The sequence below is a fragment of the Rhea pennata genome, chromosome 7, assembly GCF_028389875.1.
Source record: "Rhea pennata isolate bPtePen1 chromosome 7, bPtePen1.pri, whole genome shotgun sequence".
Lineage (NCBI taxonomy): Eukaryota > Metazoa > Chordata > Aves > Rheiformes > Rheidae > Rhea > Rhea pennata.
In genome coordinates this window covers 32,309,280-32,597,637 of record NC_084669.1, presented here as the reverse complement: position 1 = coordinate 32,597,637, position 288,358 = coordinate 32,309,280, and the positions used below count along the sequence as shown (strand labels likewise).

Sequence of the window (288,358 nt, the reverse complement as noted above, 5' to 3'; positions counted from 1 at the left end):
GCCTTACTGCTTCCATCTCAAGCACTGCATACTTGCGTTAAGGCTAACAGCCTCACCCAGAGAGTCTGGCCAGGTAACTGCTGGTTTGCTCAAGGAAACAACCCAGCAACCACCTGAATATTTACAGAATATACAAAAATAGAAGGAGCAGAGTAAGTATTTTATTTTTCACACACAGGGCCTGATTGTGTCTTCCTTGCACCTATACAGTTATGAGGAAGCACAAAGGACTGGACATGTTTCTACTGCAGAGGTCATGTTTGGGGACCCTGGCTATTTGATGCATCACAAAACTTGAAATTACACTCTCATATTCTAGAAATGTTGCTATATTCAGACATCTGGAGAACAACCTTTTAAGCCCTGAAGTTGCAACAGGTGGCACAAAGCAGTTCCACAGAGAAAGCAAGGCAATGTATTCAGTTTCAGGTGCCCCCCTCTAGTGGGGTACAGGAAGCAATATACAGACAAATTTTTCCTGACCTGCAACAAACCTGAGAAACTTATTGCCTGTGTGTGAAGTCCTACTGTTCAAATCTGTCCCGCCATGAAGGGTGAAATGGTGGCTGTCTCATCAGAACACACAAGGCTCTGGCTAAAATTCCAGACTGTATCACACAGGCAGGCCAGAGCTTCTCTTTGAAGTAATGAATCCACTGAACAGATAGGTTTGGGGATTTCCAATTACTATGATCGCAGACAAGTCTCGAAATTACACTGTAAGTTTAAAAGCTAAAACTCTGTCAGAAATATTGACACTCAGAAAGCCATATGTTTACTAGTGCGCTTTAATATTAAATTACTGACATAAATTCCATCATAAAAGTGTAAGTGCATTTTCAATATTTACTTTATGTTATCAGATGCACCTTATTAGCAACAAAATACAATCTGCCACACACGCTGTTCTTAATTTTATCCTCCACTCTCTATAGGCTCATGTATAATTTTCCTTTAGATAAATTAGATGAAACAAACTAATAAAGGACCAAAGACACAGCATGAATTACTCCACTGATGCACATACACTAGTACTTATGTTTGTCCAAGATTGAGGCAACTTTCTAATGTGTTTTTATCCTGCTGATTTTGATGTCCATATGTCTTCAACTACGAGCACACATAAAGAGAAAGATAAAAATGAGAATAATCCTCTAAAAATGTATTTCTAGCCCAAAACCAAGGATAGACAAAATCCAGACAAATAGCAATTTCAGGAGAGAAATTCTGCATTAGAGATACATTTGTATAAAGCTAAGATTGAACATACACAACAAAAGACAGGAAACTATGGTAGCTGCAAGATCTTGATCATGTATGTCGTTATGAATGTAAATTTATTGTACAAAATGTCTTATTGAAGTCAACCGAATAGCTCAAGGAATAAATTTATGCAACATCTCTGACAATTGCAAACTGCAGAATTCTCTCAACTAGAGTGCATTGATATACAAAGCTTAACGCGGGAATTCCTGAAACCACGCTTCCACTCCTATTGCTGCCAGCTCTATCTGACTTAACTGTACTGGATAACTAAACTCCAGATGCCGATCTGTACTGAAAATTAAGAGAGTGCAATTCTCATACTGCTTACCTTCTATCATTCTGCAGAAACAAAAGAGTAAGGCTGCACTAGTTTTAAGGTTTCCGCTTTCTGGCAGTAGCCAAAACCGTCAAGGCTCAGAGAGACTGTGGGTAGGTTACAAAAACAGTATAGCTAATCATTGTTTTTGAAAACATCCATTCAGAACAGCTTACTCATTCAAGCATAAATAAAACAAGAACACTCTGTGAAAACAATAAACTAAAATTGATTAATGATTCAACTACTGAGTGAAAATTGACTCAGCTATACAGACTACAATGCATTCTAACCAAACCTACAGGCCTAAAAGAAACATTTCCAAGGTCAAATAAAGGATGCTTCAGTGTGTAGTAAAACATCATATGGAAACCACAGAAAGTGATCTTGGAGCAGAGCTTTCTTAGTTTCAGTATCATAAACACTTAATTTGTTCATACCTTTCGATAATAGAGACATATTACATGTTATTGTCCATCATGATTTTGTTACATGATATTGTATATCATGCAATGACAATGTTAGTGCTGTTTTGTCAGACGTGTCTCTATTTGGAAAAAGTGGTCTGTAAGTGAAATACTTCAAACCTTTCTCAAAAGACAAAAAGAAAATCTACTGGATGATTCTGGGCTGTGTTCAGCCAGAATTAAATATAGCCTTCTAAATCGCACGAAGCACAAAAGGCCAAGCATGCTGGCAGCACAGCAGACATATCCTCTGTACAAAGTGGACTAGAAAAAGCAAGCCCACAGTGAAAGGGCTTCTAAAGAATACCTCCTCAGCTGTGGTTAAAGACACTGGAACTACTCCCGCAGCACAAAGAAAACCAAAGCTTGCCTTATTCAGAAAGCTGGGAACTCCAAATCTGTTAAATACAGGCCATAATAAAAGGTGGAGGAAATCACGAGGAACGGGTAAAGGAGGAGAACTTTCTAGATTTGGGAAGAGAAAAACAGAAAATTAATGAGGCGGAGAAATCCCAGAAGGAAAACCCAAGGTCAGGAAGATAGGTACGGCAAACCTTTGGAGACAATTTAAAACAATGATGTCTGACTGAAACCAATTCAAAAGTGAATGAGGAAATACTAGAGGTGTCTAAAGAAGAACCTGAGGCAGTGCCCCGTCTCTACTTTTTTTTTTCTTCCCTCCATGTTACCTAACAAAAGCAAAATTCTGCTTGTTCTAGAAGCTATGGCTCTGGGACCAGGGAGCAGTGAGAAAGAAGCTTTAAAAGCCAAAGTGTCCTATAGATCAGTCTCTGATCTAGATTATACCAACATAAATGCAGGATAATTAGTGAACTAGAGAAGCTAACTTAAAACCCAATTTACCAGAGGCGGCAAAGATATTAGATTAATGGCCTAAGAAGAAAATGGCTACATCCAGATTAAGATGGAAGAAAAACAGATGAAGAGGTTATTAATGGCTCTACTCTTGCTCGAGAAAAATAGTTCTTGCCTTTGATATTACCAATGATATATGAATTTTAAGTGAGGGGGCTGTTTGGCATTCTTGCTTCTCAGTGCTGGAGGGAATAGTGTTTGTCTTTTCTAAATGATTCCTCATGCCGTTGCATTTACTAGGAACTTCTCATTTTTTGACTGGGAGACAACAAACAAACCAGGCTGATAAATGGCAAAGCATCAAAGGAGTTCAGGTATCTACTGTGCTTCCACAAAGCCTGTGGCTAATTCCAGGCTAAATTAACATTTTTATGAATGATCTAGAAAAGAGATCGCATTTCTGTATTGTAGACAACATTAAAATAGAAGGAGCTGCAAATGCAAGATAGTTTAGAAACACAGACAGAAAATGATAAAATGGATTCTATTAGAGAATAAACAAACAATACATTTGGGAACTATAACCTGAAGCAAACACACAAAGCAGAAGGGACATACACAGGAGACAGCAATGTTCAAAATGCCCTAATTATAATAATGGATAGAAATTAACTGCAAAAAACATATTATACATTTGAGTTTCTACTTATGAATATCTGCTTACAACACTGGGAAAAAGCAGTGCTTTTGTATGTGAATCTGGCATAATTACACATCAAGTGTTTCAGTTGCTTTACAGAGGAACTAGAAAAGTTTTAGAAAGAATCAATCGGGGCAAAAATGAAATAGCAAGTAAGATTTAAATAGCTAATCAGATATAGCTTTGTCACTTGCCAGTTAAAACAGTCAATAATGAATTACACAGAGCTGAGTGCCATAAACCTCTAAAGGGACGAGAAGAAAAAGTAAGAAAGATGGGAAATGACTGAAAAATTAAAGAACACTGAAGAAGAATGGGAATGACCAAATTTGCTGACACAGAAATGTTGAATAGTTAGTTTGCAGCAAAGCCTCACAAGTTATTACTGGCATAAAGATATTACTGGTATAAAACAAGGGAGAAAAAATACCAGCAATGGTGAGATGAAGTGAAAGGAATAAGCTAATAATTAGCTTTCTTCTTTTCCACTGTTCTGAAGATTATTTATGTAGACTTCAAAATAGTTTTTTAGTCCCACTTAGTATTTCTTCCATATCCTAACATTGAAGGATATTACATATAAAAACCTTAGTCTCTAGAAAGAATAGAAAGCTAATACTACAATAAGAAAAATACTTACTGCATGCAACACATGCAAAGCCATTACACATTTTAGGTTCTACCTGAAGTTGCATTACTGCTTGTCACAAAAAATACTTTGCTAATTTGAAGTTCAGTCAACTAAGAGAAAATTTCGTGGAAGCAATGCATTTCTCAGTTGGCCATTACATCACTCAAACTCTAGAAAAAGAATTCAGTTTGCACTCTGAAGAGAGTGTGTTTGAATCTTCAAACTCACACTTGATGAAAGAAATAACTGTGTGAATTTTGTGTCATTGCAAAAAATTGCAGTTATGGGCACTGCTCTGTTACACCGGATATGGAAAGAAGGATCGTTTATTCCTATGACCAGAACTTCCCTAAAAAAAAACAAAACAAAAAACAAAAAACAAAAAAAAAAAAACCCAAAAAAACACTAAGAAAATTTATCCAAGGTTTGTCTTCCAAATAGAAGAGATACATTACACGGCCATAAAATCTTCCTTCTACAAACTCTAGAAGTATGTGTCAGAATACTCTGATAAATCCAGTGTGATTGCAAACTTCTGAAACAGTTACAAGAACATGAGACATCCTGAAAAATCATGTAAAGCCACAGGTCCTAATAACAATTTTATTATTTTAACAGCTGTGTATATGTAAGTGGTTTACACAAGACATAAATGACATCTTGGCTTGTGTGATGTAATACACTTACACAAACTTGTTAGACTAAACTGTCTGGATGGTGAGAATTTTGATTTATGTAACTGAAACAGATGAAGACACCAGTTTGGATTCTGACCCTGAAACCCAGATACTATCTTCATATATTTGAAATGAATACAGAGAAAGGCTTAAAAAAATTAGAAAATATCAGAATGAAGCATACTTGAATAACCTTAAATTGGTCCCTTTGTATGTCTGGATTATGATATAGTCTTTAATTGCATGATTACATACTATTTTTCCAACCACATTCTATCTCATTCAGTATACATAATGAGTAGTCCATGCATAATAAACTGTATTTCTTGTAACAGCTTTTCACCATTGTTCAGTGTGTGTAGTCCCAGGACTTATTTGCTATCCATTACTCATGTTCTGTTCTGAAGACAAAATTATGAATTTCATCATGTTTTTTTTCCATGCATTTCATGGGTTTTCCAGGTTACTACTCTGCCAGTCTGCTTAACAAACAATTCATTGGTTCATTTTGAAAATATCTCTGTGAGGGGAGGCAGTAATATTACTTCTATTTGAAGCACAGAAAACTGAGGCTCAGAAAAGTTAAAAAATGGTTATTAACACTCATGTCTATTTAATATTGTCAAAAATCTGTTTTCTCCAAGTATTTAGAAGTAGGTAATGTTTTGTATGTTGAAAGTCCCACTCATACTTAAGTTAGCTTCAGCTGCCAAAACCCTGATACCAAGGAACCAGGATCAAAAGAACCAGAAAATGAGAAACACAGTAACTAATAAACCCCTGTGAAAAGCAGGTGGGTCTTGCTCAGTTTCACACACAAAGTCTGGCAGAGACTCCAGGTCAGAACCAGGTCTCTTTCTGGCCTTTCTTCCCCACCTGTTTACAACACGCCATTCAACATCTGCAGTAATCACTGTGCAACATTAAACATGCCAACCCCATGCCACTTCTGCACAGAAGACCAAACTTTCATCATTTCCTAGCTTCTAAGTGCTTAACTTGGCAACACTAAGAACCCATTTTATGCCTGCAATCTCCAAGGTTTTACAAAATGGCATCTGAAAAAAAATTAAAAATTCCACCTATGGCTTCATATCAATCCTCATGAGGGTAACTAGCAATGCTAAAACAGTTAGGCGCACAGCAACGAGCACACATACTACCATTTGAGCTATTAAGGCAACCATCAGCTGTACCAGACTGCCAACCTTCAAACAGATGAGCACTGAAAGGGGATGTCACACTTTGCCAGGGGATTTCAAAGAGATTTGTTGGAAGAACGAGGAGCACTAGGCATCTCAAGGTCCTGTCTGTCCTTGGAAGATAGGACAAATGGATATACATCGACTTTTCTGCTTGCCACACCAAAACACGGCCACTTCTGTCCTTTCCCTCAATTTATACCTGTCCCACCCCTTCTTCTACTTCCCAGTCCCACTTTAGACATCCTGCTTTTCATTCCTAAGGTTATCTCCATCCCAGCCTCTTTGCTTAGCACATCCTAATAATTCCTTTACTCCTAACTCCGTGTTCAAAGTTGCTCAGTTCCCCTATTCACATTCTCATACATTCTGGCTCTTCTTTGCAGCCAGGTCTCCACGTTTATCCTTCCCAGCCTCCCAATCCTAATTCCACCCTCATTCACCTAAAACATCTAATCTAGGTGAACATCCCCTCACTTTTTATCCCAGTTTTATTTGTCTAGGCATCCCACCTGCACTTGGATTACCTCCTCTGCTCCCACGTCTCCTTTTTTTCTAGTCTCAGTGAAGGTCATTTTGCCCACCTCTGCCTTCTCATTCCATCTAGTCCTAACTCAATCGAATATAACTCTCCCATTCTTGGTTGGCCAGCCTTAGCCTCCTCTAGCTCCAGGCCCATGACTTCTGGCCCAGTTTTTTTGCCCCTCTCCTCAATCCAGGTCTTCCTATTCTACAAATCCTAGTTCCAGCATCTTTACTGAAGGTATTTTGCCCTGTTTTTCTCCTTTTTGCATTTTAATAGCTGTCCTGCTCTTTCCTGCTGTCTATGCCAACTGTGAAAGCACACAAAGCAGACTAGAGCGTCACTGCTCTCACACAGGCAGGATGCTAGCAGCCCAAGTGCAGTATCTGTAGGGTGAGTGCTGCACAACCACAGTGTGCAGCTTCAGGAAATTCAACGCATAAAACCTAAGTCTGGTCCCCTAAGTCCATGAAAAGCACAATTTTCTCAAAGGCTTATAATTTTCTGAAGTCAGAGATATTTTCATAGCATTGGCTTGTTGCTTTGTGGCACAAGAGCCAACCACCTGTTGCAGGTTTAATCCCTGAGTAGGGCTAATACACATTTTATAAAGAAATTACCACAATTTTTGATACAAATTAAACATTCTTTCCTGGTCTAAGTCCACAGAAGTATGACTACAAATGTTCAAATATGTCGAAAGAAAAACTACACACAGGGATATAATATAATACACTTTTACTATACACAAAGTGAATTTTCAATACCCAAAGCAAACTCAGCAAAATTTTAACAAACTACATGTTATGTTATGCAATAGGCACTCTCAGAAAAAAAGATAATATCAAGCTGTGCTACTAGTCCCACCTAAAATAGTAACAAAATGCAAGGCACATCTGTAAATAACAGAGAATGTTGAAAGTCAGAGCTGATAATTGGCTTTATAATGTTGCATTCGCTTTAACCCAAATCCTACCAAGTGCTGATTTATAAAAACAGAAAGAACACACTGAAATGCATATATTTGTTCTTTACTTGAAATTTGTAAGCTTCCTAAATGGGTATGATTCATTAGGAGAGATGGCAATAATAGCAAAAAAAAAAAAAAAATAGAAAAAAGAAAAAAGAAAAGAAAAAAAAAGAGAAAAAAAGAAAAAAAAGTAAATAGATATGAAATGATGTTATAGTATTACTAACTGCTCACTCCAGTTCTTGGATTTCTGGCTCCTACGTATTATACTATAGGAGGATAACTCAGTTTTCTGAATACAAATGTTTCAAGAACCTTAAAAAACAAGAAAAATACGCTGTTATCTGAGTAAATATTCCATTATTGCTTGTGTTTGTACTGCGGCACTATCTTCAGAATTTATCACTATTTGATACGTAATGTTATTGTTTGGTTGGTTGGCTTTACAGCTATTACCGCTTAGAGATAAAGGACATTTTCAAAAAATAAAATTTAATGTATTTTTAATTCAATACAAGTAAAATATTGATGTTTATAACAGTACTCTGATTGATATCAGTGACACTAGAAAATCACCTTAAGAAATACATCTTTTACAAGTAAGATACCCTGAAATAAATCATAAGTATTTATAATATAAATGCACTAAACACATATATGCAATTAGAGGTCTAACCACCTTGCATTTACATGCTTACCTAGAAAGATTAATGTCTAAATCCTTTCCTATTTGTTTTTAGGTTCCCATTAAAACATGCTTTTTGATACATAAGTGCCACCTGTAGGAAATACTGAAGTATGCTCAAGTGCCATTTTATGCCAAATTAGGTACAGAGTTACATATTTTATATACCCTGTACAGGTGCCTCTTCCAGAAATTCAGTCACATATTTGCAGGAAGCAATGACTTGTATGGTAGTGGCTTACTGTTCACAAAAATTAGTTTGTAAAGCCTAATCCAAAGGAGAGAAAGCTGTTGTTTTACAATGACAACTAAGTATATGGGAATTTAATTTAAAAATGGTAAGCTTCTCCATTTGCTTGTCTGTTTGACACTATTCCATAGAAACTGAGCAGTGCTTATTTACAGTATGTTGAACCAAAATAAAAATCTGCAGCAGTTAGCGTGGAATAGAATTACTAGAATTACTTGGGGCAGACAAATACTAAGGATTGCATGATTTATCTATTTTAATTTCTATGTAGTACAAATAAAAAATGAAACACATATAAGAAAATATTTTAACAAAAGAATGGTCTAGCCTTTACTATAAATACAGTGCAGTTTTTCTCAGGAGTGAGTTAGGCATGAGTGGATGTAAGTGCATACGCTACCTTAACTCAAACCTTAAAAACCTTACAACAATCAAAGAATTTCTAATGCTGTCGTAAAAATAATTACTGAAAAGAGTTTTCAATGCCTTATCAATTTCTTGACTATTTCAAAAAAAAAAAAAAAAAAAAAAAAAAAAAGAAGAAGAAGAAGAAGAAAAAAGAAAGGAGTCTACAAAAATTCAGCATTCAGGTTATTAAGTCTTACTTAGGTAAGCAATCTGTTGTGAAATATTTCACCACAAATAATTTGTTAAAAAGAAGAAAAAAAGGTTGAGAAGGCAGGACTGACTTGTTCTATAACCATCACCTTACAACAGTTACATTCCAAAAATATATTTATGTCAAGGAAACGGTTCTGTTAATGCCGTCGTACCATTCGTTGACATAATATCCCAGTCCGTTAGCGCGCTGACAAGGCAATGCATTCCACACCCAAACCACATAGCATAATTAAGTGTGAAGTTTATATGTATACATATATATGTCAATGCCAAACGGGAAGATGAGACTAACTCAGTATACAAACACAAATGCAGTGCCACCCAGCAAGAAAGCAATCCCTTGTTTTTCTGAATGTGAGTTTCTGTCTTCCGTTTTGCCTGCTATTTCCTTTTGAAGCCAGTCGTTCTTGTGCACGAATGATCTTCCCCTCACCGACCGCCGTCAGCCTTCCGCGTTGTTCTACGCGCGTTACCTGTTCCGACCGCCCCCCGTCACAACCTGAAACCTGCCGAGTTACTGCAGCTCGGATAACCCTCCCTGGCCGCACCTGCACTTTAAACCTGGTCTGTCCGACGGGGCCAACTGCGCCCGGGCGGGCAGCGCCGGCCGCCGCCTGCCCGCGCCCGCGGGGCCGCCGCCCGCGCGCCGCTGTCCGCGGTGCTGAAGCCGCGCGGCCGCCCCGCGCCGCGCACAGCGGCCCGGCTGCCGACAACGCCGCGGCGGCCGCTGCCCGCCCCCAGACCCGGGCTCCCTCCGCGGAGCCTGCTCCAGCGGCCCTCCCTGCCTCTCCCCGCGCGAAACGCACCGCGCCCCAGGGCGGTGCAGCGGGCTCGCCGCGGCAGGCGCCCGGCAAGGCGAGGGACCTTCCCCGCGCCGCGGGGCAAGCGTCTCGCTCGCTTTTGTTCTCGGCGGCCGCAGGGGGGGGAACACCCGCGCCCGCGGGGCGCGGGGACAACAAAGGGCCGTGCGCCGCCGGGATTAATCTGCATTAGCGTCCCCGGGGGCAGCGGCTGCAGCATCTTGCGTCTGCAGGGATTAGCCTGCCGAGCCCGGACTTACCGTCCCGGTCGCAGAGCTGAATCGCCTCCAGGCTCAGGTTCTTGATCACCTCCTCGCAGGGGCTGGTGGGGCTGCTCATGGTGTGCGCCAGGCGCGGAGCCTCCATCGCGCCCCTCGCCGGGGCCGGGGCTCGGCTGCGGCTGCGGCTGGCCGGCTCCGCGGCGGGCGGCGGTGCAGAGCCGCGCGGCAGCGCTTCCCCGGCGCGGCGCCGTCCGGCTCGGCTCGGCTCGGCTCGGCGGAGGCGGGCGGGCGGGGAGCGGATTTGTCACCGCAGTGAGGCGGGGAGGGGGCAGCAGAGAGGCGCGCTCCTCGCACCCCAGGCTCCGCATTTAAAGGGGCCGCGCCGCCGCCGAGTCAAAGCGGCGGCTCAGGCCGCTCCCCGCCCCCCTCCCCTTATGTAACGGCGGCGGCGAGCGGCACCGCGCCCGCCGAGCGCCCCCGCCGCCGCCCCTCGCGGCCCAACGGCCGCCGGCAGCCGCGCGCGCGCGCGCCTCCTCGCCGCCGCGGCCGTTAGTAACGGCCGGCGCGAGGCGGGCGCCCCTGAGGCGAGGCCCGCGCGCGGCCCGCTTCACCCGCCGCCCTGCCCGCGCCGGGGAGAAAAAAAAAAAAAACAGAGGAATAAAAAGCCCCGGAGCCTGGGCTTCGCGGAGCCGGCTGCCGCTGAGGCTGTCGCACACCTCCACGCGTGTCCTGCCTGGCGCTCGCCTCCCGTGCTGCGCTTCCGTGCGAGGAGGGCCGCGGCAACGTGGGAGAGCCCACGGCCGTTGATTTTCCCTTCCTGAGCACGCAGCACACCGAAACCATTATCCCTAAATCACGCTCAGCGACCGATGCCCTATGCATTCACTTTGATCCTTCAGTTACGCGAGAACTTAAATAATGAAATACCGTTCATCACTAAATTGATGCAACAACAACAACAAAGCCCTTAGAACGTTATATATGGCAGGACAAGACACATGAATTAGTAGCTGCTGGCTATACTCCCTTCACTCTTTCCCCTTACTACAAAATCGTTTGTGCGAAGGAAAAACAACCTGCAATGTACCAACAGTAATTTTACCCATCTTTCGCTTCTCCCTCCTCTCTCAGCTGGGAGAGGCAATTCCATCCCAGATAGTGGCTTCCGGAGCAAGAACTGGGTTGGAAGGAGGAGCAAAATTCGTCAAAAAGCAATAGGGAAAGAAGCCCAAGCTGGTACAGCACAGCGGCACTTGCACTTGCAGCAGTGCAGCTGCCCCTCACCCGAGGGCCTTGCGCAGACGGAGGAAAAGGGGGCTCGGGGGCGCAGCGAGCTGCTTCTGGTTTACAGATCCACTTGGGGGTCAGGTCAGTAGCGCTCGGATGGGGTTACCAGCCTGCACATAAACCAGCCTCAGTCCGTTTGCCACGTCGCAATGAACATCCTGGCGCCTCTCTGCGGTTTCGCTGACCTGAAACGGACACTGCTCGGCCGGCGCTTTTGAGACGCCAGCACTTTTCCTTCGAGAAACACCAGTTCACTGCACACAGGCCCCAAGCAACATTCAGACAGTAACGTCTCCTGGTCAATGGCAGTGAGTTCGAAGAGGTCCTAAAGCTCCCGTTACCCATCTGGAAGTCCCAGAAGTGACCCAGTCCCCTCACCAAGGGCTGCAGCAGTCAGCAGCGTTAGCAAGCCCCATGCATAGCCAAATGCTCATCACCAGGCTTTCCGCTGGGCTCCAGGATTATCCTATTCTTTATCATGGTTTCTAAGGACACTAATCTGAGGAAATGAGCTCTGGTGTTATCTTTTGCAAAGCCACTGCCAAGTGCTGTTGTCTGGGAGAAAGGAGCAGATGCATCTTCCCAGAGCTGCAGTGCTGCATAGGGAGAAAGTTCAACACCAAGCTCTCCTCCTGCACTGCCTTCCCCTTCATCCCCTCGCTTCTTTCCTCTCTCATCTCCTATTTTTCCTCCTATTTGTTTCTCTGCTGCTTTTTTCCTCCTCAAAGCAAAGTGTGTGCAGAGGGGTCAGGCAGAGGAAACATGCAATGAGTGGGAAGGAAACCAAAAGGAAGAGAAAATGAAAAGAAAGCAATAAGAAACACTGAGGGAGAGTGTGAGTCAATGAGGGAGAGGTGGGAACGAAGAGGAATATATGAATGAATGCATAGACAGAATGAGGACAAATGCATGATCTGAGAGGGAAGAAATGAAAGTGGGTGAGACTGCATTCATCAGGTTTTAATTTTGGCTTTGACAAGCATATTCATTCCATACACAGAAGCAAAACCTTCCTACTCTATATTGCAACTGTTCTTAGCACACAATCATCTCCTACAAAAGACTGGAGAATTTCCTCCTTTGAAGATGGCGCATTTAGTCTCCCAACCTTATGTTCCACGTTCACTCCTTTCCACAACAGTGACAGACGTTTCAGCAGCTCAAACACTCATATTATTTGCTACATTACATAAAATCCATTTGAAGCAGACCCTGAGCTTGAATACTGATTGAATTCCCATTTTCTTTTCTCTGCTTCTTTCTTATACACCTTCCTTTCCTCTACTTTTTATTTTATGCTACTAAAATACGATTTTTCAAGAACAGAGAGATTTTGCAGAGCGCTTTGAAAGCAGTCATCTTGGGGGTGTTCTAGTTCCTCTCATTTTTCAGCTGCCTTTCAGCAATAACCTCTGGCTTATGCATATCTGTTTATTTCCACAAACCATTACAAATTTTTGAACAAAAGACTGGTTAGTCCACAAATACTGGCAGGCTTCTGTGCAACAGTAAAGCAGAGAAACCTATTCCACAGCTCTGCTTTTCTAAAGCATGAAACAAGCTACCTAGACCTGCCTGCGACAGCATTTTGCAGAGTCACACTTCAGACATGCTTTCTTCAGCCAATAGCTATTCCCATCACCTGAGCTAGGCGTAAGCGTTTTTTAAAGCTCAAATTACTCCCAGATGTGATTCCATTACTTCAGTGCAATCACTCCACAATGAATTTAGTCCTAGGCATTTCATCGTCTGAGAGCACACAATAATCTCCTAGTGTTCCTGTCACCCGAAAGAACTGTACTCTGTTTGTCTCCTTGAAAAGGAACAGCATTATCTGAGGCACAAGTTTCATTTGTGCTAAAAGATGACAAAGTCCCAGCATACAATCAGAAAGTTTATTCTGTGACGGATTATCCCTGACAGTGTTTAGCAAAAATGCCACATATCACGAATATGGGTCAACATTATGTAACAGGAAGACTGCCAATGGCAACACAATATTAGAGACAACAGTGCCCTGTGCTCAGAACTGCAAAAGCTCGCAAAGAGCAGCAGCCTAGCTAACCTATAGATAAATAGAGTATTACCAGTTTCTGCAGTTCAATACAAATAAATATATCTGTTATTTATTGCAACTTCACATGAGCAGGGCGAAGCAGCATTTTCTAGCACATTACATGCATCAGGAGCCATGAGCTTTGACAGACATCTCTTTCCTGGCTAGTTTCCACAGTCTCTGCTCTCGTGTCTTAGCCTGACATTCGCAGTCCCCTAGGTGAGTCACAAAGATCTTGCTGTAGGGCTACAAGTTAAAGCAGACAGACAGACACCCATCCAGCTCGGGAGCATGGTGTGTGGCTTCTTTTCTAAAAGTCAAACCTCATGCAAGCCCTAGAAAGCAAGAGGAAAAGGTACTGTGGGGTACCCTTCCTTCCCACGGACGAACACCATTACTAAGCTCTGTTCTGTTAGCATTTTTACTAGTGATGTGGGGGAAAGTGCTACGTAGCAGCAGAGTACAGCTCAGACCGGTAAGGCAAAGGCACTGTTCCAGTTTGAAAACACTTTTGCTTTTCACTCTGGCAAGTTAAAAAAGAAATCTGCTTTCTCAGACTTCAGCCAGACCCAGAGTTCCAGGTCTTCATTTCCACTTGGGAATGAAAAAGACTTATGTTATTGCTCAGTGGACTGTGGAAGCAGAAGACAGAAAGGCTACAGACATGGCTTTCAGGAGACAAAAAAAGGAGGAAGAAAAGGCAGCCTTTCCTTTTCTATTGATATGTCACTTTTGTGGCCAAAAACAAAGCATTAAAGGACAGAAATACCAGAGTCTCCAAAATAATACTCAGCGTTTTGGGTTAGTCCTAAAAGGGACATTGACTATGGTTAGCAGTTAGATCCTGAAGCTTCACAGAAAAAATGCTCTACAATTTCACAGTTATTCTGTGTCATTAGTGGACATTGTAGTGTTTCAGCATGAAAAGGCACATACTTGCCAAGGATTGTGTGCAAAATATTCTTGATATACTACAGGACCGAGATAAAATCCACACGCAGGTGACAGGAACACAAAAAGACATTTAAGACCCCTTAGTGAGAGCTACGACTGCATACAGTTAATACGCGGTACGACACATCTACCTTTTGTACACTGAGATAGGCATCAACGTATGACAGCTTAGAGCACTGGGCACAGTATCTCTCTGGGACCCTCTTTACTGCTTTGTCTCACACAGCATAGCGAGAGCCTCCACGCCTGCTCAGACAGGCAGGGCAATGGCACAGATCCCCCTTTTTAACCCAGGAAATCCCAGGGTGGAGCAGCAGAGAGTCCTTTCGCCCTCTCCCCCCGCCTCCACAAAGGTAACCTCTGCAGCAGGGCCCCTTGACGCAGCAGTCCAGCAGCCAGGCTGCAGCTCACTTGGAAAGGGACTCTCGGCTGCTTCCCGCTCTAATGCTAGTGGTGATGCTGGGAAGCCCTCGCTATTCCTGTGGGATGTATACAACAGTTCATACATCTCAAAACATCTTTCCTTCTCTGCAATTGCTGAAATGAAACCTTCCGAGCATTCAGTTCATGCATTCAGGGTTTTCTTGCAAGGCCATAAAATGTATTTAAAAAGTAAAAGCTGCAATTCTGAGGTAATCTTGTGACTTCAGGTGCCTGGGAACCTACTCATGAATTTATGGGCTTCTGTATGAGGAAAAATTAGTAAACTACTCGGGTAAAAAGACAGCCAGCCTGAAAGAGAGGCAGCTGAGGGGAGATAGGATAGAGGTTCACTAAAGTATGAGTAGCACAGGAAGGGTAGCTAAAGTTTGACCATTTGCCAAGTCTCCCAGTAGAAGAATAAGGTGTCAAATGCAGTTAACACTAACCAGGTTCAAAGCAAACAGCAGGAGGGGGTATTTCATGCAAGGGATATTAGACTTACAGGACTCCTTGCCAAGGGATGCTCTGGATGCTGAGAGTTTACATTGGTTCAAGATAGGCTGGACAAGTTTAGGGAAAAGAATCTTTTAGAGCTAATAAACACAGAAAACCCACATGTGATTCACAGTCTCTGAGCTGAAGACAGTTACAATCTGGGAGAGACTTACAGGGGAGTGCGATATGTGCTTGCCCAGCTCTTAATCTTCTCTAAACATCCATTTACAGCTGAAGATAAGATACTTGGCTAGGTAGATCTTTGCTCTGACCCAGTATGATCAAGGAAGTGTCCTGGTATCTAGGCTTTCCTGTAGCCCCCTGCTCATAATAAACACTTCAAAATATGGAGCCCTCCAACTGTATCCTCGATATGCAACCTCCATCCTACTGTGAGCAACATAACACAACTAAAGGAAAATATTCCTCTCAGACAGACAGAAAGATAACAAGGTGATTAGTATTCTATTTATGCTGCTGCTTTTTAAATTTCAGTGTTCTAATCTGCTTTATAAAGCCTGAATAAGCATTTAAGACAGACAAATTCTTTCACAGAAAAAAAAATGTATTTGTGGCTTTATGAAATTTATTTATTGCCTAATGGACACAAAGTACTGTTGATGTTTAGCATTATCATTTATTAATTTGCTTTTCTTTAAATTAAGCCTCACTTTATTAGATTCACAGTATCCCTAGAGAACATCTAGAACCTTTTATATTTCCTATCTCCTCTACACTGTTAGTCATTCTTCCTACTTCAGTATAATTTTCACAATTAATTAGCGCTTTACCCTCCAGATAGCTTATAAAAATCAGACTATACCTTGACCTTTATAGGATACTACTGACTGTTTATCCTTGACAATACTAACTGCCATTTAGAATTACTTGCAGTCTGCTGTTCAGTGGACAGCCTCTGATTCATTTAAATGAATTTCAGCCCAGGCTGACTTGATTCACTATTTCTCTTAAGATACGAGGTGGCACAGAATCAAATGCCTTTCCAAAGTCTTGATGTTACGCTGTGTTCTATCAATATTTTGGCTTTCTCTTGAAAAAAAAGGCAGGGGGAGAAGCTTTCTAATTTGTCTGGCTTAGTTTATTATAATACACCTGTGTCATATCTGGGTCTCATTATACTATTCACCTCCATACAAATACATTTTCTCCTTCTGCTTTAATATTTATACTACGTCTTTCAGTCTGGAACTATACTCGTAAGACAATAGTTTCCATAGTTACTCTTAATTCAATTTTTAAAGACTTGTGACATGCTGACACTTTATTATTCTCCCGATACCATCTCAATTCCTGTTTTTTTTTTTTTTTTTTTTTTTTTTTAAGCAACTACCTGTTCTATCAGTTCTATAAATACCCAATGGGACACCTCAGATGTATTTGTTCAAGTGATGATATTTCAGCATGTATTGCTTAGTTACTTTTTCCCAGCAGTTCACAGTTACATCAATGATTTCTTAAGTAAGCTATTATTCAAAGTTTAATCTCCTTCCCAATAAACTTCATGGCAGAAGTCCCATTAATTTTAGTGGGAACATGACCTGTTTCCAAAATATATCTCGTTATTACAAATTAATTACAATTAATACTTTCTCAGTCAAGCCATTTTGCTGTAGTGTGCCTTCAGGACTTGTAATACAGCCTCATCACATCACTTTTGGCAACTGCTTCAATGTATCCTCTTGCTGTCCCTGGTTTTCTCATGTGCACAAAAGCTTGGACTAGAGAAACCTGTTTTGGTGGCCCTCCAGTTTTCTGTTTCTAGTGCAGTTCATATTTTACTTCTACTTGCTTAAGTAGCCCACAGTGACTAATTCCTGCCTTCAAGGTTTCCAATTTTCTTTGGAACAACATACATTTCTGCTGGTTTTCCATTACAGTACCATATAGAGCCTTTCCCACTGCCGTTTACCTTCCCACAAACGCTGTTTTTACTCCCTAAAATGATCCTGTGCATAGATTTGCCTCATTAATAGTATACTCTTTCGTTTGGTGATACCAATACTCTTTAAAGGCAGCCAGGAAGGAGGTACAGCTCAGTGTCACACAGAGTAAAGAAAATTTTAAGTGACTAGTTCTTCAGTGTCACCTACTGATCTAATTTTCTTATAACTATAGAATTTTAAGTTTGCATATAGAATTACATCTGTGAAAAAAATAAGAATACTTGCAGCTTTTAAAATTTTTATTATACATGTCTCAGTTTTTCTAGGGCAGCATTCTGAATTAGGATTTTGCATCTATATCCCAATAGCTAACAAATAGCAGTTTGCTTTAGAAGAACCATCCTAGCTGTAATTACTGCTAGTTGTGCAGACTTCAAGTAGAAGTAAGCCTGCCTGTTAAGGCTATACATTTAAGCAAATGAGCTGGGATTTTCAGACGTAGCTTTGGAGTCAAAGAAGTCAGGGGTTCATCTTTGTGCCAAAGATACTTGGCCAAATTTATTCAAGGAGATTGTGTAAAGGCTTAAATCAAAGCTGAAGAGCAAATCCCGCTGGCTCTGAACTGTTACACCTGGACAGGATCACTGGTATCTCCAAAAACAACAGCACGGAAGATAGGTTTTTGTACCCCTGAGATCTGCTATGAGTGAGGTGACGTGGCGAGACGGGAATGACACAGTTGTCTTATCCCCCACTGCTACCACGAACGCAGCTAATTAACTGCTACGGAAACAGAAGGAAAATTATGTTAAATGAATGAGAGGAGGAACACCCAGACATTCCTTCTCCTTGGCTCTGAGCCTAGATGCATTGTGCAGTGAGACTAGTCTTAAATTTTACTCTTTTGACTCCTAATCACTTACTCTAAGCTCTTACATGATCTATGATTATTTCACAGATCCATGATTACAATTTCACAGGAAATACATTAGAAACAGAATGAGAGCCATGTTTTACATGGTTTGCTCTGATAGGAATGTTTGCCCACTTCAGCACCCGTATACGAGCACATAACAGATTAGATAGAGTATACAGACAATAAAGAGACCATTAACTTACAGCAATGTTTTGTTAATAGCATTCAGAAGCATTCTAATTAAACTATGTTTTGCTCTGAATAGTCTCCTATCACCATTACTTGTGTTCTGAAAATATGGTAGCCCTGTAGTATATTATTTATTGATACTATAGCAAACCTTATAGCTCTCCACTTGCTGTTCATATGCAGTTCTTGCCCCTGAGCAATTAGAGTCAGTGGAGAAATTGTGGAAATCTGTGAGCCCTGAAAATCACTGAAGTGACTCCAAAATTTGTTATTGACTATTTTACTACTCCTGGTTCTTAAACTAGGATGCATGGGAGGATAGTTGCAAAGACCACCATTAGCCTAAGGAGGTTATTTGCCTTAGGATCGTTCCTTAGTCAGTGAGGAGAGATAACCTCCTCAACAGAGCGTCTCAGCAGGAGCTCAGCGTAGGTGCTCTGAGCTGCCCCAGCAGGATTGCTTTCTTGTTTCTACAGGAAGCTGAGGCGAAAGTTAGTTTTTGTGAACATTCCTTAAATTATTCTTATATGTACGTGCCACTTCTGATAATCTACAAAATGTTCTGTAATAAGAAATGAGAACAGCAACAAACAGCGCAAAACCGCCTCTCCTAGCTAGTACAAGCCCTTCGCAGTTCCCTCACCTCCGCGTGCAAAGTTGGGAGGGCTGAATACACACGACGCTCCCGGCGACAGTGACGGCTGCCGAGCCCACCACGCAGGCATTTATCCAGGCGCAACGGCTGGCTGTCGGGAGGCCTGGCGGCGCCTCTGGGGCGATGGGACATGGGTCCGTTTGGGGACTTGACTGATCGCCGCTCATCTGTGACCTGCTGAACTCGCATCAAAAGCCCGTCCTTTTCCTCTAATACCCACTTTTTTATCCATGCTAACTACTAACCTAACATCTTCTATAAGCTATTTTTACCTAATTTACTACAATTACTTCCCTATTTTTCTTGCTTATATCAGTGTTCTTCTTGCTTCTTTCCTTTCTTATTTTCCTTCATTTTCAGCCCAACCTCATCTATTTCCATCTATCAATGCCAGCTTCTGATTAACATAACATTAAACTCAAGTTAGCTACTGGCAGTAGTTTTTTTTAGGTTCAAACACATGACATCCACCTGGTCATTTCTGGGGTCTGGGGGAAATGGAATAGAGAAAAGCAAAAAACTAAAGAATTGCTTTTTGTGTTGAGGGTTTTTTTTAAAGTGAAATTAAATTTTCTAGTGTCTTGTCCTTAGCATGACTATTTACAGTAGCTGCTGCTAGACAAAAAAGCTGTCTTCATGGATTTTATCAGTCTCATTGCATATTCCTTGTCATGCTGTGCAGATATGAATTAGTGCATATAAGTGACTGGAAACTTTAGAACAGCAGATCAGCAAAAGCAATCACATAAGTTGGAGCCATACCGTTTGTAGTGTAAACACGATCATTTAGATTAGTCGTACTATTCAGGGTAGGCAATAGCTACACTGCTATAGTTTATTTTCTCAAATGTTTAGAGCAGTCACTACCCTTTTGAACGTGTTTTACAGCTTTAGCTACATCAAATTGATTTAGAGGTTGCACCAGCCTAATTATACCCACATTGAAATTGATACGGCTTAACATCATACAAAAACTGAGCAGAGAAAAATCCTTAATCTTTGTACTACCAAACAACTCCTGCCATGGATAAGTTAGCCCTATATTAAGATAGTACTGAAATCTGTGTGCACTTTGGGAGCTGAGCCAAATGCCCCCTAAAGCTAAACATCTAGAAACTTCTTATTACTACCCACGTGTTTACATTCATTCAACTTACTGTAGAGATGTTATTCATAAATACCAGATATGGCACTGAGTGAGCCTAAGGAGAGGTGGAAAACTGAAATCTTTAGCATCAACTGAGAACTACTCATATTTGCTTAACAGTGCAATAGAAATGAGTGCAGGTGGCACTAAATCAGATCCAGATCCTCTGTTCTCTGCAGAGTTTGAGGCCTGAGCAAAAATGCTCTGCCACCACGTTTTATCACCTAGACAGTGGTTTTGTTCTTTCTAGAAGTTGAATAATGCATCATTCTAAACTAGGCAGAGGATACAAAGTATAAATCAAGCCAAGTCCAAGGGTTAATGAGATCAGCACGTATTACGCCCTCAGACTATCTATAGCTTGGCCACTAGGTCTCCTGTCCTCAGGAGTTAATAACAGGGCAATCGCAAACACCAAAATGCATGAGTGGCCTCTACCTGAGTTGCAGGCAAACTGTCCTGCTTCCAGCACAGCACCAGTAATGTCTGGTGTAAATGTGACAGCAAATAATTCGGGAAGAGGGGGGAACAAGAAGGTACTCAAATGTTTTTTATACTTCTTCCCATGCTTAACAATAAGGGATGTTTGCTGACAAACGAGAGACACATTTGGGACGGACAGCTGTGAAAGGAGATGAGAAAGCAGGGGTTGCTCCATATGGCCAAGTACCTCAAAACTGTTTTCTTAAATAAAACTTGGAAGAAATATAATCTAAGAAAAAAACAACATGCCTGAGCATCATGGCTAACATGAGGAAATCTGAGCTATTTGGGTCCTGTTTTTATTTTGGTGCATATTTGAAAGTATTACAGGACAGTATAGTACAGTATTTGAAACTGTGCCATCTAGAACGTATGAGAACAGTTGTTATCAGCAAGCAATATTAAATAGAAGACAGTTTAGGCAAAGATACTCACTCCCAATGTGTGGCTGTTTCATTGCAGAAAGCAAATGCCTAGGAGCTGCCAGGAGTGTCAATACAGAAATAAGAGCGAGCAGTGGGATTAGACTACAGTTGGTTTGGGGTTTTCAGCACTCATTAAAATGACTGCCTGACAGCATTATCTAAATGAAAATATTATGCAAGCTTTCTGCAGATTGTGAATGCATCTTGGAGCAAAACCTCGTTCTTGATTCTTGCTGGGAAAAAAAGCATTATGGACAAATATATCTCAACTGAAATAGATCATGCAATCGATTTTAAAGAGACTATATGGTATTATTCTTATTTTCTCATTTTGGACTTCTCTACCCTCTCCAGAGACAGTGCTCTGAACTCCCTATACTGTCAAACTCTCACTGACCTCAACAGAAGACTGTTCATCTCAAAACACAGCTGTGCAGAGCAGCCAGCTGCCTCTCCTCACTGCTCCCCAAAGCCTCTCAGTTGTTCCCAAACTGAGGTTGCAATCCCATGCACAGTTGCAAGGCCAGCAACTGGGAATGGGGTCAGTTCTCCAGCATATCATGTTGTGGTTCCACAGGCCACAGGAGCAGAAGCTTTGCTACAACAATAATCACAAGTATCTTCTTTCATTGCTTTAAGTTGTTTTCTCCTTTTCCTCCCCCTCGACTAGCCAGGGAGTCTTATTACTGCATCTGAACCCTAAGGCAAAGTTGTCAGCACTGGGCACACTCCTGCCAAGAGTTTCCTATGAATTATAAAGTCAGGGCATTCAAATATTACATCAATTCCCTTCCCTCAGGCTGTTTTCATGAACGCTTATTCATCTTGAAATGATGATACACTAAGAAGTCACTTAAGCTCTTAAGCTCCCCTGATCTCATGCCACAACTTAAAGGAGAACTAGTAAAGGGGGAGAAGGAGAAGGGTCAAAAAAGCAAAGAACAAAAACCATAGTCACAAATGCTTCTTCTGTTGCAGTAACTGCCTTTAAATAAAAAGATCACTTCCTGCGGAGATGAAACACAGCAGTATGTTTTGCTATTCAGCAAATCTTTTTCCTCTTGTGAGAGCTAAGCAGATGAAGTCAGATTTGGGCAGTTATGGATGTGAGGCCAGCAAGTTGTTCCCTTCCACACAACCCAGCAATTACAGCAGCGCTGTCAGAGCCACGAGGTCATCTCTTGGTGCCGAGCTTTCACAGTCTGGGATCAAGGCACAAGAGCCCCTGGTGTTCTGACGCTGCTTCCTCCTCTGCCTCTCTCCTCCCCAAGGGGATTTTCTCTTGCTGGCTCTCTTTGCTCATCAGGAGAAAGGAAGAACAGGTGGCAAGGGTAACCAGTCCTGTTTCAGAGGATACATGGGGTGCAAGGCTCAGCAGCCAGACACGGACCGTGCTTCTCTCCACGAGGACGAATCACAGGCACGAAGAGAAAAGCACGACTTTTGGGGGTGCAAGGAGTTCAGCTTGAAATGCACACTCAGACTGAGCACCCCCTGCTCACGCTCATGCGCTCACCCGTTGGCGCAGCTCTCGGTCCCTGGGTTCCCCGAGCAGCGGGAGGCTGCTGCCGGGAACGACTCCACGCGCTTACGTTGTTCAGACGCCATTTATCGATCGTTTCAGCACTGTCCAGGCCAAGCTTGATTCTATTTTGAGGGCTGCATAATGACATTTGCTGACATGTGCCCACGACTGGCAGCAAGCATTGATGAGTATTGTAAATAACCAGTTTCCAAACGCACAGCCACGTGTCTCCTTTTTGCTCCAGGCAGCTAATAAGGATCCACTGCTTAATATGGTAAGTGATTCTGTAAATTACAGTCTTCTCTTATATAATGTCATTATGTAAGAACTAAGAAATAGCACATGTAATGTGCAGAATCTGAACAAAAAAACAGCAAGGGAGCTAGACCTCAACGCAGTTAGGGGTATTGCCTTATTCAACGTCTTTTCTGAGCATCCAAAGCTAATGAAGGGCCGACAGAAACAAAATTCATCCTCTTTTAAATAGATACATGAACCGTATAAAAGACTTGCACCTTGCCACAGAATCATATATGATAACCCAGTAGCAAGTACTTAGCTAACCAGATATTCAGTATACGAAATGGCAAGTAACTAAGCAAGTATGTTTTAATCCTAAGGAAAACCAAACCAAACCTAAACCAAAACCTCTGAAAACTGGAGTCTATAGATTGCAAATGGGTTATTTCAAGGGTAGACTCGGTTGGAAGAAAATGAAAATAGTCCCTCCTAAACAGTTACATCACCTGATGACTCAAACTGCCAGACATTTTTTTTGCATGCTGATTTATGAAGCTGTGCTGTGCTACTCAGTGTACAGTCTCCTTATGCACTGCATCAGCAGCTCCTGCTGTAAGCATATTACTGTCTGCCACTGAGAAAGAGAGCTGCATTCATTTATTATTGTTCATTCCTTATAACTCATGCTCATATTATGGAAAGACAGACAGAACGACTTTAAAACATTTAAAATCTTGATGGCAGAGAGAGGAGAACATGAAAAAAGATAAAGAGAAAGGGAAAGAAGAAGCAAGAATGTCAGAAGGGATGGAAAATGGCAAGAGGCTCTTTCCCCTTTTCATTCATATTTATTATTGTCTTCTCTTTATCTTGCTTTGTTATAGCATGTATCTTACTTCAAGCTTTGAGAAGATGGCATGCAGAAAAATCGGCAAAAACGCCAACACATACAAGACCTATACCTCTCAGAGAGATTTAAAATGTTCATGGGCGGGGGCAGTTTGTAGTGATGTGAGAAGATTTCAGAAAGTTGCATACATACAGAAACCACATCAAAATTGGGAGGTCATGTTGTTACGTTTGTGCAAAAGGGACCGGACGGCTCACAGATTTACAGAACTCAGCAAGTGGTGGCTCCTAGGAGATTCCAATCATGATTTTAAGTGAGATTCTAATCAGGTCTTAAGAGAGCTCAGAAAATACTTTAATATATATGTGTGTGTGTGTGTGTATATATATATTTATATATACGCATATGTATGTATGTATGTGTATATATATATATATATATATATATATATATACACACACACGCACACTTTTGTATGAGTTCAGTTTAGCTGTGTTCAGAGTTCCTTATATATTTGCCCTTTGTATACAATCTAATGAACAAATTTGCCGGTGATAAGACTCACACAGAAACTTAAATGTTATGCAAATTATTCAGTGAATGATTCAAAGGAAAAGACTAGACAGAAGGAAATCAAGAAATGTCACCTCTGCCTTGTCACTACATTAAGCAATAAACTAAAGGGCTACGCTATGCCTTTTCTACTCAGAAAACTATAATTCTGAAATTAGTTAATGTTAAAATGTGTTTCAGTGCTTGACTATCAGCCCCTCAAATTGAGAACATGGTCTAAACATACGTACTTTATCACGAACTTGTCAATTTTTGTTTCTATTTACAGTAATTTGTCCTTAAAACACAAAATAACTGTACGTTTGCATTTCCTTGGTGATAAAGTCAAGGCCAAACTCAAGGAAAAGAAAAACATTAAAGCTCTCAATATTGGCTACATTTACAACGAAATATCAAAGGCAGAAGAAATCCATACACAGTACTTGCACCTGTCTTCTCCTAAGCCCTGCAGAGTAGATGTGAAATATAAAACAGAGTAAATGGCCAAAAAGAGGGAAAGGAAGGCCTCCCACACACACAAAAAGGGGAAGATTTGCTATATGTTCTTATTTCCTGAAGGGAAAAGTAGTAATGATATATTGATCATCTGACTCAATTCAGTCAACGGAGAATATATAAAATTAGACTTTCACAGATTTAACTACCAAATTACCAAACGTGACTAGATATGTTACCGTAGTGGCTGATTACTGTAGCCTTAATGAACTCTGTGGTTCTGTTGGTTAGCACTCGTTTCACACATTAATGTTACAAGTCTCTGCTGTCCTGTGCCCAGTAAGGAAGTATAGGACAAAGTGAATCTGTCTGTGCGTCTCCCTGGTGCTATGTCTGTAACTGAGTTCAACATAACTTAGGTAAACTCCTTCAGACAGTTGGCAGCTCCACAGTATACAAATAGACATTTGACTGAAATTTCTAGAACAAGCAATCTTTGTGTGCCAAACTGTTTTCTACGATGTTCTTAGACATTTTGCCCTCAGTTTTCACACTGAAAAACACAGAGCCATGAGGAACACCAAGGGGCTACCTTTCTGCTCATAGACATCTTTTTTATTAACAATTTCCCTTAAACTATCTGTGCATTTTTACAATATTCCTATAGTGCTCTTACCCCTTCCACTTGCTGCACTGTCTTCCATCATGAGCAATAAGTTGACCGTCTGGATCTCTTTATTCACTGTGACGTTTAGGTACTTAAGCCTAAGGCTCCAGCATCTTTAGAAAGGTTGCACAGGGGGGTAATGCTTTGGTTCTGAAGAAGAAATGCATCTGGGCACTGAATTCTGCATCTCAAATATTTCTTGGCCTATGCTAACAATTTGCACTGTTTTTTCCCTTACCTTCTTCTAAGAGGGAGATATTTAGTTATCCAAATATTTCTTTTGGACACAAATATAGCTTAGTTGCAAAAATAACTGAATCTATATGAATGGGAGACTTTATTTATGACTGTTCTGTTTCATATGTGATTGATTGCCTCCAGTAAGAATACTTAAATGTAGCTGAGCTATTTGTGTTGGAGGCAAACGGCTGCAGAGCAGTATCATTTGGCAGACACTGGACAGCTGATCTTTCTTAGTGCTCCTCTACCCATGTCCCAGCAGGCATTACTATTTTAAGAGTTACTAATATGACTTATTAGAATTCTGAAGTAACACTTTCTATTTTAAAAAAATTTTGCTTTTCTTTGTACACTGAAGTCACGGTTTTCATTCCCCCTCTCCCAGCCCTCTTGTGCTGAGCTGTCCTTATTAATTCTTTTAAATTCATTCGCCTAACAATAGCAGATATGTAATACAAATATTTACATATAGCAGCTGTATGTATTTGCCAAGTGAGGAAAAGTGGAATATCTTCTACAAAATCCCCTGAGATGAAAATTATGTTCTTCCTAGTGACAACAGGTAAATTTGACTTCAGTGTACTGATTGAAACAGAAGAATTCAGCCCCAATCGCCTCAGCAGAACAGCATAAGCAGTTTTTGCAGAAAGACATTCTAAAATGACACTTGTAACTTGATGGTACTGTATTCTGATGATAGAATAATTAGCTTATATCTGTTATGACACTATCTCAAGTAATTTAAACATAATATGCATCAAAACTGCAAACACAAATTTGTAACTTTCTGGAGGAATGCTTTATGTGCAACTGAATTAAGTAAAGGGATGAAATTATCAGGAAGTCTGACTAGTAAAAGATCCTCCGCTTTAAGAGATGTGCATCTGGATGTCTATTTTTAGACTTTGCTTCTAAACTATTCAAAGATGTCCCTAAAATGGCAATACACCAAAATGTGCAGACCAGTGCAGATGGGAATACTGACAAATACCACCACAACAGAGAGAACCTCCAGATTTCTGCTCAGCAAAGTTTCCCCCAGCTGCAAGTGTACACTGAGAACTACTGAAAGGATTACCTATGGCCAAGTCTTTCTTCATCTCTCCAGTAAATGTCCTATTGAGAATAAAAAAAACACCAACAACATCAGAAGTCTTGAAAGCATTCAGATAGCAACCTTCTAGAAGAACCCTCCTTGACTTAGGAAACAAAGTCCAGACAAGAACAGTACTGTTGTTTTTATTTTGGAGAGATGTTGTCATAGATGTCATTTAGATAAAGGTCAATGTTCTGTCAGAATTCTATTCCAAAATATTGAAGTGGTCGTAGAGTTCTGAAAGCACCTATATCAAAAACGACGATTTTTTCCTCATGTTCTGATAATCGACAACGCCACAGTTCAATCTTTCCACGCTTCTTGCACATAACAGGTCTATGGAGTATTAAATCACTTCTGCTAACCAAAACAAAGCTTCACAGACAGAGGAAAGTGATCACATGCATAAAAATGGCATGGACCAAACTAAGCTTTTTCTTTTTTAAAGAAATGTAACTCTATGAATAAAATAATGTAAACACATTTCAAAATAAAAAGGGACACTCATCCAAGTCTTTGTATGCCTTCTTATAAAATACAACGTGAAACTTCCCAACTGTCCTTTCTCAGAATGCTCCTCAAACCTGCTTTGTCAGCAGATCCCATAAATAAATGCCCTAGCAGCACATTTTGGAGGTCAGCAGGCAGAGCCTATTTTAGGTCTGAGAAAAATACTTCTAGAGAGGAAAAGCCATCATAAATGATTGTCACCTTTCTCTGCACTCAAGAGGGGAAAGCAGCTCCCATGCTTTCACTGACGGTAAACATAACCATCATGGTCTGGAGGAGTTCAGTCTGTGGGCAAAAGAGCAAAACCTACGTAGACAGTTTAGGTATGAATGCTGATTTTTGAAGTCACAGTATCTTGTACAGAGGAGCACTCTGCCACAGGGAGTCTGCTGTTGTTCTGCATTCTTGTACTGAGCTAAACAGTGTGTTGTTCACCTGCCATGGCAAAAATCCCATTCTTGGGCATGATCAGAGGTAGGATCAGTGTAACTGCAAGGAGTTTTGTTCCATGATAGCTATAGGCATAGATGTCTGCCCTATGTACTGAATACAAGAGCTCATTTTAAATCAGGTTTAATCCCCTGACTGTTAGTGCTAATCCTTGGCTCTCTTTCATAAGTTCCCACAGATCATTCAGGTCATCATCTGACATTGAAAGAGTCTTAACTTTGCAACTTTTTGGTTTGAAAAACTACTGTGAAGTTACCTTCATCTTTTTTGATGGATACATTCTGTTAAATAAGCGAGGCAAGGAAAAGAAAACAGCATTTGAGCATTAATTGGATGAGAATGGCAATTTGTGGATCTGAGGAACAGCAAAGGTGCCACTAGAGTGTGTAAGTGGGCAGCTGGCACAGTAGCTTTTGCCAACATTTGCGTTGACGTGGGAGTACAGCAATATGGTAGCTGTTAACATTGCACTCAATAAATCTCTTTTCATATGAGAACACAAGACTAGCCTTTTGGAGAATCAGCTTAGTATTCTCTGCATCCATGGCAGAATTTTATGTGTAATCCCAGTAAATGTCAGCAGGCCTTCATGACTGTTCAAATATTGCATATGTAAAATTGCTTTCTTGAAATCTAGCACACCATAAAAAAAAAAAAAAAAATTGCTCAAAGAATTATACACACCAATGCTCACTTGTACCGCTTTTTCTCAGCTAACTTAGGCCTTAGGCCTGATGCTGTCAAGTGCATGTGGTAGCATTTTGTTAGCATGAACTTTGGTTTCTACATGCTGTATATATGTATGTGCATCCATAGAAGAGGAGCACTTAAATTACTTCCAATATTTTTTCATTAGAAATAAGAAGGACATTATAATTATAGTGTTAGCAGTACAGGAATCATCCCTGTTTCACGTGACTCTGCTATTTTTCATAACTATTTGAATTAAGCAACAAAGACTGTTCTAGGTAAAAATGTCAGTGGGGCATGTTTCTACAAATGTTTCTTCCCAGGAGATTTCCTCTAGTGGTCCTCTTATAACTCTAACACAAAAATTCACTGAATTCTTCTACAGGAAAAATAAACTTCTGGCATTAGGTTTCTGGCTTCTGGTCATGTTCTGTTTCCGTTCTGTCATGACATTTGTCTCTGTGCTGACTCTGCCTACACCTCTTTCTTTACCTCCTTCAAAGAGCCTTCTTTCTGTGCTTCAGTCCACCCTACTACTCTTCTGAGATGCATCTTTGCATAACTATTAATTCTGAACAACTTCCAGAGCCCCAGGTGCTATACTTCTGCCATGGATGTTCCCTCAGTAGGAAGTTCTCTATAATAAAAGTTCATCGCGATATCAACAACTGAAGCAACATTGTTTCGAAGAGCCAGCAACACTGAGATATTTCAAGAAATTCTGTTTGTGAAGCTTTCAAAAATGGTCATTTGCAGAAGAAGCAAAGGGCAACTTACAGAGAACTGGAGCAAACTCAAAACATACGACGCTTAGTCTTTGAATCCATTTCACTGAAGATGACCACACTAGACTTAGTAAGATGATACAAACTGGTACTTATTTTCAGGACATATGAAAATATCCTGAATTAATCAATTTCTCAATTTTATTTCTTTCTGCATGCTCCACTAATATCTTGCTGCTAGCATGTGCACCAACCACAGAGTATGCCTATTTGTTAACACCGAGAAATTCTAACGCAAATGCACTGAATAAACTCTAACCAAAACAATAGTAAATGTAGCTGGCTAGTGAGGTGAAGAAAAATTTCCATCCAGTAGTAATGGTACTTATCCTCTCTCCAAACTATCTTCTACAGTGTGGATGCATAATGCCATTTGACTCACCTAACATCACCTATGTTTTTATTTTTACATTCACAAAATCGTACACTGTCTTTTATAAAAGAATTTGTGGTGTAAGGTGGTGGAAAAAATGGCTACAGTATTTCAAACCAAAATAATTCATTAAAGTGCTTATGTTATTATCACCGACAGAAATGCATTTATATTCACAGGAAATTAAGTTTTATAGTTTCACAAGCAAATATTAAGAAAGACCATTTATACTTTCTTACTGAAAAGTTAATGACTTGCACATTCCCTAATAGGATATTTTCAGTAAAACTCAATAACATGGCTTTTTACATTCATAGTTATTGTCAGACGCATAAAGAAGGAAAATATTTTCTCCACCCTATCCCTTAACCCTAAGGGCTTGAAATTTGTATCTGTAGAAAAATACCGAACCGCAGCATTCCCCCACTGCCAAACTCCGAACAGAAAAACCCCACCTTCTGCAAACCCAAGCCGTGAAACATTGCTCCGGAAAGCGGGCGGTCAGCAGGCTCAGCCGAAGCGGCGGGTGTTAGCAGCAGGCTGCCAGCCCCGACCGGGGAGGGTGCAGTGCAGGTCCCTGCCGCAAGCGCGGAGGCAGTCCGGCGCCCGCGGCCAGCGGCGACCTCGCGGCCAGGCCACCCCGGGGGGGCCGGGGCTAACGCCAGTGCTCTCTCAAGGTGTTTCTGGCGCCCCACGGGCAGAGCCGAGCCCCACGAGCACTGAGGCACGCGCTCGCCCGTCGGGCAGCGAAGGCTGGGGCACGCTGCTGTGGGTCCCGCCTGCTACTCCCGGGTCTGGTCTCTCTCTCTGAGCAGATGCTACGTAGCGGGGCAAGCCTGGCCTGTAGCCCTCCCGGGGATAAAGAGCCGGCCTTCCGCGTCTTTCTGCGGGTCTTGCGCACTTGGCAATGGCTGGGGAAGACTTAGGACACCGCCGCATTGCCGGCTGTCTCCACCACGTGTTCCAAGTACCAAAACAAAATTTAGGAGCAATATCAATAGGGAAATACTGCAAAATAGCATTTCATATAAGAAGTATTCTGCCATGACATGCACACTACTATTTTGAACAAATTTCCTAAATCAAACGGTAAATCTTGTATCAAAATAAGGACAGCTGGAACTTAATACCCTACATATCTAGCTCTCCAATATGAATTTAAATTAAAAATAAAAAAGCCAGTAAATCCCAGCATGCTGACCCGCATGAGATTCACGGAAAGGGAAGGTTATACACAGAAGCTTGATGCACGGAAGCGTGGAGGTGTTTGAGCCATTAATAAAACCAAGTACTATTTACTTTTCATTTTGCAGTGTACCACTATCCCTGTGGGTTTTACAATCCTGAAGAGACTGAAAACAGAAACTCTTCAGCTGTACAGTAAAAGCACAAATTTTCCGAACTACAGGCCAAAGCAGTCTGATAACCCACACAGTAGAATCGACCATTCTGCACATACATAAATAAATAAAGGTCCACTCAGAAAACAAGCAACAAACCAACAAACAAGAAAACCTTTATCCGTGAGCATTTGGGAGCCAAAGGCATTCAACTCCAAGAGAAGCAATCATATCTGAGCTTCATCACATGCTAAAGAGCAGGTCTAACCTTCCCTCCGGAAGATGACACCTCTTCCCAAATCGCATGCATTTAGCCCCCCTCCCAAAGTCAGTAAAACATATTCATCTCATGGGAGCAGCCGTAACTCTTTGAACCGGGGCGGGGAGGAACGTGATGGACTGAGATACAGAGAATCCCTTTGTCGTTGATTTTAAACAAGGAAAACTTTGGGGTTTGAAAGTTGGTTTTAGGTAGCTTTCCAGCTTCGCAGCTTAGAAGAAGCTTGGCAATGTAGGAAGGTGCAATTTTATGTTATTAAACCCTAGAGACATGTGGGATCCAGACAAACATGCTTGTGTCAGCAGGGTAAAAATTGAAAGAAAATAGATTTGTGCCCACAAAATGGGCATTCTCACTCAAATCCCTCAGGAACTACATGCTCAGGCATTGCACTGAGGCATCAATCTGCAGTATTTCCCTCCTGCCCCCACTGCATCACTATTCCCTACTGCCTGCATAACTGCCCCTCTCACCGCATCACATTTTCCCTGCAGACTGAGGGTTATGTTCTTCCAAGCACCTGAATTCTGGTTCCTCTCCTCTCTTCGTCACCTTCTTTTCCTAGTTCTTCAGCTCTTTTTTTTAATTCCACCTCACTTTGCCATACTCCCTCTTTCCGAGGGTCCTGCCCCAGGCTCCCATACCTCATGCACAGGGTGACCAGCTGGATCCTTGCTGGAGGAGCTGCCTCTGCTCGCCTTGGAGATGGCAACTTCTCCCTGGGCTTCTCCCTTGCAGTGAGCTTGGCACTGCCCTCCCGCTGCTCCTCCCCCAGCTCCCTTGCTCTGGCCCGGAGAAGGGAGGTTTTCCTGCAACTGGTGTTGGGCCTAATGCCGGGAATGGTCCTGCCCACTGTGGCCACCAGCCAAACACGGGACACACCTGAGGTGGAGGGGCCGTACAGGGCCTGGGACGCCACTGATCCCTTCCCAAAGGCACGCAGGCTTGAGGTCTGTGCCCTGAGGGCACCATACTTCCCTAAACCCCATTGCTCCCGGCACTTCTGGTGACCCCTCTCTCGCTGCAGACACTCCTCAATGCCCGAAGCAGGGAGGGTGAGCAGGGGAGAGGAGGAGGAGGAGGAGGAGGTGGCTGAGCAACCAAGCTTCCCCCGTCGCCTTTGCGTTGCAGAGGGATGATCTGGCTGCCTCTGTGGGGCCCTTTGGCAGGAGCCCAGCAGCCTTTCTGTGCCACTGCTCCCATTGTACCGCAGCCGCATAAACAGCAGCTTGTCCAGAGCCTCCTCGACAGCTCTGGAGGAGATCCATGAGCGGCCAGTGGTAAATAGACCACAGCAAGCTGGGCTACTTTCTGTACACCAGCTATTGTCCATATCCTTATTCCCTGTTTCTTGTAGGAATATGGAAGTTTGCTGGTATCAGCAAAATGGTCCAAAGGAACGTTACGCAACTGGGATAAATATTCTCATCCGGACCTTGATGCTACAAAGGTTGCCTTTGATGCTCCACTGCTTCTAAAACCACAGACCGGACGATGTTTAGCAGTTTATGGGACCTATGTTGTTCTGCCACAGAGATAAATAAATGAGGCAGAAAATAAACTGTGTTTGAGAAGAAAAAGGCAGCTATTAGTGTGAGAAGAAAAATGATTTTAAAAGGAAATGGAAAAGAACATCTTGACCAATAGACTATTGCTTTGATTCTCCCTCTATGCTGTGAATACTCAAAACCAGAAAAAATGATACCAGCGCTCTACTCCCCTGTGTCCAAGCTCTCTTTGACAGGAAGGAAAGCATAAAGACAAGGCCTTCGTCCACCTGCAAAGTACCTGATGGTACTAGGCAGTCTATGAGTCATCAGTGCATCATGCTCACTTTGCAGGATCAAAAATAAAATAAAATAAAATAAAATAAATCAGTGAGATTGGCCCTCTCCAAGCTTTGAGATCTCTAGCCTGGAAAATAATCCATTGTACTTCCTGAACTTAAAATTATTGACCCTCTGGTCTTCCTTGTTGAACGTTCTCCCCCCTACAGCTGTAACACTGGTAATACTCAAGGTCAAGGTTGCCCACCATGGGAACACCACATACAGACCAGGAGTTAACATGGCTCCTACAGCATCCTCTGGACAAATTCCAGTAGCTTTAGCAGGAGTGTTATGTTTACAAAAATTTTGGTGTTCATTCATTGTTGCAGAGATCAGCTGATCTAATCCCTGAGGACCGGATTAGCAAGCTGCCGTGAACCGCACCATTGTCTCCAGTGGAGCTAGACAAACCTACACCCACTAGGAAAATGCTCCCTGCAAAATCACAATGCAAATGCAGATGTGAAGAAAAAGAATCATTCCCTTTCCCAAAAGCTGCTACCTCTTTAGATTTCTACAGCTCCATAAAAGTAGAGGCTACAAACTCTATTCTGTCTGTGTGCCATCTCAAATTAATGTTGTTTTAAACAAATCCAACCTTCATGATTTTTCCCTATCCCAAATCAATTACTATTTCCTGCTCTGCATTTCATTTTTTTAATAAGGAATTAAATATGTACTCAAGTCATAAAAATCAATTTCCTTTTGAATTATCCAAATGTTAAAACCACACTCCTGTGGTAAAGAGATGGCACTCTGAAAAACAGAGCCATCTACAGAAATCTTTTTGATAATGGTGTCCTTCTTTCCAATCCAAACATTTCCTTGATGTAGAATACAAATTGAGCTCTAGTGTATAAGTCAGCTAGGATTTCAAAGTTGGCCTTTATCCTTTGCCATTAATTAATTCCGTCCAAGAAATTTAGACAAAGATACAAACAAAAAAGTTCTCTAAATACGTTACATAAGGCATTCAGAATGCTCTGATTCATTCCCCTCCAGGAACTCAGCAGAGTCAAAGAATAGTGCACGCAGCATGTTTAGACTGTATAAAAAGCACTAGAAACTGTAAGAATAGTTTTAACCCCATTTATTTAAAGCTCTCCATTGTAAGAGCTGTTGTGGAGTATTTGCTAAGCAGTCTGCACTTCTGAGTTCTAAACAATCGCCAGCTTCACGAGGGGCAGGAACAAAGAGTTTCCTTTCGAACAGGGAGGAAATGGAAGCAGAAAGCACAAGACCTCTTCCAAAAATCACTGGAGCTTTTAAGAGCAACTTAAATATTAAATAGAAAGTTAGCAACTCTTCTTTGGTGTCTAGCTTGTTGGAGCGGGGAGGGAGGAGGAAGATCCTGGAAAGAGACTTTCTTTCTGCATACGGTTCCTGCGTGGCTAAAGCCAGGTAGGACGAGCGTTCTGCTGCTGCAACGAGAAGGAAAGCCTCCCAAAATCTAGCGGGGAAAACTCCTAACTCTTACTCCAGAAAATTTTTGTTTCATCTTGTTGTGACTGTCACAACAGAGCTAAAACGAACACTGAGAATTGGGGTCAGTGGTCAGTAGGTATAGAGAGATCTTTCAAAGCTGAGTAATCGACAGTGTTTTTTGCTTGGGGAAGATGGAAGCATGGAGCAGGAACACATCAGATGTGTCTATTCAACCTGAAAGTAGTTTAGGACTTTTCTCCCCTCAAGATTTACTTAGTCCAACATTTATAGAAACACAAGAAGAACCTACTCCCTAGCATCTTCATCACAGAGCTTACATTGGAAAAACAGATCTGGTAGATAGGGGAGAAAGAGGCACAAATCCTATGTGAGCGTAAAATTAGAGTGACTTTGGGGTGCGCCCCCCTTCTCTGCAAATCAGAGGAGCCCGTCCTTCCTTGCTTGCCTTCTCCCTCCCCATCCCTTCACTGGTGTTTTAAAATCTTTTTACAGAGCACAGCTAGTAGCTACATGGTGCTACAAGCACCATTGACCTATCTGAGATTTTCCAAGCTCAATTTTTTCTCCTGCTTTTGCTTTTGTCCTTTTTTTTTTTTTTTTTTTTTTTTCCCTTTGAAGCCCAGCTCACAGGGAACTAACTACTGGCCGCTATCTATTTGGATTAGATCTTATCAGATCATCACTTGTGTGTAGCGCATCTGTTTCCTTATTTACAGTACAGTGAGACCTAGGAAAGTCCTATGCCCAGCTGTACCATTTAAATATCTTCATTTTGAACACTTAATTGTAAACACGGAGCACGAGGAAGGGCACATTTGACACCTTCTCTTGGCATTTTATTCAGAGTTATACACAATATTCAGAGAATACACAATTTCAAGAGGGTTTTAGGTTACAGTAACTTGCAGCATTTCCTAGAAATACTTCAGAAGAGAATACAATTCCTGTAAAAGGCACAGAGGCTAACTCTAGTGCCTATATCGGCATAGAGGAGCATATATCTTTCCATTCTCATATGTCATTTTTTATGACACTTGAGGCTTATGCATCACTGTATTTCCATCATGCAAAATTTGAAGTTTTTTTTTCTTTTGAAGCATACATTCTGGCTAGTGGAATCTGTTTTGTTATTCACAGATCCCCTTGAAGCATTCCACCACCTGCCCAGCTGCACCAAAAGGCATAAGAAAGAATTTGTAGGAATCAGCTATTGGGAACATTCTAAATTCAAACTAAGGAAAGATCAATGACTTCCCTCTTTCCTCCCTATAATGAATTCCAAATGCCCAGATTCAGTCTTTCTGTTCCACCTGAAAATTGAAGGTGCCACTAAAACCATGCTGCGATACATGCCTGAACATAAGTCCCTTTCACTTCAATATACCAAGTCTGGAATAAGCTGATACCTGCATTCTCATAGCTCATTTTTCTGAATAGCTTTGTGACCTCTCATTCAAGAACTTGGACTTTCTCAAGGGTATAATACGAAGCCTTTTGCCAACATGTATCTAATTCAAAAACTTCATCTCACATACCAGAGCAATACAAAAATTCTGCTACTTCCACCACTCACAATCCTTTTAAATCTCACTGTTGTGCTTCATCTTTGCAATACTTTAGTCTGTCTATATTCTGTACTTGATAAAGATTTGAAACTGTTGGTACTGTCTGTAAATACAGTACCATGTATCTTTATAGTCCAGCAAAGGATGTATGACTTCAGGAAATCTAACTAATAACCAGAAGGATTTCATCCAGTATAAACAGAGACACCTGTGAGTAGCAAGAAGTTGTTGATTTTAGCGGGACAAGATCAAGCAGCAGTTGTACCCTAAGCCAGGATTAAGTTTAGCAGAGTTTATGAAATCATAGTAGCCTTTAATAGGTGATAGAGGAAAATGGAAATTCGTTTTCTTAAGAAAAAAAAGTCCATCTGATACCATATAGCTTCACAATGTATAGCCAGATACTCAGACACAAGAAAAAAACAAAGCCATTTGCCCATGAAAAACAGTATCATGTGTGGAAAATCTGTGGTTTTACTGTGAATTTATAGAGTAGGTAGAGTGGTGACACAGGTTAACACTTTTGCAGTACAGTATGGGAAGACTGCTGATTACGCCAAGGTCTCTGTAAGGAAGGTTTCCATGACAGCATGCTGTGTATCACTGTTATTTTGGAAACAATATTCAGTTTTGATCCCTGACTTCTTCAGGATTTCATTGTTCCCATGAGATATACTCTAGTGGAAAAAAGCCGTAACATGCATATTTTTGCATACACCCAGGAATGCCTGACAGTGATATCCCTGTGATAAACTGTACAACTATGTGATAAACCACACAGCTATTTGATAAATGTACCTATTAAACACCTTTAATTACCTTTTCTACTCTCTGGCCATAACCGTTCTGTCTAGAGACTTATTCTGAATTTTTATACCATTAACAGCCTCAGTCAGCTGGCATTTCCAGCTTGCTCTCTACATTTAAATATAGAGCTTTTTCTTGAAAACTAACCCTACCTCAAAGCACCAGAGAGGACAGTTTCAATTCTGGGCCAAAAAAAGCTTTCCTATATATTAAAATGGGATGGATTTTTTAAAGCACAACCTCTTCTTGCCCAACAAAGCTGAGGATGAGTGTTTAGGACTAAACGAAAGGGGAGAGTTGGGACAGGGAGGGCCTTAAAACTGCTTCACATTCAGATGTTTATTAAAAGTTGCTCCAACTCTATTTTAAAGATATCTCATTCCCCACATTTGAGTGGGGATTTTCCCAGGGGTCTAAAAGAGCTAGATGTCCAACTTCTATTGAACTTCAGCAGCATTTGGCCTCTTAACTCTTACGTGCTACTCTGAAGGCAATTGCACATGGAATTATATGAAATGTAGCCCCCATATATGCATTTAAACTAACATTCAATATTTGTGATATACGATGAACAAGGCCATTACAGAGATCTTACAGAAATTTGCAGCTGGGAGGTCCTACGTAACTTTCTGCTGGTTGAAAACTGGGGATTTTTCTAAATCCACCTTATAACAAAGTACAATATCACATTATGTATGTCTGTATGAAGCATGTGCATACAATTTACATACAATAAAGTATCTAACTAGCTGCAATCTCCTAAAGGAGCTTTTCACTTAATCTATTTGAATTTCAAAGCCCAACTAAAACTGAAGGAGGATTTTAATTGTATACAAGGCTTGAGCTTCGATAAGCGATCTGTATGCATTCTTAATCTTTTGTGGGCAGCCAGTATTTCTTAATCAGTGTAAAAAAAGAATTCAAATTTAATAAACACAAAGAATGGGCTACAAATCCAAAGCAAGGATCCAGAATTCCCTCTGATAAGGGATAGGAGATGCATTGTTTCTTGCATACAACTTTGAATAATTGATTTGCCCACATTTCTAAGAGATTAATGATAAAATCTGGAGATATTGCAAACAGAAAACTTGAGCAGTACAGCATTCGCCAGCTACCCTCAGGGACAGAGGAGACACCTGCCCCCACACTCTATTCCTAGAGAAAACCCAGAAGTGTTTCTCTGTAGAAATGTCAGTGTCTCACTTTGATGCATGCTCTGCCATCTCAAGCTCTGAAAAACCCAATAAAATATCTCAGTATGCTTTTGCATCCTTACAGTTGTATAGCAATGACCTTGCACTGTGCCAGGAAAGCGGTCTTGCCATGGCATGGTCTGAAAACAAGTCCTTTGCTTCCTTTTTGAAGGATATACAAATTGAACTTGTGAAAAGCTTTGGGGTGTAAAGAACCACCTGGTATCCCCTGGTAACACATAACACGAAGCTAGAGCTCCTGCTGGAAGTGGCACAAACAACATGCAGTGGTGGCACCACAGAGAGCCCTAAGCAGCACTTGCTTTGCGCAGGGCTCTGGTACTGCCTAGTGATGAATTACAGCAAGAACTCGGCTGTACGGGCAGACCAAGCCTAAGATAAAGTCTAAGGCCTTTGGCACAGCTGTAGTGGTGAAGGATGCTACATGTGATAATAATCTGTCCATCTCTCTACATTTACAGCAAGAGAAGGGGTGAGATAAAGTCCTGAGGAAAAAACATTGGTGAAATAGGGAAAGACTAACCTTACAGTAGTAACTGCTTTATCCTATTCCAAAGCAGTGCTTTAATCTTCTTCACAGGCAGGTAATATTGCTTGAGTATATACCTAAATGAGATACTTTATTAAGTGGCTTTTTTTCTTCTGCACTGGAACAGGTTGCCCAGACAGGTTGTGGAGTCTCCTCCTCTGGAGATATGCAAGGCCTGCCTGGATGCAACCCTGTCTACCATGCTCTAGGTGACCCTATTTGAGCAGGGGGGTTGGCCTAGATGATCCCCAGAGGTCCCTCCCAACCCTACCGATTCTGTGATTCTATAGGAAAGGAGTGTGAGTTTCTGGCCTCATGGCTAGACCTGCTTTGTTGTTCACCTGATTTTACCCAAAGACTTGTCTTTCAGACTTATTCCTCATTCTTTGCAGAGGGAAGCAGGTCTTAAAGAAGTTTGGAGAAGTTTGGGGTGAGGGAAGGGGCATGGCCTCCTGTTTTTTTTTCCTCCTTTTTTTCTTTAAGAACCCTAGCATCTCCAAGAAAAGGCAATGGTAAACTAGCTAATGGGATGTCCTGGGGGGCTATGTTACAGGCCTGCCCATAGTGCTGCACCTTGCTACCTCACATAGTCATAGTGTGCAGAGCAGCACTCACTTCCATACACAAGGTTTATTGGAGAAGAATTAGTCACGTTATAGAAAAGACGAAATAAAGAGGGAAAGAATGCTGCTCAACCACTGTCTCCTCTTTCCCTTTTCTCACCAGGCATTTCCTTATTCTTTGAAAATAGTCCCTTTCCTTGCCTTAAATACAAGATAGCTTTTTTAAGAAGAGAATCCATGTGGGCATTTGCATACTGTTTGGGATACAGCAAAATGCGGAATTTCCCTATTGAGCATCCACTCCAAGCCCACAGAGAGAGTGTTTTTACTTTCCCCCATATCTCCAGCTGTCTAATCTCCAACTCCAGAGACACTTCTCATGCAGGTGGTATGCTGGATGCCCTACAAGTCTGACAACTGGCTTCTGTCTTTTCCATAGTCCTCTTTTTAACATCATTCCAGAAACCATCATTTTTCACAAGCCCTGAGAAGATAATGAAATAAAAAACTACCATCAAGGAGAAAATAAAACTGCCAGCAATAAGTTTTGATGATAAAGTGCTCCCACCTGGACAAACTAGCAGTATTTCATATTCAAGTCAAAGTCACAAACAGAAAAGAAATATGAATTAACATGCTCTGAAGAAATACAGAGAGGAGTTTGGATTTTATCTGCCTGTAGAGAAGCCCTGGACTTGACAAACTTTTTAGCTAGAGCAGACTGCCTTACATGTGCCTGCTCTGCTGCATGGGGAAGACTGCAGGGATGCTGCAGAGGATGGGCACCACTGCACCTGCATGCACAGCCACACGTGCAGCGCTGCCCGTTTCAGGAAACTGGAACATGCAAGTGTGCAAAGCATTTACATACCTTATTTTAAAATCTGAGTGTCACAGGAAAGTGGAGAGAGAGAGATTATTTTGGGATGAGGAGTTTAACTTCTCCTGATAACAGGTTAGCAGCATAGGTCCAATTACTGTGTGCTTAACATGTTTTCCCTAAACAAACTGCAAAATATACCAATATTTCCTCAACTCAGAGAGGTAGGATTCCCTTCTTTCTTTTATAATCTTTTTCTTAACAGTGAAAAGTGCAATGAACACAGGAGCTGTAGAATACCTATCATAAAATCTCAGCTTTCAATAGACAACAATTTATAGAAGCTGGTGAAGTCCCACTGGAACCTACTTATTTCAGGTCCCCTGTCTGACCGCAATGGGAACTGTCTCCGTAATATCTGATGCCTAAAATTCAGTCGTCAGCAGCTCTTCTGCTTTTTTCAAAAGAGAACACCACACTACCCTAATTGGAGTTGATGTGGATCAATATGAGTCTTCATTATATTTAAAGAGACGCATGATTTATTGATTTGTGTGTCAAGTTTTAGCACACGTTTTCTGTTTTGCCTGCAGCTGATCTGCTAAACAGTGAATCTGGAGGACCAAACATCATTCAAGAAGAGAATAATTCCCAGAAGATGATTGGGCAGCAAAGAATAAACTATTTGCGCAGGACACATTTATTTTATACTATCTTCAAGTTCGTACCACTGTAGAAATCTCTACTTGAACGTAATGAGGTAAATTGATGCCCTAAAAAAAAAACAAAACAAAAAAAAAAAAAAAACAAAAAAAACCTTAAATCTGAGTGTCTTTGCTTTCATTAGTTTTGTCACATGGGTGCTTACTAGATTTAAACATATGATATTTCTAGATTTTGAACAATAGCTTAAAAATAAAAGCTAACTCATCCTGTGGAGTTAATAATTACTTGAAACCAATAAAGAGCTGGTGAAAAAAATAATAGGCCACATTCTCTCTGCCATAGATCCCTTGCTCAATATATCTTAAGATGATATCCTTTTAAATAATACCCCCAAAACCAGTAACACAAAAAATCACAGTGTGGTCATATGTGACATGAGCTGATCAGCTGACCATTAGAGTGAGGTTTTACTACAGGTGGGATTCATCCCACCAGCCATGTAGTCACCTATACATTAGAGATTTAGTCTAACAGTCATCCAGGCTCCCTGTACCGTCAGAGCAGAAGAGCAGGCACCTCATCTATCCATCTCGGAGTAGAAGGACCCTTCTCCACCCACCAGCCTCTGCCCAGATGTCTGGCCTTGGCCAGATGCCTAAAGCTGAGGCAGCAGAATGGGGGTGGTGGGAACCCCAGGTGCAGTGAAAGCTGCTGATCATCCCTCAGTGCCACCGAGCTCTCCCCTGGCCCCGCGACCCAGCTTCAGCAGTGCCTGACGCTCATGAGTCCAGCAATAAATTTCTGTTGGATCAGTGCATTCTTACAGTTAGACAGATGAGAAAACAGCTTGCTGCATCAGACACCAAGTCAAGAAGATACTCTGATGTTCAGTTTTCAAAGCTTGTATAAATCATATGCGTATGATGCATCATATTAATCAACAATGTTAAGGATAAAAGCAAACCTTCAGCTGTAGTAGCTCCAGCATATGCAGGAGGCTTCTAACACATTTTACCCTTCATACTCCAAGCTGAATCACAGAAATATCATTCAGACTTATTCCGAGTTGGAAAAAAAGGATAAGGAACATGAAAAACAAGTTAATATTGATGAATACCAGAACAATTGCCCAGTTTGAAGGTATCATCACCTACCAATAATCAATCTTTTCTGAGGGATTAACCACACCATTGCAGGTCTTGTGTACTAGCAATGCTGAAGTTGGGGTCACAGAACACTGGATTAACTTTTACTATGTGAATCAAAGTAGTGGCCCTGTGTGAGCCATGCAGTGCTACCAGGTAAGCTTGAAAGCATCATTCGTTTGAGTGAAAGAGGAAGGTCTGTTAGATGAACCCATTTAAGCCAGTACTATCCTCTCCACTTTGAGGACATTGCTCTGAAGACGACAGACTTAAAACACAACAAGATTTTTGCTTACTGGAAAAGGAATCCATCAAAGCTCAGTTAAGGAGTCTTCACTCAGATGCACAACTCAGTATGGCAGCGCAAATGGTTTTAGCTAGGATTTTGTATTGAATTTTGACTCTAGTAATTCAGGATGCTTGAGGGCAGATATTGTCCTTCTAAACTCATTTTAAAGTGGCAATAGGTCTGAAATGCACATTAAACTGCAATTAGATTAATTGTGATATTTTCAAAAAGTTGTTTCAACAGCAACAGTTCAGTCTGTTTCTTCAATTACTATTTGCAGGCTTCAAAAAAAAGTTTTTTTTTTCCTGACTCCTTCCTTCACTCAACCCAATCAGCAGACTTCCCAGGCCGGCAGTGTGATGCCAGTCACTCGGACACATCCTGCTTCAGCATCTCTGCCCCAGCATTGCTATTGAGCTCCCTGCCAGGAAACTGCCTTAACAAGTATCACGCAGATTTCATAAATCACAGTCAAACCTCCAGAAGTCTGCCGTGTTATATAAGCAGCCATGCTATGTCTGCATGATGTCTAGCAGGTGACACGAGAAAAAAAAAATAAAGAAAAAAAGCAACTTGAGAGAACAGGCACCTTTCACAGGCCCTTATTTCCCCCCCGTCTAGGACAACGTGTCTCTCTGTTGGCTTTGCTTCCCCGGGCAACGACACTAGAGCTGGAAGACTTCCTTCACGCAGCCCAAGCGCCGACTTCCGTCGTGTCGCGCTCGCAAGATTTGATCTGCTTCAGTGGTGCGAGAGTTCGGCGGGGAAGAGTTCCCGCGGAGAGGAGAGCGCGGGCGCTCGCGCCGGAGAGCAGCCCGCGGGCGCTCGCCCGAAGGGCGGGCTGGGACGCGCCCCGCGCCGCGCGCCCGGCGGGGACGCAGCGCCGCAGGCCTCCGAGCCGAAAGCAGTAACGCAAACGGGGCCGGAGAAGCGTTTCGCTGCTGGGAAAGGAATCGTAACGTACCGCTCGATAAACCTCGCTGCACTAATTGATTCAACCAGGAGAGAAAACAGAAGCTGGTTGTTCGAGGAAAGCGTTCAAAGCTTAAAAGCGACCTTAGGGACAAAAGGACGCACAATACCCGTAGATAAGAAAGGGAAGGGAAAAGCCAGAGCTGAAAGCATCCCCGCTGCTGCTTCAGGACAGCCGTGATACGCGAGTCCAAAGGGAATCACCACATCCAAGGCCAGGCCCAGGACGAGAGCAGCACGAAGGCAGCAACCCCCTGCGTGCCGGTGAGGTCTGAGCTACTGCATCTTGCTAAGGTCAGGCCAAAATATCTTCAGAGCAAACGAGTAAAGGTAAGCACATACATCAGACCTCGCTACAGAAAAGGCAGGTCAAAGCAGTGTTATTCCTCAAGCGCTGTATACACAAAGAAATACCTTCTTCAAAACTAAATTGCCTTGTCCTGCTCCGACTGCAGCCCAAGAGGCTTCACTGGCACTAAGGGAGAAGAATTAGACCTACGCGGTGAGCACAGGTTTGAATTTTTCCACACCAGCCCATTACAGGTATATAAGATCGCTTATCCTGAAGGGTTTGGAAATTGTTTAACATGCTCTGCAGCATTAACAGGACCGTTCACCTACCACTATAAACGAGCGTCCCGTGGTACCGGCAGCCCACCCCTTGCCGCGTGGAAGCGCCGCTCCGCGTGGCCTGGCACGCTCTGCAGGCTCCGGTGTCCTCACTGCCACGTAACGCGCCCTCCCGCGCAAAGGTACACCGACACCCGGCTAACCGCAGCGTTTTTCTAAGCCCCACTCCCCGCACGCCGTTTACGGAACAACTGCGTGGAGCAGCGCAGCCCGGCCACCACGTTTTCCAAAAGCTCCCGAGCCTGGACAACCTGCTGACCCTGCGCAGACCCAAAGGAATGACTTAGAGGCGAAGTTACCTGCAGAGCACTACCAGCCTTTTGAACCCGCTGTTCAAAATGTCTGTGTTCTGTTATTCTTTTCACGTAATAAGAAAATTTGAGTGATGAAGCCAGATGCTGGTAAAGATTTGGGAGGTCAGAAGATTTTGCACATTGTGGTTTAAAAAAAAAAAAGAAAAAAAGTGGTTACTGAACTTTGTGGTTTATAATGAAGTGCTCTTAATGTTATTTTTTGAAGGCATACCAGTCCTAGAAATATTCAAGTTGGGTGGTCAGCATTTCTATTTCAGTCTTCGGCAACTGGTGAAGAATAGGAACAGACTAGCCATAAAGCTTAAGCCTACCTTTGGCTGCATTTCTGGCAAGAATTCACTGCTTGACCTGAAAATGCTGCCATAGTCCACAAGAACAAATCTGTGGATGAAAAGCTGTCTCAGAGGATACGTGAGTTTCAATGTACGAGGCCTTTATCATGGGGCAAAGCTGAGAAAAAGGTCCAAAATGACTGAGAGTGTTTTGGCTTGCTTGCTTGCTTGCCTTTTTTTTTTTTTTTTTTTTAAGATAGTAACCAGGCTCCTTCATGTTGCTATTTGTGGTTTTCTATTCTATTTGTCTGTGCGTCACAAGCACGTGCATTTTGATTTGCAGTGGTTCAGAAAGAGGACAGGAAGCCTGAGCCAAGGACAGGTTTTATTTCGGCCCTTAAAAACGTCTTGTTTACTGCCTGAGACTGCGGGGGAGTGACCCTCATATCCTGACCTGATACTTCTGCACCCTTGTATCAAACAATCTACAAAATGCCCTAGGAGAAAAAAAGGAGGTCGGACGCCGCTTTTGGGTGCTTTATTCGCATTCAGCTTTTTCCTCTACCATTTTACGGACAACTGTTTCTAACAGTGAGTATAGTGAAATCCTTGAGAAACTACCTTGGGAAGAAACGCTGTAGCGGTTAAAGAGAAGCTGGGACCGCCACCGAGCAGAAACGCGCTTCAGGCTGTGGCTGCTCAGCGGCACCTGGGGAGACGGAGGACAACTGTTCGGGCAGCAACGAAGCTAGAAGAGCCGCACATCTCCTCCGGCGCCTTCACCAAGACCAGAGCGCTGGCTGAGATCTTATTTTAACGTTGATATTGTATAGAGCTTCTTAAATTAAATGATCAGACAGGGAATATATTTTTAGAGGACAGCGATTGTAAAATGACCTTCATGGACACTAACCACAGTCTGCAGTGTTCCCTTGAGTTGATGAAGAACTTCTGCGTCTTTCCTTGTTTTCATTCTCATTCATTACTTTTACATTACTAAAACATTTTGGGTAAGTGCCTACTCTGTCTAGGCTTTTATTTATTTTTAATTTTTTTCAATTTTTCTCTTAGCACATTTGTTGTGAAGACATTAAAGTTTTTCTCACCTTAAAAATGCTTCAGTTATTTTAGTTAAAGGCATTTAGCTCTTCAGTGGCATCTTCCACTAGCTCTGTATTAGCCTCATCAAGAAGGGCAGCTGCAAAGCACCTCGCTCCTAAGCAAATCAGCTCCACTGCGCAGCAGAGCAAAGCTAGTGCTGGAGCAACCCATCGGAATAAAAGTCTGCCTCTCGGACCGCAGGCACAAGATACGTCCGAGCAAAGGGCGCAAGAACTTCAGCTCTTCTGACAGTAACTTGTGGTTCTCGCAAGTCCTGTTCCCTGTGCAGTGACACGTTGTCCCTGTTGCACTGAACACACTGCAGAAGCAGCACGTGCAGCACACGGCTCCAGGTCCGCGAGGCTGAGAGCTGCTAAGCCGCGGCTCTCATGCCGGCCTGCCCCGGGGTCTGCCCCGGAGCCGCTCCGTTCTGTGCCACCCGAGCCACAGCGACGGTCTGCGTGATCCTAGCTGGCGTACGCTTTCCTTCCCGAGGGGCAGAGGCATTCTTCTCGTCCAAATCTGACGCCAAAATCTGCCCCCAGATACATCAGCGACGATGAAAGGTTGTCTCAGAGGATACCCGAGTTTCAGGGCATGAGGCCTTTGTCACGGGGCAAAGCTGAGAAAAAGGTCCCACATGACTGAGAATGTTTTGGCTTTTTTTTATTATTATTATTTTAAAAATACAGTAACAAGGCTCCTTCATATTGCTATTTGTGGTTTTCTATTCAACATGTAGAGATAGTGATATATGAGGTTGCTCTCTGGAAAGAGCTTGAGACCTCAACCTCAGCCATAAAATCTTTCATCCAAAGACCTGGTTGCCCGCAAGCGGTGCCTCTCGCGCACAGTCTGGGATTTTCTGCATTTGGGGGCTCGGCTGCAGCTGCCGGGTTTCTAGAGTCCAGGCGCGCTGGAGTCGCTGTGAGCGCTGCTCAGTTCCCTCCTCTGCCTGCAAAGGGCCAGTTCTGCACCCTGGTTCCCACTACTAGGATGGGTTTGAAGGGCTCCCTGTTACTTTGAAAGCCTGCTGTCTCTTCAAGCATAAAATGCTGGCACATCCCACTCTGTGGGATTTTATACAGTAAATTGATCAGATTTTGTTTAAAACTATTGTTCCAAATGCAATCAGAGATCTCTGGCTCTTGGATAGCATTCATTTTGGCCACATCAGAGCTAAAATTCTGACTTCAAGCCCATATAAATATTTGCCCTTGTGAACACTTATTTTGATTCTAATCATATTTATAGAGTTGGGTTTGGTTGCCCTTTTTTTTTTTTTTAAGAAAGAAAAGTACTAATAAATCAGATTAAATAGATCACTTTGCTGCACAGATTTGCCACCAATCTCTGTTCTGCCAAGGAAGATATTATTGCCAGAATTTTCCTGCAGCCTCTGTAAATATTTACTTTAATTTCATATAATTGCTTTAAAATCTATTTCCCTGTGCAAGCTGACTATTCACCATTATTACCTATTAATTTTATTGGCAGGAAGACACTGTGTAATGTTAAGACTGAGTGGTACACTCGCTCTCATTTATTTGAGCACCCCTACCAACCTTAGCAAATTCCCTGCTGCTCTTCAGAAGCAGGCTTGCCTCCATCTCTGCCTCACAACGAAACACTACATGTTTTAGGAGCAACCAAGTCTGTTCAAAAAAAATCCATTTCAGCTTTTAAGCACACACGTTGCTGACATCAATTTATCCAGGGATAGTTTGCATCTTCGCTAATGTATCTGGGGGCAGATTCTGGCGTCAAATTTGGACGAGATGAATGGTTGGCAAATTAACACGCGTCTGGTTTATAAAAAGGGAGGTCATGATTTTCCGAACGCAACCGAGATTCTTTTACGGGCTGACGTCAGCTTACGGCCTGGCCCTGCCTTAACTCGTGCGCGCGCTTAGGCAGACGCGTGCTCGCCGGGAGCCTTTTAACTCCGCGCTGCTGGTTCGCACGAGCGCTCTCTCGCGCTGCTCGTGGCGCCGGGCGCCGGGCCCTTTCCACGGCGCGCGCAGCGGGCGCGAGCGCTCGCCCGAGCTGCACCCGGGCGCCCCGGGACAGGTCGGAGGGCTCCGGTGACCCGGCCTGGGGCTGAAAATCCAGGGTCTCGCAGAAGGCACAAAATTCCAGAACTGAAATGTGACAACCCAAGCACCGCAAGTATCTTTTGCCATATGGTGTACACACAGCAGGAACTATCTAAGACTCGCCAATACGTCACTCAAAATCCTCCACAGTGTCTTTGCTTTGAGAATAGTTAAAAAAAAAAAAAAAAAATCTAAGTATGCCTTGTCAGAAGATACTGCATTCTTGCCAGAGCTTTAGGGAAAGGGGGAAGGAATTTATCACTTTATCAAAGCATTTTTAAAGTAAACTTCAGTCATTTTTCTAACTTCACAACAATTTTTTGCAGAAAATAAAGTTGCAATCAGTTCAACCTATTTCACAGTAACAGAATGCGCTAGTTTTCTTCTTCATACCCAGATAGTGAATTTTCTAGCGTTTACTCAATATGCCAATGTATGTACTTCAGAAAGATATTAATAAAGGGCCAGAAGGAAAATAATCAGACCTTGTAACCAGGCCTGTGTATTAAAGGCTCCTGAGATTTCACCCAAATACCCCAAACCACATTCAGTAATTTTTGCTGGACAAAAGCATGCCATGCTGAAGGGCAGGCACTAAGGAACTGAATATATCTATATGAGAATATATCACCTCCTTTGAAAATTGATTCCAACAATAAATTACTCTCAGTGTTAAACATTCCTGTATTATTCCGTATTTGCACTCATCTGGCTTCAGCTTCCAGCCGCCGACCCTCCTCAGGTCTTTCTCCACCGGATTAAAGAGCCTGTGAGAAGCCCCTGCATGGTGCAACCTGGTCGCCTCTCGAGCCTTTCCCCGATCAACTGCACAGACTGAGCCCCTTAAGCCTCCCCCGGAGGGAATTATCTTCGGCCCTTGAAGCCATTTGGGGATTTGTGCCACACGCAGCCGTTTCCCAGCATCGTTTTTGCCAGGCGGGTACCGGCGCGCGTGGTGCTCCCCGGTACAGACCCACCGACGACGTACAAAATCACACCCCTGCCGCCCCTACGGATCGTGCCTACCTGAGCCATCCGTGGATTTCTTTTTTTTTTTCCTTCAAAACCTGACTACCTACTGGGAGTCGCACACGTGATACTGCCTCAGGTGGCCCTTCAGCACCTGTAGCCAGCAGTCCTTGCTCCTAGCGGCGTCATCTCTGAGCAGGGCGCCGACGGCTCTGGCTTCCCACACAGGCTGTTAATTTACCATTCCAGCAGTCTCTGCGTTATCCCATATTTAATGGTTACTTTGGGACGGAGAAACTGCATCCACCATTTAGCCCAGCCACCATTCACTGAAGTGCACTTTATAGAGTTGAAACTGGAATGCCAAGTGATAAAAATATAAATCTCAATTTTGTATTTTTATTTCTCAAAAGTATATTCACCTCAAAGGCTGCAATCAGGCTTGTCTGATTGCATTAATTATACTCTTACTCTTCAGCTCCTTCTGCCAGGAAATTTTTTTCTACGTGTGTTTTTTTTTTTTTTTTTGCCTTCCTCCAAAAAATGGGAAGCAGTCCACTTTTTAGGATCAGCTGGAAATGCCACCAAGCAAATTCCCTGCTATTGCAGAGCACTGATGATACACTTGACCTTTTCTGCTCCCTTTTTGTATTCCATAACTTTATAGTATAAGTTGTTTGATTTTTCCTACTCTTTACTTTATATATTGCTAATTTACTCCTAAAGTAGGATATGCCTTTAGCCAAAATGATCCTTTTACTTTGCTAATGAATATTGGCTCTTCAGCCATCTAGTAAAGTCTTAAGAGATCTTTGACATTTATAGCTATCTGTCTCTATATTTATATATATTTAAACACATATATATACGCACACACATTCACATTTGCCCTTATTCTTCTTCAGTTCTGATAAAGCAGACCTTGCAAATCAGCTACCATGGAAAACACTGATTGAGACTGATCCTCTTTTTATCCATAATTGAAGTAATCAGGCCATCATCTCCAGTTTCTTTGTAAACTGATTTCTGACCCACCGATTAATTCCTCTCCCTCCTCCTCAAAAATTGGGCCCAAAATACAGTTATTGTGCATCGAAAGCAAGAAATTTTGAAATAGGAAATCTGGTTGTATAACTACAAATTTTAATGATGCTTCACTGTGGGTGAGCTTAAGGCTCATGTGAACTTCAGGCTCAAAATGACATTCTCGCATAAGCTCTGGTTTGGGTTTTTCTTTTTTTTCTCCTCTACTTTTTGGAGAGGTACTTAAGAAATTGTTTGTTGTGTTTTCCTATTTAAGTTATGACTCTCAAAAATCTTCCCACCAGTATCGTCCACTGGACTTTGCTTGGTAGCACAGTGATCCATTTGAATCAAAACTAATCTGTTCTCCTTTGACAATTTAAGTAATGCAAATACAGGTCTTGATAATATCCAAGTTAATAGACACACGTATCATCGACAAACTAATTTCAGATCCATCTCCTTCCAAATTCCTGGTTTTCCCTAAATATCCAAATTCTGCGCAGACCAAAGGCTTTTGATCAACTTGGCCAATGAAACGGTTCAAGTAACCTTAGCGCCGATTACACCATTTCGTATGACTTAAAATCCTAGGTGCACCGTCAGAGGAGAAGCAGCAGCTGCTTACGACGCTCCGAAAGCAGAATCACCGCAGGAGTTAGCCACCTTTGCGGAGGAGACCCGCGGGGGCGCGCGGGCTGCAGCAGCTGGAGCCGGGTCTCCCCGCCGCTGCCGTCGGGGCCGGGACGAGCCCCCCAGGGCGCCGGCTCTGCGCTCCCCTGCCGGAGGGAACCGCGGCCGGGCGCTCCCGAGCCCGCGGACTCTCTCCCGCACTGCGCCACGCCGAGCTGCAACGCTGCGCAGTTCGTAACCAACACCTTACAGGACTGCTTGTAACTGCATTACTTATTTCAGCTGACGGAGGCTATAACCGTGTCGCTACGGCTCTGCGTATTACGCGGGAAAGCAGAACGCAGGAAGGCTGAATTCAGGAATTCGGCTGCGTGCTTTGCTTACCTATTTGCCACCTCGATTTTGCCTGTAATTGCCTTCTTTCAGTCTCCGCACCAAGCGCACGCAAAGACCCGCTAAACTAGAGAGCCGAGAGGGAGGAGAGCGAACGATTTACCTAACCTGAGGGCTGAGGCTCTGACCAGCGGGAAAGCCCCAGAGAGACTTCAGCAGTTAAGGCAGGCGAAACCGGAGGAGCGGGGCCGCGGGCAGGGGAGGCAGCCCTGCGCGGGCGGCTCCCGCCGCGAAGCTCCCCCGCGTCCCCGCTGCAGCCAGGGCTCTCGGCAGGCTCCCCGACAGGCACGGCTGCAGCCGAGCCGGCGGCAGCGGCTCCGCTCTGCGTCGGGCTGACGACGGCCGGAAAGACAGGCCCAGAGAAAGCGCAACGCCCCGGTAAAAACACCAGGGCGGGTAGCTAATGCAGGAACGTGGTTGTAGCTGGCAGGGAACCGGCACGCGAGCTGCAGCAGCAGGAGAATTTGTCTAGATAAACACTTAACTACCGACAGTCGCTTTGGCGTAAGCGTTCTGGGCAGCGGTTGCTCGGGTGGCATCTCCGATACGTTCGTGTCCCGAGCAGGCGCTTAACTGCGGGGCGGCAGCCGTCTCGAGCTGCCACGCGGCAAATACGTCGATGCTCCAGCTCTGATGGAAACGAGAGCAACGGCCCAGGCTTTTATGAAGAGATTATTACGGCAAAACACTACTTGATGAAGACGTATGTCCTCGGTGAAGCCAGAAAGCCTCTGGCATATGCTCTTTTTGATCTTATTTGAAAAAAAAAAAAAAAAAAAGCTCAATTCCTCTGCTAATGCTTCCTATGCACGCAGTAACTTCCAGTGTATCCAAGCATTCCTCAGCCACACCTGGCAAACTTGTCAAAATATGGCATTTTCCGCTCCTAATGCGCACAACGACGTTATGTCTGAGGGTGTTCAAAGGGAGCTGCTACGAGCCCTCACCTCTTCTGGCACTTCAGGACTGAGGCAGTAGGTTTTGTCTTCACGGCATTGGAAAATAGCTCTGAAGCCACCTAACGACCTCCTCCATCCCAAGGGCTGCGGCTCGCGGCCGCGCAGCCCTCGGGCAGCTGCTCCGCGCCGCGAGCCTTTAGGGAGGGGAAGGCGAGGAGCAGCCCCACCGCCCAAGCGGTGTCTGCAGGAGCCCGGGCCCCAGCTCCGGAGCTGGCGTGCAGATCACCACGCGTGGGCGCAGCCCCAAGCGGCAGCACGCAGCCGAGAGCCTGAAGGTGAACGAGCAGAAAGCATTTCCCGAGAAATCTGCTGGGAAAATCTATTTGCACAAGACACTCACTTGGAAACCAAACAGCAAACGCATCTGCAAAAAAATCAGCGAAAAGTTTCAGTGCAAAGTACAACAACGTGAGTCTTGAGCGAGACCTAAGTCTTCTTTTGCATCCTAAAAGGAGATGGGGCTGTGCAGCTCTTCAGACCCAGGGCTGGGCGCAGGGGCTCGGTGCAGGCTTCAGCCAAGTCTTCCTGCGAAAAGCAGGTGAGAAGCAAGTGAGCACATCTGCTGCTAGAGAGGCTAAGGAGCAACAGGGCAAAAACGTCGTGTGGGGAATGGGCAGGCCACCTCATTAGCAGCCAGCAGAGGAACCTACCACTGAAAACCTCTCTTTCTATAAATACCCATAAAGTGCAGGCAGCACTTGAGCAGAGAAAAGAAAAAAAAAAACAGGATGACCAGTATGGAAATAAAATGAATACAAATAAGGCAAGGAGACAACGGTCTGTCCAGGCTCCGCTCACATTAACGGGATGGGGCCACTGTGTTTAGGAAGCGATGGAGAACACATCAAGCAGCAGGAGAAAAATAAGTCTGTAAGAAACATAAATCTGCATTAAACGTCCAATCTGCCGATCTGGAGAGGCCTAATGACATCTCAGCAATGAGAGATCTGGCTTTTTCCTCTAAAGGAAGATCTCAGGGATAAAAGGATGGCCAAAAGATTATTCCAGCTTTAAAAACAATAAAACTACGCAAAAGAAGAGGACATCTCTGCCAGCACCACTGTGTTTGCACAAGGGTCTGTCAAGTAAAGGCAAACCCCAAAAAGCCTGCCTGCAGCAAGAAACAAGTGCTACTCGAGCAAGAGGAAGCACAGGGCTGCTTTTGGAAGGCATCTTAACGCGGCAGCCGGGATGTAAAACTATTCAAACCGGTGCTGGGAAGATCAAAGCAGAACCGAGGCAAGGAGGAGAAACGTGGCAGCGCGAGTTAAGGAATTAGCGCAGTTAATAGGAAGTATGCAGAACAAATTAGCCGCGATAGCTGATTTATCTTCAATAAGCACATTTTCGCACAGGCCCCCTCGAGCGAGCCAGACGAGCAGACCCTGCAGGCAGACGGGCCCGCAGCGGGTCCCGTTGCGCGGCCGCCTCCGCGCTGGGTTTCGAGGAGGAGCGACAGCAAGCCCTTCCCGCCAGCAGCGCGGCAGAGCGAGGGAGGTTCGTGGCACCCGGGCTGCGGGCGGCTCCACATCGGAGCGGCTCGGCAGCGCGTCGCCCTGCGGAGAGGCGCTCGCGTCTCCGCCACCAGCGGCGGGTCTGGCCCCGGGAGGCAGCAAATTAGACGGCAAAGCACTGTTGGGAGACGCTGTGACGTTTCAGATACTTCCTTTATATTTACGCTGGCGAGAATCACTGGTTTTCCTCGTTTCTCCAAACTTCTGAGAACATGTCGCTCATTTACTGGACAGGACTGGAGGCGCTGCAGATTTCAAGGAACGAGCCCCCGCCTGCTCCCCACAAGACGGCTTCGCTTTGCAGCTGCAAAGCGCACGTGGACCGCCAGGGATCACCAGCTCAGCACAGAAGCCAGGTTAAAGAAACGGCTCGCGAATGCCACATCGCGCTCGCGTTGATTCACGTCAGCTACACGGCTTATCTGCTGTACCGTTTAGTATCGTCTTGCCTGAGCAGTAAATAATTCATTGTCCTCTTCTCAGAGAGGATTTCCAACAGCACGGCTCACACGGAAAACCACCATGGCTGACAAAAACCCAGCTCGCAAAAGGGTTCTCGCACTTCTCGAGCACGAATAAGTTACGTCCTGCTCACGGGAACGCACTGTAACTACGGCATCCAGCTGCCAGAGCGCTCGGTGCCCGACCGTCCGCAGAGTAAATCATCCATCCGGTTATTTCCGTAGGGGACGTCGCACGAGCGGGCTTGCACGGCAGGCCCCACGGCGGGTCCCCCCACGGCAGGCCCCCACCACCCTCCTTCTGCCCTAACAGCTCCCAAGGGCAAGAAGCCCTTGCGGCTGCTGTTCATCGGCTAACGGGGATTAAGGGCATCAGAAGCCGCTGCTAAATAAGCAAATTTATCTGATTTCTAAACTTTACACACACCTGCATGGCTTGTTTAACATCACATAAAAACGTGCAGTTAGGGCGGTTAGGTTACTACTGTGCCCCAGCTGAGGATCTGCCACCAACCTAGTGCAGCTCCCCCGAGCCTCCAAGCTTTCAAGCATGTCGTGTAGCTCCCTAACGCGTTGGTGTTGACTTAGGAACATCAGCCTGGACTGAGTTCAGAGATCTACGTTCTTCTCCAAACGACTGTACAACTCAATTGAATTCAATTAAGCTACACCTGGTTTTGCCAGTGTAATTAGGAGAAGAACCCAGCCTGGTAAGATGCACCATGGCTAGAAGATGCAGCGCTCAGACCGCACTGTAAAATGTATTTGCATCACGAAGGTACAGGCAGCCTTGCTTTCTCAATCCGCCAGTCCTACCAGCTCTGGACAGACAACTAAAAAAAAATATTATATATATATATATATATATATATATATATATATATAAAATTGTTTGCAAACTGTAGAATTTCTCATTCACCTCCATAAGCAGCAAAACTGGATTTTATACAGGAATGGAAATTAATGGTCCTGCCACGTTTATTCTGTGCTTTTACATAATACAGAAGTCCATGTTGGCTTTAGAAAATCCTAACGCCTTTTTTTTTTGGAAAGTTGTCTCAGTTTATATTAGCTCTATGAAGACATGCCTGCCCTTGGGAAGAGTATATATGTTGAATATATTATTAGTTTCACAACCATATTGTGAAAATTTTTGCTTTCCAGCAAGATGAATTACACTTAGAATAACTGCAAGGCTGTGCAGTTTGCAAACAGCATGGCTTCTCCTGTTACTTAATCTATAAATCACTTGTGGAACCTGGGCCCAAGTGTGCCCAGAAGTGCTAATCAAGGCGGATGCTGTGCAAAAAATACACCAGAGTGCTCTAGGAAGAAAATTCTACTTCTAGAAGCAGCTTACATGTGAGAATAGAGAGCAGAGCTGAGTGAAACTTTTTATTTCAATGTTTGCCCAACGGGTTATTAGAAATGTTTTGTTCTACCTGAAATGAAACATTAAGTTTTCATTTTTTGATCAAAGCTTTCCTTTCATTTAAGCATTTCCCAAAGTGAATTATAAAGATACATTTTATTTACATTTTGACAGCCCCTACCCCTACTTACACATGATTCCCAGAAGAATCTGCTCACCAAATTCAAACCAAATATGGAAACAGCTTTGCTTCTCCCCGAACGCTTTTTATGATCCTACTTTCAAAGAAAATTTATTGTTTAGGGGAAAAAGAGCCCTTCAGTATACTTGTGCAGACTATAATGCTGAGCAGATCTTAGTTGGAGTACCAAATCATCCTGTCGTAGGTAGGTGGGTGGAGGTTAGCCAGTGTTGTTGGGCAGCAGGAATATCTTGTTAAAACCTGGACAGGAAAAGGGGAATCTTCACCACGAAAATCCCACAGCCCGAGGAGCGCAGCAGAGGTAAGAGGAAGGCCTCTTCCTGACCTGCCTTTCTCCTCGAGGGGCCCCGGCTCGGTGAGCCCCCCAGAGCCCAGCCTCGTGGCTTAGCCAACAGCCTCTCCTCGGGACGGACTACCCGGCGCCTCCGGATCATTTTCAGTCCTGCAGGTTAGGCCAGCAGTAAGTCACTCCGGGGTGAGGTTTGGCTCAGTTGGTTATTCTACGATACTGCCTCACAGAGTCACCTCTGAGAGACAAACTAAAGAACTCGTCCTGGGTATTTCTCCTTTCCAAACCAATGTTGAGAAGAGATATATTGACACAGATACCAAGGTTTAGCCCAGTTTCCTTAGCGTTTTGGTAGACTTTTCCTCCACGCCTCAATTCTCACCATTTTTCCCTCTCTCCAGAAAAATTATTTTAACAGCTCAGGGTAGAAAAGGAAGAAAACTCTTCAAAAACGCTGCTTCACACACTAGCTCCCGCCCCCAGGGAAGGGTCGAGTGCGCCCCACCGGGGGGACACCCCGGGGACGCCCCCGGCCAGCCGCTCGGGGCCTTTTGGGTACTTCTGCTGTATTTCTCGTAGTCCCGAGTTACAGAAAGCCTGGCTGCCCCGGAGCCCTTCGGAGTGAGGGGCTGGATTACGAGACTGAATTTGCAGACAAATCGGGCTAATCTTTGGAGACGCAGTTATTGTGCATTGCCAGACACGTATTTTAAATTTCCATGGTTGACATTATTGCGCAGTGGCTTTTGGTTTTCCGGCAGGTCTATACTCCCGCATTAGGGAACTTAAATGAATAGAGAGGACAGAAATAAAAGTGAGAAAGACTGTACATGTTTCCTGCAGAAATTATTCAATATCACTAAAGACTCGTGAGCAGCATCACAGCTTGCAGCGCTCTACGGCAGCCTGGTCTTTGGCAGCTTCTACTGAACTGACTGACAAGATACCGTTCTTCTACCAGTTTGCAATTATTTCTTTTTTTGCTAGATGGCTGCTTCTTTAATAAAATAAAAAATCTGAAAAGCTAACAGCAAAAATAACAAGCATCAGCACAGAACACATCAGAAATGAAGAAAAAAATCAAAACTGTTTTTGTCTTATAACTGTACATCTTAGGAGCTTCTTTTCTCTCCCAGAATGACTTTTTCCCTTCATCTCATGCAACCTGGTGCCAGACATATTTAACAGATATCTGGATGGAGAGCAAGTGAGAAAAGGAACCTTTGTCTGCTATTTTTAAAAGCAAGAATTCTGACCAGAGAAGAGATGATTCAAGTGCTCTACACAGCGACGACAAGTAGACAAGTGGCTGTCTCCCTGACAACAACGATAATGCTCATATGAATAAAATCTCATGTTTACACAAAAGTCTGGAGGTTCGGGTCCCAAAAATGTCAAAAGCAGCTGAGCCTGGTATATCACGCAACATTGTTATTTAGTTCTTAATTATCAGGCATGAAACACGTAAATAGACTAGACAAACTGAGCATTAGCAATTGAGGTTTCTTCTTTTTCTGTTGGTATCTTAGACAAACCTAGTATTTCTGGAACTCTGGCTCTAAATACATCATTTTCCCCAAAGTATGGTGTTAACTAAATGGTATTAACTAACTACATTAGATGTTCACATAATTTTGTCTCAGTTCTGGAAAAAAAAACATACAAATTTAACGTTGCGCAACTTTGGAGAAACGATGCCATTAGACCCCTTCAAAGGGTCTCCAGCCGGAAAAGCGCTTCACTTCTGCGGAAATACACGGGCTTCGGCGTCAGAGCCGATCGCTTTTCTCGTGCTTTGAACTCGAACCGCGTGCACCCGAAGCCGCGTTACGGCAGGAGGAAGAAGGAACCGGAGCCAACGGGAACCTCTGGCTCCTCGCGCTACAAACACAAATTCCTCCGCCGTGGCCGGCACCGGGGACGAAGACAGGGGACCTGCACTGCTCCCCTTTTCCTGTTCAGGTTTTAACAAAAAAACTGACAATAATCATTTGAGAGGTTTTCTCTGGATACTCACAGAGTATTTTTCAGAATACACTAGTTTAATTCCTGGGTGGCAACTAAGAGATGGCAAACCATGTAATTTCCCTTCCTTTGGCACACCAATTAAAAAAGAAACAAAAATCTTGAACTAAGAGTAATAAGCTCATACCTAAATATCAGGTAAATCAAGTTCAGCTTTGAAAGTCTGGTTAAAAACCACAGTAATACATATCAATTAAATGAAATGAATTTAAAACCTACAATAGTGTAAAGACAATACAGAAAAGGAGCTCTAGGAGGATACTGGAAAAAATGACTAAGCATATCCTCCTTTTAACTAGAAAACTAGTGAAATCTAAAACAGCATTTGTAAAATGATAGATCCAGACTCGAAATGACTCGAACATAGCCTCAAGTCATAGGTTTGTCTACTTGAATTTTTTCAGTGGACTGTAACCCAACTACTTGTACGAAAATGTTGTACCATGCTTTTCAATCTCTGCAAGAATCTCTTTACACCAAGGCTTTGGCAATGCTTCCGTCCACCTGGCCATAGGTCTCTTCTCCCTGGCAAGTTGGGAACGGGGACCACGGATGCTCCAAAGGCTGAACTTGGGCCACCCTTGGGCCATCGTGTGAAGCACCCGCTTCCCAGCGCCCCGGCTGCAAGGGCTGCGGCAGCCTCGCCGGCGAGCAGAGAGCGTGAACAGGCGAGGCAAAGTCAACGCAGATGCTTCAGACTGGGATTTTTTTTGCTCGAAAAGCTGTTACGAAGCAGTTTTTCTTACAACCGGCTGCTTGGATCCCTCGCAATAAGCAGGAAAACTCGCCCGAGGGACCGTCTGCCACGAGCTGCCTGCCAGGTCGCTGGCACCGGCTTTGCCGTCCCCGCAGGTCTGCCCCCACGTCAAAATGCAATTTTCCTAAATAGAGAAGAGGCACCGAGTTTTGTCCCATTCTGCCCCTCATCCTGTAACTGAGCCGGGCTTCATCACAAACCAATTTTCTGCCCTCCTTGCTTCTTTGTGAGGGTTAGAAATTGCCATTTTATTTCCACTTCAGATTTCTTTGATCTTCATAGTAACACAGTAAAGATTTTCTTCCTGGCTCGTGTTACACAGGCTATTATTGTGTTGGTACAATCACAGCTGCATTCCCCCCGCCCCCCCCCCCTCCCCCCGATGGAGCTATTTTCAGAACTGCACTTTTTAAGTAGTGCTGCATATTTTGTATCTTGAAATCCTGCTGCAGATAGTGAGAAGTGTGAGGCAAAGACCCCACGTATTTTGGTGCAGTCAGGAGGATTTCTGCTGAGAGACCAAGCACGTCGTTTCTAAAACGGTGTTTTATTTTGGTAGGTGGAGGATTTGTTCAGTCTATTTGACTTACTGTTGGATGTGGGTTTAAACACTCATAAAAGCACGATCTTTCTGTTTTCCTTGAGCAGAAGAACAAATGTCATTTCAGGAAAGGGAAAAATCTCTGTTTGAGATTATGAAGACACCCCAGAATGAAAAACCTGAACTGAAGCTACGATATCTCTCTACATTTTCTTTACGTTCCTCCCGAGCAGCCTATTTAGATGCTGTCCTTCTCCCTACTCAGCGACAAGGGCGACAGTGAAAGATCAACTACTGACCACCCTCAGATCACTGCTGGCTTTTCGTTTCCAAACGTTCTTGGTTAAAACTGCTCTTTTCAAGGGAGGCTTTGGCAGCATGACAGAGAACCGCTGCACGTGCTCGCCGGCCGAGAAGAGCAGGCCTGCGTTAGCTTATCTAGAAGAAACACGCATTCAGCCCACACTGTGCTCCGGTAACTTTGTTTACAGTTGTTTGCCCCATCCAGTGTGTGGTCCACGTGGACTGCTGCAGATGGGTCACGGGTTAGACAGAACCATCTCTGCTTGCGGCACGAAGTGGCTGTCGCTCTTTGTCTCTCTGCAGTTTTCATTAGGTCTCGTTCATGTGCCCACGAGAGCCACAGAGGCAGAAGTCATCTGCCCACTCGTTATTATGCTGCTGTACAAAGGGGGGTTTCAGCCTAGAATAGGAGCCTGAAAACAAGTCTGTTGACAAATTACGGTGAACCGTTCTATTCCTGCTTAGGATCACTGCAGCTGTCCGAAGCTGAAGCTAACGTCCCCATCTGCACATACCCAAGACGACTTTAAGCCAGTGAGCAGAAGAACAAAAGCTCCACGCATGGAGGTCCCCTATCAAGAAATTCAAGCACGTCCTAAGCCATCTTGCAGAGCTGCCTCAAGTATTGAAAAACTCTTTAGCCACATTTATAGTAGAACTACATGTTGCCAGCAATTCCTCTCCCCAGGTAGCTACATTGGCATCACAAAGCTGAACGTATCGCTGAACTCAAATTTTTGTATTAATGGAGGATGTTTCGGCATGTACAGATAGCCATTTCAGCTAATCAAAGTCACTTAAAAGACACTGCTAATCATCACATACCCTGTCCCACGTTGTTTTTTTCATGCCACAGAACTCATAAGTACTGCAGCAATAAAGGTGGGAGATTTTCCATGGTCTGGAATATAGTCATATATTCCACACCCTGAGACATGTACTGGAGAGACCAGGAAATTAATAATTTCCAGTGGATATCTACAGCAGGTATTACCATTTCTGTTAGAAACAAAATATGTAACAGCTACCAAATGGAAATGAAAGCTCTCCAACGTTACTGGAGCAGCCTCCACGGAGTAACTGCACATTAAAAATTACAATTGACTTTCAAAGGCACGTTTGCTTCTGATAGATATCTTTCCTGTCTGACATGATTCAAAATATTTTATCACATGCAAATTCCTACCTCAGGAAAGGCAAAAAGAAAAAAAAAGGAAAAAAAAAATCAAACCCGCAGCACGATGTCAGTGATAACTAGGCAGGCAGCAGTACGTAGAAAAGCATTAGGAGTCATCTATAAGCTGAACAGGAGTGAGCAACGCAGCGCTGATGAGCAGGAGGCAGGCTGCACGGGCTGCATTAATAAGGAGGAAAATTATCCCTCTCCAGTCAACGTTGTCAAGGCGTCAGATGGATGACGAGTAAAGCCTGGGCCTGTCGCTCATCCTTCCCTTCGGAGGTTGGGGAAGTCTGTGCGCGGGGCTCTAAGCACAGGCTGCACGCGCGTTTCTCGGGGACGGCGGCGATGGCTTGACCTTGCCTCGGAGCGGGGCTCGGTGCTCTCCCGAGGTCCCCTCCAGCCCGTAGGGCACTACTGACACACGCAAACATCTGCTTTAGCACCACTGGTTAAAAGCAAAACAAAAATACTTCTGAGAGAAGAAGCCAAAATTCAACTAGAGGGCAACGGCTGCACTCACCGGTTTTTGTGCGCTGACCTAGAGCTGGTGCTAATTATCGTTATATTAAGCTTTTCCCCAAACATTTACATTTTACAGCATTTTTTTAAGCAGCCCACATATGCCTAAATATTCTTAGGTTTTAATATCTAAAAACTGTTTCCTCACTACTACCTGCATCTAACTCCACAGATGCTTTTCCAGCTCCGCAGGGTGAGACGATAGCCCCGCGCAGCCCGAGAACAGGGGCTTTTCCGAGGACAGCAGCAAACACGCGGCTCATCCCGCCGGTGCTTCACCCGCAGGACGCGGCCTGCCCGGGCCACAAAGAAAACTCCCCCTTCCTCACGCCCTTCCCTACCCCACACAACCCCCATTTTCCAGGGGGAAACTCCAGTCCCTGCATTTCCTCGGCAAGCGGAAGCAGCGGTGCTGGCAACAGCCTGCCGCGGCCACCGGGGACCGTCCTTCACGGGGAACAAAAAGTGCGAAGACCAGGAGAGATCCAGGGGGTAAAACCCGCAGGAGGAAGGAACAGATTGGGGAGCACCTAATGCACCTAATCTTCGCTATCTACCGGGAAAGACAAAAATGAACGGGGCTTTTCAAAAATGTTATTCCAAGGCCTGTGGCAGCGTTGCGTTAAGATGACGTGCCCGTCACCAGGCCCCACCTAGCACCAGCTGAGCAGAAGCTGGCCAGAATATCCTGGAAACTGCTTCCGAAGTCAGCTGTGCTCGGCAGGAGAACCAAAAATCCCGCACTTCCTACTCGAAAGCAATCACGAGCACAAACTCCAGTTCTCCCCGCGATTCCCCCCCGCCCGCCGCCCCAGGCCTGCAGCTGCCTTGGTGCAGTTGCCAGGTGCAATTCGCCCCGATCCTGGACACGAAGCCCCCGCACCCCTCGCGGCTCGGTCGGGCTGCCGCGCCGCCCGGCGCCTTCCCGGCTGGCTCCCGGCGATTCGGCGCCGCCGAGGCTGCCGCGTGCAGCGCCGGCCCCGGGCAGCTGCCCTTGCAGCGCGTACGAACGCTGCGGAGCGGCAGGGCAGCGCTGAGCTAACCCGCTCGCCCCGGGGCCGCCGGCCTCCACGGCCGCGGGCGCCGGCGCGGGGCCGGCCGGCGGAGGGGCTGCCCCGGGCGCGGGCGGCCACCAGCATTTCGGACCGTAACGCGCCCCCTGCGCCGCCTCCTGATCCAGAGGGTCTGGCCCCGGGAACGCAGGGGGGTAACGCTGGCGCCCCAAAAAGCCCCGCGGGACGAACAAAACCCTTCCTGGCCGGAGAGGCAAGTCCCTGCTACGAGCGCGCACCCACTCGTTCCGCGGCGCCGCGAACCGCGCGCTGGCCCGTGCGGGACCCGAGAGGAAAGAGGAGCGAAGCCAGCCCGCGCAGAAGGCCCTGCCCGCCCAGCCTTTCCACCCGCGCACCAGGGAGAGGAAAACCCACTTAGGAGTTCACTGTTGCTGCTGCTTGGTGAGAACTCCCTGAGACACCACAGCCTCACGCAGCAACATAGCATCCTAAAATCACGTTGAAGCAACGTGCAGCAAAATGAACCAGATCAGCAGAAGTTGCACACAGACTCCCGTCCGTCAGCCGAAGAGAGCCGAGCAAGCTCGCAAAGCCTAGAGCTGAAGGTCGCCTAGACCTAGGCTTTGAAATTCACAGGTTTCTCATTTTCCTAAGTTTAACCCTAAATGGGAGTTTGTTCAGCTGGCTGCTATACTTCTGCTGGCATATTTTTAGCGTAACCAGGCTTTCAGCCCACGCACCCGAGACGTCTTTACAGTCTTGGCTGCCCCTTAGCAGAGCACGCTGCCCCAGCGCGGCGGCGGGACCGGCCCGCGGTGCAGCGTCGGTCCTGCCCCGGTTTCCACGCACAGCTCAGCCCTCCGGCCGGCGGCAGAGCTTCAGCTGGGGCAGGGCAGACCGCCTGAAACGCCATCGCACCCTTATATCCCACCAAGCAGCTTCCCCCCCCTCCTCCCCAGCCGAGCGGGCGGCCGCGGCGCAGCGGGGCACACGGGTGCCCTCCCGCCCCGCGAGCGGCAGCGCGGCCGCACCGCAAACCCCAGCAGCCGCAACCCCCAAACCAGGCGTTCTCCAGACAGAGGAAAGTTTTCAAAACAAAACAAAACAATGCAACCCAGAAGAACACCATACTAAATGTATTGCAATGCTGCATTACAAATACATATGTATTTTTATATATATATATATATTTTTTTATGTATATATGAGCTCATGCACGTTCCCCAGAGCAGGGTGGAAATTACCCCCTCAGCCCGGGGGCTCGGCAGGCGGAGAGGCACGAGGAGGTGGCCGATTTTGGAAGGCATGAAAAAAAACTAAAGGGGGGCCCTGCTCCTCCGGGCTGTGCCACGCAATGCCACTTACACGTCAGCTGGACCATACAGCCTCCCTGTTCAGCTTGCAGCTGGGTGTATTACTGATGCGACTGAAAGCCAAGCCAGAAAGAAGATAAAAAGAGAAAGGGAGGGGGGGGAAGAAAAGAGAGCAAGAGAGAAAACAACACATTTTCAGTTTTGGCTTATGACACTTGGGACATTTTATATCAGAACAAGCAGGCATTTGTCTGGGGGTAGGTCTGCAAAGACACACTAGCAGAGATGCATTTATTATTCATCTAAGCTCTTGGTCAGGAGAAAGCAAAAGGCTTATGCAACCCGCGGTGGGATTTCTGGATCTTCATTTAGACATTTGCTGTACCAGCTTCACGCGGAAACAGCCCACTCAGTTAGGGAGAGGTAGCAAAAAGGGTGCCCTCATCTGAGAGCAGGTACCATTAACTGCGCTACTTTGAGCTGCTCTTGCACAGCTGAACTACATTTTTCCCAAATAGAAGGGGGAAAAAAATCCCTTCTACTTACTGCTCAAAGGAAACTAAAAGTTGCCGCGGCTGTTACCTCTGTCAGTACAAAGCTCTCCGCCCCGGGCTGTCGGCAGCCACCACACTTTCTGCTTTTCCAGGGAGGGAAGGAAGAGGGATGCCGTGGCGCAGCCCAGGTGTCCTCCCACGAGGGAGGACAGCAGTGCTGCCCCGCGCCCGCAGGGCTCCGCCGGGCCAGCGCGGGGCTCGGCAGCTAACCGCGGGGGCTGGCGGGCTAAATTTTCGTTAGCAGCTACCCAGACAACGGCAAAGGTTGGAGGGATGAAAATGTATGTTGTTTGCCCCGTTCACACTAAGGTTTTGTGATTTATGGAGTCTCGGAGCCAAAGAATGGTCATAGGCAGCATCAAGATATTTTGGGGCTTAGCTTCGTAAGCAGTAATTCTCAGGAATTCAACCGTATTTCAGTAATTAATGGGCTATTGCTAATAACACCAGGTATGAAAGAGCAGGTGGCCAGTTGATGTTCCCATTGCATATCAAAGGTCAAAGCAGCAAATCATTTTTAACTGAATATGCAAATTGCACAAACTGTCTAGATGGCTAGAAGGTTGAAAGCAAAGATGCGAATTCAGTAAGTCATTGCAGAAATCAGATGAGATATGTCCATCCTTTAATTTAGTAATTGAAATTAGAGGCTCTCAAAAGCATAGTCAGACCATTCCCAACTGTACTGGGAACCCTATCCAGTAGGAAGATGTCAAGAAACCATGCATTTACCGTCGTGGACCGAAGATAACTTGGGCTTTGAAGGAACATTGCTCTTAACTACAAATCAAGCCACTTTCAGCTTTCAGAAAGCTTCAGGTACTGCACTTCTGGATTCCGGCTATTTATTTTGAGATTTTACAACCTTTATGGTTTTCTCCATTATCCTGCACCATGCACATGTAAAACCCCACAAAAACAAAACCCGACGGACGGTACGAGGGAACGGTCGAACGGGCGGTACAGTGACAGCACACAACACGCTGTGAGATGTGATGAACTAAACGCAAGAAGAACATGCCCCCGCCCCCCCTTTTCCTTGCTTTTTCACCTACTTTGGCCATACCCAGGGTGGCAGCAGGCACACTCCAGCTAGTGAACGCCAGAGCTGGCGTCAGAGGGCTCAAGGAGAGCTCCGGGAAGCCCTGGTGGCACCGAGGGAACTGCCAGCCCTGTATTTGCGCCTCTCTCCAGAAACCACCCTCTGAAACGCAGAGGAGCAGCATTGTCTGTGAATCATTGTAAGGTATGTGGATAAAACCGCAAAGGAAGATGACTTCACGAAATAGAAAGCTATCTACTGCACGTCACAAAAAAGGATTTCCCATCACCTGGGCACCTCGGCTCCCTGGGGACTGCACACGGGGTTGCCGCCTCCTACCGGGGCATTTCTCAGGCTCCAAGGAGGCTTAGCCAAGCGTTTCCCCCCGACAGAAGCGTTTCTGTAGGGGAAAACCTCTGCACAGCACCAGTCCCCACGTGCACTGCGGCATTTTACAGAGCCTTCTCCTAGCCAGAGGCATGGAGATAAAGAATCCGGTGGGATTTGGTCAATAGAGCGTAGAGTCCCAGCAGCAAGACTGAAGACGCCTTCCCCAAGCAGGAATCGGGCAGGGATGGCTCCGAGCGTTGCCTGCCGGCACTGTCCTCCCTTAGCGCCTCTGACCTCCCGACTCACCCCCAGGACTTTATTCCTCCTACGAGGCGGACGCAGCAAAACCTCGCAAGTGCCGCAAGACGTTAGGCGCCCCAGTCGCTCGGTGGGGACGCCTGAAAGGGCGCAAACGCGCACGCTGCTTTCGGCTGGGCCGTCCGGAGTCGCTCCGGGCGCCGAAGCGACGCGGGCGCGCTCGAGCCCCTTCCGAGCCAGCCTCGGTGAGGAGGCTCCTGAGGAGCCTCCAGCCCCTCCGCCGGGCTCCAGGCCCCCACTGCACAACGCAAATACAATTTCCCCATCTAGCGGCGCAGCCGGGTACCAGTGGGGCCAGCGTTGCCCGCCGAGCCCCCCGAGCCGGCCCTCCTCTGCGGCCCCAGAGATCAGGGACCGGGACCGGGCGCGCTGCGACGCTGGTGCTTCGGGTGCCGCGAGGACTCGGCAACGCGGCACGGCTCCGTCGGGCTAAACCGGGCTGGGGAGCCCGGGCCACTCCCCGCCGCACGCAGGGCGTCCGACTTTTCCAGCTTCCCCTTGGAAAGGGTGGGCGGGGAGGTATTTTTGCTTGAGCCACGGCAATTCAGAAACTTCCTCCCCTCTGTCGTTTTGCACCAGCAGCAGAGAAACTGTTTCTCACCTCCTGTTTGTTTTGTGGGTTTTCCACAGCGCACGCGAGAACGAGGTACGGCCACCCGTAACGCAGGGTCGCCCGCTCCTTTCCAGCGTCCCGCGACTCACCTGCTCCCCGGGGTCTGCGTGCGCCGCTTGGTCTGCTCGCAGAGCTGTAGCTCCGTAGAGAACGAGACATTTCCATAAACACCAGGTTTGCTCAAGAGACAAAGCCCAGTTAACCTCGCTAGAGAAAAGAAAGAAGTTAGCAAACAGCATCGTGTCTATCCAGGGCTCCTATCTGCAGCTTTTCCTGACCACCACATTAACACCACAGATCAGTGTTTCTTTCTAACAGACACCGGTTCAAACTGGGCACAGCTGGGAAATAGTTCAATACCTCAACTTAAGCCATGCAAAATATTCTGCTAACAGCTTTAACATTGGAAAATGCCCCTGGGCTGGGGGAGAGGAGCTGCTCTTGGCCCATGCCTTCAGCTGGCTTTGAACTTGGAGAAGGCAAAACGTGCCCGAGACACCAAAGGTACAGAGCGACGAGGATCAAAGGGAAGAAAGAAAAAAAAAAGAAAAAGAAAAAAGAGAGAAAGAAAAGGCCCTGGCCAACACGCGCTCTCTGGAGCTGAGCCTTATCCCAGTGATCAGCTGTGCTCGTTCCTCCCGGGGAGGACTTGGAGAGAGAGGAAGGGAGCACTGCCAGGTATCTGAGGGGAAAAAGCACAGCTAAAGCTACATCTATTTTGTTGTAGCTGTAAAGAGGACAAAAACAGGCTTTTTCAGGTTTTATTATTATTACTGGAGGCAGCAGAGGTTGGGGACTTGGGGAGTGCAAGGATGTGGTGGTGAGCTTCAAGCACAGGAAGCTAATGATGTTAAAAAAAATAAAGAGCACAAATCTAATTGTATAAACACCTCATAAGAGAAACCACATGCAAGGAGCCCATTCACCTCCAAGGGAAACGGCACAGCAGGCCTCCCCCGTGGAAAGCTCGCGGCGGCTGAACGAGCCCCACCAAAGCTGGGGTGGGGGCAGCCCCAGCCTTCGCCTACCTGCCCTGCAAAGCGCCTAGAGAAAAGGGATTTTCTGTTACACCCAGCTTTCAGGGACTGCCACGTGCTGCCTCTGTAACGCCCAGCGTCCCTCGTGCTGAGCCACCCGTCTTCACCAGAGGAGCTGGACAAGTCACAGCGATGCCCCTGGGATGCCCGACCCAGGGCACTGGCTGGTTTTCAGGTCTGAGGCAGCACTGAGTTTCTTCCAGCATTCCCCCGGTTTCGTTCTAACCATCAGATGAAGATTTGGGAGACCCCTTTTCCGGAAAGCGCTGCCTCAGACCTGTGCCTTACACCTCCGAAACCGTTGGATGCTGTTGCTCTGCCCCTCAGGGAGCAGTCTTTCTGTCCTCTTCCCCCCACGTAGGCGAAGAACCCTTTCCAAAGCATGCAGCTGAGCCCAGAAGACCCAAACCGCTCTCCCCACAGAATATAAACAACTCGGAGAGCAGCCCTGAGGTTTTCCCACACTGCGGTTGTCACCTTCTCCCCTCCCTTTAGGGAGACCACCAGGAAACTAGGATAGCAATTCATTTTTTTCTAGCTCTTCCCCATTTTTCCCACTTCTTTCAGAGGGCCAACAAAAATACAACCTTGCATCAAACACCGTGGTGATGTTTGTGGAGAGGACACGGGTCCGTCGCAGAAAAGCGGGAGCTGCAGCTCATCGCCCAGAGCCGACTTCACCAGCATCATGATCAGAGCTTGGAGACGCCCACAAACCCCGACACTAACACCCACAAGCAAACTGGGGCTGGGGCCGGGGTTGAACCTCTACCGCAAGATATATAGTGCCAAATAAAGGCTCCCAGTGCTGCCGCGGGGTGCCAGCGCGCCCGCCCCGCAGCCGGCGTCCCCCCGCCCCAAATCGGGCGCCTGCCCCCCTCGACTCCCTCCGTTCCTCTGCAGTTTGCCTCCTGCGCAGCTTAGCGCTCCAGCAACGCCGCTGGCGGGGCGCAAGGGTAAGTTTCTCTCAAGCAGCGAAATGTCGAGAGAGACGCAAGAAAGCCTGGGCTGGAGCCTTTCGCAACAGGAAGGAGACTGTTACAGCAGTGATTCGCTGTGGTAGGTTTCGCAGCGTGATTGCAACATGTCATTACGCCAGTTTTATCCTTTTCCATTTGGCAGGCACCGGCTCCTTCCCCCCGTTTCTTACGGGGTGCAGGCCAACACGGCTGCGTTTCAGATGGTTTCAGCCTCTGCCAACGGCTATAAAAAAAATAACCGAGAAGTTTTCACAATTGCCTTAGCTTACCCAAAACTAATACATAAATACACGTACGCAAAGAAGCGTGTGCGCATATAAACAGAAAATAGGCGATTTGGCCAAACCGCAAGGCGCCAGGGGAGCAGGGAGGGTGCTCTCCTCTCCGGGCGGGCAAAGCACAGGAAGGCAGGTGGCTGCAGAGGCCGCGTGGCTCTCCGCGCCGGCGAGCTCCCGCGCGGTAGCCCAAGGCCAGGAGGGCGCGAGGCGCTTCCCCGGCGCGGGCCGCGGGGCCCCGGCACGCTCAGCCCCTGCGCGGCGCTGGGGGCAGCGCGGCCGGGCCGCGGCCGCGAGACGAAGCGTTTTCCTGCGCCGCTTTCCCCCCCTCTCCCAGGCTCTTCGCGCTTTCCTCGCTGAAGGAAAAGCGACTGCTGCAGGGCAGCGAGCTCACCCTGGCGAGGAGCTGTCCGTAACGCAGTCCGAGCAGCGCCTGTCTCGGCAGGGTTTCTGCTGCTGAGGAAGGAGCCTGGTTTTAAAATACGCTAAGGCAAGTGTTGGTGACTTGCACAGCTGCAAACACTCTTTGGATTAAGTAATCAGCAATTGATTTTTAGAGATAACTCTGTCCTCCTGTTCTAGATCTGAAGCTTCAGCTGAGCTCCAACGCAACCAAGAGACACCTGCACCTGGAAAGCACGCCGTCCTGTTCCCAGCCCGCATGCCCGTTGGGCCGGGCTTGCGGGAGACGGGGGGAGGAAGGGAGGAAGAAGCAGCTACTTTTTCTTCCATCTAAGTTCTTGTTTATGATCTCAGCGGTATGACACACGTGACTGTAAGCAATAAAGTAACTTACGTTGCTTAAGACAAAATTTAGAAAAAGGGACTTTGATTAAAAATAATCAGGTCCTGAAATGGTCTTCAGTATCTTGTCAGAACAATAAACACATTCTTGTAAAGGTCAGCTATTACAATTCCCATGAAAAAAATCTTATTAATCTTAAGCAACTTCTTCAAAAGACCCAATAAATAACTTATTCCCTTCCATCTTCCTGAATACATTGTCAGCAAAGCATTAATGAAGAGCAACTCGAATGAAAAACCCTCTGAGGGTTTTTAAACCTGGGTCAGTTCAGCACAGAATAACAAATGCATCTGTGCAGCCAATGGAGTGAACAAATTTGCAGGGAAAACACAAAAACAAAACAAAAACGCTGAATAAATGGCAGCAGTAAGAAGGAAAAGCTTCTGTGCTGTAGAATATTTCTGTATAAAAACGGCGTGTCGTACAGATAGACCCTTCGTGTGGGAGGCCTTATCCAATCCTGAAAACCTGTGCCTATGCTTCATCTTACTGCCTTTTACGTTGATTTTAAGCACCATGCAGTTAGCCTCCAAACAAAAGCTCATAAAGACCTAATCCTTCAGAAATTAAAGTTTTATGAAATGGGTTTTACTGTTCTTATCAAATAACTGTTTCCAGTATAATTCTCAAACCGTATCCAAGCCTACTAATGTCAAGAGAAAACTGAGCAAATGGAACAACCTGAAAATATCTACTAGCGATAACTGGCCTATAAAGCAGAAAGAAAAATTCCTTCAAGAAAATCTACCAAACACCGAGTTTGCAAGCTAGTGTCACCTCAGCTGCATAAAGTCCTGGCTGGCCAGGGCTAGATCTCCACTGGATTAAGAAATTCCTCAATCTAGAGGGAGGGAAATCCTCCAGCATTAAGAAAACGCTGTACAAAGCGACCCAAAGAAAACATCAGCAGAAGGCGATCCCGAACACCCAGAGCAGAGGCCTTGCGCCGGGCCGGTGCTGGGGCGAGCCAGCGCGTTTTGGCCGGGAGGGCACGCTCCTGCCCAGACGCTCGAGGATCACGTGGGAAGCGGAAGGAAACGACGGCGAAACTCCTCTCCCGTAACACGGCCAAGCGAGGAGGATTCGTCCCGTAAAGCAAGAAACCTGCTACAAGGAAAACCCGGCCGGGGGCGTCGGGCTGCGTCAGCCAGCAGCACCGAGCTGCCGCGCTCGGACAACCCTCCCGAGTCACCTTACTGCCTCTTTCCCAAAACGGCTCGTTCAGAGCCCAAGCCAGGGGCTGTCCCACCGGAGCCCTTTTCTCCTGCTGCTTCACTTAAAGCAGAGTTTCTGTTAATACCAAATACCTGCCTTGGTGGGGTAGCTGGTTTTGTTTTTTAAAAAATTTAGCCACTCAATTATCAAAACCTCAGTCTAACCCCTCCAAACAAGCCTGAATAACCTAAGTTGGAGCCGCCCTACATAACAGGAAGCCTTTGGCAAGCTTTGTCGCTCGCTAGACATCACCCGTTTTTCCAGACGCTTGCGAGTTCACCAAAGAGCCTGGATTGCTCCAGATTCCCACCAGAGAGCTTCCTCCCACACGAAAACAGCCCATTTCCTCCTCCCTTCTTCCCCCTTCATCTATTTGCACTTATTACTCCGTGAAAAAAAAAAATCCCCTCTTATCCTTCAGCAGTTCAGTATCTTTAGGCAGATGCATCGAAGACTTCAAAACCAATCTCGTTAGCGTATCTGGACATGCACAAAGATTTTGTTTCTTGTTGACACCTTAAAAAAACCTGATCCGTTCATGAGCAATGACTTCTCACGGTGAGAGCTGTCATGTCTGTATGATTTGTTTCTTCTTATTAGTGCTCCACTTCCAACAAGTTTCTGATAGATGTTTTATATTTAGACTCGCATTTAAATCAGGCATTCAATTTCATGCATCTTAGTTTTCTAAATCTACAGCATTTGTGTATAAAATGTATTTCTATTTGTTTCTGGTCTGCCTATTTTTGTGCTGTAATTATCAGGGGCTACTTATTTGCAACCTTCTTTGTTATTCCCTCCCAAATTTTATTAAATTCTGTCATTTTCTCCCAGATTACAAGACTTGCGTTATTTTCCCTCCTCATGGTGCATTGCCCAGATTTGTACTCTTCTATGCAGAATGGCTTTTGTGGGCACTTTTGCGGTTTGAAAAAACCCTGTACGAATATGATGTATATAGTGCCACCAAAGCAACCATAACCAACCACCTCTGGGTCTTGCCACGAATCTCCCCTCCGCCGCAGCAGCACAATTTTCACAGGCTGGAAGAAGCCCATTTAGTAGGCTCCTCAAGAGAGAGGCTGCTTGCGAAGAGGGGGAAAAAACTATGGTGGTTTGATAATTTGGCAATTCCAAAGTCTTGCATCAAAAGTGAATTTTCAACAGGTGACGTGGCAAGAGAGCATCTTCTTCCCTACAAAGCATGAAACGCTATTTCAAAATGAGGTCAAGGTGACTCACAACTTGACAAGCAAACAACATATGTTCATTAGAGGAAAATATTGGCAGACAAGCTTAATTGCACTTTTAAGAGAAACTACAAAAGTTAAAGACTGAAGAAATGAATTGAGACAATTTAATGTTTATGGATTTCAGTGAGGAATCTGATATACTGCTGTTTGATATCCTGAGGGAAACCATTAATGAAGTTGGCTTGGGCTGAAATGCAATTAAATAGATACAAAGCAGGCCACAGAGCTCCAGGAAAAAAATCAATTGTAAACCAGAGTCCTTGTAGCATCTACTAGAGCTTCTCAAGGCCAAGGTTAGGCCCTTTCTGAGCCTGTACAAAGGACCTGAAAACCTAGGCTGGGAGAACTTCCCATCTGAGGTTAGAGACGGTGCTGAATACCCAGGCACCGAAGAAAACCGCTAGCGCTAACGCGGCGAGGTTGGTCTTGGGTACATCCAGGAACGGGGAACCTAACTGATGCTCTCCCAGCCTTCGGAAACGGCGACGCAAAGACAATCTCGCTGAGACAACAGGGAGCAAATTATATCCAAGTGCGCAGCGTAATGCGCTAGCAAGGAAACTCAGAAATTAAGCAGCTAACGTTGCCTTATTTTACTGATTTGTGCACCCAGGGTCAACTCTTTCTCCAGTATATACATGCATCTCTCTGAAAAACAGATTTATGAGCTCGTGCAGCTGTCATCACCCTCGCACTGAACAGCCAGGTTGCCAATATGCTGCTGTCTGTCAAAGAATGCTAACTGCAGCCCCCAAAGGATATAATCTGAGAACAAATGGGTGAAGTTAGCTGTTAGTACCATGCTCAAACATCTGGAGATTGCTTTGTTGCTGAACTAGAGTCTAGTCAGTGCCCGAGCTTGAAATAGATTGGCAAATTCATGAGAACAGCTTTCCCGTCTTCCGTATTGGGCTTACGGCAGAAAGATCAGAGGGGAAATAATTTTCACCATCTGTAGACTTTATTTTCCAGTGTGAAGAAAATTAGAAAATACAGAAACACTGATAAAGTGGAAATGAACACTACAATTTTTTCTCCCTGACCTTAAAATATATTTGCTTTGGTTATGAGAAATGCTCGTGCTGGTTCACCTTCCACTTGAGCTTTAAGGGCTTACCACGAATTTAACACAAATAAGGATTTCTCCCAAGCGAAGTAGCACAATTCTGCTCTCAATGACAGGTTTCGTGTCCCCGATGTCATTCAGGCACTTTCGATGTGAAATAAAGGTAGGACGGTTCAAAACTAAACCTGCCACCTCTGACCCCCTGCGAGTAATCCACTGGATCATGCCAACCAGAGGTAGGAGAGACCCGAGGGGTCCCAGTCTCACAGAGGGGTGTCCACGGGCACCTGCCCTGCAGGAAGGGCTCCCACCAAAAAGCGACTTAGCTCTCCAGCCGCAGAAACTCCCGTCACCGCCTTCGACGCGTTAACAGGCAACGAGGGGCTCCCAACCCACACGTCAGGAGCCCTCGACATCGATGCGCAGCGCGTCGCCCCTGCCCCGGGGATTCCCGGCACGTTGGGCAGAGGAACACGTGTGAGCGGCACCCCGTGCCCCTTCCGCACCCTCGGCCGGCGGCCCGTCCCCTCGGCGGCACCCGGCCCAGCTCCTCCGCCGAGGACGCCCTCGCTCGCGTCCTTCTCCAAGGTTTTCAATACCGTGCGTAAACCAGGACGGTTCAAAAACATCCAAAGTGCTGTTCACATACCTCTAACGAGCTTCCAGCAGAAACGGAGAAACACCACCGCCGCATGTTTATCTAGCGTTAAGACACCCGTGAATTGCTTATACCTTAGCCTAGGAGTATTGGTACTTCCTCACTGCATGCAGGAATGTGGTATCAAGCCCTTAAAGTTTCCCAACATACAGGAAAAACAAACAAACAAAAAAAATCACAACATACACATGAAAAAAAAGATAAAAAAGTACACAAGCGTTTGTATGCGAAGAGTACGTACATTATATACTTATAGTTCTTACTTACAGGGTTTTTACTTTGGAAAAAAGTATATATTTAATTATGCAGAATATTTCAAAGAAAAGAAAATCCACTCTAGAAAGCTATCCTAAAGTCCCGATAAAACGTGGCATTTTGCACTCTCAGCTATTTTAGGAATGACAATAAAACAAAACAATTCTGGATGATAACATGGGAACCTGTTCTATCCTTGACATAATCTCTGTAAACGCAGCAAAGTTTCCCACCACAACCAGAATATTTCCATTATTAATAGTAAATGTTTTTAGAAGCACTGTTATCACAGCATTATCGCAATAAGCGATTTACAGAAATCTCGAGCAAGAAGTCTCTAACGGACCAGGCCACCGCCGTTCGCAGCCACACGGCGAGAGGTGGATCAGTGCTCCGGGCCCCACCACGCTGTACGTGGGTCCTCACATCACTCTGAGGCACGGTTACTTTCCGAGCAAACAAGGTTAACTGCAAGTAAATGTCAGCTTTTCAGCTATGTGATCCTTCCACAAAATACTACTCATGTTTAAAATGTACTAACAACACAACACTTCCTGTCCTAGACTACCAAGAAGTCTTTTTTAAAAAAATAAAGTAGTTCAGACTCCATTTCGGAAAAACGTACCATACTCTGCAAAGCTGTAACACTGGGTTTACTGACTTGTCCAAAATGACAATTTTGGGGGACAACATCCCTGATCCCACTTAGGCATTGCTCTTTTAGGGGGAGGGATGGGTGTGCTGGGGAGAAATACAGAACAAGCATTACCTTACCAGTTCACCCACGCCCCCCCCCCCCGGGTACCTTTCAGTAGCGTTACAGGATCTACAATTGACTTTTCATTACTGAGCTGCATTTAAAACAATCAATACATTTAGATTGAAAAGATTTGCACGGTAGCAGCTGCTGGCTCAAGATTTAGACAAACACGAACCAGTATTAGCTATTTAGCACGTGTCAACGCAGTGGTGAGTTTGGAAGAGCAAGAGCTTCGAAGCCACAAGGGTTCCTCTCCAAACCCGGCTCCCCACGGCTTCGGGGATGGGGCAGCGCGTGTCCCAGCCGGGGGCCCGGCCCTGCCCGCGGTCAGCCTCCTGGCTCGGCAGGAGGGCGAGCTGGCAGCCGGCGCTTTTGGGGGTCTGGAAAAAGTATGACACCAGCAGAGAGCAAAGGATCTGGAGGTCAGCGAGGGCGGCAACTGGCAGCGCGGGGCAGCCTTCCTGAAGGACAACCCCTAGGACAACCGTGTTGAAGCTCCAGCCTGGAACCATTCCAGCAGTGGAAATGACCACGTGGACGAGAAAAGTCTATTTTCTAACAGGGCTAATACCTTCTGGAAAAGCTAGTTCACTACTGCAGAGACAGACCAGGCTTTTTCCTGGAAATTAAACACCTGCAAGGTTTGAAAACCATCTGGCAAGTTTCACACCTAAGGAGAGGAACTGAGAAGAGGTTTCTTCCCTCCCCCCCCCCACCCCCCCGCTTTCCTTTTCTACTTTATAGAAAAAAAAAAATCTTTACAGTCATTAGTCACAGAGTTTGTCTCATTTATTTCCAGGCAAATTAGCCTAGCAAGAAGACCACTGTAAAGGTGAGGAAAATGGAGGGGAAAGTAACATATGGATATATTAAGCAGGTTGCTTTGGTATGGGTGTTCCCTGGGATTTAGTGACCTAATCTGCTTTATACTGTATAGCGAGCCTGAACTGTTGTGGCTCTGTAAGAAAGAGGGAAACAAACATTCGACTTTTGCTGCAAGGATTTGAATAAATGCTTCAACGGGTCCTGGTTTGCACCTCTCCTCATTCTGCAAACGCTGGAAGGAGACTCGTGGCACAACGTGGTTTTAAGAGCGGTGGAGGATTTGCACAGGTCCCGGGCAAGCCGCAGCTGCGCGGCCCCCGGTACGGCCCAAGGAAACCCCCGCCAGGAAGGGTTTCAAGAAGCGATACCCCAGGAAGGCTTGTTCCTCCACGCTCGAGAAGGCCCGGGGGATGCCAAGCCTCTGTCCAAGGGCAGCAGGGAGAATCGAGCCCCGACTCCGTTTAACGTCCCGGACCTGAAAACGCTGCAATCCTACTAGCAAACGCGACGAAGCGTACGGGCTGCTTTACCGACTCACCGGGCAGACCGTGCCCGGACATCCCCGTCGCGCCTCCGCGCCACAGCCGTCGAGCCGCGGCGTCTCGCTCGGGCTGCCTGGAAACCGGAGGCGCAAACCGGAGGGTACGGCACAGCGAGCGCCTGCTACAGCGATACTCCGGGAGGGAACACGGGGAGCTGGGAGGAGAGGGGCGGGAAAGTCTCGTCTTTTTGACCTGACCTTTAATCATAATATTATTGCAGAACGAGAACTTTTTATCTGCTGGCCGCTGCCGGTCTATTGCTGTACCTGTCCCCTTTTGCCACCGAGGGGGGCGGCGGGTTACGAGCTCGCGGCCCTCGCTGCCGCGCTGTTCGCGAGCCGCAGTTCCCATTCGCAGCCCTTGGATGCTCCCGGAGCTGAAAACGCTTCACAGACCTCCTAGGACTCCAGGGCCCCCAGCTCCGAAGAGGTTTAAATCCCTGCGGCACCAGCGGCACAACCTGCCGGCGGAGCGGGACGCCCCCTCCGCTGCCGCCGCCGCCGCCCCGGGCTTCGCGCCTGCGAGGGGAACCGTTTCCTCCTGCTAAATTATCCCTCCCCAAATTTCCCCCCGCCGTTTCCGGACAAGCCTGGCGCCGCCCGCCTCTCACGGCCACGCAGCTCGGCTTTTCCCGAGCCGCGGCTGCCGCCCCCGGGCGTCTCCCCCGCGACCCGGGTGCCTCCCCCCGCGCGGCTGCAGGCGCTCCCCGCACCAGGGAAAAGCTTCCACGGGAACCGCTTCGGCCCCCGATGCCGCCAGCGCCGATTTCCGCGGGCTTTCAGCAGAGACCGAGATCGGTGCCCAAGAGAATTAAGGTTAGCAGCGCTGCCAAGTCCTGTAAGGGTCTGCAAGCGAGTAAACAAAATTACTGTGCCGTTCCTCAAGCGTCAGAGAGCCGGAAAGGATGTTAAGCGACTCTGAGATCTCGGTTACTCTACTTTTTTCTGTACCCCCGCCAGCCCCGCGGCTCCGGGAGCAGGAGAGGTATTTCTCCTGCGTTACTACAAGTATCTCCTCTACCATTGCAGGGCCTCTAAAAGCTGAGCCATTTTCCAAAGCACAACAAAATAAAAACGTAGCAAATTACCGTATGTGAAAGAAATCCTATGTTCACAGATGCAAGCAAAATAATCTTTCCACGCCCGCCTCAGAAAAAAAAAAAAACAAAAAAACCCCACACTCCACACATGCTTATCTTAATTCTTACAATAAGGCTTCATCAAAATGCTTAATCTACTTTAATCTTTAGTATGAAGAACACAAGATGCACCTGATCTTCAGTTATCAGCACCACATTTCAATTTAACATTAATCACAGGAAAAAAAATAAAAAAGCAAGAATAAAAATACTCTCAAGAACACAATCACCACCAAATCACCATAACTTCTCAAAAAAGTCCCAGAAACTAAAGTTATTTAGGATACCCTGTGACATTTACAGAAATAAAACATCAGACGCTGCCTTCCTAACCCCCTGCCGCATCTTCTCCCTTCCTTCACATAAATCACACGATCAAACAAACAAAAAAAATTGAAACAGGATTCACAGCAATTCCAAACACCCCATAAATACCGAGTTATTTATCACAGAAATATCTATGCTGCAAAAACATTTGAGTTGTTTTCTTCCGCTTGGTTAAAGCCCCTCAGGGTAACTAACGGCTGAAGCGTTTCAACGCCGTTCCCGGCGGCGGCGGGAGAGCGGAGCCGGGCAACGCTATCACCCAGCGGCTCTGCTTTCGGGGGAGAAAAGGCGGAGAAAAAGATAAACCTAAGAGGCTAGTTGGGAGCCTTTTACCTTTCCTTCCTCCGCTGCTGGGGTCCACGCGGCACAGCCCTCGAAAACGACGACGGAGCTCGCGCGAGGCCCGGAGACCGAGGTTGGAGGCCAAGACCTTCGCGGCACCGCACGGCACGACGCCGGAAAGGGAAACCGAGCCGGGCACCGGGGCACGCGGGCAAAGAGGAACGGAGAACGTTTTGGGGGGCGCTCGCCGTCAGGATCCCCAGGAGGACCTGGGAGGGGGCCAGCAGGCAGCAAGACACGGTGGTGGTGGTGGTGGTGGTGGCGGTGGCGGCGGCGGCAGCCATGGCCGTGGCCCTTGCTGCCACGCGCTCAGCGCAGCCACCCTCGTTCCTCACACCAGTTTCTGCGGCTGCAGGAGCCGGCAGAGCTCGGCCGGCCCCGGCGGGGCGTTGCAGGGCGGCAGGGCCCCAGGTGCAGGCGGTTCCCCGTCACCGGCCGGCCCCAGCCCACCTGCGCCTCGTTGGGGGCTCAGCTGGGGCGCAGGGCGCTGCCGGGACCGCCCGGCGCGAGGAGGTTCACCTGGGGCAGAGCTGAAGGCAGCCTGAGGCCGCGTGGGGGGTTCTAGCTCCTGGGTTTTCCTTTTCGAATCGGAAACTTGCCAGCGCGGCAGCTCTTCCACGCAGGTTTCCGCAGCCGCTGGCTCTCACCTGCGACCGGCCCGCTCCCCACGCCGCGCACAGCGCAGCAGCGCGGGGTAGCGTAAGCAAACGGCGCCGGAAGAGCCCCTGGCCTAGGAGTCACGCGGCGAAAGCTGTGACCGCTTCAGCAGCCAAACGCAGCCGTCGGCACGCGCTCGCCACCGCTCGCGTCGGCCGGGGGGCCGGGTCGAGCCTTCGCGCGGGCTCGAGCGGCCGCTGGGAGACGGCCGCGGCTTTTGCTTTGGTGCGCAGTTACCTAGCGGGGAGCAGCCGCGTCCATCGGTAGGAGCTGGAATCACCCCCCTTTTTAGGAACAGTTTAGCGCGAAAAAGGCAACTTTTCTTTTTTTTCTTTTTCTTCCAGGCTTGAGCATGAAGCGCGGCTCCTGGGGGTACGCAAATCCAGAGCCTGCCATCACGGAGCACAAGTTCCTCATCTCCAAGTAGGTGAACGTTCAGCCATCGGACCCTTCTTGCAGGGTACGGTCAGGTCTAGAAACCTGGAGAACCCGGTTTCAAGAAACGTCGTGGGCAGGATCACAGCACGCGTGGAGGAAGGGAGCGTTGCTCCGTCTTGGACTTCTCTTTTCTGTGCCTAAACGTGGAACAACTATCGCCACGTTCACCCGAAAGGCAAACTGACCTGGTGAAGAATCGGAGGTCAAGCAAGGAAGCTTTCGACATCTTTTTGAGATTTCCATGCACCTCCCATGTTGAATAGCACAAAAAACCCACACCAGAGTGTTTACTGGAAAATGATTTCCCTGCAGGAGCTATTACACATTCATTTGTCTCCTGCCAAATTTTGCAAGCTTGGAAAAATTTAATTACACTTAAAAAAAAAAAAAAAACTTAGAGGTAAAACACTGAATTTTTACCTGTTTTGGGGAAGGGAGGTAGTAGGGACAGAGCATCTCAGTGCTTGCCTGTCATACCAGTCTTGTTCCTGTGTATACACCCCTTGTGAAATCTGCATAAAATTCCACCCAAAGCATACCAAGGTTACAAAGCCCCTCCGCTACTGAACTTCTAGTCTACGCTCTAGAGAAAGTGTGTTTTGATATAGTATTTAATGGCACTCTTTATCCCAGATAGTATTGTCTAACATGTGAAAGAGGCTCAGCAAATCGAACCAGATGTGAAATGTGTCAAAGCTTCCAACCTCATCACACAACAGTGAGGCAGGGTGAGGATTTTAAAGTGTTTGGTCTGTTGTGTTTTTCAGCAGAACGAAAGGCCTGTTCTATCCCGACGATCTATCAACTCCTGATACGTTTACAGCGTGAGAAGGTGCACGATGAATTAGATCGTGAGTGATCTTGTTTTCAGGGTTTCATTATCTCGTCTTTGCAGCAGCTCCAGGAAAGGGAAAAAATACATAAATACATCTGTGCAGCTCAAGGATGCATTGGCCTCCAAAGAAATATTCCAGATGGGAAGCAAGGAAGAAATGTGCCGTTGTACTCTGGTAATTAATGTGCAAAAGTAAGGGGACTGACATTAAGAAATGCTCCTGTCTATGAATCATTGTGTATTGATTCGTTGCAGGAGCTGCCCTAAGGAGTCTCTTCACATGACTGTATTTTTAAATTGTAGTAAGAGCTCAGCACAAAAGGTCAGATGCTCTTTTTTTTATGAATGTATAGAAAATTCTGAACCAAATAAATAAATGAATGCTTCCTTAGCTTATTCTTCACTGAAACCCACCTAGCTGAAGAAATTATGCCCTCCTTGAAATTGGCCTTGCAATCACAACATGCTATTTTATGTTGTGCTTATAAACTTTGTTTCTCACACCGGGCTAGTGATCACCATCACCATCAGTACCTTCACTGCCATGGTTTGCAGAGTCCTGAAATCCACATATAGAGCAATGGAGATACAAGTCTGCTTGAAAATTTAAAAAGCTTCAAATCCTCCTAGAAGTATTTGTTTGAAACTTGACTGCTCACCAAAAGAAAGCAGAAACTGGAGCCAAGCATGGGAGAGCCAAGAGCTAGGAAAGGCGAGCAGACAACACCAGCAGCCAAGAAAGCCAGCAGTGCCAGAAGTGTTATTTCCAGTCATCAGTCGTGACTTTTAAATCCCTTCCAAAGAGGGAAAAAAAAAACAAAAACAAAAGCCCCAAAATTTTAAAGTTCTCATCCACACTGGATCCTGGCCATATTAATAAGTCCTAGGCAAAGAAATCAATGTTGTGCTCGTGCAAACAGAAAACTCACGAAACTGTGTACAATTAAAAAAAAAATCCTTTTTAGAATGTAGAGTCCAACAGTTAGTATGACGGGAAGCAAGCACTCAGTCTAGACTTCTGCTAGATGAAAAGTTCGTGACTATTTTGCTGTATTTGAATTTTCCTTTCTTTTGAAAGTGGATTCACTTCTCATGGCCATTTCTTGGCACATTCATGCACTATATACAATGAGATTTACACTGATACTGAAAAGTAGAACTGTCTTCCAAGTTGGTTAATGCTGAGGGTTTCTTATACTTCCCCCAACCTTATACCTTTTGCCCTGCTCTTTTATATCATCCATATACAGTGTGAGTGTATTTTCCCTTGGCTAGTTTTCATTTTAGGAGTCATAACAGCACACACATTTTCAGACCTCTTCAAACCTCTTGTCCTTCACAGATGACAAACCGGGTGTTTTTTATTATAGAAAAAAATGGTAATAATATCCATATCAATTCATGTTTCTAGGATTATTATAGTCATGGTAACATCACTTAAAACATTCATCACATTGTTGGAAGTGACAAATTTTAATTCATTTATATTTTATATATATGTATATATACACTTTTTTTTTTTAGTTATGTTTTGCTTTTTCCATCTGTTAGTCTCCATGAAGTTGCAACACAGTTTTGGCACAAGCTAGGCAATTTCCATCACAAAGTATTAATCTTCTTCATATTTTGGTCAGACATCCGGCGTTGTTATGCATCTCTCAGCAGAGCAAATACTGCCCAAATCTCTGACCTTAGCAGAATGAAAAAACTTGACGCTGGATGACGCTTTGATGAGGGTGTAAGGTCCTGCATCATCACAATAAAAAGTCTTAACTTCACAACATAACTGAGATCTACACTGTTTAAATTCAATGTCAAAAGAAATTCATATAATAATTTTCAAAATTATAGTCCAAGATATTCTAAGTAGTACCAGGAATAACAAAATACTACACAGGAATTACGCTCAAGTATATTTACAAAAATTTGAGAGAGTGTTTTTTGGAAATTTTAAAATACTATAAATAAGAAAGTCTGCAGAAGTGTCATTTTTTTTTTCAAGGCTGAAAACTTGCTTTTTGCTGAAAAGGAACGTGTTGGTTCCTTTTTAACTTACTTGTTTATGGCTGCTTTGTTATTAAATTTTATTATTAGTAAATATTTTGACAACATTTGAGTCTGCTCTTTAATAATTTTACTTTAAGTGAGGAAAAAATCTCATCTAATTTAGAATCTTGGCTCCCCTTATTAGCCACATCAATATTCAAAGTTGGAAAATAACCATTCTACTTTATTTTGATCTATAAAATATGCTTTGTTGACTCAACAAAGAACATGTAAAATATTAAACCCAGGAAAATTATAAAATGAAACTTCTGTATATCCCTAGTGCAGGAGAAAACCTCAAACTTTCCTTAAAGTAATGGCAAAGCATATTCTGACCTGAGGCTTCTGCAAAAGTCCCATTTGTATCTGAAGACCAAATCCAGAAGTTAGTAGTGTAACAAGTGGTAAAGAAAAATAAAGGAAGTTATATCAAAGCACAAGTTTATGATTAAAGACTATTAGTGAGTTCTTGTGACATAATGTACAAAGTTATAGGGAAAAGGACCACTGGAGCAGGAAACAAGAAAACAGGGCTCAGCTCCTAGAACGCCGATGAAAATCTTCACATTAACATTCTGGTAAGCCGGTTAACTCTATGTACAGATTTAGTAAGGGGACAATATTTCTTCTTCTTCCAAAAGCTGTAAAATCCATTAATGCTGCAAAGCACGGAAGATAAGGACCATACAAAGATAAACGGTTACTCTTAAGCAGGGTTTCTCAAAGAGAGTTATTGCTATGCCTCATCTTTAGAGCCACCCACTGTGACTTTTAAATAGAAAATTTCTTCCTGAATCAGAGGTCCCACAGTCATTCTTCTTTGTTGTTGTAATTTGGGGTTAATTAGAGCAGCGCTGAGTTGTGCCCAGGGGAAAACATGAGACAAGTAGTCTACAACTTCATCACAATTGCTCTTATCCTTCCTAAATATCAAGTCCCCTCCCAAATTTCCAAGAAATATTTAGGGCAGTGGAAAATACATCCTATAGCAGGATTAGTAGCAGAAGCCAGACCTGGGTCTGCAGTCTGGACTGGGAATCTAGCAGAACACAAACATTATTCGCTCATGAAAGCAAAAGCGGAAGAGCATAAGCACGGTGTGACTTCTGCATGACTTAAGCCTAGTGGTTTGGTGCAAAGGTTAGGAGATAGTACCTGAAACCTTGGAAGGTCCCACGTTAACGATTCTTTCTCTCACTTCTCACCTGAAAAACATCTTCTACCATATGCGTACTGAATGAGTGGTTTATGCTACCTCCCTTCTTCAGGTATTCAGAGGTTCTTCCTCCCTGTATCAAATTTTAAGCTTATACACAGCAATTTCCTGTTGCTTTTGTATCCGACATTTTTCCTAACATCCTCCTTGCAGCTCTCAGCTTGCTCTTGCTATTTGTTGAAGCAACTGCTTGATTGGTTAGTGGTATGCCCATGACATTATCCTTCCTCTTGTATTTGTACTGAAAGACTGATTAACAACAAAGCATCACAATAAAGAATGAGACTATTAGCTATAAGCCTCTTACAAAAACTGTAGTAATGAAAATGACATGAATTGAATGAGAAAGTCACCCCACAGACCAGCGTTCTAGACTGCGAGATTAACAGACTGCATGAAAATTTTCATAGCACTAAATGCTATCATCCACCATCTCAGTGGCAGATAAAGAAACATTAGCTTATGAAAAAATGCAACATACATGCTAATGGTTCAAAGTACTCTATAGAAAAGTTTAAACAGGTTTTTAGTATTTTTCATTTAGTAGAGTTTCTAAATAAGCCACATAGACCACAAAACAGGGCAGAGATCACTCAATATGCTAAGCATCTCATAGAGCTGATCAGCCTTTAACAGCTAAAGCCTGCCAAGGGGAAAGCGCACTATGAAATGCAGATCTTGCTTGCAGTAACAGCAAAAGGAGAGCCTGCAAGGTTGTCACTGAAAACCGGCTTTTTGTGGAGGAAAGACAAGCACAACGCTCATCTTTATGAAATCTAGATAACATGCCTTCTCTTGTATAATCCCGTTACCGTATGCACGTGCACAGCTTGTGACGGCAGTACCAGACCTAACAAGGAGCATACTTCTATACCACGAGGCACAGAAGTGTTACACCAGCAGCTGCACAACTGCACTTGCGATTGTCAGCAGCATGTATTAATGAAGATTTAAGTGTAACGTTATGGCTGGTTACTATCTCAGGCACACCATGTACATTTTTTTTAAGACTATTTACTAGCACGTTAGGTATTCATAGCTAAGATATCACTCACTAACTTGCGAGAATTAAAACAGCTGCCTTTCCTGGTAAGGGCAAAGACTCTCTCCATCTTCTGGAGAGCATGAAGTAAGTTCATTCTGCATCCATGCAGGTCAAATGGCAGTTAATTCCCCAGCAGCTATGCCCTGGGACACTGGGGCAAGCAGCCCTGGGATGAGACTTTGAGTAAGTGGCAGAAGCTGGAGGAGGAGGAGATGGTACCTCTCATCACTGGTAACAGTAAGGAGAGCGGCAGAAGCACTCATGAAATCTTCCTCTAAACCCCTGCCTCCCTCAGTGGTGCTGTGGAAAGGTACCAGGAAGAAGTGACTCCTCCATTAAAAACCAGTAGCATGAGGGCACTGCTGAGATACTTCCGCCCTGAGATGGGCCTGCAGGCACCATCGCTCACAGGTCAGCAGGCTAGGCATGGGAAATCAGGAAGGCAGCATGAGAGTACAGTAGGGTAGAAAAAGATAAGGTCTGGGAAGAGCAGGGATTAGACTCCAGCTGTTTATCATTTACCTCTTTTCTGTTTTGCTCAATGTGGCATTTACATCAGAGAGTGAAGCTGTATTTCATAGCAGTTGCAATCTCAATTCCTTGTGATGCAACTCTACAGGAAACTTCTGTGGAGCTTCATCTCCATCCACCAACATTATCACTTCCTAAATTCAACTGCTTCAGTTTTTGTGTATTTCAGGTTAGAGCATAGTCCTGGTCTCACAGCTATCTCCAGTTCAAGGAATTCATTTATTTTTCAACTGCTTCGGGTATTTTGCAGAGGCACCTTTCCCAGCTGCCTACACTTCTTTTCAGTTCTCCCCTTTGCTTCCAAAGCAGCTGTGGAAAACACTGATACTAATCATGCATATCACAAAAAATTCAAACAGACCATTCATCTTCCCATCTTCTCAAATCCTCAAGAACTCTGCAGCAACTTCAAACATAAGCCAAATCTCTCCTTTCTTCTGCTCAGATGTCTGTAATGCAAATGGTTCAGCTGAAGCAGGTTCTTCAAGGATAATAGGGAAAAAAAAGAAAAAAGAAAAAAAAAAAAAAAAAAAGAGTAGTTCCAACAGTGTCCATACTTGTCTGGAAACAAATACTTCGCTATGGTGCAAGCACAAGTTCCTGAATATTGTTGCATATTGCACTTCTCCAATCTGCACTAGTACTCACACACCTTCCATAACCATGTTTTCCAGTGCTTTTGAAAAATGACAGTCTATTCCACCAAGTACTTGATTAGTGTGGGGAACAAGCACTAAGGACGGATGTCCCAATCTTAACCTTCACGCAGCTTGGAGAACCAGTCTCTCTTCTCTCATGCATTGGCAAAGTCTGTTTGTACATCCTCTTCCTCTTTGCACTACAAGCCACCGAATTCGCTACTCTGACCAGGGGCAGAGTGCAGCAAGCTTTCAGGCAGTGAAACCTCTACGTGGAGAGCGATCCTGTTTATGACCAGCCACACCAGCTGCCAGGGAACGCTGCTGCACCAGCAGGAAAGCAGCCCTGCTGCTCTGTCACCACTCCTGCTCTTTTTCTTTCCTTTCGACACAACTACACCATTTTTACCACTTGCTTGACTGATGTCACATAGGTGGTTCATTAAAGCCAGTATTTCCAAATACGTGGTCCGCAGAGAAAACTGCTCTGTTTCCTCTCTCTGCACAGCTCAGGCACTGGAAGTGCTCTGCAATTCGCAAATCCTCTTGCCTATGCAAATTCTCTTTAGTTCATGCCAGTGACTCAGGAGCTGGTGCTCAGCCCCACACCCTCCAGCTGTCAACAGAAAAGATTAGTGATTTGTCATCCTTCCCACCCCCGTTTCCACAATTTCTGTAATTCCCAGCAGGCATTCACAAAATTACAGAATTTTAAAGGTCAGTGAGCCAGGAATGCTGTAATTTGAATAAGCAGAGAGCTGTGTAGACACAATAATTAACAAGGAAAATGAGGCTGCAATAACGAGGAGTCTGGATGTACTTAATGAGTTAAAAAAAATATTAAACTTGCAAGCAAACAGACTAAACTGATATAACATTAGACTTACTATTCCAGTTTGAAAGGCTATGCCTCTCATTAGATTTTACTGATTGCTTGGGCAAGACCCCAAATAAGGGATTCCTACTGTTTTTCAGGAATTGAGTCGTCTCTTTTGCTCTGAAAGCACCAGTACAGCAACCCTTACAGAAGGATACTTGCAACAGTTCTGCTACCCAGACCAAAGTTTATATAGTCCTAAAAATGGGAAGACCAAAGAAAGAATCAAGCTCTTGAATGCCAGATCATTAAACCCGCTATGAATTGAACCTGACATACTTTCTCAAATGTAAGTATTATGAAAGGAATTAAGTTATCTCAAGAATTCTCATTTAAAAGCCAAACAAAAGCACTGCATGCAATGAAAAGAACAGTAAAACACACAAGAACTAGCATGTGAAAGAAACATGTTGCAATTATGTGAAATACTGGTTTTGACATTTTATTAACAAGCAAGCATCCCTGGAATGGGGTCTAAATAAAAACACTTCATTAACCAATCAGAATACAAGGAAGTTATATAAATTTATTTTATGCAACATTGATTAGTTTTGAAAATTCCCATTTTTACTGTTTTAATTCCATCTTTTATTTTAAAAAATCACTAAAAGGACACAACCCACAAAAATACAATCTGTATCTGCTCTATATTTACAGATAACTGGTCACTATTAAGGCACAGATTTAAAACTAACATTTTAATGTAGCAAGTCAAATATTTGTGCATAATATAACACTAACAATATGGTATGCTGTATTGTCATATTCCCTTTGTGGAATCAAAACAAGTGAGAAATCTTTTTTCCAGTGTGTTCTTTTTCGTGTGAAGCCCTATTGAAAATAATGCTGTTAATGGGAAATTCTTCACTCTGGTGTAGATGATATAAGCACTGCTCAGCAAAAGACCACATCAACTTAATAATGTAATAAATTCAGTTCCAAATATAGTACTGTCTAGATACATACTATGTACTTATGAAACACTAAAAATCTAAGAGTGTAAAGGTTTTTTGATGCTTTTAAATTTAGGCAGAAGAAGCAAGAAGGGGTTGCAGAAAATCTTGTAAAAAGTGTTGCTAAATATTTATTCTATTAAAAATATTTTATAAAATTAACACACTTGAATACAATTCCATTTTCAAACATTGGCCTCGAAAATGCAAATACTGAAACAACAGTTCTTCTGACCTGGACTGCTTATGTGCTTACAGTGGAGCTATTTATGTGCTTAGAAGTAAGCACAAGTGTAAACACTTTCAGAATCAGGAGTTTTGGCTTCCACAAGGGTTTGCATGAAGCTGCTCTTGCCTGTGTGATAAACATACCACAATTCTCAGAGATATGTGGATACAGACTTCTGGCATTTAAGCACAGTTACTTTTGATGTGAACCACTGTGTGCCTACAAGATGCAGTTTTATCAAATCTAATCTGTAGTACAATTTTAAAACCAGAGCAATTTAACTGCTACTTTACCTACAGTGGAAGTCACCCAGCTATACACCATTAAGTAGATATGGCTGATATGGAGTACTGAGCAGTCGCTTCTTGCTAACCACAAGTCATTTTATTATTGCTTGATCATCTATGCCCTCAAGTAGTTTCTTTAAATTCCCTTTGTGTGTGCAAATTTTTCTATACATCATTTTGTTTTCTCACCTTAAAAGAAAGAACTATCTATGGAAAGTGTCAAAACTATTTCTCACCCATTTTTGCATAAAAACCAACTACTGTAAATGTTATTCTAATGCCTTCTGTTAAGAGCACTTGACAGTGGTTTATGTCCATCTCAAAAGGCTTGTACACTGAACATAAATAATACATTACAGTAGAGGTAATTCACAATATTTCCTATGGGAATGTTTTTCAACAAATTAATGTTTGGAAACTTCATATTGCATTGCAGAAAGAGGCACTTCATGAATTCCTTCATTATATGAGAACCCTTCATAAATCCATAACAAGACATCTGTAAAGACAGAGAAAAGTACTGCCAATTTTTTGGACTTTCACAGTATAAGAATGCAATAATTAGCTCTATCCACTTATAATATCCACTCTTTCTGTTGAACATAACTTGTTTCAGAAATAGTTCGAGTTCTGCAGCCGACAATTACAAATCTAAATTGAACAAAACAGATGCTATTACACCTATTTCTGTAGGTTGCTTAATTGCTGCATGCATAGTCATGTAAGTAATATACGTCATTTATTAAATGGCAACAGTGCTGTCTTGTCAAATTAGATTAGTTTTCTGTTTAATCAAACCGACAGCCCACAGCTCTAGTTTGATGAATGCCTTTCGTTCTCTACCATAAATCTGCAGTAGATCAGTTTAATCTGTTCCGTATTGTAGGTGTACAGAATCTAAAAATAAAAGTCTGATATAAATAAGTGTCCTTTAGTGGCAGGATACTAAAAATAGCCCTTTGCTTTCAGACAACCATTAAAAACAGTCTTAGCATTACAGGCAGCAGTTAAATAAGATGACTGCAAAGGGTTAATATTGCAAGGTCCATTTTGGTCTTTCATTGCATCTGTTACAGTGAATTATTTTCATTGCAAGCAGCTCTAGACTGCTTCATAAGAGCATAACAGCATTGGTCCACTACTAAGTGGTTTGATTTTGGAACAATCTTTTCAGATAACTACCAGGGAGACAGAAAGAGAGAAGAAATCTGCAGAAGAATGCATAAAATGCATAAGAATCAATTCCTAGTACCATTATAGTGAGATGTGACCTCATGCAGGAACATCTGAAAAAAATTTTTTGATTAGTGCCAATATAACAATTGATACGGAAATGAAAGAGAAGTAAATTTCCACAGGACAAGAAATCAGAACACGTAAAGTGCAGAAAGACCTCAATAATTATCTTAAGCAGTACCAGAAAAATCCATCTTGATAAAACCAAAATCTATGCTCTCTGGCATCCCAGCTCTTCATTCTTCCTTCATTCAATAAAGTAAAAATTCAGTGCATACATTATAGTTATAGGTAATAAAATACTAAACGAAGAACCCTATATTATTATTGCAAATTCTGTCCAAACTACATGAGTAAAACATAACCCACATTTGGTGTTTTGAAAGACAGACAAAATGTGTTTTATCTTTTTTTTTTTTTGGCACAGTATTGTGCAGACGAAATGCTTTGGTCCTTGATACCCAAACTCCCAAAGTGCAGAGGGTGGTGTGCAGTGAAAGCTGTCCACAGGATTGCCATGTCCATCTTTAGAGTTGACTTTGAGCCACAACTTATTGCTACCAGCGACCGCTGACACTAGCAATGTCCGCATGATACTGACGTGGCAGTCTTCCACTAGCTCCACCTTCCAGGAACGAGGCACGAATGTTTGATGGGTCAAAGAGCTTTCTTCGGTTTTTATTCAGTTCTATAAGGGCCACAAAAAAGCCACTCTTATCAGAAATTTACTTTAATCGTTTTATCTAAACCAAAATTGTTATTTAAATCAAAACATTAGACAGACACAGAACAGTATCAACTGAAAATGCAAGCAAGGTACTCATTCAATATAGCAGTTCATCAGGATAGTGCAAGGTTAAGACATTTAGACCTACTTGGGAAGTAAGCTTCTATTTGCTGTAATTCTTAATCTGCACTGATACAGTATGCAGGAGATTTTGCAATGCAAAGTTAAATCAAATTGCTGGAACTTTAAGGCAGCTGCAATTTCCATCTGAAATAGCATTCACACAAAATGTATGGTTGCAGCATAATCTACGTGAAGTGAGAAGATTTCTCAATGCACATTTTACACACAACACTGAAGCAATATTTTAATACAAATTTTTATAAGAAACAGGTGCTCACTTCTTGATTTGAATCTGCACCCTAAGTTTGTACAAATGCTCATCAAAAATATTTTTCCTTTCCCCAGTTTTCCACTCTTGTGAACAAACTCCATGACAGATATAGATCATTGATAAAGAGTAAACAGATTTTCATGAATGATATTAACTAAGTATATTGCTTATTTATCCTCTTCATGCCATCAGTTAAAATTCACTAACAAATTCACAAGTGACATCAGCGAAAGGAAGGTACTTTAGAGGAAGAAGAAAAACCCCTTATGTTCCATGAAACATCTGAAGAAAACTGTTCTTCTGATACGAATTCATTGCCAAGATAACAACAGAGCATTCCTATGTAAATATAGTATCTTTTGCTATTTACAGTAATTAGAAAAAAGCTCTATTTAGCTCTATATACCACAGCACATTGTGAGAAATCCTATTTGGCCTTCATCCTTCTGCAAGTAAGATACAAAACAAACTTCTACTGAAAGGCATCTGGAAAAAAATGCCAGCTAAGAGTTAGTTGTTTCATTCAAACCTAAACATTTCTACAGGAAAAAAAAAAAAAAAGTCTTGGAAAAAAAAAGAACTCAGGCAGTTTTTCCAGCTAGCATGACTGCTTTGCTATCCAGTAGAGAAGAGAGGAACAAAAAGCCTGAAAATGCCAGTTCCTTGCAGCATGTGGTGCCATTCAGACTTCCACTGAGTCTGAAATCCCAGAGCATCTATGATCTGCAGTTTTGAGGCAAAAAAACCACAAAAAACAAACACAAAACTTCTTAATTCTGTGAAACAAACTTTCTAGCAAGCTTCAACTTTACAACAGGATGCAGTGTGAAATTTCTATAAAGATCGAAGTTCTAAAAGTGCTTTCCAATGAAGGGCAAGCCAACACGATCTGTGAAACAGATTTCTACTCTAAATTCCTTTATCAACTGTAAGTTTGCAATTCAAGTGAGGAGAACACAACCACTGTTTGTTTAAAATCAAGGAATGATAACCTGTTTGAATTTATTTACCTGAGATTGCAAGCAGCATTTTTCTTCTGGCACCAAAAGTGGTAATTCCTAGCTCTTTCAAATCTTGATCAGTAAGAGTAAGGAATGTCTGCAGATCAATCTAGAATAAGAAGAAATGGGAAATTTATGCAATACACAAATCTCTCCTCAGAACTGCTAAGCCATAAATGTGGTTCAGGACAACCTCACAATTTTTCTACTGCTTTTTACAGTTACTCTACCAATCTACTCACTGTATGTAAACAGCAGTCTTTGCATTCCAACAAATACTAAGCATACACAGCTTCTGAACTTGCTACTCTGTATCCACACAAACAAAAAAAAGCAACTTTTTTTTTTTTTTTTTTTTTTAAAGCACAGATCAGCTAATCAGCTTTAACTGTGACTCTTCAGATTGTGAGTATTTATAGAATTGCTAAAATATAACTGGGAACCAGAGAGGCAGATATGCCTGTAGATAATGGTACATGCTTCAAACTAGCAATTTAGCAGAGGATGTTTGCTAAACTACTGGCAATATATTTAATTAATGCATTGACCATTTTACAACATGCCAAAGTGTATGCAGCCTTTTTTTTTTTTTTTTTGTGGTTTGTTGCTCCTAATACAGTTCAAGGAAACGCAGTGGAAAATTGTTATTTTTTTTTTTTTAATCCTGGCCAAATAGCTCGTCTCATTACACTTGATCAGCTCCCCATCAGGTACAAAAAACAAAAAATGAGATGACTGAGCACAGAGGAGACAGATAATACAAAAATGAAGGTCAGTACAAGAGAAGTTAATTAAAAACACGACGGGCCAGCAGCAGATTGAAGAGAGACCAACATAAATTAGCCATGAGGACTGTATCTCAATTCCCGAATCACTTCAGAAAAACAGCACCAGAAGCTGAGGAAAATAGTCAGATGTTAACTTAGGACTTGGAGGGTTGCTCTCTGCATAGGCCTCCCAACGCATTCAGAAGTGTGCCTAAGGACCCTAGATACAGTCCATTTCCTCAAGCTTTAAGTAGCACAGACTGCATTACCATCACACTGGTAAGACAGACTTCTTGAAAAAAATGCATTTGTGTGTTTCAGCTAAAGCAGCTAGTGTGCTGAAATCTTATATTTGAACATATGCATATATACATATATATATATATAAGCTGTGTTTAGTATTCAAAATCAGAACGGCCACCTCTCCCTTCTTAGGCATAGCGGGTAGCTAAGATGACGGGAAAGCATTAATACCTGGATAATATGGGTATTATGGACTATTGTGTCCATACATACCCTACAGGTATTATACACACTGCGGAGCACAAGCCAGATAAACCCCAGGGACTGCAAAAAAGACAGGTGGAGACACAGCTGGATTTACTCACTTAAAGTGAGTACTGACCTGCCACACCATGGCCAGTGCCAGGATAACCCACTCCTGTGTCTCCCCCACAGCTGTCAGCACTCTGCATTCCTCAGCAACTCGTTAGCTCAGGTGCAGCTACTTATTAAGCATTTCTATGCCATATCACACAGAAATAACAAGTTCCCCCACAGCACTAAACAGGATGATTAGAAAGCTAAGAGACACAGGCTGGAAAAACACCAGATCCAGCAGCCCCAGGGTTGAGGTGGCAGCAGAAGTACACTTTGGTGGACTCAGTGTGGTTCGGTGGGTGCACATACATTAGTGAAGCGGCACAGAGGAGGAGATATACAAGTCTGCCTTGTGCTTATCTTCAGACTCCTGAACAACCTCCTGTGTGCACCCCTGGTGCGCTCCGAGCAGTTTTCCTCTTGTGGGACCAAATCTGAAGCTGAACATGGGCACACCAGAGAAACTCACGTGCAACACGAGCACCAGGTCCTCCAAGAGCTTGTTCTTTATGCACACACACAATTCTCACAATAAAAAGGCCATCTGTACAGAAACCTGCTTCATATGTTCGCTTAGGGAGAGACATGCAGGTGAGAATCTTGGACCATCAACTGGTGCAGACCCCACTGCTGACAAAGATGCAAAAAGTGAACATACGGCTCCAGAATGAAAGGAGCATGCTGAGCCAAACTGTGGTCCTTCCCTTGTACAGCACAATTCAGTAATGCTGACACACTCCATACAGGCACATATCCCTGTCTTTGGTCTCTGGTACACCTCCCAGTTCCAGAGGTGTGATGGAGAACTTCCTGCATGCAACTACAGTGCTTTCAGGACCAGCTTGGTGGCTCTATTTCTAAGCTAGTGAGTCTTGCAGCTGGGCTCACCAAGCTTTTCTGACACAGTTCATCAGTCACCAGAATAAACTACCTGCTGATAATCCAGCTGCCCTAATTCTATCATATAGTATTTTACGGATGCAGACTGGTTTTCCAAACCTTCTAATGAAGCTCACTGAAAAGTAACTCCCAGTTATCTTAAAAATAGCAGCTCTGAGATCTAAAATTCCTTGAATGAAAGAATTTTGATGTATACTTAAATAACTACGCCAAGCTGCAGGACAGGACAAGAGGCAATGGGCAGAAATTGAAGCACAGGCAGTTCCGCCTGAACATGAGGGGAAATTTCTTCCCTGTGAGAGTGATGGAGCACTGGGACAGGTTGCCCAGAGAGGTTGTAGAGTCTCCTTCTCTGGAGATATTCAAGGCCCACCTGGATGCAATCCTGTCTACCACGCTCTAGATGACCCTGCTGAGCAGGGAGGTTGGACTAGATGATCTCCAGAGGTTCCTTCCAACCTTACTGATTCTGTGATTCTATGAAAAGAGTACATGTTTCCAGACAGGTAATCCAGAAATTCATAGGATATATTAACACAGCTTTGACAGAATAGTTTATGAAAACCCTGCTGTTACGAGACTACTTAGTGGTTTTGTTCAAGAAGTAGAACCACCACCACAAGTAAAGCACACTACAAATACACTTCTTTTAAAAGAATACTGACCTCTTGTTGTTGGAATACATCTGTGTATTTGCCCAAACCGAGTTTGCTGAACAGCTCAGGCAGATCAGATCCCTTAAACAAACTGTTCAGATTACAGCCATTGCTTCCTGTCAGCGAGGAAATGCAGTCCATGTAATTACTGCTACTGAGATAGTGTTCAGCTGAAAGGGAAGAAGTGCACTTGAATTTTCAATCACATCAATGCCACATTCAATTGAATTATTAAATTACCAAAATACTTAAAACTTTACTATTTAGCAAAAAACTCCATTCAGCAGTCTGACAAAACGAACAAGGTGAATGCTTTGCTTATTAAGTTCCAGTGTTTGTTTTCTATAGAAAGATGTTTGGAAATACCTTTTAAGCAATCACACATTATGCAGCCTTTTTTGCAGCTAGAACTCAGGACCTTGAACTGAGAGGGGAAAGAGCTGCAAGGCCCCATCGCTGCACCCTCCTCTTGAGCCCTCCCCTTTTTTCTCCAGTCAATACATGAAAAAACATCACTGCACACAAAACACAGCCAGCTCCTTTTAGTCTAGGTGGGGAAAAAAGCATGCTGCAGAAACTACTTATAGGTGGTCTGCAAAGTAGGTAGCAAGTAATTCAGTAAGGACAAGAAACAAAACCACAATAGTTTTAGGGTAAATGATTAAATCCGGAAGTACTCTCCCTATTAAACTTTTCATTACATTCCCCACAAGGTGCATCTTAAAAAGAGTTTGCAGAGTGAGATTCTTAAACACAAAAAAATGACAACTGATTTAGCTGGGCAAGCTGTTTCCTCTATACGCACACACTGATAGTATCCAGTCACAGAACTAGTGACTATTCTTTCCAGCGAATGTATCAGGAATTTGTGCAAATGGGGCTATTGTGCATAAACACAACAAAAAGCTCTGCCTCACTAGTTATAAACATTGGAAAGTATACAGTGAATGTACAAGGGACTTGCAGAAAATAAAGAATAGTTTCTCAGGTGGATAAAATGAAGATTTCCCTGGAGACTGCTGCTATAGCCTCCATTATAGACCACTGATAGGATGTTAAGAACACAGCTTTTCACAAGTGGCTACACTATGTTCATTTTCTGGGCATGAAGTAGTTAGAAGCATTTAGGATTGTACCTGCAAAGTTTAGAGAATTTGTTTTAACCTCAGCTCCATTCTGGAGAGGAATTTTAAAATATAGTAAACTCTAAAACACAGTGGATGCTGAAAATCTGAACATTAGGTTTGACAAATGAAGTTGTTGTAAGTAAATTCGTATTTTAGACTTTAAAAGGTGGTACCTCAGTTTCTTCAATATCAGAGTAAAACACTGAAGATCTAAACAAATCAATCCTACACTCAGTATAGTTTATGCAGAAGCAGTGTATGGAAACCCAAACGAAACATTACGAAATACCTATTATTGATGGAGTCCGCAAGCACCATAACAACAAAATAGAAACCCACTATGTCATAACGTTAATGAAAACTTACATGTTAGTACTCGTGCATCTCCTCATTAAGGTAAATATAAATATTTGTTAAGTCAATTCACAGCTGTTTCTTAGGTAGGAGATAGCCTTTGTGTCCAGTCTCTAATTTTGTCCTCTTGTTTTCCCTTTCATTCCTGCTGTAATCCCTGAAGCCTCACCAGACTACAGGTACTGTTTTGGTTCTCAACAGTTCTTTATAGGACTGAACATGCAGCAAAAAAATAGAACCTTAGAGAAAGACCTATTGACAAGGACATACCAACTAAAGCTTTGTCCCCTCTCCAGATATTTCATTCTCTGGTAAAGTAGTTACAGATGCAATGGATTCATACTTCTACTTTTCATCTAATGTGTATGCAAATAACTCCCTTAACCCTCTTAATTATTTGGATTCATCTAGAGCTTCTGTTTTGGTCCAATTAACTTGTAGCTTTACTCATGGGCTCGATTTCAAAGAAAAACTTTTAATCTCTCTTGTACTATGAGTACTTCCGAATATCATATACAGCTATTCAACAGCTGAGCTAGTGTGCTTTTTAAAAGTATGAAAAATTACAAATATACCAACCATGAATATTTCCTCTAAGTGAAGCTATATCCTTTCTTAGGATGTCCAACTTTTATTATATGTTTGCTTTGGTGTTAATCTGGGATTTAGGTTTTTTTTCACCTTTATAAGAAAAACGCAACAAAAAAATAGCCATAGTACTTCTTTCCCCACAATGTAGTTACACATTTAACATGGAAAAGTATTTCTCTTCTCTACTTTTTCCCCTTTTCAGAAAGGCAAACACTAAGTTACTGAAAATTAAAATAAGTTTCAAATAGTTCAATTGATGTAAAAACTTAAATTTGAATTTTAAGCTTTGTTAAAAAGTAACTATATTTACAACCTGCATCCACAGAAATGAATGATTTAAATCACGTGCTAGGCCCTGACAAACATATGAAAAGCTTTATTTTAATCACGATAAAGAAAATCACACTTTAAAATTCAACATCAGCAGATTATGACTTCTCCACCAGCTGCTAGACAGCCCAATAAAGACCTGACAGTTGTTTCACTGATACAGAGTAGAATCGTGATTGTCTAGAAATAAACTTCTGTTGGTTCTGTTTTCAGTAAAACTTGACAAACCCCTTCCAAGAAAGGAAGGGCCTTTAAACTAAAGAGTGTATTCAGTTTTAAAGCTCTCCATAAAGGTTTTCCTTCTGGACCATTAATTTTATATTGTTTTATACAATCTTACATATGCTTTCACTTTTCAATTAAAAAATCACCACACCACACCCCTTATTTTACACGCACGGGTAATTTAAATCCAAAGTGATGTCAGGAAATATTGATATTAAAATAAATGTTTGTTGATATCAACATGATTAAAAAACAGTTCTCAAAAATTATCAACCTGATTTATTTTGTTTCCGTTTGGGACTGCCAATTGAGGACACAAATTCATTATGAGCTGCAGGTCCAAGTCCATTATGATCTCTCCAGTTATCAGATTCACTGCCACTTCCCAGGTGCTCCCGACTATTGGACCGTGAGAGACACATTGATGAACCCTTCGAGAAACAAAAAGAAAATTTGTGCAGAAAACAAATTTCCTTGTGATTCAAATATTTTCTTTGAAGCAGCTCAGTTAAAACACACAGCTTTATAAGCTTTAAATGCTTGTAAACATTCTTTTGGCAGTTGATCAATAGTCAAATAATTGCAACTATATACAAAAACAGCAGGTGTGCTTAAAATAAGCAGTTTGTGGATTTTAAGCAGAAGTTATTTAAAGACCATGCTTCAAATAAATTTCTTGATATATCTTAACTTTGTTTCAAAAATGTTCCATGGTATCTGATTCTCACACAAGTTCTGGATATAAAGCAGTCTGTTTTCTCTATCTCTTCAAGGCAAAGGGAACATTAGTGAAGAAAAATGGATCAAGTAAAAGTACAAAAAATCAAAACAATTCTGCAACAATGGTTTCTTATACACTTCTCTAAAGCACTTATTATCAAAATTCGTCCTCACTATGACTCAATGTTACAAATTAAGGCAACACTATTCCCTAAAATGCTGCAGATGACTATGGAATTTTGTGAGGATGTACACCAAAAAAGATTGACATTTTTGATACCAAACATGCACATGAACTGAACACCACTGAAACGAATTAATAATTTAATGCTACTTGCTTGTATCAAATTCCAATTGAAAAACACAAGTTCTGAGCTAGTAGTCTTTTCTACTGTATTGAAAAACTGACATCATTGGAGAAAAAAGGCAAAAGCTCCTTGTTACTGGGAGAAATTGGGAAGCTGAGCTATGGTCAGTATGACTCAGGTGAAGAAAGGAAGGGATTGACTCTAAGTGCGTTAAAAAAGTGGAGGGAGAGGCAAGCAAGAAGAGACAAGAGTCATCAAAAAAAAAGAGTCATCCAATGTTCCTGGAAAACTGAATACATACCAAAACATCACAATGAAGATGAGACATTCTCAGTGAGCTTATTTCACAAATTAGTTTCCCAAACATTAGACTACAACACCAGTATTATGTCTGTTCAAAGACTTCTCTTTCAACATATCCCATATGGGTTACATCAAAAGTGACCATGTAAGGAGGAAGAGCACCAGTATTGCTCGGATACAAATGGACAGAATTGAAGACTGCCAAATAGAAGCAGCAGGATACAAGGAATCCAAGATTTTTATCTTCCCCAGATGTTTCCACAATAGTTCATACCAAACAGTGAAAGCAGGAACACTGAAGCAGTATCACTTCAGTGGAAAGAGTTAAGGCTGTGTTCTGTGCATGCACTTCTCCAAGGGACTAAAACACAAAATGTTCCTAGTTAGGATAACATGTCTGCTTACAGACCTTTAGAAAAGGTCAGTGCATCATGATGTGGAGAAAGCCCCACCCAGCCTAATTTGTATAGAGATGTTTGTCAAAAACAAACAAACAGAAAACCCAACAGATCAGATTTTGCTTGCAGGTCTTCCTTCCCCGCCAAGTTATTACTGCAAACTTACTGTATGTATCTGAGCCTGTTTTATATATAGTTAACATGCATCAAGTGAGGAACACCAACACACTTTCTACTGTGGTTTACCACTTCTTTTGCATTAAGACAGGTACATTCCAAGAAAAAGCTGTCTGAAGTTCCAGTGCTGAAGAACCATACCATTTACATTTGATAAGTAGAACCAAAAAACAAACAAAAAAACAACAAGAAAAAGCTGTCTGTATGGAAGCTGGGAGGATTAAAGCATGGAAATGCATTAAAAAGCAGCTTCAGAATGCCTTTAAGAAGAAAAGAACGTAAGTTCCCACAAAGTTCTCATTACACTACTACTATCAGTGTAATACTATGCAGTAATCTACAGTATATAGCTTACTTGTTACACACACGTTTTTAATTAGGTCAGATTTCTACTGCTTATCCACAACTATTGAATCATTTTATCCCATAAGTTGTCAGAAGTTTTTTTTCAAACCTTAAGGAACAGACTTTATAAATGTGCAGCATGACTTACAAAGTTGATACAATTTTGCATGTTGGACTGAATGAATTCCACAAGCCTCAATAATTATAAGAAACATTTTTCAGAATAAAAATGTTTAGTACCTCAATAATAAAGCTAAGAATTTTATCTGCAAGATTGCTTTTCACAAAAGGTAAAAACACCTCAAAGTAAACAACTATATTAATTACCATAAATCTATTTCCATTACAGTACATTTTTTCATATACCTCATATGTAGTTGTCATAGATGGTTTGTACGATACATGATTAGCTCTTCTTAGTTCCTTGATCGTTTCTGCAGGCATTGATTTAGAGAATCCCAGTCCACTCCATGTATTTGTTGGAGTTCTCACTTCGGTTACAACTGGCTTCTTTAACATAGCTGAAAACACACATGGACAAACCAGTAAGTGTTGATCTATGTAAAGGCAGGGAGACAAGAAATCCTTAAGACATGTATGAGACCAGACTTCATTAACATACCAGACAGTAAATTCTGAGCATCTCCAGTTGCTACACAGCTTGAATCCTGCCCTTCCTTAAGGCAATTTAATTTGTTTGAAATTAGTTAACCCATTTAGTGCTGCAGGGTAGTGAAAAGAATCAAACCTATGTTTCAAAAAGGTTTTTGGTTTTCTTTTGGGGTGGTAGTGTTTAACAGGGCCAAACCTAGGGTGCAGTGTCTGATCAGTATCAAAATGGAATCTATCCCTGAAATAGAGAGCAACTTTGCCAATGTGACAAACATCTTAAAATTTAAACTGTATCTAAATAACTTCAAATATTTCAAAAATTTGATCTTTGAAACTACTTGGTTAATTTCTATATGAACATACCGCCACACGGAGCATGTCCCATCTCCGATTTGTTTATACTATGAGTATGTTTACCATATCAGTATTAAAAATGGTTTGGAACATGTGAAAACCAATATACAACTGCTTCACTTAACCCGAGCTTTACGTTTGATTAAAAAACAAATCGTAAAATGGAAACATTAGAAATTTGAGTTATGTATATTAACAAACTTTTCACAAGTTTGTTTACGCACATACCTTTGGTTGCTAGCAGCTTCTTCTGCTCATAGTCAAACGCCTAAAAATTAAACAGGCAGAAGGTGGTTTAATTGCTGTTCAAACTAAAGGTCATCCCAGTAATTAGCTCTTCTTAAAAACAAGACTTTTGAATGCCGCCAATGAATACATCTAGGAGAAAATGTGAAGTACTGCACAATAATGTGACAGGAGTCCAGTGAAAGCCTCATTACTTAAAACATTCATTCTAATCTAGATAAAGACGTTAAATAACTATGTAGCTTCCATTTGAGCAAGGTTGTAGCAGTGTTTAAAATCTGCTTTGGTAGATTTCTTTATAATACATTTTTTCAGAACAGTTTATCTTCCCACATCATCTTAGCATTTAAAACATCTAATAACTGCACAAATACATCTTAGACAGCAATTCAAATCTTTTTTCAACTTCAGTTCTCTGCATACAGTAAGTTTTGATAGAATTCAATAAAAGACCTGTTCACACTATCTATGACAATGGAAGATGTGAAGTTTAAATGTTATTGATTAGGTTAATTACACTTTTTGCAATCACAGATCAGCAAAGTCTAAACATAATACTACAGAAACTGCAGCATTTATCTTAAAGTGTTAAATTAAAATGACTAGAGCATTGATAAGGAAAAGGTCTGCAAAACACTAACCTTAAACAACCTTGGCTCAACTGCTTTATGCAGCCTAGTTATGCCAGCACTGATAGAAGGTCTACACTGAAAAGTATTCTATTACTACTGCTTGACAAATAGTTCAAAAAGGTATCTCTCTGGGGAGACTTATGGTAATACAGCTAATGTAAAGTACTGCAGTATATCACCACTGTAATACAGTAGTAGACAATAGTTAAGCAAGTAGGAACACTACAAGAAAAGAGTCATACAAAACCATATTTGTAAGGCAAAAACAATGCAGCTATTCTAGCAAATCCCCCTACAGATGAACCAAAAGCTAAGAAAAAACTGTGTTGACATTCCTTATGAAGAGTCTATGTGTTTTTGTATATACTATTCTCTTTTTGAGGCAAAGAATTTAAAATTTTACAGATAAGGTACTCCTATACACCACTATGACCACGAAATTTACTTTGTTTCCCAGCTTTTTTTTTTTTTTTTTTTTTTTTAAATCTACCAGAAGCATAAGGGCTTTTGTGTTCAAGACTTGATGAATACCTATTTTTTCGTCATGTATCTTGGAGTACAAGTAAATGAAAAATGCCTTTTGCTTCTAAATGAAAGTTTTATGAAAAGATGAAACTGTATTTAATTATTTATCTGAGAAAGTCTTGCTGTGTCATGTCATAAAATACCTAGTAATGACACAGCGGTTAGAACACACAAAAATATAACCTTACTTTCTTTCCCCTGTAAGAAGGAAAGCCCCCCGGAAGCCATCTGGTAACTAAGGGAAAGGCAATGTCAATGAGTGAAAAAATACATGAAAGAAAGTCTCCTGTATGCCACCTATCTTCTTGTGATCAGAGATTCAAACTGATCTAACCACTTTACAGGAACAGGCACCTCAACAGCATTTCAGTTTAAGGTGTGTGTGTGTGTGTGTGTGTGTGTGTGTGTGTGTGTGTGTGTGTGTGTGTGGTGGGGTGACACACACGACACGTGAAAAGTTACCCTCAAGCAAAAGAACTACTTTGCTGAGAAATGCTTTTACTGTAACTGTGATGTCAAAGTAAGTCTGCTAGCCAACACTCACCTATGCATTACTTGGTAATTTCATTTTTGCACTTACCAAATTCTGCGCTGGGTTTACTGAGGAAGACCTACCTGCATGTTCACATACGACGGCTGCGGAGCGAGGCGTGCTCTTTCGGAGTTCTGCTGGGCAGCCGCTGCTCGCTCTGCTGCCCGCTCGCTCCCAGGAGCCTTCTTGTCAGCCACGGGACTTTCAGAAGCACTCAGCTCTGCATCCGAGAGCAACCTCTCGGCAGTACTGCGGAAGCAAATTCAGCATTAACGCTAGGGTTTCTTCTCACAAAGAGTAAGTGTTCAATGGGGTTTTGATAATTGAGCTTTTCCCCTAAGTTTGGGAGCCAAATTCAATAAAAGCCAGTAAAAATACATCCCAGGGTTTTAGTAGTATTTTCAAAGTCTCAGCTTTCCTTTACCATACATATCTGTTTTCTCCGTCAGTGAACACAGAGCATATATTGCTGCTTCCTATGTTGCCAAATATGAGGTCTAGCTTAGTCTCAATAAAATCAGATCTGAGCTTTCCAGGATCAGGACTTATCACATGCAATCACTAGTGTTACTTATTTAGCCCTACTTAGGCCAGCAGCTTAACAGACTGACAGTAGTAGGATAAAGAGAAATGTAATGAGGATTGAGAAAGTTAGTATCGATCCTACTTATTTATAAAGCTTTAGTGTTTCCAGTCCCATGGAAGCACTTCTTATTGAAATCTTTTCTTTCTGAAAAATCAGATATATTTTACCCCTGCTCTAGAGAAGGTATGTGAAATCTTCTCAAAGCAAAGAGAAGTAATCATACTTTAGATGTGTTACAGACTACTCCAGGAAAAAAAAAATCCCTAAAGAAACTTTGAGCACTAAATTCACAACAAAAGAACCAAGACATGTAAACAATTGAGTTTGGTTAGCAAGAATTCTTGGATTTCTAAACTACGAAAACAGAATTAATGACATATGTATTACAGCTTTAACTTTGAAAATAAATGAGGTAATAGAAAATACAATGTCACAAAACAGTTAGGATAAACTGTCTGCAAAAGAAATAGTGAAAACATTACTTAAAGGAGATTGGACAAACATTGAACAGAATACTGTGTTAAGAACAAAACCTGTATTGCCAAGATATAATATGACTCAAAAGAGCCTTTCCCTTGAATCGGAGGAACCTCATGTTTTTTGAGCATGTTATGTCCTGAATATATACATATATATATATATATACACACACACACACGTATATATATATCCCATGCATATACAAGTATGTATGTATATATAAAAGCAAAAAGGCTGCCAGTTAAGAACTGTTCTTAAAGCAATCATTAAAAAGGAAAAGTGCAAAAATGTATCCTACACAAACAGGTAATGAAATTCTTCTGAGAAAGAAAAAGAAAACTAACCTCTTGTGGGAAAGGAAAAGCATTTCTCATTTTTCAGTAAGTGTATAAAAGAAAAATTCTTAGAATGTACAAATTTAACAAATGAATGGCAACATGGAGGATATAGTTAACTTAATGTTATTTAAAATATCAAGTATGATTTAAAATATCAAGTCTGATTTAATTCAGCTCTACAAATATCTAGCCACTGAACCATCCACTATATCTACAAAAACATGTTAAGTATTATTTTACGTTGAAAGTTCCATTGATTTATATTTGCCCATTTAACATACTGTAAGTGAGAGTTTTTGGTCCCTTGTAACAATTCCACTGTTTGCCTCTTAGAACAGGCTTGTTTGGAAGAACTTATCATCTGCTTCAGGTCACTGGTATTTGCTGAATGTGATGGACTTCTTGGCATGCCCACTTCTACAAAAGCATCATTGCAACCTACGAGACCAAGAAAGAGAAGAGAGTTTGGGGGGGGGGGGGGGTGGAGCAGAAGGGAACTTCATATTCCAGTGCACTTTCTACACGAATTACTATTGTAAAACAAAGCCTGCTGTCTCTCCTTTAGAATTAGACTAGCCTTCAGGGATAGTAGCTTGTTCAAAGAGTCAGCAATGTAATTTCACATACACACACAAATGCGTTAATAATTCATGCAGCCCATCTACTGCATTTTACAAGTGTATGTTTATTTTTAAAGTAAAAGCCAAGCAATATTAGTTAATATCAAATATAAAGCTTCACAATCAGAAGTGACTATCGCAAATTAATTTACTTCAGTATCCTGCTTTAATAAATCCTACTGGGTGCTCAGATATGGAGTAAAAGCTCCCCATTAAAATGCACTCATGTCTTTGGAATACATTTTTGCAAATATTTATCACTGAGTAACGTATCTTTTATTCAGGTCAGGATACAAGATGCCCACATGCTTTAAGAAAAGAGCCATTCCTTGCCGAAGTAAGTATTTGCAAGGGATTTGTATTTGTTTTTTTTTTTTACACGTATTTGTTCAAGTTTGAAAAAGAACCAGCTTTCCCACCAAGAATGACAGAAACAGTTGAGTATGCTGCTTCATAGAGCTAAAGGAATCAACTGAAATGTTGCCAAAAAACATGCAAATAAAGTTCATCAGTGTCATTTAGGTTTGATCTACACACAAGTTTGTCAGAATAATTCTCTAAGGCATTCTTTGCTTTCATAAAAGGCAAAAATAGAACACAGCTTAAACTATCAGAGATTCTTCTTAACAATGAGGTTAAGCTATAAAACATACTAAGTTGTCATAGATTATTTCCCCATTCTATAAAAGAACAAATAAAATCATGCAAGCACATTTATATCAACTTAAGGTTTTAGTCACACCAGTATAGCTCAAATAGTACAATATTTATTTATTTTCTTTGATGGCAGATCTGTAAGATAGGGTGATATTCTCCTTCAACACAGCTGCACAACCAATGCACAGGTAAAAAAAATACTTTTTGGTTTCATAAATTGTATGTAGACTACACAAAAATTATCAAGCAAAAGAATAAAATGTCAGCATCTTTCTTACCTTCTGCACTATTTGACTTGGCAGTTACTTGTTCTGAGGCACCATGAGTATTTGTTTGCCTTGATGGATCACTGTGGTTTGTGCTCAACACATTTTCTCCCAGCGATGTGGCAGAAAGTGCAGCATACTTAATATTTGAGGTCTGAAATAATTGTTAAAAAACAAAAAGACAATAAAAATTTGTTTTATTTAAACAATTTTCAATATTTAAATAAATATTGAAAATTATTTCCCTCTCCTGTCTGTGCAGGAGAGCAAAAGATTAATTTCTGCTCTAGAAGAACAATATGGTATGTTCTGTTTAACCTCATGTTGCATGTTACAAATTCTCCTATCCTATTTCGTAGTAGCTTTACGAGTCACTACTAATGCAACTAGATTTTTCTTTCAGATTTTCTTAGAAAGTTCATTACCAACAGATTATTCAGAGACCATATCACTTACCTTTACATGACCATTTAATGAAGGTGGTCCTTTTTTATTCTCTGATTGCATGCCATTGACATGGACTTCAACAGGAGTCAAGCCTGGTGGTGGTGAGGGAGTGTTCTGACTATAACTGGGCACTCCAGATAACAGAATACTAGTTAAAGTGGCTTGGGCAGTAGATGGTATCATTAGGTGTGGAATAGCAGAAAAACCTACAACAAAAAAATTTGCCATATTCTGATTTACTTTTCCAACTGTTATGCTTAGTACTTTAAACAAATCTCTATGTAATTTTGACACGTAAGTAAATAAATTTCCATTACAGTTCCACATCAGATGGGTAATGCTCTATCAATGATTAACGAATAGGTTAACAGTTTCCCATATAAAATAGATCAGAACATTGCATGTGTCATTATATCATAATTTAATTTAAAACTTCAGATTGTGACATTTTTTAATCTGCATGAAGATAAACCTAAAAATTCAGTGTATAAAGCATGAATGATTCTGGATTTTTCAGCCATCACTAATGACTTGTTGTTGTACAAATCATTTAATTTACATTTAACATCTGCGAACCTGCTGCATTCGTGTTAGCAAGAGATGTTGTCCATAATGTAGGGCTAGGTGTGCCAGAACTTGGACTCTGTAAGGGACTCACAGAGCTATTAAGGGCATTCAAAAGCGAGTTTGGAGCAGTTGACGTGTTGACCGACAGGGCTGTTGGACCTAAAAGGCCTACAAAACAAACAAAAAAACCTATGGATATTTGTCAAAGATTTATAGAAAAGTATTTTTACATTTTTGGTTAAACACACAAATGTTAACATTAAACATGCTAGGAGAGCGGAGTGCAAGCATTCTTAAGATAGAAATCAAAGCCAAGAACTGTAGCATCCTTATATCCATCTAATGGACTCTTAAATACTGCAGCATCATTTCCCCTGGCTGCTTCTCAGTCCCACTACCCTTTCCATCATCTCCTTTACTTCTGTTAATTTGATTCAAAGAAGCATCTCTTAAAGGACAAGAAAGCAACTACATTTCACCACCTCACTTTCATTTCAAACAATTTCCTCAGAGGCCAATATAGATGAAACACCACTTCCTTACTAACAACTAATTTCTTTTCTACCTTCAGCACTGATTACAAATCATCCTCCAAATGCACTGCCTACTCCAAAAGCATTCTCTCAAACCAGCTCCTCATTTACGAGCATTCATGAGCCAGTTCATCACACTACTCCAAGAAGAGAGTGACACTCCCCCCCTCTCTCCCCCCCAAAAAAACCCACCCAACCCTGAAGCCCAGGCATGACAAGGATGACAACAAACAGAGCTTTAAAAAAATACAGTCAGGTTGCACAAACACCTATCCCTGTGCAACCCCCAAATAATCTGGTGCAGAACTATAAAGACTCCTGGAGAGCAGGTTACAAGGGAGCGTGGTGGTTACACAACAGCCCCAAATTTCAGGAACAAGAGTCAAGATCTGGCACTAACTTCCTTGAGCTTTGCTCAATTTCTATATATTTTTGGTGATCAAATATTTCCAGAGCTTGAAAATGAAATGGCAATTCCAGTCTACATGATGCCTATTTCTTCTATAAAATTACATAAGACAGAAAGCTTAAACATTCCTGTTTTATATTTCATAATGGTAACTAAGGTCTAAAAACTAGTAGCATATGCATCATTCAGTATTACAGTGAAATACAGCTAGAGCTGAAGTGTGCTTTCAGCTGTGTTAACTTTCAAGTTACTATTGACAGGCTAAAGTACATACACAAATTCAGAACAACCTGAGACACCATGGTATTGCTGAAGACAGACACCTCACTTGAAAAAGATTCCTCTTGAAGTTTTAAAGCAATATCCTATTTCACCTGCATTTCTCTCACTTTCTACTGAGCTACAGATAATGTGGGTTTCAGGATTCCAGACAATCTCCTACACAGAGATAATACCTGCCACCGACTACTAAAGCCTTGGACAAAGCATTACAACAACAATTTGAATTTTCTAATGTGTTAACACAATTCTTTATTCAAAAATACAGCTAGTTTTTATTTTTAGTAGTAGTGAATTTTCATATATCAGAATAAATAAATAAATATGCATATATACCAAGTCCAGTGAGTCCTAGTCCTGCTGAGGACAAGATATCCAAGCCAGGACAAGACAGACCAACAGGGCATGAAACAGTAGAGGGATTTGATGCTATGGTGACTCCACTACTTTCAAGACCCAGGAGACATTTCCGTGCCTCGTACATGTTTAAGGCATTTCGTTCAACACTTTTTACAATCACAGACTGTGGAGAGAGCAGGAAAAGAGAGGAAAATAAAGACCAGCACAACATGACATGGAGCTGCTACACACACAACTCTGACTAGCCCTCATGGCTATCTGGGAGATAGCAGTGCAACTATACGAAGTCAGTGCCCTTGATAGAGCGAACACAAAATCCCTAACTTTATAACAAAGAGAATGATGAAACTCCCTTCCCTCCAAAAAAACATATTACTAGAATAATGGCAAGAAGTAACACTTTGCTAGTTACTACCAAATCTTAAGTGTCCCAAGATCTAGAGAAGTCAGCCAACTGCTGAAGACTTACTTCTCTGTCAGAGGTCTGTAACACCAAGTGGAAACAAAATAATTCACATAGCATTCTATTATACTCATAGCTGTCTGAGAACAAAATCATAAGTACCTGGGAATTTATATTATAAAAATATGTATTTTTTAATTTGTTGTATTGATTTTGTAGACCTCTACGTAGAGAAGCTACATTGCTGACACAATGGAATGGTCATTTGGCATTTTGAAATTTATGTCAGTTATATCATTATATATAATAATGCAGATAGCTGTGAAAGTCTTACTGGGCATGTTCAAATTTGTGTTTTTAAATTAACATCTGTCATTATAAGTACTTTTAATTCTAGTTCTCATGTTTTTATTTCAACGTTCTTTGTAGCAGACGGATTTGTCTTGGAGTAGTATTTACTGGGTTTTTTGATTGCTAAAAAACACTGAAATTATGCAAGAGACACAACCTAAAACAAAATTCTTTAAAATCCAAAATCAAGGGTAGTTTAGATAAGATACGATTTGTTCATAATCTCATTTTTTTTCCATTATCAGTATCTTCCACACAAAAAGCTAACTGTGTTCTGTCAAATATTTAATGAAAAAGTCAAACTGCCATTAAGAAGAACTGTTGTAAAATTTAAATCGATATATTTTAAGTAGAACACACACACACACACACACACATTTTCTTTACAAGTCTGACTCATTACAAGAGGGAGGAGGAGCAGACATGTCAGCTCATCATTTCTGAAGAGCAGTACTGAAACCTAAGAAGAACACATTAGCTTTCCACCAACCTTGCTTGGTTGCTTTGGCTTTGGCTTAATGCTTATGAAGACGTCTAACTGCTCCATTAGCTGTGTTATAAACTGCGGTTCTGCTTCAATTTCTTCCTTCATATCAAACATCAGCACAAGAGGAAGGCAACCCTGAAAAGACAGGTACGAAAATTCATACAACTTAGCCTATTCTTGTCCCAACAGAAATGCCAACAGAAATTTTGGCAATAAACTGAAGTCTATACATTGTATACCTGTACATAATTATAAAAGAAGAAAAAAAAAAAAAAAGGAGAGATTAAAGTAAAGTAATTACTGTACATGTAAGAATATCTTTTTTGCCCTGGAATTGTGAACCAACAGCTTGGCAAAATGAGAGTGAAACAATTTGTTGGATACTTTGCAACCAGTATGCATTCCAAACAGTGCATACTTGCCTTGCATTATTTATCTATACAAGATTAGAGATATCCAGAGGATTCAATTTTGGAAGCAAATATTCTCTCTCAAATCAGAACAAAATATTGTCAAGAGCAGAGAGTAAGATTTGCGTATACTCAAATGGTCCACATTAGATTTTGAGGGGGAAAAAAAAATCTGAAAAAAATTCTGTAAGTCACTATTGTCCAAGACTTAACTTTCTTCTTTCTTTTTGTCTGTCCTCTGTAACTACATCAGCATTTTTAGGTGAAATACAAGATATCTCCAGAATCTTTGAAATGCTAAACCTTTTAAATCAAAAAAAAAAAAAAAAAAAAAAAAAAAAAAAAAGAAAAAGCTCCCATGATATCAGGGGATTATTAGATAGCTAGTTTTCATAACAGAAATACAGTATATAAAATTAGTGGAAAACATCCTACATATTGTAAACATAAATTCACAATAAACTAAGCACTGTATCACATGTATTATAAAAAATGGCACAGAGAGGTACAACTGAAAAGAAGCAGATTGGCTGAGCCTTCAGATGTCTGGTTTTATATAATTTTATATTCAGATAGCAACATCTGTAGCTACAGAGTACTTCTGGAATGTAAAATTAGTAATTAAATTAATTTTGACTTAGGGAAAAAGTAAGGCCAACTTATTCATGGACTTAGATCAATATATTTCTTAGAGAGTTATATATCGGATATGATTTGGGACACTGTTGTATTCATATGTTTATAATTACTAAAGCAAACATAGTATCTCAAAAACAGCACTCGCATAATTCTGAGTTTCTTTAGTAAAGTGGTATTTTCATGTTTGCATAACATCTTATTTGCATTTCCTTCTACTTTAATAACCTTATACAAGAACACTATCTGAAGCCCACCAACGAAATGCAAAGAACAAGGATATTTCTTAGTACTTACAAACAATAATATCCTAGTATATAATAATCATGAATGTAACTGTATAAATAGAAGCGCATCACATTTCTGTTTTCCACTGCGTAGCAAGACATAGTGTAGCATAGCAGAGATCTGGACTTTTAGAACTTTATGATATCATGTTTTGTACTGATAATAGCTTTGAATAAAAACTGAGTCCAATCCTCCCCCATCTTGTTCACAAACATGTTCCTAACCAGCCAAACATCTACAAGCATTAGTACTGTCACAATGCCTAAAGGCTCCCGTTACATTTAAAAACCTACAGAATAAAAACCTGTACAAATGCTGAAAATCTCCCTCACCAGAGTTACTTTTACAAAAGAGCTATAGTACTGATGCTATAGGAAAAGGAAGAACACAAGACACTAGGGGAACAAGTAAACGTCTCCTGTGACTCCCTCGTTTCCTTGAAATCTCACCTACATAAGAGCTAAGAAATTCCTGCCGCTTCCTTCCACAAGCGGCTTATCTGACAAGTAAGCAAAAGGGCAGTTGGTCAAAGGAAAAAGAAAATAGAGTGTCCTTCTCAAATACCTGCCTTTTAATCATGAAGACATCATTATTATTGATTTAAATTGCTTATACTGCATTTAAATTGGCAAGGCATTTTTTTAAAATCACGATACCACAGATCACATACTTGAGATAAATGTTTTGTGAGAGTTTGTCAGTTAAAACTAAAATCAGAGCAATCAACTGAATCAACATTTTGTAATTAAAGTAGTAATTCTTCCCCTCCGAAGTTAATTTACATTTGACCAATTAATGCACATAGAATGAGCATGTTTTCCGATATCTGTCATTTTTCAAACAGACTTCAGTGAAAATATTTACCATGAGATATTGTCTGGCAAGACAGACAGACTCAATTGTGCCCTGGAGGTAGACAGTGGATTTCTTCTGTGGATTACTAGGGTCAGGGAAATGGATCTGAGCACCCGTCCTCTGCATGATATGTTTGATGTTACTGCCATTTCGACCCATCATAAAGAGATGATGTTGTGCTGCAATGTCTAGCTGTGTGCTCACAGGGATTGCAGAGGCCAAACTTCCAGCTAGGTGCTCTAAAAGCATGGCTGTTCCCTCCTGCAGGAGTAAAGGCAGAAAATAGCATTAGAGAAAACACATTAGAACAGTGATCAGAAGTAGGTAAAACAAAAATTCATCAGATTATTGGCTCTAGTCATCCTGCATTTTACATCCAAAATAAAGAAAATTCTATTTTGTTTAAAAACTTAATTTGTAATAGGGCAAGAGGTAGACTAAGCTTCACCTACTATTCCCACTTAATGCATAAGTGCAGTGTGCAATTGTTATCATGAAAGACAGTAAAACAACATCTAATGGCTTGGTCCTGATGGAACTTCTGCCCCCACATATAGTGGTAAGAAAGCCAATAGATATTTATTATAATAGGTAAACTTGCAAAATTTTCCTGCAGTTCTGGCTTAAGATATTCGTACTGGCTTGAGATGCACTCATTTAAGACCCTATCTTTTCTTCTGTCACTTTGCCAGTTGTTAACAAAGATTCTTTATTTTGATTAATAGGCTTATAGCTGTTCCTTTACTTGAAAGTCAAATTGGTTTTTCCAATCTTGGTTTTGCAAGAACAGCTTCATTGACCATTAAGACAAGTTTCAAGCTTATGTATTTGACAATGTTGAGAAGAATAAAGTGTGTAAAATTTCAATTTTTTTGGCGGAAGGAGGGAGAGGAAAGGTTGTTTTTTCACTTGGGTAAGATTAGGATATACTCTAGAATTGCTGGAAATCCAACAGGCATGCATTAGATTAAAAAAGATTAAAAGCCTAACAAAAAACATTAGATACTAAAATAAAATCATTTCCTACCCATTTGTATACACCATCTACAGTTAAGGTGTTTTTTTTAAAAAATTAGTACTTACAGATTTTAATAGCAATTGTACAATAATAGCATGCACCATTGAAACAGCGTATAGCAGTAATATAGTACTTAAATATCTAAATTGTGACTATATTTATGACATGTAGAAGCCTAATTAAGAAGATTCATTACCTTCACAGCACTAGTGTTATTTTGTGACCCTCTGACAATGACTGTAGCACCATACATTCGAGAGCGTTGTTTAAAAGAAACGGATATATTGTAAGTCTGGGATATATGCTGAATTGTGGGAGAATTAGGATCTGGGATTGGTTGGAGAATTCCAGCAATAGGCAATTCAAACATGAGTACCAATGGAAGCAGCTCCTACAACAAGAGTGAAGGACAAATATTGAAAACTTAAATCATACTCACTAAAATTAGCACATTTTTATTACTGACTTATTGGTCAGTAATTATTAAATTGAGATTATATACTTTCTACCCAATGTTCATTTGTTAAAAAAGGCGTAAGGTCTTCAGCTGGAAGAAGGCACCGAGTTTTCCCTGGGACCCAGGAAAGAGCTTTTTGTTTGTTTGTTCCAAGATAGCAGGACCATCTGCAATTAGGTAGCAGCAATAAAGCCAGGCTATTTTTCCATATTCATCCATGCAAGTCTAAAACTAGATGTTAATTTTGTAAACATTCATAGAGAATTCCTTCTGTTGTGGATTAAACTGGAGCTCTGAAGTTTGCTACAAAGCTACATGCCAGCAGCTTCCTTAACTGTCACTGTTGTGTGAATGACATACTTCACAGATTTGGGAAAAAAGTCAAATTTATTAATAACCAAGCCAAAATACACATACAAATCAAAAATAGAAGGTGAAGATAAAGTGCAAATGAATAAAGAATGAAACTGAATTCCACAACATTATTTACACAAATTATACATGAAATGGTTAAGATTAAAGACAGCAATTGCCATCACAAATCTAAGCTTCACATAGGATGTCAGAGCTTCCCCAGGCAATTTGTGGAGGATAAATTCAGACACACTTTTAAATATCATATGAGATACTTTATATCTTGTAGACTCTGTATTCAAGATCAATCTAGGTCTAGTTAGAAATCTGGCCAGAATGTGAATCACTGTTTTTATAATACCTTTTGCATTCTACTCATATGAATGCTTGTATTTGTTCATGTATTTCTGATCTCAAAACAGAGCCTGACAACCCTAGGGTTCTCACAACTAGACTGTAAATTTTTCCTTTCAGATGTTTTCAAAGGAACATTATACTGAAATAGTCTATTACCCGTATTCTAACTCTTGCAGATTCCACTCCAGCTGGCTGTCCTGCAATAGACACCTGAAAGAGTAAAGAAAAAAACTGTAACACAAAACATAGCATAAAATTTTCAAATAAAGCTTTTGGAAAGTTATTCACTATCTGTGTTTTTTCTTTTTTTTTTCTTTAAAAAAACAACATTTATTTTAATACTGGTGTCATCTTAAGCATTTTCTAAACAGTAGATGAAAATAAATCTAGTAAATAACATCTTTTAGAATATTCTAGTACCTTAAGGTAAATAGCTTGATATATTAGTTTTAGTTGCTTAAGCTTATCAATGCAGTTGTTTGGATCAAATGAAATTACTACTATATACATGTGCTCAATGCTACGACTCAGCATAAGCATGGTTTTTTTTGAATGTTTTGAAATTACTGTGTTTTGTTGAGCAGCCACTAGGAAACAAGACGGATTTTTAAGTACAAATGATGAAAGATATGAAATCAAGCATTTCACTAACACTGCCATTACAGAAGATTATAATTCAGGTTCAATCACTCATTCCAATAAACTTGTACTGTTATAACAGGACATTCGTTTTTGTTAGCTCAGCACTAACTTCAGTTTTCAAAGAAGTTACGCCATAAGCAAAAAGCACCAAAAATGTATTAATTGTGAAGTCAGCCAAATGCTAAACAGATTAAAAAAACTACCATAATGTTCACACTAAGTTGTTGACTTCTGTGTGCTCAAAATAATTTTAATTAAAAAAAAAATCATGATTCATAAATTGTTTCCATCTGTTACAGATATTTTGTTCATTTACAAAGTACTGTGCTTTCTACAGAATGGAAATAACCCCCAAAAGCTATTTCAATGAACTTTAACTTGGCCATCCCCCAAATCCCAAATCAACAGAAGCAGTTTAGAAAAGAAATGTTTTATATTCTCAGGCATTAACAGTATAAATTAGTTAAAACATTAAATAATACTTACTTGGTTGCTTTTTTCTGCTTGATTATTCCTATTTGAGTCTGGAAAATGGATATGGCATCCTGTTTCCTCCATCACTTTCTTAATATTATTGCCACCTTTACCTATCACATGAGAATGTTCTGTATGTGAAACATCCATCTTCAAGGTTACCCGATTGCTCTGGAAATCAAGTACCTCTGATTAGATTCCTTCCAACCAGTACCTCAGTCCTTCATACTAATATAACCTCATGAATGACATTTAAAAAGGTATTTCCAAATTATGCTTGCAATAGCTTATCTTTGACACAAGCGGGTTTTTTTGTCTATTTGTTTTCAAATGTGGATCACAGTCAGTTGCTAAATCATTAATATTTTCTTTCCAACGAGGAAATAAATATGGAAATAAATACCCTAAAGGTGCATCTTCAATTACTGAAAGCTTTTAAAGCTTGCCCTAGATACCATCACCAACGATGATTTCAATGTCCTTTTACAACTCATTTCAGTTATTAGTCCAAGTTGTTCCAATTGCGGACTCATACATCCCCCATCTAATCCAAGAGGGTCATGCGATGGAAACTTCAGCACACAAGCAAGCTGAAGGACGTAAAATACTCCCCTCTCCCCCTTTTAATACATAACAATTTTTTCTGGTACATCAATGTAAGATGCACAAACACAGTTTAAAGTTATTCTTTAAACTTTATTTCATTATAATGTTAACAGTTAATAAAAAGGCTTAGTTTAAAGAATTGTACTTTTATCACTGGGAGTTCCCTTTGGCAACCTGTTTGTTGAATCAAAAAATGCGTATGTAACTAAGCAGAAGTCATATTGCCCCCAAACACTTGCTATCAGACCAAGAAAAACCTAAGGAATATATGAGAGGCCTGGTCAAATTTTACAAATTTTGGTCCGGATATTTACAGTATAAGAACACAGTAACAAACAGAAGTATGCATAATCTCCTCAAATTGAACTTTAAACAGAAATTGACAATTTTAAACATATTATTAAAATTATATAGATTTTACAACATCCAGTAATTACATCAGAAACAGCTGGTGTCAACAGTGAGTAGAAGGAATCAGAAAATACTTTGGGGAAAGAGCATTTCTGTTTAGAAATGTAACAAAAGTTTGAGGGCTGAAAGCATTATTTAATTGCTTCTATTTTCTACAATACAACCAATGTATGGCAAAACTATTTTGAACCTTAGCACGACGAAAATTTTTAGTAACCAAAATCATTTTGTGTCCCTCAAGTTACTTGTTAAACCTACTCTCTGCAAATATTTTATCGTTGCTTTTATCATCAACTCAGAGTGAGTGGGACTCACGTGCTCATGATACAAGGAAAATGAAACAATTCTGTGATGTTCTACCAGTTTGGTGTTTCTCTTTAAGAATTCGTTGGGCTTTGAGAATAACCTTGCTAAGATAATAATCTAATTGGATTTGTGACTTCAACATATGCCTATCTGTAGAGATTTATGTTAAGTTATAATGTATGAACCAGTACACCTATTATCACTACTCTGAACTCCCAGAGAAATGATATTAGTATTTTTTTTCAGAAGAGAAAAGTACTTGAGAACATCAGTGGACAAACTGGCATATGCTTAGAGAAGTCAAGAGCAGTAGCCACGAAATGGGAATTACAGGATATTAAAATTCAAATCTACACATATTTAATCTTTATTCAATGTACTTTATTTACTTTTTTTACTTTATTTTCCAAATACCAAAATACCATTTGCAGTGGAGAAGTATTTCAGATTTTAAAGTGAAAAATCCAAACAGATGAACTACAAACTATTTAGGCTTTTAGCCGTATGATTGGGAACATTATTTATATATAGGTCAGATCTGGAAAAAGTGCTAGTAAAGTATTTTCTTGATGCATATATGCATAAATCAACATCCACTGCAAGGATTTTGGACACTGCTTAAGACCATCTAAAAGCCTTTGTTTTAAATGAGTCCATCAAGAAAAAAAGTCAGTATACCACAGAATATAGGGTCACAGTATCAAATTTTAAATGACTTTTTTTTTTCTTACTTTTGTGTCCAAGACGGACATGATTTTCTCTTTAGCTTCTTTAACATTTTCCTTTTTTCCAGAGACTTTAATATGGGGATCTATGAAAGAAAAAGATTTGTAAAATAATAATAATAAAAATATCTACCAGAATTTTCCAAAGACCTTTCAAAACTGTTTGTATTCATTATCTAGAGTTTTTCGGTAAACTGCACCACCAACCATTGGAATTTCAGCTAAATAATAGAATGTTTCATTCAACTCATTCAGTCCCAGTTAGAATTACCAGAGGAATAAATTAATAATTAAATAATAATTAAATAATAATTAAAATTAATAAAAATCAAATATTATATATATATATATATCACAATATTAAAAACATTGTCTGTAACGCAGATATGCAGCTAAGCCACCATGTCTGCTCAGAAAACTATTAAGAGAGAACAAGAGCCTTTTGACAGCTTTCAAACTCATGCTTCTAACATACATAACCTGTAAAAACCTCATCAGAACTTCATTATTTAATTGGTTTCTTTAACTATCTTCTGCAGTCTTAACTTGGCAATAAAAATAAGAATTCCTCCACTGGAAGAAATCTTCTGATTGAATTCTTCAAATCACATCTAATGACTATTACATAGTAATGCATACACCTGACACTTTGGAAAACTAGTTCAGGATTTGCTATTAAGCTATATAGCCAGCAGGAACACTATGCGATTGAAGTTTTTGCCCACTCGTGTCTAACGTATTCATGACACAATGCAATTTAGTTCGCACTGTAATTTTATCGCCCTTAAATAATAAAATGTAGTGTGTTATTAGATAGAGGCTCGACTCCTGGAACAAACACTTGGTTAGAAATTGTGTCCATAAAAACGTAAACCGACTTTAGAACCAAAGTATAGATTATTAGAAAACAAACAACACAACAACAAAAAAAAGCCTCCAAAACCAACACACACACACACACACACTACACATTAGATAGCTTAGCAGCACCACCTGGTGTCCAGAAACATAAAGTAGAATGTGCAAAACTGCTTTCAAAATACTAGAAAATTTCAAACAAACAAAACCAACCTCTAAATTTCTAGGTACTGGGGACACAGATGCAATTCTGCAGCTGATGCCTGATCCGTTCCTCCTTCCCTATTTCTGGAATCATCTGCCCACTTGCGGTATAGCACTGTGCTTCCTGTGATAGGATGAACTGCTCTTTCCCCCAGCAAAAATTTAAATTCTTCTCCTGGTTCTTAAACACTAACTTAATCTAATTCATTATGCTGAACAGATATACACAGTTTAGCATATGTAAAATCATTTTTTTTTCTCAATGGCAGAAAAAAACGTAGCTGTAGCAAAGTCCATCTGCCTTTCCCATCATCTCAACGATTGTAATCACTTCGCTATTAAAGAAATGCCAAAGCACACAACTTTAAATCGTAAGCCTTTTGTAGTCAATTGAAAATTGGAACTGTTTAAGCCAAGCTTAGACACCCTTTCGTTCCAAAAAAAAGTCGTCTTTACCACTACGAAGTTTTGAATACATTCAGCTGGAGAGAGAAATTCTGGAGGAACACAGGATTCACTGCCAAGTTTAGCGAAAACCAAGAAATACGCATTTTGAGTTCTGAGAAACATATCTTTTCCTTTTTACATTTCTTTTTTCTAAAATGGAAAAAATTTTAGTCGCAAGCACAGCATGCGCATAGAAACTACAGAAGCTCTGAAAATTAGCTGCTTCAGTCTTCACAATGAAGTTAAAAAAAAAAAAAAAAAGTGTTTGCAGCAATTTTTCTCTTCTGTTCTAAGCTGACAGTAAGCCATATGGTTCTAATGTGTTTAAGCTGTGAAGGATATTTGGAGTGTCGCAGGCAGAAATTCCCAGAAACAGTCTAGCACATTATGTATGCTTCAAATGCTCTTTAGGGGCAACTAGGAAAAACAAAACAAAACAAACAAAAAAAACCCACCAAGCCGAAAGACTACCACTTTGGTCTCCCTTGCCCGCCATTCAGGTTCATCAGTTTTTGCATTTTAATACATGTTTGGTCAAAAGCATGAAGTATATCTGAAATCGCGTCTGATAGCCCATAGCTCCTAGTACCAAGTAAGATACTGTGGTAATTACTCAGTGATACTATTTGTTCATCATGGTTGAAAGCAGATTTTGGAATATCTATTTCTTCCATGTCTCATCTCAGTGGCACTCCATTTTATTGGTTTTGAAAGCTCCACCAGAAAATCCTATAGTTCTACATTTAACCTTTCCTTATTCTTTTGGGAAGAAAAAAGAAAAATCTCTATTACTCAGTTAAAGAAAAAAAAAATCACTGACACCAGTGACAATTCTAAAGTACCCTATGAAACCTTTCAAAACTGATCACAAGCTCCCTCTCCTTACTTGACTTCTCTTCATATTCATTACCACCTGTGGTGTTATTGAAGTAGCAACTAGTTTTTAAGTTAGCAGAACTGTTCTTTCGAGACTGTTCACTCTTTCTTTCAAGGAAATACAATTAGGAAAGACATCCAAATCTCAATTTTGTGTCAAAAAAGCCTGCTTGCAACTGATAGGTTTTGAATTCTTTGAATTATTTTTGCAGGGGTTAGAAGTGCATTGGAATTAGGTATGATTTCAAAGAAAACCAAGCTACAGCAGTAACACTGAATTGATGTACACAAAACAAATGACTTTTTCTGAAATGCTTAAAAATTCAGGGGGGCAATTAGATCATCTAGTCTGATTTTCCATATATTATAGTCCATTAAACTTCTTACATACACTTTTCTACAGAACCAATTATCTGTTTGCATTGCAGTTCCACTGGAAAGTGTGGAAAAGTAGAAAACTCCCTCTGGAGTTCTAATGGTTCATTCATTAGTTTCATTTTTCCAAATTTGTACCTGATTTCTGAAATATTTTTTTATTTATCCTCAACAGTTCTTGTTTTATCTTTTCTTCAGAGATTAAAGAACCTGTAGTATTCAATGCATTTTCTCCCAGTAAAGGTACATACGACACTAATCAAATCACCATCATTACACCACCTATTCTTCTGAGCCCATCACTAAACATCCATTTGACCTATCATTAAGAAAAATGACCTAAAGAAGTTTGCTAGTTTTTTCTGGGTAAACTATGTATATTGAAGGGAAAAAAAAAAAAAAATATATATATATATATATACACATACACACACACATATATAAATTATATATAAAAATGTAATAGATACCTAATTTGAAGTATATTGATATATAATTATAAAAACATAATATGTACATTTAATATGTATAATGTAATATTACATTTTATATATACATAAAAATTCCCTTCAAACATATGTATAAACATACACGTTTATAAACACTATCATAAGCAGATTTACCAGGAGATGACCAAAACACAAGCTTCTCCCTAGTGCAGCCTGCATATAGTCCTCTCCACCCCATCCAGATCAGGCTATGGATGACCTTAAATGACTGTTTGCCAAATAGGGAAAAACCTGTCACTAACAGCATCACAACTTCACCAGGAGAATGAAGTTGAAGGTAACCAGGACTATTTTATGGAAAAGTCTGAGAGTGGACAGTGTCTCCCTGAGAACTGTCCGGAGGAGTTCAATCACCAAGTGGGAATGAAACAAGCACATAAGGTTTTCATGCATCTGTATAAAGCAGTAATTAAAACATTCAGTTGACTTAGGCTTTCTAAATATATTTTGAAGCTGTTGCTACCAATAAGGAGCCAAATACCTAGAAATCTTTGTTCCAAACAATATATTACTTCTTGGCACTGCAAACTGAAGTTGTTCCACAACTACATGTGGCAAGTGATGTCTGTTTGCTGTTTTATTTGCATTAGAGTGGGCTGAATATAAAACTTTTCTCTGCCACCTGCTTTCTAGCAGGAATTGTTTACTCCATGTTTTTCAGTTCCATGCTCAAAATAACAACAAATTACTATTTTTGCTTTATTGACGCAACAATCTCCGTTTGTCAGATAAAGCTCTGCATCCAATATTTGAAACACCTCTGGGGTGCAAACGTAGCAATGAGTTCTCAACAGACAAAACCCCAAACAAGATAATCAGCGCTCTTTAATATGCCAGGAGAGTTGCTGGGCAAAACGTATAGCAGATGTAACACATCTGTAATATTGTCAGCATAGATAAGCATAAAACGCCGTTCCCGTTGCAGCTGGACTGACCCAGCTCACGGCAGCACCTTCGGCCGCGTGAGCCCACCGGGCTGGCGGGAACGCCTCCTGGAGAGGCTGGGGCCACAGCCCGGCTCGGTTTGTCCAGATGGCTCCCGGATCGCACCGCTGAGATGCTACGCCGCTACTTCAGCCTGAGGAACACGGGCTTTGGCGTCTACTCTCACTGAAAACAGAGGAGTTGTTTTTTTAAATAATAATACCCTCAAGATCTTCTTGTTATTATTAAAACCTTTAAACACAGTGGAGCTATGATTCCATATCCATCAGTTCCCTCAACTGAAAGTATACTTTAGAGTTAGAGTAAGAGCAAAGGGCAGATGCCATTTACAAATGATGAGACTGAGTACTTTGTACACTATTTGCTACACAGACCAAAGACTTCGGAAGAAGCCTGCATGATGTAAGCACATATAGTTCATAAACTTTAAAAACAAGTTGGCATCAGAGCTTGAAAAAGACATGGCCTTATAAAAAGCATGATTAGTGTTCCCCAAAACGTGAAAAATTTCAGTGTACTGTAATTTATTTTGCAGTCAATTTTCATGGGCAGTATCTCCTTTCCTGAGAATGGAAGAGATTTAATTAAGATTTAGTAATTTTTTCTTTCTGAGGAATAGGAGATTATTTAAGTAAAATAGAAAGCTGAAGTTGCACAAAAGAAAGTGCAGGAAATTTTCCCCAATATGCTTCATTTTGCCAGACTCCTGCCTTGAGGTGGCCTTTTATTGCTCCTATCCTCAAATTCCTCACTCCACACTGCTGCAGAATTTCTTCCTTCTCTGTCTTCATTCACAGCTATACCAGCAAGCCTCCAGCTTTTTTGCTACTATTGCGGGCAACATTTCAGTAAACAGAATAAAATTCCTCCAAGCAAAAACACATTTATGTCAGTGCAAATGCATCTACACTGTGGCTTTTGCCAGGCAAGAAGTATTTCAAATAATTAAATATTTCACTGTGTAAGCCTATACTTCAAATCAGGCATCGCATTTAATGAGCAACTTTTTCAGACCACAGCTATGCATCTAGCTTGTTTACAGGATGAACAGTCCTTAAGTTATGAAAAATGCCATTATCCTCAAAACAGCTAGACAACTGGGCAAGGCAAGGGCAGATGACAGTAATTCTTGATGATTAGGATGAGAACAGCCCATGTTTATTACTGAACATGAGCCATTCAGAAAACAAAGCCAAAAAAGAAGAAACTTAGCATTTTTAAGGATAAGTTATGAAAACATCTGCCCAGAAAGTATCAGCAAAAACTCATTAAGCTGTATTGAAAGTTGGAATAAAAAGAGAAAAATAACAAAATTGGATGAACACATATAAGTTGATATCTTCTCAACTGAAAGAGTACATTATTTACATAGCAGGATGAAACATAGGTCTATAAAACAGCAAGCTGATCAAGAAAGGTCCTGTAGGTGTATTTAGCTACTTTAATAAAATTAAAAGTTTATCGAATTTTTCTAAATAAATTAGGCAATACTGCATATACATTTGTTACAGTGGATACTCACTGGTCAGACTACACTGATTGATGTCAATAGCTAAGATAGAGCTTATTTCAGATCTATCTATTCCATGGAGGGAAAATACATTGAGCTAAAAGTGTGCAGCAAATCCTTGTGATCCAGGGCATACACAAAATAATTCAGTGGAGTGAAGACAGGAAATTTGTCATTTGGGCACTTTTTGCTGTTGAAGCATTCTACATCTGTTTAAGACTCTGCTTGCCCTTCTCTCCAAAGCAGGTCAGTACTGGAGACATTATCTTCCAGTATCTGGACCACACACACACACACACACACAAAACCCACACACCTATTAAGGTGGAACGCACTTCCTATTGCAGACCTGTATATTCTGTATATTCTCACATGAGCCAGTTAGTGCCATAGGCTTTGGGGTTTTTTTGTTTGTTGATTTTTTTTGGATTCCCCTGCCCCTCCGCCCCCATCAGCCCAGGATGTAACAACATCCCATAGTGATCTGGTGAAAAATTAATCAGATGGACAATCTACCATGATAGAGACTATGCAAGTCCTTAGGCATGATTTTGTTTTAATACATAGCTAATTTAAATCTAGTTCACATAAGACAGTGCTGCATTTTAAGTTAAACTTGGGCATCAACAAAAGCCTATCCATAGCACCACAAAACTCAACATGGGCTGCAAACAATTAGCGTCTTTGGAGCAGACATATCCCGAGGCTGTCGGCACTCAAGGGGATCCATTTCTCGTGGATGAACAGCTGATTATGAAATGCCCTTCTGAAGAACTACAATGAGTGCCTGCGTGTGTGCATGCGTGTCTGAAAAGCTTGTTTTCTTCTCGGAACTTTTTGCCGTTTAGCCTGCCCTCTTACTGGCATCTCTCTCCAAACCACCTTCAGAAGAATTGCTGTTCTGCTCCGAGCATGGGAAGGAAGCTGAAAAGTAAATATTTCTTACACTGCCACAGTTTGAGACAGCAGAATGCATGCAATCCTACTCCTTTTACATCTATATTCCTTTTTGTGGTCATCTGAGAAGCATTAAATTTTGGAGCACTACTTTTCAGTACTATTCTGTAACAACTGTATCATGGTCAAACCTACCACCCTCCTCCCTACTTCTATTCAGATTTTATAAAATATATATGTGTACATATACATACATAAACACACATATACATAGGCAGGTCCATCAGACTGCAGATTCCTGCACCAGAAGCTGGATAAAACGACACTGAGAACAACCCTCAAAACAAAGGACTGAAAACATGTTGTGCAATATCTGGTAGGAATTATGAAAAGAAACTTTTCTTTTCTGAAATCTAAAAGGTTTCACAGTATGTTATATAGAATAGTTTAAGATAAAATTTTAACAGGCTACTTCAATTAAAATAACTTTCTAATATACTCATAAATGAAGTATGCTTTTACAACAAGTCACAGCTACCTACCAAAATACATTAGGAAATCCTATATCTCTCAGTAGCTTTGAAATATGGCAGAACACTGGAATCTAGAAAAATGTCCAAAATGCCTACAATTATCTGAAAATTTGCCAAACATTAGGTAAGTTTAAGAAAAATGGATTACCTGTACAATTTATTATTTTTGGAGAAATAAGCTATTGATGACTAGATTTCAGATCCAGTGACAGAGGAAATGAAGTTGAAAAGACTTCAAAGTACAAGCACAGAAGAAGGACAAGAAATAGGTACAGAATGCATGGCTATTTAAACAGAAAGGTGGTCAGATTTGAAGGGAGAAGGGGAAGGTCAAGGTTGAGAAGAAAACCTGAAAAGAAGAAACAAGAATGAATTAACTGTAGTCACTCAGAGTTCCATTTCCATTATGCAATTTTAGAGTCTCAAACAATTCTTGCCTCGTTATAATTAGCTTAAATTGCTCTTTTTTTTTTTTTTTAAGTAATACTGTTACAGACATTTTCTAAATGCAATCAGACACTAGAAGTCACACATCATGCTGCAATACTTCTTGGGTAGCTGTTCTTCAGCCTTTATCCTAATAAGCCACCCAAAGCAAGGCAATCTCTCAGAAGAACATAATCTGTTTTGTCTTATTTTTTCATCATAACACCAATGAATTCATGGTTCATTAGCTAGAAGTCTTTTGCCAGTGCATCTCTCAAAGCACAAATGTGTAACTCTGAGGCAAAGTTCCTATGAAAAATAGCACCTTTATACCTTCACTGCACATAGACTCAAGCTCAAGACTACAATTTCAGCACACAAGTTGAGATAATTTTAACTTTTTACATGCACATTTGTTAAAAAAAAAAAAGTCCTTGTAGTTGTGTTCTGCAAAATAAAAAGGGGAAACTTCATAACATGACTCATGAGCCTAAATGCATGCCTCAGGGCCAATCTTCTTTCCAAATTTTCCCACAATCAAATCCAACTAAATTTACTCTGCATTATTTTTCCTGATTACTGCTGTGCCTTTTAGCCTCTTATTGCTCCCACTGACTGTATTCCAGTGGGTTTGTTTGTTTCTTAAACACAATCATTGGAATAAATGGTAAGTATCTATCCTGTGGCTGAACAGGAAGATGATGCTTGTCTTTCAGCAAAGATGACTGCACTGAACACATCTGAGGGAAGAGGTCAAACACAACTGATGCTTTGAGAATCTATACGAACTAAAAGGCATCTGAAAGATGGAAAGAGATGATTCTTGACAGGACATCAAATACTTCATGACTAAAGGCAAAAACAGTTAAACATACTATTTTTGGTTACAATTACAAACACTGTCACCTTCTGTGTTCTAGTATCATGATCCTATAGAGCAAAAATGATTTTTCCCAGAAAAGTTTCCCTTTACTAGATAATCAACAATCTTAAATTTCTTATTGCAACTGTGTTCATGACGAACGGTGATTCTTTTTTCTTTTTCTTTTTTTTTAAGACAGTAATACAAAAATCCCATAAAGAAACAGTTGTACAGTCTTCTTGAGAGATAACGAAGCACCAAGTTACAAGAAGTATGTAAGAGTGATTACTGTTTCAAGTTACAGCCAGGCATAGTCAGGTCATCCACAGTTCCATTGCAAAACCTGTGTTGTTCTCAGCTTGGTATTTATATTAGCCATGCTTTTTTAAAAACAAACCCCACACCTCTTCTTAATGAGGAAGAACCCCAGAGAACCCCGAAATTACTTAACTGCTACATTACAAAAATATTTAGTTGCCAAAGAGACAGTAATTTAAGAAACACTCCAGGGAGATTTTTTTTCTTTTAAAGTTTCTCCTGAATTCACTACTGTTACCAAGCCATGTCCATCATCCTTCCTTCACCTTCACTCCCCGTGAAAGGGAAGTTACTGCATGTCCCTGCTCTCGAGTGGCTTTATGTAAGGATGTATTTTGAGCATACTGACCTGTCAAAGGGTACCTCTAAGCTTCCCACCCCAACCCAAGCAGACAGGATAAAGGCATGGTACTAAGCACCTAATCAGCTACCAACTAGAGGCCTTAAGTGCAACGGAGATAGGGAAAGGATGCAACACCCTAGAGAGGAGCAGAGCAAGACAGCAAGGAGGTCCCATCAGCAAGCAGCCCCTACAGAGCAGAGGACAGCACAAGCTGGTCCCTGGCAGCTAACTCAGGGAAGTGCTCAGACAGAACTCGCTACTCATCCTGAGTACCTGTTATTTACGATGCTTACTTTTTGTCACCTGCAATAAAAATAACTTAACTATGCATCTTAAAAAAAGTCACTGGGTTATTGGCTCATAAATCCTAGTGTGCAACCTACCCACGCTGACTGCCTACTTGCCGCTGGTCCATGAACATGGAAACACTCAGACGGGCACAGCAAGAACTTAAAGCTGCACAATACTACGAGTTTAGTTAGTTCGCTGATAATCCAAAGCTCAGCTACATAGTCTAATACTGATTTAATGTTTTATAGGCTTCTCAAGGAAATCAGAGTGCATCAACAAACAAAATACATTTGGTGCCCAAAATCTGGTTCTTAATGTAGCAGGTACAATACCATTTATAATACAGATTAGTACCAAGGAGGAAACACCCTTAGTTCTCCTTTGAGGCTACAAAAAGGCAAACACTTTTCTATTTGATACAGAAGGTCAAATTATTTTGTCACACAGATAGCATTTCCACATGTTGAGTTTCCAAGACACAAATATATGCTCAAACTTATGATAACATTAAATTAATGCATGAAATACTTACGAATTTTGGATTCAAAAATAGGTAGGATTGTTTTATCTACTTTACCTGCTATTCAGACAATATTATTTGTTTTTAATTTATTTTAAACACAAACTGCCTATATTACTGTGCTGGCTGTATACTGAGCTGGCTGAAGACCTTCTTCCATCCATCACTGCTATGCGGGCCATAATTTCCATGAAGAAAAAGCCACCACCAAAATAATTAGGAAGTTGGAGGAAGGTGTCTATCTGCCCCCCTCAATCACCCTTTCAAATCCACCTGTGATAGACTAAGTTACAGAAATTTTTAGTCATCTAGTGGCAAATTCAGGAGTCTTTTAAACAGGAAATTTTTCTGAGATTCTGAGGACCACTGACCTACTTTATAGCTTCTGCTCTTCTTTCTTGGGAGGGGTTAACAGCAAATAAGCAATGCACTGTGAACACACCTTCCATGTAATGATAAATTCTTTGTACTACAAACACACACAAAAAAACCCCCAGAACCTGAAATGCATAAGTGTTGATTTTGAAATTGGCAAACAAACCCTGAGTTGTTCTCAGATTAATTCCTACTGCATCTTTTCAGTCTCTCTTCACTATTATACCAATAGTGAATTTCCAGTTCACCTCTGGAAATTAACTGCTTGCTGAACATCAGTGATGCAAACTTCAGCAAAAGCATTCCAATAAATTATTTTTAACATGCCTAAAAGTTGAATTCAAATAGAAGGATGGAGATCACATAATAGAAGACTATCAGTCTCTAGTTTACATACAGACAAAGTATAGAGCACACTACTTTGAATTTAGGAGCTTCTAGCCATTGATATATCTTGCAAAACAGTAGCAGCTAATCCCAGTTTTAGTCTAGAAAGACTGACAAATCTGTATTCCCAAGTAATTTAATTATGATTATATGGGTTTGTATTACTATGTCGAAGGCCTGCAGTTTTAGTTTTACACAGTTAACTGCCAAGCACTGCATGTTGAGCCCCTTGCTACTTTCCTCCATAATACATCTATGTTTGTATTTTGGCTCTCCTGTATCTGCCCAAGCATAAACAAATTGCTATTCTTTCGAAAAAGATAAATTAAGCTCCTATCAAAACAAGAGAAGTTTAAATTTTTGTTCTCACTCTTCTTATAGAAATGATCACAGTTTAAATGACTTTCTGTACATTTACATAAAATTCTCGGGCTTCTTGTTTTGTCTCACCCACCTGCTGGCTTACTTAGAACTTACCTCATTAAATCATTCATAAATGTGACCATAAGTGCCTTTCCCAAAGTCCATACAAATTAATAATTTTATGTCTTTGTGTAGAACCAGGATTCATTGTAGTAGGTACAACATACACATTGAAGAATCAGCAGTCTAACTGGAAACAAGATAAAAGGACTAGGCAAACATGACTTTCTTCAAAAATTCTCACTTGTCACCTATGCTGCACACAAAGGGAAAGAGAATTAATTGATCTGCTGCCATTTCAGAAACCAGCCAATGTGGAAGCTCATATAAGTAACTCCAGTAAATGAACCATTTGCCGCCAGCTGCTGGCACAAGGGATTCTGAGGATTTGTGAGTGTCCAAGTGCTCAGATAGAGGAAAAGCAGCCTGAACTCCTGAGGCCAAGTTTCTAATGGCCTGGGACAGTCTCTTCTGCTCATTTTTTATTGCAAAACAGGGAGGAGTCATCTATGCTTGGGTCAGCTCCTCCAGAAACAAAAAGAAACAAACGAGCTTGTGACCTAAATACAACTGTTCTTTAATTTTTAAAATACACAATTAGAGGATTCAGGGATTTTTCTTCAGAATATGAGAAACTGTGCACTGACAGTTTCTCATTTACAGAGAAAGCTAACAAGAAACAGATGTAGCTCATAATACAGAGCCTGTAATACATGCTGTAATTAATCTGGCATTCCAAATAAACACAATGTCACCAAGAGACTTGCTTTAGGTCTTAAAGTCAATTATGTACTGATAGCCTTAGCAACACATTAAGAAAAATATTTACCACTTAGAGTTGTGTTAAGATAGGCAATAGTTAAAATGTTGTGCAACAGCTAGTTCACAGGTCAATTGGAAAACTTTGCAGCAAGTTATACACGCATTGAGTAATAAAGGTGAATACTTGGAAAACCATTAAAACTACAAAGATTCTTTCCCCACATTTATTCATCAGCAGAACATCATGAAGACAGAAAACAGTAGCGCTCTTCTACCTTTATATCTCAGTCTGATGAGAGCAACCACTCACAAAAGAGACTGAGTTGGGGCTCTGTATTTCAGAAGAAACAAGCCGATAGAACACTCCTGGCAAACTATGAATAGAAAATAATGACCTATAGGAGATTTGGGACTTCAAGTAGAGAATACGTCCACTTCAAAAAACTGTGGCAGCAGTGGGAGTGGCTGTGTTTTATCTGAGATGCTGAGAAATTCAAGAATAAAACAGGCTGCTTTGTTTTGAGTTCTATATTCACAGTTTAAAGTAAAAATCTTCCCATATTAGTTTGCCATTAAACACTTGTCTATAGCAGAAAAGAATTCAAATCTCCTTTCTCCTACGAGTCTGCTATGTCCCACCAATTTAAACTAGGAAAATGCACAGAGCAACAGCTGTGGACAAACAACATAAAACAGCTGGAAGCTGTCCCCACAGTATAGCCGTCTAAATATTTGTGGGAGAAGACAAGTGTAAAAAACCCACAGAAAGTCCAAATTCTATCTTACTAGCATACTCAAAAAAAAAAAAAAGTAAACATCGATTATTCAACCAACAATAAGTTTATGCTGCATCTGAAGATTGATTTTTACTCTAACAAAATCCAAAAAAAATTAAACAAAAGAGTTCATGTAAATACTTGTTTTGTTTACTACTGCTATTAAGCATAGGAGCCCTGGCAAATATGACCTGCCAACATAAGACTTGCAGACCACAAACTGTTCGAGAGTAATTCAAAACTATGATCATATACTGCCCATACCAGTGCTGAATTTTCAATTTTGTCAGTACTTCAGTTAGCAGTTATGTTGCCACGTACCTCACTGCTGAGTTCGCTTTTGCCCTTTTCATGCAAAAAAGCTGCATTCTTAGGGTAGTTAAGACACTGGTAACTGAAAAAAGTTAGAGAGGAAGGGCATAAAAGCTCATTGTAGTATCAGGATGTAGAGATACTAGGTATTTTCAGAATGAGACTCTTCAGTGACAAAAAGAATTACAAATCCTGTGTCTCCTATGGGTCCTAATTTATTCCCTTAACTCTCTACATTCCCATGTTCCTTAGGAAAGGGACAGTAGGTTTAAAAAAAATACTCTCCATCCTCTTGCAGCAATTTCATGGGTTGGCCTTTCAGTTCAGTGTAAGTGCAGGAGCAACTTCATCCCATAGCCTCCTTCCCCTTTCTTTAGCAAGTTGGTGAAGTGAGGACATTAAGAGCTATTATACTGGCTCTTCTATAACCACTCAGCCAACTTCTGTTCTGTACCTGACTCTTTTCTCCTCCTAGTAAAGCAACGAAGGCAATGCTGAGTTGCTGCACATGGTCTTGTTTTGAAAGGTACCAAGTCTGGGTATTCTGCCATCCACTAGCAAAACCAGGTAGGATGGCAGATTATCCATCACTGGTTTATAAATATCCAAATTAACAGCAAAATGCTAGCTGTGACACTGTAAGAATACAACTAAACATGGTTGGCCCTGTGAAAGCAGAAGTGACAGGAAAAAAAAAAAAAGCCAAAATATTCTAGAGTCTTGACCTGTGAGGAATGATCATTCCAACACCTATTCCCGTCTCAACTCTGCGGTCACTCTCTGTATTCCCTTTCCCTGCCAACAGATAAGAACAAAACACTGAAGGACAACACTTGCAGGTACAGATTTAGGAATCAAACTTTAGGCATTTGACTAAGTTATCTTATTAGCAGACATTCATTTTCAGCTGCAGCTGAAGTCAGCAAATAGTGATAGAGAAAGCAGCAAAGACTATGCCAAAACTGTCTAACCACCTTGCTTATTCAGGAATTAAAAAAAAAAAGGTTATTTGCCAAAAGGCTTCCTGATAATTTCCTTCTTTGGGATGATGTCCTATATACACTGCTAAGTAGAGGGTTCATTCATTCATTCATTTTTAATATGAGTCAGCTGATCAAAAGCACAATTTTTGACTAGAAATTGGAAAGCAGATTCATTTTGTCATAAGCTATCAATTTCATGGACTTTATACAATGTTTTATGCAGCCTTCTCTATAACTTTTTTTTTTATGTTTTCTTTTAAATTTTTCATTTTGGAATGAATCCTCTTTTTCCTTTCAGGATCCAAAAATTTGGTTTCTTTCCTAGTGCACAGATGTGTTTTAACTGCTGTATGTATACTACCTACAAACATATACATACAATTAATTTTTTTCAAGCCCTTCTCCACTTCTTGTTTTTATAGCATCTCATTTCTGTTGCTATCCTCTTGATTTTCTCAAATTTGTCCATACTCTGAAGAGCAGCATTGGCAATTGAGCATGCTATTCCAGGTAAAAACCTGAGCAGTATTAAGCAACATAAAGTAAATATTTCTATTTACAACTGATGAGCTTGAAGATTTCACCCAGGCTGCTTTATTTTGGGATGCAGCATCATATTACAGTATCCACATAATCTGTGGAACATAATCATGTTTAAATCCTTTTCAGGGAAGCACCTGATCTTTCTTCCCTAAACAGCGTACACCAAGTTACTGTTACTGAGTTCTTACTTACTTTATATCTTTTTTCAATTTTTTTTTATTTTGAATTTTGTTCACTGCCAATTTAATGGCATCTGCAAATTTTATAAATATATTCTACTCCATCAATTAGTGATCAATGAAAATACTGACAAGTATGGGGTAGGATGCCAGAATATGTAACAGAAGAAAAGATGTGACATTTTAATCATTTTAAGGATGAGAAGTCACCTGACCTCCATGGTTTCAGGCAAATATGCTAGAAGCAGAGAAGAAAAGAACAGATATTGAACCCAAACAGTGCCTTCTCAGACAGCCAAAACTCATTTTTTAAAGTTTGGATTTCTTTAAAGTGACCAAAAGCATATTTATGAGCAAGTCAATTCATGTTTATAATTCTCCAAGTGATAGTACGCAGGCAGAAAAGCTAACATCAACAGCATTAAGTTTTCACTTCGTACCATTACAATAGAAAACATTTTATATGTATAAAAATGTACGTGCCTGCAGGTAGAGTTCAGTGTAATCCTACAAAAATACTGCTAAAAACTTTGAAGGGAACTGTCTGGCACTGCAATATTTTGAGCAAATTCTACAAGATAGCTTACATTTTCTTAAAGCCCGATATTCTCTCAGTATACTTTATTGGCTACTATTCTCTACAACTGTTGCAAAACCAAACACTTTATGTTTGACATTGCACTGGACACCAATCTAATAAACTAGATGACAGTTGCACTCAAGTTTAATCCTTTTTATTGCTGTCTTGTTTCACTTGCACACATTAGTTCTGTGATTTTTACCAGAAACCACCAATATCTTAAATTCCCACAGACTAGAAATTAATGCTTCGTTTCCCGTATTTTAAATCATACATACGTTTTGATGCAAGACAAGCCATCTCTTAAATCTTTAACAAATTGAAACCGTAGTCATCTGAACTGCATCTTTAAGGAAACTGCATAGAGGTATTACTTAAGAGAATAGTGACACATTAGTGCTAGATATTTAATCACCAGTCTAAGACAGTACTGCAAGTCTCTACCTATAGTGATGTTTACCAGCTTTTCCACAGGATAGCTATCAAGTAGAAACTTGAACTTTGTGTCTGATCTCATTTCCAAACCCAGAATATACAGTAGCATTCAATGCCAGACACCTATGAACGCCGTCTTGTAAACCGCCGCTCCACTTCTTAAAATATCCATCTTCACTTGTTCCTTCCCCTGCATCCTCTTTCTTTTTCCTACTTCTTTTCCTATTCTCTATATACCACTTCCACCATTCCCTTTTTAGCCTTCGGCTCCTTCAAAAGCAGCATTGCTTTAACATCTCCCTCTTTCCTCTGTTTCTGCAATGCATTTGCTGAATTACATTGTCTTTTCTGTTCTTTGCTCATAGTCCTCAGCACCCCTCCCCAGCTCCTTTCAGTGTCTCTCCTCCATCCCACCTCACCCCCCAGCTTCTTCCTTTTTCACAGCTTTCCTCCCATTAACAAGAGATCTTTAGCCTTTCCCTTTCACATGACTTAATACAAGGAGTATATTTTGCCAGCAGCCCTCAATGACTAGCCTTGGTTGATTCACGTTGCCAGACTGTGTCAAACTCACTAGGAAAACTACACCAACTCAGCAGCTTGAATTGCAGCCACATAAGCAAAACTAGAGGCTACCAGAGGTTCATGACTACCATTTTACCATAAAATAACAAACCATATCTTTGCTGCCAAAAATCTGAAGGGGGAAAAAGTATCACAAAAACATTATTTATTCTCTGGATTTTGTTCTCTTTAGATTTGACTTGCTTTACAGGAAAGGTTATTCTTGCCAAATAATCAAGGAAAAATATGACTAGCATAACTTATGTAAGATTAAGTTTGTACAGATGAAAACCTTAAAATTCTGAAAACTATATTACTTTTCAGATATTCCCTACTACTGCTTACTTAAGAAAAATCATATGATTCAAATTAGATTTTCCACAGGAAGTCATTAAAAAGACTTTCCATCAATGGTGGTCTTGTACGTTTGCACTTGGTCCTTCACACAGGCTTACTCTGTATATAGAATCCACAGTATAAAGAATGTTTGAAACCAAACTACTTTGGAAAAAGACATTGTAGAATTTTATTTATAAAACAAACAAACAAAAAAGGCTGCAGGCTCAATATCCACCTAGGTTGTAATTCTAGACAGTTCACTGGAGTGGCAGCAGTTTGAAGAAGAGACTAGTGTAGCCACCTCTATCTGCAACTCCTACAGCCAGCAGCAAAGGCAGAAACTTCAGGTGAGGTACCAGCTTTCTATGGGGTAGGTCACTCTTTGGATGGCAGCAACAAAAATAGTATTAAGGAACTGGAGAAGACAGGAAGAAGTATTTTGTCATCCACAGAACACTGTTCATTAAGTAATCCTTCAGAATGCAGAAGTGCTCTGACTCACAAATAGTATCGGTGTGCAGATGAGTATTTTTATGAATGTGACAAAATCCTTAACAGGATTTCTGCCATTTGCACCTTCCCCCCTCCCCCCCCCCCCCATCTAGAAAGCTGCTTTGGGGTTCTGGCCTCCTTTGTTCAAGCACTTTTTGTTCCAAACAAAATATGACAATTTACATCATGTTTACTAACCTAACACATCAGTGTTCACTGAAAAAGGCTAAATGCATAACTTGCTTAAATCAGCACCTGTAGCTAGCTTTGCATTGAATTGTTCACACTAGTATCAAGCACCTGCATAAAACACATTAGATTTTCATAAAAAAAAAATGCAACTTGGCTCAAAACTTTCTGAATCATAATGATTTTAATACATGGAAACAGGAATGAGTTCTATTAAAACAGAGAAAACAGGACACTGCCCCCTTTTCAATGTTTTTCCAGCCAAATCTAGGATAACATATATGTTGAAAAACAAACAACAAAAGCATATTACAGCCTACAACTGACATTTGTGAACCCAGCACTTAAATTTTCCCATATGAAAAATCCTAGAGGATGAATAATCTAAAGGAAAAATGCACTAATGAGCAGTAATAGTTAACGAGCTAATAGCAAAGATTATTACAAATAACTGATAACTGCAGCATTTCAGACCACTGCATTTTGAAGCCTAAAAGGCTAAAATAAAACTGATTCACAGGAATTATTTCACCATCATCTTCCACATTTTGATAATTTCACTGAAGACGTGGGTTATTAAAGCATTTTTGTAATTGTATTTATTGTTTCAGAAGTGCCTATCTGATTCAGCTCAGAGCAAGATCAAGACAGAGAAACTAATTTTAAGCACTTTAGAGATAGTCCACATTTCAGATAACTGTTCGGTTTTGTTTCACCCAACATTCATGTTTTCCAAATAAAGTTACATAAAATGCCCTGGTGATTAAATTAATTCATTTTTACCTATCTGGAAATGCAAATGGCATATTAGTTTTGCTGTAGAATGGCTAAGCACTAAAGTTGAATGTCATTCTAAAGAACAAAAAGAAATCAGAAGTTCCCGAATTATGTACCATATCTGACAAGTTTGTTTTGTGAAGCAGTTGTAGATGCAAGAAACCACCATTTTTTCCCTTCGTGAAGTCTTTTGGTAATGGTTTCAAGAAACATTACAGAGCATCCTTCATCTTCGACATGACTGTCTGCAACATGCACAAAAATATTATGAAATTCATGTGCTTCCAAGATATGAGCACAATTTTAAAAAATTGGCTTATGTGCAGAGTTACCAAATGTTAGAGAAATATGAATCAGGATGAGTCTTTCTTGTTTTCAGTAAGGTTAAAAAAAAAGTTGCAAAGCAATTTTGCTTCATGCATAACCTACAGCAAAGCTGACAAGGAATACCTAAACCAATAGCTCTGTTGTCATGGGCACCAATGAGGAAAAGGCATTTAAATGCCAAGATTTTTAAGGAAACCCTTACCGAACCGCTATAAAGTCAGACCTACACTTTCTACCTTGGGAGCCAAAACTAAATAGCTCTTAAAAAAAAAAAAGAAAGAAAAGAAAACTGACAAAAGAGCACAGGCCTCAGTAAACCAGTGGTCCCGCATTCCCTTTCTGTGAGCGGGTTTTGACACCGGGGCATGCCAGGCTGGAGAATGCAGCTGCCTAGCAGGTAGCTATGGAGACACAGAGACACACGTTAAGCATGCAGGAAAGCAAGAGATAAGACCACAACTGTGCTGTCTAGCAGCTGTGAAAATAGTGTCTCCCTAACTTATTTCATTTCTAGTAAAAGCAGTTACTACTCCTTTCTTGAAGAAGAAAATGTGCAATCAAGTACAGCATTATCAGCATTGACAGTATATGGAATAAGGTCATTCTAGGGGTATGGAAATCAAAAAACACTGCACCTACTACCATTACATGAAGTTGTCTCACTGATGTACAAGGTCCCTGCTTCCATTTACAGATGAGAAGAACACATGGAGTTACTTTAAAGCCTCATCTTTAAGAGCTGTTTGCTGACCTGCACGTAACTAGCTGGAGCACTCCCCTTCCCACACAGCAGGCGCCTATGCCAGTAGAGCAGCACAGGCTCGTGCAGCCTGACGCAGACCAACCCCACCCAGCAGCCCCGTGCTCGTACTGCCAGGGGACTATTCATCTTGTCCTGCGCAGGTGATCCTGAGGCACGCACAAGGGAAGCTATACTACAGTGCTGTGAATCAGCAGCAGTGACTTAAAAATCATGACAAATGGGTAAAAATCTCCTAAAACAGACTGCTAATGTAAAATACTTAGATGAAAATGTTTTCTACCTGTTTTGAAGCCCCTCGATTCTCGATTCTGCCTGAATGGACACATTTTCTTAATTCAAGATCTAATGTTTAGTTCACTCGAGCTCTCAGCTTAGCATGTTTGGAGCTTCACCTTTTGGGAGGAGGCAATTGTTATAACTGATTCTTACTTAATTTCAAAAAAGAAGCCATGCTAAGGTCAGATAAAACTCAGGGAGATGGATCTGACAGCAGAGGTCAACTTGGGATATGATATGTGGCAAGCTTTTTACAGATGAGAAGTAGCTTCAAAGTTTGGTAATTTAAGTCATATTTCATTCATCCACAATGAAATCAATGTGGAAACAACATGAAATAGAACTTAAAGGTGAACTAATAGAAAGTTCTACTTTATTTTTTAAGTACATAAGCATCTAAGTTAAGCACGTCACAGAACCTTACCTGTTCTCTTTTTGTAAAATACCTGCATCACTTTACATCTGTAGTTAAAGATGATGCCACAGGTTGCAGTTGTTTAGAAGTGAACATCATTGCATCATTAAAGTTCCTATCAACAAAGAGTTACACTACAACCCCACAAGACACTTGGCACAAATTTCAAGATCACCTCAGTGAATTTGAAGCTAAAGTTTGTCAGAAAGTTCAATATACCACTGCAGGTTCCAAGTGCTTGATTTTTTTTCCCTCTTAATTGAAGCTTAATGCTCTTAGCCAATTAAGTAGCATCAGTTTTAACAGCAAAAAACTTAGTTCAATCTCCATTTCAATCCTGTTCCACTCTCTCAGTTTCAGGGGAGGAAGCAGTTGTTTTTGAGAACAGCGTAAGTGACAGCTATTTTAACTAGAAACAGCAGAGAATGAGATGAAAGTTGGTCAAGCACAAGAAGTTGATCAAACCATGAAAAATTACTGTTACAGCATTTGCTCCACTAACAAGTCTGATGCATGCAGCAGTCCCGTGATCCAGTACACCCTCCTCAGGTAGGGTCAGCTTAGTATTTAACAGATTGACATGCAGAATAAAACTCACAGATATAATGTACTATTGCATTTACAGAAACACAAGAAACTATGAATTACTTACTATAGTAACTTATAGCAAGAAAAGTATTTTTTCAGAAGTTTAAAGACTGATGAACTAGCTACACAGCTACTTGCTGGCAAGCATACAAGCAACTCCAGCACATCAAGCTCTATTTCCCATTATTCACTTTATCATTTTAATGCCATTTCTGAGGGTACATAGGGGTCCCCATAAAGCATTGTTTTAGACATGAATGAAATTATAGAAAGATTTTCATAATGCATTTCAAGTGTTTATGCATGCAAAGGCTTTTGACAGAGAATTTACACGGGGATATTCTCTAGAGTAGCAAATCCTTATTACTAACACAATTAAGCTAAATACTAAAAGAAAGATGTAACATGCAGCCCATGCTGCATGGGCTATTTTTGACTAAATAACCCTGCAAGCAAGCAAATACTTGGTATTCTATAAAGTCAAGTCATCTGAATACAAAAATCTTGTTCTAACATTAAACAAAATACAGTTAACTCTTAGGACCATAAAAATACAGCTGAATGTCTGAACTCCTCTGCCTTCCGCGCCCCCCCCCCCCCCCAAAAAAAAAAATCACAAACCAGACCAAACTAAATTCATTATTGTCCAATCCTTCTTAAGCCAAAATCTGTCTTGGGGAGATTGTGGGGGGACAAGGCACTTCTATCATGGAGCTGCCAGCACTCCTAATCCAACAGCTATTCAACTCCTCCTTTTTTTTTTTTTTTTTTGGTACACTGGAACCTAGAAAGAACTACAGCTGTTAGGTAGCTCCTTACCAGTAACTTGACTGATCAACCCAAACTTTTCTGTGTTGTGACACTACCCTAAATCTCACCAAGTACATGTGCTAGATGGGCCGCCTATTTCAAAGTTAGCCTTCCTAAAACTTGTGAGGACACTGAAGAGAGTTTGCCAGGCAGAGCCCATTTCACTGTAGTGCCTGAAACAACCTTTCTGTGGTCCAGGAAGCCCCAACCACCAGCAGTCTTGCTTCACATAATCTAATCTTCTCTGGTTGATTAGAAAAGTGTGTTCAATGGGACCCTGCTCAGGTCTTAACTATTTTTTTTTAATCCGTTGAACCTCAACATAATCTATGAAGCTAATAAGAGTTAGAGGTTGGAAATACTATTGCATGATTTTAAACAAACACTAAACAGCAAAAGCAGAGCATGGTTATATATGGTTTTGAAATAGTTGATAGGTTTTTTTAACCGGCTTTACTGACATTCACCTGAATTACTTGTCAGAGGCACTGACAGTGTTAGGAAAATAAAATTAACAGAAGGAGAAAAATTGAACAAACCAGAAAAAAATCAAAGTAGTAAAAAGAACAGTTTTTCAGTCTTTGCTTCAGCAGACTTTGTGTGCATATACACGCACATACACTTTAAATGCTATGCCCATACTTTTATGTATATCAGACTGCAGAGGATGGTCAGTTCTGAAGTTTGCAGCTGGGGTTTGACATAGCTGGAGTGGGCTGCAGGCTGAAAACAACATTTGCTCTACAAGATTTTTTTTTTTTTTAAACTTACTAAAACTGCAGGTCACAACCTTTTACATATAACATAACCAACAGCAGACTGATCATCCACATCGCACAAGTTCTTACTACAAACAGCCACTCAGAATATAGTTAAGTAGACTCTATCCACAGATCATCATTCCTTTCTTTAAAAGGCTCAAAATAAAAATCATTCTTACCTATGGCTTAAGATCTCATAGCTCTGTCTTACCCTCATAAATTGAAACTCTGTCTGCAGTCCTATACAAATCAGGTAGCCATGGTGGGTGCTAGTTGGGGGATGAGGTGCAATAAGACCCTGAAACCCCTCTAGCACATTCTTGTTGTCCAAAGCAACTCTTTCCTGTGTGCCCTGTGTGATTTAAGATGGATTTAACAAGTCTTCTGAAAACAACCCCTACTTAATTCCTCTATGGCAAGTCATCGCATATGATGTTATTCTTTTAACAGAGGGGAAATATATAGGACAGGTGCAACTAATTCACAGCCAGTAGGCATGTATGACTGGTACCATGAGCTACACTTGATACTAAGACAAACTAAGGCGAAGTGCAGTGTTCAGTGAGATCCAAGTCATGTTTTATGTTGTTAGAAAAGCTTCCTACGTTTTCTAATGGAATGTACAAATAGTTACGTTTTAGTTAACAGAATGTTGATCACTGTAACAGTCTTGATATAAAATTCACACATACAGAATACTAACAAAGATCTAACCTATCAAAGTCTTCTTACATTTACCTAAAAGTCCTGACTTCAAACAGAACATGGCAAAAAGGTATTTACATCCTATACCTATCTTTCATAGGATTTGAAAACTACTTCTTACGCACAAAGGAATATACTTTGGTTTAACTGAAAGATAAGGCTTAACTAATGATAAGGGCCCATTAACTGCACTAAATACCTACTTCATCTTCTAATATATTGCTACTAATAAAAAAAGTTAAGAAACCAGGACATCACTCAGGCAATCTGCCCAGTAACCACCTATCTGGGCAATTGCATTCTTTCAGCAAAATATATAAATGCAACTAGAATTCTTTCTGTGATCCATGTATAGAACTTACCACACAGAGGCACTTTATCTCTTGTACAGCAGAGCAAGATTTACCTATCTTCAAAGACATAAGATCATATCAAATGTAATCAGAAATTTAGTCCTTGTAAGAAAATATTTTCACATAATTCAAGCAGAAGCATCTTGAAAATACATAACCTATAATTTCTATTCAAAAATACACCCTGATGATGTAGCTCAAATTTATACACAGCTGTAAATTCCTCTTTTTTCCTCTAGAGCTTTAGGTCTCAATTTGCCAAATAGAGAATATATAATAAAGAACAATTAATTTCAAATATCTATCTTGTCACAGATTGAGGCCATACACTGTTTAAATATAAAGAAAACCAAGAATATTCTTTTCCTCAGTGTCCATATTCACAGGAAAATGCTTACATCTGCTTATTTTCCAAGACAATAGTTCAAATATAAAAATCAATACCTTATTCCTCTACTACTCTATACACGACTAAGTAGTTCATACTCCATGAGGTCAGGATGACATGTCCTATTCTAATTTTAACAAAGTATCAACATAGTTTATAGACTTCTATTTGGTTATTTTGTGAAATGTCAGTTTTATATAGTTGGATGAATAAAAACAAGTCAAGCAATTCCTCCTTGCCATTCATTTCTATGAATACTTTCAGAAATGGTCATACAATAGCATGCAGAATGTTAGGATTCTTGAAAGGCATACATAGTTACATAAACTATTATATAAAACATTTTGTGTTTAAATCCATGTGTTTTCATAACCTTGTAGTAGGTTTGGGATTGTGGAGGTTTTTCTGATTTCTTGAATGACAAAGTCAAATAAATGGGAATAGGTAAAGATACCTCTCTCTGAGATCAATGGTGTAACTGCCAGAAGCTATGTTGCCAATGACAGTACAGTTTTTCACAATATAGTTAGTCCTAAATAATTTTTCAATAAAAACTAGAACAAATTTCAGACCAGGCATAATGCATGCACCATCAGAAAAATGAGTCCTCTTCCCCCCCAAACAACCACCACCACCTGGTGTCTCTTCAGACCAAAATAATGAAGCCATTTAAAGAAAACACAGAATTAAGAAGATAACTATACTTGCAGCTGTAATGTAAGGGGGTAACATACCTAACACTGGAGAACAGGAAAATATTGAAGACTTCGCAAACAAAGCATTTATTACTGTCATTGCTGGAACTCTGATCAATAAGCAATCCATTATCAACACTTCAGTTGGTCATGGTACAAGCAAGTAGATCTTGTACATGTCACCGTACAAAGAACCACAAAGTCAGAAAGCAGCAGTTAAAATTTAGTATCGTTTACAATTGTGCATATATTGTACGTAAATGGCTCGTTTGCTCTGGGGATAAGGGAAGAGCCATGGGAAAACAGCAGACAGCAGCATGCACCTCCAAAAGGTGAGTCAGTAAACAGACCTTCCTGAAAAAGGAAACGGCATTTTTACCACGTCGCCTCTCAAGAGCAGCCACACACCTCCGCCAGCTCCGCAACGCTTTTTATGCCCCATGGCCTAAGAGACAACAGTCCAGGGTCTGGCTCAGCCAATAGACTCACAAGACGGCACTTAGTTCTCCCAGCCAGCCTGGCTGGGTGACAAGTTTTAAAAGAAATACAGCACATAGCATTATATATTTAAACTGCAAGGACTTCAGTCTTGTAGATGCCAAGCTGCTGGAAACAGATACTACAGTTTTCAACACAAACAGCTAGATGAGATATTAAGAACTAAATAGCCTAAACTATCAGGTCATTTTAAGTTAACTTTATAATTGCCAAATTCCTGTGAAAATGTCAGATTATGTAACTGCACTTTGCAAATATGCCAGCCTCTGAAGTAGATTAAGTCACCTGGCATTTAGAAAAAAACATTAAGTAACTTAAAGTAGAATATATCGAAATCCTTTTAGTATTCCAGTGAGTCCAGTGTTCACTGAAAACAAATTCATTCATTTTTTTAAACTCTGCATTCCTAATAATAACAAAAATCAACAATGCAATGCAACACATTTTTCTGAAGGAGGGACCCAAGACCACTTCTTTATGCCGTACAGACATCTGCCATAATACCGTTACTTTCTCAATGGCTGCTTCAGTCCTAAATACTCACATTTGAGTATAGCCATGACATTTTTATCCACTCTTAGTTCTCAGTACAGAATGGCCGTCCGTATAGCTCGAGATGGAAGATGACAATAGCTAGTACTGAAAATGGTGCTCCTATGTGTGTCAGCACCAAATCCTATGGAAGGCACTCAAGTATACTTCCAAACATTATTTTCAGAGTTACTCAAAAGCCACCCTCAGAGGGTCCCCTCCTATTTGATTTTTTTAATCACCTAAAAAAAAAAAGTGACATGCATTTTGACATCACACTCCTGGTGCCACCATGCAGATCCTTATGCCAGCAGCAGGCAACACCAGCAACATTTGGTACAGGCAGGGGGCAAGGAGAGGCAAGGCTAGAAGACCCCAAAGGCCCACGTGCCAAAGCAACAGCAAGAGCAAGCGTCAAAACAACAGACAGAAGAGGAATGAGTGACATAACACACTGCTCTTGAAACACACCCACAACATTTTTGCATTACCTAAGCACCTTTCATTTCCAAACAAATTAGCTTACTGACTATGCCAGCCCCACACTTGTGGGGAGCATCACTTGCGAGCAGTAAACTCCCTAAGAGAAGCAGGATGGCAGCAGCCACCTGCCTGACTTCACTCACATGGTCCAGGGCAGGACTCACTCCTTAGCTACTTTCTCCATCCACTAGTACAACGTGAGTGCCGAAAATCCTGGTCTTGAGTCCTTGCCCAATACTGCCAAAGGACTGAGGTTTGGTGCTTTTAAGAAATCCAGAGACCTTTGTACGTAGTAGAAGAGATTATGGTGCTCTTTTACAACTCACAGAACTGCACCACAGAATTAATAGCGCTTCTATTATCACTGACATTTCATCATAACATATTTGTTTTAAACTTAACCATACATAATGCCTTAACTTGCATCCGTGACATATTGGAATAAGCAATTCGGAAGTGTTATCCGTAGTTCTATGCCATGTGTTTCACCGAAATTTCTATTTGGGAAGGATAACCTCTACTTTGTGTGAATTTGGGATTCTGCCCAGTTCCAATAATGAAAACTGTATTGCATAATGATCAGGGATGCATTTATGTCTTAAGAAATGATGTAATCTCTCCATGGAACATGTGCAAACTATGAAGTGTCTCCATGTGTGACATTAGAAACTGGCAAGCAATACACTGAACTGCTCTTATGTAAGCCAATCTTACATATATGAAATTCTACTGCTATTGCAGTTTCAGCATAAAAAGCAGTTTTTATTCATTTTACGTTTTTTGTTGGCAAACTAGATTGAGAAAATTAGCACTCAAAGACAAAATGAAAGATGAGCTGCAAAGCATAAAATGAGATTGCAGTTATATTAGAAAACCTACAGCAAAACATAAAATACCCATGCCACCACACTTCCATGCATTAACAGGGCTGCCCACACTGACTACACATTTTCTCTTCCCTCTTCCCCTCAAATTGTAAAATTCAGCTTCTAATAAAATACTAGGAAACAATTAAAAGCTGAATTAAAGGTCTAAAGCAAAAAATGACAATTATATTCCAGCTTACCCTTGAAATCTAAGGCAGTAACTTGTATGTAAGTTTGATCTTAAGTTCACGAAAAAGTGACATTACTGTTCTAATGAAAAGAATGAAGTCCTTAAAATTTTAACATAGTACTTCCTGGAACATCTAAAGCTCTACCCCTACATCAAAATAATGCTTAAATAGACAGTAGCGATATTTTACATTTTTACTTTACTTGGTTGAAGCTTTTACTATACCTCTCACTACACAGATATTAACTTAACTTAGCAACCATAATAATGTATTTGATGTAGATCTTTCTCGTATTATCTCAGCAGCTTAAGATGCACAGGGGGAAGCATTTGATTATGATTGCACGATAGAGGGTTTGCAAACAGCAGAAGACAAAATTTAAGGAAAAACATGAAACTAAATCACAGAGCAAGGAATGCCAGCAGTACTCACTTCTATTTATTGCTGCCTTCTTCCTATTGCCTTTACTGCCTTTCTTTCTCTCTCCTTCTTTCCTTCTCTTTCACTCTCCTTAGATACAGATTTGACATGCTAAGTATTAGACCTACCTTTAGGATTTGCCAGTGAAAAATGACCTATATTAATACTTATTTTGATAATACAGAGTAGTTTGAATAACAAAAATTACTGAAGTTTGAGTTCTAGTACAATGATGAAAGAAGCAGAAAGACAATTCAGGTAAGGAAAAATAATACACCAAAAGAACAGACTGGGTATTTCTTCTTAACCAACTTAAAATGCATCAGAAATGCAAAGAGGTGGAGGGATGAAAAAACCCCAAACTTCAAGAACAGCAAATGAAACATGAACAGGTGAAGTGAAAAAACAGTCCAAGAAAGGAAGAGGAGAATTGAGAGCAGGCAACTTCAGAAGAGACAGATTTAAAAAGCAAGAAGATGAAATCTAGAGGAAAAAAAGAAAAGGAGAAATGAAAATAAGGGTAGTAAAAATAAAAGATTAATAGAAATTTACTAACAGCAGCCTTTTTTGACAGGGCTGAACTCTCAGAACAGTGCAAGGGACTTGAAGCTATCCCCAGTCTGAGCTCACTTTCCTTTGCATTTCCCCTTACCACCTTTTTAAATCTTCCAAAACGTTCCACATTCCAAATTCATCTGAGCAAATTTCTACCTAGTGCCACCAAGTCACCAGCAGTTGAAAAAATTCTTATGCTAGTTGTTAGCCAAGTGTTACTGCAAGATTGTTGGCATTCTTAACATACGTGGGCACACACATGCTCCACAGCCTTGGTCCTCAAGTTCTTTACGGTTGCTGAAATGCAAAGACACACATCTATAGATAGAGAAAAAAATAAGACGACAAGAAAGGCGAGCTATATGGATGAAATATAACTCCATATACACACATCTCCTAAATTTCCAAGAGCGCCTCAGGTCGCCACAGAGAAGCCTGCCACATAGTAAGGCAGTCTTTGTCTGCCCTCAATGCTTTTACCCGTTATGTCATTGCAAGTTCTTACAATCACATGGCAATCCAGACAGAGGACAATTTGGGTTAAAACAGCTAGCAAACAGAAAAGCAATCCAACAAACCAAGGTCTCTACTGTTAGTTTTAAGCTGATCTGGGGCCCATATGACAATGGCAGCAGAAGCAATACAATGGAAAGGGCTGGAGAGGAGCGAGAAGGGGACCAGGACCAAGAGCAGAGCAGGAGGACACTTGGGGAAGGCAGAGGGCAATGCTACTAACTAAGGCCTGCTTTAAAAGTGTTTGCAGAACTACAGCATCCAACCACTTAGGTTTTAGTGATCAATTTTCAACTTTCATATTAAGGAATAAGTCTTTTAAAGACAACTAATAGCATTTCTATGGAACGTGAACAACAACAGAGTGGAAGAGTAGTATTGACAGCAAGAGGGGAACGGACAGAAAAGTTTCCTCTCAATTTTGTTTAATTCACTGAACTAAGGAAGATGAGAAACCTATCAAATATCAAGTTTTGGTATGCCCTATTCTCTACCTCTTACCTCAGCCATGCAAAGCAGAGGCATTCAGCTTACAATATGAGAGCTTGCATTATTTCCATCATTGGTAGAGAGGAATCAGCCACTAAAAAAAAAATCTTAAATTGTTTCACTTTCTTCCCTGACACCCTAATGTTATTGCATCTCTTCGTCAACCTGAAGATGCTGGAAATTTTATTTCTGTTTGTGTATTTTCTAAACATGTATTTCAAAATACTTTACCCCAATCACCCCTCACAGAGCAAGACTGCAGCATCTGGCTTTCATGCCAGCCAGGAAATTCTTCCTTTGATCTTTATGAAACTGCTGAAAATTGACAATTGATTTGTGAATTGTAGCCTTTGTAAAGAGATATTTTAGCAATTTAATCTTAAAACAGAAGTTTTAATTAACAAATTGTTTAAATTCTGCATATGTTCAATCCAGACATCATTTTGTAATTCTGAGTTTCAGAAAATATTTGAGTTATACTTAAGTTTCATGATGATGACTTTCTTTTGTTATTTCACAATCATCAAAAAAAATTTAATCAAAACAATCTAAATAGAAAAAATTTAGCAACTTGCAGGTCATCTCTTGGTGCTTCAAATTTATCAACAAAGTTTTTCACAATATCAGAAAGACTCTGGGTCTAGTACAGATCTTGTGATTCAGACCCTTACTGAATGTTATTACAAAACTTCAATATTTGTGTGCTATAACTAGAAAGACAGTACGTACTCTTTCATACTTGAAATACTATGAATCAGATTAATCTCTAGGTACCCTCTCTCATTCTTGAAATCGTATCAACAATCTCAAACTAAAAGCTGACAACAGTGAGAACATGACAGTACACTCTGAATGTTTCACAACAGATTAGACAACACAGCAGAAAGTGCTGCTAGAGACGTCTTCCTACTGATTTTTTCTTGTATTTTGGAAAGAGAACTGCGGATGACCAAAGACAATAACATATAATTACAGAATATGCAGCTACTGAAACTGCAGGCAAACTTTACTGGAAGATTACATAAAAGAATTGGTATACTTGGTTATACATGGCTGGGCTACAAGCCTGTGAATCAGTAACTAGGAGTCCCTCATTGAGGGAGCAAAATCAGACACTCGCTTCCTGCTCCAGCAGATGGGTAAGCAAGAGATCTTCTCAGAGCTCAAGTCAGAGTTGGGTAGTTACTTTTTGCAGACTCTCATCTGAATCATAAAATGCCATTAAGTAAAGCTAGATTATGTTAGGCATTTGAATATTACCTCAAATAAACAGCTGTTGGGGCTGCAAATGAAAGGTTACAGAATTGCAGATAATTGATGCCAAATGTAGACAGAGTATTTCACCAGAAACAGGAACCTCTAGGTTGAGAGTTCTTTCTACACATACTGTAACTTACTATCTTAGGTGCATATACAACCTTTTAGAGCAAAACTAGCCAGAGTAAAAGACTTCGCTCTCTTCACAGGCATTTGAAGCATTTCCCAATACTAGAATACATTCCAGAAGTGCCTAGTTTGCAGCTTTTCACTATCTGAAGTTTATTTTGATGTTAAGTCTTTTCAAGATAATAATTCCCATCACAGACAAACTCAGTATGCCCAGTTGTATTTTATGCTCCCCCTCCAAATTGTTATTTTTGTTATTAGCTCATAACTTTTAGCTTTTATTTCCCTTGTATTCAAATTCATATCATATACTACTAGAGCTTCCCCACAAATATAACATTGTTTTTTGAGATCATTAATAAAGAGGTTTAACTAATCTGCACAACTAAGTACCAGTCCAGAATTCCAGCAAGCTATTTCTCTTACCCCTTTCTTCATGGCCTTTCATCCATGTTTTTAATCCTCAGAACTAAGTTATTTTAAATTTTCAAGGAAAAATAAACAAGGGCAGATGCTGCTTTATTTCTTCTTTCTCCTCTCTTAATGCAAATAAAGAATTTGTTCTCTCCTGCCTCAGTTTCCTGAGGAGTTTTACCTGTCTATCGATTCATAGCATCTTAGACAGAAAGAACACAAGTGAAGTACAGGTTTGCCCAGAGACCTTGCAACTCACACCTTACTTTAGGTGGAGGCAGCTTTCATTCTGCAAACAAATATATGCATACACAACCCTTGAATTTTTTCCAAGGTATGAATTCTTCCCCCATTTTTGAACTTCCAAGTGGAAAGTAAATTTTTCTATGCAGGTAGAAAAAAAATCTGTACTTCAGTACCACGTGGGAAAGTACCTGAAAAACTGTATCTCACTTTAAACAAAACTGTTACTAATCCTGCACCTTTGAAAAGAGATTTTTTTTCCCCTCATGAGAGCTTCTTTAAAGTTATTCATCTCCACCAATATATACCAGATAAAATATACAGAAAAATTATTTGGATTTTATTGTTTCTTGTTTTCAATATCTATATCTGTATCTCTCAGTCTGAACAAAGATACATGCAGTATTTCAAAACAATTTTAATTTCATTTCTCTTGCAGTGAAGGAATTAAGCAGTGCTTTCATTCAGTCATAACAATTTCAGATATAGATGTTCAAGATTATACACTTGGTATATACTGGTATGCAGTAAACTGTACATCCAAAAGAGCCACAATTTAACACACATAATAATGGCCATTAATAAGGAACAGCTCTAAGTTTAAGAAACCAAAAAGCAAGTTGGTCTTTATCAAGCACATAATGAATATATATTGTTCTATAGGAGCTTAAACTACTGTATGATATCTTTGTGCTTTATATAAGACTATTCTAAGATGTTATCAAAACAACTAGCTAGCTTTAGTTACTATAAGAAACTATTCCATCTGGATCTAGAAAAAAAAATCATCTATACTAAAGATAAAAAGTACAAGTCTGATAGTAAAATATCTTTAGGAGGTTTAAGCTACTTGAAATGTATTTATTCATCAAGATGAGTGTGTGTATATACTTACATATATATGTATGTGTATATATTTACATTCACACATTTGGTTATATAAAAGCTTCATATATACCTACACAGATATACAGGTATCTTAGATAACTGCTTCAACAAGAAATTCTTATGGAAAGCAGAAGACTGAGATGAAAATATTTCAAATATCCAATAATGATAAGGTGAATCTAAAGACAGAATTGCTTGACAGTTGTTTTGACTATCTTTAAGAACTAATCCATTAAAAATAATAAGAAATACCTTTTTTTGATTTTGCTCCAATCTTCAACTTTGATGGCCAAGCAATCTGTGTATTTGTTTCTTCCATAATCTGTTAAAAGAAAATATTTATGCAAAATTAAGTTTTTACCAGTCTTAAGTCAAGAGCTCACATAAGGAAAAGATGTATTCTGTTTTTAAGTCTGTTGACTATTACTTTTAAATAGTACAAGTCATTAACTTTGAGGGGTTAGGGTTTAGAAGAGTTTTTGTTTGATGACAGGTAGAACTGATCTCTGATGCTTCAACAAAAACTCAAAAAGCAAATCAAGAATGCTGCTCACCAGTTTCCATGAAGTTCAAATGACTGCCACTGGCTACAGCATGTTCTAGGTCCATCTCAGAAGAAATGGAGTTCAATGAAAATATTTCTTTAGTTACACAAAAATGCCTTTTAAATAAGCCCTATCAAATTCAAGTCAGGTCATTCTGAGTCATCATAAATTAAGATACATCAGGTTGCCTTCAAGGGGTGATTGCTGTTTTGGTTTTAGAAGTCTTTTTGTTCATGCTTTCTTCTGTTTTTTTTTCTTGCCCCCACTTCACCTGAAAACAACTTCTCACCTTGAAATACTATCCAGACCTCCAAAATTTTACTTACTGATTTAGCAGCTCAAATACTATCAGATTTCTACTCATCTGATGCAATACAATGCACAGTTTGTAAATCCCAAGGTAGTCAACAGGGGGAAAAACCTACATTTATATGGATATGCATACACATACACACACACAACTTCCTAAAATCATGCATTCATTTGGCTCAATGTGTAGAGTAATTCTGTTGCTGTCTTCAATTTTAGTGAAATCCATGAGCCAGAGGCATATGCCATTGGAATTTAATAACAGCACAGAATTGTAGTTGATCATTAAAACATTTAGTAATAATAAGGAAGAAGAAACTGAACGACACCAAAGATGTCACAGAAGTGGATCAAAACTCAATGTTACAAAATGCCAGGCATGGTTATTGAGGCTAAAAAACTTGTTACATACACTAGAATCTTTCCAACCCAAATGACCATTAGGAGATTGCTGTAGGACACCAAGAAAATGCATATATTAAAACAAGCAAGCACAGTCCTGAGCTGTATCAGGCAAGACTTTTTTAATAAAGATGTTAATTATAGAAAGCCCTGATGAAGTTTCACCTGGAACATTTTCTGGCTCTACTCCCACATGGACAAGATATTGTGCAGTGTCTAGGCCAAGGCTCTTTACTCCTGTAACAATTCCAGTGACTTCTTATAAAAAGTCTCTTTAGCTTGGTTAAATGTCAGTTATAAGGGGGCTTAGAATCCTGGAATAATTTGGGATAGAAGGGACCAACCTCCCACACAAAGTGGGACCAACTATGAGGTAGGTCAACTTTGAATGCCTTGTCCTGTCCAGTTCTCACCATCTCCAAGGACGGAAATTCCTCCACCTCACTGGGCAATACTTCAATGTTCAGCCACCCTCATCAAGAAACTCTTTTCTCATGTCTATTTGGATTTTTTCTTGCTCAAACGTTGGCCATAGTCTCTCGTTCTTTTGCTGAGAACTTCCAAGAGGACTCCAACCTAGTTCTCTCTGCAACTGCTCACTGGGCAGCTGAAAACTGCAATTAGATCTGTCCCCGCTTCATCTGCTCTACTCCACACTGAGAAACCCTGCCCTCTTACCCTTTCCCCGTACATTCAGCCTCCTGACCAACTTGGTGACACTCTGTCAGACTCTCTTCAGTTTCTTACAGCCCTTCATATGCTGAGTAGACCACACCTGAACAAAGTACTCCATATACAAAAGCGTTATAAGCCCACAAGCTGAATAGATGGGAATAATCGCTTCGCTTGACCTGCTGGGTCATACTATTTTAGACAGCCTATCTAAAATACTTTTGCCAAAAGAATGGCAAAAGACTATTTAACACAGATATTAACAATAAGTTTAGGCTGAAAATTATAGAAATAATTACTTGATCAGTGGAAGGAGGAAAGAGGTAGGAAAGGAGGAAGAGAAAGAGCTTCTTTCAGGTGCATCACCGTCTCTCTTGGTAGGACCAATTCATTCCTAAATAAAGAACACGTGTACCACTTCAGCAAAAGAAGTTAAAATGCACTTGCATTTAACAATTACGCTGTTTGGTTGCTCTTACAAATGAGAACTAAAAAACAAACAAACAAAGGACATTGTCAAAAATTTTCAACTCATTATCCTGAATGTGGCAGGGGAAAGAAAGAGGAGGAAACATGTCTCAATTTCTTTTGTACGTACAGCAGTCTTGGAGAATTTTGACTGCCTTAGAAAAGTTTGAAATGGAAAATAACTTCTGAGAAACTGGGGTTCTCACAGGAACCCTTAAAAGACCTTGAACTGTATTTCATAAATAAGTCTTACATATACTACAATATCTAAATAGCTCATGAAGTTTCAAGAAGAGGACCAGAACTTCAAAGAGTTGAATTTTGCATGTTATCAATTACTTTCCTTTTCAACTAATTATTGTAAGAGCAGAACCATCAAAGCCTTAGGGGAAAATAAAAAGCTGAAATTTTTGTTACAGCCATTAAGCATTAAGCTAAACACAATCTTAAAACTACGCCACAGTAAAATTCTGCATAATATAGATTGCTCTGTTGCATCGCCTTTTAATTCTACTTTACCATTCTAACTCTGGCAGTTCTGAGAGCCAAAGTCACTCTCGTCTTTTTTTCTTGAATAAATTTGGAATCGTACCATAAAAATCCTCAACTGCATGTTGCAATGGAATACACTCATTAGGAAAACTCAGTGTTAAGCCACATATCCTGAAAGTAGCAGTTCTTTCAAATGAAAAAAACAAAAATTTACTTTACATAACACATGTATGTATCTCTATTTCAACTGTACAAATACTTTTGCTACAATATATTGAGGAAATTCAGCCCTGGGAGGAGTGAATAAAAGTTCACAACCACTTAGACTGCAGAACAGCAGCTCTGCTTGGGTTTCTCTTCTCTTCAGGTAAAGGGATAGCGTTTATACAAACCTGGGCTCTCCCACCTCGAAGAACAGGCTGACTCAAGGAAGCAGCCAGCACATTCAGCAGCAAACAGTAAATCTCAAGCTCTGTCCTCTCAGAATGGGGGAAAGCCTAAGAAATTATCCATTTACACCTTCCCTTTTCTCCCTTCCCCTCCCTCCAACAAAAATTGAGAGATTTATGTAGCTAAATTATATAAGCTAATCTCAGTGGAGAACATATAGAAGACAGAGAACACTGGAAGGTACCATAAAGAGAAATGAGACTGCACCTTGACTCTGAAAAACCAGCTCCAGCTGCACATTATCTGGCCTTCAGGAGGAGGAGGGAAAAAAAAAAGAAAAAAAAAAAAAAAACACACACATGTTCCAAGGCAGCTAGAGGAAAAGCTTTTGTTTTGGTCTCCTTGTATTCCAGCTACTCTGGACATACTGGAAAAGTTATGGTTTAAATACTATTGGGAGTTTTTACATTAAGACTTTACAAAGTCATTTTCCCCTAAGCTGTAATTTTTGTTTAGATGTTTTAGATGGAAACTGGAATTCACTGAATGCAAAAAGAAAACCAAAACAACTCCCTCACAAACCCACAAGCATTTCAAAACTCAGAGGAAGTATTTTGAACATATTAGATGCAGAACAACCAACCAGCCAGACTTCTTCTCATTTAGAACACACACACACGAAACCAAAGCAGTAGGATTTGCAGTTGGTGAAGGAGTTGCCCGTTCCTAAGCTGCCAGCCTTTGGAGTTAGTGCACCCCAGCCTTGCCTGCCTTTGTTCTTAGCCAGGGGCACAGGAGAGCAAGATGGGTAAGAGGGGCCTGAAATTTTTAAGAATTGGTAGGGGTTTCTGCAATTACTTTATTTTATTCCAACTTTAGCCTCCCTTTTTTGGTGGTGACAAATTAGCTTCCTCAATTCAATCTTGTTTGACACAACAGAAAACATGTATACACACACACACCACATACACATATAAAATTATGAATAATTGTGCATGTGCAAACACTATGAACATCAACTTTAAATTCCACTTTTAGAACAAGCGTATGTTTAATCTCAATCTACATTTAGGAATACCAACATCTATTTTCAGAAAACTAGGGTTTCTGAAACCCTATCTATCTAACTAGGGTTAGATAGAAAACCTAAAAAGCAATTAATTTCTACATCCACTGGTAGGTTTTGTTATCAAGCTACTATTCTGAATAGCCGAGTTCTTGTCTTCCAAGACTTTTCCTGGGTTCTCCCCATGAGAGTTAGAAACAAACACCTACATTTAGATCAACATCATCAACAGAAGAGTTTAGACAACACTTAAACCATCATCACTTTAGCCCAAAGGGGTACAAATGGTAACAGAGTACAATCCGGTTTGGCCCCTGAAAATTTACACACTTAACCTTGCAAGCCAGTAAGAAAGCCATTCTGGAACTACAGGATCAAATCACAACAAAAAATACTTTTGCACAAAGATAGATTTCGAAGAATTCAGGGACTTAAAAGGAAATAATCATTTCTATTTGCAGCTATTTCATCTCCATTTTCAGCTATTAAATAATGCCAATGTCAGAAAAAACATAGCTTCTTTGCTGCGTGGAACATTGCAGGGACTATGCTCCATTTCTTAAAAGGAGACTTCAAACCCTGTCAAAAGACCTAGCAATGAAAGCTCAAAGTTTGAAATCTTGTACAAACTACTGCAGTAGGTAGAGATGACAAGTACCATACTCCAATAAAATTCTAGATATGTTGTAAGCAAGGGCCTAAAATTTCAGCTACAGTAAATGGAGATAATGCAGGTAGCCAACCACTACTTCAATTTGGCACCAAGAACCAATTTTAAAAAAATATCCCTTCCACAACAAGTGGAACTACCTCCAAAATTCTCAAGGCTAAAGGCAAAGCTCTTGGTTTTGGCTATCAGAAAATGCCACTTTGTGCAGCAGACAGGGAAAAAAAAAAAAGAAAAAAAGAAAAAAAGTGTGCAATCAAGACAGGGCTCAAACTACCTTCAGAATACCCTTAGAGTCAATGCTAATTCTCAGCTCTGTGTTTACATGTCTTAAAAAGAGTATTTCCGAATATCAAATCATCTTCCAGCAGGATAAAGGCATACCCGATAGGATACGACATTTGCAAGCAGTATGAAGTTTAAAACTGAAGGAAGTTTGAGGCAATGCTAACATAACAAGTCCAAGGAAAAATAAAAATGGGAAAAACAGGAAAAACTACTTTAAATCAGAAAAGAACAAAAACATTGAAATAAAAAGACAAAATATGGATAGCTGAGCTTGCACGCTAGCCAAAAATAATGTTTGCAAGGATCAAGTTCTAACTCAGGCAGATATTGGAGAGGAACTGAAAACACTGCATAGACCCTGCTCATTTGTATTATGCGTGAACACCTCGGACTGCCAAGTGTAAGGACACCTCTGAAAGTTATTACTGGCAACATTACCACCCTGATCTTCAGGCACAAACGCATTTGCAATTTCAAGATGGCTCCCAGTCTCTATTTTAATATAGCATCAATAAATATCTCTTTCTCTATGGACAAAAAGCAACGACAGAACTCCAGTATGCACTACTAAGTGTCTCCCAGTATATATATGTATGGTTAAAATTGCTGAACAGGAGAAAAATCCAAGTGTGAGGGTAGGAAAGGGACTGGGAAAGACAGAGAACTATGAACAATGGTCTATACCTAAAGATCATGATAATACGAAATGAAAAATGAAAATCCTGTTTTGAACTTGAATCTCCAGCAGGTTAAAAACATTTTAATTAGCATTCTTTATGGATTACCAAAACTTGCTATCTTTATGGAGTACATATACTCAAGATAAACATTTCATAAGACTGCCAAAAGAAAAGTGACGGACTGTTTTGCTACATCACTGTATCCACATTCATGTTTTTCTTGTTTTCTTGGAACCATTTTCCCCTTGAACTTCAAAAAAAAAAAAAAATCATTGTATCAATTACATAGGAGACTTAAACACAAAGGTGAAAGCTCCTGTGCAAAACAGCAAGGCCAAAAAATGAAGTCCAGAAGTAGCAATAGTATACGAAAAAAGCGGTAAAATGGTAATGGCCTTTCAAAACTTGACAAATACACTTTTCTATAAACAAAAAACTTCAATAGCATGATAGCTTTGCTGTTATAAAAATTAAGATTCTTTATGCAGGTCCAAAACACTGTCAAACTCTAACAAGTGTTCACTAACACCTGTAGGTGGAGAAACCCAGCCAAGCTTTATGTTTACGTTCTACTAAGCTACGCAGGCAGAAAACAAAAGATTCCTGCTATTAATATCCACCCACATATCTCAACATATCCAACTGCTGAATTCTAAAGGGTATCTTTTTGCTTTTCTGAAAGGACATTTTAATTGCTTAATTATTCACAGAATAAAGGATAAAAAGAAAGATGCTTAAGCAGTAAGGTTAAGTCATAATGGCAGTTGAGAACACTAAGGCAAGCTTTGCAGGAATGGTTTCAGATGATAAACAAGGCAAGTTTTAAGAGCACAATCACTGCAGGAAGTCTGTTCTTTCTTTTTAAACCTAAAACACACTGCAAAGCCAGGTGCCATACAAAAAATGTAAACAAAATATGATAGTACTATACTGTCATCTATCATGTGATAAGAGATTTTTAAGCATTAGGTTTCTTCCAAATATTATATGAAATATTTTTCAGGATACAAAAATTCAGTGGTTAAATGAAAATACTATGAAGAAAATAAATTCAGAGTCTAAGAATATTTGTCTTACTGTAAGAAAAACATCAGCCTCATATTTTATGCCTGTTAATTCTCCTTTACACCTAGAACAACCTTAAATAAAAGGTGAAAATGAGTAGCTGAGATTAAGATAGTACTAAAAATCTCAGTTTTATCTCAGCAACAACTGTAAAATGGCTTGAGTAGACACATATGTTCATTTAAAGTTCAATCCAGATCCTTACCCGTCATCATTTACAAATACACAAAAGCTGCTTGTGATAACTTACCAAAAAATTCTTTTAAAATCTCTAGTTTAAGCACTCCAAATTCTTAGCTCAATGAACAGCCACAGTGAACTGAGAACTCAACAGGTGCTTCTAAAGCAAGTTGAATGAGAAAGTCATACGCTTAAATTTTGGTTTAAGAATCATAATGAAATTTGGGCCTATACACAGTACATTTAGAAATTTGGAGCTTCAGTTGATTAGTGATTTTATTACAATTAAAAAAAAAACATTCTTTGAAAGAAAATAAGTTTATCAGAAATACGGTCAGTTTTGCTGTAAAAAGTACTCGTAGATAACAAAGCACTATTAGCAGAATAAAGGGATTAGGAATTGAATTTACTAAGTCTCACAAAAACAAAGAGCTATAATTCAGTATTGTAGGTTTTGTTCATTATAACTTGATAACCTTCAAAACAGAAATTTACTTTTGTAAATGTACAACTACACTATCCATCTAATGCAGTGTTGGCCAATCAGTAACATGTGACAATTTAAAATCCGACCTCAGGATGCCTAGCAAAACACCCACAGAGCAAGGAAGTCTCAAAATACTTTGTTTCACAGGCATAAGATGTTCATACTTTGAGAGAAGTTCTATCAGTTTAGAGCAGTGTAGGTCCCTCGGTATAGATGCATTAATACCAGTCTAAACAGATTTACTGCTGTAGTTTAGGATAAACATGCAGCACAGTTTGCATAAAAACAGAAAAATGCTTTCAGAAAAAGCAGGAGAGCATCTGAGCTAAAGAGTCACAGGAGCCGAGTACAGATCTAAGGGAGCTGATGCTTGTGCTTCGCAGGCGGAGATGGTAAAGGAGCAGCATCTGCGAAGCAGGAGGGCCAACTCCTGATCAACAGCTCCGGCAGCAGGAACAGCACAGCAGCTGTAACCGCTACCAGAAAGAGTATTTTATTTAATGGCTGAGGAGAAAACAGGAATGGAAATGGAGAACAGGACACAAAAGGAACTGTGTAAAGTCACCCAGGAGAAGAGCCTCTAACACTGGTTACGGCACAGGACGCGTCTGAGATGCCAGGCCCAGAGCACACCACCGGTAGGGGAGCAGGGACTACCGCGTTTGGCAAGGGAACAGGGGGGCGTCAGAAGCTAACAAAAGGCGATTACAAAACTTAGCCCAATGCTCAGAGCAAATACATAGTTCTTCTGCGAGCCTGGCCCACATTTTTAGTACAGTCAGGAACTCCAACAACCCCACCACTCCCATTTATTTAAATCAGGACTCTATTTTTCTTAACATTTCATGAGAAAATTCTTTTAAAAATAGATTTGGAACAAATTTTGCAAGGAAGATTTTTCCAGTCAACCAAATTCATTACAAAGCATTGCTAATAATTTTACTGTAATAATTCTATACACATTAGCAAAATACAAGCTATACAAAGTCATTTTAAATAAAAATTGAAACAAAGACAAGCAAGAAGTATTTTAGCTTTCATATACCTCATCCATAGAGTCCTCGTAGGGAAAACAGATACACTGGAACTAATCAAAACAGAAGCACCCAGAATCTTTTTGGTTGGGTGGGTGGTTTGGGCGTTTTTGTTGTATGGGAAGGGCTTTTTTTAGTGCAACAGACTCTTGGCTATAGAAGAATTTGCTAGTTGCATGAACTTCAAAACTAGGAGTACACTGTTTAAATTAGAAATAAGTCTCTGAAAGAAAGCACTAAAACTATCTGACTCCACAGTATTGATGTTCCCTTTTTTCAGGTAAAAGCAAAGAATGTCTCTGAACATCAGTAGTACTAGAGAGACTGTACATCCCCAACACAGACCGGTGACTGTGAGAGTTTGAACTGTAAAATATAGGAACCATTTCTACAAGTTCCTTCCTCATTTAGATTGCCTAAACTAATTATGTTTAAATGTAAATATAAAATATACACCAGAATCATACACAGGTGAGGAAAAACACTGAGGTCCAATTATATAACTCTCTGTATAGGAAGAAACACTATGAAAAAATGTGGCATCACTCAAGTGCAAGGAGGTGAATGCCTGCATCTCTTGCAGGGGGAGTAGCAGTAGATCGTGTTTTCCATTTTATTTTCTGACTGTCAGAAACCCAAACACATTTTTACTAAGTATCTATACATAACAGCTTTGCTAGGCCTTATTCTATAACCTCACCTGTCTATGAAAAGGGCTATACTAAAAGATTTTATAGACTACCATATAGAATATCCTAGAAAGATATGGTTCTGTATTGATACAAACTGATTTCTTTCATGCTTTGATTGGGAATTGTTCAGTACAGCAGGAATGTGATCTTTACATATGTAAGTAGTATGTTTTTTTAAATTGATTCATTTTTAATTTTAGATTAAGCTTCACTAACTACCAAGATAGCTTTATCAAAAAAAGTGTTTTAAAATTTCCTAGCTAATCTAGAATCAGGTATAGAAATATGTCATAAAAAACAGCACACTATTTTCAAAAGACATATAGGTCTAGGTTCATGCCAAAGTAAACAAAGTACTAAAAAAAAAAAAAAAAAAAAAAAAAAAGGAAAGATAAAGAAAAAAGAAAAAAGCAGCTTTCCTTTAACTTTTCATGACCAATAATTTTATAGTCTATATGAACAAACAGAGTTCCATAAAGAAGCAAGTATGTTGCTGCAAAAGCCTATTCCAAAATAACACAAGAAATTTAACATCTTCACTAACTACATATTCATTATGTATTCATACCTACTGCTAGAACAGTTACATTACCAATAATCAAGGTAATCATGTGCAGGGCAAAGACCACCAAGAATAAAATCAGATAACTAATACTACAGGGAATGTATTTATTTAGACATAGTTTTGGTCAACAGCTATCAACTGACAATACTTCCAAGAGTCAATTAACATATTAGAATTAAGGGCAATAAAGGCAGCAGTGTAAACAAGATCAGTTTTACAACTCAAACGTTCAGATCAGAAATAAAAGCTCTAAATTAGGAAAAACAGAACTGAGGAAAATTACCTACATGGATATGGTTTTGGAATTTATGTCATTCACTTTCCATTAGGACATTTTTAGTGCAGAGACAAAGGCAAAAGGTGCAAGAATACATGCATGAACACATTTTTTTTTTTAATCTTTTTAAAATTTCATTTTACCTGATACACACTGGGAAAGAACATTCTTAAAACAGAGGTGCTCTTTAAGCATGCAAATACTGCAGTATTGTTGCTGCATCTAAAAGCTGCACTAGGTGAACCCAGAGTAAAAATCAGAACTTTGTACCTAGTTTGTAATTGCAGCAAATGAAATTAAGGAGAAAACTAAAGATTAAACATCCAGTCCTTTAGCAAAATGTTAAAGCCTTTCCTTTACTTGATTTTAATGTTTTGTTAGCCCTGAATGGTAGTATTAATAAACTAGTAGTTACAAGTAATGTTTTTATTGTAAATAAATGATTGAAGGTATGGTCCAAGTGTGAAAGGATTATCTAAGAGCATGCAAAAAATGGTAGCTATAAATGTACCTGTGTACAGCACAAATGAATTCTAGGCAAGTGGTATAAAAACAGGGAAATTTTATCTGAGAAAGAAGTTACTTAACACTGGAGCCTGTTAGAAACTGATACCCAGCTAACTCATTACTCTAAGCAGAAAAAGCAAAACAGGCCATCTCCTGAATGAGGAACCCAGTGTATGTTATCAATTTGTAACATTCCCATATTCACCTCCTCTTTCCCCATTTTCCTTCAGAGGGAGGAAAGAGTACAAGCATTTGAGGACCAATCTTTCTATTTTAAGAGAGTATTTTGCTTTCAGAGTGAAAAGGATTAACCACTGCAACTAACACTGCTATGACAAATTATTTCTTCTCTAACTATTGCTGTAAAATGCAAAAGATCTTACAGATAATATTAAGTATAGCAGTGGGATGGCATAAAATGAGACTTCAGCATCAGATAAAACTGTATGATTCATTCAGAATTCAGTACGAGGTCCAAGCTATGAAGTAGTAAGTCATTCACTCACTAAAGAGAGCTAAATCCCCACTGTTTTTTTCTGGCCAAGGGACTTACTCCCAGCAACCACAGCAGAGAGTCACCATTCTAGGACTTCCACACGTGGTGAGCACGTCAGGGAGCAGGTTTGAGAGCTTTGACAGCTTTCATATCACAAACTCTCAAAACGGTCTCCATTATATCAAAAACTAAAATATTTTAAAGATGATTTAAAAAGACCCTTGTAATTACTGTATTCCCACAATGATTGCTACACTAGAAATATGGTAAGTGCAGTTCTCCACAAGAATGAAGTCTTCCCACCACTTGGCTGTGACTGAACTAAGCAAAACTAAGTGAGCATTCTCAATTTACGTTTTCAGAGACACTAATCCAATCTAAATAGTCTCCTTCCTTCCTCTGGGTGTGGTTTTTGCTAGAAGCGAGACAAAAGTCTTGATCTCACAATTTCTCAATGTTGACTACTACTGAAGTTCTTTCAACTCTAACCCATATCAGCATCTCTAAGTAGTTTCCTTTTCTTTCCATGAAGAGGAAGCTAGATGCAAATCAGAAGCTCATGCTCACATTCTCATCACTGACCAGCACAGTGGGGTGTTTAAAACAAATGCTGGAAATATATGGGCTTCATATATCCTTGTCATATACTATGAACATAACTCTACATCAAGAGTTTATTTTAATGCCAGGCATTTACTCATCTCTATGCAGGAAAATGGAAGGTGTAGAACAAGTTTCTGCAGTTCACAAACTGCTCCTCTCGTTGAATTTGATACAAAACCCACAATAAAGTATAAACAAGCATGAACCCATCATGTTCATGCAGCAAAACAGATAGCACTGGAAGTCAGTAGCTGAGCTGCTGTCATCAGAAAGGATAATATAGCCTTGGGAAACAATAATTACTCAATTTGAGAGAAGTCATGGATGAAGATACATGGAAAGCCCTTCAAAAGTTACTGCTGAACAGGGATTACAATCAGCCTGAGACATCTTAGTCTCAGGTCAATGATTAATATTTATGCCTAAAAGTGCACTGAGCCATTCACATTTGCAGCTTTACCTACATGTTTCATGTTTAGAGAGAACAGAAGACAGACCAACTTTCAGCCTGACCTACTGTGAACAAAACACATTAACCTCATTTGGTTAAGTCTGGATTTGTATCAACATATAAAGTTATACGTACAAAACGAGTTTATGTACATAAAAATATTGTATCAATGTAATTCATACAGTTTTTGAAGAGTTACAAGGTTTGCCTCACGTCACCCCAATAAATACTTTGAAAAAACGTTCTATGTGAATGAAAATACAGGATGTTGCAAACAGACCTTCCTTCCCACTTTCACTGCTGATCCTCAAACAAATAAAATGTAATGTACATTCATTAAAAACTACTGCATATAGAAAAGGAAATTTACAGAAAGGCAAAAGATTCAGTGAGATATAACTATTGTTTACTTATTTAAATAACTGCAAACACTTCCCCCCCCCATCTGTTAGGTCTACTGTTTTTTTCCAACCTCTATATTGGAAAAACAGAGAACAGATGGTTCCACCAAATACTGTTTTTAAAGCACTATTCATATAATGAAATAAGAAGCTACTGGTGAAATGTTACTTAGAATGCCAGGAAGAAAAAGGAAAAGAGAACCCTAGTACTCCTTTACACGAAGGAGACAAAATTAACAGACGAGATCTGGGTACATATGTCTAATGTTTTTCCATTTGCATCTTCACATTCCCAACACTTCTGGGCATGATTATATTTCCTTTACTGAATAACAGAGCCCACAGTGAAGACAGAAGCATAAGTGCTTAAACACACATTTTACCTAAATCTAATGATAGCTTAAAAATTCTAAATATCCACAACTGTGTAAAAAATACTTGGGGGGCAGGTGTGGAAAATTAACTTGAACATTCAGAAACAATAAATCCCCTAAGCACAGAGTTACAGTTATCTGATAGTATGTTGTGGCATTCCACAAAGTCAAATTCTCCAAACTCAAACTCTTGAAAGCCAGGAAAAAAGAGAAATTCATTCAGAAATACTCCCCAAACCACATGACTAACACACATACATACTGGCCTATATTGAAATGAACAGTTTACATCTGACTTCGAGTCAGGCACTTGGAGTGAGCACCACTCCATCTTTTCAACACGCAGTTCCACCTATCTCCCCATGCAGCAGTCTCATGATTAAGGTAAGAAGTCTCAAAAGGCAAGGTAATCATTAGCACCAAGATTTGCAAGGGTTAAAAAAAAAAATTAAAAGAAGAAGAAAAGATAGATGAGGCAAGAGCTCAAAGCAAATGGAAATGATGCATTTATTTCCCCTCTGTCCACATAACCAACCCTCATCTGCTTTGGGTTATAAACTCTTCAGGGCAGCGACCCCATCACCTCCTTACATTCATGTAAAAGCGCCCTGCGTATCTATAGTGCTACATAAATTATATGTTTCTTGGAACAACATCTAGGCTTTGTCTGGAAAGGGCTTTGCTTGCCTATGAGGCATGATCCAAATGTTACAGAACTCAATGGAAAAACTCCACCATCAACCAAAAACGGGCTTTGGATCAAGAACAAGCAATAATTTCATATTACTCTGATGGAATAAATTAGGACAATAATATATACAGCAAGGTCCATACAGATCTTTTACATAAGATGGTACGTAACACAACAGAGCAAAGCAATTCATGCTTATTTAATTCATGCCACTGACCTGCAGATCACTGAGGTCTGCAAAAAAGTCATCACATTATATACCTATTTCTTGTTAAAATATTGCTACCTTCCAATTGTTGTGAAAGATCCATGTTAGACTACATTAGGGTTTTTCTGGAGGGTAGATAGAGAAGAAGCAGTACTACCAAAATAATAGAAGAAAGCATGCTCAAGTTCTCACTTTTTTTTTTTTTTTTTTTTTTAAAGTGACACTACAGAAGAACAGGCAATGTATTTTTCACTTTCTTATATTTAATTCAGGGAAAGAGGAAGAGGCACTTCATCACTTGATTCTTTCCCCCATGGCAGTGTGGAAGTGGTAGCTTACTTTGCCCACTGCAGCCAAGAACTGACTGAAGGACAGTGGCTTATTCTGCAATTCCACTAGCAATAGCTGCTCTGTGAAATAATGCATTTAAAACTGTTATTAACTCTCAAAAGTTAGAAGTTACAGTGAACAGAGCAGTTCACATCTACCGATGTTCTGCTTGGTAATGACAGAAAACAGTACTGCTAACTCACATGTTTGCAGGCCAGTATAAAAGAGCTCTTAGCAGCAGAAACCTCATGCTAACTTAAAAGAATTCATTCTTTAAAAACACAATTGCTCCATTAGAGCATACCATATAGCGTCACCGCCCCAGGCCGTCCCTGTCTGGAAGCCCTGTTCACGAGCACAGGAGCAAGTCCTGCGCCTGCCGCGGTGGAGCTGCTGCCCTGAGCAGTGTTGCCCTCCCTGGCCCCAACGCCCAGCAGCTACCTGCGAGGCCATCAGCAAGCCATCAGCCCCGTCTCGCTCCCTCCACAACTGGCTCTCTCCTCCTCTTCAGTGCATCTCCTGATGTACAAGATTGCCTTCTTGAATCTCTGCCTCATTTCTGTCATTTCAGCATTTATATGAGAAAGCCTTCCATATTGCACCCCGCTTCCAGCCCACACTAACTTCAGCACGTTGTCTAAGGGCAGAGTTGGTCAGAAAGCATCACATGCACCACACTGCAAAACACACCCTCAGCTCTCCTTGCCGCTCTGAAATGATGCGCCTCCCCTCACCTTTTGACACACAAGTCTGTGCCAACACAGCCCTGAGAAAGCCTCATTCCAAAGACTTTTTAAAATGCCTGTAGCGTGTAGCTTCAAATTCATACCCAGTTTCTGATCCTGGCACCTTGGTCTGCAATGCATTTCTAATGTCACAAATCCTCCTCCTCACTACACAACCTGAGAATACACGGAAGGATTCCTCACTATACCTCCAGAAACTCTGCTTTGTTCACTTCACATGAGAAAGGAAAAAGCATAACTCTGATTAAAGGAAACTGCGCAGACAGAGACAGTGAGTAAGCTATGAGCAACTGTCCAAAGATTTTTTTTTTTTTGAACAGAAGAGAAAACTCGCAAAGAAGATAGTTTCCATCTGTTTTTATTAGCTGTAGTATGGTGTATATGTACACAGAAACTGTAGTCGCCTAGAAATAAGCTACTGAGTTGATTTGACAATATAAAGAACACTAGCCAAAGTGAAGCAGCTTTAACCTGTCACATCATCCACATCATACCTATGCAGTAATTATGCAGATATATGACCTTATGTCAGTATAGGCAGACGATACACACCCACTACGGTTAAAAAGACAACTCTTATTCATATACTTCAGTATTTCAGCACACTTCATTTCCCTGTTAAACTTCTATTTCCTATTAAAGTCTTTTTTTGCTATAATACCAATCACTACATAACTGCTGTAATATACATTCCATTTATAGTAAATACAGTAATTATACATACTAAATACATAATCCACTCAACCACACAGACAGGAAGCATTTTGCATTTAGCTTCAAGACTTAAAACCTGTTTTATTCTGGTGTGAGAAAATGCTGTATTGTAAAATAATAGTATGTACTTTACTCTGCACATTAAAGCTTAACTTTCCTTTCTCAAAAAGACAGTTTGACAGTATACACACCCCTCCTCACTAGCCTCGATCAAAGCATCTGACAAGCTTGCTCCTACTGGATAAAGTATTCTTCAACATGTAAAAAGAAACTTTTTTGAAATATCACTTCCATTATAAAAACAACCCAAACATGCAAAATATGTCAAAACTGCTCGTCTAACAGCCCCAAACAAAAAGAGTTTCAAGGCCTTTCATTATACAGCATGAAGATTGACATTGTTTTCTCTATCATACAGGAAGACAAAACAGTTCTTCATTTTTATTTGCATAATGTATGTAGATTTTCATTAATGTAACACAAACAACATTTTATCCTCTATTCTTGAAAAAATATGCTGCTTTGCAAAAGTAATTTCATAGTCATTTCTCTTGACCATGTTTCTCTTTGTAGTTTAGTTGCTGCAGAACTATTTTTTCCAGCCCTTCCGTGACTCTATAGCTGTCTAACCACAAATTTTATTGAATCAGTGTGGATCATGCATCTCCTTCTTATAAGGACTTTGCATTTCTTGTCCAAATGTTTATGTTTTCAATAATACCACAATGCATTTCATGTCAATATTTTGACAAAAAAACAAACAAAACCAAAACCCCACTATATTAAACTCATAGCAGGATGCAGTGTTTATCCACAGACACATAAAAACTTTAAGATCAGCTCACATCATCATTTAGGCAAACTCTCTTCTATTAATCAAGATGACTTTTATAAGGCACATTTTGAGGTTTTAAAGTAAAGAATAATTATATTGCTTGTGCAAATGAGAGCAAAATACACCAAAGAATATATTTGGTGTCACATCCTATGCACAGCTGATGGTTAGTAGATATGTTAAATGACAAGAACAAATAAAAATATCTGATCAATATAGTGGAAACTATCCCATATTAAGCTTAATTAGTTGACCTCATGAATGAATAACAGGGATATTTTTCCTCTATATCATTGCCATTATAGAATTAAAGTACCTTTCTTACCTTCTGAAAAAAGTCTTCCCCACTTTTCCCTTTGCCCTCAGCAGCAGCTGTCAAAAAAGAAAGGCAATATCTGGTTACAGAGTACATTAGAGAAAATTTACAAGTTTTTTATATAATCAGTGAAGCCATGCCACTAAAATTATAACTCCAGGTATTGTTTTTCCCATGTAGTAAGCATTTCAAACTTTGAAAAATTGGCAAATACTTAGAACAGCCTTTTGTAGTCTTTTATTGAAGTTTGGGCCCAGGTAGATGCCTATATTTGCCCAGTAGAGGTATCTATATTTTAGTTCCAAAGTAAATATGATAGTTTAAGTCTAATGAATTATTCACATTGTACACTTCGCCAGCTAACTGTACCGATAAGATGCTTAGAAAAAAGCTAAAAGTGCACAGGATTTGCTATACCAAGATTAAAAATTAGAGTGGGAAAAAAACACTCACACCATTGTGCTTAGCCAGAATGATGTTAAAGTTTTTCCTCTATCCTACTTTTTAAATATATATCAAGGTTAAATATAAAAACTTCACGCAATACTCACTCCTAAGCTCAACTGAGAAAGCATCACAAAATCTAAAGTATGTATTAGTACTCAAACATTCCTTTTTCATTTGTCATTTAGTGAATTTCTGCACTCTTCAGCCAGACAGTGATTATGAGCGACAACATTCAATGCAGCAGCAAATGCAGCCCTACGTACTGCTGCTAGCTACGGTGCCATCGTGCAAACCAGACGTATGGTCGTGTTGCTGAACACTAAAGAATCACACTAGAGAAAAAAAGAATTCAAGCAAAGAGTGGCACTAGACATGGCTACTGGCACAGCTAGGCAGCTGGGGGCAAGTAAGAACTGGTCACAAAGGGAAGATCTTGACCTGCTTAACCCACCAAACTGAAGGCCAAAAGATGAAAATTGTGAGGTCTGTGAATCAAAACGCTGCATCTGAAAGACCGTATCAGGGAAAAGGGGCATCACCAGATGTGCATGTGCCAGCACCTGCGGGTACCCCTGCACATCAGGGCTGTCCTGACCACACAGTGGGGACATCCAGATTTAACATAAGGCACAGCTGACATTAGGAAGAGCGAGTATTAACTAACCTAAATATGTGGAGGCTGCAAAAAGTGTACAACCTTGAGTGCACTTTTCAGTTGGAAGACAGTAAAATCAGAGAAAACAAACACCAACCCATTTCAGAACAGGGCTTGTAAACTTCTGAAAAGAGACCATATAAATCACTGATGTCAAGATCAGGACCTCTGCTAGGTCTTGGATTCTCTCCTCTGTGTATTTAAATCCGTAATTGTACAAGTGTGATCATTTAGGTTAACTAAATAGAAACACACAACTGTTTGCATATGTTGCAGCTTGTGTGTGTTGCAACTTGAGACCTAGTAACCAAGTCCAGAACCAAAGCTAATCACAAAAAGGATAACTTCCTTTTCCCAGAAAAAGCTGCCTCCATATGGAGCTCCAAATGCAGAAAGTTTCCCAAATTGTGCCAGGCCATTGAAGCAACAAACTCACTATTGTTGTGGCTCTGTGTTTCTCAAGCACAAACTAAACCTCTAGTTTGTCCCACTATCACAGCTTCAAAACTCTTTGCTTGCAGCTACTTAGTCCTCCCCTTGCTCTTCAAATGACCTGAACAAGTCCAAAGTCGTATCGACATTAACTCACCTAATGCAGTCAACCTAAGCAAATGAACGTGACCAAGACAACACAACCTAGAGGTATGCCTTCCAAAGGGTCTCCTTCCGTATTAAGCGAGACTACTCCTTCTACCCCAGAGGGAGCAATGCCACTACAATAAAAATGTAAAAATGTATGAAAGATGAGCTTCTCCCAGAACACCAATAGCAACATTTAAGCATCACAGATAAACTGTACACTTCAGTCTTGTTTAATACAATTCAGAGGTTCATATTATTTAACTCAAATATGGTTAAAATGAACGTGCTGAATGAAGTCTACCAAGCAATTGTCTTGCTGTAAGAGCAATTTCTGAGTCCACTAGTTCACAAATTTGAGTGTAAAACAACACTGTCATCACCTTCAAAACTTGCAAATGCCTATAACAGAAGAGTGAACCAAAAACAAGGTTGTCTGGAGGCAAATAAAGCGATCAGGAAAGATTCAAAAAGTTTTTCAGATGCACAAGCCACAGATACTAGCAAGACAGACGACTAAACACTGACTTCATTTCTGATGGCAGCCATTTCATCAATGTACATCCTTACAAGTTTTTCATTAGCTTAGGAATAGTATGAAATGCATTAGGGAAATGAGTAACAACACACTGTATTTAAAGTGAAGCATATGACCAACATGCTTTTAATCAAAGTACAGAAGATAAACTTCAAAAAAAGAATACAATTGATTAAAAGGCTAAGCTGTAGTTTTAAGAATGGCCAGATTTCATTCCAGCTACAAATATATGATCTCTAAACTGAATACACATGAGAGATGGATTAGACAGTAGCAGGTATGTTCTGCAGGGTATTTAAATAGAATGCTAACATAGCAAATTCCAGGATTTTTATTGTAGTTTATTTTTAATTTGCATCATTCTGGTGACCTGATTTATGGCATAGCCCATGAAATACTATACAGACACAAAAGAGATCAACAAGTATGGAAAAAGGAAGAAAGGAAAGGAATTTTAAATTGGGTTCACAAGAAAAGAAAAGCCCCCAAAAAACATAGAATAATGAAGTTGGAGCACATGGCACTTTAGAAAGATCTTTAGTTAATACTCAGTACGTTTTTCAGTTGTTAAATGATTTTAAATAATTTTTCATACCAAATACTTGTTGCATATTAAGGTGATAGTTATTACTGTCTCTGTTACACACTATGAACAAAAACAAACACTCAGAATTGTGGCTCAAAGTACTGAGAACGATATATTTCACTAATAAAGAAAAAGGACCCCCTACACACTATAAAAAAAAAAAAGTTAGAAACCAAAGCAAGATAATCTTCATGAAGTGCTGGATTTCCTGTTAGATTAGTATTTTTCCAGCTATTTCCTCCTTTTACCCTTCCTCCTTCCTCTTTAGAGAGCTCTTTGCATCAATGATGCTGGATAACTATCTTATTTAATTTAGCTTCTAAAAGTTACTGCTTATTTCTATGAGGACAAGTTACAATTAACAATAATTATCTATTTCATCAGTAGTTTATGAAGTCTGGGATGCTACCTGTATTTGCAATTTTTAAACCTATGTTTTGCTCCATATATGTAAGGTTTAGCACATATGTGAAATTCATTATTAACCTGGAATTATTTTGAAATCTTTTTCCTCTCCAAATCAGTCGCTTCTGAAAACAGTAAGTGTTGCCAAACACAAGGAAAAAGATATCCCTTTATTTACTAATTGAAAGGCTAAAGGTTTTTTCCCCCCCCTTCATACACCACAAAAATTCCATCTTTTGTAGGGAAAGAATTAAGAAAAGCATTCCAGAAATTATGAAATTTACACAAAGTCATTAAAAGTCAAAACCATTTGACTGCTCACTACAAAGAGCTGCAAAATTCAGTAAGTCATTGAGGTTTACCTCAATCAAATAAACTGAGAAAAAAGCAAGTGTTAATTTGTGTCTACAGCTTAGGAAAACACACTGTCACCGTTTCCTAGGTCCCTGCATCCTAAGCTCAACTTCTTTCTGAAGAAATCAAGAGTATTAACCCCAACTCTCAAAATAAGTCTCATTTTTGAAATATTATTTTGAAAAGCTTTTCGAATTTACCTCTGAGGGATGTATTTTGGTAGATTATTTTAGTAATCCTACTAATAGTAGTAAAAGTGTTGTTATGAAACCAACTTCACTTCAAAAAGCAAAATTTGGAATTTTCATATAGAATTTTCAAGCCAAGACAACAAGGCTTTGGGAGCATGGGATAGGTGGGAGTGGAACACAGAAAATGATTCTTTTTTAATTCTCTCCAAATAAATCTATATGCCTTCCATAGGCTAGAATGCACCATGTAATCCATCTGATTATTAATCTTGAGATAAAATTTCATACTATAATAAACAAAGTTTTGCTTTTCCAACTTTGTAAATAGAAGTAATGCCTTCAAAACAGTATGTTAGTAACAACACAGAAAATTAAGTGAATGCCTAGCACTTTTTATTTTTAAATTAACAACAGTCCTAACCTAGGAAATATGTCCACAAGTCCAGTTCAGTTATTTAACAGCTTGCTAAATTCCATTTCAAATAATGAATAGGAGAAAAAAAAAAAAAAAAAAACACAACCCCCCCCCCCACATTTCTGGGGTTTGCTTCCCATCAACGCAGGTTGCTAAAACCACCATTATTCCCAGTTACAACAAGAATGCTTTAAAACGACAAGCCCAACAAGCTATTTATGGCAGACAGACTTATTTTAGAAAAACACTTTTAGCCATGAAAATAAAAAGCCTTTGGTGCTCATGTCCACCTTGTTCTTCCTGGGACAGCACAACTTTTTGCACAGCCAAGTCAGGTACCAGAGCTTGCTTCAAATTCAACAGAAAAAGCAGCTTTTAACAGACCTGCATGCACCAGCTGTAGGTGTTCATACATCCAAGGCCTTGAGAAGGGGCCACCAGATGGGGGAGTTCTTCCATGTCTTCTCCAGACCCACAGCCTCCTCCATCTGGCACATCTGGTGCCACAAATATGACCCAAGTAGAAAAAGAGCACTTAATTTTCTAAGAGTGCATCTTACAGCAAAAATGCTACCTGTCAATGGAAATCCTGCTTGAAGTCATTTCAATATGTATAATGACAACTGATATGCAAGCAGCGTTTCTGATGAGAAACACGAAAGCATCAGTGCTCTGACAGTATTTCCAAATGAGCTCTGAAATTCTGGCCTGGTTACTAGCCACGGGCGAGCACTTCACCCTTCTGCCAAAGGCTCTTGTCCCCAAAGCAGATTTGATAGAAGCCAGATCAAACCAAATGGTAATTAATACAAGGCACCGAACAACAACCTGTTCATCTCTGCCAACCTCTGCTACTCGGGAAACGCCATCATCTTAGAAACAGGATTTATTTTATGGTACTAAATCATTCAGTTGACTTTCACAAAAAAAAGCAAGATTATTTTTACACAAAATCCTAACATCGGTTTCAGAAGTATGGAAAAAAGACTATGTAAATGTGCATGGTAAGCATTTTGTATTTTAAGCTATACTCTGTTTATTATAATTTCTTCCATACCATGAAATATTTAATATCAAGTTTTTGATTTTCAAGATATATTGGATTGCCAAGGTTCTGTCCAATACAAATATAAAAGAGTTGAAACAGGTGTTAACCATTATGGTACCCATGAAGTACACACGTCTTGTCTACTTAATCACCAAAGTATAAAAAAAGCTCAATTGTAATTTGTTGCAAGTTCACACACAAAAAAGCGAAATTTTACGTTATTTTAATTATGAAAACATTGTTATAATATAGGCCATGTTTTAAAGGAACTGAACCCAAGGTACACAAAGTCAGCCTTCTTCAAATGAATTATTGTGATTTTTTTTTGTTGATCACACATCAATTTTGCACCTTATCTTCCAAGTTCTAGAAATTGTTATTGAAAATGTAATATACATTTATGAACTTGCTTTTAAGTTGACTAGTATCAAGAACTTCTTCCTTCATCTGCATTAAAAGACTATGTTTATACAGAATGTAACATGTTCTGCTCTTAACATTCCAGCTTCACAGAAACACAGAATTATTCCTTCCATCAAATAACTCTTCCAGAGAGGAGATAATGTAACTAGATATTATTTGAATTTCAGTAAGATAATTCAACTTTATGGCATTTCATGCAAGCATAAAATAAGATAAATAATGAGCTATCTTTCACTTTTTCCTATCTACTGGATGAGAATGATTTCATGACACTTGAGTCTGCCCTCATTTTTGATCTTCGGATGTCCTCAGAGATTTGATCTTTTCTGAAACTACCACAAAAAGGTGCTAACTACATGGTGATATTTTTCAGAAATAGTTATTAAAAGCAAGAGTAAAAACAGTGATATTTTTCAGAAGTTACCAAGCTGTTTATCACATTTAAAAAAACATTTTTCATTAAACAGTTAGGCCAGAAACCAACTGACAAAGATTAGGTTTGTATATGCACAGAAGTCAGACCATAACCCATACATACTTTGAAAGTTTGCTCATATCAAGCCAAGATAAAGAATTCCAACCCATAGGCTACAGAGTTTAGCTAAATTACTTAAAATAAACCTTTAGAAAAAAAAAAAGGCACACGTTTGTAAAAAAAAGACCTTAAGTTGCATTTGCTGAAATCCAAACAAAACAAAATCTGACATTTTTCCTGCAATTCTAAAGCTAGTCTCCCAGATTTTAGCTTAAAAAATATGAAGTTACATAGGGAAAAAAAAAAAGTTATGCTGAAATGAAAGTCTGTCTAAAGAAGAAAAAAAGATAACAAGGCCTAAATAAACAAGACATTTGCACAACAAACAACTTGAATTCCATTTTCCAATTGATTTTTCACTAGTGTACCAATTACATATTCCTCTCACTGGAAAGTGCCTTAGATTCCCTGAGACTTGTTCTTAGTTTGGTTCAAGTTATAGACACTCTTCCACTAACACAATTAATATTGCTATCATGGAAAGACAGAACCTTGCTATTGTGAAAAAATGAAGAAAGTCCACATAGTAGTCTGATCTAAGTGACAAAAACAAAAAAATCATTAACTTTATTAGAATAAATTTGATCCAATAGCCTGAGATATATGCCACTCTCAGCAGTCAAGTAGCTTCATAAATGTGCCCAAGTTTTCCAGAGTCAATGAATGAAAATCAGACTCTTTATGTATGAACCTAAGACAGTTTCTAAAGTACCCTCTAAATTATGAAGCTGTTCAGCATAGACAGGACAGAGTAAAGCCACAAAGCCAAAGGAAGGTAGGCGGTAGGAAGGATAGAGGGAATTGAGGGGCAAAAACTGAACAAACTAGCAAAAGTATAGCTGTGCATCTAGCATGCTGACAAATTTGCTGGGTTGGGAACTACCCAACGTCTGCAATACTACATACATTTCCTAATGGTATACGTATCCTGCAACAGATGGACTCTAGAACTGAAGGTGAAAAATTGGGAATATCATCTTGCATTAACAAGTTAAGGACATTAAAAAAAATTTAAAAAACAATGAAGACATGCATGATAGAACTTACAGAGTTTATACGTGACCCTTCGTGCTCTCACAGAGCAGCCAAAGAAGAAGAATTGGAAGAATTTCCGTGTGTTCAGAAAATGACAGTAAATAGATTGTTAAGAAACTAGACATTTTTGGGTGGGTCCCACTGTATCTCCTTCTGTTAGATGGAATTTGATACACAAACTACTAAGTTATTCATAAAAAGGCCAAATGTGCTGTAACTTCTGATAAACATACTAATTCTGGAAAAAATGGGCTCTAAATATAAGGATATCCTCACCAAGTTGTTGAAATACAGTCAATACATACGACCACTCTGGAAATCCTATGTCTGTGGCCTCTTTTCAACCTACCTGCTAGATGGATGAGGTTTTTTGAATCAAAGCCTAGATCATCTGGGCACACATTTAAACAGACACGTAAGAAGTCTGCATTCTTCATTGTCCTCAAGTCCACGCTTATTCTTAGTTACAGCACCATAATTTTTTTTTTTTTTTTTTTAAGAACTTTTCACGCTGCATACTATAATACAAATAAAACTGTTGGAACATGAAAAACATCCTAAAACAAAAGTTTAGGAAACTTCAGCTATACGGTTTGTGATGAATAAAGAGAACAATGCACAGAAAAGGGAAACTCTTCAAAGAAATGATTGCTTCCACTACCAAAAGATAAGCAGCCCATTCTGGAATCAGAAATTACTATAGTTGATATTTGAAGAGCATATTTAGGGGTTTTTTTGTTTGTTTGTTTTGTTTTGACAGGTATAGCACTTTAAAGGAGACAAGGAGGAAGATGAAATAACCCAAGAGAAAGAAAAAGTACTGTTCAATTGTCAGGCGAGAAAAATAATTTCAGCTATGTCACTTCCTTTAAAAAGTTTGAGGGGGGAATAAAAAGTTTGAGGGGGGAATAAAGTAAAGTATGGTAAGTTGAGCTGTCTGCAATTATAAATGCAAGAATATCTGTATCAGCATTACCTGAAAAGGAACAGACAACTTTTCAGTATGGTATGGTAAGAAGTGGCAAGACCTAGCAACAGAATTATCTTAGCTGAAAAGAAAAGTGGACTTAAATATGTTTTTTTGCTTGTTTAAGGCTGTTCAATATTACTAGAAATGAATATTACTCATGGCAAAATAAGAGAACACTCACTAGCAAACAGCATTTGATCTGACATACCAAGGAGACAAGTACAGGAACATGCACACTGCTCATGGGTGACAAGTTAGATAAATACACTGAATACATTGTATCTTTTGATGCAGCCCTAAAAGTGTCAAAACTGCATCCCCAAGGAGAAGGCTTTCACTTCCACTGTTGTGCATCCCACAGCAGGGAACGAAGCCACCAGTCTTAGGAGATACTGAAAGCCAACACAGCACAAGATGACGACAGCAACAACCCTATCCAGATATGCTATAAAGACCAATAGGACATAGATTTTGAACAAACACTCCTGATGACTGGCTCCTGGTTTCTTTAAAGACTGCATGGATTTGAGGGTTAATAACATCAGGAAAAAAAAGAATCAAATTTCATTACAGGCTACTATTTGTCAATTCTTTTCTCCCTACATCAATATTTTTAGAATTGCCCAACTATAAAAGTCCATCCAGAATCAATAATTTAACACATAACAATTGTAAATTTTAGCTATATCCCAACAGATTTTTCTGGATTTGTAAAACAAATTTATCTCTAGAGAAAATGCTGCCTGCCAAGTCTCCACGTAGAGAAAGGTTTTTTTTGTTTATTTCCATAGGCAAGTTACAGACTAAAGACAGAATGTGAAGCAGGGGCGGCTCTGGGAACCCCACTTTCCCACTTGGAAGCCTCTCCTTTAAAAGGCACACGGGACTAGCTTCTCCAGGCAGCCGCAGAATGCCTCCTTATGTGACGTGGAGCATAATAGACGACTTGGCCAAAGATTTAAGATTTCAATGAAGATGAAGGGAATTTTTCAGTTCTTGCCAGCTCCTTTTAAGAATGAAGCCAGGAAAACTGACTAGCTGCTAGCACTGTATTACCTGATTAAAACTATTACATTAACTTCTTCAAGCTAACTTCTTCAGAAAAAATAAACACACACAAACAAGTCACCTGTTGTCACAATTACTTTGCTTCTCATCCCTTGCACACAGAAATCCTAATAACAAAATCTTCCCTTAACGGCTTGGTTACGATTGCGATGTTAGAATTGCGATCAAAGATCGGGGAATCCAAAAAGAAATGTAGCACAGTAATTACTGCTAGTCTAGTCCAACAGTACGCAAGTCAATTCTACTCAGTGCTTTAACATATTGGGTTAAATATTCCTGAAAGCCTCCTGCATCAACCTGCAGAGGCATCTGATGATTCTAACAGTGCTTACAGCAGATGTGCCAGCTGATGTTTCTAGATGAAATTTTCAACTTCTCCTCTACTTTCATCCCAACTTTTATCAACTTTTTCAATTTAATGCTAATATTTCCAGAGCTTGTAGCCTGTTCAAGCTTTTCTCATCTCACTATCAAAATCTGGGCTGAAAACAAAGCTTCTTCCCGCTTGAGATACTCAGCTGTCCAAATATAGGCTTTTTACTCTTTAGTTTTTAGCTTATTTGAAAGATACTGTATGCCCCCCACTTTTCATCAAAAAGCTTCTGAAGTATTGATGTTTGAACTATGGTATTTGTCATTATGAGGGTTCATTCCTATATCTGAGTGGTGGTTAGCATAAATTAACATACTAGATCAGACAGTAAATCTGCATTACAGCTGAATATACTGAAGAGCTATGTGAGAATCTTCCATTTGGTCTCATTTCAACAACTGTATGAGATTAAACCAGTGGGCATCCTTCTGGAAACAGCATAGGACTTGTACGAAATTTCTTAGATAACAAAAATTGAACCAATGTCTTCAAAAAATGTTACTTGAGAATCTCCTCAAAGCATAATTGGTCCAAAGCTAATGCAAAAACTCCTTTTCATGTTTGTAAGAGTTTTTGTTGTTGTTGTTGTTGTTTTGTTTTGTTTTTTTTTTTAAGTGGCTAGAATTATTTTAGGCCACCTATGCAGAAAGTGTAGCAAGCCACAGGGCTGTATGCAAGGAGATAAGAGCTCAAAGGAAAGGGAGATTTCAAAACACTATCTCAGCTAGAGCAGCAATAGTCACAGATGATGTTGAGTATTATTCTGAAACAAGAAAACCAGCCGGCCCACTACTGTAAGTATTTATCTCCCAAGAAATACCACCTGTACTGAGATGTTAACAGGAAAGATTAGGTGGTTTGGCTTCGGTCATTTTATTTGAAGAGTTGGTTAATTGCCTCCTTCCTTTCAATGAGCCTCCCTTCAAATCAGTCTTCCAGGAAACTTGGGACCCTGCTGTTGAAATTATAAACCAGGCAGAAACAATTTTCACATTATATTAGTTTGTTCCAAATACTGTGTAGGCACAAAATGGAGCACAAAGTCCTGAGATGAAGTCAACAAGAAGGCAAGAACACTCTCGCACATGAAACACTGCCTAGATAATACCAACTCCTTTGACCCGTGATCCAAAGAGAGGTAGTTTTGGAGGAGACAGCTAGAACAGAGCTGCTGTCATAGCTGTAGGAAAAATCTCACCAATGTCCCACAGGACATACAGCTGTTATACAATAGTTCTTGTCACAGAAACGAAAAGCTATTTACCGAGGCAACCTGTTTTCCATTGCTGCACGATTACTCCCTGACACAAGGGAGCAGATCAAAACAATGCAACGGGGTTAATCCATTCCGGCCACGCTTTCATTCGGCCTACCACAGCTCACACCCCTCGTTCTGCTCCGACTGCCTTCTTGCTATTTGTCTGAGAGCTAACAAGCACCTCCTCATGCTGAGTTCAGCCAGCAGTTTTCTACCTAAGACATTCAGTGAGAGGAAAACAAAAAGCTGGAAGACAAGTCTTCTCTTTTAGGCTCTAGCGCTTTTCCTCTTCCCTGAACCTAGTCACCATGGGCTCTTCAGAAAGGAGAGCACCAGCTGACTGTGCAGCCTCCCATATTGTCACACAGCTGGGAAGGAGGCATACTTTTGAGTCAAAACACTGTCGTCAGGAAAAAAAGAGATGCAAAGCCTGGCATTTTCCTAAGTACTCTGCAGCAGGGCAGCCCGAGTCCCTGGATGCAGCAGACACACAGAAACCTTTAAGGAGTACCTCAAGAGGCAAAACCTCTCCTGCTGCCAGGGACCGACGGATCTGACTCTGCCCCCAAGCTGCAGTATCCATTTAACAGAACTTGCTGTTTACAGGGGAAAGAAATAATTTGAGAAGTGCCCCAGGGGCTGACTGAGGATAACTGCCAAATATAAGAGCTCTGCTCTCAGCAGATTGATGACTAGGGATATTCCTTCCATTTGTTTAGTGCTCAACTTTCCCTCAATGCACGACCACTTTTCTTGTCAGGTATGTGCACAGATACTGTATGATTCATTACATAGGAGAGAAGAATGTAGAAAGGCTGTAAAAAAAATAAGAAACAAAAACCCTACAGATTTGGATAAAAACGTACACAATATTTTTCTGATGGGCCTGCTTATTATGAGTCATTCACAGATGTGGAGTTACAGGATAGAAGCCAAGATTAAGTCAAAGACAAAGCTTTATACAGGAAACCAGTTTAAGTCTGTTTCAGTGCAGGTTACATATTGAGCTACAAGGGAAAAAAGCCTTTCCAAAGAGTAATGAGACACTGCGCATATCTGGAACCATTACACTGAAAGAGATTTTGCAAAATCTCTTTCAGACAAGGACAGAAACATTTGGAACTGAGAGGTCTCTTCTCTTTCTAAAAACAAAACCAACCACACACTCACCAGCTTCCTGGAGGTAACTAGAGTATTCAGAGAATAGAACAGAAATAGTTACCTTTTCCTGCCTACACCACCCAAAATACCACTCTCCTTCTATTTCAACCCCCATACAGTGACACCCTCCCCCCCAACACACAGTATCCCAGGGAGTTTTCAAGGATGCAGACTAAGCATCTTTTGAAGATCTCTCAATTCCTGTTCCTGTATGTATACAGTGTGTCTAAAACTTCGTATTAAAAAGAAGAAAAGAAACACTCAATTCCAAATACGTAGGAAGCTTGATATCATAGTATCACAGAACGGTAAGGTTGGAAGGGACCTCGGGAGATCATCTAGTCCGACCCTCTGCATAGCCCCATACACGGATTGAACCCACGGCCTAGGCATTAGCAGCACCATGCTCTAACCAACTGAGCTAAACCTGCCCTCTCTCTCTCTCTCTTTTTTTTTTTTTAAACGAGCGTTTTGGATGCTTGTCCTTTTCTATCTTGCATTAACCAATTTGAAAACAAATGGATCACCTCAGATATAAATTCTTTCCTAGATACCATTCACACGTCTTTTTTGTTTCACAAACAAGGACACCTACAACATACTTTGTACTCAGTTTTGGTGTTCAGTACTGACTGTACTATAAATAATCATCATGAAGAAAATAAGTTCTACTAATTATCAGAAAGTATTTTACAAATCTATAAAATTCCACGTCATAAACAAACATAAAATGCCTTCATTAATATTCCAAATATTAACCATCACATTCACTTCCAGTTTTCATAATGGCATAGTATTTTCTGTCTCTAGAAAGTAAGGCATGTGACTGCTGAACACTTCTAGAAGTGCGCTGTTGGAAAATTTAGAACATGATTTCCAGCTTAATATAAATCTGTGACTCTTCTAGATTGGATTTATAATGTATATCACTGCTGAAACAACAACTAGAGCAGTGTCCGCTTTATACAACCATTACCTTAAGTATCTACTAAAGTAAATCAGACTCTTACATTTTACTCCCCCTGCACAGAAAAAAAAACAGAAGTCTAAGTTTACATACAGAAAAACGTGAACCCACTAAGATACTTTTATATAAAGCATACCTGAGCTATAGACTACAAAATAGCTTAGGGCAAATGTTAAAAGCAATTCAAGAAAACAGTAAGATATCAAGATACTGATCCTGCGTAGATTTAAATATATTACTAAACCGTAATTAGTACATGTATAAGCACTGAAATAATGCATTGCCATAGTTAATTAAATCAAAAATGAAGAAAGAAAACCTCAACTTCAACACAGAAGCTAAATGTCATGCCTGCACGTAAGTCAACCTATGGCAATGCATTATCTATGTCTATTTGTACTGTTCACAGCTTTAAAATAGTATTTTGTTGTATTACAGCTTACTGTTAGCTACTGCTGTTATTCAGCAATATCTAACAATATTTGAATAAAATCAATTCATGTTTCATTTAAAAAAAATCAATTTTAGTTTTGAACACAAAGGAAAGATTTGCTCTGTATTTTGCAATGCACAGAACTAATAACAATACTGTGCACACTAGAGATTGTAGAATAGTTGTATGAAAAAAACAGAGTGGGACAGATCACCCAAAACAATACTTGAAGGGAGAAGATATAGGAAAAAAGGAATTTATCTATATATCAAAATTAGAGCTATATATCACCACAAAATGTGCTTTAATTTGCATGTATTTTCCCATATATTAGAGACACAAAGAATCTAACTTACAAGTTATCACAAGAACATGGCAATATTAAGTTACTTCTCCAAACTGCAGTTTACTCACAGTATTAAAATCTTTCTGCTTTTAAGAAAACTACGGAAATGAAGTAATTGTTTAGGTAAGAAGATCAAAGCACAAAAAAAATATCTAGACCTTTCTGGTAAAGGTGAAGAAGTTTTATTTTCACAGCTGTTTATATGTCTACATTTTCAATTTTTCTTATGATCAGTTCCCAAATTAAAAAAAACATGCTATAAACAGCTGCCAAATAAATGATTAAATGTGTGTACACACACGTGTAAGTGTGCGTGTGTTCATGCACAGACACACAGTGAAGGAAAAATGCTGAAATTGTGTAATTCGGATTTTTAGATACAGTTTACAACAAGCCTCTTTTATATTGCAGTGGTCAAATCTAGTAGGGAGCCTAACATCCATACTTGCTCTAATCATTCTACATCCAAAGTCTTGGACAGTATTAGCTATTAAACATAATTTATAAAGTCTCAGTGTTGTAGACTGTTCAGCAGAAAAAAGGACAGCTAGGTTAAGACAAACAAAAGCTTTCAAAATTTTAGACAGATAGAGGAGACCAATTAGAAAAACTATACTAACTTTATCTCATAAGTTACATTATTCCATTTGGGAAACCCCATGTGCTTGTTCATCGAAGCAATACTATGTATATAAAAAGTACTGGACTGAGACATCATATATGCCTACATCCACGGGGAAAAAAGTTTGCTCTAAAGTGAGAGCAAGAGAACACATTATAGACCGAAAGATGCTTCATAGAAGTTCTGCATTAGCACTGGCAGATGCCTCATTATTACTGGCATGTTTTTCTCAGCAGGTCTTCCTCCAGAAAATACATTTCCAGAATATTAGCAGATCCTTGTGAACTTCAGATGGATGATAACTACATTCTCCCAACAATTGTTTTTAGTCTGCTTTTCGCCAGTACCTCCAGAAAAATTGAGATATATTATTCTCTGCACAGGACACAAGGATTAATCTTACCAACTGCATACTGTGGTCAGTTTACTACATAAACTTTGTGAAAACGTAAATGTTCCTGTCAAACTCACTTCAAGAGTGGAAGTAAGAGAGGCAGAACTTCAGATCACACAAGCAAGCAGCAGAGCCTCTGATGCCATTACAATTTCCTAGAGAATTCTTTACAGTTCAAAGTTTGACTCTCCTAGGTGCTGTAAAATCCACAAGCTTCCTTAGATTGCTTTGGAATAGGATGCATCTCACATGGATGCAGGACAATGCTAGTATTAGGAAGTTGGGCTTAATCCATATACTGTAAAGGGTCACTGGAAAGGACTAACTTAGTCAACCAGAAGAAAAAACATTAAGTAGTACTGACTGCTCCATTCACCTTAGAGCACTGTTCTAGGCTGTGAGGCATGTCCATGGTGATTCCTCCCAAATTTAGGCTGATCTCAACAGGAAAACACACACACACCACACACCAGCCCTCAAGGATGTAAATATGGCGATATTTGAACAAATACAAGATATCAACAAGCTAGGGTAATAAAGATTATCACCTACTTTATAACTCGACCATCAAATCCCAAACTTAAATTTCTGGGACACACTAAATACAGAAGTCAACTGTGCTCAAGTCAACTTCTGGGTTTGTCTGACACCATTTTCTTTGGTTTCTAAACGATGTATGGGGGGCACAGCGGAGGCACTGAAATACAAAGTGTCCCCCTCTCCACCTCAGGTATTTTTTTCAGAAGTCAGATCTATTAAACAAGATGACCTTCCCGATTTCCCCCCGCCTCCCCCTGCCATGTGCTATGTCCTGGCACATAAATGCAGGAACACTCCCATGAGACTAAAGCCCTGGTAGCACCTTGGGAACCGTTATATTTGCAAGATGAAAAAACAAAACAAAACAACAACAAAAAATAGTTTGTGCTGTTTAGTTTTCAGGAAACAAACCTCTAATTCTACATGCACAGGTTTAAGCAGTCAAAGTGGATCTAGCAAGACAGCTCTAGCTATAAAACTCTAAACCAACATCTCTTGTGAATATGTATAACAAGATCTGAAAATCAACATTCGCAAATCAGTGAATCTCTTACTCAAAGTCTGTTAAACGAAGCAAGTTGTTTAAAAAACAGTCAGGATAGCTAGGAAATGGAGCAGTGTTCTGAAATTATGTTGCCTACACAAACAGACTCAAAATACATTACTGACATCCTAAGGCCCCTGCTTACCCCCCTGTTTAAAAGGAAAATAGACCACAGTCTAGCCCCTCCTCTAGCTAATTCACATTTTTATGAACATAAAGCTACTTCTAAAACTGTTGTTTACATAAAATATATAAACCAGAGAAATACTACAGTACCTCATTTACACAAACTTGTGATACAGAGCAGGAAATGCAAACTTAAAAGACTGTATTTAAGCTAAATTCACTAGTGATTGACTAAACTAGAAAGAATTGTTTTGAGGTGAGATAACTAATTCTGACTTATGTGACTTGTTTATCTATTAACCTTGAGCATTTTTGAAACCAAAGCTCTTCATTTCCATTTTTAAGATTCAGGAAGAAGTCTTGCTTAGAAAAGCTGATACAATATCAAAAACCTTTAAGTTCAGGCAAAATAAACTGGAATGAGACTTGCAAACTTAAAGGATATAAAATGTCAAGCGTGGGGAAATGAAAAACTCAAATAAAGAATGTGTGATTTCTGCCAAAATCTAGAAAAACAAACGATAAAGGGTAAGGAACTAGTATTTGGCCTACTTCTGCCTCCAGTTCCTGTGTGGGAGCTTTAACTCAAGAAATACTGTATTTTTGCAAACAAAAACAATATTAAGTAGGGAGATGTTAGTTCAGCTGATGTAATGTGATGCTGTGTTAGGAATAGTTTGTATTGTTTCTGCTCCACACTAGTCAGATACTTTTAAGAAATTGTTCAGGTGAGTATTTTTTCTTCTGTTTCACATCAAATATCAACTCCTTTTCCAGTATTTACACAGTAATAAAGTAACTTGCATTCATGAGAAATAAGAAAATTAATCAAAACCTGAAGTATATAAGAAAGTTAACACATTGCAAGGCACATTTATAATAAATGACCAGTGCAAACCATGCAGTTGTGTTGCAGTTAGCAATGAAATGATAAGCTCACAGTTCTTGTCTACACTGGGGATTTCATGTCCTTTAGCATTTCCTATCATGATATTTACCACCATAAACAATCCCCTAAAGTTTATATTAACATTTCTTTTGTTTATACATACATGCTCAGTACTAACGCAAAAAGCTTACTGAGGCTCAAGTACCACATTAAGTGCCCCTTATGTTGCATACCACCTTACTCCTCAAAAAATACTCAAAGACAGCCTGTAAGACACCTAGTAAGAAAACCCTCATAAGGTTTATAGCTCTTTGAAACTGCAGATTTTAAGCAGCAGTGTGACAAAAAAAAAATCATTATTCTTTATCACAAAGCACAGAATGAAGTTACTACCTATAAACATAATTGAACTTCTATGCACAATGTACTACACATTTTGTAATACTTTAGATCACAGCAACATGTTGTACTTTTTGCAAAATACCACAGTTTTATAAATATTGTTCATGTGTTTCATGCCTGCATAAAGCTTTTGCCAAAATGCCTGGCTTTCTTAGCGACGTGGAAATTACACTAATTTGGAAGGAATGTCAGTGAACCAATAACAGAAAAGGGAAAAACAAAAAAATACAAACCAGAATACTTTTAAAACCTTACCTGTTGCCCTATTCATTACCTACCAATTTGCATTTATTGTATAAGTCATAACTAACCAAAATAACTTAACATACACAGACATATTTAGATGTCAAACATGAACAAATTCACTGCCACATCTTTAGGGTATATTTTATAATGAAAGAGAATAATATTATTTTAAGGACCTCATAGTGAATGAAAGCACAACCACAGCTAGTTGCAGGACAAACAAAACATCAATGAACTCTTTTTGAGGAACTTGTTTCAAACATTTTCTCTTACGATAGCAACATACATACATACATACATACATACACACACACACACATATATATATATATATTTTTTTTTTTTTTTAAACCAGCAGGCTCATCTACAGGAAATCATGCTTTTATTGAACAGGTACGTAAGTATTGATAAGTTACTCTAAAACAGATCAAGAAATAACTAACCTAAAACATGAACTTACTTAGCAAGTAAGCCAAGCAAAAGGAGCCATATTATCCAAAAGTCCTTATAAAAGAAGCATAACACACACAGTTGAAGAACACTTTAAGCTATCATTCTTTAAAGTAATTCTAACTAATAATGACAAAGAATTATGAGAGAAAAAAAAAGTGCTCCTTTATTTATAGAGTAATATTTGTCTGACATATTCCTAGTTGTATCTGATTTATACAATATGAAATACATATAAGGTATTTATTAAAATAATCAAAATTGTAGTTTAAATGTGGGAAAACAAGAACATTACATAAATACTCTATTTTTAATTCAGGAGCACTTTTTGGTTTTAAACAGGCCAGGACCTTTCAATTGCACACCTACTTGCAAAGAAATAGTTTACTTAAGAGCAGCGTGAGGTAGCTCAAAATCAGCATTCCTGGACATAAGTATGGACTGGCTCAGGCTTATCTGAAGGAAACAAGTCACAGAGCAGTGACAAATAACTATATGCTTCCAGCAGTCACCAATAGTCATCTTCAGTCAAAAAAGATAGCCTTTTAATGTCCAACTTAAGTAAGGATAAGCCGTATCTATAGGCATTACTTTTGTTGGAGAGTAAAAATACAATGGAATCTTTGTCACTCATGAGCCAGAAGGAACACAGTTTTATATTTCAGTTGAAAACCAAACCAAACAAAAATGGAGTAGAAATTAGTCCCATTGCTTATTTGCTTGGATTTAGTTACTGTGTCTCCTAAGCACTGCTTAGTAGTTAGCAGAAAATACAGCAAAACAGCCTTTCCCCAGTCCTTAATCAGACTGAAGTAACAAATGCTGAACAGGTTTGTTTTATGTTCTCATCTGCCAATGTCTGTATTAAGAGAAAATACAAGAAAGTGATAAATTATGTAAAGCAGGAATATAAAATCCCCTTTAAAAAGTATATAGTTTAGCTAAAAGGCAAACATACTATAACTCACTCTGTCTTTCTTCTGATTAAGCTACATTAACTTTTAACACGAAAATGCAATCCATGCAGGCAAATTCACAACTGCAGAAGAATCTAAAGTTTTGAAGTCCTCCATTACCTCCTCTGGCTTTTATCAAGCCCTCACAAAGTTTGTCACAAGCTTATTTAAATTTACACTTCTGTCAACTTCTGCACATTGACTCTACCCTCTAATGCTTCTTCCTCTTATGATTTAAGCACGTCATCTACATCCTCTCTCAAATTATAAATACGTTACAGCATCCTAGAATTGGTAAGGTTGGAAAAGACCTCTGGAGATCATCTAGTCCAACCCTCAAACAAGGGGCCCATACAGGGATTGAACCCACAACCTTGGCATTATTAGCACCACACTCTAACCAACTGAGCTAAACCTAACCCTGTTATCCTTAATATATCAAACACTTTCCCCCTTATTTCACCCTTCCTATCCATATGCAGTGGCTCAGGACAGATAGTATGAGCCAGAGAATACCACATCGGTATTCTCAGATTCACATAAATTAGGCAAAGCCTAGAATAATGCTGAATAATGCTGCTAAAATCATCCAAGGTGGGGGGGGGGTGTGGGAAGAACCACACACATGATGAGCCACCAGCTGAAAAAAAATGAAATTTAAGAATATCTGTCTTCACTAAAAAATTGCCAACACTACAGATTCTCCCACACACACACACCCTCCAAGGACAGGAAGAGAAGGCCAGAACGAGGCTTTCTGATCAAAAAATACTAAGGAATTAAAAATTTAACAAGTGATTACAATCTTTGCTTATAGCCATACAAAGTAAGGATATACAAAGCACTACAGCAAAATATAAACTATCCACAAAAGATTCCTAACATTCTTCTTCCATTACAATAGTACAGACTTCAAGATGTTCCACAATGAACTACAGCTTCTTACAATGCAAACAGCTAACGGGGCGGGGGACGACAACACACACACACACAACCAGAAAACACATTCTCTGTACAGTTGAAATAGATTAGCTTTAAGACTAAGCAGAAACAGAAAATTGAGCTGAGTCAGGGGTTGCTACTCCAGTTTCTCCATCAAACATATCGGAAAGTTTGTTTTGTAAGTTTTTAAGCAGAATAAACGGTATCTTAAGACTGCAGAAGACTGCACTAGAAGACAAAGAAGATTAATTACTGTTATACTTGCATAATTTCCTCGTATCATAGTTAAAAACCCCACTTCCAAGCATGAAATATTTTTTGCGTAAGAACTACCCCTCGAAAACTAGAAGCAGTATGCTATAAGCAGTCTTAAATCACAAAGGCTTTGAGAACGTAAGGACAAGTGGAATTAGAGCGGCCTCTAGCAGAAGAGCAGAGGCTCAGCTCTCTGGGTTGACAGTATTCCCACTTTCATGGTATGGATGCAATGGACATGAGAAAACACAAGTGTTTTCAGTGCATAAAAATCTTCCTAAAAACGCAAGTGTGCGCCCAGAACAAGAAGTGCACAGCTGCCTGGGGGTGACAGTGATTATTACTGGGGGTAAAGGGGAAGCATGACAACAACTCTTAATTCAGAGAAGAGCAGCATCTTACACCTACTCCAAAACAACAGCAAAAACACAGGCCTATGTATGAGAAGCATCAAAGTCTCCTATTAACTTTACATTATCAAGGTCTTCCTGTAGTTACAACTGATCTGCAGAGAGCTTCCTAGCTTCTCAGTTAGCAGACACTCAAAGCTATTTGATATTCATGTCTACTTCAATTGAAAAAGAAACTTAAATCTATATACTCATGGAAACGCAAAATTTCTCAACAATGTGGACCACACTGTCACACTGAAAAGTTTCAGTTCTAACCATGCCTTTATCTACTCAATCACAGAATAGAGCGGTTCTTCCAGGAAAGAAGATTTTAGCTCCCTGATGCTATTTCTTTCGCAATGTAGACAACTCAAGCATCAACCCCTAATCATCTACTCTGCATATGCTGATGTTAAACTCCTTTGTCTAAATGATCTTATATCATACATCATGAAGAATTCATTCCTGTTCCTGTAGTTATTAAAATGATGTAAGAAAAGATAAATAAACTACAAGATAACGTTAAATAAATATTTCAAGGTATCTCAGGATATAAAATGCTCTGTCCAGAAGTTTACCATTACCATCGTATTACCAGATGAAACTGATCTACCTTAAAAACATGCATGCTCTAATTATTTTTAAATAACCTATGGAGAGATGATTGATAAAACTGCACAACTCCAAAGTGAATATTCAGTTATACTCAAAAGAACCGTTATCTTATTCTCTAGAACTATCTAGAGGATCACAAAACTGATTTTATCTTTGTTGCTTCCATCTTTAGAGTAGAATTGTATAAACTAGTAATGGCCAACCCACAGGCAACAGCTCTACAGCATGGTCCTCCAGTTTAATTCTTGATTTTATTAAGGAAGTAATTACACACTAATGCATCTGAATTCATTTTACTGCTGCCCTACTGCTGTTCCCAGTGAGGTGGGTCTGGTCAGCTGGAGTAACTCTTTTCTCACTGCATGAACTACATCCCTCTATTCAATACATAGCATGGAAAGAAAGCAAGCCTAGATACATAGGTAAATAAGTATTTACCAAAGCCTATACTTTTATATAGACACATACACACACATATGCATGTGTTTACAAGTGTTTACCAAAACTCTATTTCCTCTTAAAGAAGAGATTAAGAGAGCAGGGAAGAAAGTTGGGTATTTGTCTGCCCAGTACAGCTTCACAGGTCTTTGTGCCTCCCTTGGCCTGTTGTAGCTCCCACGCAATAGCAACGGCACTGAGTCACTATACGAGCTGTAAAAATGAGTCAAGCGTGCTCCAACCGATCTCGATCCACTGCACTGCTGGATGAAGGCACAACAGAACTGGCGTGCAGTTTCCCCTCCTTCCCTTTCGCAGGACAATACAAACAAAGAAGAAGGAAAAGAATTTGAACAGAAGTACCGATAATAGCTCCTCTCAGGACTATCACGTCTGGCTGGTCTCCACTAGGATATCTTTTATGCTTCCAAAGCTACTGAACTTTGATAAGCATCCTAGTTACGTACCTGTTCTCCTCTCCAGCCCCAAGATTTCTCACTTTACAAGCTTTCCTGTCCATCTGCAAAAACTTGGCCTTTATGCTCTTCTCGTGAAGCTCTGGTCTCGCCAACGCTCACGGGCAGCTACGCAAACCTTTCCTTCAGCTCGGCCGCTTGCTTTTCCCACACCTTACCCAGCGCTGCCATACATCCTCACATGCTGCTCTGATTTGTAACACGCAGATAGACAGCAGACAGGAAAGAGTAAAGGCCAAAAGTATCCTAAGTTAACAGTGCACCATAGCAGGAAGCTGACAGCACTTAACCCTTCAACACATACTAAAAACCTGCCTCAAACTCTCTACCACCTGTTTCAGCCAGAAGGCAGCGCCAAACTCAGCTTTGTAGCAGTAACAGAGACCTGCCCAATTAAGAAAAAGACCTTATACATATATACATGATATTCCATTTTAAAAAATCCATTTGCATTTTAGTTAGAGAGGGCCAATTTGAAACATTCTCAGTTCCAAATTCTACAGCAATATTCAGCTCTATATATAAATACAGAAAACTTGCTTCCAGCTAGAGAAATACCACTTAGAATTACTCGACTTGGAGAAGATAATTGATCTGGTATCACAGTTTGTGTCTTTCAGGTGGTAAATCGCTTAGAACTATTTAACATCCAGCAGGATACTCTTCTCTCAGTACTCCCAAACATTCACAGGGCAGCAGAATATAAAGTTTTGCAAATGTTTATATTTGAACAGAACTTTACAACAAACAGACCATACTTTTTTCATGACTTAAATGATTCCTCGTGTTTCAAACACTAGAACTACTTTCTTTTTCCCTGTCAAATCTCTGAATATAAAGATGTCACCAAAGGCCATTTAAAATAAAAACCTGACTGCTGCTAAGCAACCCAAGAAACATCTTTACATATGCAATTGTTTAGTGCATTAAGAAGTTTCACACTTATTGAGAATCCACGTATTTTGGTCTCTAATGACAATAATGTTTTCCAAATAGAGGGAGAAAAGAAAATTCTGCAGGGTATGTTCATATTTCAAAAAAGCATTGCTTACACAGTACTCAAGATTTGATCAAATTTATTCAGTTTCTGCACATGGAATTGATTAAAAACCAATTCTTTCTTATCCTCTATTTTATGCACACTCCAGAAGTACATTTCCTAAAGAAAAATGGCACTTATATTTGTTTAAAAAAAAAAAAAGCACTGAAATTCTTTTCCACTATATAAGACAGTATTTTAAAAATGTATTCCATAGCCAGGCTCTTTAAAGGCAGTGGTATTTTAACAGCTCTAACTGCCTATAAACAAAAGCCACTCAATGTAATATAATATTTCACCATTCTATAACACTTCTCATCCATGAATGCACAATACGTTCAGGAAAAAAAAAAGAAAAGAAAAGAAAAAGACACCAAGTCTTTGAAGCAGATCACAATGAAATATTTTCACTTATTTTCATGCCACAATAAAGATGATATAGATATGTATTACACATTTGAACTATACACATTTGAACTATACACAAATATATATATATTTGTGCCTTTAAAATACATTACAAATGCACTTTTATTGATAACTATTCTCAATATTTTAATATTTCCTTTCTCTTACAAAGATGGATTCTTTCCTCTTCACTACTGAATTTACTGGAAGGAAACTGTTAAAGGCATTTCCAACCTCACAGATCTATTATAACCTCATTAATCAAGGGAGAAGTCACTTACATGACAAAAAAGTCACAGCTGTCAGTAGCTCAGGGTAGTAGAGTGGAAGATGAAGCAACTTACATGTACAAATAAACAGATTTGGTTTAAAACAAAGATTTTCATTAAGTGATTAACTTTTCACTCATCATGGTTATTGTAGTACAATGCAATATGCTGTATAAGAACTACTTTATAACAAAGTTTGTGGTTGAACTATATTGCAAACAGTTCACAGAATCTCAGTTTATATTCCCTCAAGCAATTCAATTATCTTACCATAACGGTCGGGAGGAATATCTTCAAAATACATCTACATTTGCTAAAGCTGTGCATAACATAAAAATGCTTCAATGCACTGCTTAATTGACCTAATATTTATTTTGGAATTAAGGATTTAATTTTTAACATTTCTCAAGATGCTTAGTCTTAAGTTACCACTCTCATATATTTAACTGCCATAAATTTAATACAGGCACACACTAAGCAGAACAGAGCCAATAAAAATAGATATAATCAAAGCCCTCCATTCACACAAAGTTATTGGCAATGGGGAAAAGGCAAATTTAAAGGTTAGTTTAAACTACTAATCCAGAATGGTCATAGAGATTCCAGAAAAACAGACTGCTTATAATGGAAAAAAGTGTCATCACCTGTTAGAATCGAGCAAAATAAAAAGCTTTTTATAACCAAAAAGGAAAGGTAGTGAAAAATACATTTAAAACTTTGGAATATCTGATAACCTCACCATGAAACTTTAGAATACTGACACACTTACGTGTTAAAACTTTATACAGAAAGATACTAAGAGTACAAATAGATGGCAGAATGGAGCAGGGGTTGTGCGTCTGTGTATATGTTACATCAAAAAAAGTTTCAGTCTTTGATCATGTACATATGTGAATTAAAAAAAAAAATACAACAAACCACTAGTATTATTTATCTTTCTAAGTCCAATTATCAATTAACACTGTTTCCTTCAGGCCAGATGTACCACTGATTTCCAGAGCTGCTATGTTATGAACTATTTAGTTGAATTGCATTATAAAAGTGGTTTAAGTTTTCCTCACAAGGAAATATAGCATAGAACCAAGAATGAAGTTTAACTAGATAAGGCCAATAATCTGATCTGTTGCTTGAGGAACAGAAGTAGCATATTGGTTTTGTTTGCTAGTCATGTCACTGCTAACAAGGGCAACAAGATCCTTCCCACCAAAGGAGTCAGAAATGGTAACATTTGCCAATATTTTTAAAATTTCTACCCAACTTATAAACTTATTTCACTTGAATGATCTGGAATGAGAACACCTAATTTTTCCTCATTTGGCATTTTTAAATGCATTTATTTGTAATATATTACCTCCAAAAACTGCATTATACTCCAGCATCTAAAACAGAAACATGCTGTAGCATTCTTATAGTTATAAATAGAATTAAACTTATCCTTGCAAGTAAAAAGTTTTAGAGCATGACTGAAAGACTTACTATAATGGTTATCCCAGAGCTTCTTAAAGAAAATGTTAAGGGGGGTGGGGGGAGCAGAGGAGTAGGGAACAGAAAAGCCTATTTGCAGCAGCAGAGAAAAAACCATCCACTAAAGCAACAGTACTAAAAAGAAATTCTTCAGTATCTGTATACTACAGGCCTCAAAATAATGTTATAAGTACAACGATTACTGCATGTTTTTTCCTCGAAACAATTCTTACAGACCTTATTCACATCACATCCTTTTAGTGGAAAATTGACGTGAGACTCTACAAAGCCTCCAAGGCCTGGCCTGTAAAGAAGTTTAGCAAATGGAAAATGGAAGGCTCATGCTTCAGTTGCATCTACACATGTTCCCAACAGGCAAAAAGCCAAATCAGAGGAACGAGGAGTCACTGTTTTCTCAAATTAATATTTGAGAGAAAAACTTATCCATACAGATTTATCAGGTTTTCTACATAATAAGTATTTTTCACAAGCAACACATACACAATAGCTAATCATTCGACTTACGCTGCGACATGGCATTCAAGGCCACTTTGTAGCTGGCACTGCCCTGAACGACTTACTACCTCTGAGAGCAGGCTCAATGGTCAAAATAGACTGCAGAAGGGAAAACAATTTCATCAAGGTCTCAAGGCAGATCAATGGAGGATACAGCTCCCAGTCCAGCAATATTTCTATTAGACTGCATTTGCACCTCTCTAGAGGTGTAGCAACAGCTAGAACACTTAACTACACAGGCAGGTATCATTTATCACATGGTAATTAAGTCCTCAGAATAATCTTCAACTAATCAGATTCTGCTATGTGCTCTGGCAAGTGACCTCCTGAAGTGACTGCAATGTGCTCCAAAATCCCTTAGCTCCTCATAAAATTGTTTAAAAAAAAAAAAAAAACACCACAGATCTGTACAGGGATCTGGGGAATAAAAACCAGATATTGTAAGAAAAATTATCTATTAAAGTAGCAGCTTTATTCTGCAGCAGTTCTAAAACTGTTGATCAAGATATCAAATTCAAAGGAGCAACTGCTTGCAGCTTCGCCTTTTTGGAGACTGTCAGAACGACTGGAAATCCCATACTTATAAGTACGGTATAAGTATAGTATTACCTTTCTCATCACAAGTGATATATTTATGAAAAAAACAAAGCAAAACAAAAACACAAAACACCAGACTTCTCCATCCCTGAAGAAACGAACCCTACAGAACTAACAAGCTCTCTTGTTTGTTCTTGCTCATACATGATGCACTCAAGAGACTTTCAAAAGGGGTACATTGAGCAACAAGCTTTTCTGTGGTTTATACAATGGATTCCAAGTGATACAGATAATGCAACTTTGCTCTAATCTTAGCTGCAATAAGAAGTCCTTTTTCCCTAAGTTGCTAATGTGACATCAGTAAGAATTTAAGGCTCAGTGGGAGAACACAGTATGAACCATAGCATGAAATCCACAAACTATAGCACTTCAAGCAGCGAAACCACTCCAGCAGGCAATCAACTCCCATGGCTTGGTCAGTGAACCTCTAATTAGTTTATCCCATTTGTGTAAGTGAACTCTAATGCCTCAATCTACATTTAGGCAATTAAAGAACACATAAAGCTACCTCAAGTCAATTAAATCCATTGCAGACTTGCTCTACAAGTCACTTTAAGGGAGCAGAGCCACGCTACCCAACGCATCCCTGCAGCACGGTGGCGGCCCAGCGTGGCCAGCCAGGCCGCCAGCCTCCCTCCCTCCCAGGGGCCCCCTCCTCTTACACCACAGGCTGCAAAGCCCCACACAAGACTGCAGCCGGACACATCACCGACGCGCTCCTTGCACGGGATGGGGAAGGACCCGAGAGTGCCCACAGGACACTGCCAACGGCTCCTGCAGCAGCCACTGCCTGCCGCCACAGCAGCAGAGGTCCAGTCCTTCTACGGTACACGCTCTACATATTCACGTATCATCTTCTGCATGCGCAGTACATCTAGCCACACAGCAGGAGAAACACTGCAATATGTCATCGGAAAGTACCAAGCACAACTGTATTTTTCAAGTCTGCGCAAGCTATTGAAATACAGATTTTGCTGGGGATTTTCAGTTGTTCTCAGCATTGCTTATTTAAAGCTCTGGCCACATCAATATCTAAGGCAGATTATCTAAATATTTTCTTAATATTTGTTTACATATTGACAACAAATAAGGAAATAAGACAAAAGACAGCCTCAGCACCAGAAATAACAGAGGGGCAAAAATAAAAAAGAAGATATAAGGAACAAGAGGCCAGCCATCCCAAAATTTTGATCTTGGCTGTTCATTGTGAAATGACATTTCCCAAACAAGGGCCAATGAGGCCAGCGACCAGCAACTGACCTGCAAAACCGTCACACATATCAACAACAACAAAAAAATTCTTGAAACACTAAAATGGAAACATTGATTTGCAAGAATCATTGATGATCAGTCTAAATTTAGGAATCACTGTCACAAGTTGTAAAATGGTAAGTGCCTGAAGAACAGCAGTAAGCATATTAAAATATAGAACAAGAACAAAAATACAAAAACATTTAGTAATTTTCTAACTGTTCAAGAAAATTGCAGGTTAAAAATGCAAAGGCAACATATGGTGGTTAAAATCCTCCATGAAGACCAGAAACTGCAAATACGAGGCTTCTTCCAATTGTCTGAAGAAGGCCACATCCACTCCTTCCTCATCAGGCCAGACGTAGCAGACACCCACACTATTACCTACATTAACCTGCCTGCTAAAGCTGACCCACAGGCTCTTAATTAGCTTTGCCAACTGCCACATCCCCACTGCTCTTTCACTTAAGGAGCAACTCCCCCTCCTCACCTTGCTGGCCTGTCCTTCCTAACCGGTCTGCATCCATCCGCTGTAGCACTGCAGTCGTGGGAGCCAGTCCATCACATCTCCGTGATCCTAGCGAGATCACTGCCCTGCGACTGCGCACGGACCTCTTTCTTCTCCTGCTCGTTTAGCCCACAGGCACTTCAGAGAAGCATTCGTTCACCCAGAAGAGGGGTAAGAGCTTCCCGATAATGCTGCCCTGTAGACACTTCCTTATTTGTATACCTTCTTTATTTATATGGCCTGCTTTCTGTCATACTAGAACTACACAGCCCAGATAATGGCCAGGAAAGACCAGTATAGCTACACGCCCACCAACCGCTATTCATGGAATTGGATTTTCAGCATTAAAAAAAAAAAAAAAAAAAAAAAAGATCAAACCTATTTACACTGGTAGGCGAGTGATTTACCCGTTCCAGGCACTCTCTCTCTACTCTGTAGATGACCGGATTCCCCTAACGGGAACACCCATCTTTTCTTACATACGCATCAAGAGTTTTTTTTCCCAGTTTCCAGAAACTACACTATTATGTAGAAATATGGCAGAACTTGTTGAATAACCTGACTCTTCACAGATTGCTGTTGGCTAGTGAGATAACAGCATGAAGGTTATGACTCTCTGGGTTTTCTACTGACGATTACAGTTATTTCAACAGATCTACATACACAGTGAACTAGCAAAGGGGTCTTATCTCATGTTAATAAAGAGTTACTCCTTGCATATTTTCTTTTGTTTGGTTCTAACCTGTGATAAGGCAGAGAGGCTCCCTTTATATTACAAATGCACTTATTATTTTCAAAATTGAAAAAGCTATTTCTGTTATTTCAGCCTTTCAAGAAAACATTCTCTCACAACATCAAAGAACCTGTAAGAGGAAGGTTCTTTTTTAAAAAAATGTATTTCTATTCCAGTAAACAAGAGATCATTGTAGAAATCTTACACTTTACATAAATCAGCTATAAAAGTCAGTGAAACATGGAAAGTTACATGACTGCACGTAATATAGTCATACTGATCTTAACTCGATAAATTGAGAGCTTGAACATAAACAAGAGAACAGATACTGACTTTTGGAAATGTTTTGTTAGCCTCAAGAAATGTTTCAGTTACTGAATTCAAAAATCTTTCCAAAACCTACTACTGACTGACTAGTAAAGTCTCAAAGAAGGAATTCTTAAATCAAGTACACCGTCCTTGAGCCAGAAGTAAGTACACACAATTAATAAGCTATCAGATATCCGACTCCAGTGTGTTCAGTCCTAGGTGTTATGCTCAAAGTACATGAAAATTACTACAGAACCTTTTTAGTAAAGGTCATTCCTGTAAAAAACAAACACACACACACTTACATCAGTTCTTCAACACAAAGCTCTAAAACTGAAGAAAACTAGCATGTTTCACTGTTAGACAGGCATAAAGCCAAGAGCCTGAAATAAGCACTCAAAATAGGACATATTTTCCAATGGAGGTAAAGATTACAATATAACCAACAGGAATGTGCAAGCCAGCAATACTTAACTTAGTAGTTCATGCCAAACCATGATAGTCCGTTGTACTACTTTAAAAATACTGAAACTTGAGAAAGTGGTATTATTACAATTGTTAACAAAGGAATGCAAGAACATTTTTAAACTACAAGTCACACAAATTCATTTCATATATTTATTTTTGTAGAAATAGGCTATTCAGCACTTTGGGGATTTGAAAGCTTGACAAAGAACTAGAACTTTTTTTCTGCTACACGTTAAGTTAAACACCAAATGTAAATGCTATTAGAAAGGTTCCAGTTACCCCACAACTATGTCCTTGTCCAGGTTATGCTGATACTTTGATACTTTGCCAGTTAAAAAAAAAAATCACAATTTAGTAGAATAACATTTTCTTCCTTTCAGAAAAGAAACTTTCAAACTCTTGTTTAATAACTGTTTAGAGCATAATTAAAATAAGAAGCTGGTCAAAGAAAAGATATTCATATCTCTCAGCTTCAACAGTAACATGGAGAATTTTAAACAGAAGGATAAATCAACAGCATTTAGCATTTGTAAATTCAGTTATAAGTGAGGTTCACTGTTCATTCCATGATCATTCATGACCATAGTATAGCTTTTACTGTACAGATCTCTGCAGCCATCATAACAACCAAAAAAAAAAAAAAATAGAAGAATTACTAAGCAGTAATTTCTGCTTAGCAGTTCAAGTACATTTTGCATTTTGATGATCAGTACACAACTTGCCATCTTCATATAGAAACCAGAGTCAGGACATTTCTGTTTAAGTTAACACATTAAGCAGCTAACTTTGTCTAAATCTATTAAATCATGTTTTCAGTGACTAGCCTCTAATAAAACTGTTTATAAGAAAATCACAGCATACACCTAGTTTGACTAGAGCATCTTCATCCTCTGATATGCTCAGCTTCTTCAAGCATTTTTTCCTCGTGATACATTTGCTTGTCATGCTTAGAAAAACATTCCCCTATCAATTTCATTTATCACACTCAGTAACTGAGGCAAACTAGTACAGAAGTCTAAGACAAGCACTAAAGGAACACTTTCACACATAGTTATGTCTTAAAGGTGTATTTTCCCTACTTAATTGCAGAAAGTTTCATCAGACAGATCCGCAATGGGTTATCATCCAGGCATCAGAGCTAGACGTTACCTAAGTACTGTCTTTGCATTGAGCAATGAGCTCAAGGGTGAACTTCAGGCAAAGGAGTCTTCAACAATTTACTTCCAATAAATAGCTTTACAGTAAATATGTAATTTTTACTAAGATGAAGTGTTAAAAAAGAAGATAGTTATCTGACTTCTCTCCAAAGCAACTGGGACTTGATTTGGCAGAACAGTATCATGCTTGAGCATTTTTTCTTTGACTTTTCAAACTCTCCATCACAGGGCAAAGAGCTCCAAAAATAAGTGAGTAAAATAGGGAGTGCTTACGGAAGTCTAAGAGCAGATGGAGAGAGAGCTATACAAATGTACTGAAATGAGCTACTTGTACTGACAGTTTGTATTAATCTTGAACTTTAGTCCTCCTAATCCTTGCTGCCTGAATAATAAGTGATCTTTTATTATTTTTAAAAATTAGGTCTATGTTCATTCATGTTATCTGCATTAAGATGTGACATGATTCCTGTAAATTTTGATCTACTTCAGTTAATGTGGGAAGGAACAAATCACAGTCAGTACTAAATCAGCACAAGACATTGCTGTTTTCCAAGACTCGCATCCTGTATCAACAGAACTTTTGTCTGAGTACGATCTCAAAGACTACGTTTGTGGCACTGATTACTTTTCAAATTTTCCCAAATTCATTGTTCAGTGCTTTTTTTTTGTGTTTGTTTAATCAAGAAACAAGAAAATTGTTAAATTAACTCACAAAAAAAAAAAAAAAAACAAAGAGCCAACAATAAGACATAGTAAAAAGCCACCAGATCCCAAAGCTAAAAGGTTACCCAAAATAGTCCCCAAATGTTTTCTTAAAAAAAAAAAAAAAAAAAAAAAAAGAAGAAAGGAAAAAAAAGTTACTGGTATAATCCCTTCATAGCAATAGCAAACTGGAGAGATTAAGACATATCATGCAAAAGAAAAAGAGGTTGGCTATTTTTTTTTGTTTGTTTGTTTTTTGGAGCTATATGGTAAACTTAGGTTTATTGATGGCCGCTGCATTAATTTTTATTTTACACTTTTGGGATGGCTTTAAGTTTAATGTTTTTCATTTTTCTAATAATACTCAGTTGCTATAGTAACAGAGACTCAAATAATCACTAAATAAATCATTCCATAGTATTAGATCACCCGAGTGTTCACTAGAACCTAGAGCACTGCAGCCATAATTAATATGGGTACTATGAAATATTGTCTTTAATGATACGTCACTACTAAGAAATGATACGTCACTACTGAGAAGAACGGCCAAACCATTTTAGTCCTATTTGCTTCCTCAAAAATTAATTTCTCTACTCTGAGGAGATCTCTTCATCAATAAACTCTGATAAAGACATCCAGCACAAGAAACAGCTTATCTCACCGTAAACGCTGAAATTTGTGTACTGAACATTACTGCAGTCATCTATGATCAATATTATCTATTATCAATAACACGATAATACAAAACAGTCTGATACACAAATTGACTTTGTGATTTAAAGTTTTCACTAGAACATCTGTGTTTTCTGGAATTCTATATAGAGGAAATAAAGCTCTTTGACAAGCTTCCTCTATCTTTCATTTAATAGACTTATCTTGAGGCTAGTTGGAATCAAACTTTGAGATGAACAGAAATGAATAGAATGCGAAGAATGAAAATATCAAAATAGTTATTTCAATGTGATAAAAAAAGAAAGAATAAGCAGCACCCTCAAACCCATCAATAGGCTCTCACATCTCAGTACAGATTTGGCTTCTGCTTCAGCAGTTATTGGAAATAAGCTAGCCATATCAATTGTTTTTGAAAAGAGAGTACCTTAATTTCTTGCTACAGCACTTGCACAAAATTTCTGAATTTTGTTTCTTAATTTAAGGTACCCAAGTCCCCACTCCACCCATAAACCCATGCACACAGCCTGCTGCAACCAGATGAGTCTTGCTGAAATCAGCACTGTCTCTCAAGAAGTTATCCACACAACATCAACTGCAGAAAAGATGAAAAATAATTACAGCAGAGATGTATATAGGATTCATGAAAGCAGTCAAAAAATATGATATGTAACAAAAGCATAAAACCTAACACTACCCTTCCTCAACTTCTGACTGCTCCTTACATTTCATCATCAGTAAAGCAAATAACCTATGTTGACTAACAGAAAAATAAGCAAGAATGAGAACATTTCCTGAAAAGGTTTCTTCAACAGATGCTCTTTAAAACTTGGCTTTAAAGACAACTGAATTAAAGATATTGTATTCTCACTTTCCCGTAAGTGGACACTTGTAATGAAGAGGCTGGAAGTTTTTACATCATTAAAAAAAAAAAAAAAAAATTTTCAGAAGCATAAGCACATTCTCCAGGAGATGGTACAAACAGCAATAGAAGAACTTTAAGCACCTGATATGGTTAAAAAGCTGTGTTTACACCAGCTCAGATTTATTTTATCTATTTGTAAAGTTGCCTGCTTACTCCTGGAAATTAGAGACCTGATCATCACCACATAGAATAAAGAGGCGCCTTCCTGCCCCAATGGTATTTTTTTGTCTGTTCCAAGACCTTCCGGAGGAGGATGCAGCACCACCACCATCAGGGAACATGACCTAAAACTTGCCCAGTGTAAGTAAGAGCAACTTTCTGAAGATGGGACAACACTTCTTTCCCATTGTTCCTTTCCCACCAGGAGACAGTTAAAGTTATACTTCCAAAAACTGGCCATCAAGGGGGAGGAGGAAAGGAAGAGGTTAAAAAAACCAAAACAACAACAACAACAAAAAAAACCCCTTGGCTTGTGATCAGCAATAACAGACTGAATTTTGGGGTACTATTTACAGGTCTAATTTGAGATGCTGTATGTGACATCTTGGGCATATTACTCTGTGCTTTCGCACTTTCTTTTAAAAAAAGGAAAAGAAAACAAAAAAAGAATACCAAAAAAACAACACAACCACACACAACCTATCCCAAAGGGAAGTCAAGAGGTATAATAAAAATTTGTCAAGTACTGAGAGGAAATGGAATGAAAGTACTAGTATTTAACAAACAGTTCAGAATTTTCTGACAGAAAGGACTACTGTGTTTGTCTCATGTTTCCTAATAAATCTGTTTTTTAATTACTAATGACCAGAAAGCTTATGTTTTCACATAAAACCACTTATTACTGAGTTCAGCATGTGCTGTTCTTCACAAAAAGGATGCTGAATACAAAAACCATCTAAAGCATGTGTTCTGGAACGTATATAAAACAATCTATCACTAAAAAACCACGCACACACATTCTACTCGCGCTTGCTTAGTGTACTCTGTATCAAGCATTAACTTTTGAGTACACTCTTACACAAATACACAAAGAAGAAGAAGAACTCTCCTGAAAACAGATGAGAAAACAGGAAATCACACATTTTGATGGAGACTACTTGTGGATAACACCAATTATACAATATTTGGATTCTGCTTATAAGCTTTGTTTACCAACCTCCCATGCTTACTACCTCAAGCAGTAGGACAGCCTGTGGGATGAGATAATGGAAATTTCTTTCACTGGTAGAGGAAAGATTTCAGTCTTACAGCTTTGTAACTTTTGACCTTTTTCACTGCCATTTCATACACACAAATACTTCAGCTTTTCAACATCCATCCGTGCTTAAAATTTGAAACACTTTGATGAGCGCATCTTTATAACTAGTTGTTTCTTCCTATAATAATTCTGAATTCCTTACTCTTACTGCAGTACATAATGGGATTTTTCTGCTAGCACTAAAGTATTAACAGATTAAAGATTAACCCACCCCCAGGAGAAAGAATCTCATTTCAAAAAATTCCAGCCGCTGCAATCATCAAGACAAGCTGCACATTTCCAGGGGACGACCCAACTCACCCGCTCCTTTTACCTGGGAGCTCCGGCACCCTCCCCACCTGCGGAAGGTAAAGGACAGGCAGTTTTTGAGAGAGTGAGTGAAACAACTCCCAGGTGTCCTGCCATGCGAACGACACCAAAGTATCTGCCAGGTCTTTTTAAAGACTTGCACAAAAACCTGAACTGTCGCGTAACTGGAAGTCACGAAGGAGCGGTCTCAAGCCCAACGCGGTCCCTCTTCCAGCACGCCACGGTCCTCCTCGGCGGATCCGACCGCGACCTGCTGTAACCAAGACCCGACAGCGCAAAGGGCGGACGGCGCCGGGGGGCTCCTGCACCCGGGATCAGCCGCCGGCCGCGGCCCGCTCGCCTCCGCGGAGCGGGGGCGGCTACTGCTGCGCCTCTGCCGCGCGGTGCAAAACGCTGCCACCGCAACCCCCGCCGAGAGTCGCGTAAATCAACACACGCCGGGACCAAGCATGTACTCTCGGGGGGGAAGGAGAGGAAAATAAAGAAAGGAGGCGTCCAGGGCAGGAGAGATGCCCGCTGCACCTCGCCCCGTCCCCACCGCTCTCCCGGGAAGTTGCGAAACTCCCGGCGCGGAGGGCTCAGCGCCCCCGGCGGGGCTCGGGGAAGGCTCCGAGGAGGAGGAGGAGCCGGGAGGACACCCGCGTCCCCGCGGGCAGGCAGGCAGGCAGGCGGCCCCCTCCCCGCCCCGGCGGGACCCCGCCGTGCCGCGGCGCCCCGGGCCGAGCCCGCCCCCGCTCCCGACGCCGGCGGAGGCCGCGGCGCTGGCGGCGGGCAGGGGCGGCCGCGGCCCCCGCGCAGCCCCCGCGCCGCCCGCCCTCACCTTGGAGCATGGCCTCCAGTTTCTTCCTGTCCACCCGGAATCGCTCCTCGCCCCACTCGGGGCTGTGCGGGGCCCGCGGCGGGCCGGCCGAGTCCTCCTCGGAGCCGGGCACCGGCGAGTCGGCGCTGCGCTCGCTGTTGGAGCCCGCGTCGGAGAGCGGCGGCTGCTGCAGGTACCCGCTCAGCGGGTCGCGCGGCGCCGCCATGGCGCTGCCCGGCGGCGCCCGCCGCTGCTCCGCGCCCCACTCGGCCGCCTCCCCGCGGGACGCTATCTGCCCCCACAGCCGCCCGCCCGGCTCATCCCAGCCGCCGCCGCCGCCTGCCAGAGTCCCGGCCGCGGCGCCGCCGCCGCCCGCCGCCGCCTCTGCCTGCGGCTCGCCGCCGAGTGCGCGCGGCCCGGGGCCGGCGGCGGCGTCCGCGGCTCGGCGGCGCCCCCAGCCCGCCCGCAGCCCGCACAGCATCCCCGCCTCCATTGGGCCGCCGCGGCCGCCGGGGAGGGGCCGGGGATATCCCCGCCGCCGCCGCCGCCGCCGGGAGGAGGGGGCGCGCGCGCGGCCGTTAGCGGCGGGGGCGCGGCGCGGCGGGGCGGGGCGGCGCGCGGCGCCCGCCCGCCCGCCCCCAACGGCCGGGGCGCGGCCGCGGCTCGTGAGGCGGCGGCGCGCGGCGGTTCGCGCCGCGAGTGCGAAGCCGCGGGCGGCGGCGGCGCCGTGGCCCCGCCGTGCCGAGGCGCGGGGCGGCACAGCAGCCGCGGGGGCAGCGCGCGGCCTACGGAGCCGCGTGCGGAGCCGCTCAGCCCGGGCGCAAGCGCCGTGGTGCCCGCAGGGCCCTCGGGCCGGCCGGGCTGAGGCGGCGGGAGGCGTCGCTCTGCAGGCGGCCCCGGCCGAAAAGCGTGGGTCAGTCTGGAGAAGCGTCTGCACGAGGAGATCCCCTAGCCTCGCCGGAGGGTTTTAGTTTCACTGATGTGACTGGAAACGTTTCCAGGGTGGTCAAACCTTCCGGCGTCGGGGATGATCGCTGTCCGCCCGGGGCCGGCGGGCGGGCGAGGAACGCAGCTCCCCCACAGCCACCCCCGCGCGCGAGGGCGTCTCCGTCCCTCCAGTTTTGGCCAGGTTCTTCCTCCCAAGTCTGAGATGTCCTTTCTGACACAAGTTTTCTTGTAACCAGTGCGTTCCCACAAAAACTTTATGTTTCAATGAATTACTGTTTTCCAGTGAAAAAGCAGTCTGCTGAAAGGCTCCCAGCCAGCTCCGTGTCTAGAGTCCCGTGAGGTACCGGATCCCGTGACCATCATGTTTTGCCTGCAGTACAGCAGATGTCTCTGATCTGTCTCCTGCAGGCCTGGGACGTGCCGTTGTCACCCACGTACGTATCATGGCCAAGTGAGGTTGCCATATGCGTGCTGGAAGGCAATACAAAAGTTACAACAGGCTTAGGGGATGGCTGCTCACCTCATAGTTAATGTTAGCCTGAAGGACTGCATTAAAATACCTCTTCAGGAACTTCCAGATTGGTGGTAACCGCACTGCATCTAGCTGCAATGTGCGGTCATTTCTACAAAGGTTTAGTTTCTGGCGTGCTGCGTCGTTTCCTGCTTAGCGCCACGACAGTGTGAACGCTAGAACACCTACGGTTTGGTTTTTACTGAACATTACGTGCGTACAGGGAGGCATTCTTATTGGAAATGTCTGGTATTTAATTGTAGTACTTAATTCTCTCCGTGGTCTCACAGCCTCTGAAACCATGGATTCCAGCCAGTTGCTTGCAGGCAAGATCCTCTGGTACTTCTCTTGACCATGGGAAATAAAGCAGTTAAAGCCAAAAACAATAGAACAGGATATGAATATAGGTCTTCAAGGTCTTCAGCACAATCTCCATTTCTCTTCATAATAGTTTGCTTGTAGCGTGATGGTGTTTTATGTGTGCAGGGCAGTCTGGGGGAAGACTGAAAGCAGGCCGGTGTTTTCTTTCTAATCCAGAAGTGTACGATTATCAAAAAATACATTTATTACAGATGGGAATTGGACATTGTCTGTATCAAAGCAGCCTGAAATTCACAGAAATCTACTACTTCATCCCGTATCACCACCAGCTGGAATCGACTGTCTGCTGCATGCCTTGGAGTGGTGAGTTACGTAGTACAATGTTCAGAAGTTACTGGTGTCGACAGAACCAATTAAAGTCCACAGCAGCTACAAGTGCTTAGCACCTCTGAAGAAGACAATTATTTGGGTATTTTCCATTCATAAACTCGTGAAATTTACAGTCAGAGATTCTCAGTGTAGGAGGTCCCTTGCCTTGCGTTTTATCAGTTCCCACAGAGCAGCCACAGAGAACCTACTTTCTCACAAATTAGCTATTGTCGAACTCAGAAAGCTTATTACTCAGCAGTATTTTTTCAGCGGCCATGTAAGCAATATAGTAAATCAAAGACCTCACTGAAAATAATGTACGTAGTTTAGTTTTTATTCATTGAAAGTAACCTTTTCATGATGTGGTTTTAGACTAAAAATTAAAGCTCTTTGCCTTGCAATTTAAATCCATGTAAATGGTCAAAAAGAAAAAAATAGTTTTAGAGACATGGAGTTTTTGTTGGTAGTGTGTATTCCATAGAGTATCATGTTTATAATGTATATCATGTTTATAACATCGTGTATATTGTGTTTATATGTGTTTCATAATTTTTATTTTTATGACATTTTATTTCTCCAATATATTGCAGTGGATGAATATAATATCTGTTACGCAGAAAACAAGCTAAGTAGAAAACCACATTTTTAATGGCTAAAATAATATTAAATGTGGATACAATTGGGGAAAATGGGAGGAAGTTGGCAGATGAAAGATCAGTGTTGGCTAGAGACAACATCAAATGAAGCTGATTTTGGCACATGTAGCTTACCTTGGCCCTTTTTGTGTGGCTAGTAGCTTGATCAAAGAAAAGAATAACAGGATCTTTCTCATTTTGGTATACCATTTATATTTGCTACATCTTCTCCCTTTTCTTTTCTCGTCCCTTTTCCTCACCTCACAGGCACATAGTATCTGCAAATCTCAGAAAAGAGTAACTGAATAGAAAAGTGGATTTTTTCTCACAGTTAGCCTGTATGTTAAGTCCTGTATAATATACTTTGGGGTGGAATAGATGAGTTTAAAGGAGATTCATGAATTAGCTGATCTACTCTAAAAAATCATGTCTCCTTGGGACTGCATAGAGCCCCCAAATTTAGAACTGTAATGTATCTTTCTTATGAAGAATATTCCTCTCACCAGCTGTGGGTGTGAGGAAGAGAAGTGACAGTCACCAAGCAGATAGCACCGTCAGATGGCTGAGGGGCTGTCGTGCTGCTGCTGCCGCCGGTTCACAAAGCTGGATGGTGGCGATCTCTGCACTCCACAAATACAAGATGTAGAAATGGTCTATAAATGGAAGAGTGGCACAAGGTAGTCTGTCATTAACGCAGCAGAATCAGAACATTAGTACGGCAAGGTCTGAATTTATTTACTTCTCAATACCATTATGAAACAAACTGCTATTATCTGTATTTTTCTGAGGTGGGTGCAAAAAAGAACATTTCAGAAAGCTGTGAAGTGAGGGTGGAAGAAAACAATAGGAGGAGAATCTTTAAAAGTGATCTGTGGTATCTGTAAGTGCTTTCCGAGAGAGCAATTAAAGTTGATTGTAGTTATTTAGGAGAGGTTTGTTGCTGATCAAAATTAATGCTGGTGGCTTTTTGAAATTCTTCACTTACTGCGTTCAATTATTTACCAGAAGAAACAGCCCATAATATTTTGGCTTTCATTGTGTTGAACCGCATTCCCCAAGTAGGCCTCATTAATTTCGATGTCTCAGAATGATATAATGTGGCCCACTGTGTACTGAAGTACTGTGTGCTTAAGACACATCAGCAAATAAACAAAGGGTCCTCCCTAAATGTTACAAAAACTTTTCCTTCAAATTTCCAAGATAAATTCTTTATCTCTAACCACAAGATTAGAGAGATGCTGAAACATCTTTCTAGTTATACTTAATTGTGGAACCGTAAAAGAAAAATTGAAAGGGGTCTCAAAAGGTCATCTAGTCCATCTCCTAACTATGCTGAGTTCATTCTTGACAGATATCTGTTTATCCAGTCCTTAACAGTTTCTAATGATCAGGTCTCCATGACCTCTGCAAGAAATTCCTGTGCTTCACTTACCATTAAGAAGTATTTTTTCTCCTTAATAAGTAACTTGAATTATTCTTGCTGCAGTCTGAGGCCGTTGTCTTCTCCATCATGGATGTGGTGAATGGATTGTTTCTTCTTTGTATCAGCCTTCTATGCTTGTAAAGACTTTTATCAAGTACTGATCATTCCTTAAGCACTCTCATCTTTTAGCTAGCTGCATCTAATACTTTCAGCCTTTTCTCAGAACGTTTTTCTGCATTTCTGAAAAGCTGCTATGTAAGTAATTGCTCCTCATCTTGTATTTGTGGTATGGATTACTCTTGCTCAGCACAGTCTCCTAGGCATGTCTCTATTGAATTTCACCCTGTTCTTTTTCCAGACTTTTTACAAGTTTTTTTTACCTCTTTTTGCACTAATGCTGTATTCCAGCATGCTCAGCATGCTTGTAGTCCCTCCTCCTTTAGTTTTACTATTTATGCCTCTAAGAAGCATATTCTCAATTTCCTCACCCAGATCATCAATGAATCATTGAATAGATCTATGACCTGGGCCGAGAACAGCGATTACAGTCGCATTTGATACATCTTTCCATTTTGACAGTAGAACAATGATAACGATGCTGTATGGAGGTGTTTGTTTATGCATTTTTGTTTCACCCATTGTCAGTTTTATCTAGATCAAATCAGAATGTTACAGGAAACAGGATTTAAACTCCGCTCAACTCCTAATTTATTACCTCTGCTGCTTCGCCGCTTTCTGCAGAGGATACTGTCATTAGCCTTACAGGAGTTATTCTTACCAGATCTATAGTGGCAGTGTTTAAATTCTCTTCCTACTTTTCAGGTGCCTGATCCAGTTTATCTGACACCTTTTTTTCCTAGAATATTTCTGGGTGCTGAAGTTAAACTGTCTAGACTATAGTTTCTTGGTGCCTTTTCCTACCTTTTTAAAGATAGTCACTATGTTTGACCTTCTCCAGTTTTCTGGTATCTCACCCAGCTCCTAAGAATTTTCAAAGAAAGTCATTAATGGTTGTGAGAGTGAGCAGCCAAATATATACAGCCTTGGTGAACGTGACAGAAAACCAAAGACCTAATAAAGGCCAAATTAAAAGTCTGATTGATCACATACTGTGTTAGCAACATTTGGTAACATTCAGTGTGCTATATAAACTTATGCAGTCTATACACTGTTATTTATTGTATTAAATACCTTAATCTAACTGTAAGACTTTTCGACAAAGAGAACCAACAAAAGGGCTTTGTGAACCTTATCTTAGCTGAAATGTTAGGAGAATGAGGAACTAATATGTGAGTCCCAGAGATGTAGAAATTTTCACTCTTGGAAATTATACTGGCTCTCTCAAGAGAGAACCTATCCCTTTTGGTTTCCTAAGGCAAGGTATATAAAGTCACAAACTAAATCCAATTAGAAACCAGTTATAAGGAGAGATTAAATTTTACCAACTAGAGAAAAATATATTGATACAGGCTTATCTCTAAGGAGAGTAATTAATGGCATGAATTAGAATGTAGTTGGAGATATCACTTATAAAGAACCAAAAAGGCTGAGATCACCAGTATCCCACTGGGAATCTCATTGGCATGTCAGATTATATTCTGCTTTGCTGTCAAAGAAACTTCATTGTTTATCTGTAAATTAGGATAATTTTGTTTTGTATTATTTTCAATAAATTAGGATTTTGAAACTGAATCCTGGATTCTATCACCATATTCTTTTTTAATTTAAGAGGGAGAGAGATTGGTTCTTACAACTTAAAAAAGTTCTCCTGGATTAGGAAAAATGACTTCTGTTCTGAAACTCCCTAGTGTCACTGTAATCTTCACAGATGATTTTTAGGTGTTTCACACTCTTTCTGTTTCACCCAAATCAGTTTCAAGTGACAGGTAGGACAGTGTCTTTATCAACGTGTGTATTTTGTCATTTTGATATTTTTCAAAGTCAGTCTTTTGACTGAAAACATGAACACCATTGTATTCTGGCCTTTTGGAAGGTATTTTGTTGTTTGAACACTGATACTTAGCTATTTTTCTTGTTTTTTCACAGATGATCTGAATTTTCAGAAATATAAAATCTGGTGAGCCTATATGTTTATGTACATCTGTTTTTGTGCCTTCACAACAGCAATACTGTGAGTGTGGGTTTACTGGAGGAATGTCAGAGTCTGTAGTTCTGCCTTCCCTTTGTACCTTGTGACATAGTGTGTTTATCTGTCTATATGACTATACAGTGACCTTCCTCCCCACTTCAGACTGGGGTAGGGAATGCACATTACTACACTGGTCATCTTACTAGCAGAATAAGTAGTTGTGAAATGAAAAATGTTTCACATGGTATGTGCAATTCCTGCATTTTGAGATTTTTATTCGGTTTTAATACCTCATTGTTTTCTCTTAAAGTTTTGCCAAAAGGTAGAAAAAGGACATGGAGATATTCAAAGCATTACTGAACAAGGCCCTGAGCAACTTGATCTGGATTGGTGTTGTTTTGAGTGGAGGTTGGAGAGATGGTCTCCAGAGCTGCTTTCCAACCTGAATTACTGTATGATTTTATGCTTTTATTGCAAAATGAAAGGCTTATGATTTTGAAAACTGTATGCAAAGAAGAGCCTGTTGTGCATGTTAAATTAATCATTACTTTAACTCTGTTGAGTTCAAGAGAATCAAACTAAGTGTAAAGTAGGTTAGGGGTAGTGAATATTAGGATTTTCTATGGTGAATTCTGTGACTATTCAAATTCAGATAGTGTGTGCATGTTTTCTTAATGATATCTTTAGGAAGCCCTCAACGGATCATGGAAAGAGATGCATGTATTTTTTGTAGTGACCACTTATGACACTGATCATTGCAAGTGTTACTTAAAAAAATCAAATCTACGAATTTTTGAGTCTTTACATAAAAAGAGAACACTCTGTTAAAGCAGAAAGTGTTCTGAACTCATGAATCACGGAGCAATTCAGGAGAGGGTATCTATATCTGTTTCTGATATCATTTTACAGCTGATGGGCCTTAATCTTTCACTTGAAGTCAAATATATGCTTAAACATTTTTCCTGAATATTCCTAAATTAATAGAAATAAACTTACACATATGTTACAGTATATTCTGGAGTCAGATTCCAAATGGATCAATCTTCTTTATTAATGATGTTCTGTGCATTTTTGTTTTTCAAACATGCATATTTAGCATCCTGCATGATTAAAATATGTTCTTTCATTTGTATCAGCAGATAAGATTTACTAAATACTATAATGCTGCATCACCTATGAAAAATTTTGCTTTACACTGCTCAGGTATAATTCCTGGTCAGTCACGTCTTTCGTTGTTGTGTAGAGTGAGTGGTGCAATTCATACATGCCTACTCCAGTAATAAAAGCCAATAGCTAGTTTGGTTATCTACTTGAAATCTAACAGAAAAATGTGGGATTTTTTTTGCTTTCTTACACAAATCCAATATATATAATAAGATTAACCTTTTGATCTGCTTACTAAGAGTTACACTTTGTGAGTTACTATTTTGTAAGCTAATCTAGGTTGGCTGAGTGATCGAATAATGCTTTCTTTGCATATAACTACTCATCATTCTACCCAGCTTGCCATCGCTGCTCAGCAGCTGCACTCCTGTGCTGTGAACTAAAACATTCTAATCGCATGGACTAGCCTCACTTGGGACTCCACCTCCACCCTCTGCCCACGGGCACAGGAGCCCCATTCAAGCTCAGCCCTAAGCCTGTGTTCCTGGCCTGCACTGTGTTTTTAGCGGCTTTGTCTTCAGGCCACTCTCTTGGCTGGACCTTGAGTCTGTGTCATAGAGAGCTGGTTCCTGTCCTGTTGTTTGCTGTTCCTGGACTCCTTGGATGGACCCTGGGCCTGATTCAGCACCTCCCCTTGTCTGGGACCATAGATGGGAGCTGTTATCAGCACCCTGCTCTGCCTGGTTTGTGTGGGGCTGTGTGCAGGATGGTAACGCTCATTGTGCAGCAGCCCTGTCATCGCTGCTCTCTGGTATATGTTTTTTTTTCCCTTTTCAGTGCAGATATCCTGAAACAGCTGGCTGTTGTTAATTTCTGAAAAGGAGCTTGAATTGCTAACTGGCCAAGTGTCAGTACTGTAGACTTTGTTAGGTTACCTAACTTTGACTGAAATCTTAGGGGTGATGCTGGTAAAGATTAGATTAGGCTTTTCAGTAACGCAGGGTGGTGTGGACATGATTTTCTAGTTACCAGGAAGAAAAAGGAAAAAATACATCACCTGAAAAAAAAAAAAAAAGAGAATCTTGCTGGAATGCAAACTCCAGGTGCCTGTTTCTCTGCTACCATTCATTGTGTATGGTCACTTGTTCCTGCAGTGTATAATGCTGCTATTTCAGAATTCCCATCAATTTAGAGCCCAAGTAGCATTTAGGTCAGCTTTTACAGGTATAAGCAGGTGAACAAAATACAGGGCCCAAACAACAACAACAAAGAGGTATGGGCTTTGTGACTTACCTTTTTCTTTGGAAATTGCAAGCTTTTGTTTAACTTGTTTTACCTAAAGTCACATTTAGACTTAAGGTATGTTTGGTATTTCATTGATCATAGACATGCAGGAAAAGCTAGATATGAAAGGACCTTTTCTTTAGCTTTTATTCAATTTGTTTTCCTCCTAATAATGCTAAGAAGCTTTTCTACTTTTATATTAAAGATGTCTTTGTCTTGCATTATTCCTGAAGAACTTAATATGTATTCATTTTCTTGTAAGATGATACGCAAGCAGTCAGTAAGAGGCAGAGAGATAGCCTCATCATCACTAGCACTAAGGAACTAATATATTAAAATAATCTTTCTCTTTCATGATGATTTTTTGCACTATATTGCAGAGCATTAAGTAGTTTTGCTATAGCAACTTAGAGCAGGCAGAATTTTCTAGGAGACAAAGTCCCTCGATACTGTTTGCCTACTTCCTTAGCTATTACCATAATATCAGCATAATACCTCTCAATGTTAAATATACCTGTGTGGAAGGCTATATCCAAGCCAAACAGAGTGCCTTGTATGGATGTCTGAGAAGGTCCTATTTTCTTCTGGTTCAGACTTCATATTATATAGGCTGTACGATATGATCATTTTCATATCGAACTCAGGAAGGGGAGAGGTGAGGGTTTCTTCCTGTTTGGTGTATTGAGGAGTTACCTTGTGATTAAATCATTGGTAAAACTAGTTTAATGCACCCATATGAAACACAGGCCATGATAAGGAAGAGAGTAACCTTAGATTTTCAGTGACTTCCTGCCTAAGGCCAATGCAACCCTGATCTAAATGGAGTGGTTTGCCAGCCTTGTGACTACAGCTGGGTTATGTGATGCAGGAACATGGACCATTCCAGTTGGCACTAGTGGGAAGATTAGTAGAGACCAGAGTGCCCTAGTTTTGTCAGTATAGCACTTACAGTGAGGTAGAATATATTCTTACTTGATGTTACATGCTTTTTTTGCACCAATCATTTTTCTCTCTCGTCTCTGTAACATTTCTATGACATAGATGCTTTTGTTGTGGGATGCCCTTTAGTATTTTTGTACTTTTCCAGAGTATTTTAATGTCTACCATCAACAGGAGTTACTTCAGCAGCAGTAACAGTCATGAACCCAAGTGTTTCAAGGATGCAGGTAATCTATATTCTCCATCTGGATGTATTTCTTAAGAATTTGCTTAATGAGTTCTGTGTATGGTTCAGTAAGGAAAGAGATGAATAAAAAATGAATTATTCACATTCAGGAAGTCAAGTACTTCATGTATTGATACTTCTCCTGTTTCTTTGGAGGATTTTTTTTCCCAAGCCATAGTGATATGTAGAAGAATGCCTGAGCCATCAAAATGCATAAGAAGGCTTTATCTAGTTATTTGTGAAGATTCTTTCCACTTATTCCCACAGTTTAGTAGTACAACCATGTTTTTCAAACACATGGGAAACAGCTAATTGTCTACAAGGGCTTCAACAGAATGATAATCAAACATAGGGATCAGTCCCTCAACAAGTGTCAACTGGAATGGTTTTGGAGAAGCTATGCCGACAGCTGAGTTTGGATGATTTACAGTAGGTGAAAATCTACTTCAACAAAAATACCTTAGATAGAACGAGTGGGATAGAAAAATGGTTCTAGAACACAGTGGAATTAAAACCAGAAGTGGAATAGAAGAGGAGCATTGGCAGCTCTTACTATCCTAAAGGCTGCAGCCAAACCAGCAAAGATTTAAGGAAATGACTCATAGTACTCAGAAGAAAGAAAAACATAGTTGGAATGGCAAGGAAAGCTAGGTTAATGTAACCATACTGTTTAAGTGAAGTTTACTAGTCCATAGAGGCAGAGACAGGAAGCACTGAAATGACTGAATTACATTCCTAACACAAGTCTGTAATAGTGTTTTATCAGGTTAGTGAATGTAAATAGTCAAAAACTTCAGTAGATATGAAGAAACATATTTTGCTTTTGGGCATATTTACATAGACCTGTTGAAGTAAATGGATTTGCATGTGAAACAGGTAAAGATTTGGATCTTAGTGTAACAAATATTCTTTGATAGTACCATTGAGCATGATCTCTAATTTGCCTAATAAGTATCCAATTTTGCTAAATCTTATTATCAGTATTTTTCCTGAACAATTGGTGTTACCCTCAACTGTCTACACTCACAGTAAAACTGGATATTTAGCAGGGTTGCCTGATTACAGCCATTTCTTTTTATACATAGAGGGGTCAGCTGATAGCAGCTATGGAACTTTCTCCCTCCTGTTGGAAATAGTCCGCATTTGGTGCTCTTTAGCTGTGTTGGAAGATGTTGATTTGACATACTATTTTGAAGGAAATGGGTGTGCTTCCCAGAGTGATGAAAGAGTGAAAGCGAGTTTCTGTAGGAGACTGACTGGATGAGTTTAGACAACTACTTGAATGCTCCTGTGACTTTTTGAGTTGTTAATTATGAGTTGGAATAACTTAAGCTTATTTTATAACTTCAAATTTAAATATGTAATAAAACATTGCTTTGTGACCTTTGTGTATCCTTCAGCCCTGTAACTTTGTAATAAATATTGTACAAGGAAGGAAGAGTTAATAAATAGCTTTGTTGTTGGGGTATGGTGAGATGGTGAAAGGGAATCACAAGCTAGCAGAGATTTAAATTATTGGATCGAACTTTCCTGAAAGATGGAGGAAAAAACAAAACTGGATAGAGTCTTGATGTTCAAATATTATAATACCTGATGCTGTTTTCCTGTATCCTATTCTGATGGATATGGTACTGTATTCTTCTCTAGTTAAAAAAAAAATAACCCTTTAGAAAACTAGTCTTACTTGGAACTATTAGTAGTTGATGTACCAAAAATGGGAAATAGGCAGAGAGCATAGTTATGAAGAACTAGGTGTTTCCTAATGATTTTACAGTGTACACATATGAATACTCCTACTTAATGGAATTAAATGTCTTGAGTTGTTACAAATTGAGTCTCATTCTGAGGAAGATCTCAGAAAGTCATCTTGTTGTTTTAGTTTGAAGCCTGATGAGATGTGCTGAGACCCAGGAGTGGTGTGTGAGTGAGGGAGCTTAGCCCCTAGTCCCAGCTGGGGCATGTTTCTAGGAGCTGAAGTGCATCAGGGACAGTGGTTTTTGGAACCTGGGTCGTTACGAGCCTGGCTACAGCTAGGCTGCCCCAGAGTACAACATCCATTTATACTGGATAACGTAACTTCAGGAGCAAACCTACCTTTCTGTGAGAGAGCAGACTGAGCCAGGCACAGGCACGAGGAGAGGTTATGTTCCCATCAACCTGCTGTCATGCTTAATTGTCACTATTGTTAAATTCTCCTGGTGGTAGCTAACCTTAGTTTTTGCTACATGTACTGCAAGGTAAAGAGTTTTCTGGTTGTAATATTTATGCATTGGTACACTCATAGTATGAATATACATGTAGATGAAAATTCGAACTAGGAATACCAATACCTACCTTGTGGTGACCACCATAAGGATGGTTAGACACTGGAAGAGATTGCACAGGGAGGTTATGGAATCTTAATCTTTGGAGATATGAAATCTTGACTGGGCGAGGCCCTGAGCAACGTGATCTAATTGGCCTTGATTTGACCTTTGAAGTTCCTTTTCAGCCTGAATGAGTCTATGATTCTGTTATCCCCTTTTTACAGTGATATAATTATGGGGAGTTGTTTTTGTTTCTTTTCCTGAAATTATTTTTCAAATTGTTGCATGGTCATCTTCTAGAAACTTACTGTAGATCACAGTTTGATTTCATTTCAAAGGATGTTGTGCACAACTTTGTGGAAGGCTTATTTTACTTCTATTCCAAGTTATATTACATCTTCTGCTTTTTCTTAAGAGATGACGTGGCATATTATGTTCTTGACAGTTATTATTTGTGCTCTAGGCGTTTAAAACTGTTGTCTTAATAATTTGTTCCAGTAACTTCATTGCATCTTTCCTGCTTCTTATTTCTTTTTCCTGTTTCTAAGATACGGTGGTATGCTTGTGCATTTCTCCTCCTTTGGAGCTACACTTTTCCCAAAAGGGTTTACTTTTGGTTTTGTTCATTTTTTTTTTTGAAGATGGTCACTAATAGTTCACCTACAGGGAGAGATAGTCACCGACTGTCGACTGTTGCAGCCTTTGGGAAATACACTGCCCTTACTGTGATCGCTGAAGCTTTTCTCTTGCACTGTGTAATCCTTTCTGATGCTAATAGATGGGGGACATGGAGAGAGTTAGGTTTGGGATGAAAGGACGATTCACTGTATAGAGAAGGCAGCAACTAGTCTCTACCCTGGAGCTACATGTCCCGTCAGCTGGTATCAAGTAAATTGTCGCCTTTTGTAAGGTTGATCACACTGACATTCTGTTTCTCTGCTGAACAGTTTTCTGGCAGCAAAAGAGACAGGAGATTTACTTTCCAAAATGCTAAACTGAAGATGATGATGATGACTGTCTTATTGTCAGTCTGGATTTAGGCTGTGTAGGTGAGTATTTAAAAAATAAAAATAAAAAAATGAAGGGGTGGAGTTACTCAAAACCAGATGGAATTGGGCACTCAATTTCTATTCATTTACAATAGGAACCAAACATCTAATTTCCCGTAGTGCCACCTTTTTTCCCCATTCATTCTCTTCTGCATTTTGGTATTTCTGCAAAGCTGCAAATAATAGTGGGCTTTAACTAAATTAAATTTGCTTTTTGAGCATTTTTGGCATAGTTACTGGTTAGGACTATGAGTCACAATTGACCGTGAACCGTACAAAAGGTAGAAGTTAGGATTAACTTTGCAAATATATCTTTATATGTAGAAGTCTGTTTTTTCCCTTCTGAATGAATGCCATAGTGTTTGAAGAAATGTTGCAGTCACCAGAATAATTTCAAATATGCAGCTATGTCTTCCATAGCATTCTGAGGGACACCGAGAAGCATGGATAGCTTCAAAGCATGTGGCTCACTGCATTTTTTTTTGTTATGACTAACAAAGTGTTTATCAATATTTTACTTTTATGTATTCATATCGCATTTCTGTGTGCAATTACATAAATACATAAAAGCTATGTATGGATGAAATACAAAACAATTAAACAGTGTCCCATATTTTTTATTCTAGTATGCACACTTTTAAATAAGATGGATCACTAACTTGACTTGGTTAACTCCGGGAAAGGTCTTTTAATAATTAACTTGAATAGTTGTGGGAGTTTTGCACATTTGCTCTAAGAAAATTACTTATGCATTTTATACTAAAATGGACTGTGTGTGTCTTATCTGATTCTGCCAGGATATTTAAAATACACAAGTCTTCTGAAATCTAGTATGAAACCATGACGGAAACCACTGAACCAAATTAATCTTAAGGGGTGCCGCATTGATTCCAACTAAGAAAGCACAGTGCTCTTCTATACTGCCATCATGCGAAAGAAACAGAAGCTTAGAGCTGACAGAATTAAAGTGAAGAGCAACAAGACTTGGGAGAGTGACTTAAGAAAGCAGAGAGATGAGGGCTGTCATTTCTGAGACATGCAATCTAGAGGTTTCTACACAGATAGATGCTGGATGCTAAATTAAGCTTAGCTCACTAATCTATATCCTTAAACTCATTTTGAGTAAGAAGCAGTAAATAGTACTAAAGAGACAAAGGGAATGTGAAGTTTGAGGTACAAGGAAGTGAGACATCAGATCATTCACATGAAGTCCAGAAATACAATACAATGGACGAATAATGTACCAGAACATATACAGCAATGCACTGATTCTAAACACAGGTGTAGAGAAACAGACTGTTTGAATGTAATAAGCAGACAAAAGAGATTCCTGTGTAAATGCTCTTAACACTCATGAGAGCCGCTAAGCAGGACCCAGATCCCTGTGATGGGCACACTGTAGTTCCAGAATACCAATGTGTGTTTAATAGCTTAAATTTATGGACAGAACTGTTCTAAAACCTAAAAAGAGGAGCTAAAACTGGTCACATATACATATTTCTTCACAACATGTGAAACAAAACACTTGAGGGAGAAAGCGCAATCCGCAACAAAATTAAGAGCAAGGAAAGATATGTATTTGGCTCTTACTTAATGGAGGTCTGAGAGAGCCCAGATTTGACAACTGGAGCATATTGTGTAGTGGGAACTAGTATTTTGATGGAGGGATTGTTGCTGATTTATTTAGAAGTGGGTAGTTTGCTTTATGGGGCAGTCATCTGAATACTCCTACCACAGTTCAATTGAAAAAAAAAGTAAGGAGCCAAAGGAAATACTACTGGTTACTAGTGTTTATTGTAGTGATGAGGAAGCATTATCACTTAGTTGCCATTAGTTTTGGTGAAAACTCTTCTTTTTGCATCATGGAGCTGATAAAACAATAGCTAATCTTTGAAAAACCTCCATGTGCTCATACCAGATTAAGTTTCACAATCAACATTCCAGTGTCTTACAAATGAGCTACCATGGCACTGTGATTCCTGAGCTATGAGAAAATGTTTTCCTTGGTTTACAGGTGGGTTAATATTGGAAATTCCTATGAACATTGCCAGATATTATTTGCTCTGATAAGGAACAGTAGTTATCTCTGTTTGAGAGAAATGTATCATTTATCTCCACTCAGGTATCACAGAGGTAGCAAATGTCAGAATGATTCCACTGTTTGAATCCTCTGACTGTATTTAAAAATAGCCTACACAGGTACAAAAATGTGACTTTTTACTTTTCTTTTTCTTTATGACAAGTTAATTAGACCAGACAGATTTTTGTGTTTAAAAAAACCTGCCTTTGTTTACATTAATGGCTTAAATGTTTCTTACTCTGAAAGTTAATACAATAAATGATAGATTAGTGAAATTAGTTCAGTTTCATGAAAGTGAAAACTGAGCCATTAAGAAAAGATTGCATTTCTAGACTCCTTAAGCTATTCTGAGGTTTTTCTTTATGCAATTATTTTAACATTTAGCCTATGTTAAGGATTTTGTGATTGTTTGTCTCGAACAAAATTTACCTTTGATGTCAATGAGAATGGAACAGTTTTCCTTGTGCTCAACTTGACTAGCTGAAAATGTTGAGGATGAAATTCTAAAGTCTCATAGGTTTAGTTTTATTTTCTTTCATTACTCAGTTCACAGCAGCATGGTTTCTCCCAGGCTTTTCCTTCTGCAAATAGCCCAGTTAGACCAGCAGCCTTTAGTCGGGCCAAACTGCCACTAGAGCAAATCAGAGGTTCATAGTGTAGGAAGTGAATTTCGCTCTAGCAGACATTGCACAATTTGACCCAAGGGGGACTATGTCTGAGAAGTAACTGCAGGGCTGTGACTGATGAAAGGGCAAGCACCTCAGTAACTGGCTTCCTTATGGGTAATTGTTACTTAGTATGTTTTGCTACCACTCGTTGCTTAATACTTAGAATACTTGCAATAGTTGGGAGTTAATTATAAAGGACCTAAGCAGTGGCTTTCATTCAACACACTGAATTCAAGTATAAATACAGCATAAAGAGACCGGTAGATCTTTATATTCCTTGCAAGATGAATGAGTGATTAAAACAAAAATTAAGCAGGAAAAATATTTATGAAAGAATGTCTCTTTGAGCTGTGTCAGTACACTAACACAGTGCAATAGGAATGATCCTTGACATACAGCTCTTAGAATGACATAACTATAATTTTACAGTATGAATATGAAAGATTGATTTACAAATGTGTTGCTCTTTTTTTTTCTTGGCAGTTCTATGAGTTATAGTTCATAGTTGTGAACATACCATTATTTCATTATTTTTCCATCTCTTACTGATAAGTAGAATGCTTAGGGTAAGGCTTGATGAGAAAACACATAGATTTGTCTACAGATTCTGTGTCTAACTATTCCCATGAGTAAGAACATGGGATCAGACCAGTTGTTTAATCAGATATATCAGTAATGTGCATAATGTACCAATGTTCTGACTGTTAATTGTAGCCTCATGTTTATCCAGCAATACAAGGATGTTGCCTTTAAAAAGCATCTGCAATTAATCATTTAAAAATGTAATTGAAAATGATTTGGTACATTTTTATCATCTTATGTAAGAAACTTTTTTTCCCCCCACTCTGTTGACAAACGAAATAAATAAGCTGTTGCAGGGCTCTTCTGTAATGCTGGAAAGTAAACGTACCTCTAATAGTTTATGATGGCTTGAAATCAGCATTGGTAGAATGCCTAAAAATTCCTGCTTCCTGTTGAAAGCACATTCAGCACACTGGGACGCATTTGTCTGGATGTGATATGTAAATGGTCTACTTTTATTTATTTCTTTTTAACACTAACTTTTCACTGATTCCTGTTATTTCAAACCACATACACCCACACAGCTATGGTTCTTTGGAATCTGTCCTGACTGGAATATATCAGAAGTAATTGGATTGGTATGCCATCTTTTGTTGATAATTGGAAACTTTTGGATCTGACACAAGAAGTTAACAAATTCCTTGTACTTAGCCATATGTTTTAGAAGTTCTTGCAACAGCAATTTTCAGGTCATTTGTCTAGCTGGAATTCGAGAAGAAACATATGGCTACTGCTTATGTCCTGCCTTGCTATTCTTAAGAGTATTATTTCATAAACAGAAAAGAGGTCATTAGCTGGTAAATTATTCATAGACGTGGCTGCAATTGTACCAGATATGCAGAGGGACTCTTCTCTTGAAAGGGTCTCTGTCTCTCTCTTTTTGTTTTTTGTTTGTTTGTCTGTAGTAGCCTACGTTTGGAATTGTCTGGACAGAGATACATGTTTCTCTTTCCAGTAGGTTAAAACACTGCAAAGCAGTTCATCTCACTAAAGCCCAACCATGTGGCAGTTTTACATTAAATACTTTCAACGTTTGATTAAGAATAGAAAAAATCTTGCTAATGAAGAAATCATGGATTTAGCCATAACTTGCATTCTGATGAACTGTCATAGTCAAGTAATTAGAGTATTCATATGCATAGTAAAGATCGCTATATGAATTTTTTTATTATTATTTAGTGGCTATATCTGCTTTAAGACTGTTCCAGATTTCATTTCTAATGATCCTTTGTATTAAATGTTAAAATATTCTTTGGTGCCACCTAATGGTAAAATTATTCAATTACTTTAAACTTAGGATAAACAATGGGTATTCACCACATTTATTATTTTAACAGTATTGCCCAGAGGCCCATCAGGATCAGTGGTGTGGCCTGAAAGTACATACCGTAAAAAGATGGCTCCCAATCCAAATTCCTCCCAGTCAAAACACTTCACTGTTATAAGGAAAAAGTATAGTAAACCCTTCCCTACTTCCTTTAACTGTTTTAAATGAATTGTTTTTTAAGATTTGGATACTAGTCTGAGCCAAAACAACCAGACTTTAAATCCAAGCTGCATTCTGTAAAAGGCCAAATGAAAAGCTCAGTGTGCAACTTGCCCTTAAACTTTTGGGAATAGAAAATTCTGATCCAGATACTAGATTTATGTCCAAATTTTGTCAGTATTCTTACGAAAACTCTGCAATTCGCTGGTCTTATCCTATTTCCAGGAAGGAGGAAGATACTATAGGAAGTATAGTGTGGAGGTATGGTAGCACTGCTAACTCATTTTGCATGAACTTCTGTATTTGAGTTGCACTGTCTGCGCAGTCACTAGCTACTCAGTGAAGGCGCTCCATGGGCAAACAGGGCGCTGCAGAACATGTGAAGGGACCCCCCTGCTCCTGCAGCACATAGGGGAAGGTGTGAGGAGGAAGAAGCTGCAAAGTCTTGTGAATCACTTGGAAAAGAGATCAGATTCCCACAAAGGGACCATCTCCTGGAAATGAGCTTCTTTCCCTGCCCAGAGCAGCTCTTAAGAGGAACAGATTTGCTCATTGCTAAATGAAGGCTGTAGGTAGTTCTTTTCAGCTTCCTTTCTATCGTGCATTTAAGATCTGGTCTTTCCATTTCTGATTTAATTTACTTACATTTGTATCAGCTTTAGCAGTGGGACATGAACATGCTTACAGTTCTACTGTTTACTGTCATTGTGTCTTGCCATTACTTTTAACACACTTTTCTTTAGGGTGGAGAATTGTGTTTTACTATGGAAAGAAAGACTATAACTTCCTGGTCTAAGTGAAATAAGGCTATGTAAATATTTTGCTAAAGTCTGTGGAGAGAAAAAGAAAACTATAAAGTGACAATAATAGATGTAATTCTTTATCCTTGTAAGAAGCTAGTGGGATGGACAGTGTAGCCAAAGCATATTGCAAAAGAACTATTTAAATGAATTATTTCTCAATCCTCTGGTAAAGAATGTTCAGTATGTTTTGATCAATTCTATTATCACACGTTTTCTGAATACCTGGTAAGATTGAATTAATAGAGTTGAGGTAAATAAACAGCAGTGCCCTAGAGGCAAGGAACAGTTTTATCCAGATAGGTGAAATATTACGTTTGCTGCCAATTTCTGAGACTCAGAAGACTCTTAAAATAATGTAATTATCAGTTACACTAGTCAGAATTAACTGTGCCCAAAATGAGTTGCTGATTTCTACTCTAATGTCCTGTTTTGAACTACAGGTTTACAGATTCTTTGCATATATAGAACTACCTTTCCATTCCATCTTTGAATCCTTTCTTTCTTCAAAAACCATGGATGCATAATTACCCTGCAAATAAAAACTGTATGAAAAGGAGTTCTGATCCCACACCATAATGGAGGAGTTTCATCATGGACAAAGTGAAACACTCTGCTTTTTTAGCTATAGAGTAGGAGTAACTTTTCAGTTACAAGTGACTCTTGTATTCTTATGTAGTTAATCAGTTATTCTGTTCTGGGACAAAAAGAAGCCTTGCTGCTTTTTTCTGGGTATTCTAAATTGTTGAACATAAATACCTAAGAATGATGTGGATCAGACAGTTGCTAAAAAAGTAGTATATTTCTTCCCTCACCCCCCTCTCACCCTGCTTTGCATAAGCGTGACTACAGAGGAAAATATTATGGTTCAAATTGTTTGCAGATGTAACTGGTGTGGTTTCATTGACTTAAGGACAGATTTTAAAAGATTCTGTCCCAGTAGGAGATATTATGTGTAAAGCGCTTGTGGCCGATTTGGGCGCTGTTAGTCTGAGCTGAGAAGCTGGCACTATGTCTGTTGGAAGTCTGGCTTACAGAGGATTGTGCCACATTACAAAACCAGGAGAGTTTGGCCCACTTATGAAACTGACTCCCTGAATACAAATCTTTATTTATTTATGTAGGTGAACCTAGTAATAAAACTTTTTCTGTGTTTCGTTCTCTGACTGAGTTGTAGGGATAGAAAAGAATCCTTCTCTGTGGTGGACAGCGGTTGTCCTCAAAGGCATAGCACAGTTAGTCAGCGCATAATATTGGTTTCCTCTTTGGTTAATTCTATATAAAAAATACCAGAGAGAATCCTCCAAACTAAAACATCTCCCAGTATACAGTCAGCATCCAGATCTTCATTGTAAGCAAACTTTTTTCTTATTTTCAAAAATCTGTTTCTGATTATCTATTGTCAGGGATACTGTCAAGTCCAAGTGTTTAAAATCATGAAGCTGCCTCCAAATCATGATATTGATCTCCCAAAGATAGTGTTAAGCCATTTGTTTTCTAACGGAGCTTTCTAGCTCATGCATGCAACTGCTTTCTACATGATGAAGATAGGAAAGGGTAAATAAACAAATTAACTCATATTAATTATAGGGCTTCAGTGGCTAAAGCATTAGGAGATGAAACCTTGGCACCATTGCAGTGAATAGCAATAGTCCTGCTCATCTCACACTAGTAATTTTATCCTCATACTGCAAGCCCCTTAGAAACCAAGTGAGAACATAGAGTGCTATGTATTGTTGGTAGCTTCATTACTCTCTGAAATCATAGAAGACTCAACTGACCAGTCTGCACTTCACAGTTGTCTTTGTACTTCTTTTTCTCCTCATGTACAAAATATATCTCCTGAATTGTCTTTATGGCAAATATTTCTGGTCCCTGCTCAGGGTTAAATTCTTCCACAGCAAGTTCAATGGGATTTCAAAGTATGAGTTATCAAGAAGCCTGATGTGCGCGTGTGTCTGTATGAGAGAGTGGAGAGAGCTTTAGCTCCCTTTCTTAGCGGTGTCCAGAACAGTATATTTTTCTGGGGTGACTTGACATCTCTAGATATCATTGTGCAACACCATACAGTTATTTTGTGCACAGGTTTTATCAAAATGAAGATAGGCTTAGGAGAAAGCCTTACAGATCCCCACCAATCTTACAAATGCATTAAATATTATATCACAACATTGTCAGTTTTTTTACATGCCAAAATGTTGATTTTAAATATTTTCCAATCAGATGTCACTTATTCTCAATATCTGCGAATCCTTCTTAGCTTATTGGTGAGGCCTAGAAAACAAGCCAAGTTGCTCGGTGTGCTTCTCAGCCAGTCCTCATTGGTGTAACTGTAAAACTTTCCATTGGGACATATCAGAAATATTAATTTTCTGTACTCAGGAACCTAAGAGAGCCACTCAAATGACTGACCTTAAACTTTCAACTTAATCTATCCCTAGTTTTAGAAGTGGCTAGGTAGCCTGAACTGGCTGTGTACCTGGAAGGCTGCAGCAGAATGGAGAGTGCTTTAGCTACAGCTTCACCTTCCCATGAACACTACTGTCTGAAAATAGAAGAGACAGATCATAACCTAAGTTCTTAGTGGAGATTCATTTAATTTATTCAAAGCAATGACCAGGCTCCTCCTGTCTCCACAGGAAGTATGGGAGATAGTGCAGAGACTAGTACTCTCCGTCTTTAAATTGGACATTTTTCTCAATAATGGCATCATTGCCATCAGATTGTTAGGCTGGTTCTGACCTATACCTTTCAGAATGAAGTGTAAAGCAGAAAAGCTAGACTTCGGCTGTTATTTGAGGAAAGTTTCCGATTTTTTATTGTTTTTTATATATAGCTGATTTGTTAGATGATATGGCATTGTGCTCTTAGATACAGATTTAACAATGTGGTCGTATGGTTATTTTCAGAGGCCCCTGAAGGAGGGGGTGACCAGGTGTTTTGTTAGAGTCACAACCTTAGTGTAGACAACAGGCTGCACACTGAGTTCTGCTGTTCATGTGAATCATGAGTGACAGGAACACTGGAGGCTTGGTTGGTTTATATGCTGGCACTGAATCTTGAGGAGAGGAATGACTCAGTATTGAGTTCATAAACAAGCACAATGCTTCTTCTGCTGGAAAGAGAGTGAAAAGTAACATCAGAGTTATGATGGTGGTGCTGGTACCTGGAAAATGGTGCAGAATGTGCAGGAAGGGCTAGGACTGGTTTATCCCTTGGGCAGCTTTTGTCTTGGAAGGTTGCAGAGCCCTGCTGAATGTGAAGATGTCACCTTGGAGAAACCTCTGTCCAGGTGAAAGGATTTCCTGTGTAGTAGGCAACTTAAAAAAATAGGAGACAGATGCAAAATCTGCAGGTTAGACCCTTCTTTTCTCCTTAAACGTCTAGTAAACTCAAACTTTACCTTGTTACCTTCAAGTTCTTTATGCTGTTCTGTTCCTGCTCTGGGCTCTGAAGGTCTCCTTTTCTACTGGATTCTGCTTTTAGAGCAAATTACAGTAGGAATCTGAAACAGTGCTTTTCAAACTGAACTTCCAGGGCTGCTTCTCGGAGTCCCTCCTGTGTCACTGATACCAATGCTCACAAAGAGCAATGACACTCACTTTCTGAGGCTTACCTTCTGGGTCTAATCTGCTCCAATCTCAGGGGCAGGCTATCCTTGTTCAAACATTTTCATCAGTTTATGAGGTAGGGGAACAGCATTGCAGAGAACCTTCCTCAGAGCAAGAGCAGTATTTAACAGAGGATACAGTTTTCCAGAGATGACCTTTTGGTCAATGACCCAGCACCCTCAGTACCTGTAAGCAGATCATCGTGTGCTTCTCACAGAGGCTTCATACTCACTGACCGATATCATCAGTGAAGAAACCTCAGTGAGTGTCTGCTGCCCATGTGCCAGAGTGCTGGTGTGGGATCCAGCTCTGCTGGGAGGTAAGTCTCTGCTAAGAGCATTGTCACATAGTGAAGGGCAGCCAGAGGAGGACTGAGACTCCTGTTCCCTGCCTCCCACCCTGTCAGCGATGTGGAATCCATTCCTGCTCCTTGCCGTATCCTCCAAGAGGAGGGGCTCTCTTGTACTGTATTTCTCAGTCCTTGAGGAATCGGGACTTCCTGTGCTGTTCTGTCGTGCAAGAGACTTGAGACTCCCTTCTTCCAGTCTCCTTCTGCCGTTCTAGTGTGGTTGGACCTCCTCTTTGCTTTATCCTGCATTCTTCCTACCATGAGTTTTGGGTTTGCTTTTCTGACTACCCATCCCGAAGTTTGCCATGCGTAAGAAGTATATTGCTGTTACCACAGAGAGTGTTTTCTCAAGATTAATCTGCTCCTATCTGGAGAGAGAAGTGGCCTCACTAAACCTTTTCGATGATCGCACTTTACGAGAAATGGAAGTAACATTCCAGAGAGCTTCCCTTGAGGCAAGAGCAGTAGAGGAGAAAATATACAGATTTCAGGGGAACGCCTAGTATCACAGCTTGCTGGGTAGGTTGTTCCCAAACTAAAATTTCCCACTTGTCATCTCATCAAATCTAGTGACTGTCTTTGGCATCTCTGCCTTTCTCTCTTTTATAGGAGCTTTGACCCTTTCTTCAGTGATGGCAGTTTTTAACCTCTCCGAGGCACTAGGAACCTTGAGGTGTTAAAATCGTTCTGTTTTTGTTTTTGTTTTCCTTTTGGTCATTGACTGTCACTTCTTCTAAAACACCATTTAGTTTTAAACGTAAAATCCAGAATAATCTTCAAACACTTGAAAAGCTAAAGATGTTAGTAAACCGTTTAGATTTTCTTCTGTCTGCTCCATTCTGCTTTAATGATTTTATCAGCAAAATGCTTAGCTTGTTAAATTTGCTGAAATACTTGCTTCTGGTCAGCCTTGTCAAATGGGCTCCTTCCACTTGTCATACAGCATGACACTGCCCTCTCGTGCTCGCAGGCCTGGCTGCAGCACAGGGGTTCAAGCGCTGCCTGGGCTGTTTGGCCGTCTCCTGGCACTATCGGCTGCTAGAGGGCTGCTTCTGGAGCAGCACCAGCTCACACCAGCAGCAGATAGTCCAGTATCTTCTGAGCTCATCCCACAGTTACATTTAATTATTCTTTACAGAATAATGTAATGTGGGTGTGTGACATACTTATTGTTTGGCTCTTCTTGTAAATTTAGCTGCTTTTCACAATGCTATTTCTATTATTCCTTGATGGATTTGCCTGTCAAATACCTTGTATTTTGCAACAGGAATGTCTTCAGCTCTCTGTCCTCTTCTCTACACTGCTGTGTTGATTTCCTAATTCAGCATATGCAGAACAGGCAACACTAATTGGAACTGTGCTGCTTTGTTCACCTGCATCCCCCAAAATCTAATAATCTATTTAACTGTATGTTTATAATAGTGCTAAGTGAGTTCAGCTGCCAAGTTGTCCATTTCTCTCTAAATGCCAGAGACCGTCAATTGCTTAAACAGCACCTGAAAGACTTTGGCATTTTGGGGTCAGTGGTTTGGGCTTGACATCAGAGCTAATGCTATCTGGCTCTTTAAACTACATTTTAAGCCTTGCTCAAGGATATGTTTGGCCAGGATGTTTTAAAGCAGTGTCAATGGTTCTTAAATTCTGTCCTACCAAAAATAACAATTCTTAAAAATGAGAATGGGAACAGTGTACATACCTGTACACAAATGTATCAGCTCTGTCTTTGGAAGCAAGTAGTGAGCTCAATTTCAGTCCAGCACCTGGGGCCAAAATAGCAAGACTATTTTTAACATGTTGCTTAAGCTGGAAGAATATCTTCAGAGTGGGAAGGCATTAGCTGAAAAAAAGATATTTTGCTCAAAGCTGTGACTGCATCTCTGAGAGATTTGTAAGCAGATAGGGAACAATTTCTTGGAGAATACCAGACCCATTCTGAAGCATAATTACATTTGTTAGGGATTTTTTAGTAATGGAGATGAATAGTAATGGGCAGTTAAATACAGTGAATACAGTTTTAGGAATAGGCAGTTAAATACAAGAGGAAAAAGGAATGACAAAATAGATTCTCAAAATATCAATTAATACTTAACTCATAAATGTCATCAGTCCTTGAATCCGGTGACAGAAACCCTTTCGTCTTTGGTACCACTATCTTTCCAAGTGTATAACTTGCATGAGCCATTATTGCTGTCTGAGTTATACTTCAAAGTTTTTAGCAACAGCAGTTGTATGAAATACTGGAAAGTGATACAGAAGACCCCCTTGCTGTATTGATTTGTGGCTTACAGGCCCATGCTTTATTATTTTGCTGTTTCAGATTCCTGCTCCTCATTTTCAGAATCTAAGTGGTGATTTGTGACACAGCCCTCCCCTGAGGGGAGGAGACATGGGTATGAAGCTTGGGTATGAAGCTTCTACTGTTACCTGTGCTTACTGTTTCTCAGTACCCTTTTACCCCCACTTCCCATGTGGAGTGATGACTTAGCAATGGGGTAATTCCATAAAAATGCTGGGAAGAAATGCATGACCTCAGGCATGACAGGACTTGAGATACCGTAGCTGGAAATGCACAAAAGCTGGAACCCACCATTGAACACTAGGATGAATCTTTTGGCCTGATAAAGCCATTGAGGACTTAAATTGAGTCATCCACCAAAGCAAAACATTTCTCTTGAAATGTTCTCCTTGAAGGTGTCTGTGTTTGTGCACTTCCTACATGGCTCAGGATCAGAGAGGACAGAGAGCGGATGGGAAGCACTGATGACAGCTTAGCACAGGCTGGACTGAAGGAACTGAACTTCCCTAGAAATTTATCAGGAAAGACTGAACAGAAAGTATCAAGAAAAGAAAGGAGACTAATGTGACTTGGGAAAAGTTTATGGTCAGATTGAAATACCCAAGTGCTCATTAAATGGGAGGGAGAGAAGATGGAAAGATGCCAAACATTTTTGAAAGGGAAAGAAGGGCTTCTGAGTGTCTTAGATAAGGAGCTCTGCAACCAGCAGTAGGCAGGAGCAGGGAAAATGCCAATGATTTAACACAGACCCTTTGTTTTGGTTATGGATAAACTTCTGATACTTCACTGTTAGGAGAGCAATGAATAAAGTGATATCTGACTTAAAAAATAGCATACCCAAGAGCTATGTCATAAACAAGGGATGGACATAAGTGAATTGACAGCACTTTTGCTGTCTCGTGCACAAAGGAGGAATCACAGTGTGAAGATCGATGGAGAGGAATGCTCCCTGCTGTTCCTGGCTTCTGTGTTAGAGACCATGGCTGGCTGCACACATAAGTAAGGTGGGCCTCTACCTTGAGGGCAAGATGCCTGCTCTGCTGATGTTAGGTGAGATGGATTTTAACAGAACAGCATATTCTGCTTAACAACCAAATTCTACCTCCTGTGCCTGGGCCCTTTGCTAAAGGAGGGGTTGTGGTAGTTTAGTCGTGTAGCAGCTCTTCCAGTGAGTGGGGGACTAGTGTCAGCCCTCACAGAAGCAGAAGCAGTCACTGTTCCCTTTTTCTCACAGCCAGAGTACCCCTCAGCTCTCTGCCTTAGCCCATCTCCTCTATCCTCTGCATGCATCAAAGGTCAGGGAGAGGTGGAAGAGTGCAGAGGATCTGGTGAAGCTGGAAGGCTGAGAATCCCTTGAGTCTATTCTGAGCCCCTCTAAAATCCTTGCTGACTTCCAGATCTGCACCCTCTTCCTTCCCTAATTAACTCTCAGCCACCACAGCACTACACCACAGCCTTTACTTATGTATCAGCACTCGCTCTTCTTAGCCTTCTTTCTACTCTCCTCCAATGCTAGCCCTTCCCTCCTCAGATCTCTCTCGGCTAAACTATAGTTTACCTGAGAAGTCTTCAGCTGGGTCAGCTGAAGGGGAAGTATTTTAGTAGAAGTACAGATATCCAGCAGGGTAGAAATGTGCCTTCCTCCTTCAAGTGACACTTTGTGACGTTTGCATATAGAAGGCAAAAACAAGGGTTAATGTTCTGACAGGCTAAGGCAGAGAATTAACAGTGTATTGTACCTGCAATTAAATAAATCTTCCTGTTCCTGCTCTATTATTATTATTATTATGGTTGTTACTACAGTCATTTGTAGGGCATCCAAGTGAGTTCATCCAGCATATAAATACCCAAAATTGAAGAGGAAGACAGAGAAAGCATTAAGTTTTCCAAGTGGAGATGACCTCTGTTGCTGTAAGCAGGGTCATCCGTTTTGAGCTCAGACTATTTTTGGCAGGAACAAAATGAAGAGAAGGCTTGCTTTGGAAAGAAAGCAATGCAGCTGCCAGCCCCTGTAATTAGCCAAAAGGCCTGCAGAGCTTGAAGGGGGAGGTCAGGCAGCACATGGCTCCTACCATGGCATTGCTCTCAATTCAGAATAGCACCTGCAGGAATATTATGCCTAGCCAAAGCCAGGATACTGCAGCTGATCCCATGCAAAGGGCCAGAAAAAACAATTGCTTCTTCTGGGATTAACGAGTCTCCTAATGTATAGGATACACAGCAGAGGGGCTGGGCAAACTGCTCCTTTAGAACAATGCTATAAAGTTGGAGCAGGACTGTGTAATTAATCCTCTGTGTATATAAAGTGCTTAGCATAATAGGACTTACAAGGTGCCTCCAAACGTGCTTGGAGATAATAATAATTATTAAAAGTAAGCCAAAACCTCAATGATCCTGCATTGCAAATGAACTGAGATGTACAATAATAGAATTAATAATTTACATCTTTGGTTAATATAATTGCAGAGAAGAAATACAGCAGGTCAGATTTCTCTGGCAACTTCTGGGTCAGTGAAATCTATCACATCTCTTTATATGTAAATTCCAGATCTGTCAAGAGCCTACATGCAAAGTGTTTTCTGCTGATAATTAAAATTGAATATAAGTTTTTATGAAGACTTCTACTTTTTTCAAATACTTTTCATGCCTTTTCTCTTGTGCCATCTAAAAAAAAAACAAGGAAATCAAAACAACAAAACCCACATGTTTGTCTGTTTTTTTACTACAAATATTTCTTTTTCCATGATACTTAATAAGCAAACCACATTTACTTTTTCCTAAAGCAACACGTTCATTGATGTAGACGGGGCTGAGGATGTAAAGAATGAGTTTATTACACTCAGAAGTCACACAGGGAGAGACATGGGCTTGATATCAGACACCATAAAAGAAAAAGCCTCTTTTCAATGACCAGATTCCTTACTCAAACCTTTCCTCAATGGGCAGAACCAGAGTGCTGTATTCCTATGCACACACAGCTGAAGCAAAGTTGGATCCAGAACCAGTTCCTGACTTGAACTTGGTCTCTCATCAAGAACAGTTTGTAGAACTGAGAGCAAAGCAAACATACAGCTAAGGAGGAAAGGAGTATTTGAGCCTGCTCTACAGCTGTGAAGCTGTACCAACCTGATACCAGTTCTACTGCTTTTTTGTTTTCTTCCCAGCAAACTGTTCAAGCAGCAGGGAAATCCAGTTTCTCGAAGGCAACTTGACTTGTGTGGTCTCTAAGTTCCTCATTAGCTGATGGAGTTACACAAAGTGGAAAACTCTGTGGGACTCTAAAATAATGATGTGTGCTCTTTGAGAGGCATTCCCCATCACTTCTGTGTTGGATTTCTCATGCATTTTAGGTAACCAATTGATTTCTCAGGAGTCCCGTTGTGAGTACTCTATTTTTGAGTGCATGGGTTCATTTCACAGCTGTTTTTGATATCTGAATGAAACAGCTGAGAAAAAAACTTATACAGGAGAGAAGGTGTAAAAGTAAGCATAGTGATCTAGACAACTAACATGATGCCTCCCTAGAATCTCATGGGTTTAAAATTTTTTCCTTTTATGCCTCAGCTATCTTAAGCTGTACAGCTCTGACATGGATTTGGCATAGGTTTTGATTTTATTCTTTGTTCACTTGCTACAAAACATCTTTTGAAGAACCTTCAACACTTTTTCCTGGTCTTCACAACTTTGCTGTGGTATCTGACAGGGATACCAGATGGCCCGATGAGATAAACATCAAACAAGTAAAGTGTTCCTGGATCCAGCCCTTTGATGGTCTCTGTGGTGACAGCTCGCTGGAGGTTTATGTCATAGAAATACTTGCACAACACTTTCTCAGACTTGTGCCGAGATTCAGGTCCAGCGCACCTGTCTGTACTCTGCAGTTCCATCCACACTTGATCTTCTTCAATCCTTTTCTTATACACACAATATTTGCTCTCCTCTTGTGTTCCTAGCCAGGCAATGGTGACAGAGTTGCAGGTCCTCAGTTTACTAAAGGACTTGATTTTTAAGCTCTCTGGAAGAAGTGGAAATGAGGGCTTTTGGAAATTGGAGGACACCTGAACTTTCACAGAAGAATTAGACTGCTCTGTGGACCTCAGCTGCACCAAATATGTATCCAGCAGGTTTCCCTTCAATGAGAAATACCTCAGTCCTGAAATGTTTTCTGATGCCACTGTTTTACTGTTCTTTGTTATGTGAACCTGTACTTGGCCACGACAAGACTGAAAGGTGAAATGGATTCTCTTGTGCCTCGCCTGGTACTGCAAACTGTAGAATTTCTGCTTTTTCCCATCTAGGACGACCTGAATCACCTTCCCATCTTTCAGCTCCACCATCTTAGGTTCTGGTTCTTCCAGGGTTCTTGCAAATGTCCCAGTGTAAGCAGCACTGGCATTTGTGAGGAGATTGACAACAAAAACATCAAAGTAATACTGAGTACTGGGACTGAGACTGGGCACTGTGTAAGTGTTCTTGGTGCCCGTGCATATCTGCCTGACTTCCCCACTGCTGGCTTTGTTGATGATGCTTAATTCACTGTTGGATAATATCATTACCTGCTGGGGTTCGAGAAGGTATGGAGAGAGAGACAAAGCTAACATAGGTGGCAGCTTCATTCCAGAGGATCTAATCGCTGTCTCAGCAGCACACAAGCTCTTGTAGTTGTGTTTGTCATTAACTAGAAGACAGTATTGAATGTTTTCTCTGTGTTGCAAGACAGAAGGACTGTGTTTCCAAGCTAGAGTTACTGTTGTACGGCCAACGCCAATAACATCTATTCGTGGATCCACTGGAAGTTCTGGATAGAGGTGGCCAGATGTTGTGTCTGTTGTTAAGTACACAGTAATGTGTGTGTCTCGCTCAGTGGATAAGAACTCTAGCATATAAAGAGTAAAATAAGAAGACATACCGACATAGGTCTCTACAGAATTTCCTTTATAGTTAAAAATTGTGGACGCCATGCTTGAAGTCTTTTGAGATTTTGAGACCTCTTGGGTGCCATGATCACCTGCAAGCAAAGAGCAGACTTGTAACTTTTGTTTTAATAGGCCTCAAATACAGCACATCACTTAAGGTTTATTGTTTGTATGTCAGGGAACATCCTCTTTTCTTCCTTCCTGAAAATAATAATAACTAAAAGTTCTTTTTGATATTGGCAATTTATTTAAAGAAAATCTGGGCAGCTTTTTATTTTAACAGTGCAGTGGTGGAATCATAGGCCTTGTCCTCAGAGCAAAATTAGCTTGAGAGAGCACTGAGCGTGGCTGCGGTCCTAACTCCTGTTTTCAAATAGACTGTTATTATAAAACCACAACTTTAAAAAAGCTTGGACTTATATGATATATGATATCCTTACTATTTTCTTCTTCCTACGGCTGCCTCTTTCAGTACTTTACTTCAAGGACACTCACGCTTTCTGTGAGAGGAGTTTTCTTTGGTTTAGTTTTTTGCCACTGACTGTCTCCGATGAAGAGGTAAAATTTAAGGTTTCAAAGAACATTATTTGAACTCCTCAGTTGTGTATAGCTGTCTGATAGGTAGGAACTTGTTAATGGCAGCTTCCAGATTTTAGATTTTTGAAAAATTAATTCCAGAAATAAGGAAAGAGAGTGGAATTTCCTGTTAAGCTAAAGGTAGCACCATTCCTATTGCCGTGGTAGATGGTATTCCTAGAAAATCAGAGAGTTAAACTGTGCTGCGTATCACTGTGGAGAGCAAACCAGAAAATGACTGGTTGAAGTGGCCAAGGCCACAGAGAAACAGCTGAGACAGCTCTTCCCTCAGTCTGAGGTGACTGGAAAGCCTGCACTATGGATGCTGTAGAGCAAGATTTCCTCGGGAAGAAGGTGGGTTTTACACTATGCACGGAGATCCGGGTGTACAAGCAGTATGCTTTCCAATGCGTAGTGTTTCACTTCAGCTTTGTCACAAGAGAAGGCAAGATTGCAGAGGGGAGATTGGGCCAGTACAGAAAGTTCATAAAGCTTATCCATATTTGTGGAACCCCAAACAACCCATGTTATTTTTAAATATTATCCTGAGATTTTGACTTTTTGACATGTAATCTTGAATTTACTTGAGTTGATGGCAAAATCCCATGGGTTCTCATAGGATAGGATTTCACCTATGGAGATTGGTGTCCGTTAAGCCTGTGGCTGAGTTTAGAGGAGAGGGGAGCATGGAATGTTTAAGCGTGTGGAGAACTTCCACACAATGTCACAATGACACACGGACACAATGTCCTTATGAATAACTTAGGTTTTCTCCATCCCTGCTCAAGCAGATTGAAGGTCTTACCATGTGCTGCTTTTCCAAGGAAACTTGCTGACGCCTTGTGTATGAATATGCTCCATTCAATCGGAACATCACAGGGGGTCACTGTTACTGTGAAAGGTGCAGGTGCTCTGCCTTCCTCCAGAACAAAGTAGTACCTGTAAATACGGATTAGAAACAGAGCAAAAGCTTTAGGATACTCAGGTCTGCTGGAGACTCCTAGTAACTAGCCATTCTGATGTGGTTCACTCCACTGTAGGTGGAAATGACAGCTCTCTTTCTGGGTGTATTAACACAGCAGGACAATGAAGGTCTGAAATTTTCAGCTGTGGGAAGAATAGCTGCTCTGCTTATTTCTAATCCACAAATGTTCAACAGAAGCTTGTCCACTTATCATAGGCAATTTTTTTCCTTCTGAGTTTTTAACACACTTCAGGTGAATATCAAGGCTTTAATATCTCAGTTCTTACCTTGTTATTTTGCATGATGAATGTGGTGAACTGACTGCCTTTTGGATGGGCACTCACTGGCTAACTCTGGGGAATTTGGTACATTTTTACCAGAATTTCCTGACTGGGATTCAGTGAAAGCTGTTAGAGCGTATCTACCCTTATATATATATATATACCTGCATATCTCTCTTCATGTAGGTAAGATGAAGTGGATAGAACAGAATAGTTTTATCCAGTCCTGAAGATTATCAGATGTCAATGCCAGTTTGAGCCAGGCAAGTTCCACCATACTTGCTTTCGTGACAGAGGCTGCTATGTATTAGCAAGGGGGACATCAGTCTACTCAGTCAATTTTTGATTCCTAATTGTTTACAGTAATGCCCAGCCTCCTGTCTCACCCCTTTGCTCTTTTTCTGCTTCTGCCTTTTTTTGCTGTTTCAGTATATATGGACTGTGTGTAGCCACAGAAATGTTTGGCCTTGGTTAGCTCACTCTGCTGTTAAACATCGGGAATTTCAGTTTTTTGTTCATTGGTGAGACAAGCTTATTGATTATGAATAGATTAGGTCATCCTAAAGGTCTAGCTTGCTTTCAGGGTGTAACTGCAGGGCTGTTAAGCCTTTCCTGAACATTTTCACATTCTCAAGTGCTAAGTCCTTTAATTGAAGCCAGAACTTGTCATCTCCTATTTTCCTGTTTGGATAAGTCTGAGGTTCTTGAGATTCTTACTTAATTGTGACGATTTGTCTAAACTGAGGACTTTTCTGCTTCCTAATTGAACTCTTTCTTACTATTATGCTTGAAAAACACAGCAAAATTTTTTTAAAAATCTTAGATTTCCTGCACTCACATCCCTTTAACTAGGAGAACTCCCAGGTTTTATCTTGTGAGCATTGTCATATTATATAACATGTGCCATGTTCCAATTTCTTTCTGTGCAACACACATTAGGACTGAACCATCTGGCTCACCCTCTGCTCCATGACCATTCTGCTAGGTTGTACATCAAAATCTGTATATGTTGGTTACTGTCCAAAGAGGATTCTGACTAAACCACTTGAAGTGCATCTCTTCCTAAACAGGCAGATCGGTCAGTTTTTGATACCTAATATGGAGTGCTGTTATAAATTCTAGGCCACCTGTGTATCTAGATTTGACAGAAAACTGCAGATATTTTGGGGAAGTAAAGAATCTGTGGAATTTCCACATGGAAAACAGTTTTGATCTTAGCAAGCTTTAGCACCATTTAATGAAAACAAGTTCAGGGTGCAGTACATTGAAAGTTTTTCTAATAAGAAAAGATAAGAAGTCTGTGTGTGTGTTCAACCAGCTTGGGCAGTTAGTTTGCTAGGGGAAATCCTTGTATTTTTCAGTGAATGTAGCAAGGTCTTTGTGCCTCCGCAGTTGTGAAGCCTGGCTCTTCATGTGACAAGGATGTTGGCTCTTGGAGCACACCAGTTCTGTATCAGCTGTGCTGCTGGTCTCTTATGAGCACACAGAAAGCCACCTGAAATGCAGTTGTGGATCTGAACTTTATCTGAGAGGGGCATTCCCAGGCAAAAGAATGACAGAGCTACAAACACTGGAGGACACTTTAGCTGGAAATAGGACATGGGTTGTCTCAGCAAATTCCGTGGACATTGCTAGAGCTCTGCAGGCATATAGCAGTTCTTGACTTTGTACTGGTAGCATGAGGTTACCAGTGTCATAGGGATAGAGCTGAAAATGGGAGTGACTGGTTTGCTCTTACCTTTTGGGTATATCCTTCAGCAGGTGAATTGTAGTTTCCTTACCATCAGCAAGAATCAGGGAATGATAGAAGTTGAAGAGATCACTCTTGAAACTGGTAGTGGGTGCTCTTACGGAATGACACAGACAGACAGCCATCAGAAGATGGAGCGGCAGATAAAAGCAGACCCAGGACATCTTCAGCACTACAAAGTGAGATGATAAAAGTGAGCAAAACTGCCAGCCCGAGGGAGAAAATAATGAATAGGACCCTCTTTCTGTGCCTTTTGTGGTATTTATCATAATCACAGCAAGCCAGGCATTCAAATGGTGCCAGTCTGCATTTTTCTAAACAGCTGAAAATTCATGAAGAAATGTTTTTGTCTCAGCAAATCTCTCTGCAAAGATTTAGTGGCAGAAGCTTCTGTGGAGTCTGTTATTATAAAAAAAAAAACAGTCAATGTAGCAAAGTGCAATAGGATGAGACAGTTATGTAAAAAATGAATTACTGCTGATGAAATGAGTGGAGAATTACATTTAAAATATTTTTTCCTCTTTTATAGTGTTCATTTGCTAAATTTCAAACCTGGATTATTCTCAGTTACCTACCACTTTCAACTCACAAGAGGTCAGTATATTCCTAACACTACTTCTGCCGTTCTGTCAGGGATCATTAATTTTTATTTGTATACAGACTGTAAATCTGTCATGACTGGAGGTACGTGTAAAAAAGAGGATCAAGATAAGTTTCTCAGAGTAGGTAGATATTATCAGATGAAAAGTGAACGATCCTGGGTAAGAATCCCTAAACTAATCCTGTAGGAGATTTTAAGTTCTTTGCATATTTGTTTGGAGGAAGGCTATGTCACTGTAGGGCAACTGGATAAATCATTATGAAATCTTGTATTACCTGTCACTTTTATACCTGCATCACTTCCAGCCTATCTCAGCATTTGCCCCTCACTGCAACTCTAACAGCTCTGTAGTAGTCACTCTTACCAGAGATTTCCAAAATCATGTATGTGCCCCCCACACCCTTTTGCCAAGAGGCTTTATCATCAGCCCAGAATCTCTGAAAGAAATGTATGCAGCTCAGACAATTCAAAAAATCATCTGTGAAAATGCTCATGTTATTTAAACTGCACTGTGTATATTATACAGAGCTACACAGATAGAAGGGTCCAGTTAGGACAAGAAATTTTGACAGTACATACTACATGAGATTGTTCATTATCCTTACAACTTTTTCTGTCCTCTGCCACATCCTGCTTTATAAAGTGAAGGAAGTGCTGAAATGGAAGGGGCATAAAAGGGTGGAAAAGGGAATAAACCTTTAAAACAGGTACCAAGTGTATCTCAAGGATTTGGAAAGTAGAGGGAGCTCTGTAAGCAATAACCCTTTGGGGGAAGAAAAACAGCTTATTGCATCTTACAAACAATAAGAAGGAATAAAGATCCTGGTTATCAGCCAATGATAGAAGAGAGCATGAAAGACAAATGGTGCATCATTTATAATCTATACTTTCCTCACAGTGCCTGCAAATGTGCAGAAGATCTCAGGCAGTCAGAAAGGCAGAAGGCAGAGCTGCTGTGCCTTACAATTAATTTTTCCAAATGACTTTGCAAAAGGACGAGTTCCATTGTAAATATATTTCAAATCTGTACATTTAAACACAATATTGAATACCTCTGTAAATCTGATGTACAAAACTTGTTTGCATCAGTGATTCCCAAAGTAAGATGTATCTGTTAATAGCAGAGCGATTATTATGAAAATTACCACTACCAGATCATCTGAGTATTCAATTTAATATTCTAATAAGTAATTATCCTCTTTCAATATGTTTTTGTAATATTTTTAGCACCTGGCTGAATGCAAGATTAAACAACCACACTAACAAGTCAAAAGAACAGTTGAGAAGATCATTATCATATCAATTCAATTTTAGATATTCTAATAATGTAGCTTTCTGTATGACTCTGAGGCACTTCTCTGGCACTTTCTCAGAGTCATTCTTTAGTCTAACTGTAGTTTATGGATTCAACATATAATACCAAAGTATTTTGCTTTACCTTTTACCTTTTGGAATCCGAGTTGCTCTGCACTTTGGAGAGATCTTAAAAAAAAAAAAAAAAAAAAAGAAGAAGAAGAAGAAGAAGAAGAAAAAAAAAATCTTTCTGCTGCTTAAATGACAGGATCTTGCAAACCACACTGGCACCACAGCAGCTCAGCTTTTCTCGTCTAGGAATACAAACAAACCAAGCGACCAACCAACCTATAATCAGCTTAGCCCAAAGAGAACATCATCCTAAAGTCTGATTTCTCTCAGTTACACAGTGTACTCTCAAATGCTTGGAAATATGCTACATAAAAATACTCTGCTTACCTACTCTGTTTCTGGCCAGATGATCTCCAGACCACTCTCCTTCTTTACTGAAATAAGCATAAAATAAAATAACATAGACTTTCAGATCTCCGTAGACAGATGAAAACCAAAACTGTGCAACCAGTTTAGCAGGACAGAACTGATTTTTCCATATGGCTCCTGAACAGACATAGTGACTAAAATGCCTGCAGTCTTTCAAGAAAAGAAAAAAGAAAAAAAAGAAAAATGAGTTTTGATATTTTATTTTAAACTTGCATAATTTTGAAGTCTTCAAAGTTCTAATTCTTGCTCTTTAAGTTCTAGAATTCCATATGGAGGGCTGCGAAGCACATTGGTGTGTTCTTCCTCCAGGCAGCAAGACTTTATTCCCTGCACAGAGTGTCAGCCAGACTGTTAGAGCAGCCTAATCCCACTGGTAACTGGCCAGAGAGCAGGTCGTTGACAGAAATGCACAGAGAGGAGAAGGGGGTGAGACACAGAGAGAGAAAGCAAACACACTTAACCCTTGTTAGTCCACAATACTAGGCAGCCAAGGGCACAACGATCTCCTCCAGAAAATTAGTTTTGCATTAGCAGCCTGATGGCCCTTCAGTGGAATGTGCAATCTCTTTGCCTACAGCATTGAAGAAATTTCATCTGTTTTCAGGTGTACTGTGTTTCAGTATGTTTTTTATGACCCAGCAAGTGCTGACTGGTTCACTAAAGGGAAAGGAGAAAAATTATAAGGGAAGGAATACCCTAAATTTTTTAAGCAGACTGGAATTTGCAATTCTTTGAAGACTGTTAAGAATCTACTGAATTGTCTCCTGCTGAATAATATGAATGGGACATCAAGTGAATGAGACTGACTGTATGGTATAGGTATGGAAGAAGTCCAGTTCATCTCACTGTGATTTCTAACATATCTCCCATATGTATTGCTTACATGCTTTGCTGGAGCAAGGAGTATGTGGATAGATTTAGAGGTTCACTGAAACAGCATGGAAGGAAAAACAAGTATTTTCTATTGAGAAAGTTAAGAGCTAAATTCATGACTCATAAGCTTGACTGAATTCAGTGGAGTTACAATTAGGATAAATCATACCAACAATTTGGTATAAAATTGATAGAACATTCTTCTCAACTAGAAAAATATAGTCTACAACCAGCAAGTTCTGCTGCCTCTCAGAGATGAATGAGTGATTTCAAGAAGGCTGTTCAAGAGATCCTGCTTTCAGATCAACACCTTTCAGAAATGCTAGAGATGACCACCTTTGACATCAGAGACTTGGTTTGTACTTTGTTATGTATTAGCTCTTCTAAAAGATTGGTCACACTGAAAACACAGGAGCTCTGTTGAAACTTCAGCAAGAAGTCAGGCAGTCAGAGTTCCAGCTTTAGGCTCTCCAAGGAGCTTCAGATGTCTATTTCCTGGAACTGTAGTCCCCATTTCTGTATTTTGATAAAGGATCTTGCATGTTAAAGGAGCCTCCTGTGCTCCCCAACAGCTGTCCCTCTGTGCTTCCTGCTTGCAGCATTTACTCACCCTTTTACAGCATGCCTTACAGAAGGGGTGCTTGGTGCACCCCATGGAGCTGCCTGGCCTACCTGGGCCTCCCCAACTTGCCTCTCTTCCAACTTGGCAGTGCATATGCAAAAATTTGACCACATCTCTTTCTGATGAGGAGATGCCATTACCCTGGCAACCTACCTTTGAGATGATCAGGTCACCTTGATCAGGAAATAGTACCTGTGTGAAGGGCTAAGAAAGCTCTAGTTCCCCAGATTAGTGCAGGCTGTTGAAACCCTCAGGAGAGTGGTAGCAGGACTGCACAGTCTTCCCATCCACAGCCCAGCTGGATAAGGCCTTGGCTGTAACTCAGGCAATAACCCAAACACAGACAACTTTCCTGCACCCCCAGCCCTGTCCAGGGAGTTCTGTTTCATGAAACTCCGTAAGCACATTAAAAATGCATGGGGAAATAGAAACCAAGTCTTTCATTTGTGAGGCAAGTAATATTCTCCCTTTCTCTCTCGCATATGTATGCATCCTGCAAACAATTGAGTCCTTGGCTCCTAACTACCTATCTGCCTACAAGCTACCTTCTTAACTAATTAACATTTCCAAGTGTGTTCATAGAAGCCCTGAGCAGAAGTAACTATGGATGTCTTACATTGTTGAATGTGTTCCATATCACATCTGCAGAGGGACTTATAGCATCCAAATAAATTTTGCATTTTCCGTGGCTGCAAGTCACAATCTATTCCTCCTGGCAAATAAATCTTCTAATTTATTTTAATGGCATGGAAGGGGGTGCAAATTCTGGTAAAAATTCTCTACCAAGTGGAGGGATTCTCAGAATTAATATTTGACAGCTATAAGGACCTAATATATGTTTAAGAAGCTAACATTCTTCTCGTTACTACTCGTGTTACTGCTCAAAAATATCTTCTTAGACACACAGCTGCTATCCAGAGAGAATCACGCTTTCTTTTAAAGATGTGTCAGAGAAGCCCAAGCAAAAGTCTAGAGCTTAAAACATGCCAAGGGTACGGTAGTGGGGCAGCTGTTTCTGTTTCTTCCACTTTTTGTCAAATTCTGGCTATGCACAAGCAGTCAAAAGACTGTCTGATAAGAAAAGCTCTAGTCTGTTCCCATTCAGAGGCATTAATAAGCAGTAGAAACAGGGAATTGCACATAAGTCAAAAACAGTCTTGGAATCTTCCTGCAGTGTGCGTCCAGGGGAAGTGTGTAGGAATTGGTTATTTTGGAAGCTGTTGGGTTATCCTGGCACTACGTGTTTGCTTTGTAGAGTAAAAGCTACTGGCTTTTTACATTTTGGCTCCATAGCCCCGATTTTGGCTTATCTACATTCAAAAGTTCTTTGTGGGGTTATATAGTGCTGACCGCTATGTCTACTAACTACAGATGCACAGTATTTTTCAGTGCCTTTCCTGATGAAGAGATGTTGATACTTGAAAATGATCTTTTTCTCTGATGGTGTTGAAACTAAAGATAGCTCTGAGGGGTCTTTTAGTAAGTAACTATCTAAAGATTATGGACAGGCCTACCCCTCTCATTTTTCTTAATTCTATATTTATGCAATTATTCAGAAGAGTCCAATGAGAAATAATAGATAAGATGTAGAAGAGCTTTCTCTGATCTTACAGGATATGGGAGATTGCTTCTGAGAATTACTGCATCCAGTTTAATGAGAAAATTCCGTATTTTTATGACAGACCTTGTTCCTCCACCAGAGTAAATTCAATGCAACAGAAAAATGTCTCTAGCCAGGAGTCAATATTGCACTAACAGCTTCATGAATTAAAGCGGAAAACATACTGAAGGTCCTAAGCTGCTATTTTTCTTTCCTTTTCCTTTTGCTGTACCTCCAGGCTTTCAGGGTTTTAGATTAAATCCTGTTAAAAATGACTTAGAAAACACCTACAAAATTATCTTTAAACTATCAAAGCAGCATAACTGTTATTTTGGGCAGGTGTGGCATAGGAACAAGAGGTTTTCAGATTAGCTAAAAGCTGCTGAGTATCCCAATTGAAAAAGTCAAAGGAAGAAAATGGCATTGTCTGTAATCAGTGCACCATTTTAATAGGGCAATCCTGTATTTTGTTTTTAGCTACAGTGTTGCTTGTTTTACCTACCAAAGGATTAAACTAACATAAATAGAACTAATCCACCATAGTGAACAAGAAATATCCAAGTGTTTTCTGTATAAGAGAGGTTCTCAAGTGCCGGTTTAACTCCTTTTAACAACAAGTTGGAGAGGAGCAGGGAGTGCCAAGCAGCCAGACTCTTGCTCTTAAATCAAGCACAGGCCTGCCAAATTTCATTGCTCTGGAGGGAGGCTTTCTGATCCTGCCCTACACCCTAAGTTTTTTAAAAGTATCTTCAATCTGACTGAGAAGCCTTTCATGTTGTAGGTGCTGGTTTCATTTAGAGCATTTCAGTGCCCTCCTGGGGTTCTGCCAGAGCGCCTTCCTTCACCTGTCCATGAGATCTGCAGGTAACTGAAATTTCCACCCGCCAGCACTGAGCAAATCTTCAGAAGAGTGTGATCATCAGTCGTACTTTATCCCCACTGCCTGCTGCACTTCGCTGTCAGGAGCTTTAAAATACACACTGCGCTCTACAGTTTTGACACGAAAGCAATCTGCATTAATTTTCCTGTGCTGACATTGTTAGTGGTGGGGAGCTGGCAGAGAAGGAGTTAACCACTGTCCTGTTTCCTGCCTTTGCTGGCGTGGAGTCATCGGCATCCCATCTGTTCCAGGCGTTGTCCGTAATTCTTCCCAGCATTCTCTGGGGAAGGCACTACAATACCCAGGAATTTTAACAATCCTAAACAGATCGGGGACCACATATGGAGCAAGATGATTAGATTATAAGAAATCCAATCACATTTGCTGCCCCAGCTTATATTTTTAAGCATTTGGGATCAGGCTTTCTGCTCAATTATGAATATTTTACATGCAGCAGAGATAAAGTTATTACGTTCATCTCTCCATCTTGTCCCCACAGGAATAGTATTCATTTTAATGTTTGATTGGAGGAATTTCATGAATAAGTTAACATTACATCTAATCTGGCAGGGTTGTTGTAAATTGTCATAGTGAACCTACAGTTCATGATAGTCATAGATAGACTATAGAAGAGAGAAAACAAAATAAACTCATGCATATATATACAGAAGGGGAAAAGTAATTTCCATGCTTTGTTTATTTTAATTTTGTTATTCAATTTTAACAAGCGGGATATTTCACGGAAGAACTTAACAATAAGAGTTAATTTTCTGTGAAACATTTTTTAGCAGAAGCTCTTTATTGAGCAAATCCCTCCAAATGTTAAGTATAAAAACAGAAAATCATGGAGCTTATCCTACAGCCATCTCATGCTACATCACTTGATACCACCCTCCCTTGTGATACAGAACATCCCCTACTGTGACTTAGCTTGCCACAGTAGCAATGAAATCCTATCATCTCCTGTTCCAGTATCCCTGGCTGAGCACAGATCAGTAAGCAGCAATTCAATTTGTTAAATGGAATGTCTTTGTTTTTTGAATAAGCTTCCTGCACATTTATCTAGGTGTTGAGCAAATGCCTTCAGGATGGTAGAAGAGAATGGAAGGTAGACTGGGGCTTGTCTTCAACTACCTGGAAAGCCTTCTTTGTAACCTCTGTGGGCCTTACCCAGTCTGCTCCAAAAGAAAGTCTCAGCATTGAGTGTAGCCGTAAATACTCAGGTTCTCTGGGCTTTGGGTCCCTTTATCTATAATCATTACATTATAGCAATAACTAGAAGCTCAGCACAAGCCTCTTGCTATTTCTATGAGATCTAAGAGCTACTGACCCCACACAAACATTCCCCCCTCTGAACAGTCATTCCGCCTCCTTTACCTACCCCATTGAACCTCCTGCTTTTGAGAATAGCAAAATCTTTCTTTACACAAGTCAAAACTGCATGCGAAGCAGGGACCTCCATGCCAGGTCTGATAGCCAGTGCTTCCAGGCCTGTGTTAGCAAAGGAACATAGGACTTCCACCACTTCCTGTGCCTTCAGCACCCTCCAGACCTTTCTATGGCCTATTCTCTATACTCCTTTTCTGTGACAGTCTCCTTTACAACCCTGACACCCCCTGTATGCTGTGTCTTCTCCAATGTCTTCTTCAGCCTACTGTCTCCTACTTCCTCCTGATTGTTTTCTATTCCCCTCTGATCTAGTAAATTTACACACAAATGGGCAGGAGTACAGGTCCTTGCAAAGTTGCAGAGGGCCTTGTAGAACAACTAGCACAGCTTTTTGTCCACGGGCAAGCCTTAAAGGTCGCAATATAGCCAAAAGGTCCCTTAGGGAATACTCACTGTGGAAATACAGAGCTAGCAGATCTGATTCAGCTCCTTTCCTTCCCATAGACCAAAAGTTTTGCCTGGGGTGAATTTTCCACTTAGAAGGGTTGATTATAAAAATTTTCGTGTTAATTCTTCTGACATCGTGGGTAAGAGAGTGCAAGCCCTCAGGCAGCCCCTGAAGGAAGCAGTCTGACAGGCTGTAGAAAGCAAGAATTGCTATACAGGGGGTTATTGTTCAGGAGGTTATTGGTTATATGCTAGGACAGCCTAATAACCATAGACTGCTTTATCTTGTCTCACACGTTGGTCTGCAGCAGAAGTCTTAGCAGGAGTTGGAAGATCTTTGCTGTAGAATAGAAGAACACCTAAGACCAGTGATTAACAGCAGTGACTGGAGTAAGTTAATGCTTCAGGGTCTTTAGGAAAGTCATACTGGTTTTTTTTTTGTTTTGTTTTTTTTTTCCCCCGCAAACATGACTGCTCTAAATTTGCCAGCTATTTTATAGACTCATTAATTTTTCACCAGGGAAGGATAAATGAGTGGCTGGAGAGGAGCTCAGAATAGAGGCTATTTACACTTAATTTATAAATTATGAACCTGAAAGATGATGCTTTATGGTGCTTCATATCATTTGATAGTGAAATGGAACAAATAACTGCTTCTACACTGAATCTGGCTTAACATTAACATCTATGCTTCCAGGCAGTTTCTAACAGCAGTGACAGTGAGCACTGCTCAGCCCTTTGGTGGAAGAGAGGGTTCCTTTGCAAAATTCTTCTCAGCTCATTTTCCTCTTTCGTGTGGCAGATGTTTGGCCCCCACGTTCTGTAGATCATGGGCTATCCATTAGAGTCCTGGCATGGTCTATACACAGACGGTGACTCTGTCCTGACTCCAGAACCACGTGGCCTCGTCTCTATCCCTCAGGAAGTGTGAGTCAGACTCACTTATCCCTACCAAGACTCCTCCAAATTACCCCTGGAGATTTCTATGGCATAAGGGTGAAACTATGGTAAACTAAGGCAGTTCTGGTGGTACATCCATTCTGCAGAATTACTTGAAATATTTGGGGCAGGGTGAAGAGATATTGCCCTTTCTGTGCCTCAGTTGTACTTCAGTGAGCCCTAGTCTCCATGGGCAAATGCCTGGACTCATGGAAGGGCCTCTGGAGTCCTGTGATGGGGGCAAGAGGTGGTGATGGCACTGCAAACACAACTGCACACACCTTTGGGCCATTCTTTACACAATACTTACAGGGACTGAGTTTGCACCAGAGACAAATGTGTGCAAAGAAAGCACAACCACAAACACACATGGGACAGATTCGATACTTCCTTTACTGACACAGCTGTTTACATGTCATGCTCAATTTACCTTGAAATACCATTTCTGACATTAGATTAGCTCTGATGTTGCCCAGCATTTCAGATTTATTCCTGACACTGGCTTCATTTATTTCTCAGCTTGGCCAGTAGCCACTTCTTACTGAGTCTTGTCTTTAGATTTCAGTGTGAAATGAAATTTCAAGACCTTTTTAGCACTTCCTGTCAGTGTGCAGCTTTCCAGGAAGCTGCTCAGAGTAGGACAGCTTCACCATGAGCTAGTCTCAGAAACCAGTCCTGTAAGTGATGGCCTGGCCTGCTAAATCCTCTCACTGGCCCCTCAGCTGATGACTGCGACATGGGTCTGGCAGCATGTGTTAGGCTCTTTGTGTCCATGTATCTCGAATCCTTCTTCCCTTTGAGATGCTTTGGAGAGGCCTCAGAATTTACAGTAACCCATTGCAACCATAGATCACTCCAATAGTGAATTATAAAGGGCGTGGGATAGCCAGGCCAACTGTAGGGCAGTCTACTCACTGTAGGGACTGCTAGCCACCCTTTATACTGTTCTGTCCTGCCCACTGCTCCAGTGTTCAGGAATCTTTGGGGGATTCTGGTAATACCAAACTGTTTCAGACTGAAGTCTCCTCAAAGGTCTGAAAAACAAATTGTCAGAAATAGTGATCATTAGATATCTCTGAGCTCTCCTTCTTGGTCTGTGAGCGTCTGTGGAATTCATTTGATGCCTTATTATTCCTTCTCTGCATTGTTCTTGACTTGATTCAGGCTTGATTTGAATTGGTGTCTGTCTAATATCAGAAAGGATATTTAGAATAAATAACCTACTGTTGTGACGTAGCCAGGGCGTTGGCATCTGTACGTGTATCTGAATTGTGTGTCAGTTTACATTTTTGGTACTTCCCTTGAGTGATGGTGAGAAATTGCTTGTGCTAGAGTTCACTAGCCATAAAACAGGTTGTGTATCAGCATAGCCTGCCCTGTGTAATTGGAAGTAAAGGCACTAGGTTTTGCCATTTCCTGCCCTGAATGCTTTCCACATTGAGCCATTTATGTTTGGGTGGCATTTTCCTCCTAGGCTGCTGGGAACTCATTTTTCTGGCCGTTGTGTTATACAAAATTCAGAGAGTGAGATGGGAGCAGGGTGCTGTGCCTGACTCATCAACATTGGAAAAAACAAATTTCACAGCCATGAGGACATAGGGTTGGTACTGGGCCAAGAATGGGTTGTTCCTGCCACAGAAGGGGTTATCTTAGGAGGAAGGGGCCACATGCTTCATCTCTTCCCTTTGCAGATGTCATGGCTGCCAGCTGGCTCTGTGGGACTCAAGGCCACAGTCACAACTGCTTTGCTCTCTAACTTGCTTCCCAGCATGATTGCTTCATGTTCACCTTTACAGATACAGGGCAAAATGGCTGTAAAAAAAGGTGTCATTTCAAGATATGACCAACCATGAGTAAATGGCAGGCAGCTGCTGAACTTGTGGAAATAGAAATGAGCAGAATGGTGATCTTTGGGAGGTATTTAATTCTCGCAGCAGACACTGTACATGGAGGAATTATAAGCCATTTGGAGGGTCAAAAGATGTCTCTTGCTGAGACTGATTCCCTGTTTTTCTTCAAATTCAGTTAGGCCCAGAGCAATAGGGATGCTGTTCCAGATGGTAGGGGCAGCACAGGAGCATTAACTACTCTCTGGGACATAGACAGGAGCAGAGGGAAAGAGAGGAGCTGCCATCTGAGGAGCATAGGGAATGAGTTGGTGAATAGAAAGCCAAGAGGTCAGACAGAGGAGGGAGTGGGAGCAGCCGTACCATTTTAGCTCCAGGTCAGTGCTTCCCAAGGCTGGACTCTAATGGATGGGAGGAGCTCTTTTTCTATTTCCATTTTTACAATGTAGGTTTGTCAGATTTTCTTGGCTGGAGCAACATACACAAAGTTGTTATTTTCCTTTATTAGCTTCTACAACCTGGCACTACATAGGCCAAAGAATGAAAATCTCTTCCTCCATCACCTGGCTCCTGGGATGAATTGTCTGACATATGGTGACTCAGTTTTATATTTCTGATTTATGCTAATAAATCCCCTTTTCACATGGGGAATGGGGAGAGAATCACAAAAGTGGAGACTTTAATGAGGAACAAGTAACTGCTGGGAAACCAAATGCTGATAAATGTCTACTCTGAGAGAATACCTTTCAAAACAAAACTTCTCCCAGCACTATTTTCAGGAAAACAACAGTCAATTCCTAAAGGAATTAATCTCTTCGTAATCACCGCCGATGAGCATCTTGATCACAGTAGCTGAATGGTAGTGCTGCTGTCAGCAGGAGATTTCTGTTAATAGATTAAAAATGCTTTTTTCTCTGCAGTGTGCACCTGACATATATCTGAGAGAATGAAATAAAATCTGATAAAACATCTTGGCTGAGACAAAGATACTAAAAGTGAGTTTAGGGCAAAGGGTGGGGAAGGAAAGTGCATTTTCCTCAAAGGATCTACTCAGAAAATACAAAGCAGATTTTCAGAAAAATGCATTCAAAGAAATAATCTCTCCCTGGCATCAAATTTTAACTCCAAGACCCCAAGGAAATGAAATTCACCTTCATACTCCAACTTGCCAATCTGATTCAGCCATAGAAGAAAGCCAAACTAGGGAATGCACATTGCACTCCTATAAAGATGTGAAATCTAACAGCTGGCTAAGGAAAGTCAGCAGTCTAAATGGTCAAGACAAATGAGACATTGTTTGGGCCAGATTGGCTCTATTTCTGGGTTTCATAAGCCCACATGTGAGCTCTCTGAACTTTAGAGCAGATGATCAAGTTAGCTCCGTTGTGTGGTTATGAGTAAGCCAGCTAAGTCTTTTCAAAGTTTTCTTTCTTTTTTTTTTCTTTCTCTCTCTTTTTTTTTTTTTTTTTAATACAGGTTTTACACCTTTATGCAGCAAACTCTTCTTTCCTTCCTTCACAACAAGAGCAAAAATGCTCAAGGGCCCCAATCTGCAAGCACATACTCATGAATAATTCCTTCACAGTTAAAAAAGCTTCTCATGCTGGTGAAGTTACGCATAGGGGCAGGCAGTTATGAAGTTGAACCTTTGGCTCAGAGAACCTGTTCAGGCTTAGAAAGATGCTTAGAATGTATTTATAATTGCACACATTTAAAAAGCTAATGAAAAATGAATAATACTACAAACAACACAGCCTAACAAGAGGCAAGCCCCTTGTTTTTGAGATAGGAATTCAGTACCATTTGATCTTCTCTCCATATTTGCTTAATGCAGAAATGAGGTTGACAAATTTGGCAGTCTGACCTTTTATTTTCCACTTACTAGAACAAAACGTGTGACAACCTCTCCAAGCTGCTTTGAGAGTATCTACCTGTTCACTTTGGACATAAGAGACCTCAAAAATTTCCAGTTCTCAAAAAGCTCTTTTCAGTGTTGGCAGCTCCCACAGCAGGTTCTGAGACTGCACCTACCTTATTTTTTTGTAAAGCCTGAGGGACGTACATCCACACTGCATACTGCAGTGCAGTGGAGAGGTGCCAGGGCCATATGCTGGCTGATCCCAGTCAGGCCACTCACAGCATCGTATTGATCCATGCAGGCCCATACCAGAGAAGCAGGCTGAGCATTTTCGCAAGGGGTGAGCTGGACCCTGGTGGGGGGAGCTGCTTTGTTCTTCTTGGCCAGAAGCACCTAAAAGTTGTGCAAAGAGAGCACAGGTGCTCTCTTTATATTACATTAATGCTCAGGGAAGGATATGATATCTGCTCCTTCTGAGCTCCCCCACTGTAAACCACATTGCAAAGAAGTTCTTGATGGCAAAAGTGGCTCCAGAGTCATACCTCCTTGACCACCCCATACAGCTAATGCCTGTGCTCTGCTCTGCTGCAGTTCAATACGGCTTGAACTTTGCTGATGTCCACTCTCCTTCCAGCTTAACAGAGTAGAAGAAGAGTGGAAGCTGGTAGGAAGGCATGCCAGAAACTGCCTTTTCTTTCTAATGTAGGTTGAATGTTGAATGTGGTTGGCAGGATGTGCTAGGAACTTTCACTGAAGGCAGGGGATAAAACTGTTCTTCCTGCTGGAGGTACTGTGCAAAGTCATCAACTTTGGCTGAGCTACTGTGGATCCAGAGCTCATTTCTTACTAGGTTCTTTTGGTTGATGGAGACCAAATACTCGTGAAGGAAGTGCCCTCATTGTACTACATAGCATTTAAATATGCAGATGCAAAGGTTTCAAACTCAGCATGCTTATAAAGTCTTCCTATAAGGCCTAAATTTGTTTAAAAAGATCTAATTAAAATCTGTTCTGGGTTTTGTTGGTAGTGGTGTTTTATGTCTTAAAATAAAGAGATAGTCTGTCTTCCCCAGCCTTTTCTTTCTTTTGGATATGAAAAATGGGGTGGTATAATGCCAGCTGGTCAAAACAGAGGAACACAAGTCGTGTCTGATACAACATTGGTTACCTTTTCCTTGAGCCCTTTCTCTTGCTCTTCCAGTTCCTATTCTCTCTATATGTTCCCTCCCCAATTACTTTCCTTTCACATTGCTGATAATCTGATCCAGACCTATCACTGGGAGACTTTCCACTGAGTTGAGCATGCTTTGAGTGGGCCCATACCTCACACATGGCCTTAGTCAGTCCCAGCCATAATGCTCTATAATGCAGTTTGTGAAGATGACATTTTCCTGTGAAGAAAATTTAGTACAGTAGTGAGGTTTCCAGTTTTCTCTGCATTTCTAATTTTCTCTCTACTGTTAACTCAGCCTATGACTCTGGGCAGATGTGTATCTTTGGTCTGCCCTGTCTGTTTAATGGGAAAATACGATACTTTTGCCTTTTTATTACACCCAGTGTCAGGAAGATTAAAGAAAGTTTGGGAAGTGTTTGTAAATCCTGGCAAAAATACAAACTATTATAGGTGCTTGAAATGAAAAACAACTAAATAGCCATCTGGAAATGATAGTAATGGCAAAAGAACTCTATCTAAAAGCAACATAAAACCATAACTTATAATATTCATAGCATGTGTGTAGCTGCTTATATGTTTTCCCTATATGAGAATACCAGTTTCTGAAACACACGTAAAAAAGTCATGAGTTAGGCTGCAATTTGCCAAGCTGTGCTGTCCCAGTAAATTTTGCCATCAGACACATCTAAGAAAGCTCAATGATGACTCCTGTGTGGTGAGATTACCTCTGTTTCTGTCTGCTAGTAATGGACTACCGGCACCTATGAGAGATGGTATATCAGCTTCCTAATTGTATTGTAATTTATATAGTTATCTGCAGTACACATTAGGCCACTGTCTCTGACCTTGAGAGTCCTGAGACAATGTGTTTTAATACTGCTTTTGGCAGAAGGTGATACACTCGGCCTCAGCTTTAACCCTGACAGCCCTTTATATCAGCACCTAATGGGACTTTAAAGCACATAGACAATAATGAAGAATTCATTTCACTGTATGAAGACTCACATAAAATGTAACACAGACTGACATGAAGCAAGAACAAGTCTTTTTTGGGAGAGAGGCTCAAGTTCTGGTGGATTTGGGTACTCTATAGTTTGAGCCTGCACATGCAAAATTCCGTATTTCACTGTGAAGACTGTCTTCATATTTAACACGTACTTACGGAACTGTAACGGTAAATAGATTTTATGATCAGGTCTATTCTGCACTGGAAATGTATCACTTTTGCACTTAGTTTGCATCATCTTTTGGAAGGTATGAATGACCCCATAAAATTCAAGGCAGGGAGGAGTCAGATTTTCAGGGCTGCATTCTGCCATTCACTGCATCACTTCTGCACTGTTTTGCTTTGCAAGTAAGGTCACCTTGTTCCATGTGCATTTTGTCGGTGACAGCCGTTTCCTCTCTTCCAGGGCAATGGACAGAGCCATTTCTGGCCCTGTACTGTCAACCCTGTCAGCGGGGTTTTTTGTAACAGGGCACTTCTCTTAGCTCCCAGTATGCCAACTCTACAGGCATTTCTGTAGCAGGAGTGGGGCATACCGCTGTGCAGGGATGGGAGCAAGGCCGGATGGTGGGGATATGTCAGATGTGAGACATCTCTAGCCAGTATTGCACCAAATGTGGAAATACTCCTAATGGGAAGCAGTGGCCTTTGCGACAGAGCGGGGAAGCCAGTGGGAAACACCTTTTTTGTGTGAAATCTCTTGAACACTTCATAGCAGCACTTAAAACTAAAGCAGGGGAGAAGGGCATGTTGGTTTTTAGAAAGTGTCGGTTCTATTTGGTGAGAAATTTGGTACCTGCTCCTCCAGCCTATCATTCAAAAGTTTTGAGGCTAAATTCTTGCCTCATCTGCTCTTGCTTTGTATTTCAGGAAGAAGAGATTCCCCCTTTTGCAGATCTCCTATTAAACAAGGGGCAAAATATGTTCCTCCCTGAGTACTAGTAACAGAGACACCCTCAAGAGAGCCATTGTACACCTTTACAGCAAGGCTAGGGGAGAGATCTTAGAGCTATCAGCTGAAGCAATGTCTGTAAACATGCCTACCTGACAGCATGACTCATGTGCCTCTCTGTTACAGGCATGAGGGAAGAGGGAGCTTTTAGTAGTGAGAATGTCATTTGTTATATATGATCTACCCATCCACCGCTTTTGCAAATTGAAGAACAGGTGTATTCATAGCACTGGAAAGCACCCGTGCTAGAGGTGATGGGTACATTATCATAATTACAAACAAGCATAAATATAATAGCATGAAATAATAATACTTCTAATTTAAGTGGGATTATGAGCTCCATCCAGGCATATGTAGTAGCTAACACTGACTTGTTCACTAAGCAATTCAGTGAGGAATTCTTTGTTCTTATGTCTCTAACCTCCTGAGTTTTAAGGGAAGCATACTTTCCTCTTTGGAGTTTTTCTTTTTTATATTTGTTAAGAATCAAAAGTCTTAAGGTGACTCAGATTTAAGGTCGAGAGAAAGAATTCTTATGTTTAGAAGGAAAAAAAAACATGACTTGTCCACTTAGTGATGCCGCTTGTTTCACAGAGTGGACATAAATGAGAGTGCAAGTTGCCTGTCTCCTTCCCAAATTAATCTTGAGAATTCAAGGCACGTCCTCCTGCACTTAAGTCAACTGTTTTCTGTTCGCACATCGTGACCCCTTTGTCCTTTCTGCACTGCTAAATGGAGCAGGGTGAGATGAGAGTTTAGCTGGGATCCAGTGTGGTGCTAATGGGGCACTTTCGTGGGGAGTCACCACTGGGAAAAGCTGAGAGTCACTGTTCTGGGCATTTCATTTTCTGAAGAGGGCAGCTTAACTAGGAGGCAGGACTATTGCCTTAAGACTGGCATTTACAAATAGATGAATACACTTTGAAATGAATGATAATCAGTTAATGTACTCCTACTTACGCTTTGTCTCATGACACTTATTAATGTTACCTGAGATGGACTGGCTGACAGATTTGTACTGCACAGTTTGTGGTTGAGGGTGCATTCAGACTTTCATCTCACATTGTTTATTCTCTTCACTGATTCACTGTTACACAACACTGCTGCCATTCAAAAGTCAGCTAGTGCCAAAAAAAAAAAAAAAAAAAAAAAGAGAGAGAGAGAGAGAGAGAGAATTCCCTGTTTTCCTGACTTCCACTGAAGTCCTGAATTTCTTTGCAGTATGTTTATAGACAGGATCTCAGCTCTTAGGTTGTTTTCCTGATCTCAGACAAGCAATCTAATCATAAGCAAGATCCTTATTTTGGGCAAGTCTGAGTCCTACCACTTAAGCCAGTCTTAAATTCATACCTTAGGTTCCCAACACTTTGTTCTTCCCTCTGATTCTAAAGTAAGCAGCACAATTGAGCAAATATTGAGTGTTTCCTGTTTTCATACTGCTCCCAATGAGCAGCTGAAAGGCAATCATTTAGCTGAGGACAAAATGATGGGACTTTGGGCAGTTTTATAGATGAAGATTTAGACAGTCGGATTTGTGCTTGTATTCAGTAATAATAACTGGCCATAATGGCTGAGTTTCTTAGCACCACACTGTATTTTTTTATAATATGGTGAAGAACTATGACAAAATAATCTTCCTAAAAGAATGCAAGCCAATAAAAGTGTAAATTCACATGTGCAAGTATTGATCTACAAGGTGAATTACAATATCATCAAAAAATCAATATGTAGCTGCAACTGCAAAATGTCAGCAGTTTTGCATCATTCTGAACAGTCAATAGCACTTTCCAAAACATCCAAAGTAGTTAAGACAGATGCAAAATGTTGCTATGTGAGTGGTTAAATTACAGGGCATCTCACTTTCATGATTTCTGATAATGGAATATGGAACTTTTCAACTTCAGTTCACTTTAAGATCCAACTAATATGACTGAGAGTTATGACTGTCCTCTGCAAAATGGTGCAAGTCTCATTCTCCAGGTAGATCTCTCTCTCCTCACTCCCTGTGTCTCCTCTCCTCCCCCTATATACCTTTCTATATAATTGCTTTTTGGTGCTTTGGATGAAATATATAAACGCCTCATTAGCCCAGTGAAAGGGTGCATAAAACCTGCCATCACAATGGGAGTGGAAAATGCACAAGGGTTGTGAATTGGTTGGAAAATCTTACTTACTTCTGAAAGACCTGAAAGGATCATCTTGTATAAACACTTCAAATAGTTTTGAAAGCATTTTTAAAATACTGAGGCCATGCAGTCTCATTGCATTAAGTAACTAAAACCTGAGCAACCGTACTGCTTCTGCTCTATGAAACCGCTCTACACAGCAGTTTCTTCCTGATAGCATGGGAGAATTGTTTTGTTGCATCCATTGCATTGTATCTGTCATGTCTCTATTTGTTGTGGCTGCTTTGTGGGTGAACAGAGGATGTTTATCTGCAGGGCTAATGTAGTGAGAATACCTGAGGAAGATCTGGCAAGGAGTCAGTGACTGGCAGAGTATGTGGTAGCAGTCCCAGCGTGTGAAACTACACATTGACCAAATTCCCATCAGGGCCAGGCATGCATATTCCGTTTTGTCAACAACGTCTAGCTACTTCTCAGGCAGTAGCTGCTCAAGGTTAGCACAGCTGAGATAAGGAAATAGTTCTAGTAGATTTAAGGGGCCCCTTACAAACAATGAGTCGAGTCCTGCCCAGGTATCCGACCTGCACCTCCAGCAGTCTCCCATCAGTGACCCCTGCTCACAGCTCCTGGGGCTCCCTGTGCAGCTTGTAGTGTTTTAACACTACCTTTATTAAAGCAATCCTGTTTAACGCCTTTTGAACCTTGAGTGTCTCTCTCCACTGGTACCAACCCCCTCTTGCCCACCTTGCGGTCACAGCTGCCGATCAATAACTTTCATCAACACTCACTTAGTTTTTAGAGTAGAGCACAATCGCACTGCACCATGAGATAAGGACAAGTCAGCGCGCTAGACGGCTTGGCGTGTTTCAGTATTACCTCTCTCTCAATACCATTCTGAGATAATCCAGTGAGCTCAAGTCAGTACAGTCTGTATTATACAAAGACACACAAAGTCTCTGGATAGTTTACTTGGCTTTCTACTGGAAACCCAGACTGACACCTTTTGTAAAGAAATTAGTCCTTGGGCTGGAGCTCTGCGGTGGAAAACCTTTGTGATGAGTTCAAGTTGCCAGTCATGGTTGAACCAGACTCTACTGATTGCAATCATGATGAAAGAAGTGAATCTTTAATTAAAAAATGAAAGAGTAGCAAAGAGGAAATGGACAAAGAAAAATTCTGAGTTCTCCACGCTGCAGTTACATCAGCATAGCTCCCAGGTTTCTGTAAAGGAACATCAGATTTATTCTTGTGTCTACTGTGCTACAGATTATAGTGCTGCAGATCTCCTGTTAGTTGTCCTTCATAGCTCTTTGGGTCATGAAAAAGAAACAGAGTCGGTTTCCTTCCTTTCAGAGTAAACATCAACTGTTTCTGGAGCAAGTTCTGGTACTCCTCTGCACACCTGTGACCTAGGATGATGCAGGGCTGTTGGCCATAAAAAGCCTGAAGCATGTTCCGTGGCTCAGCCCAAACTGCTCCCCGAGGATAACGGTGTGATTATTTGATTTGCCTCTTGGTGGTAAATTTTTCTTTAATTAAGAATTATTCAGTCAGCTTGTCAGTGAGCTGCTGGTTAATCCTTTCCAGAACATCCTCATCAAAGGTTGGTACAAATGGGACAGCATGGCATGATACAGGAGGGTTTGACCTGCCCATATTATAGTGGGTATCATCATGAAACTAGCTGTCAGGCTCTGAGAGCACTAATAGGTCTTAACTGCCCTGACCAGCTTCACCTGGGCCCTTCACATCCAGCCCTGCCCTTGGGCACAGGAGCTCTATTTAAGCTAAGCCCTGGGCTTTCATTTCTAGTCTGAGTTGTGTTGTAGGGGTGTTAGTCTCCAGCTCAGCATGGCTGTGCCCCTGTCTGGCTGTGGGTACTGTTGATCTGGACACTGAGCTGTGGCCTGGTTTCCCTGTGTGGTTTCTGATCTGTCATATGGGCCTGCCCAGGCTGTGTCTGACTATGGCTGCTGTCACTGGACCTGACTGACCTGTGGACTGGCTTCATTGTGGACCTGCCTCACCACCACAAACCTGCCAGCCGGTCTGGTCTTGTGGTTGGATCTGACTACCTCCAGCCAGCCATGCTTGTCCTGCTCAGGTACTGTGGGATGGGGCCTTGGCTGGTGCAGGTCCCTGCTGGCTGTGGTGTTATGCTCAGCTCCCTGTCCTTTAGGGAGCATCTGGCCCTGACCTTGGTCAAAGCTCTACCTGGGACAGTGTTTAGTATTAAGAACTTTTACAAGTGAAAGCTCTAGAATGAAATGTCTCCTTATAAACTGAGTGCCAACATGGAGCTAGTATTAAATATACTGGTGGCCTCTGTGCTTTTCCCCCACTCCCAAATCATGGTTCCCTGAGGATGTATGCAGTCATTGGAACAGCATGTTTTCTGTCTCTTGAGCATGGACTGCTGTGGGATTTATCAGCTAGTTCAAGTGTCCTCTATGCTGCAGAGGTGTTCTGTTTTTTGAAGATAGGGCTTATAGGTACTGCTTCCATGGGAGGCTGCCTGGAGCAGAGGTTCCCAAGCTAAATCTGGATGCTGAGGCTGGCATGTTCTGTTTGGGTTTGTGTTCAGTCGGATGGTGTCACGTGGGCTTCCAGCACCTCTCCAGTGCTGGTCTCAGTGTTTGTACAGTAGCTTGCAGCCTCAGGGAGAGGCAGCTGAGGCTGGCAGAGCAGGCAGGCAGGAGGAGGTGCTATCCTTTGGCACCTTCAGAGAAAAGTAGTGGTGTGATGGTGGCTGATGTGTGCTAGTACTCAGTGCAGGCTGGAGCCAGGAAGCCTTTAGGTGACTTTGCAGGAGCTCTGCTTGGTCTTGGAGATCAGACAGACTGTTTCTTGGACTGCTGCAGGGCACTGAAGGCAGGATAGTTTAAAGCAGGCTAACGCAGTTTGTAGCTGTCCCCTGGTGTGCCCTAGAGGAAGCCCTGAGCAGGTTCCAGTACCTCCTGAAAATAGCTAAGCAGTCTGTGGGAGGCCACAGTCTACTACTTCAGTTTTCTCCCTTTGTCTGTTGCTACTCAAAGATTTTATTCATAAAAATCTTCATCCTTAATGGCAGCATCCTATCAGCTAGTGTGACACCTTAACCCAGTACTCTGGGATGTTTGATCTTGATTTGGCTTGGTTGCTCTGTGGAATCTGCATCACCCCTCACAGTGGTGCTGCTGCAGGCAATGCGATGCAGTGGGCATGTGCTGCAGGCTCCCTCCCTGGGCCAAGGCAGGTGGGACACAGCACACTTGCTCCAGGCTGCTCTGGGGAGTGCTCAGAACACTGTGGCCCAGAAGGAACCAAAAGCTTGCTGACACTTATGAATAACTTAATTTCTCCTTCCCCTGTCACCACAAAGTAGTACCATGATACTGGTACCATACAAGCAACTAACCCTTCCTAAGCATGACCTCAGTATGTATGCTGTCTCCTACAAATGCAGGAAAAGGTTACAGTAAAACTTCATAAAAAATATTTGAGTTCAAAGTCATTTTTGCAAGTAAAAGGTGTCTAGCTGTCCCCTAAATATGCTACAACTCTGCAGTAAGTGAGAGTTGCTGGGGGCAGATGGAGACACCAGGTGATTTAACTCTTCTCTGCCCACCCAGTGTTTAATGCACAAGCCAGCTATTACACTGGGCTGTTGCACTGTGCGTGTAAGAACCAGACTTACAATTGCAGCATCCTTTGCAGCGGCTATCAGCCAGGCACTGCTCAAGAGTGTTGTAGATGCCTTTGGAGAGCTGTTCATGTGGAGCAGGGAAAGATAAGGCTTTAACATAATCATCCGTGGCAGGAGCTGTGATCCTGTGTGTCTCAGCAATTGTTGGGCTGCCCTGGGTCTGTGAATCGCCTGTTAGCAAAGAGGAAATGGATGATGCTTCTGTGGAGTGATGGCTTCTTCATTGCTGGTTGTCCTCTATCTGACAGACTGCTCTGTTTGACAGCTGAGGGAAAATGGAGGAGTTTGCAGTTCTTTAGAGAAGGCAAGAGAACAAACGAAACATAGTTCAGTCATCACTGCTGCAGCTGTACTGGGCTATTTATAAGTTCTCAGATAGGGAAAAGTGTCTGCCTGCAAGCATGTGGAACAAGCTAGAGAAACACCCCCTTGAATCTGTCTTTACAGCCAGTTCCTGCAGACTGTGGGAAATGTTTCTCTTCAGCAGAGTCAGGGACAGCAAAGGACATAACAGGCAAAAGGTTAACATAATCTAGGTGACCCTGCTTGAGCAGAGGGGTTGGATTACATGAGGTCCCTTCCAGCCTTACCCATTCTGTGAAGAGATGCTCTGTCCCCACTGCCTGCTCGTGCTGGGATGTGGGATCTCTGCTGTTGGGTGGATAGCTCAGCTTCCCAGTCTGTGCCTCTGTCCACCTCCTGCTCATGGTGCTGAGTGAGATGGGGGACAGACCATGCTTCCAAAATGTATGATTTACTATGCTGTGAAGTTTATTGGACTTCAGATTTTAACTGACATGCAACAGTTCAAAGGATTTAGCTTGAATTGTTATCACTTGAACTGTTAGTCCTGGGGGGCTTAGGCTGGATCTGTATGTACAGATACAGGATGCTGCTTTCCAAGGAAGTTTTTACTTGAAAACAAAGCATAGGAGGATACATGAAGGGTGCCACAAAGATGTTATGACCTGAGTCAGAATGAGGAGAAATCAGGTGATTTTTAGATAACTATATAAAAAATGGAAGCCCTGCTTCAGCCCAGGTGAGCCCAAGAGGGGCAGGAGGCAGTCCCATAGCTGCTCTGACTGCAGCCTTTCCTGTTCTGTTTTAGCTAGGCAGATCTGCAAACATGCTGGGGAAGTTTGGAAACCGAAGTTGAAAGAAGCTCTCAGTGTTCTTCCAAAAGCAATGAGCCCTCCTCTCAGCTGAGGGTGAGCAGAGGCTGACAGCTGTTCAGTTTGTGTAGTCCCATCCACACCATGTGCATTCAGTGTCTGTACTAGTGCCTCTGTCATCTCCAGTGCATCTTGTCCTTCTGATAACCTTCCTTAGTGTTTGACTGTGCATGTCATCACCATGCCACCAATTTTTCTAGGGCTAGCCATTTCGAAGGGTAGAGGGGAATAAAAAAAACTTCTGACTTTCTTCCTTTGGAACCAGCTGGCTCATCACTACAAAAAGCAGTGAAATCATGCATTAAGTCTACGCCTAACTCAGTATTAATTCTTTCCCAGCTGACACTATACTCCTCTGCTAAAATCTTTGGGCCCAGAGGTACCTTTAGGAAGGGTGTCTGCTCTCTACCAGCCTTCCCCTGTATTTCTCTTACACAGCTGGTATTCAGCCAGGGCTAACACCAAGTGGTTAAACAACAGTGTGTTTCTGATACTAGGAACCAGTCTAGGGCCTGCTTGTTGATGCCCTGAGGTTGTATGGGCGGGAAACTGGAGGGCACTTAGAATTGGGATGCTGTCTGTAGGTATAGCAACAGGGGTTTGGGATGGGACAGGGAGAGATCCTGCTGGCTTGGACAGTCTTGGGCTTGTCCACATGGCTTAATTCCTACCCAGGGCATCTCCCACCTTCTCTGGGGCACCTGAAGCTCAAGGGCTGTTCCCATCTCTCCCTTTTGATCAGGCCTATCTAGAGAGGGTCTCTGAGTAGTTCTGCTGCCAGTATGATATGGATGGAAGAACAAGAATGAGCAAAGGACAGGAGATGGACCTCTTCCCACCATACACTGCAAACAATTTGCTGAACTTCAGTTCTCTCCTTTGCCCCAGACAAGGAACCTGACACCTGTGCTCAGTGTAAGGCTGGGCCCCATGTGCTCCTCAGCAGTCACATCTCCCCTTCAAACAGTACTGCCCCAAAGCTCTTCATTCTGTGCAGTTTTGCTTTTTTAAGTGGAGAGGATTAGTGTGCTCATGGACAATTTGCAAGCTCAGAAGGATGTGCTGTGTCAAATGATCCCTTATGAATTATTTGCCTGGCACTAATGGGAATATAGAGGCAATAAATGGATAAATATGCCCTTCTCAGGAAAAAATTTGTTTCTTCTTGGAGATGCAAGGGAAATCATCCTCCTTTTTAATACTTAAAATAAAAATTGCTCACTTGTTAGCTGTGATTTATTTTTGAATCCTACAAATGGAATGAATTCAGAAGGTTAAGCCTAGATGAGCTCATGCTGTTCAGCTGGATGATATTAGGAGTTAATCTCTTTGCGTGGTTCCACATTCTGTAATGCCTCTGAAGCTTGACAATAGCAGTTATATTTTAAAGCTTTTTAAAGATAATCTGCTGGAAATGCAAAGCTGGTGGAAATAAAGAATATTCTCTTCTTTCCATAGAAAAGACAGTATTTCTCTCCACATTTGAACTCTTCCCCAAACTGGCTTGCAAAATAGATCCAGGATTCATTACAGCCTTGCAACGGTAACTTGTACAGTCAAATTACTAGAACTGTGGTCTGTAACGTTTCCCATAACCTTTTTAAGTATTTAAAGGTGGCCTTCACAATTTTGTTCATCTGTTTGTTTTATGGCTATTAGATAACTCTTCATTTGGTGTCTTTGCTTTTTGTTGCTGGCACTTAAAATGGTTGGTTTTTGGACTGCTATTTGTGTTAATAGCAATTCATGGTCATGAACTGAGTAACCTAGTTATGAGGTTATCAAATATATGCCAATGGATCTATAATGTGGACTGAGAACTTGGATGTGTGTGCTTGGTTGACCCTAGAGTCCCAGCAGGGGTTGTTTGATTCACATGCTAGCAGAATGCTTTAGGGATTTGCTACTTACATGTAAAATCCTCGTGCCAGGTTTCTGAGCCATCCACCAAACAGCTGATCCACTCATCGAGGTTAACCTTCTTGTTTCCATCTGTGTCACAGGGCTCAGGATAGCAAGTAGATTGCAAATAGCACAATGACTCTTTGAAGAACTGTGGGAACGCAGTAAAGCCCAAGTGTTTGACACAACTCTGGGCTAAATATCAAAGTAACCTCGTTTTTGAAAGAAAGCCGGAAGCATTGTGAATTCTGGCTTTTTTGTCTCATGAGTTTTATTTACAGCTTCTGTGTAAAAAGAAAAATGCCGGTATAGTTGAAGAGAAATGTGACCTGAGCAAATCCTAATATCTTGAAAATCAGAAAGCAAGCTAAAGGATCAAATATAAGTAAGCATGCCTCATCTTTTAATGTCTGAGTTAAAATACAAGACTGCTAGAACGTCATAGCTTGGATAGCTGGCCTTAGTCTGGTATGCTAGAGTACGGGGGAGCTAGGTAGGAGTTTTCTCTACTAGCATTTAATGTATCAGCTGTTACACAAAACTTCTTGTGGGCATATGCTTGGTATGGAGAAGTAAACCTACAGGAACATCATGGAGTGTTATTTTCAAGATTCTCCTGATCTTTAAATCAATCAAGTAATTTTGAGGGAATAACATCTGATTTAGGAATCCTTAGGCATACCAATGCTCAGAATGAAGCAGAAAATAGTAGAAACAGTGTTTGGAAGGAAACTAAGTGATGAAGGAGAAACAGATGAGTTGAAAAGAAGCAGGGAATTCTTAGCCTGTTTATGCTGCTTTTCAATCAGTGTTTCCTTTCTACATATTTCCCTACTTCTCTTCCCATTCCCTCTTGTGCTTGTCCTCCTTTCTGCTTCTCACCTGCTCAATGCTAGAAATAAAGTGCCAGGGCAAGATTGCTGATACTGGTTTTTATTTGCAGAAAAACTTAGACTGAAGTTCTATAAGGGACCTCTGCTCTGGGCATAAAGGCATGGATTTTGTTTAACTCAGATTGCTGGTACACAGAACTGGCCAAGAATATCATGCTAGCTCATCTGGTGTTAGCAAATCTAGTCTTCAAGGTCATGAACCTAGCTAAATAGGGCCAAAAAAGAAGTTGATCTTGCTGAATGAGACTTCGCTTCCTTGTTTAATTGGAATAGTTCTCTAGGTTTAATCTTCAGTTTTTCTCTGGTATAAACTAAACTTTTCTAGTTATGGCTTAACTTGGACTTCAGAAATATTTGTTAGTTCCTCCCTGTGCCTCTGAACAGCCTTTGGCAAGTGTGGTCTCAGTGTATCTGTTCAGTAGGAGCAGTGCGCATCTTGGGAGTGGCAGAGGTGGGTAATTAGCGTTTATAGCATCTGAGCACTCCAGTGACAAGCATACAGACAGGCTTAGCTTTTAGCACAGTAAATTGGAAATACACTGTTTATTTAGTGTTATGATAGCTAATAAATTTCAAATTGCTCTTAAGTGAGCGTAGCTAATAGGACTGTTCAGTTTTCATATAAAGCAATAGTAGTTTAAGGGGCAGGTGTAAATTAAGCTGTGTTCATAGCTTTCCTGGTAGTGATTATTCATTCTAGTACCAGTCAGGTTTTTTAGCAAGCTCTTTTGTAGAGCCCCTGCATGTCACCATCCCAACAAGCTGCTTGCTGCCCTGTTACAGATATTATTGTAGCTTACATTATCTTAAGGCTGTAAAATCAGCTCAGTGAGATGAGAATCCACTCCACAGACTAAGTCTCTGTGCTGGCAGGAGTAGCACAGCACAGTGCAGTGCAGCAAAATGGGTGGCTGGTGTAAAATCTAGTCTCTGGGGAGTGTGCAGCTGAGAGATTTCTCGTTGAACTTGAGCTCCAGGAGGTATTGCTGCTTGCTGAGCACTTGGTGTGACAGCTCTTAATTTGAGGCTTCAGTCTTATTTACAGAGGGATGGAGGGGATCCCCAGAGATGTGACCTTCTGGAGGTACCTTCCCATTCCCCTGAGCCTCATGTAATGCATATGGAAATGAAATGCATTGCCTCTAACGGGTATGGAGGCAGAAGCACATCTGGAATAGGAAGCAGAACTTTCTGCTTGTCCAGTTTAAAGGAATGATATGGTTTAACTGGAGGCAATTTTCCCTTTATGACTTGGCGGAAGAATGCTTGAACATAGTGTGCCAGGGAAAGGCATAGGTAACAAAGCATTTTCAGCTCTTGCTGGTCATGTTTGCCACTTCTGTTATGATCCAAGATGTGGAATCTCCACTAGAACTTCCCAAAAAAGGAAGGAAAAGGCAAATGATTTACTAATGAAATTATATCAAAACAATTTTGTAGTACTGGAAGACTAGATATTCTTTGTATTTTCAAAAATATGAGAAAGGGCAATGCAAAGGTTCAGAGAGCTGCAAGTCTTTTACAGCTGAAATACACAGTGATTAAATGATAGTGTAATAGAGTTAATCCTGGATAATGGAACATGAAGTACCCTAGCAAAACAGTGATAAAAGGCATGCTTTGCTTATGATCTTAATCTGTTGGCAATACTACTCTTAAGAGCTAATCTAATAAGTAATGTTAAGAATTAAAGCAGTGTCTTGGTTTATGCTCAGATTAAAACACTGATGGAAAAGTTTTAGGTAGACTTTGGCACAAAACTGTTATCTTCAAGATTAAGATCTCTGTTAAATTGCATAGTATGCAAGGGGTGGTGTTTGAGATTAAGTGAGATGATGAGGAACCCCAAAGAAGTTTCAGACTCCTGTTCTTTCCAATGACAAATTAAATGCAAAATTGACTGCTACATAGTGCTGGCTTGAAGAATTAAGAGTACCAAAGGTTTGCTAACTTATTACCATGACTCAAGAAAGACTTGGATGTCACTGGACTGCTCAGCAAAGCTTGTGTGACAGACCTAAGTGTGACAAGCAACTGGAGTATAAGGGATAGAGAACAGGAGTGAAAATAGAGCAAGTGATGTAATACTGTCCCCACAGCTGGGCCTCAGGAACCTGGGAGATGCATGAGAAGCTGAGACAGAATAAGCTGGAAATGTACTCCAGAAATTCTCACAATGAACCTCTTAATGAAACAAGTAATTGTTTCAAACAGATGAGCAATAGTTGGGGAGAATTTTTCTGTCCTTCTCTTGTTTTTACTCCATTATAATGTTGTTTCTTGCCTGGATACCCACTGAGTATGGCACAGATGTGACTTGGAGCTGGCAATTGTCCTGGAAAGTTTGTAAGTGGCTCTGTTGCTAGTAAATAGAGATCAAGTGGCCAAGAGAAGGATGAGTGCAGCTTTCCCTGCTGAGCTGGGAAAGGCTAGCTGCTGTATCTCAAAGGGGCTCATGCAGGCCAGGCTTGCTGTGCTTGGCTGTGAGACCCTGATCCCACTTACTGCCTAAGGCAGAGCTGCCCTAGAAGGCACAAGGAGACCTACTGCACTTTTGAGCAGGGTTTGTTCAGGATGGCGGTCACCACATGGCATGCAGATCATCAGCCAAAAGAAAGGAAACTGTGTTATGATTTCAAAACTCAGGGCAAAGTATGAACTGGGATACTGTGGAAACCTTGTCTTGGACAGCACTTTTTAGCTTGTTTTAAAATGTTATTCCTGATAGGACTTTATAGGTGGTTCACCAGGTAACCCCCAATACTTGCTTTTCTTTCTTTCTTTCCATTTCTTTACTATCCCTCAAAGATTAAATAAGTGCCAGATAAGTGTCTGAAGTACTTACAGGGAGCTTTTAATCGTTCTGAATTCTGGGATGGACATGATGGGGAAGACATCAGATCATATCTGATGATCACATGAGATCTGCACAACAAATAGCTGTGGTCAGGAGGCTTTGCAGGCTGTGGAGGTGAAGAGTGAAAGGGGAGTGAATCTCTGTAGCTGGCAAAAGCTATGACAGGACCCTCTGCATCTTGCTGTTTGCTGGAACTTTTTCCCTGCTGACAGAGACCATCTTCAGGTGTTCTACTGCCTCTGGGCTGGCAGATGCATACTGGGGACTTGTGTTCAGCTTGCTTTCACTATTTGACACTAGGGTCCAGTGAGGTTACTGCATTTCATCAGCCTGCAGAGCTTTCTGTCTGAAACAGGATTAAAAAAAATGCAAGGGGATGGCTCTCCATGTTCACCAGTTTGTGACTGGAATGGTAATTTAAAGAGCAGGAAGCTAATATCAGCTTCTGGTGCCAGCAGTGAGGCTGCACTGAAGGACAGGATCAGGAGCTGAGCCAGATAAATGTGCTGCTTTCATTTGAGTCAGTGACTATCAAGTCAGCTCTGTCATCCTGGTGGCTCAGAGGGTGAGGAGTGGAGAGACAAAGCTGCGGATGGACTGGCTGATACAAGCTGAAGGCAGGCTTTTTCTTTGGTCTGAAATACAGCAGTGAATTGAGCTGAGCACAGACTGAGAGCAATTGCTCTGAGTTTACCTTCATGTTTGTGTAATACATCAAACCTTGCTGGATTGGGGAGAAGCTGTTGGGTCAGCTCATTAGTCAGCTATGCATGGAAGTGACTGTTCCTCTCATCTGGTAGCCTACTAATTAAGTCACCCTGACCCATTAAGTCACACCTAGCCAGGTGGGTGTCCCAAAGCTGAGTGCAGCCAAGGAACAGTCCCTTATTGGGGAAAGCATAGCTGAGTATGGCTACAGCAAGAGCAGCCTGGGCTGTAAATCGCTGCTACGTGAAGCAGGCCGTTGCTTGAAGGCTGCCTCTGCTGGTCCTAAGGGCTTCACAGGTCAGACCACAGGAGCCATCAAAGCTGCTTGCACCCTGCCTGCTCAATGATTTACTGAATGGCATGTATACTTGCAGGCAGTATACAGTTCATGGCAGTAAGTCTTTATATGTACTTAAACAGCTACCAAAATTTTCTTTGTTAAGTATTTCTACTGTAAAATGGGAGTGGGAGGAAAATAGGCTATGATGTGATTCACATACTTCCTCTTGAATGGGAGGAGGAAGGAGAGGCAAGTATCTAATGATTTCACCATTCTTTCCAGGTGACTAAACAGCAATTTTTTATTTGACAAAAGCTAATGCTAGAAAAGCAAATAGAGCCAATGATGCATCTGAGAGCTTGTGTTGCTTCCTGCCCTGTGAACATCTGCTTAGGCTTGGAGAGATGCATTGTGTTGGGTGGCATTGATTTTTCTCCTCAGCTGAGTGTGCTTGTTAGCTTTTTCCCCCGTGACAGATTGGGTTGTCTGTGCTGAAGGTCACTGATTGCCTTTCAACACCTTTCCTATTACAAGATGTTGGGTTTTTTGACTTCCCTGTTCGTGCTCATTTTGGCCAGCAGAGGGTACTAAATGAAAGGTTAATACTGCAGAAGCTTTTCTTGCTGTCAACCTGTTTATCAAACTGAGCTCAAATTTGAAGGTAGAAGCTGCACTTCTGATAACTAGGAAGTCCTGTAATGGAAAAAGAACAATTAGAAATCCTGGTATCTCCAAATCGTCTTTCTAAGCAAGTTTGCTTTGTGTTTTATGATGAAAACACTTGATTTAATTTTAAACTTACTTGTTAATCATGTAAATAACTGCAATTTTTAGTCAGTGATCAGTTAGTAATATGAGATACTATATTCCACATTCTTGATAGAATCTTTATAGAAAGGAATAAAAGCTAGTAATAGGCTTTGAGTGAAAACAAAGCCATAAAAGCAATCATGAAAGGATTTTATTATTTTCATTTTTTCTTTTTATAGGGAATGTTTATCTAAAGCTAGTGTTTGAAAGCATCATTATAAAATCTTCATCCTCTAAGATTAAAACTTTTTCCCCTACCCACTAGTTTTACCCTCTTGGGACTATGCTTTCTCTTAAGTCACAGCTAGCATAATCTATCTCACTGCTGCATGTTGCCAGTCTTGCATTGGGAGCTAGACTTTCTTATTCCACCTCTTTTCAAATAGGCTGCTTGCCTGTATTTGGGTAAAGAGCATGCTCTGCTTTTCCTAGCTTATTGCTATAGTTAATTCATATTACTGCACTGCCTTATTGTCTTAGTCCCTCTTCAAACAAGACACTTCAGAGGCTTCTTACTGGGAGAATGTGCAGACTTAAATTGCAGAACTCTTGGAGTAAATCTCCAGGACAGGGCAGTACTTGCTCTCTGCTCTTAGTGTGTCAGAGCTCTGCCTGGGCCTGTTACGGCACGTGCAGCACATCTGTCTGGGTTGCTTGCAGGAGCAGGCAGCAGTCCTCACCAGCTTCCTGGAGCGGGGAAGGAAACCTCCCTCTGCTATTCTGTAACAGCTTGGATGATAGAAGTGTTGGCTAGCTGAGCTGAGATTAAAAGAAATTTGTCATGGTGATTATGCAGTGTTACTGCTGGTGAACTTGTGTGGCTCCTGAGTTGATCTGAGTCTATGGGTTGCCCTTGAGAAGGGCTCTTGCACTTCTGTATAACTGGTCCTGCATCTCCTCTAAGCACCCATGCTGTGCCCAGCCACCGTAGCAAACGCTTCATACAGTGTCTGGAGCAGCGTGACAGTGGGGGCTGAATGTGAGATGGGCAGCAAGAAATCTCCTCTTGGCTTGTTTTGTATGATCTTTGTGGATTTCATTTTCTCTTCAAAACAAGGTTAAAATCTTAATATTTTGCTGAAGTTATGACCTGTATTCATACCTGTCCTGAAAGTATAATGTTATTTTCTGTTCACTTCTCTAGGCCATTCCTATGCCCCTGTCTGGGAGAAACACTTTTTCTGTAGAGAAGTGACAGGTTTAGATTTAATAAATCATTAGATTTATTAGATTAGAACAGTGGCATTTTTCAGATTTGTTTCCAAACAGATCTCATCCTTTCATTCTCATGTTTCATAAGTATTAGCAGCATACTTATTAATATGATAATGAAGTTGATCAAGCTTTTGTCAGGAAATGCAATGATAAGATCAAGAAGTCAAATCCTCACAAAAGAGGGCATGCGGAACTGAGATTCAAAACCCAGATAAACTTGTGTTTACCTTGTCTCATACAACTTTGGGATGTCTCTGATCTCATATAACTTTGAATTTCTCCTGTATTACACATTATTTGTCAAACATACTATGAAATAGAATATATGGAAAGTGTTAAATTAGGAATGTTTATGCACATGCAAAAAGTAGAAGAGACAAAACTTGTAGCTGCAGAGAAAGCCTTAAATGAGCACAAGTTTCACCCTTTAAGCTGCAATCAAATGTGGAAAGTTAAATTCTTAAGGAATCTTTTTCAGAAAGCAGTGAGGAAATAACAGGTGTTAGAAAAGGAGCTGGATTTCAGCCTTGCTAATGTGAAATGTCTGCTGGTTGATAATATAGTGTGAATGAACTTATACTTCAGAAAAACCTGCCCATGCCCTCCACCTGTTACTCCAGCTGCTGCCTGCTTTCCCTTTGCTGTGTGAATGTGCTGTCTGTCTTCACTATCTGAAGCTCCTTCTTCCCAGCCTGACCCTGAGGCTCCCTAGCTTTTTGATGCTAATGTTCTCCCTGCACTACCAAAGTCTCCAAACCCTGCAGAGCTCATAACAAGCACATGCCCATCCTCCCAGGCCCCTCGGCTGCTTTCTGCACCCCTCACCACGCTCTTCCTCTAGAAACCTGTCCTTTGTGTTCTGTGCTATGTTCTTGTTGAGCTGTCCTGTGTCAGCCCTTTGACTAGGTCTGCTGGAAGGTCTTTCTCTAATGGTCTGGGATGCTGCCAGAAAGGTGTCAGGGCTTTTAAACCCACTTTGTTCTACCACTTGGCTGCAAGGAATCTTGCTTGCAAAGCCCCAGGTAACTACGTACTTACAGACACTTCAGCTTGCTTCTTCCCATCCTGTTACCTCCTTCCTTCAAACAAAGCCTTGGCCAGTCCTGCTGACACTCTGTGAGTGTCCACCTCAGCACAACTTCTGAGCCTTTCCTTCTGAGTACTGCATGTATCACCACCATCCTGCTGTCACTCGGAAGTCACTCTGTGGTTATCTTCTAGACCTCTTTGTCTTCGTGTCCAGAATGAGCCTGTATTTCACAAGCTGACTTTAGATGAAAGCTGTGTAAGATGGTCCTTGTTCATCCACACACACAAGGTGTGCTCAGACTGTCATCTTTCATATCTCTTACTGCAGTGTATTCCTCTGTCCATGGCAAAAAGAGCCTCCCTGCATCCCTGTGCTATGCTAAGGCAAGGAGTCTGTCTTGAGTGTCTCATTTCTACTCCTCTCTGCTCTAGTGTGTCAGGTATGTTGTTGAACTCTCCTTTGAGTGCTTTCACAGCCTGGTGACATCTGCCTATGAAAGGGCAAGAGGCAAGCCCTGCTTCTGACTGGCCTACAACAGCCATCTCAACTACCCATACAGGCTGCAGAAATCTTGTATGTTATTCTAGTACAACACATTTCTCAACCTCCTCTGTACTTTCCACAACAAATTAGTACAGAATTCTATAGAAATGCCAGTGTGACTCTGTCCAAATCTCCTCAAACTGACCTTTGTTACAACAATAAATTAAGGAGTTTTAAGACTTAGGCTATGCTGCTGGTTGCAGAGTGCTGAGATTGCTGCCTGTTACTTAATTGTCTTTGTATTCCTGTTTTGTACTAGATCACGAGGCCTCTGGTAGAGGGACAGTTAATCATTATTTACAGTGTTTGGCTGCACAACTTCTAATTGATAACTAGGAATTGTAGAAGTAATAAGCAGAACTAATCTACTATTTATAAAAGAGCATCTAAAGAGTGATATAAGAGTTTACATATAAACCACCATAGCTGTACCTGCCTTTGCTTGTCTGTTGTGACTCTCATGACCTCCCTGGGGATACCACACCAGGGTATGAGTTGAGGAGAAAAGTCTGTTGCCTTTGCACCACTGCCTGAGGGGAAACAGTTCTGTGTTTGAAAGGTGGGGTTAACAAAATGAAAAGTAAAATAGAGAGCACTTCAGAAATGGTACCGTTTTGCCATGTTCTGATTCTGAAAACACAGTTGTTTAGCTTGGATTATGTGAATAAACCCAGCTGCAGAATTAGGGCTGTGGGTGACTAAGTGATGTCCAGATACTAATAATATTGCTGTATTATGTAGAAGATAGAACAAGCCCTGGGGGATACATGCCCCATATAACTTTTTACAATTTCTGAATTTCCTTGTTTTTATTTGTCTTTCAGAGGTTCTTCCAGATGTTCATATAGAACTCTTAGGTCTCTATGTTCAGAGCATATTCAGATCTTCAGTTTTTCTAAACCTGTGTATTCACTTAGTTCTCAGTCTTTGTGCTAAACATTCACTAAGGCTCTGAATGCTCAGGGTGCTGAGCAAGTCTGGGTTCTCCTAGTTCCTAGATTCTTAAAACCTTATGTAGAACTTAAGCCACATGATTCTCTCTAAAATTGGTCAGAGGTATATGATTGCAGTTCTGCATAATGACCTGGGTGTAACAGTAACTATCTTTTAATACCTCAACAGTGATATTTTTGTTGGCTTTGAATCTTGGGAGCGGATGCAGATTAACTAAACTATAAACTGAGCTTGCAGGAATGATTAACACTATTTTTTGTTCAGGACTAGCAAGGTTAGTGAAAATTAGCTGCCCCCCTCTCCATGCTGCAGTAGAGATTTCATGTGTATTCATTGCGCATTTAGGAAACAGCAACACAAAGCTGTGCATACAGAGCTGCTATCAATTTTTTTAGCAGCTGTGCCATTTATTCTCCTGTATAGCCTAGTACAACAACATACAAAATAAAGACTCATTTAAAAGCACTGGGTCATGCTGTATGTCTGGTATGTAGGCCAAGCCCAGCTAGCAATACTAGAAGCTTTCATGTGTCAGGAGCACAGAGCAAAAAGGGAGTAATGGCATCTAGTCTAGTGCCCCATAATTCCAGACAGCTATGTAATAGATACTGGCTACTGCAATTTTGTTTTTCAGTTCAGACTAGAGTTTGCAGCCAATTTTTCTGAAGAGTTGGAGCTGAAGCATGAAGCCATCCTGTTTCTCTCCTGTGGGAGTTGGTGAGAGCTGACATGGTGGCAGAGGTGATAATTAGTCTTGCCTCAAGTGTGATCTCAGACCCTGAGCTATGTGGAGGGGAAAAAAAAAAGGAGAAAAAAAGCAAATGGAGCTGCTTAATGCGGAGAGATTCATGAAGCATATATTCTATACACTGCAAAACACTTCCTGATGTCCTAGAGGCCTTTGGACTGCTAACTAAAGATCACAACTACAATATGTCAGGGAATAAAGCAGGAGAGATCTAGTACTCCATGTTAACAGATCATTTAACTGAAGTTCTCCTGTGCTGCTTTAGGATCCTCTGAGCCTCCTGCTAGTCTTCCTAGAGGTAACTTCTTCCTGATCACAAATCTGGCAACTGGTGTAAACATTCCCCATCCATATGCCATTTAAAGTGCTATCTGTCCTACATCTCATTTTTAGCAGTGAACTTCCTCCAGGTCTTGTAGGAGATGTAAAATCTCTTGTAAACAAAGTTATGCATTGGGGAGTGAAAGGACTTCTTTTTGGAGGGAGGAGAGCAATGGAAGTGTGAACTAAAGCACAGTATTTAATGTGTTCATGTTACAAACACTGATCATGAAGTGATGGTACTATCTCTTTTCTGGAGAGTAGAAACATATCAGATAACCAAGGGTTTGTGTTCATGAGCTTGCATCTTATATGAAAGAAAGGCTAAGAGAACTGGTACTCTTCAGCCTGGAGAAGAGAATGGGGTGGAGGGGAATCTTATGTCTATAAATATCTGAAGGGAAGGTGTAACAAGGACAGCTCCAGATTCTTCTCAGTGGTGCCCAGTGACAGAACAACAGGCACAAACTGAAACACAGAAAGGTCTATCTACACATAAGGAAAACCCTTTGTAAGGGTGACACAGCCCTGGAAGAGGTTGTGTGGGGGGTTGTAGAGTCTCCATCCTTGGAGATATTCAGAACTTCTCTGGATGCTGTCCTGGACAAGATGTTCTAGGTGACCCTGCTAGATGATCTCAAGAGGTCCCTTCCAATGTCAGACCTCTGATTCTGTGAATTTTATTTAAAGGATCTCTTAACATCTCAGTGGTGTTACTGTCTGCATCTCATTCCATGATGCAACATTAACTTTCTTCCTGATATCTTTTCAACTAAATCTTGCCCTCAGCTCATAGCTTAGCTGCTCACCAGCCACAGACAACATGAGCCATAAAAGCTTTCCCTAGGAAAACTTTTCTCACCTCTGAGGCAAACACTGACTGCAGCTGTGAGAAACTGGGATCTGTCTCTGAAGCTAGGTCTGTAAGGTACATTAATGGGCTTTATGCAGCTTCTTGGCCTTCAAGACTCCCAAATATAGGTAATCACTTATTAGGACCATAGCACATTTATTTTACTTCTGAGCTTTTCATATGCTCAAGAAGGTGCTTGTTCTTGCAGTAATACCTACAGTCCTTGAAGGGAAGAGATTCAGTCCATTAAAACTGGATTGGGAACACAAGCCCATTTTACTGGCTGCAGGCCAGCTGCTAAGGACTCAATTACTTTCATTTCCCATCTGGACTGGATTTGAATCAGTGGCACGGGGCAAAAAGCTTGCTATCCCATTACAAAATCCCTGCTGTTCCTGTTTCACCAGCTGTCCGTACCGGTAAAGCTTGCTTTCTCTCTAATGGCTACATCCTGCATCCTCTTTGGAGGTTTTACAGCTCTGTTCTTAATTCATGGAGTTCTGCAAATAAGTTACGCTTCCAGACAATCACTAATGTTTTTAATAGTGCCTGGTTGTCTGGATCTGGGCAGGATTTAGTGTGGAGGCAACTCTTGGCCTAATGGGATAATTGTTCAATACTGTAAAGACAGCTAAAAATAGGCCCCCCATTTTTCATACTAGCTGGTATTTGGGTGACAACTAGCATAATGCACTAAGTAGCTGTTGATGTTATGAGGCTGAATCTAGAAATATTTGCAACATACATTTTTGCTATGATTTTTTTCAATTTGAAAAACACTTGGAGCAATAGATAAATAATTTTTTCAGCACGGAGGAAGAATGTATGAACATCCCACTGTGCTTTTTTTATATTAAAGGATACTTATTTGTGCTTCAACTTCTGTAAGGCATAAATGCTCTGAAATATTGTTAATTCAGCAGATAGTGACAAACTCCTTCCAAAATGTTTCCCTTTTCTCACCTGAAATTCCTCATTTTGAAGCCTATCTTTCATATATAATTAAGAAAATGCTAGTCCTGTACTGAGGATGCACTGTCAGATGCACTACAGATGAAGTGCTTGGTTCTCTAAGTGCTACTTAACACCCCTGTTCATATGTGCAACAGCAGTTTCTACTACAGTGCATGAAGTTAAATAGCTCAGCTCATTAGGATGACGTGGCAACCCCCTCTTGATAATCACTTTTACATTATACATGTATTTTTTTTCTTTTGTATGTCTCACCAAGACATACTCAAGATTTTGGTACCTAATAAGCTATATGGATTTTATCTCTCAAACTGAAGCAATTTATGGGAGGTGAATGGCAAAGTGTAAATTATACTTAGAAAATTAAGTTTTTTTTTTTTTACTTCATGTCAGAAATTGTTTAGCCTGAATCAAAGGAAAGTAAACCACTCTAGAACATATCCAAGTTTTGCAACCTAGGTATATTTTGCATATTACTTTCAATAAGCAAGTGTTAAAAGTAATATTTTGCTTTTTATTTTTGTTAGTCTAATGCCAAAGATAAAACAATTTTTATGCTAGAGTTCTAGCTGCTTCTGAAAATCAAGCTGAAGACCCTTTCTGTCAAGTTTTACACCTGGTGTTAAGTGTTTATATGAGGAAGCATTTGGGAAGGGGAGGAGAACTGGCTTCTACTCAGAAAGCACCACTGTCCCTTGCAGTGTTTTTTTTTTTCTCCCAGTGATCTGTCTCCATAGCTAGGAATCTTGGGCTCCATGAGAAATATTTAGCAGCTAAAAGTCAGATAGTGGGCTGCTGCCCAGCTTTGTGATTTCTGGATGTGGTCCTTCCAATGTACTGCCCTGGCAGACTTAGCAATGTGAACTGGTTCTTGTTTGGTGCTTGGTGTAACAGGGCTCTGTGCTAGGAAAGGCTGCAACTTGGGTGTGCTGTCGTAGTATGAACTGGAGTGGAGGCAAATGGGACAGGACTCCAGAGACACTTGAGCTGGCTGCGCTTCCCTTACAGCGAGCCGTGTTGTTGAGATGCTGCTATGTTGGCCTCGTTGCGTTGAGGGACATCAGAATTACTTATTTTGCTGAGGTTGGACAGAACTTAAAGGCTGTGGAAATGTGCCCAGGCTGCCATGGCACGCAGGCGGGTTGTGGGCTGGAGGTCTGGCTTGCAGGGTGCCTACAGGAGACTTGGATGTTCTCTTAAAGCAGCATCAAACTGGAAATACAGAAGAGTCTCAGCTGTAATGGTATCTTCTTGAAATATTTTTGTGGATGTTTAGGAGACAGTGCTAGGTATCCTGTTAATTAAAATCGTTTATTTTAAATCTTTTGGCCTTTTTCCCTATTGGGATATCTAAGCAGGTCAGATTTGCTTTGTTCAGACCTCCGTGTGCACCTGAGAGGCTCAGTATGTACGCAAGAGGAAGCTATACAGATCCGATGATTTAACTTCACATCGGAGTGCTTAGAGGCATTTCAGTTAGGGGACTGTTCCTTTCCCCTGAAGGAGCAGTGTAGGATTTTTTTGAGAGGTTAAAGCCCACAGGCCTGTGTTTAGTTGAGATAAGAGGGTGCAGCTTCTATTTATGCCATGCAGCTGTTGAAGTGAGCACATTGCTGGCTAGGGGCATCAGCACAGCTGCTTCAAGAAGCTTATTGAATCTGAAGCTTTTCTGTTTACTGCTGCCCTTTATTCCTTTCAAAGCATGCACAGAAAACTCACATTTGTTCTCACAGAATAAATACCTGCTTCATTCTTTCACTAGGAAAAGATTTACTTGCTTCTGAAAAGCAATGTAGGAAGGCAAATAAGCATATAGACCTGTCCCAGTTTTCCAGAGCTTGGTCAAAACAGCCACATGAGCAGGGAACAACCAAGCCCTGTGCTCAGCATGTGGATTAGGGAATCAATACTTGGATGGTACAGACTGACACAGTATTCAGCACCTTGTCTCATGCTATTTCTTTCCCCAGTGCCACCTGGTACCCCTTACACAAGAGCCCCTGAGGGTTCCCAGTGAGACAACTGGGTCTGAGAGCTGGCTGGAAGGAGAAAAATGGTGGAAGTTCAGCCCCCTGAACTACAGCTGCTCCTTGCCCCTTGGTGCTGTAAGAAGCAGATACTGAGGCGCCCGAGGCTGCTTCCAGTTCGTGCTTGGTGTGCAGAATCTAGATGACCCCTATGTTCACAAAACACCACTTCAAAGCACAAACCTTCTGTACTGCAACCTCTTCTCCCTGCTCCCCTCCCTATGTGGAAACAGAGGAACTGGGATCTCATACACTGTTTTACTACAGGCTTTGATAAGCATGTAAAATGCTGTTGCACTGGTTATGCCTCATAGATGATGAAAAGGGAACAAGAGATTTTAATCCTATATAATACTCAACAGAATAACTAAATCTCATGCTGCTGATGCAATAGATAAATAATGTGGGCTGTCACTTGTACTTTACCAACAATTCAAAATAATTAAATGAAATAGAGGTTTGTCAACTCTTATATAAATGTACAACCTGAATGCAGATCAGTGCTGCTGGCTTCCAAGGAGCTAGAAACAATTTCTGCATCAGCTTGTGATAAGTTGGTATTCACTTTAATTTTAGATCTGAGACTGGAAACATAATAACATTTAAACTGAATAGTGCATAACCAGTAATTTTGGTCACACTAACTTTATCTAAAATTGAAGGAATAGTTTAAATATCCTGCTAGAGAAGAACATACTGTCATTCTGTGAAAATAGGCTTCAGCAATAGTAGTATTTTAATGAAAACCCTTACTGAGAACTGAAATTAATTACTGAACTGCATAAAAGGATTTACAGTGAAATTAATATAATAGAAAGTTTGTAATGTTGATTCAAATATAAATTGACTATGGAGGGAGATAAAGCCCAACTTTAAAGGAATTACTCCAGTGGGAATCTTCCCCTGGCTTCAGTAGGCATGGGTAGGGCTTCTAATTAGAGAAGAGCTGTAAGATGACTGAAAAAAGACAGGTAAGAAAGGAGTAAAGCAGTGTGTACTTCTCGGTGAGAAGGCTTCATAGAAAGGCTGTGGGAATGAGCTGCAGATGCAGGTCTCTGCATTGTGTAGTGTCTCTGCAGCTACCTTTGCAAGTTTTTCAGTACAAGGGCAATGTAAAGCTGGTGATTTTGACCCTGTAGCTTGCAGGACAAGGAAATGCTGTTAAAACCATCCAGTATGGGAGAAATTGACTGGAAGTCCATATTCCAGCTATGGGATTAACAAGCAGGCAGAGCTCCTGTGAATTACAGGGTAGTGCCAGATCACCCAGAGATGTGGGGAGCGCTAAACTGATATCAAGGCACCTTGGCCTGACCCTGTTTGTGCCCGGGCTCTCTCTGTTCCCACGGGACATGGCTACCTGCAGGTCAGCAGTGAGCCTGGTGTGCCTGCAGCCTGTCTGCCCAGGAAATGCAGCCCCCGCGTGGCCCTGCTGTTGCAGGTGCCAGCGCTCTCTGGCTCTGCAGCTTGTGAGAATGTTTTGGCACTCAAATGTCATCTGTCTGCCAAGGATTTACACATCTTAACCTTCCTCTGCAGGTGAAACGTGTAGTGTGCCAGGTTATTGGTGCAGCTTGTCTGCTGTCACTTGAGGCAAATCCCTGGCACAGAGCTGCTTGCAACTGGCATATAAAGAAGTGACTCATCCAGAAATCTCTAAAACCACCCACACTGTCTGTACCCCAGGCTATGCACTGGGAAAACAATAGGAGTAGAACATTTCCTCAAAGGCCCTGCAATGTTCCTAAATTCGGGAGGCAGTTTGTGAAAATGCCCTGTGTTGGCTCCTGTTGTTTGAGAGCCAGATGGTCATTTAAGACTGTACTAAAACTGCCTATGCAGAAGGGAAAAGTTTGGATTCAATGAACAGTCTTAATCTCACATCTCCAGGTACTGCCCTGAATAGGCCCATGAGTTGGGCAAGAAGAGCTGGATTAGACATGCATAGTAACAGCGGCCTGTGCAGCGGAGTCATCCTTTAATATTAAACTTTTTTACTTGTGTAATTAAAAATGGTTATGCTGAAGTAGAACTTCCGTGATCTACTTCAGGCTATTATACAGTTTCAGATAGTTGTAAAGGGAAGAAAATGACTATTTGGAATAGAAAAAGGTTTTAAACTATAATTACAGACATGGCAATTTAGCTATGATGGTCACTGCAGTAGCTCAAGAGCAAACACAGCTTACTCCATTCAACTTGGTAAGTGCTGAAACATACTTTCTTTCTGGGTTTTTTTTTCTTCCTTTTATGTAGGCTGAACTTAGTTTTCAAGGTGTACAGGAATATACAAGTAATTCCCATGAATTCCCCTATATGCCCATGCGCAGTTAATCTGCAAGAGGCTTTCAGTATACTGTATATACCCAGACTTAGACCAGCAAGTGCTATGAAGTAGGTTAGCTGCAGCATTAGTCTGCTTTGTATCCTAGGTTCAATCAATGCCAATTCAATGTACTTCCCAAATTACATAGACCTCTTGAGAAGGAGCATTTGGGAGGCGACATACCTTCACAGAAGGGAGGACGGGTAATATGCACCCAGTTCCAAGGGCTATTGGCAGCAGCGGCCCTCCTCTGGCTTGCTTTTCACGGCCAGGGGAAACTTCAGAATTTGCTCTGTGCTCTCTGAAGCTGGTACCTCAGACAGAAACTTGGCAATAGTGTGATAAGTATAACATATAACATGCTGCAGTTGTTAGTATTAGGCTGCTAGCACAAGTTGGTTTCTGTGCTGGGTTGGATACTGTCCAGTTGATAACAAATTACTAAAACAGAAATAAATGGCCCTTGTTTGGCTGTGCCATGCACTTGAGCTCAGCTGCCAGATCCCTGGAGGATGGCTGTGCCCTTGCCTTTACACCACCTGCCATGTGAGTACTTCCACTTGGAGGCCAAGGAGATTTTAGGTGCTATTGGGTAAAGGCTTCAAATTACTGCTAAAATTGTTATTGTTCTGGCAATTCTCATTACTGTTATTGGGCTGAAGATAACTGCTGAAAGCCTGAAAGATTAACTTACTGGTAAATAAGTAGCTCCTTGAATTTTTCAAGCCATTTAAATACAACAGGCAAAAAGAATAAAAAAGAGAAACTGAATTATAAATCAGATCAGGAGCAGAACTCAATGCATTCCAGCCTGCAGCCAGGGAGGCTGTCACACCAAAACAAAAATAAAAAAAATACAAGTTTGATTCAATTTTCCAGCAAGGTCCCAAAACTGTCTCCTATATTAAATATGAGGAAGAAATTCTATAGAGGCTGCATTTCAAATTTCCATTTCACTTATGTGCAAAATATTTTGTTTATTGCTGCGGAACTTGCTGGATGTGCTTACTCACACAGCTGAAGGAATTTTCCATTTCTAGATCTAATTCAGTCTCATGGGTACATTAAAATGTATTTTAGATAACTGTTGATGGTGCTTGGACACCAGGAAAGTTCCTTTTGGATTCCTTGGGGCATCATTGCCTTATTTTGCAGTGTCATCCTGCAGTGCATCATTCTGCAGTATCACTGCTGACAAGTGACTCCCAGGCCATTCGATTAACCCACATGGGTCTAGCATAGGGCTGCTTTTTTGCACATGGTGAGTGTTTAGAAAGTGCTCTGAAAATACTTGCTTATGCTGTAGTATGAAATACTGTAATTAAAGAGGAGCTAAAAACAAAATTGTACCACACTTGAGGTAAGTCCACTCTCTCATCCAGTGCACTTTGAAGGTGGCATTTTCTATCAGGGAGAAATGTAAAGAGTGATGGAGCAATGCACAGGCAGCACCGGGGAGCTGAGCTGTGTGGTGGGACTCTGCTGATGCATGTGGCCTGTGACTCTTTCCACTAGTACTTGGGTAAATGCTATTCTTACAGAAGGGTGAAGGAATCAACTTTAGAAAGGTACCAGAGTGAGGCTGGCTGCTACAACACCCCCACTGGCACCCTGTAACCCCAGTCCTCGACTGATGTGTACTAGGAATACTCTAAGTAGTGCTGTTCTGCAAATGTCTAGAACAGCTAAGCAATACCCAAATCTTTACACACTGATACTGTTTTTGGCCTCTGCAGTAACAGTGTCATACCCTGCTTTGCACTGACTAGCTGTGCCCTACCTCTGCCCTGTTGTGCAGGTTGTGAAGTTGAGGAGGAGAGGCTGGATGTGGCCTGTGGTCTCTGCAGGGAGGCTGGGAGCAGAGCGCTGTAGCTGTGCAGGTGGCACTGATGATAGTTGGTAAGTCTGGGTTGTAGGGGTGGGATGGATGGAGGAGACTTGTGTTGGTGTAGGTGCAGGAGGTCCTACAGCCTGGAGAGAAGAAAGTCAGCTTGTGTCTTACACTTCAGGATGGTGTGCAGTCCTCCAAAGATAGCCTCCGACCCCAGGAGGATTGAGTAGGGTGGGAAGTTGGAAGTCAGCAAGAGGAGAGAAGGAGGGGAAAAAAGTTCCTGTTTCCGGCAAGCCAACCTACCTACCCACTTTTCCACAAGCTGTAGTAGTATCATAGCATTTGATGATAATACAATACATTTTTGGTATTGATATTGTAGAAGCTTCAATATGATTTTTCCCATATTAACAATGCCTAACTAATGAAAAAAATTGATGGATTTATTGAATGAGTCTCATAATGGAGAGTGCTGAATTCTTTTCCCTTAAAGGAGAGAACTTCGCAGTTGTCAAATATCCAGAAATCCTCTTACCTTCTCTGGAAACTGGAGAAGCTCAAGAGCTTCACCACATTGAAGATTTTTCCCCATGCTATTTCTAAGGCTACAGCACATACAGGTGCTATCAAAAAGAATATTCACTTGATCTGCAAGCAATATAAAATCATAAGAAACATGCTATGAAGGCTCTGTGTTTTGGGTAATGGAAATCACAGTAGCATAAGAAAAAATGTGCCTAACCTGTACCTAAGTGAGACCACAATTTCACACTAGCATGACTGCTATTTCCAGTTGTCACTTCTGTTATGATTAGAAATATGTATTTGCCCCGTTCTGTCTACTTCAGCATGTTTTATTTTTTGTATATATTATATAAATGGTACAGATAAAATCTCAATATGATTTCTAGTAGCCCAAAAAGGACCTTGAATTTCTTTGTGTACTACAAATTCAAACCCTGTGATTGAGTTTAAGAGTGTGGTTTAACAACACTTACGTGTTTTTCTGTATATTGTAATTTGCTGAACTCTTCTTTCCATTTTGTTGTTCTGCTCTTCAGTGGGACAGAACTGTGAGTGCTGGTTTTACCCTCTGGAGTCCTTGGGGCACACACATTGCAGTCTGGGTCACAGCTTCCTATTTCCTCTGCATTCCCCTCCTAGCTAGAATTACTCCCAAAGAAGATGCCTATAAAAGGGGCAACGTTCATTCCCTTCATATGCATATGGAGGCTGCAAATTGCCAGCTTTACTCCAAATTTATGCCAGGATAAGTGAGATCAGGTCTTGGCCTGATATGTTTAGGTGCATACCTAGTGCAAGTTTTTCACTGTTTATCAGGATTTACCTATGCTTTCACTGCGTTTTAGAGAGTAGGAGAACAATTTTAAGCTCTGGCTTTCTGCAGAGAAAGGGTCTACTGATCAGATGTGTTTATGAGGAAGAGAGCCAGGTTTGCTATCAACTGAGGATCTTGGTCTTGAATATTTCCACATGTATAAACAAATACTATCATAAATAGTAGTTTGGACACTACACAAACATTCATTAGTGTGGCCTAGAAAGAAAAGGGTTTTTTTTTCTGTTTACACTTTAATGGGCAGCTATGTTTAAAGATGTAAAAGCAAACCAAAAAGGCGTATTAGAACTTGGCATTGTGGGGCCATCTAAACAGGAGTGTTCCTGAAGCAAATAAAGGGGCAAAAGCCTGAGTGTTTCAGGTGTTTGCTTGTAAAATGTTTTGTGCTTCTACTAGAGATAAATGCTAACATTTGTGACTCTATAGTAATAGTGCTTTCCTTTTTGCTATAAATCACAACTCTCTGGAAATGAGAAGGGGATGAACTGGGAAGGATCTCCTACCTCTGTAGGAAGCTTTTCCTTATCTCATTTGCTATCTAAAGCTTTTAATATTGGAAGGGATTTCAGCAAGTGTTTCATACTCCTATTCTGCTACCTTTTAGTTTCATAGGCTCTTCTGAAAATTGTAGTCCAATGGTTACATTTTAGATAAAATGTTAGAGCAACTTCTGGTGATGTTAGGACAGCAACAACAGGACAAGCCTGGAAGCTGTGTACATTCTGCCTCTATAGATCAGAACTGTATCATGCAAATCCCTACCACAAGACTGTGATTGCAGTCAGCCTGTTCAGTTACTGCTACCAGAATATTTATGTCAAAAGTAACCTCAAGCTCTTTCTCGTGAGTGACTAACTGGATTCGAGGTACTCCATGATACAGGGAATTGCTGTAAGGCATCCCACTGACTGGAAAGATTTTAGTGATTATGAGGTCAAACTTGGTAAAGGAATGCATGGAAATTAATTAAATCAATATGTTCACACATCTGCAGGATGAAACAGATGTAGCAAACATAAGTACCTTAAAAGGGGAGTAAACAGGAAGTATATTTACTACAAGAATAAGGTGAAATAACTCACTAAATATTTTTCAACCTAAGGTCTAGCGAAGAAACATCACATTGATGCAAAGCACTTATTATAATCCTTGTTTATGTAAAGTATTGAATAAATTTTAATTTTTTGCTTAAGGAAAAAGGCTAAAATCTAGAAATTCTGTGCAAAAAATTAATCTAATTTTTCATTTATGTTTGTCATTGCAGCTGTTCATAAGAAACTTGGATTTCTATTTTTTAGATGGCTTTGGCTCCCTGTAGTAATTCTCTGCTTGAATTTATCCTAATTATAATGTCAAATGCATGATATGAAAACTTCTATTCTAAAAGGGATTGACTTTGTCAATGTGAGAAGTATAAATATACCTATGTATAAATACAAGCACAGTGTGAGAATTTCCATCATCTGACTAAAAATACAGATCTGATTTTATTTTAAATCAGAGAGAACAATCATATATGATCATTTTATAAATTTGATTGTTCTTCCTTAAATCACACCTAATAGATCTGTGGTTTAATGTAGTTAATTACACAGCTTTTCTTGCCTGTTCTAGACAAAGAGGAAGTGTTAAAGGTTCTCCTTCCTTAAATCTCAGACAAGAAGGGAAGAGGAATTAGCTTAATGGTCAACTCTCAGGCTAAGTTAGCATTTTAGTAATACAAGAAGCAAACATCAGAAACTGAAACCCCGACCTTGCCATTGTATCACAGAATATGTCATGACTAGGTGCTATATTGCACTTTTTCATTTAGAAGATTCATCTCTTAGGTGAGCAATTGCTTCAAGGTTCAACCAGTTCGTGTGGGGCTGGAAGGCTGCCTACTCTTGTCTCAGTTCTATTTTGCATCCTAGTAGCAGATGCATATGCTCTTTGTCTTTCTACAGGAGACACCTGCAAGTGAACTCTTCAGTATCAGTTACTTCTATGAAACTATAAATATATTCTCTATGCTTATTGCCATGATACTGCAATGAACTCAGTCGTAACATATTAGCCAAGAAAGCTATTTTCTCCACTGATCTTTCACTCTGTAGAGCATGTCCTGCAAATACATACCTATTAAATAATGGAGCTCTCAGTGTGGCAGGGATATTTATAATTTTATTATTGCTAAATAAGCTCCTGCAGGGGAGAATCACCATGTGGCCCAGTAGGGGTGGGATTTGATTCTGGTGAGGTGGGGGAGCCAGCAATGAGCTGAGCATCATGAACATGCAGCCAGAAGACAGTCACTATCAAGAAGTTCAATGTGGCAAAGGAGCAGCTCCACTTTTTAGCTGCTGTGAACCTGATGCAAATTCTACAGAGCCAGGTCTTATTAGGATCATGATATACAGCAAGCTGCTCTTCTGGTTAGTGAGGGGGAAAAAAATGTAATCTAAAAATCCTTTCTGGACTAGTTTTCTATGAAGCTATAGATCTGTGCTTATGCTTCTTACTGAAGATCTCTCCACGTAAGGTTACTCTTATATCTCCTCTAGTCAGAATAATGGGATATCTGCATTAATAGCGTGCTCATCTAGTCCTTCTTTGATCAATCAAAACTTGCTAACAGGGTAAGATATTTCAGGTCAAGAGCATCCTAGCATGTGATACAAAACCGGAAGGCTAGAACTGTTCTTTTAGGCCATTCTGTCTAGTTCCTTTCTACTGCAGGCAACTGTGCCATATAATCCTTTTCATAAACTGTAAAAAGCCCCACAGATACAAAGCATGTAATCTTGCTTTTCTGTCCAAGCTGGCAGTTGTCTCCTGCTCATGTGCTAATTCCAGACTACACATTTTCTATGCAATATCTAAGTATTTATGTTCCTGAAGTAAAATATTATACTAAGCTGTTAGAAAACAACAACCTGTAATTTAGATAATTAACACTAAGTGAATAGGCTCTTTTGTTAAATTACTAGTCTAATCAGAAAGGTGCCAAGAACCATCAGCTCCTCTTATGCAATCTTCCCCAAATAGAGGAACCAAAGATATCTTTGTCATGCATTTTAATTAGAGCCATCTAACAATAAGCCAACCACCCTCCCCAAATGAATTGGCCAGTGCAGCAAACTGACTTCTTAGAAACTAAATTTAAACTGCTCCACTTCAGGGTTTAGGCCCCTGCTTCTGCTTCCAGTGCAGGAAATTCAGTCCATAAAACCCTCCAGAGCTGAGGCAGAACACTGCACAGGCAGGAGTGGTTCTCTCTCAGCATTAATTCCTTCTGTAATCAGAATTTAAAAGCAAAGGAGTTTTTTCCATGTATTAAATGAAAAGATGGAGAGAAGGAAAGGCCAGCAGTTAGTAGTGGTAGCTAGTTAATTGATGGAAATGTTACAAATCAGTTTCATAATCCCATAATGAATATCAGATTCTGAGCATGATAATGAAAACTTCAGAATATGTACTGATCTGGAAAAGCTGCTACCAGACTGACTAAATTACCAAATTACCAAAATCTGATTTAATGTGACTTTGCTTATCTGTCTTCAGCAATGATTGTTAGAGGTCTGCACTATGTTTTTTTTTTTTTTTAAAAAAAAAAAAGCTCTGTAGTCTGTCAAGACAATTACAGTTCTCTTTTTTTTTTTTTTTTGCCCCTGTATATTGCCCTGTAGTTCTGCACCTCTGAGAAACTCTGTGCTCCAAGCTGCAAAGATGGACTAGGCAGGACTCCTCTGAGCCTCAGACATCTGCCCCCAGGCAGCTTATATGGGGGGACACAGGGAATTTGTGCCTGTGTACTGAGAGCAGCACCAGATCTGAGGACAATGGAGGTTGCACTGTGAGGCCAGTGTAATGCCCTGGTGTTCCTGGGACACTCAGACGAGTTAATATCCCTCCCTACAGGCAGTTGTCCCTGGTGCAATCCTCATGTGAGTCTGTCATTAGAGATTTCCAGTTGCTCTGTGTCAGTTTTATTCTGGCAAAAACTCTGGAGTTTTTCTGCTTCTGTACTTTAAGGGTAGAACACAGACTGGCAGTGGAGAAATCCAGAAACAAGCCTCTTGTTCTTGATGCTTCAGAAGCAAATGTCTGAACCTGGAAATTAAATTTGACTTTCTTGCCAAAATTTAGAAATAAAGTCTTAATCAAAAGATGTGAGCATATATTGGACCAATTTTTCCCAAGCCTTTCTTTTGGGAAAGGATAGAGATACCTAAGGCGGATTGTACTGGACATGAAAAGCTGTAAGTTAGAAACCAAGAAGAAAAAGGGACATGAAACCAAAAAGGAAAGCACAACTGGAAATCAGGTAAGACAAAGAATAGGATATTAAATTTTGCAAGTATGAAAAAAAGATAGAAAAATCTGTGAAATCTGTTTTAAAACCTAATACAATGTTTGTAATCTAACTACTATTGTCATCTTCCTGCCAAACATTCCTGTCCATTGCAGAATGAACTGGAATGAGCTGTTAAATCCTCTTTAAACAAGCAGCAGTTTCTAAATTGTTTCTGCGCTCAACACATGGCACGTGGACCTTCTGCTTCCCTTCTGCCTGCAAGCAGCTTTGGTAATATACAGTGAATGATTGCGTTGGCATGCCAGGGCAGCAACACATCTGCAAGGGCTCAGAATATGGCTTAGTAGTAGCTGCCCAGATCACATCTGTTACCTGTTGGGTTGATGCTCAAACACCTCTGATTTAAACCAGGTGTCAAATTCAGCAGAATTCAATGTGTAATGTATGAACTCCTACAGGAGCTTGAAATTTGGTGTTTAAGTGGAATACATCTGTTTGATGTCCTTTATCCTATGCAGAAGGCTGCCACTTTCCAGCTGAAGAACTTATTTAGTGCTTGGCTCTGCAGGCTATTGAAGATTCTCATGAGAATGAACTTACAAACTCTTCAGTAATAAAATCCTGTGGAAAATCACAGTGCAGCTCAGAATACCTGCTTAATTTATATTGCAATACATGGAGCAGGACTGTTTTAATGCACTTCTGATTCTGAGCTTGTGTGCCATTGTGAATTTGTTTGATTCTGAGCGGTGATTCTGAGCGGTGAAATGGCTGAGTTTCTGCACAGCAAGGCAGATGGGATTGATTCATTAGAGTTCAGTAGGTGGTTATTGTAGGAATAGATAATGACATATATTCTAATTAGGAAAAATACTTAGTGGTTAGGGTGAATTAAAAGCTAGAGCTGATTTGACCCCAATCAGTATAAATGAGGTTATAGTGCTTCATCATGGAGACAGCACTGATAGCATCAAGGTTCAAATGCCATCTGCTCCTTTCAGCCTTCAAAAGAAATGTGCTCAAGGGTGTTTCTAGGACTGTTGCATTTCAAACTTCTTTGGTCTTTCCATGCAGGTGTGAGTGAGTTCGGTTTCTTTAGTGCAATCACTTCAATGTGCTGCTGTGGTTCAGGATGATCTTCGCATGCTGGTAGAATCGATGCCAGGATAATGCCTACCTACTGCCCATGCTTGGGCTGACAGTGCTAGATTATATATTAAAATACGAACTCTGTCTCCTGGTTAGCTTTACTTTAGGGACATCCTTGGTTATGCAATTCACAGCATGAAGAACCAAAAACAATAGAGCTGTTTTTACTGTTTCTAAGTTTCTTATGTACTTTAAAAGAAACTAAAATTGAATTTGTCTCATTGAATGTAACATCGTTAATAATACTAGATATTCAAGTATATTTCCAAGCTCTGTCATGGAATTCAGCTTGCCAGCTAGTCACTGCAAAGTATAACAAATTATATAACAGTTGAACAGGTACAGCTAGCTCTAGGTGTATGTACATTATAAAAAAAAATCTTTAATAAAACTTATTTTTTCTGCTAAAGGGAAGAGTTTACAGCAAAATGGTAGGCATAGAAAATTACCTTTCTGACTTTATCAAAAGCCTTCTTATGAGAGATTTTACTGTAAATTTTGAGACCTCCTATCTTTCATCTGATTCACATTAAGTCATAAAGTGCAAGGAAAGCATTGTTCCTCAGCATGACATCCCAGATGGAGAGCAAAAACTCAGCTCTGATATTAACCTACACAAGGACTAGCTGAAACTTCGTGTTTATATTTCTCTCCCTTTTCCATTCTCTTTGGAATTAATTTTGCATAAGGGATGCATGGAAGATAAAGACAATCTCCTGAAAGCAGGGTTTGCGACTGTTCCCACTACCTGTGCAGGTCCTGTTTCTCAGGACATCCAACAGAGGGGGGAAAAAAAGATACAGCCAACCATGGAAAAAGAATTATGTTTTATATTTTAAAATGAAATTGGCACTTCCTTGGATAAAGCAGAGAACTGGATGTGTGAGAAGGGAAGAAGTGTGAACAATGAAAGCCAGAAAGAGTATGTTGTTTTGTACTGCCTGACAGCAAAAGAAAACTAACTAAACAAGAAAGAAATGTCCCCAAAAGAGTAATGACATGGCCACATGCACTGTAATGGTAACAATGTCACTCAGGTGCCTGCTTTTTTTGCTCTGTGAAGACATAACAGAAATTCCACAATACTTTGCCTTTTTTTAAGGTTTTAATAATAGGTTAACAATACATGTTAAATAATTCTAAATAATATCTAGATTGAATAATAGAATTGATAATTTTCTTCAATGTTTTGTAGTCTTTTTGATATTAAATGGATTTTATAATGCCCTGAATGTACCTTTAAGTATAAAAATCTATATTATTCCTATAAGCTGCCTATTTTATACTGACAGTGCCGCTACATTTATCTGAATGCTATCTGAGCAGGACACTTGGCATTTTGGACATCTGGAAATGTGGGGTATTTAGCTCAGAGTTCTGTCATAAATGGAAATTTTAGCTAAAATAATTGGTAATGAAATAGTTAAGTGGTATTTTATATTCACTTTCAAGTAACAGAACTAACAATGCATTGGATGGATGCACCAGTTTTGGGTGGAGTCAGACCTGAAAAGACAACAACATATTAGTTCCTGCTTTGATCTAATTTGGGGGTTTATTTTTGCAAGTCGAAGGCATAGGAAAATATCTTTAAGCTATTTAAAAGATGATGCTTGGGTTTCAGAGTATAATTTCAAGGCAATGGGAAGGTGAATAGAGGCTTTTTACATTAACTACCACAGATGCAGAAATGGAGAAGGCATGTCAGCAAACAGCTGGATAAATAAGAGAAAGGGCACAAAATGGACCTGAGAGAAGAGGGTTATTTATGGTTTTACTAATCTCCATGTTTAGCCTCTTCACAGCTTGCAGAGGCTAACATACTACAGGCACTCTGGTTCTACTAATCTTTTAGCAAAGAATAAAGCTGCCTGGGGACTTCTGTGTCAAATTGTGAGAGGATGTAAAATCAAGTATGTGATGATTTGTCATTAGGTATTCACGACTTCAATCCCACCCAGTCTTGGAAAAAATGAAACGAAGTATTAAAGTGTATTACAATCTTGTAGTTGCTTTTGCAGGTCAAACTCAGTATTTAACTTGCTTTTACTAAGATGTGTGATTAGCTGTCAGGATCTTAGAGATAATCACAGCCTTTGCATTTAAAATAATTCACTCTAGGGATGAAGTCCTTAATTTCTAATGGAAGTTATATTGGGAAGAGTATATATTCAAAAGCCTGATTTAAAGTTGTTGTAAATTATATGATAAAAAACCCTCTGTTTTCAAATATACATACCAGTTTGGATTATGAGGAAGTGCAAAAAATGATCAAACCTGCACTTATGATGCTCAAAATGATGTTAATTCAACAAGTAAAACCATAAATGTACTCAAGGAAATGTAACAGCCTAGTTGCCATCTATCCTGTAAAATAATTCACTAATTGGTTTAATTCTAATCAGTCTGTCAATCTTGGCACTCCGAGGAGCAGAGGACAAATCCCCTGGGACAGACTGCAGATGCTTGGCCTGCTGCAGCAATCCTGCTGTGTAAACATTTCTCTGCCCCAGCGAGGAAGCGACGCACCTGGGGAAAGTTGGCTGCCTGCAAGTTTGCCAGAACAGCAATGTTGCTTTGAAAGGGAGCTCTGGCGGTCTCTGATGCTTAGCTTGTGCAGGGGCTGGGCAGAATAATTCTTCATTTATCTAATCCAAATCTTGTTTTCAATATAGTTTTGGGTTTTTGGGTTTCACAACTGAGGAGAGAGGACTTATGCAAAATATAAGCTCTGTATACCAAATGAAATTAAAATTTCTGGTTATGTATGTCCTGAAAGCTAATGTCTTGATATACACAAAGAGAGCAGGATTATAGGGGAAAAAAAGGTGTATGTTGTCATCCAAATCCCAGTTACGTTTGAATGGGGGGAAAAAAAAAAAAAGTGGGCAGTCTTAGTCATAAGGTCTAATGTGGAAGAGCATTTTGAACTATTACTTGTTAGACTTAACAAATAAGTTAAATCATCATATTTAAACTTGTTAAATATGACAAACTTTATATTTTCTTTTTTATATTTCAGGAAATGTAACATGGAAGTACAAGTAAATAAAAATACAATTGTGTCCACATCTCAAATACTCTATTAAAGAAGTGACAAAGTTCAAAATTTTAGCTGAGTAGCATTTGCTTCTCCTGCGTGAGAGGAACCTCTCGTTGGTGCAACACTTGTCTCTTTGATTCTAAACTAGAGAGATAAACTTGGAACAAATTGCCCCTATTAAACAAATGCTCTTTAGTTGATAAATATTGGCAAAGAAGTTATGAAAAATCACAAAAAAAGTTTGAGAAATTGATAATATGTAATAATGTGCAGTATGTTCAGCTTCAAATTACATTTTAAACACATTTTGGATGGACAATTCTGGTTTTTGTTTGTCTTAGTTCTACATTATGCAACAATTAATTTCTGGAAGGATTAGCTAAAATTGAGTTTAGATTTCTTACCACTTAGTTTAGCTATTTACATTTATAGATTGCTGATGCTTACCTCATTTTGGATGTCTGTCTTCCTCAGTCAGTTGTTTTTCAATGTCTTGTACACTTCCCTATTTAGGCAGCTGTATAGAAACTCTTAATCTAAAGAAAATTTAAACTAAAGTTGGATCTGGAGCCCTCCCCCTGGGAAAAAAAATTAAACTGAAGTGGTTTTGTTTACTACAGCTGTATCCTGTGGTCAGAATTCTCAATACAAGGGATGTTTCAATCACAGCCACAGTTTAAAAAAGAATTAGAAATAAATTATACAATCTTATATTTGGTAGCTGTTTCAATTCCACTGGCTTTACAGTGATGTGAAGACTGAAAATTTTGAGGGGAAGCGGCAGGTTTCCCCTTGGTTTCTATATCTCATTCCTTTACCTCTAACTTCCAATCTTTTGGATTTTTTTAATGAAATAAAATTAAATAGTCACTGCCTGCTATGGGCTCCAAATGTCAAAACAAAAATAACTCACAATCCTGAATCTTTTCTCTGTATCTGCAACCAAACGGACAGTGTCCTATTTATGTAGCTAGTGTTCATTATCAATAAAAAAACATGAGTCAGGTATAATCTTACCAGGATTTTGATTATTTAGTTTTTACATCACGTTTTGCTTTTTATTCACAGGCGTCTCAGTAATACTAATAAGTAGGGCCTAAATACCTGGGAATTAATGCATTAATATATCTGTGATGTAAGATTCCTATTTCCAAGGGACACTTTAACACTAAGTAGTTCCTTTTCTGGGCGATCAGCCTGGTACAACAGCTTGGACGACAGCTTCTTGGGTGCAAAACACGTTTTCCAGTCACTCCCATTATTGCTATGGATGTTCTGGGCACATCTGCAAGACAAATCCAGACAAATCTGACTTTCTGTGACTTACTCAAGTTCATACAGCAATTTTATCTAGAATGCCAAAGTCTGGACCCTGACTTTGGAGCCTTAACTTCAGTACGTCGCTGAAGTGTGCCATGAATTTCAGTGTGAGTGAGAAAAGAGAAGTAGGACACCACGGCAATAGTCTGTGAACTACCTGACCATATCTTGGTTAATACACTGTTATGTTGATACATCAGCTTTTATCCAGGGTAGTAATCATCATGTTGCATAACTGGTGTTCTTAACAGAGTAAAGCAGTGGTCTTAATTCTGCATTCTTCTGTCTTCGCTCTGAGCTGAAGAACCACACTGTGACACTTCTAGCCTTTCTTGAACTGCTCGGATTGCGGGCTCGACTGGAGCCTGACGGCCTTTCTGTTCTGCTCTCAGGCTCATTAAGCTCGCATGTGAAATAGAACCACAGATGGATTAACAAGGGTAATCTTTAGTGTGCTCTTTTCTTCTAGACCTTCTTAAAGGCTACTGTGAGAGCACAGAAGCATTAATTTACCAAGCTTCAGAATCATTTCCACAGAGCCTTTTGGCATACTTGCTCTTTGATCATAAACTCCATTTTGGGATTCCACTGATGGACTTGAAAGCATTAGGAATAGCATTTTGGGCAGTTCAACATGTTGTGTTCATACATAATGTTGAATTTCTGCACATTAAAAATCAGGAAGGAGTGCAGGAGCAGGGCAGCAAGACAGAAGAACTCTGTTGCTTAAAAAAAAAAAGTGATTTAACAGCTTGTTGGATAAATAGAATAGCAAAAGAGCTCAGTCTCAGAGGTCTTCTGATCAGGTTGAAGGGTCTCCACAGTGGTAGGGAACTTTACAAATAAAATCAAATACCACAAACATGGTGGAAGAAGTGTTCACTTAGAGGGACTGTCTATTAAATTATAATTAACTAATTAAATAGGTCTTCAACAGCAGGTGTCACTGAAGCTTTAAAATTTAAGAGGGAGGATTTCAGAAGGCAGGAAATGGAATGAGAGCGCCTTGGTGTTACTTTAACCTTGAACCCATCTTGTATATATATTACTTAAACATTTTTTAATT

General features: G+C 40.5%; 3 protein-coding genes across 5 annotated transcripts in view; all 3 read right to left on the bottom strand.

Annotated features, from left to right (window-relative positions):
* Window positions 1–10,314, bottom strand: part of PHYHIPL (phytanoyl-CoA 2-hydroxylase interacting protein like) — a 35,316-nt gene extending 25,002 nt beyond the window's left edge. Inside the window, 1 exon segment of the mRNA XM_062580336.1 lies at window positions 10,185–10,314. Within this exon segment, the coding sequence (XP_062436320.1) occupies window positions 10,185–10,290 (106 nt within the window). The 5' untranslated portion in view covers window positions 10,291–10,314.
* Window positions 10,315–85,912: 75,598 nt separating this feature from the next.
* On the bottom strand, window positions 85,913–199,585 carry BICC1 (BicC family RNA binding protein 1). The gene is made up of 21 exons (XM_062580488.1): window positions 199,345–199,585; window positions 163,878–163,924; window positions 147,170–147,239; window positions 115,336–115,415; window positions 113,294–113,452; window positions 112,322–112,375; window positions 111,194–111,388; window positions 109,989–110,240; window positions 107,794–107,925; window positions 106,526–106,712; window positions 104,978–105,136; window positions 104,411–104,607; window positions 103,967–104,108; window positions 102,693–102,849; window positions 101,091–101,256; window positions 99,301–99,340; window positions 98,473–98,627; window positions 96,130–96,286; window positions 93,238–93,398; window positions 90,315–90,414; window positions 85,913–88,871 (listed from the first exon to the last, which is right to left on the bottom strand). Exons 1-21 carry the CDS (start codon window positions 199,547–199,549, stop codon window positions 88,741–88,743), a joined length of 2,946 nt encoding a protein of 981 aa, XP_062436472.1. The 5' UTR covers window positions 199,550–199,585; the 3' UTR covers window positions 85,913–88,740.
* A 27,630-nt stretch (window positions 199,586–227,215) lies between these two features.
* LOC134142690 (protein NDNF-like) lies at window positions 227,216–235,638 on the bottom strand. Of its 3 annotated transcripts, XM_062580081.1 has the most exons (5): window positions 235,244–235,638; window positions 232,875–233,058; window positions 230,697–230,830; window positions 229,309–229,407; window positions 227,216–229,224 (listed from the first exon to the last, which is right to left on the bottom strand). In XM_062580081.1, coding segments are annotated over exons 1-5 (1,587 nt in total). In that variant the 5' UTR covers window positions 235,245–235,638; the 3' UTR covers window positions 227,216–228,055. The 3 variants fall into 3 exon arrangements, with proteins under 3 accessions (XP_062436065.1, XP_062436064.1, XP_062436063.1); XM_062580080.1 differs by having other exon boundaries at window positions 227,216–229,407; window positions 235,240–235,638; XM_062580079.1 differs by having other exon boundaries at window positions 227,216–229,407.
* Window positions 235,639–288,358: the final 52,720 nt, after the last annotated feature.

Bases quoted from the DNA above. Each gene is read 5' to 3' on its own strand.
- BICC1 (XM_062580488.1), bottom strand. From the start codon at position 199,549: ATGGCGGCGCCGCGCGACCCGCTGAGCGGGTACCTGCAGCAGCCGCCG. The intron at 110,241-111,193 runs GTAATGAATCTT...TTACTCCTGCAG, and splicing joins ATAACACTAGTGCTGTGAAG to GAGGGAACAGCCATGCTTTT. The intron at 101,257-102,692 runs GTATGTTAAATG...TTGCTTCCGCAG, and splicing joins ACCAAAAACTCTCACTTACA to TACTGCCGAGAGGTTGCTCT.
- LOC134142690 (XM_062580079.1), bottom strand. The intron at 230,831-232,874 runs GTAAGAGCAAAC...CCGTATTTACAG, and splicing joins CTGAAGGATATACCCAAAAG to GTACTACTTTGTTCTGGAGG. The intron at 229,408-230,696 runs GTAAGACCTTCA...CTTTGCTTGCAG, and splicing joins CCTTGGAAAAGCAGCACATG to GTGATCATGGCACCCAAGAG.